This window comes from Hyla sarda, chromosome 1 (genome assembly GCF_029499605.1).
Source record: "Hyla sarda isolate aHylSar1 chromosome 1, aHylSar1.hap1, whole genome shotgun sequence".
NCBI lineage: Eukaryota > Metazoa > Chordata > Amphibia > Anura > Hylidae > Hyla > Hyla sarda.
The window spans coordinates 145,515,984-145,804,341 of record NC_079189.1 but is presented as its reverse complement, the minus strand read 5'-3'; the positions used below and the strand labels follow the sequence as shown (position 1 = coordinate 145,804,341).

The window sequence follows — 288,358 nt, the reverse complement described above, 5'->3', positions numbered from 1 at the left end:
ACGTGACATAATCATTGAGCAGTTAGACAGAAAACGTCAAAAGCTAATAACTATTGGAAGGATTAAGATTTTTTAATAGAAGTAATTTACAAATCTGTTTAACTTTCCGGAGCCAGTTGAGATATATATATATATATATATATATATATATATATAAAGGTTTTGCCTGGAATACCCCTTTAAACAAAAACCCTGACCCTGGCAAACGGTGGTGAGTAAGGGTTAAATTACCTATCATATGTTTGTTGCTGACATATAAGTAACATGTGTGCCAAGTTTCATGTTAATATCTTTAGCCGTTTGGACGTGATGCTGGAATATACACACACACACATACATACACACACACATTGGCCCTCATTTACTAAGAGTGTTGTGTAGGTTTCTTTGTGGGTTTTAATCCTCTACAATTTATTTTCCACGGTATTTACTAAGGTTTCCCTACATTTTCCACTTTCCCTTTACTTTGCTTTTTTTTACACATGCTCTGATCTGCAGGGTTTTCCTCAGCTCAAATCCACCACATTTTATGTAGAAACCTTAGTAAATATGTTGCTTTTTTGTGAAAATGCTACACATCTGATTTTACCAACTTTGCATTGTGGGAAAACCCCTTTAAAGAGTTGCTGTAAATATGATCAGTTGTTATTTTTGCAGGAAAACAAGTGAAAATAAAACAGAGAACACATACATACGTGCACACCCTGTCGGGAAATTCAGTAGGAAGTCCATGTGTGACAACTACATAGATTACAGTAGTTTTCTTTAGCTTAATCTCAGCTAACATAAGCAATCTTTAAATAAAGAGAGTTAAACCTACATGCTGCTGTTTGACCTTTTTGTTTTTATAAAACTGTCCTATTTTAATAGCAAGACCCTTATTGATTTATAACAGCAGATGGCACAAGCGAGCTCTAATATATTCTGCAGTAAAACACTTGCATAACACTTACATAACATATTCATACTTAGACAAAGCAGTGCCATCATCAGCTTTCATATTGTTCCCATATATATATATATATATATATATATATATATATACACACAGTGGTCCCTCATCTTACAATGGCCGCAAGTTACAATATTTTCAACATGGTCTTTTCTATTCCACTCTAACATGCAGTGGTGTACCAAGGGGGGGGGTTTACTGTCTATACCTACAGGGAAGAGAGGGGTAACTCTGCTGCCTATACCTACAGGGAAGGGCGGACAACCTAACTTTATACCTGGATGCCTAACTACTTACCTACATACCAGGCCTTCATACATGGTTGCCTAACTACCTAGCTAGCCCCCTACCTACCTGACTTGTCACCTACCTACATATCTGGCTTCCTGATCTGCCTACCTAGTTACCTATATACCTGGCTGCCTACCTACCTGCCCTTTTACAGTGCAGGACACCAAGGAGGGCATTATTACAGTTTGTGGGCCTATAGATGGAAAGATTGTGTAGAAGAGGGGAGGGCACTGGAAAAATGTCAAGTCTGACATGTTTGTCCAGCAGATGTTCAGAGATCCATATGGTGGTCTTATCCGGACGGAGAAGAAAAGGAAAGAGGATGCCGCTGATCAGAAAAGATGTAATTGTGAGTCCCAAAATGTAACTGTAATCACTTATATGGTGTACAGATCCTGTGTACAGCTGTTACCTACCACCATATGGTCCTGTATATAATCACTTATATTGTATACAGATCCTTTATAGTATACTGGTCTGTGTATAGTGGTTTTATTCAGTACAATATGGTGGCATTATCCAGTTATTGTGTGGTGGTATATATTTACTCCTTGTATACCAGTATTATTGGTCATGGAAATTTACCTATGTTAAAATCCTTCTTACATACATAAATTTTAGTTTATTGTGTCTGGGATTTGGGTGGAATAAGGGCGTGGCAGAAGACTGACGAGCTCCAGAGACTAGCAGGGGCCCTTGCCTTTTTTCGGTCCAGTGGCCCCGAGAGTTTTCAGTCCGCCCCTGGGGGGAAGGGAGGGAGGGGATGTAATTAAGGGGGGGGTGTAATTAAGGGGGGAGGGGTGTAATTAAGGGGGGGGAGGGGGTGTAATTAGAGGGGGTGGGGTGTAATTAAGGGGGGGGTGCCAAACAAAGGGTCCGCCTCGGGTGCCAAATGTTCTAGGTATGCCTTTGGGTTAGCTGATCCTTTGGACACCAGGCGACGGTATTTTTTAGGTAATTCTGTTTACTGTATAAGACTGTAAAGAAGCTCCTGTCCTCTACATAGACAATGACCTGCAGCTTACATCAGCACTTTCTTAGTTTTATATGTATGTGTCGCTTTATCTGTATTAGTTATCTGTTAAATCTTTTCTCTAATCCTCATTTTTTTCTATTTATGGATGACATTTTGGGAACTTAGAATAAATTGCTAGTTTTCATAGAGTTCTAGTCTCTAGATACAATGGTCATCACAGAACCATTAATATTGTAACTTATATAAATCAAGTGGGATCAAAATTTTTAACAACATGTTTCTTCTTTGGTGTGACGTATACCCATAGTGTAACGCACCATGGAAAATTACTTCTACTCTAATAATCAAATATAACTTTTGGCAAAAAAGGAGAAATGCTAGAGAAGTTTTTGCAATGTAAAACTAGACATCCTAGTATGATCTAAGCCAGGGGTCTCAAACTCAAATTATCTAGTGCCACTGGAGGAGGTCACATATAATGCCCCCATCATGTGCCCCTCACATATAATGCCCCCATCATACGCCACTCACATATAATGCCCCCATCATGTCCCCAGAAAAGCCCCCAGATGGATATGACCCCCATCAGGTAGGGCTCCCAAGTAGGTATAGAGTCCCCAGGTAGATATGATCCCCTACACTGATGGGGGTAATATCTATCTGGGGCCTGTCTACCTACTGGGGAGCCCTACCTGATAATCAGGTAGGGGTTCCCAATAGGTGTACAGGCCCTGAGATAGATATTACCCCTGGCAGGTAGGGCTCCTGTTAAATAATTATGCCCCCTAAGAAGATAGGTTAGCCCCTGGTCCTGGTGATAAGCAGGTCCTCCCTTATTAGGCAAGTAATTAGGCAAGTTAAGTTTCACAGCTGCAGTACTTACATCTCCCTGCTGCAGCCTTAAACGAGTCTTCTTTGTGGGGACGTTAGGTGATGTCATCACATGCACCGTGCAGGACATAAGTGTTCCGAAGTCCTGCGATGCGGATGCGATGACGTCATCAATTGTGGGTATCCTTCCAGGAAGGCTCGTTTTAGGATGCTGCAGGGAGATATAAGTACAGTAGCTGTGTGTGCCGACGTGTGTGAAATCTTCCGGCAATAAGCGCGGCTTGCCCAAAGCAGGGCTAAATGCCTGAAGCAGTCCCCTACCCAGCACCCGGGCCGCAAAATTTCATCCCGTGGGCCAGCTACATCTTCCCTCTGCAGAGTCAGACGCCTGGGCATCTTGGGCTTCTCACTTTGTCAGCATATGCTCATTCTCTATATGAAGACAATAATTAACCCCTTAAGGCAGTGTTTCCCAACCTTTTTCGGGTCGTGGCACACCCCGGAAATGTTTTTTTCACACCAAATGAAAAAATCACGAAAAACGCCTCTAAAAAAGCAGGGGCGTTGCTAGGGGGGGGGGGGGGCTAAAGGGACTGTAGCCCCAGGTCTCAGGTCCATAGCCCTGGATCTCTGGCAACCACTGTTTTTTTTTTTTATTGCTACTGATTATTTAAATAGCAGTGGCTTCTGGGAAGTGACATGATACTCCTGGCACCTGTCACCGCTGTTCTCCCACCCTCTGCGCATAGCTACGGTCTCAGAGAATGGGAGAACAGCATCTCCTAGTGGCAGACAGACCCGAGTATAAGCCGACCCGAATATAAGCCGAGGCCCCTAATTTTACCCCAAAAACCCAGGAAAAGTTATTTACTCGACTATAAGCCAAGGGTGGGAAATACATCATCCCCCCCTGTCATCACCCCCCCCTGTCATCATCCAGAACCCCGTCATCATCTCCCCCCTCCCACCGCCTGTCAATCCCTTCATCAATGGTCTTCAACCTGCGGACCTCCAGCTGTTGCAAAACTACAGTCATCGGCTGTCCAGGCATGCTGGGAGTTGTAGTTTTGAAACCTCTGGAGGTCCGCAGGTTGAAGACCACTGCGGCCTTCGTCATCATCCCTCCCCCCCCCCCTTCATCATCACCGCCTGTCAATCCCTACATCAGTGGTCTTCAACCTGCGGACCTCCAGATGTCGCAAAACTACAACTCCCAGCATGCCCGGGCAGCCATAGGCTATCCTGGCATGCTGGGTGTTGTAGTTTTGAAACCTCTGGAGGTCCGCAGGTTGAAGACCACTGCGGCCGTTTAGTTTTGTACTCACCTCCCCTCGGCGGGAAGTTAGGGTGAGCTGGTCCAGGCCATCTATGCTGCAGGGACCATCCGGTGGGGATGGTTAGCCGTTACGGGCTGTCAATTTTTACCGGGGGGCCTCTTCTCCGCGCTTCGGGCCCGGACTAGTGACGTTGTCTTGACGACGACGCACAGGGACGTTGGCATGAATGTCCCTGTGCGTCGTCCTCAAGGCAACGTCACTACTTCGGGGCCGGGCCCGAAGCACGGACAAGAGGCCCCCCCCCCCCGGTGAAAATGGACAGCCCGCAACAACTAACCATCCCCACCGGACAGTCCCTGCAGCATAGATGGCCCGGACCAGCTCACCCTAACTTCCCGTCGAGGGGAGGTGAGAACAAAACAAAAGGGCGGGGGGGCTTGATGATGACGAAGGCAGCAGTGGTCCTCAACCTGCTGACCTCCAGAGGTTTCAAAACTACAAAACCCAGCATGCTGGGAGTTGTAGTTTTGCAACATCTGGAGCTCCGCAGGTTGAAGACCACTGATGAAGGGATTGACAGGCGGAGAGGTCACTCGAGTATCAGCCAAGGGGGGGCATTTTCAGCACGAAAAAAGCTCGGCTTATACTCAAGTATATACGGTAATACTGTTCAGTGCTATGCATAGGGCATAGCACTGATCAGAATTATCGGTGATCTTCTGCTCTGGTCTGCTGATAGGCAGATCAGTGCAGAAGACCCTGGGAGATGGACAGAGGCAGGTGAGGGAACCTTCGTCCTCCATCTCGGCTGATCTGATCCCCACGGCAGTGCCGCGTGCGAGCAGATCAGCCATTATAAGTGCCGCACTGCCGCAGATGCCGTGATCTGTATTGATCATGGCACTTGAGGGGTTAATGGTAGACATCAGCGCGATCGCTGATGTCTGCCATTACCAGCGGTTCCGGGGCTGCTGTTAGCCACCGGGACCCGCCTGGAAGGAAGCGAGCGCATCTCCTGAGCTCGCATCACAGCCGCACCGGAAATGTATGGCGCTGTGCGCTAAGAGGTGCTATGCAGCGCCATAGATTTACGGCGCATGTCCTTAAGGGGTTAAAGATTCACAGCCGAAGCCAGGCATATGCTTACTAATATGGTTGCAGTTAGAGTTCTTGGCATGGTTTCCAGGCACATTTTCTTAAACAGTTGCAAAAACTAGGAAAACCAAAAACACAACAACACTCTACTTTTTACTGGACTGTCCATTAGACACAATTTAGAATAAGTAGGCGCTTTTTGCCATAAGGATACTCAGATGGGATATTTTACATCCCAGCCTTGCCGATCTCCGGTCTTCTTGAGCTGGGACATGAAGCGGGGTCCTCTGGACAGAGTGGTGTTCTATGACACTTGAGACAAATTGGAATGAGTGATGGTGGGGCTCACTGTGACCACCATCTGGACAGCAGCATCTTGCGCCACTGGAGGACAAACTATAAATGCCTGATGGGCTGGCCAAACCTCTGCAACAGCTGGAGTAATACAATACAGGAATTTAGGTGCACTACTGTGGTAGATGTATACAGTGACATTGGCTATCCCTCAACACGGATGTTAAAATTGAAACATTCGCCAGTACAGTGACCCCTCGACCTACGATGGCCCCGACATACGATAATTTCAACATGCGATGGCTTCTCAGAGGCCATCGCATGTTGAATGCAGCATCAACATACAATGCTTTTTATCACATAAACGGCTATCCGGCAGCGCTGAGTGCTTCAGCTGCCGCCGAATAGCCATTTACGGTGCCCCGTGAGCTCCGATGATGTCTCTTACCTGTCCTTGGGGCTCCGACGCGTCCTCTTCGGGATCCTCTGCATCGTCGGCGCTCTCCATCGACGTCATCACGTCGCTGCGCACGCCGTCCTGTCATCCAATCGGAGCGGCGTGTGTAGAGACGTGATGAGAGCGCGGTTGCCGGGGAAACAGAGCGCCGGGGACACCTCGGGGACGCGGCGACAGCGAAGGATGGCGACATCCCGGGCAGCGGTGACGAGCGGTGACAGTCCGGAGCGGCGGGGACAGGTGAGTACAACTTTCTCTAACAGTGGTCAACAACCTACGGACCTCCAGCTGTTGCAAAACTACAACACCCAGCATGCCCGGACAGCAAATGGCTGTCCGGGTATGCTGGGTGTTGTAGTTTTGCAACATCCGGAGGTCCGCAGATTGTAGACCACTGTCCTGTACTTTACATTGCACGGATCCCTCAACATACGATGGTTTCAACAAACGATGGTCCTTTTGGAACGGATTACCATCGTATGTTGAGGGACCACTGTATATCCTTATATGAAGGACATACCAGAGCCCACACACCAACGCCAAGGTTTCTCAAATGGCACGGGAACTAGCGCTAAACCTACCTGTGCGTGATAAGCAAAACAGGGGCCAGTGGGCAATTACGGCAGCATTAGGTCAACACCCGTGCCATTTGAGAAACCTTGGCGTTGGTGTGCGGGCTCTGGTATGTCCTTCATATAAGGATATACTGGCGAATGTCTCAGTTTTAACATCAGTGTTGAGGGATAGCCAATGTCACTGTATACATCTACCACAGTAGTGTACCTAAATTCCTGTATTGTATTGTTCTAATTGTTACACATCAACACCATCTATCTGGTGTAGGATTCTATTGTGGCACTTGTAGTCCGCTGCAGGCATCCTTCATTGTATGCATTTTTATGCTGGGGATTGCCCCTAGTAACGGACTACAAGGGCAGGATCTGATCCCCCAGTATAAATGCACAACCGCATTTGGGGTTGAGCACCTCCAGCCATTTGAGACCACGTTTTTTGTTGTTGTTTAAACAGCTGGAGTAGGCCGAGGCATTTTTTGGTGCCTGTTGGGTTGGCCAAACCTCCTCAACAGCAGGAGTGGGTCGGGGCACATCTGTACTGGATACTGCTGCTCCTCGACTCTGGGTGTATTTTGGAGCGGTGACAGCCATCTTAGGTAGCTTTGACATAAACTCAGGCATATCACGTACAACTTGGGGGTCATCGCCAAATACCCACCGGGGTAGTGGGGATGACTTAGGCCGTGGCATGGGCTGTGGGACCTGGGGTGCCGACTGTGGAGCCTGGGGTGCGGTCTCTGGGCTTGACAAAGTAGAGGGAGTAGAAATACCGGCTTCCGCCGAGGTACTCACATCAGACTCCTCTGTGTGGATCTCCGCCCAGGATCCCCAGGTCCGGTGATACGGTTAAGGCCTCACAGGTGACGATCCCTTTGATGAGACCGGTGTTCCGCCATCCGGTGTAGCTGGCCACTGGTCAGCGTTCTCCAACAGGGGAACTTGCAGGCATCAGTCCTGTAGCTGATCCACCAATTCTTGAAACACACGGGCAGCTGGAGCTGCAACTTCATAGGCGTTGGGCACCATCTTCGGACTCACGGGACTCGTGGCTTCTCGTGCCTCCGCCATCTTACTGCTCCATCTTCTCGTGCCTCCCCCCCTTTAAAGCATTGCCATTGAGGCCAAGCTATGTTTATGTTTTCCTCAGAATACAGTTAACCTCTTCTGTGTTCTTGACATCAGATAAGTTTGGTATCATGTGTAAGTTCAAATCACTGCATCTAAGGTTTGTAGAGAAAAGGGAATGTAAGGTAAAATCCTGTGTTCAGGGTATTGTGTGGTACCTGAGGCAGACTATACAAGGTCATCTCTCTATGTCAGGCACAAAAGCCTTCAGAAGGCACGTGTCAGTTTACCCTCTTCATGCCACTATCACTGTTGATCTTGGCATGCAGGGGGTTAAATTCCCCCCAATGTGTTTAAAATCTGATGCAGAAAGTTGCAGGCAGGTGTCTGCTGTAAGATACAGATGACAGTGTATAAATGGCAACTAAGAGCAAATGTTACCACATACAATTTTTTACTGTATTTTCAAATGACACTGAGCACACCATGGCTGTTACCCAACCTTTAGTGTACCTGTAATTTGGAAGAAATCATACTGGATTACCACTTGTCCAAATAACCAGCTGTTGAAATATAATGGAACTATATTGTATCTCCATACAGCTACAGTTTAATTTTCTGGAGAAGACATCTGAAGGAATTGTTAGCTACTGTTACGCCTAGCGCTCCGGGTCCCCGCTCCTCCCCGGAGCGCTCACGGCGTCTTTCTCCCTGCAGCGCCCCGGTCAGTCCCGCTGACCGGGAGCGCTGCACTGTCTTGGCCGTTGGGGATGCGATTCGCACAGTGGGACGCGCCCGCTCGCGAATCGCATCCCAGGTCACTTACCCGTCCCGGTCCCCTGCTGTCATGTGCTGGCGCGCGCGGCTCCGCTCTCTAGGGCGCGCGCGCGCCAGCTCTCTGAGACTTAAAGGGCCAGTGCACCAATGATTGGTGCCTGGCCCAATTAGCTTAATTGGCTTCCACCTGCTCCCTGCCTTTATCTGACCTCCTCCCATGCACTCCCTTGCCGGATCTTGTTGCCTTGTGCCAGTGAAAGCGTTTAGTGTGTCCAAAGCCTGTGTACCTGAACTTCTGCTACCCATCCTGACTACGAACCTTGCCGCCTGCCCCCGACCTTCTGCTACGTCTGACCTTGCCTCTGCCTAGTCCTTCTGTCCCACGCCTTCTCAGCAGTCAGCGAGGTAGAGCCGTTGCTAGTGGATACGACCTGGTTGCTACTGCCGCAGCAAGACCATCCCGCTTTGCGGCGGGCTCTGGTGAATACCAGTAGCCTCTTAGAACCGGTCCACTAGCACGGTCCACGCCAATCCCTCGCTGACACAGAGGATCCACTACCTGGAAGCCGAATCGTGACAGTAGATCCGGCCATGGATCCCGCTGAGGTGCCGCTGCCAAGTCTCGCTGATCTTCCCACGGTGGTCGCTCAGCAATCGCAGCAGATTGCCCAACAAGGACAGCAGCTGTCGCAGTTGACCGCCATGTTACAGCAACTTCTGCCTCTGCTACAGCAGCAACCATCTCCACCGCCAGCTCCTGCACCTCCTCCGCAGCGAGTGGCCGCTCCTAACCTCCGCTTGTCCCTGCCGGACAAATTTGATGGGGACTCTAAACTCTGCCGTGGATTTTTGTCTCAGTGTTCCCTGCATATGGAGATGTTGTCGGACTTGTTTCCTTCAGAACGGTCTAAGGTGGCGTTCGTAGTAAGCCTTCTTTCAGGAAAGGCCTTGTCTTGGGCCACACCGCTCTGGGACCGCAATGATCCTGCCACAGCCACAGTCCAGGCCTTCTTCGCTGAACTCCGGAGTGTCTTCGAGGAGCCAGCCCGAGCTTCTTCTGCCGAGACTGCCCTGTTGAACCTGGTCCAGGGTAATTCTTCAGTGGGCGAGTACGCCATCCAATTTCGTACTCTTGCCTCCGAGTTATCATGGAATAACGAGGCTCTCTGCGCGACCTTTAAAAAAGGCCTATCCAGTCGCATCAAGGATGTGCTGGCCGCACGAGAGATTCCTGCCAATCTGCAAGAACTCATCCATCTAGCTACCCGCATTGACATGCGTTTTTCTGAGCGACACCAAGAGCTCCGCCAGGAAAAAGACTTAGATCTCTGGGCACCTCTCCCACAGTATCCGTTGCAATCTACGCCTGGGCCTCCCGCCGAGGAGGCCATGCAAGTGGATAAGTCTCGCCTGACCCAGGAAGAGAGGAATCGCCGTAGGGAAGAAAATCTCTGTCTTTACTGTGCCAGTACCGAGCATTTCTTGGTGGATTGCCCTATCCGTCCTCCACGCCTGGGAAACGCACGCACGCACCCAGCTCACGTGGGTGTGGCGTCTCTTGGTTCCAAGTCTGCTCCTCCACGTCTCACGGTACCCGTGCGGTTTTCTTCTTCAGCCAACTCCTCCCTCTCAGCCGTGGCCTGCTTGGACTCCGGTGCCTCTGGAAATTTTATTTTGGAGTCCTTTGTTAATAAATTCAGCATCCCGGTGACCCGTCTCGTCAAACCGCTCTACATTTCCGCGGTCAACGGAGCCAGATTGGACTGCACCGTGCGTTACCGCACAGAACCCCTCCTGATGTCTATCGGACCCCACCACGAAAGGATTGAGTTCTTCATTCTCCCCAACTGTACCTCTGAGGTCCTCCTCGGTCTGCCTTGGCTCCGGCTTCATTCCCCCACCATTGATTGGACCACCGGGGAGATCAGGAACTGGGACTCTGCCTGCCACAGGAAGTGCCTCTCCCCCCCTCCCAGTCCCGTCAGGCAAGCCTCTGTGCCTCCCCATGGCCCCCGTCCTGGTGTCACACTGCCCCGTGCCAGGCCTCGCCCTCTGCCCTCCCTCCCCATTCCCACTCCTGCTGTACTGCCTGCCGTTGAGGAAACCCTCCATTCTTTCCCGGTGTCCTCATTCCAGGGGAGGCAGTTACCGGACAAAGAGAAGGGGAGACCTAAGGGGGGGGGTACTGTTACGCCTAGCGCTCCGGGTCCCCGCTCCTCCCCGGAGCGCTCACGGCGTCTTTCTCCCTGCAGCGCCCCGGTCAGTCCCGCTGACCGGGAGCGCTGCACTGTCTTGGCCGTTGGGGATGCGATTCGCACAGTGGGACGCGCCCGCTCGCGAATCGCATCCCAGGTCACTTACCCGTCCCGGTCCCCTGCTGTCATGTGCTGGCGCGCGCGGCTCCGCTCTCTAGGGCGCGCGCGCGCCAGCTCTCTGAGACTTAAAGGGCCAGTGCACCAATGATTGGTGCCTGGCCCAATTAGCTTAATTGGCTTCCACCTGCTCCCTGCCTTTATCTGACCTCCTCCCATGCACTCCCTTGCCGGATCTTGTTGCCTTGTGCCAGTGAAAGCGTTTAGTGTGTCCAAAGCCTGTGTACCTGAACTTCTGCTACCCATCCTGACTACGAACCTTGCCGCCTGCCCCCGACCTTCTGCTACGTCTGACCTTGCCTCTGCCTAGTCCTTCTGTCCCACGCCTTCTCAGCAGTCAGCGAGGTAGAGCCGTTGCTAGTGGATACGACCTGGTTGCTACTGCCGCAGCAAGACCATCCCGCTTTGCGGCGGGCTCTGGTGAATACCAGTAGCCTCTTAGAACCGGTCCACTAGCACGGTCCACGCCAATCCCTCGCTGACACAGAGGATCCACTACCTGGAAGCCGAATCGTGACAGCTACCTTGTTGAAACCTCCATTTGTTTCCATAGGAATTCAGTTTTTTTAAACAGTACACACAAAAAAGAGACTTTAAATTTTTTTTTTGCCCCATTCAACTAAGTCCCAACTGATCCACGAGTCTATGGCAACAGGATGCTTTAGGATAGGCATGCTATTGCATCGTAAATTTTTGACATGAATTTTCTTTTTTACGATAAAAAAAAACATTTAAAATGGTTGTGTGGTGGAGGAGTGTGTGGTGCAGAGTAGATGTTACCCTAGGGACAGATGGAATTAACCCCTTGTATTCGTGACGCCAGAGCGTGGTTTAGCCTATAACCAGCGGCGACAGGTGAGTTGATCTTCAGCCGCGGTCGGGCCCTTTACAGCAATGCACGTCGCCGTAAAGCGACATGCATTGCTGTAATGGGACCCTGTATACTACAACTCCCAGCATGCCCAGACAGCCCATGCCAAGTCTGGGCATGCTGGGAGTTGTAGTTTTGCAACATCTGGAGGTCCACAGTTTGGAGACCACTGTGCCCTTCCAGATGTTGCAAAACTACACATCCTCAGCATGCCCTTACTGTCCAGGCATGCTGGGAGTTGTAGTTCTGTCACATCTGGCCCTTCAGATGTTGCAGAACTACAACTCCCAGCATGCCTGGACAGTTTTGGCATACTGGGAGTTGTAGTTTTGCAGCATCTGGAAGGGCACAGATTGGGAACCACTGTATTAGTGGTCTGCAAACTGTAGTCCTCCAGATGTTGCAAAACTACAACTCCAAGCATGCTGGGAGTTGTAGTTCAGCAACATCTGGCTCTAAGGATGTTGCCGAACTACTACTCCCAGCATGCCTGAGAATGTTTGGGAGTTGTGGTTTTGCAACATCTGGAGGCACACTGGTTGGGAAACATTGTCTGTTTCCTAACTCAGTGTTTCCCAACCCGTGTGCCTCCAGCTGTTGCAAAACTAGAACTAACAGCATGCACTGATGGACTGTGCATGCTGGGAGTTGTGGTTTTGCAACAGCTGGAGGTCCCACCCCCTGTGAATGTACATTCACATGGGCAGGAGGCTTACAGTGAGTATCAGGCTGCAAGTTTGCGATGCAGCAAATTTTGCGCGGCAGCTAAAACTCGCTGTAACCCCCCGCCCGTGTGACTGTACCCTAAAAACACTACACTACCACAAAATAAAATAAAAAGTAAAAAAACACTACATATACACATACCCCTACACAGCCCCCCTCCCCTCCCCAATAAAAAGGAAAGCGTCTGATGCGCCACTGTTTCCAAAATGGAGCCTCCAGCTGTTGCAAAACAACAACTCCCAGTATTGCCGGACAGCCGTTGACTGTCCAGGCATGCTGGGAGTTTTGCAACAGCTGGAGGCACCCTGTTTGGGAATCACTGGCGTAGAATACCCCTATGTCCACCCCTATGCAAATCCCTAATTCAGGCTTGAAATGCGCATGGCGCTCTCACTTTGGAGCCCTGTCGTATTTCAAGGCAACAGTTTAGGGTCACATATGGGGTATTGCCGTACTCGGGAGAAATTGCCTAACAAATTTTGGGGGGCTTTTTCTCCTTTCACCCCTTATGAAAAGGTGAAGTTGGGGTCTACACCAGCATGTTAGTGTAAAAGAATTTTTTTTTTACACTAACATGCTGGTGTTGCCCCATACTTTTAATTTTGACAAGAGGTAAAAGGGAAAAACGCCCCCAGAAGGGAGAGTGCGCCATGTACATTTGAGGTGATTTGCACAGGGCTGGCTGATTGTTACAGCGGTTTTGACAAACACAAAAAAAAAAAAAAAAACACATGTGACCCCATTTCGGAAACTACACCCCTCACGGAATGTAATGAGGGGTGCAGTGAGAATTTACACCCCACTCGTGTCTGACAGATCTTTGGAACAGTGGGCTGTGCAAATTAAAAATTTTGTACAGCCCACTGTTCAAAAGATCTGACAGACACCAGTGGGGGGGGTAAATGCTCACTGTACCCCTTGTTACGTTCTTCAAGGGGTCTAGTTTCCAAAATGTTATGCCATATGGGGGTTATTTTGCTGTCCTGGCACCATAGGGGCTTCCTAAATGCGACATGCCCCCCGAGCAAAATTTGCTCTCAAAAAGCCAAATATGACTCCTTCTCTTCTGAGCATTGCAGTTCGCCCGTAGTGCACTTCAGGTCAACTTATGGGGTACCTCCATACTCAGAAGAGATGGGGTTACAAATTTTGGGGGGTATTTTCTGCTATTAATCCTTGCAAAAATGTGAAATTTGGGGGGGAAACACACATTTTAGTGAAAAAATGTTTTTTCTTTTTTACGTATGCAAAAGTCGTGAAACCCCTGTGGGGTATTAAGGCTCACTTTATTCCTTGTTACGTTCCTCAAGGGGTCTAGTTTCCAAAATGGTATGCAATGTGGGTATTTTTTGCTGTCCTGGCACCATAGGGGCTTCCTAAATGCGACATGCCCCCGAGCAAAATTTGCTCTCAAAAAGCCAAATATGACTCCTTCTCTTCTGAGCATTGTAGTTCGCCCGTAGTGCACTTCAGGTCAACTTATGGGGTACCTCCATACTCAGAAGAGATGGGGTTACAAATTTTGGGGGGTATTTTCTGCTATTAACCCTTGAATAAATGTGAAATTTGGGGGGAAACACACATTTTAGTGACATTTTTTAAACATTTTTTTACATATGCAAAAGTCGTAAAACACCTGTGGGGTATTAAGGCTCACTTTATTCCTTGTTACGTTCCTCAAGGGGTCTAGTTTCCAAAATGGTATGCCATGTGGGTATTTTTTCCTGATCTGGCACCATAGGGGCTTCCTAAATGCAACATGCCCCCCAAAAACCATTTCAGAAAAACGTACTCTCCAAAATCCCCTCGTCGCTCCTTCGCTTCTGAGCCCTCTACTGCGCCCGCCGAACAATTTACCTAGACATATGAGGTATGTGCTTACTCGAGAGAAATTGGGCTACAAATATAAGTATACATTTTCTCCTTTTACCCCTTGTAAAAATTCAAAAATTGGGTCTACAAGAACATGCAAGTGTAAAAAATGAAGATTGTGAATTTTCTCCTTCACTTTGCTGCTATTCCTGTGAAACACCTAAAGGGTTAAAACGCTGACTGTATGTCATTTTGAATACTTTGGGGGGGTGCAGTTTTTATAATGGGGTCATTTATGGGGTATTTCTAAGATGAAGACCCTTCAAATCCACTTCAAACCTGAACTGGTCCCTGAAAAATTGTGATTTCGGAAATTTTGTGAAGCCCTCTGGTGTCTTCCAAAAGTAAAAACTCGAAAATTTTATGATGCAAACATAAAGTGGACATATTGTATATGTGATAAAAAAAATTTTTTTTGGGGAATATCCATTTTCCTTACAAGCAGAGAGCTTCAAAGTTCGAAAAATGCAAAATTTTCAATTTTTTTTTTTGGAATTTTTCGCCAAGAAATGATGCAAGTATCGACAAAATTTTTACCAATAACATAAAGTAGAATATGTCACGAAAAAACAGTCTCGGAATCAGAATGATAGGTAAAAGCGTCTTAGAGTTATTAATGCTTAAAGTGACAGTGGTCAGATGTTCAAAAAATGCTCTGGTCCTAAGGTGTAAAATGGCCTGGTCCTTAAGGGGTTAAGGACTCAGGGTTTTTCCATTTTTGCACTTTCGTTTTTTCCTCCTTACCTTTTAAAAATCATAACCCTTTCAATTTTCATATTATGGCTTATTTTTTGCGTCGCCAATTCTACTTTGCAGTGACATTAGTCATTTTACCCAAAAATGCACGGCGAAACGGAAAAAAAATCATTGTGCGACAAAATTGAAAAAAAAACGCCATTTTGTAACTTTCGGGGGCTTCCGTTTCTACGCAGTGCATATTTCTGTAAATATTACACCTTATCATTATACTGTAGGTCCATACGGTTAAAATAACACCCTACTTATATAGGTTTGATTTTGTCGCACTTCTGGAAAAAATCATAACTACATGCAGGAAAATGTATATGTTTAAAAATTTCATCTTCTGACCCCTATAACTTTTTTATTTTTACACATACAGGGCGGTATGAGGGCTCATTTTTCATTCATTCATTTTTTAATGGTATAAAAAGTGACCAAAATACGCTTTTTTGGACTTTGGAATTTTTTTGCGCGTACGCCATTGACCGTGCGGTTTAATTAATGATATATTTTTATAGTTTGGACATTTACGCATGCGGCGATACCACATATGTTTATTTATTTATTTTTTTTACACTGTTTTATTTTTTTTTTATGGGAAAAGGGGGGTGATTTAAACTTTTATTAGGGAAGGGGTTAAATGACCTTTATTAACACTTTTTTTTACATTTTTTTTGCAGTGTTATTGGTCCCATAGGGACCTATAACACTGCATACACTGATCTTTTACACAGATCACAGGCGTGTATTAACACGCCTGTGATCAGTGTTATCGGCGCTTGACTGCTCCTGCCTGGATCTCAGGCACGGAGCAGTCATTCGCCGATCGGAAACCGAGGAGACAGGTAAGGGCCCTCCCGGTGTCCTGTAAGCTGTTCGGGACGCCGCGATTTCACCGCGGCGGTCCCGAACAGCCCGACTGAGCAGCCGGGTCACTTTCACTTTAGAAGCGGCGGTCAGCTTTGACCGCCGCTTCTAAAGGGTTAATACCGCACATCGCCGCGATCGGCGATGTGTGGTATTAGCCGCGGGTCCCGGACGTTGATGAGCGCCGGGACCGACACGATATGATGCGGGATCGCGGCGCGATCCCGCTTCATATCGCGGGAGCCGGCACAGGACGTAAATATACGTCCTGCATCGTTAAGGGGTTAAAGAATTTATTAGCAAATTATGGTGGAAAATAAGTATTTGGTCACCTACAAACAAGCAAGATTTCTGGCTCTCACAGATCTGTAACTTCTTCTTTAAGAGTCTCCTCTGTCCTCCACTCGTTACCTGTATTATTGGCACCTGTTTGAACTTGTTATCAGTATAAAAGACACCTGTCCAAAATCTCAAACAGTCACACTCCAAACTTCACTATGGCTAAAACCAAAGAGCTGTCAAAGGACACCAAAAACAAAATTGCAGTCCTGTACCAGGCTGGGAAACCTAAATCTGCAATAGGCAAGTAGCTTGGTGTGAAGAAATCGACTGTGGGAGCAATTATTAGAAAATGGAAGACATACAAGACCACTGATAATCTCCCTAGATCTGGGACTCCACCCAAGATCTTACCCCGTGGTATCAAAATGATCACAAGAACATGAGCAAAAATCCCAGAACCACACAGGGGGACCTTGTGAATGACCTGCAGAGAGCTGGGACCAAAGTAACAAAGGCTACCATCAGTAATACACTACGCCGCCAGGGACTCAAATCATGCAGTGCCAGACGTGTCCCCCTGCTTAAGCCAGTACATGTACAGGCCTGTCTGAAGTTTGCTAGAGAGCATTTGGATGATCCAGAAGAGTGATGGGAGATCATATGGTCAGATGAAAGCAAAGTAGAACTTTTTGCTAAAAACTCAATTTGTCGTGTTTGGAGGAGAAAGAATGCTGAGTTGCAGCCAAAGAACACCACACCTACTGTGAAGCATGGGGTGGAAACATCATGCGTTGGGGCTGTTTTTATTAAAAGGGACCAGGACGACTGATCCATGTTAAGGAAAGAATGAATGGGGCCATATATTATGAGATTTTGTGTGAAAACCCTCCTCCCATCAGCAAGAGCATTGAAGATGAAACGTGGCTGGGTCTTTCAGCTTGACAATGATCCCAAACACATCGCACTGGCAACGAAGGAGAGCTTCCTAAGAAGCATTTCAAGGTCCTGGAGTGGCCTAGCCAGCCTCCAGATCTCAACCCCATAGAAAACCTTTGAAGAGAGTTGAAAGTCCATGTTGCCCAGTGACAGCCAGAAAGCATCACTGCTCTAGAGGAGATCTGCATGGAAGAATGGGCCAAAATACCAGCAAGAGTGTGTGAAAAGTTTAAGACTTACAGAAAATGTTTGACCTCTGTCATTGCCAACAAAGGGTATATAACAAAGCACTGAGATGAACTTTTGTTATTGATCAAATACTTATTTTTCACCATAAATTGCAAATAAATTATAAAAAAAAAAATCAGACATGATTTTATGGATTATTTTTCTCATTATGTCTCTCATACTTAAGGTATACCTATGATGAAAATTAAAGGCCTCTCTCATTTTTTTAAGTGGGAGAACTTGCACAATTGATGGCTGACTAAATACTATTTTGCCCCATTGTTCAGGCTCCAAGCACACATTCCTGCCATAATATTAAATATAATTTAATATTTTACATTTCAGTGACAGGTTATCCAATAACAAGTTGTGAGTATTGTGTGGTCAGTATACAAACAGTATACACGGTACAGAGATTTGTCCAATAATGCTTAGTTTCATACCTCCCAACCTTTGAATCCCCATTTGTGGTGCATTTTTGAGGTCTACTCCAATTTGCCCAGAAGCACCCACAAACATTTTCAGAAACACCTTTTTTGGGTTATATTTGTAGAAGTCTTTTTCACTTTGATCAACAATCTTGCAATTAAGGGGTGGTCTCTAGGTATGTAGTTGCTGTATCATTTCAATAGTTACAAAAGGTTTGCTAAATTTGTATATACATTTTTTTATATAAAAGTATTGGTCATTGTAGTCTATTAGGATAAAAAAAATAAAGCAGCATAGATCTATACAAAGATTAGTCTTTCTGTTGAACATTTTAGAAAGAAAAATAAAGCAAAGAATGACTCATCGCATGTGACATTTTAAAGGTCTGCGAAGAATAAACTCAGTGGGTGGAATATACAGCTTAAATCAAATGAGCTGGAAATGTAAGTTATGGCATTTAAATACAATGTATTGAAAAAAAAAATAATAACAGAGGAAACACAACACAGTAAGGAATCAGTAGACGCTGCTGGGAAAGGAATTGCTAACACAAGACTGGTCTATAAAACTTTTCTTTAGTTTCTGACACACCAAATGGTCCATACTATAAATGGAAATATAATAAAATAATTATTCTAAGGAATATGGATCAAATGGAGTGAAATCTACCAAGACATAACACATTATTAATAAAGATCTGAACTATATGGGATTATTCTTTAAGATTTAAATTTAGTGGAGTAGCCATGGCTTCATCTATAGCCATAGCAGGAATATTGGCTGATACATGCCTCTGCTAAACACCTCCAATGTTATGCCACTGTATAGCCATACATTAGCATAAATTGGCCATTAAACCCCTTAAGGACTCAGCCCATTTGGGCCTTAAGGACTCTTAAGGATTTTTACATTTTTGTTTTTTCCTCCTCGCCTTCAAAAAATCATAAATCTTTTGTATTTTCATCCACAGACTAGTATAAGGGCTTGTTTTTTGCGCAACCAGTTGTCCGTTGTAATGCCTTCACTCACTTTACCATAAAATGTATGGCGCAACCAAACAAATACTATTTGTGTGGGAAAATTAAAAAGAAAACCGCAATTTTGCGTGCCGTACAATTTACGGTTAAAATGACATGTGTCCTTTATTATTTGGGTCAATATGATTAAAATGATACCCATGATAGCATACTTTTCTATTACTGTTGCCCTTAAAAAAAATCGCTAACTTTTTAACCAAATCAGTAAAAACCCATTTTGAAGACCTATAACTGGTTGGGAATCAATGCCTCAGTGTAATGTGTGCTGGACCCCCCTTGCTCCCCCTTGCAACAGCGCACCTGAGGCGATTGACTCGCCTCATCGGAGCTGCAAGTGCAAAAAACAGAAACTTTCAAAAAACACTAAAATCTGTGATAAAAGTGCTATCAAAAAAGAGGTAGTATTATATGTGACAAGGTCATCAAGGGTGGATTTAAAAGTTATAAGTTTAAGTTGTAGAAATTTCTGCAACAGTCCATTCCATAAACCTGGGGGAGGGGAACTCTGAGATTAATGTTTTGCCACCAGTTGGTTTCAATTTTTTTTTTCCAGATTTGTAATTTTCTTCTACTTAAAAATCTTAACACTTCCACTACTTGGAGCTGGAATAACCGCGGCTGCTGGCACCAGACTTGCCCTTCAATGGGTCCTCAAAAAAGGATTAAAATTTTTTTTAATAAATTAAAATTAAATGTAATAAAAATGTAATTAAAAAATCTCTTTAATCTCTTCAATTCTGATGCCATATGGTCTCCCAACCCTGCTGCCACATCCAGACGCTCTGCGGCAGTGAATAGTGACTCCTATAATCTTGCTTTTCTGTGCAACACACTCTGCTGTCTGTCCCTCTCTCTCTCTGCAATAAAAGGCTTAAATGACTGGCCGCAGGATGGCTGCTGATTATATAGGGCAGTGATATCACAGGGGCGGCTGCCTGCTGACAGGCTGCTTGCTGCATGTGATTAAGGATCATCCCGCCTTCCCACCCTCACATGTGGATCCACCATTTTAGATGCCCTGGAGCCTGGACCACACTAAATGGATTTTAATGAAGTGATGCGCGCGATCGAATCACGGCGATATTCACATTTGTTGCAAATCAAATTTTTACTAAAATTCGTAACGAATTTGGATTCGTCAGATTCGATTCACTCATCCCTAATAGTGATGTAAAGTCATAAACTTTACCTCTGACATATTACACATCGTAATTCCCGACAGTTTGAAATGATTTTCTGTCCTATGGGCATGGAATATTAGGAGAAATAAAAAAATAAACAATCATATCACCTTTAGCTCACACCACCTATCCAGCACCACTTCCAAAGTATTTTGACATTTTGGTGGCTTCAGAACCAATTACCAGGTTTCCATAGAGTTATGGTCTTAACATACATTGGTTTCAACATACAATGGTCATCCTGGAACCAATTAATATTGTAACTTGAGGGACCACTGTACTCAATACCTAGTGTCCCATGTCTTATTGAACCATTCTTCACTTTCCAGCAAGTTGGTTTCCAGTCACCGGTGTTTACTGGTTTGGTGCCCAATGTATAGTGTACAGTGTCAGCATAATCTATCTGCTCATTCATAAGTTGGCAGCTTCATGTAATGTGTAAATGTTATTTGTTTTTGTAATATTATACGTTTTTACATATTTATTCACAGCAATTATATCAACCAAATAATATTCGCACTAATAGCATAGAACGCAATAGATAAGTATTCAGCTATATTGTAGATGAGTGATATCTGGGAACTGCCTCATTAGAAATACAAGTGTAAACTTCCACAGCCTAGACCAAGGTTAAAAATACACATTATGATTGCTGGTGCTCCATGTAAAAAAAGAAATAGTCTTTGTTTCTTTTTTTCATGCTTCCTATGCATTTGGTGTCTACCTAGCATGTGAAAGTGGAGGCAGGAGTGTAGTACTGAGATTCAGCTATTATGAGCCAAGTGCTCATTTATCTCCACGTTCAGTAACCATGGTGATGAATGAAGCAGCCATGGGGAGATGAAATACGAAATGAAAAGGGCAGGCTTTGTTCAATGCAACAGCGAGGAACCAACAAAAATAGGAAAAGTACAAAATCAAGTTGGTGAAAGTTAAGGAAAAATAGCGATTAGACGATATTATACGTCAGTTTAAGATACTGAGCTTGTTATTTCACTTGATAATTAGCTACAAACATAAAAGAGACCGAGCAGTTAGTGATGTGTAGAATTAACAAAATGCGCTTTTCTATACTAAACTTGTATGTAGTACATTACATTGTGGACAAAATACACGTGTTCCCCTCACACTTCACAAGCCTAGAGAACATAGCACTGTATTGTGCTTTTATGAAGGCAGAATATGCTTAACCCCTTAAGGACTCAGCCCATTTTGGCCTTAAGGACTCAGACAATTACATTTTTACGTTTTCATTTTTTCCTCCTCGCCTTCTAAAAATCATAACTCTTTTATATTTTCATCCACAGACTAGTATGAGGGCTTGTTTTTTTGCGCGACCAGTTGTCCTTTGTAATGACATCACTCATTATATCATAAAATGTATGGCGCAACCAAAAAACACTATTTTTGTGGGGAATTTAAAACGAAAAACGCAATTTTGCTAATTTTGGAAGGTTTTGTTTTCACGCTGTACAATTTATGGTAAAAATGACATGTGTTCTTTATTCTGAGGGTCAATACGATTAAAATGATACCCATTATTATATACTTTTATATTATTGTTGCGCTTAAAAAAAATCACAAACTTTTTAACCAAATTAGTACGTGTCACGATGCCGGCTGGCAGGAGGTGGATCCTCTGTGCCAGAGAGGGATTGGCGAGGACCGCGCTAGTGGACCGGTTCTAAGCCACTACAGGTTTTCACCAGAGCCCGCCGCAAAGCGGGATGGTCTTGCTGCGGCGGTAGTGACCAGGTCGTATCCACTAGCAACGGCTCACCTCTCTGACTGCTGAAGATACTGAAGATAGGCGAGGTACAAGGGAGTAGGCAGAAGCAAGGTCGGACGTAGCAGAAGGTCGAGGCAGGCAGCAAGGATCGTAGTCAGGGGCAACGGCAGGAGGTCAGGAACACGGGCTAGGAACAGACAAGGGAACGCTTTCACTAGGCACTAAGGCAACAAGATCCGGCCAGGGAGTGCAGGGGAAGTGAGGTAATATAGGGAAGTGCACAGGTGATCACACTAATTGGTAATTGGGAAGATTGGGCCAGGCACCAACATTGGTGCACTGGCCCTTTAAATCGCAGAGACCCGGCGCGCGCGCGCCCTAGGGAGCGGAGCCGCGCGCGCCGGGACAGGACCGACGGAGAGCGAGTCAGGTACGGGGACCGGGGTGCGCATCGCGAGCGGGCGCCACCCGCATCGCGAATCGCATCCCGGCTGGAGGCGGTACCGCAGCGCACCCGGTCAGTGGATCTGACCGGGGCGCTGCAGCAACGAGAATGAGGCGAGCGCTCTGGGGAAGAACGGGGACCCGGAGCGCTCGGCGTAACAGTACCCCCCCCCTTGGGTCTCCCCCTCTTCTTGGGGCCAAAGAACCTGAGGAAAAAAAACTTAATTTTTCCGAGATGAGGTCCGATGCACATTAGGAGGGGTTCTGTGCGGAAACGCACGAGACAGTCCAATCTTTTATTGTTAAAACAATAGATGTAGAGGGGTCTGGCGAGACTGGTCACAGGGACGTAGAACCTGTTGATAAGAGAGGCCAAAAAAAATTTTCCTGCAGATCCGGAATCCAAGAAGACCATGGTAGAGAAGGAGAAGGTAGAGGCAGATATCCGCACAGGGACAGTAAGGCGTGGAGAAGCAGAGTTGACATCAAGAACTGTGTCACCTTTGTGCGGAGTCAGCGTACGTCTTTCCAGGCGGGGAGGACGGGTAGGACAATCCTTCAGGAAGTGTTCGGTACCGGCATAGTACAGGCAAAGATTCTCCATGCGGCGTCGTGTCCTCTCTTGAGGTGTCAAGCGAGACCGGTCAACTTGCATAGCCTCCGCGGCGGGAAGCACAGGAACGGATTGCAGAGGACCAGAGGAGAGAGGAGCCGGGAAGAAAAAACGCTTCGTGCGAACAAAGTCCATATCCAGGCGGAGCTCCAGACGCCATCCGGAAGAACGCATGTCAATGCGAGTGGCAAGATGAATGAGTTCATGTAGGTCAGCAGGAGTCTCTCGTGCGGCCAGAACATCTTTAATGTTGCTGGATAGGCCTTTTTTAAAGGTCGCGCAGAGAACCTCACTATTCCAGGACAACTCGTAAGCAAGAGCACGGAACTGAATGGCGTACTCGCCAACGGAAGAAACACCCTGGGCCAGGTTCAGCAGGGCAATCTCGGCAGAAGAAGCTCGGGCAGGCTCCTCGAAGACACCACGGACCTCAGCGAAGAAGGACTGGACTGTGGCTGTGGCAGAATCATTGCGGTCCCCATCAAATTTGTCCGGCAGGGACAAGCAGGGGTTAAGAACGGCCGGTTGCTGCGGAGGAGTTGCAGGAGCCGGCGGAGGAGATAGTTGTTGCAGCTGTAGCTGTGACTGAAGTTGCTGTATCTGCGGCAGCAGCTGCTGTATCTGTGACTGATGACGCTGTGTCTCGGAGATCAAGTATGCCAGCTGTTGATCTCGTTGGGCGATCTTTACGCCAAATTTGTCCGGCAGGGACAAGCAGGGGTTAGGAACGGCCGGTTGCTGCGGAGGAGTTGCAGGAGCCGGCGGAGGAGATGGTAGTTGCAGCTGTAGCTGTGATTGAAGTTGCTGTATCTGCGGCTGCAGCTGCTGTATCTGTGACTGAAGACGCAGTGCCTCGGAGGTCAAGTATGCCAGCTGTTGATCTCGTTGGGCGATCTTTAGGGCTAGCTGGGCGACCAGTGTAGGATCTTCAGCGGGATCCATGGCCGGATCTACTGTCACGATGCCGGCTGGCAGGAGGTGGATCCTCTGTGCCAGAGAGGGATTGGCGAGGACCGCGCTAGTGGACCGGTTCTAAGCCACTACAGGTTTTCACCAGAGCCCGCCGCAAAGCGGGATGGTCTTGCTGCGGCGGTAGTGACCAGGTCGTATCCACTAGCAACGGCTCACCTCTCTGACTGCTGAAGATACTGAAGATAGGCGAGGTACAAGGGAGTAGGCAGAAGCAAGGTCGGACGTAGCAGAAGGTCGAGGCAGGCAGCAAGGATCGTAGTCAGGGGCAACGGCAGGAGGTCAGGAACACGGGCTAGGAACAGACAAGGGAACGCTTTCACTAGGCACTAAGGCAACAAGATCCGGCCAGGGAGTGCAGGGGAAGTGAGGTAATATAGGGAAGTGCACAGGTGATCACACTAATTGGTAATTGGGAAGATTGGGCCAGGCACCAACATTGGTGCACTGGCCCTTTAAATCGCAGAGACCCGGCGCGCGCGCGCCCTAGGGAGCGGAGCCGCGCGCGCCGGGACAGGACCGACGGAGAGCGAGTCAGGTACGGGGACCGGGGTGCGCATCGCGAGCGGGCGCCACCCGCATCGCGAATCGCATCCCGGCTGGAGGCGGTACCGCAGCGCACCCGGTCAGTGGATCTGACCGGGGCGCTGCAGCAACGAGAATGAGGCGAGCGCTCCGGGGAAGAACGGGGACCCGGAGCGCTCGGCGTAACAGTACGTTTATAATCCCTTTATTTTGATGACCTCTAACTTTTTTATTTTTCCGTATAAGTGGCGGTATGGGGGCTCATTTTTTGCGCCATGATCTGTACTTTTTTTTGATACCACATTTGCATATAAAAAACTTTTAATACATTTTTTATAATTTTTTTTTAATAAAATGTATTAAAAAAGTAGGAATTTTGGACTTTTTTTATTTTTTTTCGTTCACGCCGTTCACCGTATGGGATCATTAACATTTTATTTTAATATTTCGGACATTTACGCACGCGGCGATACCAAATATGTCTATAAAAAATGTTTTTTACGCTTTTTGGGGGTAAAATAGGAAAAAACGGACGTTTTACTTTTTTATTGGGGGAGGGGATTTTTCACTTTTTTTTTACTTTTACTTTTACATTTTTTTACATTTTTTTTTACACTTGAATAGTCCCCATAGGGGACTATTCATAGCAATACCATGATTGCTAATACTGATCTGTTCTATGTATAGGACATAGAACAGATCAGTATTATCGGTCATCTCCTGCTCTGGTCTGCTCGATCACAGACCAGAGCAGGAGACGCCGGGAGCCGCACGGAGGAAGGAGAGGGGACCTCTGTGCGGCGTTATGAATGATCGGATCCCCGCAGCAGCGCTGCGGGCGATCCGATCGTTCATTTAAATCGCGAACTGCCGCAGATGCCGGGATCTGTATTGATCCCGGCACCTGAGGGGTTAATGGCGGACGCCCGCAAGATCGCGGGCGTCTGTCATTGCCGGCGGGTCCCTGGCTGCGATCAGCAGCCGGGATCAGCCACGCATGACACGGGCATCGCTCCGATGCCCGCGGTTATGCTTAGGACGTAAATGTACGTCCTGGTGCATTAAGTACCACCTCACCAGGACGTACATTTACGTCCTGCGTCCTTAAGGGGTTAAAGAAACTAAGGGGGCTTTCACACCCACGTCTGCGTGTCCGGCGCTGTGGTATTTTACAATTTAAGATTTTGCAGTAAACAGATGTTACACTGTAAAAAACACACCATATTTTAGGACAGACACCATTTTCCTAAAACTGCAGCATGCCCTATTAAACAGTGATGCAAAGCTAAAAATGATAACGCCACACATTGGGGGAGATTGATCAAAACCCGTGCAGAGGAAAAGTGGTGCGGTTGACCATAGCAACCAATCAGGTTGCTTCTTTCATTTTTCAGAGGCCTTGTTAAAAATGAAAGAAGCAATCTGATTGGTTGCTATGGGCAACTATTCAGCTTTTCCTCTGCACAAGTTTTAACAAATCTCCCTCTTTGCCTCCTTAATGGTCTATTCACACGTACAGTATTCTGTGCAGATTTGACGCCCAGGTTTGATGCGCAGGATTTTCAGCTGCAGATTTCAATGTAAACAGAACACAGCTTGAAATCCTGCGCATCAAATCTGTGCAGAATACTGTACGTGTGAATAGACATTAAAATTATGTTACTCTCTATGACCCCTAAAAAATGTTTCCACACACTGGCCCCCTGAACTAAGTTATAATGTACACTGGCAGGGCAATGAATGAACAATAACAGCTACTGTGCCAGCAATTGCCATGGTCACAGGCACATTGGACTGGAGGGGACCCTATTTCTTCTATTGGGGATTTTTTTGTGATGCTTTGTGATCGTAAAGAGGTAATTGGGCAGGAAGGGGGGAATGAGTTCTGAGCATCCCCTTTTCTGAATCAGTCATGTGTTATCTATAAAAATTCCCGACTTCTTTTTTCAAATGCTTTATTGTGCATATAACTCATAAACGCAAGACGCGTTTCGGCTGCTTAGCCTTTTTCAATTGCATAAACCATACTGAGCAAATACAATCTTATATAGTGTCACTTCCTGTCTTACAGACATCAGCTGAGCTTAATTGTGATTGACAGGTGTACAAACCCATAGATACAAATGTAAACAAAAACAAAAGACTGAAGTACACGTGGATGACCTGTTTGAAATTGGAAGAGTTGGGACTTAGAAACTAAAGTTCCTTCATGCCACCTTAATCACAGCATGCAGTGGAAACTTTTGTTAACCTTGTGAAAAATGATGTGGCAACAGTGTCCAAACAAATATTACATGCTGAAATGCAAATTTATAATAATTTATCTGTAGGTGAGAGGACGGCTCTTATGAATCTGATGTCAGACAAAATGATTACTATAAAGCCCGCAGACAAGGGCAGCTCAATTGTTGTAATGAATACTGAGCAATACAAAAATGAAATTTTACGCCAGTTGTCTGATAGAGATACATATGAGCCGCTACCTCCTGATCCTCTGAATGCTATACAGAAATGTATTTTTGACATTGTTGATAATGCTTTACGGAATCATATGATTGATTAAAAAAATGGGGGAATTTTTGATTAACACCTCACCTATTACACCTGTTTTTTATACTCTTCCGAAAGTACATAAAGATTTACACAATCCCCCGGGTCGGCCGATAGTGGCGTCTGTCGACTCTGTCCTATCTCCTCTTTCAATAGTACTTGAAAAGGCATTAAAACCTCTAACCAAAAAAACGAAGGCATTCCTCCTAGACACTACAGATTTTTTGCAGGTTTTGTCAGAGATACACGAGGTCACACCGCAGACATGGTTAGTCACAATCGATGTGACTAGTTTATATACTTCCATTGAACATACTAAAGGTATAGAAGCAGTACAGTGGTTACTCGATACAAGTACATATTCAGATACTCAGAAAATCTTGCTCTCTCAGCTATTACAGATTGTATTATTGACAAATATTTTCTTTATGAGGACCAATTTGTTCTACAGAAACGGGGATTGGCGATGGGGGCGAATGTGGCCCCTCCATACGCAAATGCCTATATGGCTTATTTTGAAGAGCAACACGTTTTTTCTAATAGTCTTTTTCAGATGCATGCGAGAGTATGGAGACGCTTCATAGACGATATTTTTTGCGTATGGGTGGGGTCACATTCGTCACTCATCGAATTCTTTCAAGTCATAAATGATGTAAGACCCAAATTGAAATTTACATTGTCAGAAAGTCAGGAAAAGGTAAATTTCCTAGACACGGTGGTCCTTAAAGACGCACAGAGGGGACTTCATACTGACCTTTATCGAAAGGAGACGGATAGGAATAACCGATTATTTTACACCAGCGCCCATCCACCGGCTGCAAAAAAATCCATCCCCCGGTCACAAAATAAGAGGATTGAACGAATTTTCAGTGATACCAACACACGGCAGACATGATTACAGGAGTTGCATGATGAATTTAGAGAGAGGGGATACCCCGAGAGGATATTACAAGAGGCCACTAATCCTAACAGAACTATTAAAGAAACTCAGAATGACAAGAGAATCCCTTTTGTTAGGATTTTTCATCCCCAACAACATAGGATTGATAAAATCATAAGAGAATATTGGCCGATCTTACAAAAATCTTACCCTAACATAGAGGAATTTAAAACACCCCCTTATATGCAATAAAAGACCACCTAATTTAAGAGATCATCTTGTAAGAGCTGACGTGGGCAGTAATAAAAAGATACAGAAACAACATTTTCTAAAATCTCAAAAACATGGGACATTCCCATGTTTACAGTGTGGTCAATGTAGCAATGTTGCTAGGGGAGATTACATCTCCCATCCACATACAGGTAAGAAGATAGCAATCAAGGGTTTTTTCACCTGTAAAAGCCGGAATGTCATTTATGTCATAAAATGTCCATGCGGTCTCCTGTACGTTGGAGAATCGGTACAACATATAGGAGACCGCATCAACCGTCACAAGTCCACGATCCGCTGCGAAAATCTTCTTTTTCCTATACCAGCACATTTTAAAAATAGGGGTCATAATATATCGCAATTGAAATTCTAGGTGGTAGAGGAAGTCCATCTACCCAGAAGAGAAGGTAACATAAAAAGATTATTACGTAAAAGAGAGGCCGCATGGATCCACAAATTGAACACACTGGAACCGAATGGTTTAAACAGGGATTATGAGTTGACAAGTTTTCTGACATAATTCATAATATAATATTTTACTGCTTCACTTTCTGTTCCACATACCGCCGTATAGTATCTGCTTACATATTGTCATATTATGCTCTCATATTTACTTACATATAGCTGCATTGAAATATTCACATATATATATCGTCACATTGTAATAACACTATATATTTTTTTTACATTTCAGATACATAGTACAATGACATAGTTGCGGAAGTCAAACAGGTCATCCACGTGTACTTCAGTCTTTTGTTTTTGTTTACATTTGTATCTATTGGTTTGTACACCTGTCAATCACAATTAAGCTCAGCTGATGTCCGTGAGACAGGAAGTGACACTATATAAGATTGTATTTGCTCAGTATGGTTTATGCAATTGAAAAAGGCTAAGCAGCCGAAACGCGCCTTGCGTTTATGAGTTATATGCACACTAAAGCATTTGAAAAAAGAAGCCGGTGCCGGGAGTTTTTTCTATGATTGAATTTGCTATTATCCACGTGCACAGCGAATATCCAGTGCCGCCCTCCTACCTTTGTTTACTTATGTGTTATCTATATTCTGGTGTCACCTTTGACTGTATCCCGCCTGTAAGAATATGAAGGAGACTTCTGAAAAGTGATCTTTAGAGAACATCAAGTGTTAGCTTATTAATAAACTAGAGGCTCCTTTTATGCAGGCCAATTGTGGATGAGCATTTATAGGAAAGCTTATTTTCAAAATTGTAAGCGTTAGGGTTTTTAGAAGGGGAGAAGGTGAAAAAAGAAAGTGCAAAAACAAAAATTGGCCTGGTCCTTAAAGAGGCACTGTCATTGTTAAAAACTTTTCTTATATTGCAAGACTCATTATGACATGACATTTCACAATAATACACCTGTTAAAAAAAATTAAAATTTTCACCTGAAATTCAAGCTCAAAATAGCCACCACTAGGGGTTGCCTGTCTTTTAGCCAGACAGACTAGTCTAGATTTTACAGCATACTGGATACCGGCCGTAAAGCATACCGGTATCCAGTATAGGAGATTTTTATTGTGTATGCAAAACTACAGATAAAGGATGTGTGGACATGCTGGGAGCTGTAGTTTTAAAACAGCTGGAGGCAACACTGCTCTAATACAGTTATTTACAAACATTGCAGCTTCAGTTGTTACTAAACTACAAATCCCAGCATGCTGAAATAGTCAAAGCTTTCTCGGACTCCTGATTGACAAAGAAGTTGATCAGACATTCAGGATTCTGTGAAAGATGAATGACAGACATAGTGACAGCTATGCTGATGAGCATCCAGCTTTACTAGGAGAAGATAAAACAGATAGAACATGTATTCATAAAAATGCTATACTTTTATCTAAAAAAATCCTTGCATCCTTTATACATTTTATCCTGTTATGAATTCACCATAATGTCTTCTGATTACTGCAGGCAAGCTCCAAGCATCTTCCTTTGTGTAACATGTACAGCATGAAACCAGAGAGGAAAGGGTTACAGAGTAGATAGTACTGATTGGCTAACTGCACAGGCTTGCTCCTGTGAGGGAGACACCCCCTCCAGACGCCCCCTCCAGCCTGCACAATGAAAAAGTAACTCACCAGCAGATAAATGCTTATATCTCTGGATATATAGGTCCAAGACACATAAAAATTATATGCGCATGATCAGGATTGGGTCCTGAGTAACATATCACTTTTTTTCTTTTTTTTGCACTATGACAGGTACGCCTCAAGGCCAAATTAAGCTAAGATTGACTTAAGAAATCAAACAAACCCAACCTAAACTGAGAATTCAGGACCAGGACATCATTCCATCTGGAGGCCAAACACATCTACGAAATTCAGTGCAAAATTTCTCTATGGGCCTAATACTATGTTTAAGGGCCTTTATCTATGACCCAGCAAGTGCTGCCTTGTCAGGTATGGTATGCAACAGAGCCAAGGCCGTAAACCGATGAACTAAGGACATATAGTAAAGCAGAGCCAGGGGACAAATTCTTTTTCTCAGGTGATCACTGAAATCAGACTACAGCTTAATAAAGACCAACTATGGGGGGCGTGGTCACAAAGGCAGAAGTTCATTGGCTCTGTGTCTGCAGCTCCTGAGTGACCAGAGCTCAGCGCAGGGGCATAGCTAAAAACCACAGGGCCCCGATGCAAAAAATTGTACTGGGCCCCCTACCCCCTGACGACCAGCTTCCCCAATCCCTGATGACCACCTTACTCGGCCTCGGTCGTACAAAGATATCAATGACTACAGCACTGATGGGGCACAGTCAGGAGAATACACAGCAGTATAAGTCACTTACAGACAGGGCAGGAACAAAAATAGGCCCAGGCATTTTAGGATAAGCAGCTCATTTTTATGGTGGGGGTCTGACTGATGGCACACCCACCAATCACCTTGGTTTAAATGGCTCTACAGCTGTTGTAAAGCTACAACTACCATCATGTCTGGAGAGTTTCAGGCATTATTAATTTGTCAGCAGATCTTCCTCCTCTGTATAATGACAATAATCATTATAATTCATTATATTTCTACCAAATACTGTACCCCTTGATTATAATATTGCCACCACTGTACCCTCTGAATATAATACTGCCAACCACTGTACCTCCTGAATATAATACTGCCACACACTGTACCCTTTGACTATAATAATACTACCAACCCTTGTACCCCCTGAATATGCCAACCACTGTACCCTCTAAATATATTATTGCCACACACCGTACCCCCTGAATATAATACTGCCACACACTGTACCGCTTGAATATAATACTGTCGCACACTGTACCCTCTAAGTATATTGCCACACACCATACCCCCTGAATATTATACTGCCACACACTGTACCCCCTGAATATAATACTGCCAACCACTGTACCCCCTGAATATAATACTGCCACATATTGTACCCTATGAATATAATACTGCCAACCCTTGTACCCCCTGAATATAATGCTGCCAACCACTGTACCCTCTTAATATAATTTTGCCACACACCGTACCCCCTGAATGTAATACTGCCACCACTTTACCCCTTTAATATAATACTGCCACCCACTCTACCCCCTGAATATAATACTGCCAACCACTGTACACTCTAAATATATTATTGCCACCCACTGTACCTACTGAATATAATATATGTAATATAATATAACATAACATTTTTTACATTTTTACACATATTGCTTTTTACCATTCCCTTTGTACATTGTCATATATTTCATGCTTTTATTCTTATTCTTATTAGTTTGTGTTTTAGAGAACAAATAATAAAGGAATAATATACAAGTTAGGGTCAATACACTGTTTGGAACCAGATAGATAACTTCTGGGGCATTATAGTGAGTGTATTAATGCACATCTATTTCTTAGCTTGAAAAGAGGAACAATGGATTATAGAGGGACAAAGGGATGTGGGTCATAAGTAGGGACAGCCTCTCCACAAGAGGGACACTGGTGAAGTATGCAAAGACATTGGTCAAAGAAGAAGAAAGACACAAACTCATCGATCAACCCATTATTGCTAGTGTTGAGCGGCATAGGCCATATTCGAATTCGCGAATATTCGCGAATATATGGACGAATATTCGTCATATATTCGCGAATATTCGCATGTTCGTAATATTCTCCTTCTATTTTCGCATATACGAATATTCACGCATACGAAAATTAGCACAAGAGAACATTCGCATATGTGAAAATTAGCATATGCAAATTTTCGTATATGCGAAAATTCGCGCCCCCGTCTCACACAGTAGTATTAGAGCCTTCTTTACACCACATAAGCTGGAAGCAGAGAGGGATGATCACTGTGATGTGTACTGTGAAAAAAAAACAAAAAAAAAAAAAACGAATATTTGTAATTATGAATATATAGTGCTGTATTCGCAAATATTCGCGAATTCGCGAATGTGCGATATTCGCGAATAAAATTCGCATTGCGAATATTCGCGAGCAACACTAATTATTGCACAAAATATTCTTGTTAAATGTAATGTTGTGTGTCAACAAAAAGTCAGTGCCAACCATAACAAATTCTTTCAACTCTCGATATTGGTCCATAATGAAACCATGCCCTTCTGCACTATGCCATGACAGCGTCATGGGCCTGAAGCTTTCGTTGTGACAGCAGGTTCAAGCCAGTATTGATTATATTTTATATTGGGGCAATTTAACTATATAAGAGCACTGGGGAGCACTTCTACTGTATGAAGGCATTAGAGGGTGACTTTACTTCTGTATGAGGCAAGAAGGCAGTACTTTACCAGGTGCAGTTAATTATACTTTATCAGAGCTGTAAGGGATAACCTTAATTGTATTGTGGTGGCACAGTAGAGGAGTTGCACCCCTGTACCCTTGCTGCCCTGTCAGGCAGCCTCCATACATTGTCCCCTGGGCCCCCGTGCACCTGTTCCCATTGTACAGTTATCTTTATGCTGTGTATTGTATATAAAAGTGTTATGCCTTTAAGAATAGTTGACATGTGATTAACCTGTTGTCATGTGATTGTAACCCAGTGAGGTATCAGTGACCTATCAGTGACCTATGGAATTCTCAGAGTCTCCGCCATATAAGCCCTAGGTGGAGCCTCTGCTCTATTTTAGTCTTTTCTGAACCACAGTGAGGTCAAGCCTGCTAGAGTGTGTCTGGAGTTCAGAGGAGACCTAAAGTCAGTCAAACAGCCACAGATTCCCAAGTCCATTGCCCCACAGGTCAAGTCAAAGCCTGGTAAGCTACAGAAGGGGTGAAGTCAGTCATAGTCTGTCATAAACTATAAATAGAATACACATTACGGTGAGCAGCCACAGCAAGTTTCATCACTGCTGGCTGGAGCACCAGAGTAAGGACAGAAGCCCTGACGTGGAGCGGTGAGTGGCACTTGGTGTCAAACAATCTTTCTCCTGCAGGCAGCCCATGACATACTGGTTATTTACCGACCTGTCCATAAGGTGGAACTGCATATTCTTTCCTACAGGGGAATATCAACCTGTATTATAAGGTGGAACTGTACATGCTTTCTTACAGGTGGATATTTATTGTCACTATCAGGTGGAATCATATATATTTTTTCCCTACAGGTGGAAATTAACCATTGCAGGCATAGAGATACATATTGGAACAATCTTATCCACAGCTTGTATGAACATTTTCTTAACCCTTTAAGGACCCAGCCAATTTTCACTGTAGGACCCGGCCATTTTTTGCACATCTGACCACTGTCACTTTAAGCATTAATAACTCTGGAATGCTTTTACCTTTCATTCTGATTCTGAGAATGTTTTTTTGTGACATATTCTACTTTACGTTAGAGGTAAAATTTTGTCGATACTTGCATTGTTTCTTGGTGATAAAATCCAAAATTTTATGAAAAAATTGAAAATTTTGCTTTTTTTTTTTACTTTGAAGCTCTCTGCTTATAAGGAAAATTAATATTCCAAATAAATTATATATTGATTCACATATACAACATGTCTACTTTATGATTGCATCATAATGTTGACATGTTTTTACTTTTGGAAGACACCAGAGGGCTTCAAAGTTCAGCAGCAATTTTCAAATTTTTCACAAAATTTTCAAAATCAAAATTTTTCAGGGACCAGTTCCATTTTGAAGTGGATTTGAAGGGCCTTCTTATTAGAAATAACCCAAAAATGACCCCATTATAAAAACTGTATTCAAAATGACATTCAAAAGGTTTGTTAACCCTTTAGGTGTTTCACAGGAATAGCAGCAAATTGAAGGAGAAAATTCAAAATCTTCATTTTTTTACACTGGCATGTTCTTGTAGACCCAGTTTTTGAATTTTTACAAGGGGTAAAAGGAGAGAAATCTTCCTAAAATGTGTAGCCCAATTTCTCTTGATTAAGGAAATACCTCATATGTGTATGTCAAGTGTACGGCGGGCGCAGTAGAGGGCTCAGAAGGGAAGGAGCGACAATGGGATTTTGGAGAGTGAGTTTTTCTGAAATGGTTTTTGTGGGGCATGTCGCATTTAGGAAGCCCCTATGGTGCCAGAACAGCAAAAAAAAAAAAAACACATGGCATACTATTTTAGAAACTGCACCCCTCAAGGAACACATCAAGGGGTACAGCGAGCCTTAAAACCTCACAGGTGTTTGACGACTTTTTGCTAAAGTCGGATGTGTAAATGAAAAAAAAAATTTTCACTAAATTGCTGGTTTTCCCCCACATTTAATATTTTTACAAGGGGTAATAGGAGAAAATGACCCCCAAAATTTGTAACCCCATTTCTTCTGAGTATGGAAATACCCAATGTGTGGACATCAAGTGATCTGCTGGCACACTACAATGCTCAGTAGAGAAGGAGCGCCATTGAGCTTTTGAAGACAGAATTTGGTTGGAATAGAAGTCGGGGGCCAGGTGCGTTTACAAAGCCCCCCCCCCCCCCCCCCGTGGTGCCAGAACAGTGGACCCCCCCACATGACCCCATTTTGGAAACTACACCATCCACAGAATTTAATAAGGGGTGCAGTGAGTATTTACACCCCACTGGCGTTTGACAGATCTTTGGAACAGTGGGCTGTGCAAATGAAAAATTAAATTTTTCATTTTCACGGACCACTGTTCCAAAAATCTGTCAGACACCTGTGGGGCGTAAATGCTCACTGTACCCCTTATTACATTACGTGAGGGGTGTAGTTTCCAAAATTGGGTCATATGTGGGGGGTTCCATTGTTCTGGCTCTATGGGGGCTTTGTAAACACACGTAGCCTTCAATTCCGGACAAATTTTATCTTGAAAATCCCAATGGTGCTCCTCTTCTGAGCATTGTAGTTCGCCCGCCGAGCACTTTACATCCACATATGGGGTATGCTCTTACTCAGAAAAAATGGGGTTACAAATTTTGAGGGGCTTTTTTCCTATGTTTCCTTGTGAAAATGAAAAATTTTGGGTAACACCAGCATTTTTGTGAAATTTTTTTTTTTTCATTTTTCCATCCAAATTCGTCAAACACCTGTGGGGTGTAAAGGCTCACTATACCCCTTGTTACTTTCCGTGAGGGGTGTAGTTTCCAAAATGGGATCACATGTGGGTATTTATTTTTTTGCGTTTATGTCAGAACTGCTGTAAAATCAGCCACCCCTGTGCAAATCACCAATGTAGGCCTCAAATGTACATAGTGCGCTCTCACTCTTGAGCCTTGTTATGTGCCCGCAGAGCATTTTACGCCCACATATGGGGTATTTCTGTACTCAGGAGAAATTGCGTTACAAATTTTGGGGGGCTTTTTTTCCTTTTAACACTTGTGAAAATAAAAAGTAAAGGACAACACCAGCATGTTAGTGTAAAATTTTAGTTTTTTTTACACTGACAGGCTGGTGTAGCCCCCAAATTTTCCTTTTCATAAGGGGTAAAAGGAGAAAAAGCCCCCCAAAATTTGTAACTCAATTTCTCCCGATTACGGAGATACCCCATATGTGGCCCTAAACTGTTTCCTTGAAATACGACAGGGCTCTGAAGTGAGAGCGCCATGCGCATTTGAGGACTAAATTAGGGATTGCATGTGGGTGGACATAGGGGTATTCTACGCCAGTGATTCCCAAACAGGGTGTCTCCAGCTGTTGCTAAACTCCCAGCATGCCTGGACAGTCAGTGGCTGTCCGGAAATGCTGGGAGTTGTTGTTTTGCAACAGCTGGAGGCTCCGTTTTGGAAACACTGCCGTACAATACATTTTTCATTTTTATTGGGGGGGACAGTGTAAGGGGGTGTATGTGTAGTGTTTTACCCTTTATTATGTGTTAGTGTAGTGTAGTGTTTTTAGGGTACAGTCACACTGGCGGGTTACAGTGAGCTTCCCGCTAGAAATTTGCGCTGCGGCGAAAAGTTTGCCGCAGCTCATACTTGAAGCAGGAAACTTACTGTAAACCCGCCCGTGTGAATGTACCCTGTACGTTCACATGGGGGGGCAAACCTAAAGCTGTTTTAAAACTACAACTCCCAGCATGTACTGACAGACCGTGCATGCTGGGAGTTGTAGTTTTGCAACAGCTGGAGGCACACTGGTTGGAAAACCTTCAGTTAAGTTCTGTTACCTAACTCAGTATTTTCCAACCAGTGTGCCTATAGCTGTTGCAAAACTACAACTCCCAGCATGTACTGATCGCCGAAGGGCATGCTGGGAGATCTAGTTATGCAACAGCTGGAGGGATCGCAACTACAACTCCCAGCATGCAGAGACAGCTGTTTCGGCATGCTGGGATTTGCAGTTTTGCAACATCTGGAGGGCTACAGATAGAGACCACTGCACTGTGATCTCCAAACTGTGGACCTCCAGATGTTGCAAAACTACAAATTCCAGCATGCACAGACAGCAAACAGCTATGTGGGCATGCTGGGAGTTGTAGTTTTGCAAGATCTAGAGTGCTACAGTATAGAGATCACTGTGCAGTGGTCTCTAAACTGTAGACCTCCAGCTGTTGCAAAACTGCATCTCCCACCATGCCCAGCAGCTGTCTGGGCATGCTGGGAGTTGTAGTTTTGCAACATCTGGAGGGCTACAGTCTCAGACTGTAGCCCTCTAGATGTTGCTAGGCAACTTACCGGTTTCCGTCGGATACAGGGAGCTGTCCTCTTTTGCTGCACGACATCGCCGCCCGCGCCGATCACCGCTGCCGATCCGGTCCCGCAGCTTCCACCGACGGGTAAGTGGATCTTCGGCGTTCAGTCCCCGTCATTTCCCCGTCCTGCCCCGCCTATTGTGGGTGGGCAGAACGGGGAAAACGAAAGTAAACCCCCCGCCCCTGATCTGCTATTGGTGGTCGCATCTAGACCACCAATAGCAGAGATAGGAGGGGTGGCACCTCTGCCACCTCACTCCTATCGCTACAGGGGGATCGTGGGTGTCTTAGACAACCCCGATCCCCCTTCTATTCCGGGTCACCGGGTCACCATAGACCCGAAATTGGCGCAAATCGCAAGTGTGAATTCACTTGCGATTTGCGCCGATCGCCGACATGGGGGGGTCTGTTGACCCCCCTGGGCATTTGCACGGGGTGCCTGCTGATCGATATCAGCAGTCACCCCAGCCCAGTCCCCGCCCGACGCGTGGCGGGGACCGAAATTCCCACAGGCGTACAGGTACGCCCTGGGTCCTTAAGACCCAGGTACAGAAGGCGTATCCATACGCCCTAGGTCCTGTACGAATTAATATAGGTGTACTCTACGACTATCTAAGAGACACTAGTGGGATAGCCAACTCAGGCTAATTATTATATGATATTTAGTCCGGATATCACACAAACCGCAAGGGCCCTGCGGAGCATTTTATCATATTTTTATTGTTCTTTTATTTAATTTGTGGAATTTGATGTTATTGTATCGATATTTGATGGTATTACATTTTAGATCTATTGAATATGATGTCCATCACACACTCATTTTTTGGCCAGGACACTGAGGACTGTGGGCTGTGTTTTTTCTTTGTTTGTTTTTCCATAGTCTGTCATAGTCAAATCAGTCCAAGTCATCATTTCTCAAGTCAGCGTAGTCTGCATGCAAATTGTGCAATTCCACTATAGGTCCCAACAAGCCCTAAGGTCTCTGAAGTCACTGGTCACCTCCGTAAAGCTGCCATTGTTCCGGAACTTGGCGTCAAAGTCATTATTTGCCCCCATGCCTAGCCCAAGATCCAGCGGTATTCCTTTGGGTGGTATAAAGGATGAACTACGCCCTGGCATCACGAACACAAGGGGTTAATGCCATCTGCCCCTAGGGTAATTCCATCTGCCCTGCATCGCACCCTCTACCACATGATTGTATTAAACTGGCCCTTTTACTGTATGATGGTACTAAGGGGGGTATTTTACTGTAGGAGGTCACAGAGGGAGAACTTTTATTGTATGAGGAAACTGAAAGGGCACTTTTATTGCATGATGGTACTTAAGGGTGGTGTAATGACTCAACCCCGTTTTTTTCGAAGGGTTAAACTTTTCTAGTTTCAGATAGAGCTTGTGGTTGCTGTGGCGATGCCCTGGTCTATCGTGCCTGGTTTTCTTTTGGCCAATGCTGTGTCCTCTTTGAGTCCACATCCTGCAGCTTGGCTGTTTAAGAGCTCAGTTGTCTCTTAGTCTTTGCCTGTGAAAGAGTTTGTCACTGGACCTAGCATATGCCTGCATCTGCTTCTGTTTCCCTGTTGTGACTTTAGCTCTGTATTTAATTAAAGGAAAACTGTCAGCTTGCTCCCCCTGCACTAACCAGCAGTAATGGCTGGAAGTGCGGGGGGTGCTGATCAGTTTGATGCCTACCATGCCCAGATCCGTCCCGCCGTTCAGTCTGAAATCTTCGATTCTCTGTATATGCTAATTAGGTGCTAACTGGCATAAGCAGGGTTACTGGCACTCTGACATCAGCGCCGCCCAGCTCATCAATATTCCTCCCTCTGCCTCTCCCTCTTCTCCCCGCTCTGTAAAAATCACAAAAAAATGAAGATTTTGGTCGAACGGTTAGACGGATCTGGGCAGTGTAGGCATCACACTGATCAGCGTCCCCCGCACTACCAGCCAGTACTGCTGGCTAGTGGGGGGGGGGAGGGGGGGAGCAAGCTGGAAGGGAGCAAGTTGAAGCTTTTCCTTTACTCTTTGATATATTGTTTTCTGTACTTTTGCTGTTCTCTTGGCTTACTGATCCAACTATCCTTTCTGTTTGTTTGTCTCCCTGTAGAATTATATATTTTGCATGTTTAACTATTTTGTTCTACTGTTTTTTCTGACCTGACTGTGTTGCTGTAGTTTGTTATTTTGACCTGTGATGGCCCAGCACTTATTCAGAGTAGGGTTTGTCTTCAAGTTGTGGAGTTGACTATTTAGGGTGACTACGCAAAAGGCAGGGACAGGGGCTATGGGTAGAACTGGAGAGCATTGAATCCCTGCCCATACATGACAGGAGGATTTTACTCTATGAGGGGGAACTTTTCTTCTGTAAAATGCAGAGTTTTTAATGGCAGTCTGTTCTGGAAGGAGGTAACTGTATTTTAATCATGTATATGTTAGACAGAAGACTTGTAACTGCTTACTGTTTATTAAAAAAAACTAGCTGAGTACCCGGCGTTGCCCAGATTTTCCTTCCTAATCCTTGTTGGGGAGGAAAATCAACAAAGAAGGAAGCTTTTGACTTCATATCCCATCCCCATATAATGTTGTCATATCCCAACCCCATATCCTGTCCTCATATCATGACCTCCTATCCCGACCTCCTATCCCGTCCTCCTATCCAGTCCTCCTATCCCGTCCTCCTATCCCGTCCTCCTATCCCGTCCTCCTATTCCGTTCTCATATCCCATCCTCCTATCTAAACCTCCTTTCTCGACCTCCTATCCCGACCTCCTATCCCGAACTCCTATCCTGACCTCCTGTCTCATTCTCCTATCTCGACCTCCTATCCTGACCTAGCCCGACCTCCTATCCCGTCCTCCTATCACGACCTCCTATCTCGACCTCCTATCCCATCCTCCTATCTCAACCTCCTATCCCGACCTCCTATCCCATCCTCCTATCCTGTCCTCCTATTCCGTCCTCCTATCCCGTCCTCCTATCATGTCCTCCTATCCCGATCTCCTATCCCGACCTCCTATCCCATCCTCCTATCTCGACCTACTATCTCTACCTCCTATCCCGTCCTCCTATCACGACCTCCTATCTTGACCTCCTATCTCGTCCTTCTATCCCGACCTCCTATCCTGTCCTCCTATCCCGTCCTCCTATCATGACCTCCTATCCCGACCTCCTATCCCGTACTCCTATCCCGTCCTTCTATCCCGTCCTCCAATCTCGTCCTCCTATCTCGATCTCCTATCCCGACCTCCTATCCCATCCTCCTATCTCGAACTACTATCTCGACCTCCTATCCCGTCCTCCTATCATGACCTCCTATCTTGACCTCCTATCCCGTCCTCCTATCTCAACCTCCTATCTCGTCCTCCTATCCCAACCTCCTATCCCGTCCTCCTATCCCGTCCTCCTATTTCCACCTCATACCCCGTCCTCCCATCCCAACCTCCTAACTCGACCTCCTATTTCGACCTCCTATCCCGACCATCCCATCCTCCTATCTTGACCTCCTCTCTTGACCTCCTATCTCGACCTCCTATCTCAACCTCCTATCCCAACCTCCTATCCCATCCTCATATCCCAAACTGTAAGATGTGTACCAGGTATTGAAATATCTCCAGCCATACAGAAGTTATGTGAGAACATACATTTCCCATTGATCTGCATCGGACTTTAATCAAAAACCCCAACCCTCACAAATGGGGGTAGTTAAGGGTTAAATTAACTATCCTATATTTTAAGTTGACATATAAGTAACATGTGACCAAGTATTATCAAAATATCTCTAGCCGTTTGGAAGTTATGCAGTAACATATATTTCCCATAGACTTGTATGGGACTTCAAACAAAAACCCCGCCCCTGGCAAATGGGGGTGAGTAAGGGTTAAATTACCTATCCTATGTTTGTTGTTGACATATAAGTAACATGTGTGCCAAGTTTCATGTCAATATCTTTAGCCGTTTGGACGAGATGCTGGAACATACACACACACACACACACACATACATATACACACACACATACATACACACGTACACACATTGAGTTTTATATAGATACGTTTTATATAGAGTTTTATATAGATAAGTCTTTGTACTTTGGTTTTCATTTAGTATTAGTATGTTATATCTAGTCACTGTGTGGTAGTAATATATAGTTCTGGTGAGAAGGTATTATTTTTTTAAACTCTCCTCCCTCGTTTGAGAAAATCCTGCATATCTCTCTGCATCAGGCCTTTCCTTAGACAACTTGAAGAGCTCTCAAGAGGTACACCAGCCTTAGGCATTGTTTTTTAATTCATGCCATGGCTGTCTGCATTATAGCACAAAACCTTTACCTACCTCCTGACACTCTCCCGGTTTCTACAGTATAGCTGCCCCATGGGGGTTTGTTTTTGCACAACCAATTTTGCTTTGTAATAACACTTTTAATTTGACCAAATATATATATTATTTATGGTGGGAAATTGGAAAAAAAAAAAAGCAGGACCCGTGGTCTATGAAGCGAATGCAGCTCCTGCGCTCACTTCATGGTTCAGACGAGACTCTGGACACACATGTACATCTTGGTGCACCAAGTGCCAGGCAGCCAGGGCGTACAGGTACATCCTGCATTCTATAGTGATTAAAGTGTACCTGTGTACCTGATCACATACCTGTATTATAAACATGTCGATCACCTCTGTTCTCGGGTGTAGCTCTAATCTCTGAGAACATCAATATGCAATCAAGGTCCAAAACACGGACGGTTCTCATGAGGGGTCCTAAAGATCACAGTCTTTCACTGTTGAACTCTTTTCAAAATGCTCTTTGGACTTGTTCAATCTGATTTACTTATTTTGAACTTTATAGGAAACTCATTGGAAGGTATCGCTAGTTGAGATGGACCTTTTTTATATTATTCAGGTTGAACTTACATACTAGACTGTGCCTTAAACTGTTCTTGATGTGGACACTAACATTCATTGTTGATACTATATACACATATACTGTACATGCACCACTTTGTATTCTTGACCAATATCAAATTTGTGCTGGGTTCCATCGTCTTTTACTTCCTGTGTCATTTCACACAATGTTGCTTGTCTTAGTTATGTTTAATAGAAAGTGTAAGATTGTGTAAAAAAAAAAATATATATATATATATAAAACATTGCACTCAAAAATGACACAAGTGGTGACAAATAATTCCAATCAACCTAGTTCATGACATACATATATATGAAGAAAGGCATGATGTTGACTTTATAAATATGTTTTCACTACTGTTATGCCACACCCTCATGAATTTTCATAAGCAGATTTTGTATCACACCTTTACAGATTATGACTCCTTCACATAGATACAAATGAGAGGGCACAGGACTGTTTTGTTGAAACTTGAAATGTAGCAATACTTTTGTAAACATTATCATTATTTTAATACTAAATAGGCTTTGTCAGTAGCTGTTATATGCTGTCCTCTTTTATTGTGTTTGAAAATAAATGTAACTACCACCTACACTATTATTAGATCCCAAGCATGAGGCAGACCCACATGCTCTGAGCGTGAATGGCAGTGAACAAAAGCTGTACTGTGCCTTATTACGGAGCCATACAGCCTCCATGTGCTGCTATAGAGGTTCCAGCAGGTGCTGTATGCAAGTGCTTTTAGTGGACAGTTCTCTGTACATATCTGTAGACACATGATTTTGTACAATTTGTCCTATTTTGGGTCATAAAACATAAATATTTACAGTGATCCCCCGACCTACAATGGCCCCGACATATGATCATTTCAACATACGATGGCCTCTCAGAGGCCATCGCATGTTGAAGGCAACATCAACATACGATGTTTTTGTATGTTGGGGCCATCGCATAAACGGCTATCCGGCAGCGCTGACTGCTTCAGCTGCCACCGGATAGCCGTTTACAGTGCCCCGTGTCGTCCGCTGACGATCATTTACCTGTCCTCGGGGCTCCGGCGCGTCCTCTTCGGATCCTCTGCATGGTCGGCACTCTCCATCGTCGTCATCACATCGCTGCGCTCGCTGTCCCGTCATCCAATAGGAGTGGCATGCGTAGTGACATGATGACGGCGACAGAGAGCGGTGACGGAGAGCGAGGATGCCGGGGAAGCAGAGGCCTTGCCGGAGCGTCGGGGACACCCGGGGACGCGGTGACAGCAATGGAAGGTGACATCCAGGGCAGCAGTGACGAGCGGTGACGGTCCGGAGCGGCGGGGACAGGTGAGTACAACTTCCTATTCCAGTGGTCTTCTACCTGTGGACCTCCAGATGTTGCAAAACTACAACTCCCAGCATGCCCGGACAGCCGTTGGCTGTCCGGGCATGCTGGGCGTTGTAGTATTGCAACATCTGGAGGTCCGCAGGTTGAAGACCACTGTCCTATACTTTACATTGCACGGATCCCTCAACATACGATGGTTTCAACAAACGATGCTATACATTTACAATTATGCAAAATGATGGGCACTATATTGGGAACCAGGTTTGCACAGGCAAAACATTGTAGCTCCCATGCAGCAGCTAGCAGGAAGATATCAGCCCACAGGTGAGATGGGCCTCTGCATTTGTACCACCTGTACTATGTTGATAATAGCCAGACATATTTCTTTACACTTCAAAGGTGTGAAAATCTACAAGAAGTCTACAACATAATAGACCTGCTGTGAAGGGCTGCAGCATACCTCACAAATAGCAAAATGTACTCCACAAATCATAAAAGCATTGATGGGTTAAAAATGCTTTTAAAGATTAAAACAAGTAATTTAATCATGAACCACAATGGTCAGCTGTCCCTTCCTCAGAAACACTCAATTTTTCCATTTTTACTCGACCCCTGGGCTGTAGTTTTTCAGAGTTGAGAAATCACACTTTTTTAGAGTGATTTCACAATTACTCCGAGTGATTTTTCCATTTTGTCAGGTTAACGCCCATTTTTGAGTAAACCACGCCCATTTTGTAGGTTAAATTAAACTCTCTGAGTGTTTTTGAAAATGTAGGTTGTGCGCCTAAATTTTGGGCGCAGATTTGGTCGCACACGGGATGTGACCAAATTTTGGGCGCAATTACCGAGAAAAACCGTCGGTTCTCCTTTAGTAAATGAGGGCCAATGAGCGTAGAGCTTCTCCATGCACTCAGGTTATCATTTACTGTAAGTCAGACTAGTATTACAGCTTATTGCTGATATTACAGGCCACTAGTCCTAGATTGCTTTTGATGCTTTATTGGCATAATTCATTCTGACAGCATTTACAACATTGGGATTTATGAGCATTCCATGCTAAGGCCTTGTTCAGATTTGCCTGATTTGTTACAGATGAAATGATGTAATAGATTTTTTTAATTTATACATATGTATATTTTTTAATATATATTTTTTAAAAACTTTTAGGTTGTTAACCCATTAACAATCATGAATGTAAAGTTACATCCTTGTGCAGAGTAACTTTACTTTATTTATTTGGCTTAATTTTTCTTTTTCCAGTGCAACACTTTTTATTCCCGTGAGACAGAATTTAATATCGTGTGACACAAAAGAACCCGACACATGCGACAGATTAGTAAATCACAAGGAAAAAAAAGACGAGTACACTGAAATAAAAAACCTAACCGACACTCCAGTCTTTGTAAATGAGGGCCATTGTGTCAATCAGTGCATTCTGGGAATGAGGAGGCACACCGAGTGTGACTAGGAGCCACCACGATTTCTCCCTAGTGACTGAAAGCCACTGCATTTACTCCCACTTAACTGGAAGTTACTGTATCTATGTCCTCTAACTGGAAGGCACACCACGTATACGTGGATACCATCATGTCTACTCCCCCTTGACTGGATACTAGCAAGATGTTGTTAAAATTTAAAATATTTATTTTTTGCTGTTTGCAGGATCACATAAAAGATAGGAGAACAGAGTCAAGATACTGTTCTCCTCATTAGTCAAGTTCTGGGGGTGATGTGTGAGGCACCAGGGTACTCACAGGTTCCCCTTAAAGGGGTACTCTGCTGCCCTGCTTCCGGAGCTCCGCTCCCCAGCGTCCGGAAGTTTAGTGTTCCGAACGCTGTGTGCGGGCTTCCGTGTTCAAGGCCGCCCCTCGTGTCACGCCCGCCCCCTTGTGACGTCATGCCCGCCCCCTCAATGAAAGTCTATGGGAAGGGGGCGTGACGGGCATCGCGCCCCCTTCCCATAGACTTTTGTTGAGGGGGCGGGTGTTACGTCACTAGGGGGTGGGCGTGACATCATGAGGGGCGGCCCTGAACACGGAAGCCTGCACACAGCGTTCGGAACAATAAACTTCCAGATGCTGGGGAGCGGAGCTCCGTAAGCAGGGCAGAGGAGTACCCCTTTAAGAATTTAATCTCAACTAAGGTAGTTTTTTGGCATATCTACAGAGAATGGCCCTCATTTACTAAGAGTAGAGCATTGGTTTGTGTTTCTTTTTTGTGTTTTTAATATTTTTTCACTTGATATTTACTAATCGCAGGGAAAAATTCAGTCGCATGGTAATTTCTGTCGCATTGTTCTGTTGCACGGTAATTTCTGTTGCAGGGTTTTCTGTCACACTGTAAATTCTGTCGCAGGCAGGTTTATTTCTGTTGCAGGGTTTCTTCTACAGAAGTACACATGTGGGAGTTGGGAATCCCAGCAGGGGTTTCCTTGACCTTCCAGTGAATATCCGACTTCGGCACTGGAGCGCTACACCGGCGTGGTGACACAGTAGTCGGGTATAGATTCGTAATTGCTTTTTATTGAAAATCATAAAAAGTGGCAATGGTAGGACTACACGTTTCTGAGGGGATCTCTCCTTCCTCAGGTCCGAGTAACTGTGTGGATACAGTATTTTATATATACATATTTCCATGAATACATTAACCCATTAAACATTTGAAGTTTGCCGGGTCTGAATGCCATTGGAGGTTGAGTATGACGTCAGCCTCCAGGGTCTATTGGTGGTGTATAGGAATGAATGGGCTAGATCTATAACATTGTGATTTTTTTGCCCATTGAAATCAATGGGCCCATTGTGGTCTAAGGCGGGTTGATATACAGTGTTGGGATTATACTTTAATTAGGATAGACATGATTTTTTGAGCTGTGGGAACTAAGTCAATTGGATACCACACATTACCTCCTGTTTCAATTAACCTAGGTGCACATTTATGGTATCCAATTGACCTAGTTCCCACGGTTCAAACACTTTCTTAAAGGACAACTGTAGTGCAAGACTTTTATATATTCCTGTGCTCGGGCCTCAAAAATAAACAAAATAAACTTTAACATACCTTCCAACGTGCCCCAGTTGGTCCGGCACAGGCCTCACGGTCCAGCGGTGCTAACCTCATTCAACTTCCTGGGGACGGGGACACCGCAGAGCCATCGGCGTATCACCGTCCGCAACGTTGTCCTGGCCCAGCCGGTGATAGGCTGAGCCCACCGTCATGTAAGGAACTCTGGCCGGCTTCTTACATGACAGTGGGCTCAGCCTATCACCGGTCTAGGCGCGGAATACCCCTTTAAATGAATGAAGGACCACAATAGGGATGAACTTGAACTTGTGAAAACTTTACTGAGGTACTTGTGGTACATCCAATTAACAGCAACAGTCTTAGCTATACAGTCTCTATACAGCACGGCAGTGATTGACAGATGCTGCGGACCATTGGCTTATTCAAAGGACTAGTAGAATTAGGATTGATGCAGAGATCCGTCCGGATTTACGGGTCTGTTTAGGTCTGGTGATCTTGCAGACTTAACAGGGATTGAGATAACTCACTGTTTTGTAATATGGCCGTTGCCGCAAGGTTTGGGCCTAGTCACTGCTGATGACAGCTGCGCAGATCCTCCTCCATCAGCAACCTATGAGGAAAGATAGATTAATGGCTGATGCTCCCTTATAATGCATGGGCAGGGCCGTTTTGGATTTGTCTGTGTCAGCTGTCACTCACCGTTACAATGCATGGTGAGTGATCACCTGACTTCCTCCAAAGGTCCTTGAACCATAAAACCATAGAGTTTTGGGACGCATCACGTGACCCGCAGGTCTTGCGACAGCATAACAAGGCAAGTACAATTTATTTACATATTTACACATTGAATTTGAATAATTTTAACTATTAAAGGGGTGACAAGGGGCTAACTATTGAGGAGGACACCACCGGTAGCTAGGGACTCTTACTCTGGGGACCTCACCACAAGGTAACGGATGCAATGCGGTACCGGGACACCACAAACCCCCTTGCTTAAAACAAGTCGATCCCGACGCCTGTCCCCTAAGGCAGATGAACTAGGGCAGGTAGAACAGGATTGCTAACTAGACAGAATCTATATCCTGACAAAACTTCTATACACATTAGGTACTTTTAAACCTACTAAATATTTTTCTAGGCATTTTAAACATTTTTAGACTAGTAATCCTACTAGACAATTATAAAGGCTTCCTGGAAAATTATGAAACTATCTAGACCTTCAGTTTCTAGCTTCTTAGGCATTTTAATTAAGCTTTGTTAGGATTCGGCAGGCTGGATGTGGATCCTCTATGTCAGCGAGGGATTGGCGTGGACCGTACCGGTGGACCGGTTCTAGGTTGCTACTGGTATTCACCAGAGCCCGCCGCAAAGCGGGATGGTCTTGCTGTGGCGGTAGCAACTAGGTCGTATCCACCGGCAATGGCTCAACCTCGCTGACTGCTGAGAAGGCGTGGGACAGAAGGACTAGACAGAGGCGAGGTCAGACCTGGCAGAAGTTCAGGGCAGGCGGCAAGGTTCGTAGTCAATGGTGATAGCAGAAGGTCGGGAACACTGGTATGGCAAACACAGGAAACGCTTTCTCTAGGCACAAGGGCAACAAGATCTGGCAAAGCAGGGAAGGGGAAGTGAGGTTATAAGGACGTGGAGCAGGTGGAAGCTAATTAGACTGATTGGGCCAGGCACCAATCATTAGTGCACTGGCCCTTTAAATCTTATAGAGCTGGTGCGCGCGCCCTAAGGAGCAGAGCCGCGCGCGCCAGGATGTGACAGCCGGGGACCGGGACAAGTAAGTGGATTGGGATGTGATCCGCGAGTGGGCGCGTCCCGCTATGCGAATCGCATCCCCGTCGGCAGTGTCAGTGCAGCGCTCCCGGTCAGCGGGTCTCACCGGGGCGCTGCAGAGAGGGGAATGCCACGAGCGCTCCGGGGAGTAGCAGGGACCCGGAGCGCTCGGCGTAACAGTACCCCCCCCCCCCCTTAGGTCTCCCCCTCTTTTTGTCTGCTTGTCGCTTCACATGAGACGAGGCCATTGGGAGCGATTCTTGAGTTTCTTTCTGGAAGACAGAGAAGTCCTGGGTAAATTCATCAATGGCAGACAGTCCAGAAGAAGTGGGAATGGGGAGGGGGGGCAGAGGGTGAAGCTTGCCACGGGGAAGAGTGTTACCAGGAAGGGGGCAATGAGGAGGCAAAATCTCTGCTTGTTTTTTGCAAAAAACATCGGCATAGTCCTGATAGGCCTTGGGGAGACCTGGTATAGGAGGAGTCACTGAGGTTTGACTGACGGGACTGGGAGCAGACGTGAGGCATTTTTTGTGGCAAGAAGCACCCCAGCTCTTGATCTCCCCGGTGGTCCAGTCAAGGGTAGGAGAATGGCGTTGGAGCCATGGCAGACCGAGGAGGACTTCAGGGGTGCAGTTGGGCAGAACAAAAAATTCAATTTTTTCGTGATGCAGACCAATGCTCATAAGCAGGGGTTCTGTGCGGTAACGCACAGTGCAGTCCAATTTTACTACGTTGACCAAGGAAATGTAGAGCGGCTTGACGAGACGGATCACAGGGATGTTGAACCTATTAACAAAAGAGGCCAAAATAAAATTTCCCGCAGAACCAGAGTCCAAGAAGGCCACAGCTGAGGAGGAGTTGGCAGAAGGAGAAATCCGCACGGGCACAGTGAGACGTGGAGAAGCAGACTTCATACCAAGAGACGCCACTCCCACGTGAGCTGGGTGCGTGCGTTTCCCAGACATGGAGGACGAATAGGGCAATCCACTATCAAATGTTCGGTACTAGCGCAGTACAGACATAAATTTTTATCTCTGCAGCGAGTCCTCTCTTCATGGGTCAGGCGAGACCGATCCACTTGCATAGCCTCCTCGGCGGGAGGCACAGGGGTAGATTGCAAAGGATACTGGGAGAGAGGTGCCCAGAGATCAAGGTCCTTTTCCTGGAGGAGCTCCTGGAAAAACGCATGGCCAAATGGATAAGTTCATGCAGGTTGGCTGGAATTTCTCGTGTGGCCAGCACATCCTTGATGTTACTGGATAGGCCTTTTTTAAAGGTCGTGCAGAGGGCCTCGTTGTTCCAAGATAATTCAGAGGCGAGGGTACGAAATTGGATGGCGTATTCGCATACAGAAGAATTTTATTTGGACCAGGTTCAGCAAGGCTGTTTCGGCAGAAGAGGCTCGGGCTGGTTCCTCTAAGACACTACGAACCTCAGCGAAGAAGGACTGAACAGTGGCAGTGACAGGATCGTTGCGGTCCCAGAGCGGTGTGGCCCATGACAAGGCCTTCCCAGACAGGAGACTAACCACGAAAGTCACCTTTGACCGTTCTGTGGGAAATTGGTCCGACAACATCTCCAAATGTAGGGAACATTGAGACAGGAAACCACGGCAGAGTTTAGAGTCCCTATCATATTTGTCCGGCAGGGTCAAGCGGAGGTTAGGAGCGGCCACTCGCTGCGGAGGAGGTGCAGGAGCTGGCGGAGGAGATGATTGCTGCTGTAGCTGTGGCAGAAGTTGCTGTAGCATGGCGGTCAACTGCGACAGCTGCTGTCCTTGTTGGGCGAACTGTTGTCCTAGTTGCGCTATCTGTTGAGACTGCTGGACGACCACCGTGGTAAGGTCAGCGACAACTGGCAGCGGGACCTCAGTGGGATCCATGGCCGGATCTACTGTTAGGATTCGGCAGGCTGGATGTGAATCCTCTATGTCAGAGGATTGGCGTGGACCGTACCGGTGGTCCGGTTCTAGGTTGCTACTGGTATTCACCAGAGCCCGCCGCAAAGCGGGATGGTCTTGTTGCGGCGGTAGCAACCAGGTCGTATCCACCGGCAACGGCTCAACCTCGCTGACTGCTGAGAAGGCGTGGGACAGAAGGACTAGACATAGGCGAGATCAGACGTAGCAGAAGGTTAGGGCAGGCGGCAAGGTTCGTAGTCAATGGTGATAGCAGAAGGTCGGGAACACTGGTATGGCAAACACAGGAAACGCTTTCTCTAGGCACAAGGGCCACAAGATCCGGCAAAGCAGGGAAGGGGAAGCTAATTAGACTGATTGGGCCAGGCACCAATCATTGGTGCACTGGCCCTTTAAATCTTAGATAGCTGGCGCGCGCGTGCCCTAAGGAGTGGAGCCGCGCGTGCCAGGACAAGACAGCCGGGGACCGGGACAAGTAAGTGGATTAGAATGCGATCCGCGAGCGGGCGCGTCCCGCTTTGCGAATCGCATCCTCCTTGGGCAGTGTCAGTGCAACGCTCCCGGTCAGCGGGTCTGACCGGGGCGCTGCAGAGAGGGGAACACCGCGAGCGCTCCGGGGAGGAGCAGGGACCCGGAGCGCTTGGCGTAACAAGCTTACTATACATTCTAAGCTTACTAAACAATTAGGCAGCTGTCTGACATTTAGTTGCTAGCTCCTAAAACATTTTGTTTTAGCTCTCTACACATTTTACGAGGCTAACTAGACATTAGTACAACTCTCTATACATTTAGCTTCAAGCTGACTAAACATTTTGGAAACTCACACATTCTTTTTTCTTTTTGCCAACAATGAGTTACCTGTTAGTACACGAAAGGCATACTGGCTAGACGGAAGCTAGGTCACAGTAAGATTGGCTGCTAGGGTCTATCGGCTACACGCTACTTACCCCTAGAGCACTTCAAAATAACTGACCTAGGTTACCTTTAGAACTATGTGTTTAATTCTATACACGCAAGAGCACCTACTGGCCAGGCAGAGCATCTCACACACGCAATACAGAGAAGAGAAACATGAGTGTACCTAACAGTGGCAGGAATTGGGTATCAATAGGCTACAATTCCTAAGTGTTTTTTGGATGTAAGATATATTTAGTTTTTGTGTATGTACTGAAGTAGATTGAAGTAGTACATTTAAGTGAGTAGTCTAGAGTACTATGTGTGCAAGTACTATCTTAAGGGTAAGTTAACCTATTATTTTTGTTGAGACAGGTGCTAGCGATTGGCGACTAGAAACAATGTCACCCTCGGAGGAGCCAAGAGAGTCACCCATTGAGCAACTACTAAAACACCTTTTTGGCATGTTTATACCTTTGTATGTACATGTGTACAAGTATTACTTACATTTTTGTTTTTTGGTGTACACGTGCATATAGCGGACAATTCTCTGTGTACAACCTTTACTTACTTTTTATGTACACAGACACAAAGCAATTTTTCTTGTGTACAAGAACCATATATATCTTTATGATACATTTATTAACACTCCAACAAGGTTCAGGTGCATACACCTGATAAGTGCAACATTTAGCAGAGTCCTATAAATATAAGGTTATGTAACCTTATATTATAACGGACGTGTAAGGATCTGCAGTCCACCTACACTAGGAGTCTATGGGAAACACGGCTTTACCACAATTAGCCGGGCACAAAACTTACAAATCTCCTACTGGCTAGTCTGTTGACCTGATGGTCAGGCACAAAGCTTAATGGTTACGTTGCTGAACTGGAACAATCTTAGCACAGTCCTGCTAGGCACATGTCTTGAACTTTGTTACTGTAAGACAAAAGTGATTAGCACAGACAAGCAATAAACATTACTTTACAGTCCTTCAAAAGACATTTCTTCTGAATCTTCTTGTGCCTCTAATAGTTCCTCTATCTGCCAACATCTGGAGCAGGCGAGGAGTTAAGGTAACTCTCCCAGACCACATTGGTGAGAGCAGAATGGTTAACAACAGGATTTAGAGTGGCCAAAGGCTTACTGGCCGGAATCACAGTTGGGGCATAGGGTTTAAGCACCATCGCCATATCGGGAGTGGGGCAAAACACTTTTGTCGGTACCCTGGAAGCAGGCAAACTCTCCATGTCAGAAGAGTGCCTTGGTACATACGTTGGTACCTGTGCAGGAGGCAAACTCTCATTGCTCCGAGAGGGCCTAGGTACTCCACAATTTCACCCACCTCCAAGGAGTAGAACTTCTTATGAAGACATGGCCTCTGCACTGCTCACCGGTTTACGAGGATGGTTTGCCCTGTGTGGTAATCTAGGAGTGTCCCATAACCTCTGACCTTGTCGAACTTGGCCACAGTTGCTCTTCGTCATTCTAGAGGCTCCTCCCCTTCTCGGGGATAGTCCCATTTGCGGATGAATAAAGCTTCCATTCCTTTAGTATTCTCCTGGTAGCGAATTCTTTCCTCAGGAGGCAAATGCACATGCTTAGGGGCATACAGTTCTCTGTGTCAGGCCTTTAATCTGTCCATCAGTTCAGCCAGCTCGGCTTCTTGACGGGCCCTTTCCCTTTGTGCAGCTGGAATTGGTGGGAGTGGCTTCCCAGGTATAGGCTGTAGAACCACGTGCATATACTCGATGAGTCCCGGCTCGTCCCCAAAGATCCACTGGGGCAAATCTGGTGAGCACGGTCGTGCACTTGGCAAAGCAGACAGGGGAATTTTAGCTTCAGGGCTGGAGGAGTAAGAATAGGCTGCCTCCGGCGGGGTACTCACTGCAGACTCCTCCGATGGGATCTCGGCCCACGAGCCCCAAGTTCTGTGGTGAGGGGACAGTCTCACCGGCGATGCACCTCCAGGCTCTCCGCTGGAGGTGTCTCTGGCCAATCGTCGTCATTATCAGGCAGTGGGGGAAGATTGCAGGCCCCCTCTTCGTCTAATGACAACCGCTGCAGACGGTCAGCAAGTTCTTGGAAAAGTCGGGCTGCGACTGCCACAACTTTCCGCTGTTCCGGCGCCATTTTGCCATCTTCACCACCTGGAATGCTGCTCTCCGCCATGTCTGTACTCTCCGGCTCCCTGTGCAGACTGAAGAGGTCGCTGTGCGTGGCGTCTGTAATAGTGGGCTTCCCCAAAATGGCGGCCGGCAGAAAGGGCGTCAACGGTGCAGCCCCGACTTTCAGACCCTCCAGAGATGACTCCTGTATCTCCAAGTTCTCTTTCGGCTGTGATACATCAACTTGGCAGCCACGCCCAGGGGCAGGGCGTGGCGCAGCGTGGGCCTTCTTCTCGCGCTTTTTTCTGGCAGCAGTTTAGCTCCGCCTGTGCTGACCGGACCAGAGGATCGCAGCATGAACTCATTGTGCAGTTTACACATTTTAGTTGCAGATAACTTTTCAACCCCCTTACTTTTCTCGTGGTCCCCTTGTATGGCGCACCACGGACACCACGGACACCGCTCCCGTACACAACAACACGGTTCACAGCACATGAATAAAGTTTGTTACTTTCTGGGGGGAAGTACACTTTCACCAGTGGCAACAGCAGCAGGCACACACCCGAATCCTGTTCGTGCAACTCCAAAAAGGCTTTGTGGTAACTGCCTTGGGGTGTAGTGTAGTTGGGGTGTTGCTTCAGTATATGAGGGGTTAACTTAACCCCTGTCACTTGTGACGCCAGGGTCAGGGTTAATACGCTAAGGTAAATCTTCGGCCTATCGCCACCCTTCCCAGAAACGATAGGCGCGTGCTTAAATGAATGAAGGTCCACAATAGGGATGAACTTGAACTTGTATAAACTTTACTGAGGTACTTGCGGTACATCCAATTAACAGCAACAGTCTTAGCTATACAGTCTCTATACAGCACGACAGTGATTGACAGATGCTGCGGCTAATCCAAAGGACTAGTAGAATTAGGGTTGATACAGAGATCCGTCCGGATTTAGGGGTCTGTTTAGGTCTGGTGATCTTGCAGACTTAACAGGGATTGAGGTAACTCAGTTTTGTAAGATGGCCATTGCCGCAAGGCTTGGGCCTAGTCACTGCTGATGGTAGCTGCGCAGATCCTCCTCCATCAGCAACCCACGAGGAAAGAGAGATTAATGGCCGCCGCTCCCTTACATGGGCAGGGCCGTTTTGGATTTGTCCGTGTCAGCTGTCACTCACCGTTACAATGCATGGTGGGCGATCACCTGACTTCCTCCAAAGGTCCTTGAACCATAAAACCATAGAGTTTTGGAACGCATCACGTGACCTGCAGGTCCTGCGACACCATAGCAAGGTAAGTAGACTTTATTTACATATTTACACATTGAATTTGAATAATTTTAACTATTAAAGGGGTGACAAGGGGCTAACTATTGAGGAGGACCCGACCAGTAGCTAGGGACTCTGACATTGGGGACCTCACCACAAGGTAACGGATGCAATCCAGTACCGGGACACCACACTTGTAAAAGGGGAATCTGGAGGCTAATGCTGGTAAAGTACGGAGTCTAATAGATTTGTTTTGCAGGTTTAACGGTGAAGAGTTGTGGCTGGAAGAAATGGTCAGGACGGTCCGGACCAGACGGAGAAGAACAGGAAACAACGCTTATCAGAGAAGACGTCACTTGTGAGTTGCTGTATAAAGCAGCACTTTAAACTACATACCCACTAAATACATATTGAATATTGTGCAATGCAGCCTTTTTTTTTGCTTGTCAACTTCTGTAGGGGTGCCCCGCGATACTTATTTTTTTTTTTTCTGCGGTATGCCCCGAGATGAAAAAGGTTGCGAAACGCTGCCTTAAGGTTTCTGCGTGGGCCCTGGCTGAACTGTATAGACTTTACCATCTGTCTACCCTCAGTAAAGCTACCGTTATCCGTAACATGGCGTCGGAGTCATTATTGCCCCCGAGCCTAGCCCAGGATCTAGTGGTATTCCTTTGTGTGGTATCGAGGATAAACCACGCCCTGGCATCAAGAATACATCCTCTGCACATACTGGGGAAGTAATGCTCCTTCCAAGGGAGGGGGAGGCTCATCATCCTCTGTACATACTAGGAAAATAGTTCTCATACCGGGATGGCTCATCATCCTCTACACATACTGGTAAATTGTTCTCATACTGGGGAGGGTCATCATCCTCTGCACATACTGGGGAAGTAGTGCTCATATCGGGGGAGGCTCATCATCCTCTGCACATGCTGGGGAAGTAGTGCTCATATCGGGTGAGGCTCATTATCCTCTGCACATACTGGGGAGGTAATGCTCAAATTGGGGAAGGGGGAGGCCCATCATCCTCTGCACATACTGGGGAGTAGAGATGTCGCGAATTGTTCACCGGCGAACAGTTCCCGGCGAACATAGCATGTTCGCGTTCGCATCGCCGGGCGAACATATGTGAAGTTCGATTAGCCCCCTATACTTTAACTTTGACCCTGTGAGTCAGAGTCAGCAGACACATTACAGCCAATCAGCAGCAGTCCCTCCCTTCCAGACCCTCCTACCTCCTGCACGGATGCCATTTTACCTTCATTCGGCATGCTGCAGGCTTAGAAAGTGGAGGGACAGAGAAGCTGCTCCTGCTGTAATAGGCAAAGCGATAGCTAGGTTGCTGCTAGGTGGTGTATTCAGGGTCCACTTTACTCTTAAAGCACTAGTCTAACATCTGTTTTAAGGACAGCACCCAAAAAAGCCCTTTTTAGGGCTCAAATATCAGTCCGTGTGTCTTGCAACAGCTGGAGGTACCCTGGTTGGGAGGGAACCGATGGTTAAAAGGGGTACTCCAGTATAAAACTTAAGTTCCTTCAAGCAACTAACTACAGTATTAAAAGGGCTATAAGTTCAGTCCGTGTGTCTTGCAACTGCTGGAGGCACCCTGGTTGGGGACCACTGCTTAAAAGGAGAACTCCGCTGGCAACCTTTTTTGCTCATTGTCACACTAGTGCAAATCACATTTGGTGTGACAGTTGTTCAAATAAAAATAAAAAATAAATACCTTTTTTGGCTGTGAAATAAAACCATTGCTGCCTAAAGGGGGTCTCTAACTATGTGCTGCCTAGTATGGGGGAATCTATGTGCTGCCTAAAGGATGATCTAACTATGTGCTGCCTAACATAGGGGAATCTATGTGCTGCCTAAAGGGGATCTAACTATGTGATGCCTAAAGGGGGGGGGGGGGATCTAACTATGTGCTGCCTAAAGGGGGCTCTATGTGCTGCCTAAAGGGGTGCTCTATGTGCTGCCTAATATGGGGGAATCTATGTGCTGCCTAAAGGGGGGATCTAACTAGGTGATGCCTAAAGGGGGGCTCTATGTGCTGCATAAAGGGGGCTAAAGCATGTTATTCCAAAGAATTTAGGAATAATAGGTGATTTATGCCCTTTATGGATTAAAACCAGACTCTGCATCAACCATGGGAGTTTTGCCATGGATCCCACTCCGGCACGCCACAGTCCAGGTATTAGTCCCCTTGAAACAACTTTTAAATCACTATTGTGGCCAGAAAGAGTCCCTGTGGGTTTTAAAATTCGCCTGCCCATTGAAGTCAATGGCGGTTCACCCGGTTCGCCGGTTCGGGAACATTTGCGGAAGTTCGCGTTCGCCGTTCGCAAACCGAAAATTTTATGTTTGTGACATCACTACTGGGGAGGTAGTGTTCATATTGATGGAGGCTCCTCATCCTCTGCACATACTGGGGAAGTAGTGCTCATATCGGGGGAGGGGGAGGCTCATCATACTCTGCACATGCTGGGAAAGTAGTGCTCATATTGGGGATGGCTCATCGTCCTTTGCACATACTGGGGAAGTAGTGCTCATATCGGAGGAGTCTCATCATCCTCCGCACATGCTGGGGAAGTTGTGCTCATATCGGGGGAGGCTCATCATCCTCTGCACATTCTGGGGAAGTTGTACTCATATCAGGTTAGGCTCATCATCCCATGCACATACTGGGGAAGTAGTGATGATATCGGGAGGCTCACTATCCTCTGCACATGCAGGGGAAGTAGTGATGATATCGGGGAGGCTCATCATCCTCTGCCCATGCTGGGGAAGTTGCGCTCACATCGGGGGAGGGGGAAGCCCATCATCCTCTGCACATACTGGGGAAGTAGTGTTCATATTGGGGGAGGCTAAACATCCTCTGCACATGCTGGGAAAGTAGTGCTCATATCGATGGAGGCTCATCATCCTCTGCCCATACTGGGGAAGTAGTGCTCATATCAGGGGATGGGGAGGCTTATCATTCTCTGCACATTCTGGGGAAGTAGTGCTCATATCGGGGGAGGGGGAGGCTCATCATCCTCTGCACATACTGGGGAAGTAGTGCTCATATTGGGGGAGGCTAAACATCCTCTGCACATACTGGGGAAGTAGTGCTCATATCGGGGGAGGGGGAGGCTCATCATCCTCTGCACATACTGGGGAAGTAGTGCTCATATCGGGGGAGGGGAGGCTCATCCTCATTTGCACATACTGGGGAAGTAGTGCTCATTTGGGGAGGCTCATCATCCTCTGCACATACTGGGAAAGTGGTGCTCATATGAGGGGAAGGGGAGGCTTATCATCCTCTGCACATTCTGGGGAAGTAGTGCTTATATAAGGGGAGGCTCATCATCCTCTGCATGTATTGGGGAAGTAGTTCTACTGGGGTCGGAGGAGGCTCATAATCCTCTGCACATACTGGGGAAGAAGTGTTCATATTTTGGGAGGCTCATCATCCTCTGCACATACTGGGAAGTAGTGCTCATATCGGGGGAGGCTCATCATCCTCTGCACATACTGGGGAGGTAGTGCTCATATTGGGTGAGGCTAATCATCCTCTGCACATACTGGGGAAGTAGTGCTCATATCTGAGGAGGTGGATCATCATCCTCTGCACATACTGGGGAAGTAGTGCTCATATCGGGGGAGGCTCATCATCCTCTGTACATACAGGGGAAGTAGTGTGTGATAGCCCTGGGGGGTGTAGGGTATGGGGAGTGTAGCTGTGCAGCAACTAAAGGGTGCTTGTTAACCCTTGCTAGTCTTGACGCCAGGGTGAGGGTTCCTCAATAACGCTTTTCCTACCGCCACCCTTCCCAAGAGCGATAGGGAGGTACATAAGAAGAATAGATTGTCCACAACCAGAGAGTTTCTGAAACAGCATTAACTTTTACTGAAGGTTTTCTGCAAGCTTCAATAATACAAGAGTCTCTGAGCAATAACCACAGCTTTCCTTGGAGATTGACAAAGATTGGGACTTTAGCATTAAGAGTCTTTTAGTACTATGCGTTGCTCCACTGGATTTAGGGTTTAGTTCCAGTCCAGTAGTGACGCTATCATAGGCAGGGATTTAGAATTTGAACTCACGGTTTAGTTCCGCTGAGGCCGGCAGTTTTGAGGCCTAGCGTGTCTTTGAAAGTTGCGTAGCACCATCCTGTTAGTCCGGCATCCACGAGAGCAGCAACCCAAGAGAGCGATAATTGGACGCAGCTCCCTTATATGGGCAGGGGCTGGACTAACGCTAATTGGTCCATACTGATATCAATCACCATTACAGAGATTTGTGGATAACACGTGACCAAAGGACCTCCTAAGGTCCTACAACATACCATAGAGGTTACTAGCATGGTCACATGACCGAAGGTCATGCGACACTGAACAAGGTAAGTACTATACATTACTATAGAATATATATAATTATTAAATATATACATATATATCAACATTAAAGAGAGACTCTAGGAGAGGCGACTAGGGGCTGTCCCATCTGAGGAACCCTATCTGAACGTAGTTACTCTGACTTTGGGGACCTCTACACTAGGTACTGTATGCAATACTATACCGGGACACCTCAAATGCTCATATTGGGGAGACTAACCATCCTCTGCACATGCTGGGGAAGTAGTGCTCATATCGGGGGAGGCTCATCATCCTCTGCACATACTGGGGAAGTAGTGATCATATCGGGGATGCTAACCATCCTCTGCATATGCTGGAAAAGTATTGCTCATATTGGGGAAGGATCATCATCCTCTGCACATGCTGGGCAAGTAGTGCTCATATTGGGGGAGGGGAGGCTCATCATCCTCTGCACATACTGGGGAAGTAGTGATCATATCGGGGGATGGGGAGGCTCATCATCCTGTGCACATACTGGGGAAGTAGTGATCATATCGGGGATGCTAACCATCCTCTGCATATGCTGGAAAAGTATTGCTCATATCGGGGAAGGATCATCATCCTCTGCACATGCTGGGCAAGTAGTGTTCATATTTGGGGAGGGGAGGCTCATCATCCTCTGCACATACTGGGGAAGTAATGCTCATATTGGGGGAGGTTTAACATCCTCTGTACATGCTGGGGAAGTAGTGCTCATATCGGGGATGGGGAGGCTCATCATCCTGTGCACATACTGGGGAAGTAGTGCTCATTTGGAGGAGGCTCATCATCCTCTGAATTTACAGTGAAGTTGTTCTTCTACTGGCATAGGGGAAGACTCATCATCCTCTGTACTTGCTGGGGAAGTAGTGATCATATCAGGGGAGGCTCACCATGGTGGTGGCCCAGTACGGGAGTAGTTACCCTGTACCCTTGCTGCCCTGTCTAGCAGCCTCCCTTCAGTGTCCCCTGGGCCCCATGTACTTGTGCCCCCCTGTATATATGTTTCGCTATATATTATAATATATAATTTGTTGTTGCTTTAACCCCTTAAGGACTCAGCATTTTTCCTTTTTGCATTTTCATTTTTTCCTCATCACCTTTCAAAAATCATAACGCTTTCAATTTTGCACCTAAAAATCCATATTATGGCTTCCTTTTTGCGCTACCAATTCTACTTTGCAGTGACATTAGTCATTTTACCCAAAAATCCACGGCGAAATGGAAAAAAAAAAATTGTGCGACACAATTGAAGAAAAAATTTCATTTTGTAACTTTTGGGGGCTTCCGTTTCTACGCAGTGCATTTTTCGGTAAAAATAACACCTTATCTTTATTCTGTAGGTCCATACAGTTAAAATGATACCCTACTTATTTAGGTTGGATATTGTCGTACTTCGGTCAAAAATCATAACCACATGCAGGAAAATGTATATGTTAAAAATTTTCATCTTCTAACCCCTATAACTTTTTTTTTTTCCGCGTACGGGCCGGTATGAGGACTCATTTTTTGCGCCGTGTTCTGAAGTTTTTATCGGTACCATTTTTGTATTGATCGGACTTTTTGATCGCTTTTTATTCATTTTTTCATTATATAAAAAGTGACCAAAAATACACTATTTGGGACTTTGGAATTTTTTTGCGCACACGCCAATGACCGTGCAATTTAGTTAACGATATATTTTTATTTTTATTTTTATTTACACAGGTTTTTTTTATGGGAAAAGGGGGGTGATTCAAACTTTTAATAGGGAAGGGGTTAAATGACCTTTAACTTTTTTTTTTTCACAGTTTTTTTGCAGTGTTATAGCTCCCATAGGGACCTATAGCACTGCACACACTGATCTCCTATGCTGATCCCTGCAAAGCCATAGCAGGGATCAGTGAGATAGGCGGTCGATTGCTCAAGCCTGTAGCTCAGGCTTGGAGCAATCAATCGACGATCAGACGCCACGGAGAGAGGTAAGGAGACCTCCGCCTGCGTCCCAGCTGATCAGAACATCGCGATTTTAACGCAATATCCCGATCAGCCCGACTGAGCTGCCGGGAACAGTTTACTTTCGTTTTCAGACGCGGCGTTCAACTTTGATCGCCGCTTTGAAGGGTTAATAGCGTGCCGCACTGCGATCAGTGCCGCGCGCTATTAGCCACGGGTGCCGGCTGTTGTCAGAGGCCGGGCCCGACCCGCTATGACACGGGGCCACGCGTTATAGATCGGGAGCGGACTCATGACGTAGCAGTATGTCATGAGTCCTTAAGGGGTTAAGAAATGTACCATGTGATTGTGTGGTAATGGCGGGGTGTGTGGTGCAGGGCAAATGTTAGGACCCTAGGAGCAGATGGTATTAACCCCTTGTGTTCATGACGCCAGGGCGTGGTTTAGCCTTAACCTCTTCAGGACACAGGGCATATGGATACGCCCTGCATTCCAAGTCCAGAAGGACGCAGGGTGTATCCATACGCCCGTGGGAATTCCGGTTCCCACCGCTAGCCGGTTGGGGACCGGAGCCAGATGCCTGCTGAAATCGTTCAGCAGGCATCCCGGCATATCGCCCAGGGGGGTCATTATGCCCCCCCATGTCGGCGATGGCCGCAGATCGCTGGACAATTCAGTCCAGCGATCTGCGGCGATTCCGGGTCAATCGGGTCTCCAGAGCCTGCAGGGGTGAGGTGGCACTGGTGCCACCTCACGATCGCCCTGATTCGTCGGCCGACCAATCAGGGCGCCTGCTGCGGGTGTCATTCCCGCAACCCGCTCTGCCCCTCTTCCGGAGGACGTGAGCGGGTGCGGGAAGAAGACCCCGGGTGCTGGGGACCCCGATTCCTGGCGTCCCTGCTGGGATCGGGGCCCCAGGAGCGACGGCCGCGGCAAGGGACTGACCTGCAGCGGAGCAGCAGCAGTAGGAGGTGAGTGACAGCTTCCAGCATGCAAAAAGGGCATGCTGGGAGCTGTAGTTATGCAACAGCAGGAGGCAGACCACCACAACTCCCAGCATTCCCTTATGGGCATGCTGGGACTTATAGTTTTGCAACAGCTGGAGGCACATTTTTTCTATGGAAAAGTGTACCTTCAGCTGTTGTATAACTACAACTCCCAGCTTGCACAAACAGCTAAAATGCATGCTGGGAGTTGTAGTGGTGCATCTGCTGGTTGCATAACTACATCTCCCAGCATGCCCATTGGCTGTCGGTCACTGCTGAGAGATGTAGTTTTGCAACAGCTGAAGGCACACTGGTTGTGAAACTCAGAGTTTTCTTTACCTAACTCAGTGTTTCACGACCGGTGTGCCTCCAGCTGTTGCAAACTACAACTCCCAGCATGCACCGTATATGCTGGGAGTTGTAGTTTTGCAACAGCTGGAGGCACACTGGTTGTGAAACACTGAGTAAGGTCACAAACTCATGATACATAACCAGTGTGCCTACAGCTGTTGCAAAACTAAAACTCTCAGCATGTACAGTCTGTCAGCGCATGCTGGGAGTTGTAGTTTTGCAACAGCTGGATGTCCCCCTCCCCCCCTCCCCAATGTGAATGTACATTGTACACTCACATGGGCGGAGGTTTACAGTAAGTATCCGGCTGCAAGTTTAAGCAAATTTTCTGCCGCAGCTCAAACTGCCAGCGAGAAACTACTGTGAACCCCCGTCCGTGTGACTGTACCCTAAAAACACTACACTACACTAACACAAAATGAAATAAAAAGTAAAAAACACTACATAAACACATACCCCTACACAGCCCCCCTCCCCAATAAAAATGACAAACGTCTGGTATGCCACTGTTTCCAAAATGGAGCCTCCAGCTGTTGCAAAACAACTACTCCCAGTATTGCCAGACAGCCACTGACTGTCCAAGCATGCTGGAAGTTTTACAACAGCTGGAGGCACCCTGTTTGGGAATCACTGGCGTAGAATACCCCTATGTCCACCCCTATGCAATCCCTAATTTAGGCCTCAAATGCGCATGGCGCTCTCACTTTGAAGCCCTGTCGTATTTCAGGGCAACAGTTTAGGGTCACATATGGGGTATCGCCGTACTCGGGAGAAATTGTGTTACAAATTTTGGGGTGTATTTTCTGCTTTTACCCTTTTTAAAAATGTAAAATTTTTGGAAAAACACAAATTTTAGGCAAAAAATAATTTTTTTTTTACATATGCAAAAGTCGTGAAACACCTGTGGGGTATAAAGGTTCACTTAACCCCTTGTTACGTTCACCGAGGGGTCTAGTTTCCAAAATGGTATGCCATGTGTTTTTTTTTGCTGTCATGGCACCATAGGGGCTTCCTAAATGCGACATGCCCCCCCCCGAGCAAAATTTGGTCTCAAAAAGCCAAATATGACTCCTTCTCTTCTGAGCATTGTAGTTCGCCCGTAGTGCACTTCAGGCCAACTTATGGGGTACCTCCATACTCAGAAAAGATGGGGTTACACATTTTGGGGGTATTTTCCGCTATTATCCCTTGCAAAAATGTGAAATTTGGGGGAAAACACATTTTTGTGAATTTTTTTTATTTATTTTTTTACGTATGCAAAAGTCGTGAAACACCTGTGGGGTATTAAGGCTCACTTTATTCCTTGTTACATTCCTCAAGGGGTATAGTTTCCAAAATGGTATGCCAGGTGTTTTTTTTTTTTTTGCTGTTCTGGCACCATAGGGGCTTCCTAAATGCAACATGCCCCCCAAAAACAATTTTAGAAAAACGTGCTCTACAAAATCCCCTTGTCGCTCCTTCGCTTCTGAGCCCTCTATTGCGTCCGCCGAACACTTTACATAGACATATGAGGTATGTCCCTACTCGAGATAACTTGGGCTACAAATATAAGTATAAATTTTCTCCTTTTTACCCCTTGTAAAAATTCAAAAATTGGGTCTACAAGAACATGCAAGTGTAAAAAATGAAGATTGTGAATTTTCTCCTTCACTTTGCTGCTATTCCTGTGAAACACCTAAAGGGTTAAAACACTGAATGAATGTCATTTTGAATACTTTGGGGGCTGTAGTTTTTATAATGGGGTTATTTGTGGGGTATTTCTAATATGAAGACCCTTCAAATCCACTTCAAACCTGAACTGGTCCCTGAAAAAAAGCGAGTTTCAAAATTTTGTGAAAAATTGGAAAATTGCTGCTGAACTTTGAAGCCCTCTGGTGTCTTCGAAAAGTAAAAATTTTATGATGCAAACATAAAGTAGACATATTGGAAATGTGAATAAAAAAATATATATATTTGAAATATCCATTTTCCTTACAAGCAGAGAGCTTCAAAGTTACAAAAATGCAACATTTTCAAATTTTTCATCAAATTTTTAGGATTTTTCACCAAGAAAGGATGCAAGTTACCACAAAATTTTGCCACTAAGTTAAAGTAGAATATGTCACGAAAAAATAATCTCGGAATCAGAATGATAACTAAAAGCATTCCAGAGTTATTAATGTTTAAAATTACAGTGGTCAGAATTGCAAAAAACGTCCGAGTCCTTAAGGTGAAAAAGGGCTAAGTCCTTAAGGGGTTAACCACCCGAAGGTTTACCCCTGGATCCTGGGCTAGACACAGGGGCAATGAAGACACGGATGCCAAGTTACGGAACAACGGTAGCTTTACTGAGGGTAGACAGCTGTCACTCACCGTTACAATGCATGGTGGGCGATCACCTGACTTCCTCCAAAGGTCCTTGAACCATAAAACCATAGAGTTTTGGAACGCATCACGTGACCTGCAGGTCCTGCGACACCATAGCAAGGTAAGTAGACTTTATTTACATATTTACACATTGAATTTGAATAATTTTAACTATTAAAGGGGTGACAAGGGGCTAACTATTGAGGAGGACCCCACCAGTAGCTAGGGACTCTGACATTGGGGACCTCACCACAAGGTAACGGATGCAATCCAGTACCGGGACACCACACTTGTAAAAGGGGAATCTGGAGGCTAATGCTGGTAAAGTACGGAGTCTAATAGATTTGTTTTGCAGGTTTAACGGTGAAGAGTTGTGGCTGTAAGAAATGGTCAGGACGGTCCGGACCAGACGGAGAAGAACAGGAAACAACGCTGATCAGAGAAGACGTCACTTGTGAGTTGCTGTATAAAGCAGCACTTTAAACTACATACCCACTAAATACATATTGAATATTGTGCAATGCAGCCTTTTTTTTTGCTTGTCAACTTCTGTAGGGGTGCCCCGCGATACTTATTTTTTTTTTTCTGCGGTATGCCCCGAGATGAAAAAGGTTGCGAAACGCTGCCTTAAGGTTTCTGCGTGGGCCCTGGCTGAACTGTATAGACTTTACCATCTGTCTACCCTCAGTAAAGCTACCGTTATCCGTAACATGGCGTCGGAGTCATTATTGCCCCCGAGCCTAGCCCAGGATCTAGTGGTATTCCTTTGTGTGGTATCGAGGATAAACCACGCCCTGGCATCAAGAATACATCCTCTGCCCTTACTGGGGAAGTAATGCTCCTTCCAAGGGAGGGGGAGGCTCATCATCCTCTGTACATACTAGGAAAATAGTTCTCATACCGGGATGGCTCATCATCCTCTACACATACTGGTAAATTGTTCTCATACTGGGGAGGGTCATCATCCTCTGCACATACTGGGGAAGTAGTGCTCATATCGGGGGAGGCTCATCATCCTCTGCACATGCTGGGGAAGTAGTGCTCATATCGGGTGAGGCTCATTATCCTCTGCACATACTGGGGAGGTAATGCTCAAATTGGGGAAGGGGGAGGCCCATCATCCTCTGCACATACTGGGGAGTAGAGATGTCGCGAATTGTTCACCGGCGAACAGTTCCCGGCGAACATAGCATGTTCGCGTTCGCATCGCCAGGCGAACATATGTGAAGTTCGATTAGCCCCCTATACTTTAACTTTGACCCTGTGAGTCAGAGTCAGCAGACACATTACATCCAATCAGCAGCAGTCCCTCCCTTCCAGACCCTCCTACCTCCTGCACGGACGCCATTTTACCTTCATTCGGCATGCTGCAGGCTTAGAAAGTGGAGGGACAGAGAAGCTGCTCCTGCTGTAATAGGCAAAGCGATAGCTAGGTTGCTGCTAGGTGGTGTATTCAGGGTCCACTTTACTCTTAAAGCACTAGTCTAACATCTGTTTTAAGGACAGCACCCAAAAAAGCCCTTTTTAGGGCTCAAATATCAGTCCGTGTGTCTTGCAACAGCTGGAGGTACCCCGGTTGGGAGGGAACCGATGGTTAAAAGGGGTACTCCAGTATAAAACTTAAGTTCCTTCAAGCAACTAACTACAGTATTAAAAGGGCTATAAGTTCAGTCCGTGTGTCTTGCAACTGCTGGAGGCACCCTGGTTGGGGACCACTGCTTAAAAGGAGAACTCCGCTGGCAACCTTTTTTGCTCATTGTCACACTAGTGCAAATCACATTTGGTGTGACAGTTGTTCAAATAAAAATAAAAAATAAATACCTTTTTTGGCTGTGAAATAAAACCATTGCTGCCTAAAGGGGGTCTCTAACTATGTGCTGCCTAGTATGGGGGAATCTATGTGCTGCCTAAAGGATGATCTAACTATGTGCTGCCTAACATAGGGGAATCTATGTGCTGCCTAAAGGGGATCTAACTATGTGATGCCTAAAGGGGGGGGGGGGGGATCTAACTATGTGCTGCCTAAAGGGGGCTCTATGTGCTGCCTAAAGGGGTGCTCTAACTATGTGCTGCCTAATATGGGGGAATCTATGTGCTGCCTAAAGGGGGGATCTAACTAGGTGATGCCTAAAGGGGGGCTCTATGTGCTGCATAAAGGGGGCTAAAGCATGTTATTCCAAAGAATTTAGGAATAATAGGTGATTTATGCCCTTTATGGATTAAAACCAGACTCTGCATCAACTATGTAATTTTCCATGGGAGTTTTGCCATGGATCCCACTCCGGCACGCCACAGTCCAGGTATTAGTCCCCTTGAAACAACTTTTAAATCACTATTGTGGCCAGAAAGAGTCCCTGTGGGTTTTAAAATTCGCCTGCCCATTGAAGTCAATGGCGGTTCACCCGGTTCGCCGGTTCGGGAACATTTGCGGAAGTTCGCGTTCGCCGTTCGCAAACCGAAAATTTTATGTTTGTGACATCACTACTGGGGAGGTAGTGTTCATATTGATGGAGGCTCCTCATCCTCTGCACATACTGGGGAAGTAGTGCTCATATCGGGGGAGGGGGAGGCTCATCATACTCTGCACATGCTGGGAAAGTAGTGCTCATATTGGGGATGGCTCATCGTCCTTTGCACATACTGGGGAAGTTGTGCTCATATCGGGGGAGGCTCATCATCCTCTGCACATTCTGGGGAAGTTGTACTCATATCAGGTTAGGCTCATCATCCCATGCACATACTGGGGAAGTAGTGATGATATCGGGAGGCTCACTATCCTCTGCACATGCAGGGGAAGTAGTGATGATATCGGGGAGGCTCATCATCCTCTGCACATGCTGGGGAAGTTGCGCTCACATCGGGGGAGGGGGAAGCCCATCATCCTCTGCACATACTGGGGAAGTAGTGTTCATATTGGGGGAGGCTAAACATCCTCTGCACATGCTGGGAAAGTAGTGCTCATATCGATGGAGGCTCATCATCCTCTGCCCATACTGGGGAAGTAGTGCTCATATCAGGGGATGGGGAGGCTTATCATTCTCTGCACATTCTGGGGAAGTAGTGCTCATATCGGGGGAGGGGGAGGCTCATCATCCTCTGCACATACTGGGGAAGTAGTGCTCATATTGGGGGAGGCTAAACATCCTCTGCACATACTGGGGAAGTAGTGCTCATATCGGGGGAGGGGGAGGCTCATCATCCTCTGCACATACTGGGGAAGTAGTGCTCATATCGGGGGAGGGGAGGCTCATCCTCATTTGCACATACTGGGGAAGTAGTGCTCATCGGGGGAAGGCTCATCATCCTCTGCATTTACTGGGGAAGTAGTTCTTCTACTGGGGGAGGGGAAGGCTCATCATCGTCTGCACATGCTGGGGAAGTAGTGCTCATATCAAGGGAGGCTCACCATTGTGGTGGCCGAGTACGGGAGGTGTTACCCTGTACCCTGCACATACTGGGGAAGTAGTGCTCATATCGGGGGAGGGGAGGCTCATCCTCATTTGTGCATACTGGGGAAGTAGTGCTCATATCTGGGGAAGGCTCATCATCCTCTGCATTTACTGGGGAAGTAGTTCTTCTACGGGGAAGGAGGAGGCCCATCATCCTCTGCACATACTGAGGAAGTAGTGCTCATTTGGGGAGGCTCATCATTATCTGCACATACTGGGAAAGTGGTGCTCATATGAGGGGAAGGGGAGGCTTATCATCCTCTGCACATTCTGGGGAAGTAGTGCTTATATAAGGGGAGGCTCATCATCCTCTGCATGTATTGGGGAAGTAGTTCTACTGGGGTCGGAGGAGGCTCATAAACCTCTGCACATACTGGGGAAGAAGTGTTCATATTTTGGGAGGCTCATCATCCTCTGCACATACTGGGAAGTAGTGCTCATATGGAGGGAGGCTCATCATCCTCTGCACATACTGGGGAGGTAGTGCTCATATTGGGTGAGGCTAATCATCCTCTGCACATACTGGGGAAGTAGTGCTCATATCTGAGGAGGTGGATCATCATCCTCTGCACATACTGGGGAAGTAGTGCTCATATCGGGGGAGGCTCATCATCCTCTGTACATACAGGGGAAGTAGTGTGTGATAGCCCTGGGGGGTGTAGGGTATGGGGAGTGTAGCTGTGCAGCAACTAAAGGGTGCTTGTTAACCCTTGCTAGTCTTGACGCCAGGGTGAGGGTTCCTCAATAACGCTTTTCCTACCGCCACCCTTCCCAAGAGCGATAGGGAGGTACATAAGAAGAATAGATTGTCCACAACCAGAGAGTTTCTGAAACAGCATTAACTTTTACTGAAGGTTTTCTGCAAGCTTCAATAATACAAGAGTCTCTGAGCAATAACCACAGCTTTCCTTGGAGATTGACAAAGGTTGGGACTTTAGCATTAAGAGTCTTTTAGTACTATGCGTTGCTCCACTGGATTTAGGGGTTAGTTCCAGTCCAGTAGTGACGCTATCATAGGCAGGGATTTAGAATTTGAACTCACGGTTTAGTTCCGCTGAGGCCGGCAGTTTTGAGGCCTAGCGTGTCTTTGAAAGTTGCGTAGCACCATCCTGTTAGTCCGGCATCCACGAGAGCAGCAACCAAAGAGAGCGATAATTGGACGCAGCTCCCTTATATGGGCAGGGGCTGGACTAACGCTAATTGGTCCATACTGATATCAATCACCATTACAGAGATTTGTGGATAACATGTGACCAAAGGACCTCCTAAGGTCCTACAACATACCATAGAGGTTACTAGCATGGTCACATGACCGAAGGTCATGCGACACTGAACAAGGTAAGTACTATACATTACTATAGAATATATATAATTATTAAATATATACATATATATCAACATTAAAGAGAGACTCTAGGAGAGGCGACTAGGGGCTGTCCCATCTGAGGAACCCTATCTGAACGTAGTTACTCTGACTTTGGGGACCTCTACACTAGGTACTGTATGCAATACTATACCGGGACACCTCAAATGCTCATATTGGGGAGACTAACCATCCTCTGCACATGCTGGGGAAGTAGTGCTCATATCGGGGGAGGCTCATCATCCTCTGCACATACTGGGGAAGTAGTGATCATATCGGGGATGCTAACCATCCTCTGCATATACTGGAAAAGTATTGCTCATATTGGGGAAGGATCATCATCCTCTGCACATGCTGGGCAAGTAGTGCTCATATTGGGGGAGGGGAGGCTCATCATCCTCTGCACATACTGGGGAAGTAGTGATCATATCGGGGGATGGGGAGGCTCATCATCCTGTGCACATACTGGGGAAGTAGTGATCATATCGGGGATGCTAACCATCCTCTGCATATGCTGGAAAAGTATTGCTCATATCGGGGAAGGATCATCATCCTCTGCACATGCTGGGCAAGTAGTGCTCATATTGGGGGAGGGGAGGCTCATCATCCTCTGCACATACTGGGGAAGTAATGCTCATATTGGGGGAGGTTTAACATCCTCTGTACATGCTGGGGAAGTAGTGCTCATATCGGGGGATGGGGAGGCTCATCATCCTGTGCACATACTGGGGAAGTAGTGCTCATTTGGAGGAGGCTCATCATCCTCTGAATTTACAGGGAAGTTGTTCTTCTACTGGCATAGGGGAAGACTCATCATCCTCTGTACTTGCTGGGGAAGTAGTTGTCACGATGCCGGCTGGCAGGAGGTGGATCCTCTGTGCCAGAGAGGGATGGCGAGGACCGTGCTAGTGGACCGGTTCTAAGTCACTACTGGTTTTCACCAGAGCCCGCCGCAAAGCGGGATGGTCTTGCTGCGGCGGTAGTGACCAGGTCGTATCCACTAGCAACGGCTCACCTCTCTGGCTGCTGAAGATAGGCGCGGTACAAGGGAGTAGACAGAAGCAAGGTCGGACGTAGCAGAAGGTCGGGGCAGGCAGCAAGGATCGTAGTCAGGGGCAACGGCAGGAGGTCTGGAACACAGGCTAGGAACACACAAGGAAACGCTTTCACTGGCACGATGGCAACAAGATCCGGCAAGGAAGTGCAGGGGAAGTGAGGTGATATAGGGAAGTGCACAGGTGATCAGACTAATTGGAACCACTGCGCCAATCAGCGGCGCAGTGGCCCTTTAAATCGCAAAGACCCGGCGCGCGCGCGCCCTAAGGAGCGGGGCCGCGCGCGCCGGGACAGGACCGACGGGGAGCGAGTCAGGTACGGGAGCCGGGGTGCGCATCGCGAGCGGGCGCTACCCGCATCGCGAATCGCATCCCGGCTGGAGGCGGTATCGCAGCGCCCCGGGTCAGTGGATCTGACCGGAGCGCTGCAGTGAGGAGAGTGTAGCGAGCGCTCCGGGGAGGAGCGGGGACCCGGAGCGCTCGGCGTAACAGTAGTGATCATATCAGGGGAGGCTCACCATGGTGGTGGCCCAGTACGGGAGTAGTTACCCTGTACCCTTGCTGCCCTGTCTAGCAGCCTCCCTTCAGTGTCCCCTGGGCCCCATGTACTTGTGCCCCCCTGTATATATGTTTCGCTATATATTATAATATATAATTTGTTGTTGCTTTAACCCCTTAAGGACTCAGCATTTTTCCTTTTTGCATTTTCATTTTTTCCTCATCACCTTCCAAAAATCATAACGCTTTCAATTTTGCACCTAAAAATCCATATTATGGCTTCCTTTTTGCACTACCAATTCTACTTTGCAGTGACATTAGTCATTTTACCCAAAAATCCACGGCGAAATGGAAAAAAAAATAATTGTGCGACACAATTGAAGAAAAAATTTCATTTTGTAACTTTTGGGGGCTTCCGTTTCTACGCAGTGCATTTTTCGGTAAAAATAACACCTTATCTTTATTCTGTAGGTCCATACAGTTAAAATGATACCCTACTTATTTAGGTTGGATATTGTCGTACTTCGGTCAAAAATCATAACTACATGCAGGAAAATGTATATGTTAAAAATTTTCATCTTCTAACCCCTATAACTTTTTTTTTTCCGCGTACGGGCCGGTATGAGGACTCATTTTTTGCGCCGTGTTCTGAAGTTTTTATCGGTACCATTTTTGTATTGATCGGACTTTTTGATCGCTTTTTATTCATTTTTTCATTATATAAAAAGTGACCAAAAATACACTATTTGGGACTTTGGAATTTTTTTGCGCACACGCCAATGACCGTGCAATTTAGTTAACGATATATTTTTATTTTTATTTTTATTTACACAGGTTTTTTTTATGGGAAAAGGGGGGTGATTCAAACTTTTAATAGGGAAGGGGTTAAATGACCTTTAACTTTTTTTTTTCACAGTGTTTTTGCAGTGTTATAGCTCCCATAGGGACCTATAGCACTGCACACACTGATCTCCTATGCTGATCCCTGCAAAGCCATAGCAGGGATCAGTGAGATAGGCGGTCGATTGCTCAAGCCTGTAGCTCAGGCTTGGAACAATCAATCGACGATCAGACGCCACGGAGAGAGGTAAGGAGACCTCCGCCTGCGTCCCAGCTGATCGGAACATCGCGATTTTAACGCAATATCCCGATCAGCCCGACTGAGCTGCCGGGAACAGTTTACTTTCGTTTTCAGACGCGGCGTTCAACTTTGATCGCCGCTTTGAAGGGTTAATAGCGCACCGCACTGCGATCAGTGCCGCGCGCTATTAGCCACGGGTGCCGGCTGTTGTCAGAGGCCGGGCCCGACCCGCTATGACACGGGGCCACGCGTTATAGATCGGGAGCGGACTCATGACGTAGCAGTATGTCATGAGTCCTTAAGGGGTTAAGAAATGTACCATGTGATTGTGTGGTAATGGCGGGGTGTGTGGTGCAGGGCAAATGTTAGGACCCTAGGAGCAGATGGTATTAACCCCTTGTGTTCATGACGCCAGGGCGTGGTTTAGCCTTAACCTCTTCAGGACACAGGGCATATGGATACGCCCTGCATTCCAAGTCCAGAAGGACGCAGGGTGTATCCATACGCCCGTGGGAATTCCGGTCCCCACCGCTAGCCGGTTGGGGACCGGAGCCGGATGCCTGCTGAAATCGTTCAGCAGGCATCCCGGCATATCGCCCAGGGGGGTCATTATGCCCCCCCATGTCGGCGATGGCCGCAGATCGCTGGACAATTCAGTCCAGCGATCTGCGGCGATTCCGGGTCAATCGGGTCTCCAGAGCCTGCAGGGGTGAGGTGGCACTGGTGCCACCTCACGATCGCCCTGATTCGTCGGCCGACCAATCAGGGCGCCTGCTGCGGGTGTCACTCCCGCAACCCTCTCTGCCCCTCTTCCGGAGGACGTGAGCGGGTGCGGGAAGAAGACCCCGGGTGCTGGGGACCCCGATTCCTGGCGTCCCTGCTGGGATCGGGGCCCCAGGAGCGACGGCCGCGGCGAGGGACTGACCTGCAGCGGAGCAGCAGCAGTAGGAGGTGAGTGACAGCTTCCAGCATGCAAAAAGGGCATGCTGGGAGCTGTAGTTATGCAACAGCAGGAGGCAGACCACCACAACTCCCAGCATTCCCTTATGGGCATGCTGGGACTTATAGTTTTGCAACAGCTGGAGGCACATTTTTTCTATGGATAAGTGTACCTTCAGCTGTTGTATAACTACAACTCCCAGCTTGCACAAACAGCTAAAATGCATGCTGGGAGTTGTAGTGGTGCATCTGCTGGTTGCATAACTACAACTCCCAGCATGCCCATTGGCTGTCGGTCACTGCTGAGAGTTGTAGTTTTGCAACAGCTGAAGGCACACTGGTTGTGAAACTCAGAGTTTTCTTTACCTAACTCAGTGTTTCACGACCGGTGTGCCTCCAGCTGTTGCAAACTACAACTCCCAGCATGCACCGTATATGCTGGGAGTTGTAGTTTTGCAACAGCTGGAGGCACACTGGTTGTGAAACACTGAGTAAGGTCACAAACTCATGATACATAACCAGTGTGCCTACAGCTGTTGCAAAACTAAAACTCTCAGCATGTACAGTCTGTCAGCGCATGCTGGGAGTTGTAGTTTTGCAACAGCTGGATGCCCCCCCCCCCCCCTCCCCAATGTGAATGTACATTGTACACTCACATGGGCGGAGGTTTACAGTAAGTATCCGGCTGCAAGTTTAAGCAAATTTTCTGCCGCAGCTCAAACTGCCAGCGAGAAACTACTGTGAACCCCCGTCCGTGTGACTGTACCCTAAAAACACTACACTACACTAACACAAAATGAAATAAAAAGTAAAAAACACTACATAAACACATACCCCTACACAGCCCCCCTCCCCAATAAAAATGACAAACGTCTGGTATGCCACTGTTTCCAAAATGGAGCCTCCAGCTGTTGCAAAACAACTACTCCCAGTATTGCCAGACAGCCACTGACTGTCCAAGCATGCTGGAAGTTTTACAACAGCTGGAGGCACCCTGTTTGGGAATCACTGGCGTAGAATACCCCTATGTCCACCCCTATGCAATCCCTAATTTAGGCCTCAAATGCGCATGGCGCTCTCACTTTGAAGCCCTGTCGTATTTCAGGGCAACAGTTTAGGGTCACATATGGGGTATCGCCGTACTCGGGAGAAATTGTGTTACAAATTTTGGGGTGTATTTTCTGCTTTTACCCTTTTTAAAAATGTAAAATTTTTGGAAAAACACAAATTTTAGGCAAAAAATAATTTTTTTTTTACATATGCAAAAGTCGTGAAACACCTGTGGGGTATAAAGGTTCACTTAACCCCTTGTTACGTTCACCGAGGGGTCTAGTTTCCAAAATGGTATGCCATGTGTTTTTTTTTGCTGTCATGGCACCATAGGGGCTTCCTAAATGCGACATGCCCCCCCGAGCAAAATTTGGTCTCAAAAAGCCAAATATGACTCCTTCTCTTCTGAGCATTGTAGTTCGCCCGTAGTGCACTGCAGGCCAATTTATGGGGTACCTCCATACTCAGAAAAGATGGGGTTACACATTTTGGGGGTATTTTCCGCTATTATCCGTTGCAAAAATGTGAAATTTGGGGGAAAACACATTTTTGTGAAATTTTTTTATTTATTTTTTTACGTATGCAAAAGTCGTGAAACACCTGTGGGGTATTAAGGCTCACTTTATTCCTTGTTACGTTCCTCAAGGGGTATAGTTTCCAAAATGGTATGCCAGGTGTTTTTTTTTTTTTTGCTGTTCTGGCACCATAGGGGCTTCCTAAATGCAACATGCCCCCCAAAAACCATTTTAGAAAAACGTACTCTACAAAATCCCCTTGTCGCTCCTTCGCTTCTGAGCCCTCTATTGCGTCCGCCGAACACTTTACATAGACATATGAGGTATGTCCCTACTCGAGATAACTTGGGCTACAAATATAAGTATAAATTTTCTCCTTTTTACCCCTTGTAAAAATTCAAAAATTGGGTCTACAAGAACATGCAAGTGTAAAAAATGAAGATTGTGAATTTTCTCCTTCACTTTGCTGCTATTCCTGTGAAACACCTAAAGGGTTAAAACGCTGACTGAATGTCATTTCGAATACTTTGGGGGGTGTAGTTTTTATAATGGGGTTATTTGTGGGGTATTTCTAATATGAAGACCCTTCAAATCCACTTCAAACCTGAACTGGTCCCTGAAAAAAAGCGAGTTTCAAAATTTTGTGAAAAATTGGAAAATTGCTGCTGAACTTTGAAGCCCTCTGGTGTCTTCCAAAAGTAAAAGCGCATCAATTTTATGATGCAAACATAAAGTAGACATATTGGAAATGTGAATAAAAAAAATATATATTTGAAATATCCATTTTCCTTACAAGCAGAGAGCTTCAAAGTTACAAAAATGCAACATTTTCAAATTTTTCATCAAATTTTTAGGATTTTTCACCAAGAAAGGATGCAAGTTACCACAAAATTTTGCCACTAAGTTAAACTAGAATATGTCACGAAAAAATAATCTCGGAATCAGAATGATAACTAAAGGCATTCCAGAGTTATTAATGTTTAAAATGACAGTGGTCAGAATTGCAAAAAACGTCCGAGTCCTTAAGGTGAAAAAGGGCTAAGTCCTTAAGGGGTTAACCACCCGAAGGTTTACCCCTGGATCCTGGGCTAGACACAGGGGCAATGAAGACACGGATGCCAAGTTACGGAACAACGGTAGCTTTACTGAGGGTAGACAGTTGCTACAGTCTATGCAGTACAGCCAGGGCCCAAGGAGGTGACGAGTGACACAGAGACCTTGCAGGATTGCTGGGACTTGTAGTGGACTGGAGAATGGAGTGCAGGCCATGCTGGATAGACAACAGACTTGACTTGACTGAGAGGGCTAGGACTTTAGCTTACTGTGCACTTGGCTTGTGGCTGCAGGACTTGATTTGTGGCTGCAGGACTTGACTTGAGGCCTACAATGATCTGGACACATTCTCTGAGATGCCTTGACTGCACTGGACCTCAGGAACAAAAGAGAGCAGCTAGCTCCACCCAGGGTTTATATGGGGGAGACTAGAAGGGAGACCATAGGTCACCTTTGGGGCCAGCTGGTCACTAGTACCTCTTGGGTAACAATCACAAGGTAAATGTATTAAAGGTACAATACACAATAAAATAAACAACTTATATACATGGGGGATACAACTTCAGGGGGCCCTGGGGACATGGAGGGACACTGCCTGACAGGGCAGGAAGGTGCGGGGAAACACCATCCCGTACTGGGCCACCACAATTGTTACCCAGGAGATACCAGTGACCAGGTGATCCCAGGGGTCACCTATGGGCTCCCTGCTAGTCTCCCCTATATAAGCCCTGGGAGGAGCTAGCTCTCTCTCTCTTTCTGGTAAGTTGAGGTCCAGTCAAGTCGAGTCCTAGTGTGTGTGTGTCCAGAGTCATTGAAGGCCTCAATCAAGTCTGCAGCCACAGTCAATTGCAAGTAAGCTACAGTCATAGTTTTGACTCAGTCAAGTCAAGTCAGTCCCTGTCAGCAACTGTCAAGTCAGAATGGCCTGCATTAAATTGTCCAGTCCTACTACAAGTCCCAGCAAACCCTTAAGGTCTCTGAGTCACAGGTCACCTCCGTGGGCCCTGGCTGAACTGTATAGACTTTACAATCTGTCTGCCCTCAGTAAAGCTACCGTTATCCGTAACTTTGCATTGGAGTAATTATTGCCCCCGAGCCAACCCAGGATGGAGTGGTATTCATTCGGGTGGTGTCGAGGATAAACCACGCCCTGGCATTACGAATACAAGGGGTTAATGCCATCTGCCCCTAGGGTAACAACATCTGCCCTTATCACGCCCCATTACCACACCATCCTTTCCACATACTGGGGAAGTAATGCTCCTACCATGGGAGGTGGAGGCTCATCATCCTCTGTACATACTGGGAAAATTGTTCTCATACCGGGGAGGCTCATCATCCTCTACACCAGTGGTTCTTAACCTTGTTGGAGGTACTGAACCCCACCAGTTTCATATGCACATTCACCGAACCCCTCTTAATTGGAAAACTAAAATGTGTTTTTTTTTTTTAAATTCAAAACATAGGAGGTATATATAGAGTACTGTATATATTTACACATAGGTGCACAAAATGAACAAAACCATTAAGAACAAAACCATGAAAACATGATTTTCACACAAAAACAATGAATATTTACTGCAAATCAGTGTGACTTCTGCTGTTGTCTTTCAGAGACCAGTTCAAAAATGTGTGGCTTTACCTTGGCAAGTGCCACTCTCATGTCATTTTCGCAACAATGGCAGTGTTTCCTCACATTAGGCAGGCAGTGTTCCCCCACATTAGGCAGGCAGTGTTCCCCCACATTAGACAGGCAGTGTTCCCCCACATTAGGCAGGCAATGTTCCCCCACATTAGGCAGGCAGTGTTCCCCCCACATTGGGCAGGCAGTGTTCCCCCCACATTAGGCAGGCAGTGTTCCCCCCACATTAGGCAGGCAGTGTTCCCCCCACATTAGGCAGGCAGTGTTCCCCCCACATTAGGCAGGCAGTGTTCCCCCACATTAGGCAGGCAGTGTTCCCCCACATTAGGCAGGCAGTGTTCCCCCCACATTAGTCAGGCAGTGTTCCCCCACATTAGGCAGGTAGTGTTCCCCCACATTAGGCAGACAGTGTTCCCCCACATTAGGCAGGCAGAGTTCCCCCACATTAGGCAGGCAGAGTTCCCCCACATTAGGCTGGCAGTATGTTCCCCCACAATAGGTGCAATATAGTCCCCCACATTAAACTGGCAGTATGTTCCCCCACATTAGGCTGGCAGTATGTTCCCCCACATTAGGTGCAATATAGTCCCCCACATTAAGCTGGCAGTATGTTCCCCCACATTAGGTGCAATATAGTCCCCCACATTAAGCTGGCAGTATGTTCCCCCACATTAGGCTGGCAGTATGTTCCCCCACATTAGATGCAATATGGTCCCCCACATTAAGCTGGCAGTATGTTCCCCCACATTATTTGCAATATAGTCTGCCACATTAGGCTGGTAGTATGTTCCCCCACATTAGGTGCAATATAGTCCCCCACGTTAGGCTGGCAGTATATTCCCCCACATTAGGTGCAATATAGTCTGCCACATTAGGCTGGTAGTATGTTCCCCCACATTAGGTGCAATATAGTCCCCCACGTTAAGCTGGCAGTATGTTCCCCCACATTAGGTGCAATATAGTCTGCACCATTAGGCTGGCAGTATGTTCCCCCACATTAGGTGCAATATAGTCCCCCACACTAAGCTGGCAGTATGTTCCCCCACATTAGGTGCAATATAGTCCCCCATATTAGGTTGGCAGTATGTTCCCTCACATTAGGCTGGCAGTATAGTCCCCCACATTACGTTGGCAGTATAGTTCCCCCCACATTAGGTGCAGTATGTTCCCCCACAGACATACAGCCTCCAGCTATACAGTATTCCGACCACCGCTCCCTGCCCCACTTCAGTGTTCCGACCACCGCTCCTCAGGTCCAGCCATAGCAGGACTGGAGGATCACTGGCCGGAACACCTAAGCGCGCGTCCTTCTTGCTTCTTCTCCACTCCTCCGCGCTCAGTTGCCATGGGCACACACATGTGACGTGAGTGACGTCCCTGCGTCTGCTAGTTCCCGGCGGTCCCCGCATTTTTAAAGTAAACGCGGGGCCGTAGGGACTTAACAGAGGCGTCCCTGTGTTCCGAAAGCATCTTTCGGAACACAGGGATGTGCCGAGCAGGGACGTGCACACATAGGGGTAAAAGGGGGCTGGAGCCCCTGCCCTTTTCCTCACCTGCCCTTATAGTGCCCTCACAAAAGGATGTGCAGACTCAGGGTGATAGGTGCAGTAAAAAGGATCCGTTGCTGGGGAGATTTGTATGTGGTTTAATGGAGGGTGCTGTGCCCTCAGCCTGTCATTATCAGCTATTTCTCTGCTCCTCTCCACACGGAGGAGACAGAAGCAGAGGAGGCAGAGAGAAGCCGTGCCCACAGTCTGCCCGGCCAGAAACTCCAGCCTGTGCAGAGGGGGATGGTGCCCTTACTTACTGTAAGTAACTGAAAATATGAGTGAGTGATATTGTGTGTATGTGTGTGTGCGTGTGTGTCTTTATGTATGTGCCTGTGCAGAAGAGGGATGGCTAGGGCCTTACTGTAAGTGACTGTGAGTGTGTATATATGAGTGATTATATGTCAGTGTGTCTTTATGATATATATATATATATATATATATATGTGTGTGTGTGTCTGTGTGTATCTCTATGTATGTGCATATATATAGATATGTGAGCAAGTGAATCTATGTATATCTGTGTGTGTATATATGTGAGCAAGTGAATCTATGTATATGTGTGTGTGTATATACCGTATTTTTCGCCGTACAAGACGCACTTTTTCTTCCCCAAAACTGGGGGGAAAAAGTCGGTGCGTCTTATACGACGAATACACCCCTATCGCGGCGGTCCCTGCGGCCAGCAACGGCTGGGACCCGCGGCTAATACAGGACATCACCGATCGCGGTGATGCCCTGTATTAACCCTTCAGACGCGGCGATCAAAGCTGACCGCCGCGTCTGAAGCGAAAGTGACACTAACCCGGCTGTTCAGTCAGGCTGTTCCGGACCGCCGCGATTTCACAGCGGCGGTCCCGAACAGCCCGACTGAATAGTCGGGTTAGTGCTTACAGGACCTTACCTGCCTCCTCGGTGTCTTCTCCATTCAGGGATCCCCTGTATGCCGGCGCTCTCCTTCCCCGTCATCACGTCGTCGCGTACGTGCATCGGCATGCGTAACGACGTGATGGCGGCGACGGAGAGCGAGGATACCCGGCCGGCAGCAGAGACGTTACGGAGCGACGGGGACACGGCGACAGCGATGGAGCGACATCCAGGGCAGCGGTGACAGGTCCGGAGCGGCGGGGACACGTGTGTATTACCTCCTATGCAGTCGTCTTCAATCTGCGGACCTCCAGATGTTTCAAAACTACAACTCCCAGCATGCCCGGAAGTTGTAGTTTTGCAACATCTGGAGGTCCGCAGGTTGAAGACCACTATTGGGTTCAAAAATAGGGTGCGTCTTATACGCCGGTGCGTCCTATAGGGCGAAAAATACGGTATGTGAGTGATTGTATGTCAGTGTGTCTGTATGATGTGTATATGCGTGTGTATCTCTATGTGCCTATATATGTGAGCAAGTGAATCTATGTATATGTGTGTGTATATATGTGAGTGATTGTATGTCAGTGTGTCTGAATGATGTGTATATGTGTGTGTATCTCTATGTATGTGCCTATATATGTGAGCAAGTGAATCTATGTATATTACATATGTACTGTATGGGGGACATGTATCAAAGATTTTACCCCTGTTTTGTCTGTATTTTTTTGCGCAAAATTTTGCGCAAGCCCTTTTTTTGCGCAATTTTTTTGCGCACGTTTTGGTAGAGCATGTCCTCCAGATGTGGCTGAATCAGGGTACCTTGGAGTGACATCTATAGTACACATGGATTTATTAACTGCATACTTTTTTTTTACACCAAAAATTTTGCCGCAAGAGCTGTATTTTTTGCGCAAATATAAGCCATCTTGGACTTAACGTAGCAAGATGCTCTAAATCATTGATTCTATTTTCCAAAGAGTGGATTTAGGAGATTACTATATTTACCCGCAATTTATGAAGCTCATTGCACTTGATTGATAAATTTAGCACTTCTGCACATAATTTAGAATTCGGGAAAAGGGGTAAAATGCTTCTACCATACACAAATAATGATACATGTCCCCCTATGTGTCTTTATGTTATGTGCTTATATGTATTGTATGAAGCACATTATTAGGGAATTAATAGAGGAAGATAAGCACAGTATATAGGGAATTTATGGAAGCACAGTATATATTTTATTTATATTGGAGCATTATATTTTTATGTATTCTGGCACGGTGTATGGATCCTTAATGGTAGCACAGTAAAGTTAAATAATAGTGGCACAGTATATAGTTAAAGAGGTTCTCCCTTGTTTATACTGTTTTTTGTTATTATGTTTGTGTGTTATGTGTCGATAAGTATGTGTTTTTTTTATGTGTGTTGTGATTATGTATATATGTATTTCCTTACCTTTTGTGAAGATCCGGAAGCTGGCCCCTTTTTTCTTCCAGCGGCTTGCTGTGTAACCTCGGCCTCCGCCATGTTGTGTTCGGTAAGTGGGATGTCGGGGGGTACGTTCTTGCTTCTGTCCTTCCTATCTTCTGACGTGCAAGGCCAATCTTTTCTTCCTGTTTCTTCCGTGGCTCAGTGACGAAACTGCGGCCTCTTTCGGCGCATGCGCAGGTAGTTTTTTTGTTTTTTTTAACCAATAAAGTTTTTTTTGTCTAATTGACAAACTGTCTGCACATGCGCGAGTACGCAAGTGCTAAGCTAACAGCGTAGCATACGTTAGGTCTACGCTAATAACGCAGCTTCGCGCAAGCGCAGACAGTTTGTCAATTAGACAAAAAAAACTTTATTGGTAAAAAAAAAATAACTACCTGCGCATGCGCCAGAAGAGGCTGCAGATTCGACGCTGAGCCACAGAAGAAACAGGAAGATAAGATTTGCCTCGGACGTCAGAAGATAGGAAGGACAGAAGCAAGAACACACCCCCCGACATCCCACTTACCGAACACAACATGGCGGAGGCCGAGGTTACACAGCAAGCCGCTGGAAGAAAAAGGGGCCAGCTTCCGGATCTTATCAAAAGATATATACATATACATATGTATACATATATACATAATCACAACATACATAAAAAAAAAAACACATACTTATACACATATAACACAAACATAACAAAAAACTGTATAAACAAGGGAGAACTCCTTTAATGGTGGCACAGTATATAGGGAAATAATAGATGAATGGTGGCACAGTATATAGTTAAATAATAGTGGCACAGTATATAGGGAATTAATAGATGAATGGTGGCACAGTATATAGTTAAATAATGGTGGCACAGTATATAGGTAATTAATGGTGGCACAGTATATAGGTAATTAATGGTGGCACAGTATATAGGTAATTAATAGATGAATGGTGGCACAGTATATAGTTAAATAATAGTGGCACAGTATATAGGGAATTAATAGATGAATGCTGGCACAGTATATAGTTAAATAATGGTGGCACAGTATATAGGGAATTAATAGATGAATGGTGGCACAGTATATAGTTAAATAATGGTGGCACAGTATATAGGGAATTAATAGATGAATGGTGGCATGGTATAGTTAAAAAATAGTGGCACAGTATATAGGGAATTAATAGATGAATGGTGGCACAGTATATAGGGAATTAATAGATGAATGGTGGTACAGTATATAGTTCATTAAGGGGGGGTACGGTATGTAATTAAAGAGAAACTGACAGGCTGTTTACTCGCACTAAACCCAATACACTAGGTTACAGTGCAGGTGAACAGGAGAAAGATAATGTTATACTTACTAAATGTGGACCAGCCGTTTTCTAGGTATTGCCCCACATTTCTAGTATGCAAGGTCAGTCTTGTGCGCAAGGGAGGCGGAGCTTCCCTGCCTCCATCCTGTATGCTGTGGTATGCCTGGCCGTCTTTGTATATTTATAATTCTTTTTTTGCCAACTTGTATATTGTAGCATGTAAGCATATATTAGTGTGGTGTCCATCTCTTCAGTGTAAGAACCAGAGCTGTGTGGAGATTCCTGCATAAGGTGAGTGCTGGGTGATTGGTGCTGGGTTCTGTAATATAGAGCTTTATTTTACAAAAACACCAACTTTTATGGAGGATAGCAATGTCGAGGAGGCCTGGCAGGAGGTCCACTGTGTCCCTGGGCCCCAGCACATTAAGTCTGGCAGACGTTTTTTAAATGATAAGTGCCCTCTTTTTTTACTTGAGCCCCTGCCCTCCAAAATGTCTCATCGATCTCTGCACATGCTGGGGAAGTAGTGCTCATATTGGGGGAGGCTCACCATCCTCTGCACATACTGGGGAAGTAGTGCTCATATCGGGGGAGGCTCATCATCCTCTGCACATACTGGGGAAGTAGTGATCATATCGGGGAGGCTCACCATCCTCTGCACATGCTGGGGAAGTAGTGCTCATATTGGGGGAGGCTCATCATCCTCTGCACATACTGGGGAAATAGTGCTCACATTGGGGGAGGCTCATCAACCTCTGCATATACTGGGGAAGTAGTGCTCATATCGGGTGAGGCTCATTATCATCTGCACATACTGGGGAGGTAGTGCTCATATTGGGGGAGGGGGACACTAATCATCCTCTGCACATACTGGGGAAGTAGAGCTCATATTGGGGAGGCTAATCATCCTCTGCACATGCTGGGGAAGTAGTACTTCTACTGGGGAAGGGGAAGGTTCATTATCCTCTGCACATGCTGGGGAAGTAGTGCTCATATCGGGGAGTCTTATCATCCTCTGCACATACTGGGGAAGTAGTGCTCATATCGGGGGAGGTGGAGGCTCATCATCCTCTGCACATACTGGGGAAGTAGTGCTCATATCGGGGGAGGCTCATCATCCTCTGCGCATTCTGGTGAAGTAGTGCTCATATATGAGGAGGATTATCATCATCCTCTGCTCATACTGGGGAAGTAGTGATCATATCGGGGGAGGCTCATCATCCTTTGCACATGCTGGGGAAGTAGTGCTCATATCGGGGGAGGCTCATCATCCTCTGCACACACTGGGGAAGTAGTGATCATATCGGGGATGCTCATCATCCTCTGTACATGCTGGGGAAGTAGTGCTCATATCAGGGGAGGCTCACCATCCTCTGCACATGCTGGAGAAGTAGTGCTTATATCGGGAGAGGTTCATATCCTCTGCACATACTGGGAAGTAGTGCTCATATTGGGGGAGGCGCAACATCCTCTGCACATACTGGGGAAGTAGTGCTCATATCAGGGGAGGCTCATCATTCTCTGCACATACTGGGGAAGTAGTGCTCATATTGTAGGAGGCTCATCATCTTCTGCACATACTGGGTATGTAGTGCTCTTATTGGGGAAGGCTCATCATCCTCTGCACATAATGAGGAAGTAGTGTTCATATTGGGGGAGGCTCATCATCCTCTGCACATGCTGGGGAACTAGTTATCATAATGGGGGAGGCTCATCCTCCTCTGCACATGCTGGGGAAGTAGTTATCATATTGGGGGAGGCTCATCATCCTCTGCACATGCTGGGGAAGTAGTGCTCATATCGGGGGCATCTTATCATCCTCTGCACATACTGGGGAAGTAGTGTTCATATCGGAGGAGGTGGAGGCTCATCATCCTCGGCATATACTGGAGAAGTAGTTCTCATATTGGGGGAGGCTCATCATCCTCTGCACATGCTGGGGAAGTAGTGCTCCTATTAGGGGAGGCTCATCAGCCTCTCCACATACAGGGGAAGTAGTGCTCATATCGGGGGAGGCTCATCATCCTCTGCACATACTGGGGAAGTAGTGCTCATATTAGGGGAGGCTCATCAGCCTCTGCACATACAGGGGAAGTAGTGCTGCTACTGAGGATTCTCATTATCCTTTGCACATACTGGGGAAGTAGTGATCATATTGGGGGAGGCTCATCATCCTCTACACATACTGGGGAAGTAGTGTTCATACCAGGGGAGGGGGAGGCTCATCATCCTCTGCACATACTGGAGAAGTGGTGCCAGGGGAGGGAGGGGGATGCACACACCTCCCTCAGTGAAGGGAGGAGGGAGCAGCTCCCAGAGTGAGAATCATTCAGTGCTTAGCTCCGCCCCCAGCAGCAGAAACATACAGTAAAGTAGCAGATAAATACAGGGAAGGGATTGATCTTTATACAAGAGAAGTATTCACTTTTTGGGTATTTAGGGCATATTTTATGCACAGGTTTTTAGGATTTTAAGCTGTGTTCAGTCATTTAGTTTACATTGAAATCTGCAACATAAAATCTGCAGCTTAAAAACCTGCACATCAAATATGTGCAGGATACTGTACGTGAATTCACCCTTATGCAGCAGGATATATGAATCCATTCTCATGTATAAGGATCAATCCCGTCTCCTGTATAAGGATCAATCCATTCTTCTGTATAAGGATCAGTCCCTTCTGTATGTTTCTGCTGCTGGGGGCGGAGCTAAGCACTGAATGATTCTCACCCTCAGAGATGCTGGCTGCTCCCTCCTCCCTTCACTAGGGAGGTGTGTGTCCTCAGCCCAGCTGTGTGTTCGGCAATGTCCAGAGAGCTGAGGAGAGGAGCCTGCACACAGACATCCAGGGTGCAGGAAAATCCATTACACCGGGTTCTCCTCCACAGCTGAAAAGCGACCAATTGCCGTGCGGGGGTGTGGATGCTGCCATCGTGAGTGCCATCTGCATACGAGGAGGGTACACGCTGACAAGCCACTGAGGCCCCCGGGCTCCCCACTACTAGGGCTCAGGCAGCTTGCTGGGTGTGTGTGAGACAATGGGGGCCGGTCGGTGTGAGGCAGGATCCGGGGACTGATGGGGCAGTGACAGTCACTCCAGGATGCCGCACTGCTCCGGCCGCTGACATCACATTGCAGTGTGCAGCATCCAGCTCTGCTATAGGGGACGACCGCACCACTAATCGCCATGGCCAGTGCCAGGAGCATCGAGCTGGAACACTTCGAGGAAAGGAAGAAGCAGCAGAGGCAACCCCGAAAAGGTGGGGGGGCTCCGGGCAATGGCTCAGGACCCCGGGGCAATGGACTGATCCCCAGCCCGGCACATAGCGCCCACTGCAGCTTCTACCGCACCCGTACCCTGCAGGCACTCAGCTCTGAGAGGAAGGCCAAGAAGGTGCGATTCTACCGCAATGGGGACCGCTACTTCAAGGGGCTGCCCTATGCCGTGTCCGCCGAGCGCTTCAGGTCCTTGGATGCCCTGCTGATAGAGCTCACCCGCTCCTTGAGCGACAATGTTAGCCTCCCGCAGGGGGTGCGCTGCATCTACACGCTGGATGGAACCAAGAAGATCACCAGCCTGGAAGAGCTGCAGGAAGGTATGTGCCCAAGGGTTGCAGGACTTCATCAAGATGGCATCCAGTGCATTAATATGCTGGGGCATGCTCCTGACAGCAGAGTGACAGGCTGGGAAGTAGTGCTCATACCGGGGGAGGGGGAGGCTCATCATTCTCTGCACATGCTGGGGAAGTAATGCTCATACAGGGAGAAGCTCATCATCATCTGCACATACTGGGGAAGTAGTGCTCATACAGGGGGAGGGGGAGGCTCATCATCATCTGCACATACTGGGGAAGTAGTGCTCATACAGGGGGAGGGGGAGGCTCATCATCATCTGCACATACTGGGGAAGTAGTGCTCATACAGGGGGAGGGGGAGGCTCATCATCATCTGCACATACTGGGGAAGTAGTGCTCATGGAGGGAGGGGGAGGCTCATCATCATCTGCATATTCTGGAGAAGTAGTGCTCATGGAGGCTCATCCTCTGCACAGGTTGAAGAAGTATTCATATTGCAGAGGGAGGCTCATCATCATCTGCACATACTGGGGAAGTAATGCTGATACCGGGGGAGGGAAGGCTCATTATCCTTCACACAGGATGGTCATATCGAGGGGGTTATACTTCGTATGTGCCATCATTGCAGGACCTGCATGTATGAGCTTTGCAAATGAGCATGTTCTATGCGATATATTGTGCCCACAGCTCCAAAATGTCAACACTGTAATGTGGCATCCTCCTGCTGGACATAACCTTATCACCTGCAAGGCATGTCAATGGAATAATAAGTCAATCATTGGGGGAGATTTATTAAAGCTGTCTATGTCCCGCATCAATATTGACCAAACTACACAGGGATACACTGGTCTTTTGTGCTCCTTGATAAATTCTGCGCACAGACTTTGGGATCTATGCTTTAGACTGTATTTAAACCTGCTCCAGCATGGTCTGGCATTTCGGCTCACTTTCAGCCGATGCGAATTGTCGCTGAAAAGTCGCTTTTGATAAATTCACCGCCAATGCATTTTTCAGTCTAAAATAGACTAGAATGCATCATGAAAAGTCGCACATATTTAGACTTTCTGTGTGACAAATTTAGAGAGGAAAAACCAGTCTAAATCCTTTGGTAAAAATCCCCCATTGTCTTTTCTGTGGGGCTAGATTTTGGAAGCACACTAGCATTAGTTTTATAAACAAAAGGGCTTACACTTTCAGACATAAGTCACAAGGAATGCAGCTTAGTCAAGGGACCCAAAGTGCTGGATAAAGTGGGGGAGGCCTGACAGATGTGGTGTTTATTGGGAATCCCATTCATTTCAATGCAGACACGTGACACAATGACTTTGATAGATATACCCATAGCGTCAAGTGAGAAAGGTCAAAAGAAAGTCACAATATTTCCCTATATTCCATGTGGATGACTGTTGATCTGGTGGAAAATATCTATTTATGTATGCCATTTTTACCAAATTTACATCCCCGGTCATATACCAGTAAGGGCCTATGTACGTCATAGAGGGGGTTCCCCCATTTTGACACTCAGTTTAATAGAGAACCTAGAGCATTATCTAGATGGACATTCCATTGAATGTCGGGCTGCTCTCAATGATAGGCAGGTGATCCTGTGAGACTGCCCCTTATCGGCCAGTTTAACCTCACAATTTATTAAAGATGAAATACCACATTCCTGATACATATAAGCACAACGCGACCATATGAGTGTCATGGCATTCCTGAAATATTGTAGCATGATGGCCGGCTTCAACATAGCAGCTGTATGAGTTAAAGGGAGACCTTCTGCTTGTCCTGAGATATGTCATTCAGCTGCTGTATGACTGTAGGCTTTCCCACACCATGTGATAGCTATATAGTGTGCTTGTTTATGCACCGAGAGGGATATGCAGACCTCACAGGCAATTAGAGAAGTCTCCATGGATGGTGCAGATTAAACAAATCCATTTAGGAGTCTTACGCTCTAATCGGATCCGGTACATTTACTGGGTTCTGTCCCTTTCTGTGGCATTTGTGATTTTGGCAGAAAAGAACCAGAAATCTGGAGTGTGTGTGCCTGGTCTTGTCAGGCTTTCCAGCTTCACAGGCGATGTAGCCAGACGGTTTCTGTAATCCTGCTGTCAGCAGGTGGTCCTTGATTCATCTGTCACCATTGCCTGCAGTTTGTAGTGTAGTATGGAGTGTTTTATCTCTGCGGTATTCCAAATTTATTATTTCCACTTAATCCTTATTCATATATGTAAGAATAACTTTTGTGTTATTCCAAGGGGTTAACACTATTATTGTATGGCCATCTCATCTCTGTTCTGTCGTCAACAAAAATTTTTTATATAATGTAGATAATAACATATGTATATTTGTAATATATACCGTATATACTCGAGTATAAGCAGAGTTTTTCAGCACGATTTTTTTGTGCTGAAAATGCCCCCCTCGGCTTATACTCGAGTGAACAAAACAAAAAACAAAAAAGTGCTTCCGGCATACCGGTGTGGGAGTGGTTAGGGGATGGGCCAGGCCGTCCATCATCACCTATCTACTCTGCAGGGACGGTCTGAATTCCAGTGGGGAGGGTAAGCCGTCTGGGCCGTCCATCTTGACCAGGAGGGCTTTCTTCTCTGCTCCTGGCCGCCCCGGCCTAGTGACGCTGCATTGACACCGCAGCGCAGGGACGTCTGTGCGCATCAGACTCGCCACTGGAATTCGGATGGTCCCTACAGCGTAGATAGGCGACGATGGACGGCTGCTAGGCAACAGAGAAGGATCGACAGAGCTACAACTGAGGAGGTGAGTAGACAACAAGAGGGGGTCTGTATGATGATGGAGGGGGTCTTGATGATGACTGGGGTGAGTTTGGGGGGATGAGGGGGTCTGGATTATGACGGGGGGGGATGAGGGGGGTCTGGATGATGAAGGGGGGTTGATGACGGGGGGGTCTGGATGATGACAGCGGGGGGATTTCCAACCCTAGGCTTATACTCGAGTCAATAAGTTTTCCCAGGTTTTTGGGGTGAAATTCAGGGCCTCGGCTTATATTCGGGTCGGCTTATACTCAAGTATATACAGTACAGTGGTCCCTCAACATACGATGGTAATTCGCTCCAAATGAACCAATCGTTTGTTGAAACCATCGTGTGTTGAGGGATCCGTGCAATGTTAAATATAGGAAGGTATACTCACCTGTCCCCGCCGCTCCGGACCGTCACCGCTGCCCTGGTTGTCCCCGCCGCTCCAGAGCATCTCCACTGCCTGGGATCATCGTTCCTTATCACCGTCATCACGTCGCTACGCACGCCACTACTATTGGAGGACGGGACGGTGTGCATGGCGACGACGATGGAGAGCAACGGCGATGCAGGGGATCCTAAAGAGGAAGGTCCGGAGCGCTGGGGACAGGTAAGAGACCATCACAGGAGCACAGGGGGCACCGTAAACTGCTATCCGGCGGCAGATGAAGCAGTCTGTGCTGCCGGATAGCCATTTATGCGATGGCCCTGACATACAAAAGCATGGCGGCCGACATTTATCATTGTATTTAGACAGGTTTTTTTTGTCTACAAAAGGCACAAAAAGGCGCAAGCAGGGTTTATTTGCACCATTTTTGCGCCTTTTTGTTTACACATTTCTGCTGATTTTGAGTTGCAATCCACTGATTTTGGCAATACACATGATATGGATTGGTTTTATCAACTGCGCCTTTTTGTGAAAAGGCGCAAAAAAGGCGCAAAGCCACTGAAAAGTCTCTAAAACTACACCAGCCCAGACTTGGTTAAGCTTTTTGGTGAATGTGAAGAGAGAAATTTCAGAAAATGTGGACCTGCACAAAATGTATCAAATGCTCTTTGATCATTTAATAAGTTTGGTGTTCCCACACATTACCAGCACACACAAAAAATGTGTAAAAAAAACTTACACTACAATGATAAATGTTGTCCGGTATGTTGATGCTGCCATCCTATGTTGAAATTATCGTATGTCGGGGCAATCGTAGGTCGTGGGGTCACTGTACATTGGTTAAAAAATGTGTATAACTTTTGGGTGAAAAAATGCTGTCTCTGCAGCTATTGCCTGTGTGTCTGTGAGGAGTCCAAATACAGAAGTGAGGAAAGGATAAGCAGGGTTCCGCGCAGGCTCCTGGCTTGTCAATCATCCTCTTGTGTGAGCCTATAGCATGTCACAGAGCCTCAGTGCACAGAGCCCCGCTTTTCCTCAGTGCACAGAGCCCCGCTTGTCCTCAGTGCACAGAGCCCCGCTTGTCCTCAGTGCACAGAGCCCCGCTTGTCCTCAGTGCACAGAGCCCCGCTTGTCCTCAGTACACAGAGCCCTGCTTGTCCACCCTCACTTCCTGTATTTGGACTCCACATAAAGACACACAGGCAATAGCTACAGGGACAAAAATATACATATTATATAACTAATATATATTACAAATATACATATAGTGGTATTATCTACATTATATTAAAAAATGTATTGATGACAGGTACACTTTAACCTCTTAAGGACTAAGGACGTACCGGTACGTCCTTGGTCCTGCTCTCCTGATATAACGCGGGGTTACACAGTAACCCCGCGTCATATCACGGCGGGCCCGGCGTCATAGTGAAGCCGGGACCCGCCTCTAATAGCGCGCAGCGCTGATCGCGGCTAAAAGTGAAAGTTGCCGGCTAGCTCAGTCGGGCTGTTCGGGATAGCCGCGGCTAATCGCGGCATCCCGAACAGCTTACAGGACAGCGGGAGGGCTCCTACCTGCCTCCTCGCTGTCCGATCGCCGAATGACTACTCAGTGCCTGAGATCCAGGCATGAGCAGTCATGCGGCAATATCGTTGATCACTGGTTTCTTATGAGAAACCAGTGATCAATGATGAAGATCAGTGTGTGCAGTGTTATAGGTCCCTATGGGAGCTATAACACTTCAAAAAAAAAGTGAAAAAAAAAAGTGAATAAAGATCATTTAACTCCTCCCCTATTAAAAGTTTTAATCACCCCCCTTTTCCAATAAAAAAAAAAAACACAGTGTAAATAAAAATAAACATATATGGTATCACCGAATGCAGAAATGTCCGAATTATAAAAATATTTCATTAATTAAACCGCTCGGTCAATGGCGTGCGCGCAAAAAAATTCCAAAGTCCATAATAGTGCATTTTTGGTCACTTTTTATATCATTTAAAAATGAATAAAAGTGATCAATAAGTCCTATCAATGCAAAAATGGTACCGTTAAAAACTTCAGATCACGGAGCAAAAAATGAGCCCTCATACCGCCCCATACACGGAAAAATAAAAAAGTTATAGGGGTCAGAAGATGACAATTTTAAATGTATTAATTTTCCTGCATGTAGTTATGATTTTTTCCAGAAGTCCGACAAAATCAAACCTATATAAGTAGGGTATCATTTTAATTGTATGGACCTACAGAATAAAGATAAGGTGTCATTTTTACCGAAAAAATTACTACGTAGAAACGGAAGCCCCCAAAGGTTACAAAACTGCGGGGGTTTTTTTTCAATTTTGTCGCACAATGATTTTTTTTTCCGTTTCACCGTAGATTTTTGGGCAAAATGACTGACGTCATTACAAAGTAGAATTGGTGGCGCAAAAAAAATAAGCCATCATATGGATTTTTAGGTGCAAAATTGAAAGAGTTATGATTTTTTAAAGGCAAGTAGCAAAAAACGAAAATGCAAAAACGGAAAAACCCCCGGTCCTTAAGGGGTTAATGTCTTTTTAAGGGTAGGGTCACACACAGCGGATTTTCTGCTGCTGAAATTCCACTTGCAGGTTTTCCACTGTGGAAAATTTGCAAGCGGATTATGGCGCTACCCATTGACTTTAATTGTGTTGCATAATAATCCGCTTCAGATTTTCTGCTGTGGAAAACCCCACCCGCCCAGAGTGTTACTCTACCCTAATTATACCCATATTATATCTAATTTCAATGGACTGAAAGTTAAAGGGGTTGCCCTCTTTGATAATCCCAATTCCAATTATAAATTGATCATAGGCTGTTCTGCTGCTGGGATCCATGGAATCACTTGTAATGTGTGGTGCAACCCATCAGTAATTGTTCGGTGTCCCTCTGCAGCCATCATAAGAGAAGTGAAACATTACATGGAAACAGACCTTATTAATTGGGATCTATTGGGTATCCATCATGGTGTCTGGCATTTTACCAGGCCAAATAGTGAACCTTTTTTTTTTTTTTTTTTTTTTAAACAATACGTGACAAAGGCCGCTAATGGAACCTCCAATTCCCCTATCATGTGGGGATAATATTCGGTTGCCATGACAACCTGGCACTTGGGATTTGTTGAGCCCTGTAGTACTCTAATGCAGGTCATCAGCATCATGTTGCTTGCAGTTAATGTACCAGTGGTCACGGGCATGGCGATACACCAGTAAGAATGGGCAATGGTTGATGTAAGCCAAAAGTACTAACATTATGCTGTCTTTGTATGGGAATTATAAGTACGACCATATGGTGACAGATGTTCTGAGGCATTTCTTTAGATAAATCTGTAATGGCAGATCTGCTGTTGTACAGGTTTTGGTGGGAATTTTTGCAGAATTGCTGCTGAGAACTTTAGCGTGGAATGTGCAATAACAAAAAAAGTCAATCGGGCAGATCTAGAAATTCTTTGTTGCCCATAGCAACCAATCACAGCACAGCTTAATGCTTTTCAGAGAAGAATACAGAATAAAAACTGCTGTGATTGGTTGCTATGGGCAACAAATTGGGCTCAAAAGCCCAGGAGGTGTTGCCCATAATGGCAAGAGCCCTGGTAGGTCTAGCCCATATCCTCCTTTTTATTTAATTTTTTTTGCCGCCTCTGTGTCTGTTTGCTTTGACCTACCACATTTGACTGACAGACACTATGTAAAGAGGACATGGGCAGGACTTTGTGCATCCAGCAGCCAGATCTGACAGGAACATTTCTGTGCCATACCCCATTGATTTCAATGTGCCGGCTGGAGTCACTGGCTTTGTGAACCGGATTGAAAACCACAGCAGACCACCTTTTTCTGTCCAGCTAAAAGAAAAATATTCGGTTGTAAAATGAGCCAACTGGAATCACTAACTGAATTGAAATGAATGTGGTACGGCACAGGTCTGGCACGGATACTCCCGGAAACTATTCTGAATTTCTCCCCCCAAGATCCGGATGCACAAAACAAGATGTGAGTGCAGGAGCCACTGTTCTCTCCCTGCACATGCGATCTGTGCAGTCCAGTAGAAAAAAGTTATGTATTATTAATTCACTGGCTACTGACATGTAAACATGGGAAGGGAGCCGTGAAAATGCAATATATAACACTGTAGTTGGATGTGATTGTGATTGGTATGGTTTGGGGGGGGGGGGGGGTAGCATTACTAATATGCATTAATATAGTACGAACCTTAATATAAGAATATTAGACGTCACTACAGTGTGATCATATGCTCTTATATGGTCCTAGACCTCGTGTTGACTTCTATAGTGCAGGGAATACATGAAGTCTGTTATATTACACAGAGAAGTGATGACAGGAGACGGCAATCTGTTTCTGCATGAAGTGACAGTAGTTTTTACAAGAGTCTGCTGCTGTTTTCTCATTGCATGCCTGAAATGTTACTTTCATTTCATTAGATCTGTTTAGAGAGGAAAGTCTCATTTAATTTTCATGCCTTCTACTTGAAAACATTTGTTCTAATTTGTAAGATAGGCAGATGAAAGACTTCTACTTGATGAATGTTCTTATCTCCTAGACATCACTACAACAGACTACAAAATGAATTTTCCTACAGAAAGAAAAAGAAAAAGGTTGTAGCTGTCCTCTTGACTGCAATGTCAAATAAGCCAGAAAGCTTGTTCTTTATTGGATGGGATGTTTATTCCCAGCTCCTACTCACACTGACTACTATGAGACCATGTTCACACATGTGAATTTCTGTGCGGAATTCTGCACAGAGATTCCACAGCACAAGAGTCCCATTGATTTCAATGGGATTCTCCTGTGCTGTTCACTGGAAACATCTGGTGCGAAAATTCTAATTCCAGTGTCCAGTATAGAAATGTCTATTCTTTCTGCAAACTCTGCACGGAAATGCATTGCCGTCTATTAGACGGCGCATTTCTGAGCAGTCCTAGTGGCGGCATGTTATGCTGGTTCTGCACTGTCAGGGGAATGTCTGCATGGGGATTTTCCATGTGGACATTCCCCTGTATAATCATAGTCTTAGGATTGCGGTTATTTTCCTGTGAACTCTTGTGGACTTTTGCTCTCATACTTGCTGCTGTTTATAGATATATCTACTCCTCTAGCACTGCTCTTAAAATACTGCCACACCATCTACATCAGTATAGTACTGCTATAAAATGTAATTCTATAGTAGGATTGTGCCGCTACAATACACTCATGTCAGCAGTTCTGAGACTGACACAAATTTAGTTTTTTGTTTTTTGTTTTTTTACAAAGTTTGCTGCTTCGGTATTTTTAGATCTTTTTTGTCAGAGGTTTCTATGGTTACCTAAGTACAATTATAGCATTTATATACATTTTTAATTCTTTTGTACAAATATTGTGTATCAAGTTTATACAAAGACTCAAGATTTACAGTGTTGACCCTTCTTTTGCAAGTCTTCAGCAAGTTGCCCTGGCATGCTGGGTATCAACTTCTAGGCCAAATCCTGATGGATGACAACCCATCCCTGCCGGATCAGTGGAGATTATCACAATTTCTGTGTTTTGTATGTCCATCCACTTAACCACTATAAACACCAATGATTTCTCGCTTAAATGGGCACTGTCAGATCCAAAACCTTTTTATATGTGGTTACTGATGAAAATTAAAGACCTTTTGTAATATGACTGTATACATTATTTTTTTATATATATATATATAAAATAAAGAAAACAGCTCTTGAAAATCCCATATCTAGGGGTCCCCATACCTACTGTGACATTAACCAGTCCAGCAGCAGCATCAGTCTTGTCCATGAGTCAAGGGCATGAGCAGACACACCAATCACCTTCCACCACCACAGGAAGGGACACACCCCTTCCCCTAAGAGGATTTTTAACACTGTGAGCTAATGAAAAGAGATATTTTTATGATAAATATAGGTATTAGAGGCATAAAAATTAGATGTGCATGGTCAGGATTAGGTACTGAGTAACATAATTATATAATTTTTTTTTGTGGGATCTGACAGGTACGCTTTAAGTATAGTACATTGTGGTGTCCCGTTACCGTATCCTATCCGGTACCTTTTTATTGTGGGACCCCATAGCCAGAGTCCCTAGGATGTCGGGGTCCCAATTGTCTAGTTCACCCCTAGTCACCTCTCATCCAGTTGGTAAGTGTCCAGTAACCACTTAGGATTTGGATGTATAAGATTGTATAAATGTAAATAAATAGTTAATTACCTGGCCATAGCGTAGCAGGACCTGCGGGTCACGTGGTCAGGTGAACTCTATGGTATTTCTGCTTGAGGACCTTTGGAGGTCCCTGTGACGTAGTCAATCCCATCACACTGTGTAACTGTGAATGACAGATGTTCGGACCAATCAGATTAGCCCCGCCCCCTGCCCATATAAGGGAGTGGCGGCCATGTTCTCTCTCTCTTGTTCCTGTGCAAGCAAGCAAGAAGCATCTGCGCTGCTGAGATCAGTGAGTCTAGGCCTGAACCTAGCGATGACGGCTGATAACTTCTAATTTCTGAGTGTATCAACCCCTACGCACTCTGCAGAATCACCGGACCTTATCTATCCCCTAAATCCGGACGGATCTGCAGTAACTACCCTAAATTCAGAGATTTTTAATATCATTCAAGGTCCGCAACAATTGTCAGTCATTGAGATATATAGAGACTGTTTGCCTGAGACTGTCATTGTTCATTGGATGTGCTGAAAGCACTTAAGTAAAGTTTGTTCAAGTACCTTGTGGACCTTCAGTCATTTTATGACATGCACCTATCGTTTCTGGGAAGGGCGGCGATAGGCAGGAGAATTACCTCAGCATACTAGCCCTCAGCCTGGCGTCACGAACTATAGGGTTAACATTAACCCCTTATCTACTACAACATCCCAACTACCCTACACCCCCCAAGGCATACCACAACATCAAGCATAAATACCATTGATTTCCATATACTTTGATGCCAGTGCATCAACGTATACTATGTCTAGTTCCTTGTTCAATAAAAGAAGTGGAAAAAATGGTTATGAAGAAGTACATAGATTTTATGGCAAAGCAGGTCTTGGTGACAGTAATGCCGTTGGTCTGTTTGGTTTAATTTCAGACCACCTCCAACTAGCTTGTTATCTCAAAATAGAGGATAACTTGTGGAGATGGGAATACCCTTTCAAGCAGGAGACTAGAGATGAGCAAAGTTACAGTGATTCAATTCGTCACAAACTTCTCAGCTCTACAGTTGCTGACTTTAGCCTGCATAAATTAGCTCAGCTTTCAGGTGCTCCGGTTCCCTGGAAAAGGTGGATACAGTCCTAGGAGAGAGTCTCTTAGGACTGTATCCACCTTTTCCAGCCCATTGGAGCACCTGAAAGCTGAACTAATTTATGCAGGAAAAGTCAGCAACTGCCGAGCCGCGAGGTTCGTGACAAATCAAATTACTGTAAATTCGCTCATCTCCACAGAAGACCTCAAACCATTTCCCCAACATTTGGCATCTTTTATGCACAGAAGAGCAGTTATGTAGTGGAGATCGTATTCCCATTATCGCTTTTTGACTAGTTTCATTTACATGTCACCTTTTCTTGTCATTGGAGGAAGCTGATCTAGCAGAGCACAGTGACAGCAGATTTTCTGCCGTGTTCAGACAGTCAATCTATGCATGTATATGCAGCAATCCATCCACGAAGTATAAGCATAAGTTTATTCAGTGTATCATAAGTAGGTATATTTAGAAAAAAAAGTGATTTCTGTAAATATTGACAGCTTGTGTCAGTTATAACAGGTGAATAAAGCTATATATATATATATATATATATATATATATATATATATATATATATATATATATATATCCAGTATTGCCCATTTAATTGTTCACTATAATGGAACACAGAATGCACAGTCATGTCAGTACAGTAAAGTGATGCTGTTGTCAATGGGTGACTCTTAGCTTTAGTTTCCTATGCAACTCTTCCCTTTTCAATTTGGAGAAATCAGAAGGAAATTTGAGCAGTGAGTTGTAGCATGAGAACATGGGAGCTTAAATTATTTGTTTGAAACTTGACCTCAATGTTTCGAGGCACTTACAGAATGGCTAGACACAACTATTAGAATTGGCTTGTGCTTATTTGACTTCTGTGATATATCAGTCATTTGTGACCATTCATATTTACATGTACTTTATGTGTATAGCTTCTTGGGGAGCTTGGTTTTTATTATAGGATTCTTTTGTGTAGGTGGTATGTTGGTGTAGGTTTTAAGGCATATCCATGGTGAAAATATATACCTGTAGGTTAGTCAACCTCTCATGCCTGTAATAACGTGTAGTAAAGATATTTATGGATATTTATCAATGGGTTTAGTCATGTTTTCTGTACTATAATTGTCGCAAAATTGTCGCAACTGCGACATTTTGACTGAAAAGCGAGAAAAGCAAGTTTTCCAAAAATTAACTACGTAGTAATGATTTTAAAATGGACTACGGGTAGTTAGGTATTTATTAACTGCGACAGTCCCAACTGCGCAAAAAAAAGTCGCAACAGGGTTAAAAATTGACTAAATTTACTCCAGCTCAAACATGGAGCAGAAAAAGCTACTACCAAAGTAAAAAAGGAAAAATTGCTTACGTGAAAGAAAATTATCAAAAGGCTGAAACCAGTTGATAAATAAGTCACACATAAGCAAAAAAAAAGTAAGGAAAAAATTACTAAAAAAAAGAATACATAAGCAAACATTGATAAATGTCCCTCATTGGGATTACATTTGCACTACGCTATTCATTCTTGTAGAATAATGCTGGGCAGAGTCCTTAGTGTTCTGTGTTACTTTTAGGAATCGTGTCACCATGTGATACCTCCATATGACTGCTTCTAGGAAAGAATATCCATTTTTTCATCCATCTTTTTCTTTTTCCCTCCCTGCTTCCAGCTTGTGGTCCAAAGGAAGCTCCAATATTATTTACTAACTTGGTGTGGAGCGTGAACATTTTTTATATGCGAACATGCAAATATTTGCGAACATCGGCATTTCCAGAGGAAATTATATTGCAAATTCAAATATGGCCCCTGCCGCTCATCACTAATAAATAATTTTTAAAAAGTCACCTGTACTTGATTTTATGGCTGTAACATTAACCCCTTCCTTCTTTGGCGATTTTTCATTTTTGTACTTTTGTTTTTTCCTACTCATCTTCTAAAAATCATAACACTTTCAATTTTCCACCTAAATATCCATATGAGGGCTTGTTCTTTGCGCCAACAATTTTACTTTATAATACTATTAATAATTTCACAAAAAATCTATGGCAAAACCAGAAAAAAAATTGTGAGGAATTTTTTTTTTTTTTTTTTTTTTAAAGCCATTTTTTTTTTTTTTTTTTGCAGCTTCCGTTTCTATGCAGTTGAGTTTTCGGTAAAGATTGCACCTTATATCTATTCTGTAGGTCCATACGGTCACAAGGATACCCAATTTATATAGGTTTGATTTTATTTTGCTACTAAAAAAAAAAAATCATAACAACATGCACCAAAATGTATACGTTGAAAATGTCCTCTTCTGGTCCCTGTAACTTTTTTTTATTTTTTCGTATAAGGGGCGGTATGATGGCTCAATTTTTGCACCATGATATGAAGTTTTTATTGGTACCATTTGATCAGACTTTTTGATCACTCTTTATTCATTTTTTTATGGTATAAAAAGTGACCAAAAATATGCAATTTTTGACTTTGGAATATTTTTATGTGCACGCCATTGACCGTGCTGTTTAATTGACAATATATTTTTAAAGTTTGGACATTTACACACACGGTGATATTACATATGTTGTTTTTTTTTTTCAAAATAATTTTTTTTATTGTTTTTCATGAAAGCAACAACAATCAGAAGTTCAAAACGTGTACATATGGTAGCAAATAGCAAACATCAGAGAACCAAGGGATAATAATCTCTCCACATCTGACGGCGCGGTCTCACCAGAGAAGAAATAAGTAGATACACCATCATCATACAAGCATCATATGCAAAGGTTATGAGGAAAGAACCACATCGCAAGTTTGAATCTAGTGTCACATTGTACTTGGCAAGTATGGTCAATGGGTTATGTGGGCAGTGGCTCATATAGGCAAGGTGACAGGGTGGTGTACCCCATGCCGTGGTATCAAGAGGGAGAGAGGCATGTGAATCAGAATAAAAGGGGAAAGAAAGAAAGGTGAAAAAGCAATAGGAAAGAAGGTAGGGAGAGGGAAGAGAAAGAGAGCAATAAGAAGCAGGTTACTCCTGTAGTCACATACCTCATGGGCTGGATTAGCGTGGTCTACCTACAGATCGGCAACAGCGTCAGTAGCGAGGGGGGCGTTCTATAGTGTCGCCACAATGGCCTTGTTAGTCACTCAAGTACAGGGTGCCAAACTCCGGTGATGATAGGAAGGAGAGCCAGGGGCCCCAAATGGAATTAAATTTGTTGTGTTGATGTTTGGAGTCATTGAGTAGCTCTTCCATCCTACATATTCGGGAAATTTCCTGAAGCAAGGACGAAAAGGTGGGTGGTTGGGGTGAGCGCCAGAGTCTAGGGATCACGGTGCGTGCCGCTATCAGCATATGGTGTAACAGACTCGCGGAGGGCACTGGGGAGTATGGACAGGAGTGTGAGCTCAGGAGTCTTCGGTAGTGTATAGCCCCCATACACTGTTCACTATCATGCAATAGCATGGCATTGATCAGTGTTATAGCCGCTCGACTGCTCCTCCCTGGATCTCAGGCATGGAGCAGTTATTCTGCGATCGGACAGCGAAGAGGCAGTTAGGGATCCTCCTTGCGTCCTGCAAGCACCACTGAGCTAACTGGCAATTTTTTACTTTAGTTTTAGACGCAGTTATCAAGTTTGATCACCGCATCTAAAGGGTTAATGCTGGACATCAGCCTGATCAGCGATGTCCGGCATCAGCCGTGGCTCCTGGTTGCTTATAGCAACCGGGACCCACCGGGTATGATGCACGCTCACCTGCTGAGCGTGCTTCATAGCTCGGGAGCCGCAAATGTACGTGAATGTACGTCTATTTGCAGCAAGGGGTTAAACTATATGTGGCCTGACAGATTTTTACCCATTGAATTCAATGCAGTTCAGATTTTAAAAAAATGCCCTTTTTGCATATTGTATAACGTCAACCTCGACAATAATCGATAAAATAGCATACAAGAATAAGTCTTCCTAGTGATTATATTACATGTCTCTTTGCCTCTTTTTCTTCATTGGTTCTATGACCTCTCTGATTAACGGTTATGAAGACATACGTACTACAAGTGTTACAAATGAACCTTTGCTCTCTTACAATATATGTCTCGGGAGTCTCCAGCTAGAAAAGATGTGTTGACTGTCATGACTGTGGTTTAGATTCTGTAGTGGAGCAATTATCTGTATCATTAACTAAGGATAATCCACAGTGAGACATCATGTTGAGTGATAGAACGTACAAGACCTTGAAATTTCCTAAAGTCCTTTTAGAACATTATTGTTCAACACAACACAGGAAGTGCAATATATAAAGGCCTCTTTTTGTTTGAAGCTATCCACATAGATTACATTGCATGCAGAATAATAATAACACCATAAAAACCATAGTCATCAACCAAACACTTAAACATCACAAGGGTTTAAAGGGAATCTGTCACCTCTACAGTATGAAATAAGCTGCGGACAGTCTAGTATAGCTGATATAAAGTCAGCGATAACTTTCCTGTAGCTTTCTTAGCTTGTTTGACATGTAGAAATACCGATTTTTTTTTTTATCCAGCTTAGAGATGAGCGAATCGAAGCTGACAAACCCAAATTTGTTACGAATTTCAGGAAATATTCGATATGAATATCGCCGCAATTCTATTGCACGGATCGCTTCATTAAACTCCATTTTACAGCATTCCAGGGCATCTAAAATGTCGGATCCACATGTCCGTACATGGAGCAAGGGACGCTGGGAAGGTGGGAAGGAAAAGCTAGAAGGGAAGTAGGTGGGATGACCCTGAATCACATGCAGGATGCAGCCTATCAGAAGTCAGTCACTCTTGTAATGTCACAGCCCTATATAATCGTCAGCCATATTGCGGCCAGCCACTTCATTCATTACACTGCAGAGAGATAGGAAAGACAGCCTGTGTTTGTGTGTGTGTTACAGCAAAGAAAAGCGCATTACAGCAGCGTTTAACATCCTCCTAGTCACATCAATGTTCTCGTGGATGGAGAGCATTGTTCTTTTCACTGAAAAGGATTTTTATTGCGGCTGCAGGCATTAACCTCCCAGCCACTTTCTTCAGCATAGTATTACAGAGAGGGTCACATAGCTGTGTGTTGCCTCATACATTTCAACAAGCTGCATCTGCTTCATAAACCTTACCAGAGGAAGCAGGAATAGTTTTTCAGCGCAATTCAGTGTCTTTGTTCCACAAAAAATCATCTACTGGTACATCTGTAGATGGTATAATACCCAGCAGTCCATTACTAATAGTCTGTGACAGAGTGCAATTTTTTGTTTAGTACACAGCTTTTTTTTTGGCTGCAGCACTGTTGTGTACTGGTGGTGTTTTACAAAAATATATTTTTTTTTAAGTGTACTGTAGAGCATTTTTCTGCCCTCATCAGTGCATACCACATACCTACATCTAAGTAGTGTACTATTTTGTTCCTGTTAATCTGTCAAGAGCCTACATAATGTGAAAGGACAGACAAAAGTAATCACCGGCTGGTGTTTTACAAAAATACAGAGTTTTTAGGCACATTGTAGGGCATTTTTCTGCCCTCATAAGTGCATACCGCATACATACATCTCAGTAGTGTGCTATTTTGTAATCTGTCAAGGGCCTACATACTGTGAAAGTCCAGGCAAAAGTACTCATCGGCTGGTGTTGTACTCAAATACTTTTTTTAAGTGCACTGTAGAGCATTCTTCTGCCCTCATCAGTGCATACCACATACTTACATCTAAGTAGTGTACTATTTTGTTCCTGTTAATCTGTCAAGGGCCTAGATACTGTGAAAGCACAGCCAAAAGTGCACACCTGCTGCTGTTTTAAGTGTAGCGTATTGTATTCCTCTCATATACGCACTAAGTATGTCAGGCAGAGAAGTGCCAGGATGTGCACAGAGGAGTGGCAGAGGCCTAAATCCTTCAGGCAGAGGTCGTAGCAGACTAGGGGCGAGTGGCAGCAGGAGTCGCAGTGAGAGGCCTGAGCTCCCGGTATCAGCTAGCAGTCGTGTCTCGACCAGCAACCCATCTGCAGTTGTCGATTGGTTAACACGGTCATCCACTTCATCACAAGTGACATCTGACACCCCCCGTCAACAGTCGGTGGGTTCCTCAGACACAACCCTCAGTTGGCATGGCCCAGGAGCAGTTCCTATCCTCCCATTTCCTCTGTCCTATGCTGTTCCCTCTTATCTTATGCTGTAGGTTCAGCTCCACTATTCACTGAGGATGATCTAATAGAGGACAGTCAGCAGCTACTGCCCAGCCAATAAGTGGAGGATACAGCCGCCGCTTCATCCATTAGTCGGGCAAGTAGGGATGAGGAGAGTGACGTGGAAGGTGGTGTTGCCAGGGTTCAGGGTCCTGAAGCAGACACTGTTGAGGAACCTGAGGAGGACATCAGTGACGTGCAGACACTTTTTAATGATGATGAAGCCGATCGCAATTGGGAGCCAGGTGCAGAAGAGGCTTCATCATCAACAGGAGAAAAGAGTTGCAGGTTGCTCGTGAGGCAGCAGCTGAGCCAGCAAGGCGGTAGCATGGTTGGCAGTCAGCGTGGTGGCAGAAGGGGAAATTCTGGAGTCAAACATGCCCGGGGGAGACCACCTGCTTCGCGGCAACCTACCTTCCTGGGAGGTAGTGGAACAGGGGTTCCTGGAGACGGCGACTGTAGCAGTCAATTAGTGTGGACTGTTGGTGGGAAAATCAGCTACTCGGCGGTGTGGCAGTTTTTCATCAAGCATCCGGAGGAGGTTCACATAGCCACATGCAAGATATGTCGGCAGAAGGTGAAGCGTTGCCAGGGTCCCAATGTTGGCACCAAGGCCCTGCGTCAACATATGCTTTGCCATCATAAAGCGGCCTGGGAGAACCGTGGCTCCGATGTAGTGGTCCAGCCTGCTGCATCACCCAGTGGCATGCCGCTCCCTCTTTCAGCCAGCCAAGGCTCCACCACCTCAGCTGAAGGGAGCTGTGTGTCATACCCTCCTTCTGTTGCTCCAGATGCTCCTGCTCCTCCTACTTTTAGTCAACCATTCCGCCAACAATCCATCCACGAAGCCATGTCCAAGAGACAAGAGTATGCGTCCACTCATCCAACGGCACAGAAGCTGAATGTGCTCCTGTCTAAGTTACTGGTGCTGCAGTCCCTCCCTCTTCAAGTGGTGGACTCTGCACCTTTCAGAGAACTGATGGCTTGTGCTGAGCCGAGGTGGAGAGTGCCAAGACATAATTTCTTTGCGAAGAAGGCAGTACCAGCCCTGCAAAATTTTGTGGAAGAGAAGGTAGTCCAGTCCTTGAGCCTGTCGGTGTGTACCAAAGTGCAAGGCAGTGCCGATGTCTGGAGCTGTAACTATGGTCAGGGGCAATACATGTCCTTTACGGCTCACTGGGTGAATGTGGTTCCTGCACAGCTACAACCCCAACTTGGACAGGTCACGCCGCTTCCTCCTCCACGCTGTCAGACTGTTGGTCCTGTGGCAGTGTGCGACTCCGCCTCCTCATTCTCCACCGTGTTCTCAGCCTCCACTGCCAAGACAAGTCTCAGTGGCCCTTCAACGTACCATGTGTGCAGGGCACGCCGGAGTCACGCTGTTCTTCACATGGTTTGCCTTGGTGAAAAGAGTCACACAGGGGAGGAATTGCTAAAAGTCATTCATAAAAAAAATTGGCTTACATCACAAAAACTGGAAATGGGAACCATGGTGACAGACAAGCTGGAAGAACATCTTGGCCGTGCTGCGACAAGGAAGGGTGAGCCATGCGCCCTGCATGGCACACATGTTAAATCTGGTTGTCAAGCAGTTCCTGAAGTGTTCCCCCCATTTGCAAGACATCCTAACAATAAGAAGGAAATTTTGCATGCACTTCAGCCACTCGTACACTGCAAAGCACACTCTCCCTGAGCTGCAGCGTCAGAATGGTATCCCCCAACATAGTCTGATTTGTGACGTTGCCACACATTGAAATTCCACCCTCCATATGTTGGACCGACTGTCCGAACAGATAAAAGCCATCACCGATTTCTTGATGATCCAACCGGATAAGGGCACTGCCCTGTGTAACTTCAATGTGAACCAGTGGCAGCTCATATGTGACACCTGCCATTTGCTGAGGCCCTTTGAGGAAGCCGCATTATTAGTAAGTTGCCAGGATTACGGGATGAACGACGTCATTCTACTGTGTACTATTTTGTACCTGTTAATCTGTCAAGGGTCTATATACTGTGAAAGGACAGCCAATAGTACACAAATACTGTTTTAAGCAAAGTGAAGCATATTGTACTCCCCTCATATACGCCATAAGTATGTCAGGCAGAGTAGTGAAATTTCAATTACAAAATCCATAATATCAATTTCAAAATTTTAAATTTAAAACATCATAAATTTCAATGGTCTCGTCATACTGCTGCCAACTCCAGGCTGTGCCATTCAGACACTATATGGTCTCCTCATGCTTCAGCCAATTCCAGGCTGTGTCATTCAGCCAATATATGGTTTACTGATGCTGCTGGACCTGGGCCTGGGCATAAAAACTTTTGTTATGGTGGCACTAGCTACCAAAAATCTTCAGTTTAAATTTCAAACTTCGTCTTTTTTTTCTTAGGGAATGTGAAGCCCTGGGGTCTCCTCATGCTTCAGCCAACTCCAGGCAATATATGGTTTAATGATGCTGCTGGGTCTGGGAATAAAAATGTTGTTATGGTAGCACTAGCTACCCAAAATCTTCGGTTTAAATTTCAGAATTCATTTTATAATCTTAAGGATTGTGGAGACCTAGCAGCTACTCATGCTGCTGCCAACTCCTGGCTGTGCCATTCAACCATTATATGGTCTCCTCATGCTGCCAACACCTCCACGCTGTGTCATTCAGCCACTATATGGTCTCCTCATACTGATGCCACCTCTAGGCTCTGTCATTGTGCCACTCTGCGGCAGTAATTCTAAAAGCGATGCCGGTAATCTGCATGTTATTCTGAATAATAACTGCCCCAGCACACTCCATATGCGTGTTAGAACACAGCAAAGTGTTCTACACCCTTATGTATGCTCTCTGTAGGCGAGAAATAGCTGTTTTCAATATAGATTCACCACAAATAAATTTGGATCGAAAAATGTTTTCGAAAAAATCGGCCAAATCGAATTTTTCAAAAGTTTGCTCGTCTCTAATCCAGCTGAAGTGTCAAAGTGTCAGGTGCCGCAGACTGCCTCCTCACTTATTCCCCTCTTCATCTTTCTCCTTGACTGATGTGCAGGGTTGGGTTTCAGCTCTGAGCCCGGTGCCCAGACTGCCAGCACCGAGGATACAAACTGGGGTGCATGCACAAAGGTTTGCTTTGCTCTGGCCATTATAGGGGTACTCCACCCCTAGACATCTTATCTCCTTTACAAAGGATAAGATGTCTGATCGCGGGGGCCATCACCAGTAATCCAGCACGGAGCGAAGTTTGCTCCGTGCACCGAATGTCTGGGGTGCCGCAGCCGAGATTGTGGGGGCCCCAGCGGTGGGACCCCGGCGTTAAGATCTCTAGGGGCGGAGTACCCATTTAAGATCTTTAATCTGTTCTACCAGAACAGTGCAGTCAGTACTGTCTTCTGCCACAATCTGTGTCAGAACACACTGCCTCCATCATAACACTGCCTGCCTGCACCTGGCAGTGGAGATTTATAAAGATGCTCTGAGCTAGATGGAAAAGACTAGAAGAGTGAACAATGTCCTCCTGTGTGTCACTGGATGTACCTGTTCTGTAATCACCTATGGTCTACACAGCGCCTGTTTAGAGCTCGTGTCTATCAAATGTGAAATAGTGGCAGAAATGCTTATCAGGGATCGCTATATTTCCCCAAGATACCTATCATATGGACACCAGGTTTCAACAAGCACATATCCCATCCAGGAAAAGCTGGGTAAGCTATAAGAAATACAGAATAGTTAAAATCCCTGATGAGACTTAGCTTGCTAGGGAATTTGGTAAGCTCTGTTAGCAGTTCTGGATTCAAATGGGATAAAAGTAAGGTTTAGTGGTGGGACCTTTCATTCCCTTCCTGGGCCAGTCTAGATTTTCATGTTGGCCTTCAGTCAGCACAGATGCTGAGGCTGATTGATACTGAGCCTACAAAAGGTAAATCTGCACTGAGAGGCTGTGGGGGACCTCTCGTGAGAGTTGGAGTCCTGAGGTGGGCAGCCTCAAAAAAGGGACAGTAAGCCACCTGTACAGAGAGGGAAGCTTTTGTGTAGTTAGCACTGGACTAGTAGGATTGTTTTTTACTTTTGTGTGTGTCTTTAATAAAAAGCTGTTTTTGTTTTCATAACTGAAAAATAAAGACAGAAGTCTAGTTTAAAGTGCAACTGTCATGAAGTTTGGGGCATACAGTCTGTGTATTGTGTGTAGACTACTAATCCAGCATTACTTTTACCTTCTTTATTCCAGTTGTATTTACCACAAAAAAAAATTTTCTTTGCAGTCACTGACAGTCGGATAGGCGTGGGAAGGGGTACGCTAGGCCCTCCTGATGCCACGCCTATCCCCTATACCTCAGCGCTGAGACTGCTGTGTGATTGACACAGGTCCCAGCACATGCGCCCCCTTTGATTTTTATGTGTGCGCTGACCGACCGGAATTTACACAGCAAGTGCTGGCTCCCCCGGCCAGCGCTCGCTCCTGCTGTCTGACATCGCCGCCGGTACAATGCTAGAGGCAGGGAGCGAGTGAGTACTCTAGCATTGAACAGGTGCACAGAGATGGGAAACAGCGGGAGCTTGGTGGGAAAGCAATAACAGTGCCCGTTCTCCTTCTTTGTGTGTGCCTGCTCACTCGCTCCCTGCCTCTAGCATTGTACCTGCGGCCAGCGCTTGCTGTGTAAATTCCTGTCGGTCAACGCACACATAAAAATCAAAGGAGGCGCATGCGCTGGGACCTGTGTCAATCACACAGCAGTCTCAGCACTGAGGTATCCCTGTTTCCCCGAAAATAAACCCTACCCCGAAAGTAAGCCCTAGCAGGATTATCAGGGTGGGCTGCAATATAAACCCTACCCTGAAAATAAGACCTAGGCCAGGGGTAATCAACTGGCGGACCGTGGTCCAGATCCAGACCGTGGCCGCCAGTAATGCCCGCAGACCAGTGTGGAGGATGGGAGGCTGTAGCAGTGTGGAGGATGGGGGGCTGTAGCAGTGTGGAAGATGGGGGGGGGGGGTTGCGGCATCTTCCACACTGCTACAGCCCCCCATCCTCCACACTCCTACAGCCCCCCCTCCCCCATAAATAAATAAGCCCTACCCTGAAAATAAGCCCTAGTATGTTTTTTGGGACTAAAATTAATGTAAGACCCGGTCTTATTTTTGGAGGAACACGGTAGGGGATAGGTGTGGCAGAAGGAGGGCATAGCGAACCCCTGGCCACGCCTATCCGACTGTCAGTGACTGCAAAGAAAAATTATTTTGTGGTAATTACACCTGGAATAAAGGTAAAAGCAATGCTGGATTAATAGTCTACACACAATACACAGACTATGGTTCGTTTATATGCCCCAAACTTCATGACAGTTGCACTTTAAATGTTACTTTTGTGCCCCTGTCTTTGACTGTTATTTTGCTATTATTTGACTGGTTCTACTGAACTAATCTTCCAGACACTGTATGGTCACTATCACTGTGGGTAATAATCGTCTGTGTATAGTTTATTTTATTCAGTAATATTATGGTGGTATTCAGTCACTACATTGTGGTAATATGTGGTCATGATGTGGCAGTATTATATGGCTCTTGTAAGATGATAGTATTGGTAATATTGGTCTCGGGATACTAAATTTGGTCAGTAACTGTGTGGTGGTAATATGTATAATAATATGTGCTTCTTGTAAACTGTTATTTTGCAGGACTCCAAAGCGCAGGCAGCCACACTTTTTTGATTTCCCGAACTGACAGCATACACTATAAAAATGGACCATATGTAGTTGTTTGTAGACTATGGGGGGTATTTATCAATTTTGCCTGTTGACAGTTTCTTTTTACCCTTTTTTTTTCACTTTGGTTTTCGTGGACATGCACCAAATTTATAATTTGGTGCAAGTTGTTAGTAATTTTGTCTCAAATGTTGAAATCAGCTGTTCCCAGCGCCTTTTCCACAGAACTTACCACCACAGAGGACGCGTATTTTACCCTGTAGAGCAGCCATTTCGGAGTCCCTCCTGCAGTATATCAGCAAGCGACGGGAGTTATTTTCTTTTGTGGGGTTTATAGCCACCATGTGAAATGGATTTTATTTTCAACTTGGGTATTTTTATTTTTTTGTTTTGTTACTTTAGTGCAGTGGTCTTCAACCTGCGGACCTCCAGATGTTGCAAAACTACAATTCCCAGCATGCCCGGACAGCCGTTGGCTGTCCGGGCATGCTGGGAGTTGTAGTTTTGCAACATCTGGAGGTTCGCAGGTTGGAGACCACTGCTTTAGTGCTTACCTTTCCTGAACCTGTGTGGCCATGTCCAATTCTGGCTCAATGGAGGGTGAAGGTTCCGCAGAGACAACTATGTCACAGGATAGTATTGAGCAGCCCTGGAGGCGTCGCTGCTTTCACAAAAAAAAAAAATTAATGTATTTTGATGCCTTTACATTTTCTGACATTGCTAAGTGTGTTTTCCATGTGCAAAACTTCTTGGTGGGGATTTGCACCCAAAAAAACGGGATTTGCGCCAAAATTGTGCCAAAGATCGATTGGCGCAAATGATGAATTACTGACTAAAGTTAAAATCACACACAGGACCGTGTGATTTTGAGAATGTTGTAAAAATGACAGTGAAGAAGATGCGTCAAACTTTGGCGCAAGAAGACACTGCGCCAAAGTATTGCACTAAAGTTAGGTAAAAAAACACATAAATCCTTTGATAAATGCCCCTGTGTTCCCTGTATTAAAATGAATGGGTGCAGCTCAAGAATGCAGCAGTATACATAACAAATGTGAGCATAGCCTTGTCACTGGACCTCTCCATGACTCTGAGACAAGCTACAACACTACAATGCCTATAGCCACGGTTACTGGTTTAGTGCATACTCCTGTTGCTCCTGCAGTCATCCCAACAACGTGCAGTATGTTTCCTGTCTATCAAGAATTCATGTATCCTGACTTGACTTTGAAAGTATGGTTGAAAATCTCTATTAAACTTTTGTTTTACACATGTAGGAGTGTATTCCACACTTAAAGACTATGCATAGTATTCAGTTAATACCAGTGCTTTCATTTTGTGACCGCACAGAATTCATGGTTACAAATTAGATTTCATAAGTCATAGCTGACAACTTAAAGGGGTACTCTGCCCCTAGACATCTTATCCCCTATCCAAAGGATAGGGGATAAGATGTCAGATCGCTGGGGTCCCGCTGCTGGGGACCCCGGGGATCGCCGCTGCAGCACCCCGCTATCATTACTGCGCAGAGCGAGATCGCTCTGCACGTAATGACGGGCAATACAGGGGCCGGAGCATCGTTACGTCACGGCTCTGCCCCTCGTGACGTCACGGCACGCCCCCGTCAATACGGCGGTCGTCACGCCCCCTGCCATAGACTTGCATTAAGGGATGGGCCGTGATGTCATGAGGGGCGGAGCCATGACGTCACGCTGCTCCGGCCCCTGTATCGCCCGTCATTACACACAGAGTGAACTCGCTCTGCGCAGTAATGATGGCAGGGTGCCGCAGCGGCGATCCCCGGGGTCCCCAGCAGCGGGACCGCGGCGATCTAACATCTTATCCCCTATCCTTTAGATAGGGGATAAGATGCCAGGGGCGCAGTACCCCTTTAATGTGGCAGAAGCTTTGAATGCATTTATAACAGGTTTACAAGAGGAGTCAGCGACACCTGGAGGATACGGATCGGCATGGCTCTGTGCTGCCAACTAATAGAATTCATTATTAGGACTGTCATTAACACATTAGTAGGGGCCATTGAAATAGACAGCCTAGTTACATGTTGTGAGCTCCTCGGGAAACATTTGCCTCTGATATGTGAGATCCTTGAAATCGCTTATTTCAGATAACAAAGTGTTTATTAGCTTTTAATAAGAAATAGCATATGGTAGAACAAGTGGCTGTATTAGAGGCATCTTGGGACCCCATAAAAGTGTGCTGCAAGGACCCGCCAGGTGTTCCGTAGCACTCTGGTACAACTAGATGCACTAGGACCCCTCAAAGCCACAGGGGACCTACCACTTCCAAGCTGTAAGGTCTCAAGAGGTTTCCGGGCTTTAGTGTTGCTGCATGGAACACCAATTCTTCTGAGATGTCCTGTAGGCTGAGAAGCACCCTTCTGGCCCCTAGTAGCCACAGAAAGAAGCAGGGAACTAACATGAGTATGTGGTTTTATTTTGTTTTTCTCCTTAAAGGGGTACTCCACTGGAAAACATTTTCTTTAAATCAACTGGTGCCAGAAAGGTAAACAGATTTGTAAATTACTTCTATTAAAAAATTGTAATCCTTCCAGTACTTATCAGCTGCTGTATACTACAGTGGTACAGAGGAAGTTCTTTTCTTTTTGAATTTCCTTTCTGTCTGACCACAGTGCTATCTGCTAACACCTCTGTCCATGTCAGGAACTGTCCAGAGCAGGATAAGTTTGCTATGGGGATTTGCTCCTACTCTGGACAGTTCCTAAAATGGACAGAGGTGTCAGCAGGAAATTCAAAAAGAAAATAACTTCCTGTGAAGCATACAGCAGCTGATAAGTACTGGAAGGATTATGATTTTTAAACAGAAGTAATTTACAAACCTGTTCAACTTTCTGGCACCAGTTGATAAAAAAAAAAAAAAAAAAAAAAAGTTTTCCAGTGGTGTACCCTTTTAAGGGGAAGTCCTACCTACTGGTGGCTAGCTAACTTCAGGGGGGAAGGCTACCTACAAGGGGGGCACTTAATACAGGGGCAAGCTAACTACAGGGAGGCCTATATACAGGGGGCAAATTACCTACCTTTGGGTCCTCCATACAGGGGACAAGCTACCTACTGGGGGTCCTCCATACAGGGGGCAAGCTACACACAGGAAGGGTCCTACATACAAGGAACAAAACAAACTACCTACTAGGAACCTCAGCATGCTCACGCGGTAAATACATTTTTTCTGAGGTATGCCCCAAACTGAAATGGGTTGGGAAACACTTCTATAGAGCAACAGAAACTCTGTATACTGTACTGCTGTATGCAGTTTTGTATGGCAAATTATTAAAGGCCCATTCTTCCGCACAAGCAGAAGTCATAGGCATATGGAGTTACAGTAGGGCCCCACAAAAGTCCCCAGGTAGCATATTATTTCCCTGTACTACTGTACAAACAAGATTTGTCAGAGACATAATATGACCATATATTATTAAAGGCTATGGACACCAGTTTGCAATATTTTATGTTTAATTCTTTCCTAAATGCAAAATCAAGCAATTTTCTTATTAGCTTTCATTGAAGGGAATCTATCAACTCCATACCAGGTGTAGAGCTGCAGGTCCTGGCAAATAAGAGCTGGGTAATTTAATTAACCATTGGCTATGTCCACACAGCAGAATTTCTGCACAGAATTGTGCATGAAAATGCTGCAGTAAATTCAGCAGAAATGAATTGCCCATTCACTTTAATGGAATTCTTGCAGCGGAAATTCTGCAGCAGAAATTCCTCTGTGGGAATCCCATTGAAGTGTGTTGACTATAAATGTATGCAGAATTTTCATGTGGAATTCCATGCAGAAATTTTGGTGTGTGAACATAGCCTTAAGGGTTGTTTCTGTTAAGTTATAAAAGTGTCTTGTTTGTCAGCAATTTAAAGGAGTACTCTGCTGAATGACATCTCATCCCCTATCCTTTGGATATTTTTGGATGCAAATAACTTATAGATTAACATTTATTAACTCTTTCTAGGGAGAAGGGAAAATATACTGCCATTCTGCTATTGATTTTTGTCAATAGGGAAATATGCTCATAGCGGCTAAAACATGCAATCTTCTGATTGCATACACTGATCAGTGCTCTGCCATTGCAAAGCCTTGATCGGTGTTACCGGTGCTCTGCTGCTCCTGTCTGCTGCGCAGGCATGGAGCAGTAGATTGCCGATCAGACAACGGAAAGGCATCTGAGGACCCTCCCGTCGTCCGGTAAGCTGATCAGGACATCGCGATTTTGTCGCAACAGGGACCCACCAGGTTTAACCCGTTCTCTGCTGGTGAGAACGGTTTAAACCCGGTAAACGGTACCAGGGCATACAGGTACGCCCTGAGTACTTAACCCCTTAAGGACCCAGCCATTTTACACCTTAGCACCAGAGCGTTTTTTGAACATCTGACCACTGTCACTTTAAACATTAATAACTCTGGGATGCTTTTACATATCATTCTGATTCCGAGAATGTTTTTTCGTGACATATTCTACTTTAACATAGTGGTAATTTTTTTGTGGTAAATTGCATCCTTTCTTTGTGAAAAATTCCAAGATGTTATGAAAAAATTGAAAATGTTGCACTTTTCTAACTTTGAAGTTCTCTGCTTGTAAGAAAAATGGATATTCCAAATAAATTGTATTTTTATTCACAAATACAATATGTCTACTTTATGTTTGCATCATAAAATGTATGAGTTTTTACTTTTGGAAGACATCAGAGGGCTTCAAAGTTCAGCAGCAATTTTCAAATTTTTCACAAAATTTTCAAACTCACTATTTTTCAGTGACCAGTTCAGTTTGAAGTGGATTTGAAGGGTCTTCATATTAGAAATACCCCACAAATGACCCCATTTTAAAAACTGCACCCTCCAAAGTATTCAAAATGACAGTAAGTGTTTTAACCCTTTAGGTGTTTCACAGGAATAGCAGCAAAGTGAAGGAGAAAATTCTAAATCTTCATTTTTTACACTCGCATGTTCTTGTAGACCCAATTTTAGAATTTTTACAAGGGGTAAAATGGAGAAAATTTTTACTGGTATTTGAAACCCAATTTCTCTCGAGTAAGCACATACCTCATATGTCTATGTAAAGTGTTCGGCAGGCGCAGTAGAGGGCTCAGAAGGGAAGGAGCGACAAATGGTTTTTGGGGGGCATGTCACCTTTAGGAAGCCCCTAGGGTGCCAGAACAGCAAAAAAAAAAAAAAAAAAAAAAACACATGGTATACCATTTTGGAAACTAGACCCCTCGGGGAACATATGGGGTAAAGTGAACCTTAATACCCCACAGGTGATTCACGACTTTTGCATATGTAAAAAAAAAAAAAAAAAACATTTTTACCTAAAATGCTTGGTTTCTCAAAAATGTTACATTTTTAAAAAGGGTAATAGCAGAAAATACCCCACAAAATTTGAAGCCCAATTTCTCCCGATTCAGAGAACACGCCATATGAGGGAGAAAAGTGCTCTGCTGGCGCACTACATGTCTCAGAAGAGAAGGAGTCACATTTGGCTTTTTGAATGCAAATTTTGCTCTGGGGGCATGCCGTATTTAGGAAGCCCCTATGGTGCCAGAACAGCAAAAAAAAAAAACACATGGCATACCATTTTGGAAACTAGAACCCTCGGGGAATGTAACAAGGGGTAAAGTGAACCTTAATACCCCACAGGTGTTTCACAACTTTTGCATATGTAAAAAAAAAAAAATTGTACCTAAAATGCTTGGTTTCCCAAAAATTTTACATTTTTAAAAAGGGTAATAGCAGAAAATACCCCCCAAAATTTGTAACACAATTTCTCCCATATGTGACCCTAAACTGTTGCCTTGAAATACGTCAGGGCTCCAATGTGAGAGCGCCATGCGCATTTGAGGCCTAAATTAGGGACTTGCATAGGGGTGGACATAGGGGTATTCTACGCCAGTGATTCCAAAACAGGGTGCCTCCAGCTGTTGTAAAACTCCAAGCATGCCTGGACAGTCAGTGGCTGTCTGGCAATACTGGGAGTAGTTGTTTTGCAACAGCTGGAGGCTCTGTTTTGTAAACAGAGGTGTACCAGACATTTTTCATTTTTATTGGGGAGGGGGCTGTGTAGGGGTATGTGTATATGTAGTGTTTTTTACTTTTTATTTTGTGTTAGTGTAGTGTAGTGTTTTTAGGGTACAGTCGCACGGGCGGGGGTTCACAGTAGTTTCTCGCTGGCAGTTTGAGCTGCGGCAGAAAATTTGCAGCCGGATACATACTGTAAACCTCCGCCCATGTGAGTGTACCCTGTACATTCACATTGGGGAGGGGGGGGGGGGACATCCAGCTGTTGCAAAACTACAACTCCCAGCATGTACGGTCTATCAGTGCATGCTGGGAGTTGTAGTTTTGCAACAGCTGGAGGCATACTACTTTGGCTGGGAATGCTGGGGATTGTAGTTATGCAACAGCTGGAGACACACTGGTTTGATAACTCAGTGTTTCACAACCAGTGTGCCTCCAGCTGTTGCAAAACTACAACTCCCAGCATGTCCGGTGCATGCTGGGAGTTGTAGTTTGCAACAGCTGGAGGCACACTGTGTTTCACAACCAGTATGCCTTCTGCTGTTGCAAAACTACAACTCTTAGCAGTCACCAACAGCCAACGGGCATGCTGGGAGTTGTAGTTATGCAACCAGCAGATGCACCACTACAACTCCCAGCATGCACTTTAGCTGATTATGCAAGCTGGGAGTTATAGTTATACAACAGCTGAAGGTACACTTTTCCATAGAAAAAATGTGCCTCCAGCTGTTGGAAAACTATAAGTCCCAGCATGCCCATAAGGAAATGCTGGAAGTTGTGGTGGTCTGCCTCCTGCTGTTGCATAACTACAGCTCCCAGCATGCCCTTTTTGCATGCTGGGAGCTGTTGCTAAGCAACAGTAGGAGGTTGTCACTCATCTCCAACTGCTGCTCCACGCTGCAGGTCAGTCCCTCGCCGCCGCCGCCCTGGGGCCCCGATCCCAACAGCTGCCGGGGTCCACGTCCCGCACCCGCTCACGTCCTCCGGAAGAGGGGCGGAGCGGGTTGCGGGAGTGACACCCGCAGCAGGAGCCCTGATTGGTCGGCCGGTAAACCGGCCGATGCATCAGGGCGATCGTGAGGTGGCACCAGTGCCACCTCTCCCCTGCTGGCTATGGCTGTTCGAGGCCGTCAGAGACTGGAGATCCGATTGACCCGGAATTGAATTGTCCAGCGATCTGTGGCCATCGCCGACATGGGGGGTCATCATGACCCCCCTGGGCGATATGCCGCAATGCCTGCTGATCGATTTCAGCAGGCATCGGGCACCGGCTCCGCTCCAGATGGCTGCGGGGGGCCGGGAAAGCACATGACGTTCTCATACGTTGTGTGTCCTTAAGGACTCGGAAATGGAGACGTATGAGAACGTCATGCGTCCTTAAGGGGTTAAGGATCGGGGATACAGGGCGAATGGATACGCCCTGCGCCCCCAAGAGGTTAAAGCAACATTACATTTTATAACACTTTACATGGTAAAACATATTTATAGTGGGGAAACAAGTGCAGGGGGCCTTGGGGACGCTGGAGGAGGCTGCCTAACAAGACAGCAGGAGCACGGGGTAACACCTCCCATACTGGGCCACCACAGATCCGTGCCCTGGAAATAAAACATGGTGTGAATGCACTCTTAAATACCGTTTTTATCGGCGTATAGCACGCACTTTTTAGGCTAAAATTTTTAGCCTAAAGTCTATGTGCGTGTTATACGCCGATACCGCCCCAGGAAAGGCAGGGGGAGAGAGGCCGTCACTGCCCGCTTCTCTCCCCCTGCCTTCCCTGGGGTCTAGAGCCCTGCTGCCGGCCCTTCTCACCCCCTGGCTATCGGTGCCGCTGCCCGTTCTGTCCCCCTGACTATCGGTACCGGCGCCGATAGCCAGGGGGAGAGAAGGGGCAGCGGCACCCATTGCCGGCGCCGCTGCCCCATTGCCTCCCCCCATCCCCGGTGGCATAATTACCTGGGTCGGGTCCGCGCTGCTGTAGGCCTCCAGCATGCGTCCCCTTCGTCGTTGCTATGCGCTGCACGGCGCGGCGCATGACATCAGTGCGCCGCGCCGTGCATAGCAATGACGCAGAGGACGCACGCCGGAGGCCTGGAGCAGCGCGGACCCGACCCAGGTAATTATGCCACCGGGGATGGGGGGAGGCAACGGGGCAGCAGCGCCGGCAATGGGTGCCGCTGCCCCTTCTCTCCCCCTGGCTGTCGGCGCTGCTTCTCTCCCCCTGGCTATCGGCGCCGGCAATGGGGCGCCGGCACCGATTGTCAGGGGGACAGAACGGGCAGCGGCGCTGATAACCAGGGGAAGAGAAGGGCCGGCAGCAGGGCTCTAGACCCCAGGAAGGGCAGGGGGAGAGAAGCGGGCAGGGACGGCCTCTCTCCCCCTGCCTTTCCTGGGGTATATCGGGGTATACACGCGCACACACGCACCCTCATTTTACCATGGATATTTGGGTAAAAAACTTTTTTTACCCAAATATCCTTGGTAAAATGAGGGTGCGTGTTATAGGCCGGTGCGTGGTATACCCCGATAAATACGGTAACTACCAGACATGGTCCATGGTAAAGAGCTGCTGCCTTCAGTCACATCTATGAATGTAATGTATGGGGAGCTTCTCAGGACTGGAGATGAGGGAGATAAAGTCTTGGGGGAAGACATTTTTCTAGGCTTCTTTTAGTAGCCACTTACATAAATACCACCTCTGCCTTTACATAGCCTGTGATGGCTGATCACGGAGAATAGCATTCATCTTATTTATCAAGAAGGTACAGCAGGATGATGAATTTTGCGCAGCTCTGCTGTGGTGGGAAAAGCTCTACCACATACACTTTTTCTAGACGCTTGTGAGGGAGAGAAGTAGACACTTTCCCGGGTCCTGAATTTGGAAGATTTTTTTAATGTAAAAAAAGAAAATGGCAGCAGCAAACTTGGTCAGCAAAATGGAGGCTCTTAGCACACTTTTTGATCAAAACGTGTCCTCCCATCCACCACGCGGAGGTGGCCTCATATCGGATGGGACCCTAACACTCACTCATCTCTGCTGGGCATGCAGCCTCTGACTGGGTGACATGTTGGATCCACTATCAATCCAAACCACCTCCTGTGAAATAGGGGAGGGGATGCACGGCTACAGAGGGAGCCACTCCCCCCAAATTGCACAAAAAAAAACAAAAAACTAAAATGTAGCCAGCACCTCTACCCAATACACAGGTACACGTTGCTGTGGAAAGTACAAAACATGTAAAAAAAGAAAGGTGTTTTTACTTACTTTCACAGAGCTGCCGGGACATTTTTAATTGCATTTTAGATGCTACAATCAAATTTGATTGCGGTGTCTAAGGGGATAACGCCGGGCATCACTGTGATCGGTGATGTCTGGCATTAGAGATTGGTCCTGGTGGCAGATAGCTACTAGGACCACCAAGCTATGACCCACACTCAGCTCCTGAGCAAGTGTCATAGAAGGGGAGTGGGACGCTGTCGTCCACAAGAGGTTAAAGGTTGAATTGTGGAAGATAGTAGTGATTCTCACGCGTGCTGGTAGGTGGTGTAGCTTTGCGCCTAAAAAAGTACTTTTGCGCACAAAATAGCGACTTTTGACAAAAGCCTATATCAAAAGACGCATAAAAGTCGCTAAATATGCTGCTTGCGTCTGAACTGCGCCAAAACATAGACAAAAAAATGCTCTAAAAGCAATGATAAATCTTCCCCTATACGTCGATCAATCATACAGGGCTAGGTGGGGGAGGGAGGAGGTGTGCTGCTGTAGCTCAACACAGCCAGATTGACTCTTCAGCTGCTAACAAAAAAGGCATTTTTATAACAACTAGCTGAGTACCCAGCGTTGCCCAGTTTTTCAACAAAGAAGGAGGCTTTTGACTTCATATCCCATCTTCATATATTGTTGTCATATCCCAACCCCATATCCTGACCTCCTATCTCAACCTCCTATCCCGTCCCCGTGCCCCATCCCCCTGCCCCGTCCTCCTTTCCCGTCCTCCTATCCTGTCCTCAGGTGGGACTGATTTGTGATGAAGATATTGTAAGCTGAAAATAGAAGGGGGCGTGGCTTTGTGGGACTGGGCGTGATTTGCAAGCCAGACCGATGCACAAAAAATGTAGAGAATAAAATGGGTGGGGCTTAAACAGTGGGCGTGTCTTTGTAAGATGGGGTGTGGCTTCCAAGCAGGACTGACACATTCACCAGGAGATGCAGATCGGAGCATGTGGAGTAAGGTACTGGAAGTCCCATATACTTGCATGGGACTTGAAACAAAAACCCATCTTTTATATAAGGGTGTAGGTAAGGGTTAATTTAACTATCATATCTTTTTATTTGACACATGAATAATGTGTACCAGGTATTACTGAAGTATCTCCAGCCGTACGGAAGTTGTGTGGGAACATACATTTCCCATAGATTTGCATGGGACTTTAAACAAAAAAAAAACAACCCTCACAAATGGGGGTAGTTAAGAGTTAAATTAACTATCTTATATTTTAAGTGGGCATATAAGTAACATGTGACCAAGTATTATCGAAATATCTCCAACCGTTTAGAAGTTATGCAGTAACATATATCTCCCATAGACTTGTATGGGATCTTAAACAAAAACCCAGACCCTGGCAAATGGGGGTGAGTAAGGGTTAAATTAACTATCCTATGTTTGTTGTTGACATATAAGTAACATGTGTTCCAAGTTTCATGTTAATATCTTTAGCCATTTGGACATGATGATGGAACACACACATTGAGTTTTATATATATAAACAATGATCAGCAAAACAATAGTTACCATTAATTTTATCCCCCAAGCAAGTGTGTCTCTATGAGGAGTCCAAATACAGAAAGTGTGGGTGGACAAGCAGGGCTCTGTGCAGTGAGGACAAGCAGGGCTCTGTGCAGTGAGGACAAGCTGGGCTCTGTGCAGTGAGGACAAGCTGGGCTCTGTGCAGTGAGGACAAGCTGGGCTCTGTGCAGTGAGGACAAGCTGGGCTCTGTGCAGTGAGGACAAGCAGGGCTCTGTGCAGTGAGGACAAGCAGGGCTCTGTGCAGTGAGGACAAGCAGGGCTCTGTGCAGTGAGGACAAGCAGGGCTCTGTGCAGTGAGGACAAGCAGGGCTCTGTGCAGTGAGGACAAGCAGGGCTCTGTGCAGTGAGGACAAGCAGGGCTCTGTGCAGTGAGGACAAGCAGGGCTCTGTGCAGTCAGGACAAGCAGGGCTCTGTGCAGTCAGGACAAGCAGGGCTCTGTGCAGTCAGGACAAGCAGGGCTCTGTGCAGTCAGGACAAGCTGGGCTCTGTGCAGTCAGGACAAGCTGGGCTCTGTGCAGTCAGGACAAGCTGGGCTCTGTGCAGTCAGGACAAGCTGGGCTCTGTGCAGTGAGGAAAAGCTGGGCTCTGTGCAGTGAGGACAAGCAGGGCTCTGTGCAGTGAGGACAAGCAGGGCTCTGTGCAGTGAGGACAAGCAGGGCTCTGTGCAGTGAGGACAAGCAGGGCTCTGTGCAGTGAGGAAAAGCTGGGCTCTGTGCAGTGAGGACAAGCAGGGCTCTGTGCAGTGAGGACAAGCAGGGCTTTGTGCAGTTAGGACAAGCTGGGCTCTGTGCAGTGAGAACAAGCAGGGCTCTGTGCAGTGAGGACAAGCAGGGCTCTGTGCAGTGAGGACAAGCAGGGCTCTGTGCAGTGAGGACAAGCAGGGCTCTGTGCAGTGAGGACAAGCAGGGCTCTGTGCAGTGAGGACAAGCAGGGCTCTGTGCAGTGAGGACAAGCAGGGCTCTGTGCAGCGAGGACAAGCAGGGCTCTGTGCAGCGATGACAAGCTGGGCTCTGTGCAGCGTTAACCCTGCTGCAAGTGGGGTCTGTGCACTGAGGCTCTGTGGCATGCCATAGGCTCACACATGAGGATGATTTACAAGCCAGGAGTCTGCGCAGAACCCTGCTTGTCCTCTCCTCACTTTGGACTCCTCAGAGAGACACACATGCAATAGCTGCAGGCACAGCATTTTTTCACCCAAAAATATACACATTTTTTTAACCAATGTATATTACAAATATACTTATGTTATTATCTACATTATATACAAAGTTTTTGTTGACAGGTACACTTTAAGGCCTTCTTTCAGGGCTCTGTTGACGGTATACTTGGCAAAATGTATGCCGATGTATATCCGGTGTATTCATGGCGGGCCCATTGACCTTAGTGCACTGAACAAAATCTACTAGTGACTACATTCAGTCCATTTCCGAAAATGTGCTTCGATTTAGCAGAACTCAAAAGCATAGTCTACAGAAAATGTAAAATAGGTGGTTTTATCATGATCCTTTAATTTCAATACATTTGCCGGGCTTGTTCCTTGTGGTCATATGCTCCAGTTTTACTTGATATTGTTTTGTAAATTTGGGGTATCTAACATCATTTCTATGAACCACTGCAATAGAAAATGAATTTCCTTACCACTAATAATAGGTCTTTTTCCCATTGCTGTTTTTTGATTATAGGAGAAAGCTACGTTTGTGCTTCAAATGAATCATATCGAAAGGTAGACTACAACCGAAACATCAGTCCCAACTGGTCTGTTAATGTAAGGACTGGCTCTGGCCGATCGTTATCCTCCTTAATTTCACTTAAGAATGAAATGAAAGAAAGCAAGGACTTCATTAAACCCAAGCTTGTGACCGTCATCCGGAGTGGAGTAAAGCCGCGCAAGGCTGTGCGCATCCTTCTAAATAAAAAAACTGCACACTCCTTTGAGCAAGTCTTAGCAGACATTACGGATGCTATAAAGTTGGATTCGGGTGTTGTCAAGAGGCTATGTACTCTAGATGGAAAGCAGGTGAGTAAATATGTATAAGAAAGTATTGTGGAAAGAGGTAAACCAATCTCTGATCTTCATCAAAATCCATAACCGTCCATAGTAGATTTGCAGTATGGTACAATACTCATGTAGTTAAGGCTGCATTCACACTGCGGTTGGAGCGTACGGCGGCCAGACCCGGCTGGGGGAGAGGAAAGCCGTGCGCTCCCATACCCCAGCCGGACCGGCGCCAAACTCTATTGAATCAAATGAGCCTACCGAAGTCAAACAGTGACTCCGGTCAGCTCCTTTTTGCCCCGTATCCGGTTTTGAGACCGGACCTAAAACCGTAGTTTACTGCAGTTTTCGGTTCGGTCACAAAACCGGATACGGGCCAGAAATGAGCTGACCGGAGTCACTGTTTGACTCTGATCGGCTCATTAAAGTCAATGGAGTTCGACGCCAGTCCGGTTGGGGTACAGGAGCGCACGGTTGTTCCCTCCCCCAGCCTGATTTGGCAGCCGTACGCTCCAAACGCAGTGTGAATGCAGCCTAAGAGAGATGAAACAACTAACATGTTTCAGCTTGCTATAGGCCTTACTCTGGCCAATGGTAAAGCCTACTGCAGGCTGAAACACCTGGTTTTTTTGTCTCTCCATCCTAACTACATGGACTAACTACTATGGACTCCTGCTATGGATATTAAGGATGCTAATGGGGGATTACTACTTATTTTATCAAGATCAGAGTGCTGGCTATATTCTATTCACTGGTTTGCAATAGGCTTTTGTGGCTGGCTGTACACACACTCCGGGTGAGCTGTTTTTGTGTTGGGATGAGTAGCTTATATGGCATTGAAGTTATTAGGTCAATATTCAAAATAGTCTTTGTATCAATTTGGTTTCCACTAAAGCTTTAGGGGTACACACAGTAAAACATGCAGCAAAATATGGCACGTGTGACCCTGCCTAAGACAAGCTGTACACAATAAGGGTGTATTCACACGTACAGTATCCTGCGCATATTTGCTGCCCAGGATTTGAAGCTGCGTACAGTCATTTAGTTTACATTGAAATCTTTACATTAAACCTGCAACTTCAAATTCTGTGCATGTGAATAGACCCTAAGGGTAGGGTCACACATAGCATATACTCAGCATATTTCACACTGGGCAGTGGAAATACACTGCATATTCTCCTATTAGCAAACCTCCAAACCTCACCGCATGAACAGAGCTGATGCTGGGTAGCCCATTGTGTCTGATCATAGGAGAATATGCAGTGTATTTTTCGATGTGCAGCTGATTTTACGCAGGGTGCTATATGTGGCATATATGCTACGTGTGACCCTACCCTAAAGAAGTGTTTGCTTAACAAAAGAACACAATTATAGAAGAATTCCCTCTTAAAATATCAGGCCTCTAATTTTTCATATAATGCCACCTCTGTTAAGTCTTGTTTATTTCAGAGAATTATGGTTATTAACGGAAACAGACAAACCTAATCCTATTTTGTGTTAGCAGATTGAGTTATCTCTGCACTGTCTGGGTCCTTATAACAATGGATATTTAGAGGGGGTTCGTGTTCCTGTAAAACACTACCAACATCATTACAATATAATACAATGTGGAACAACAAGTGGTAGTTGAGCCCAGCTGTTGTTAAAAAAAAAAAAGCTACAAAATATTTTTTGCTGTACTTTCTACTTAACTTCAGTTGCGTGGGTGAAATGTCATTGTGTAGCTCATGTGGCAAGGCGTATAATAGTAACAGCAGGCATGGAAATCATTGTTCTTTAGGAGCCAATTCTACATTAGTTAGTATGAAGCCTCACAGGATTATAGTATAATAAGAGACATTCATGGGCACAATGTTGTTCAGTTTTTGAGTGACGTTGCGAAAGGACAGGACATTGATAAGGGGGCTCCTGTATACTTGGATGTGGCGCTTGCTGCTGATTGTATAGCTAAGTGACTAAAGGTCAGTACTGTACTGTTATTCTATTCTTCTGAATACTAAGTTGAATGAATGAACTTTTGTAATGGGGCAGATACCCATATGTCTATTGCAGTGGCCTCAGATTAGTGGCGGAAAAATGATACTGCTTTTCCTGTCTGTTATATCACACAGGCTTGTGAGCAAAGTGAAAAATGAATCAATGTTATTAATTGTTTGAAAACACCATGAAAACAGGTTATATGTGAAAGTACCCTTAAATGGGCACAGTCATATATAAAAACTTTTTATGTGTTGTACATCTTGGCAGAATTAATATTTTTTTTAATATACTTCTTTTAAAAAAAAATCACATTTTATTAAAGAAAACTGCCTTTGAAAATCCTATCACTTGGGGTCCCCATACCTCCTGGGACACCTATGAGTCCCACAATAGCATGAGCGTGTCCAGGGGTAATGGACAGGAGATGGCTGATTGACAAGGCTGCAGGAGGAACACAGCTGCAGCAACAATACTGTAACCGAGTTTTACCAAACATGTGCCTCCGGCTGTTGCAAATCTACAATTTCAAGCATGCCTGGACAGTCAGTAGATGTCTGGACATGCTGGGAGTTGTAGTTTTGCAAAAGCTGTAGGCACACAGCTGAAGGCAACACTTCTGCAAAAGAAAGTTATCCAAACACTGTACCTCCAACTGTTCCAAAAGTCCCAGCATTACAGGACTGGCAAAGGATGACACACATGAATGATATAGGAACAGAAAATGTATGCATAAAAAAACACTGTACTTTTAGCACTAAACCTTTGCACTAATTTAGGAAGATGTAAGTTATACACTCACCATACTGTATTGTCTTTGGTGGTGAAGTTCATGCAATCCCCAATAATCAGAGTGTGTGTGTGTGTGTGTGTGTACAGCATAACACCAGAGAGGAAAGGGTTACAGAGCAGGGCTGCCAGGCTTGCTCCCCAGAGCAGTGAGTCAGCAGAGTGAGGGAGGGGGAGGAGTCATCACAGTGCAGGCAAGAGAGGGACACGCCTCCTCCCTTTGGGAAGATTAAAAAAAAACAGTGGGCAGCTGTAATATGCTATTTTTTTGTGAAATATCTGTGATAGATACATAAATTAAATAATTACATGTACATTATCAGGATTAGGTACTGAGTAACGTAACAATTTTTTGTGAGTTTTTTGGTGGAATCTGACAAGTACGCTTTAAAGGTGTCATCCCCTGATTGTGGGGGGGGGGGGGGGTCTGACCGCTGAGACCCAAGCAATCTAAAAAAGAGACCTGAGTCTACCATCGGAATGGCACAGCAGAGCCCACATGCTCGTTGTGGAGCCATACATTCTCTATGACAGCTGTTTAGCTATCTATGGCGACTCCCTTAGAGAATGAATGAATCAGTGGTGCATGTGTGCATGCAACTGCTCCATTCTAATAGAAATACAGAGGAAATGGAATAAATGCCAGACCTATACCTGTGTTTTGACTGTTTATTGTCATTTTCCAACATGGATATTTATGGATGTGAATTGGAGATATGGAAACAGCTATGCCAACTCCTATATACTTCTTTGGAAGTTATAGAAACCACGAAGAGTAGCCCATTTAGGTGTTTTCGTGATCATGGCCACATCTGGCCTTCACAATCAGGCTGTCAGGGGTGGGGGGTGGCCTATTCTACAGCTAGATGGGACCTGCATCTATCAGACATATGTATATAAAGAAAACAAAATGTTGTTGGAAGTAGGCAGTGAGAAAAAAAAAATCCAATCCTGGCGCGTTTCCCAGAAGTAGAATTTGTTGATATATGACATAATACAAACAGTAAGCAGAAAAAAAAGCACTTAATAATGCATTTCTGGTTCGGAAAGAACCCTTTCTCAAATATGTCCAGGAACCCTTTCTTAGTATGCACACACTTTAAAAAGGGTTCTGTCTGAACCAGACAAGGGGGAATTTTTTTTTGTTTGTTTTTTGTCTCCAGGTCACAGCTACATCAAAAGTATTTATAATTTTCTGTACCCACTGAAGAGCTGCCTCCCTCAACACTGCTGCCCTAGGCACAGCTATATAGGTTCCTATTGGCAATATAGCCCTGCTGGTCTGTAATTGTGATATAATTAACAATCAGACAGCATCTTTTAGAAATCAATGCAGAAATCTTGGTCATCCCAAAGTGTTCGCATTTTTTTTTTTTTGCATTTGTAGAAAAGTCTCAGGTGTGCAAGGATTTAGCCCTTGCTTAGTTCCTTTTTACTTTTGTTAAATATACAGGGTGTGCCATTTATATGTATACACCTTAATAAAATGGGAATGGTTGGTGATATTTACTTCCTGTTTGTGGCACATTAGTATATGTGAGGGGGAAACTTTTCAAGATGGGTGGTGACCATGGCGGCCATTTTGAAGTCTGGCATTTTGAATCCAACTTTTGTTTTTTCAATAGGAAGAGGGTCAAGTGACACATCAAACTTATTGGGAATTTCACAAGAAAAACAATGATGTGCTTGGTTTTAACGTAACTTTATTCTTTCCTGAGTTATTAACAAGTTTCTGACCACTTATAAAATGTGTTCAATGTGCTGCCCATTGTGTTGGATTGTCAATGCAACCCTCTTCTCCCACTCTTCACACACTGATAGCAACACCGCAGGAGAAATGCTAGCACAGGCTTCCAGTATCCGTAGTTTCAGGTGCTGCAGAATGGGCAAAACAAAAATTGGAACAGGACCCTCAGTTTACGCAAAAGATTTTGTTCAGTGATGAGGCAAACTTTTATGTGAATGGTGAAGTTAACAAACAAAAGCACCGCTATTGGTCTGACACTAACCCACATTGGATAGATCCCTCCAAGACTGTTGGAACACAAAAATTGATGGTATGGTATATGGGGTACAAAGATAGTGGGGCCATTCTTCATCAATGGAAACCCCAAGAACACTGGATATGCGAAATTGCTACATGATGATGTGTTTCCCTCTCTATGCACTGAAGCTGGCATGTTCCCTGAGTTTTTCCAGCAAGATGGTGCACCCCTACATAATGGGTGTCAGGTCCGAGCATTCCTAGATGAACAGTTTCCTGGAAAGTGGATTGGTCGTAGTGGGCCAGATGAATGGCCCCCAAGGTCTCCCGATCTGACCCCCTTTTATCTTTGGAGTCATCTGAAGGCAATTGTCTATGCTGTGAAGATACGAGATGTGCAGCACCTGAAACTAAGGATTCTGGAAGCCTGTGCTAGCATTTCTCCTGCGGTGTTGCTATCAGTGGGTGAAGAGTGGGAGAAGAGGGTTGCATTGACAATCCAACATGATGGGCAGCACATTGAACACATTTTATAAGTGGTCAGAAACTTGTAAATAACTCATGAAAGAATAAAGTTACGTTAAAACCAAGCCCATCATTGTTTTTCTTGTGAAATTCCCAATAAGTTTAATGTGTCACATGACCCTCTTCCTATTGAAAAAACAAAAGTTGGATTCAAAATGGCAGACTTCAAAATGGCCGCCATGGTCACCACCCATCTTGAAACGTTTCCCCACCTCACATATACTAATGTGCCACAAACAGGAAGTTAATATCACCAACCATTCCCATTTTATTAAGGTGTATCCATATAAATGGCCCGCCCTGTAGTTATGTGCAGCAGGACTGTAGATTGTTAGTTAGAATTAACATTGAGAACATATTACAAATACTTAAATTTTAAGGTTAGGTTCAGACTACGGAATCTCCGGGAAGAAAATTTCCACCCAGAGATTCCGAGTGGGGCCAGGACCGCGCGGACACTGCAGTCTCCAATAGACTGCAATGTGTTCCGCGAGTATTTCCACCTGAAGAAAGAGCAACACAAATTCCGTTTCAAAAATTCTGAAGTGTGACTTTGTGAACGGAATCCCATTCACTACACTATACATTTTAGCAAGCAAAGTGGAATTGCAGGCGGAAATTCCATAGTCTGAACCTAGCCTAACACTCTTTCCTGCACTGGTTCCATGGTGTATAGTTTTTCCCTACATAGTTTACATAGAAACATAGAATGTGTCGGCAGATTAGAACCATTTGGCCCATCTAGTCTGCCCAATAATCTGAATCCTATAAATAGTCCCTGACCCTATCTTATATGAAGGATAGCCTTAGGCTGGGTTCACACTGCAGAATTTCTGGGCAGAATTTCTGCCAGAGATAGAGCCGGCGGCTCTAGGACCGAGCAGACTGCATTGCCGTCCCCATAGACTGCAATGCATTTCTGGGTGGATCTTTTGGGAGATCTGCTCAGAAATGCATTGACATCTGTGGGGATGGCAATGCAGTCCGTGCGGTCCTAGTGCCACCGGCTTAATCTCCGGCAGAAATTCTGCCCAGAAATTCCACAGTGTGAACCTAGCCATATGCTTATCCCATGCATGTTTAAACTCCTTCATTGTAGTTACAGCTAACACTTCTGCAGGAAGGCTTTTCCGTGCATCCACTACTCTCTCAGTAAAGTAATACTTCCTGATATTACTTTTAAACCTTTGCCTCTCTAATTTAAAATGATGTTCTCTTGTGGTAGTTTTTCTTCTTTTAAATATGCTCTCTTCCTTTTATTGTGTTGATTCTCTTTATGTATTTAAAAGTCTCTATCATATCACCTCTGTCTCTTCTTTCTTCCAAGCTATACATGTTAAAGGGGTACTCGTTGCCCTGCTTCCGGAGCTCCGCTCCCCAGCGTCCGGAAGTTTATTGTACCGAACGCTGTGTGCGGGCTTCCGTGTTCAGGGCCACCCCTCGTAAAGTCACGCTCGCCCCCTCGTGACGTCACGCCCGCCCCTCAACAAAAGTCTATGTGAAGGGGGCACGACGGCCGTCATGCCCCCTTCCCATAGACTTTCGTTGAGGGGGCGGGCGTGACGTCACGAGGGGCGGCCCTGAACACGGAAGCCCACACACAGGGTTCGGAACAATAAACTTACGGACGCTGGGGGGCGGAGCTCCGGAAGCAGGGCAGCGGAGTACCCCTTTAAGGTCCTTTTAACCTTTCCTGGTAAGTTTTATCCTGCAATCCATGTACTAGTTTAGTAGCTCTTCTCTGAACTCTCTAGAGTATCTATATCCTTCTGGAGATATGGCCTCCAGTACTGCACACAATACTCCAAGTGAGGTCTCACCAGTGTTCTGTACAGCGGCATGAGCACTTCCCTCTTTCTACTGCTTATACCTCTCCCTATACATCCAAGCATTCTGCTAGCGTTTCCTGCTGCTCTATTACATTGTTTTCCTACCTTTAAGTCTTCTTAAATAATTACTCCTAAATCCCTTTCCTCAGATACTGAGGTCAGGACTGTGTCAAATATTCTATATTCTGCCCAAGGGTTTTTACGTGCCAGGTGCATTATCTTGCACTTATCCACATTAAATTTCAGTTGCCAGAGTTCTGACCAGTCTTCTAGTTTTCCTAAATCCTTTTCCATTTGACATATCCCTCCAGGAACATCAACCCTGTTACATATCTGTGTCATCAGCAAAAAGATACACCTTCACATCGAGACATTTTGTAATATCAATAATGAAGATATTAAACAAAATTGGTCCCAGTACAGATCCCTGAGGTACCCCACTGGTGACAAGACCTTGCTCTGAATATTGTCCATTGACTACAACCCTCTGTTGTCTGTCACTCAGCCACTGCCTAATCCATTCAACAATTTGGTAGTCCAAGCTCAATGACTGCAGTTTATTGATAAGTCTTCTATGTGGGATTTTAGATGTTCTACAATCCTATCCTTTAGTAGGGTTTCCATTAATTTCCCCACTATTGATGTCAGACTTACTGGCCTATAGTTTCTTGATTCCTCCTCATTTCCAATCTTCCGGGACGACTCCTGTTACCAGTGATTGGTTAAATAAATCTGTTAAAGGTTTTGCTAACTCACCACTAAGCTCTCTTAATAATTTTGGGTCTATCCCATCAGGCCCCTGTGACTTATTTGTCTTCACTTTAGACAGCAAACATAGAACCTCTTCCTCTGTAAATACACATGCATCAAACGACTCATTAGTCTTCCTCCCTAATTAAGGTTCTTTTTTTTCCTTCTTTTTCATCTGTGAAAACTGAACAGAACCATTCGTTAAGGCTAAAACTTTATTCTTTTCTACATACTTCTTTTTGTTTCTAATTTGGTCCTTGTTTTAATTTCCTTTTTTCATTTATATATCTGAACAATGTCTTATCCCCTTTTTTCACAGACTGAGCTAGTTTCTCTTCTGCCTGCACTTTAGAAGTTCTTATAACTTGCTTGGCTTCTTTCTGCCTAATCTTGTAGATTTCCCTATCTTCATTGTTTTTTTGTTTTTTTTTTTATAATGATATATTAGATTTCTAATTATTAAAGGGGTACTCCGCCCCTGGCATCTTATCCCCTATCCAAAGGATAGGGGATAAGATGTTAGATCGCCGCGGTCCCGCTGCTGGGGACCCCGGGGATCGCCGCTGCGGCACCCCGCCATTATTACTGCACAGAGCGAGTTCGCTCTGTGCGTAATGACGGGCGATACAGGGGCCGGAGCAGCGTGACGTCATGGCTCCGCCCCTCATGACATCACGGCCCATCCCCTTAATGCAAGTCTACAGCAGGGGGCGTGACAACCGTCACGCCCCCTTCCCATAGACTTGTATTGACGGGGCCGGCCGTGATGTCACGAGGGGCGGAGCCGTGACGTAACGATGCTCCGGCCCCTGTATTGCCCGTCATTACGTGCAGAGCGATCTCGCTCTGCGCAGTAATGATAGCGGGGTGCTGCTGATAACTTCTCCTTTCATTTTCATTTTAGCTATTTCTTCAGCTAGTAGATCATCTAATTCTTTAACTTGGCCAGGGGGTCTATATATAACACCTACATGAGTTACTGCATGATTACCAAACTGCAACGTAACCCAAACTGACTCTATGTTGGCTTTGTATTAGGTTAGATTTTATGCTACCTTTCACATATTGGGCCACTCCTCCTCCTTTCTTGCCTTCTCTGTCTCTTCTGTATGAAGAATACCCTGGAATGGTTATGTCCCAGTCATTACAGTATAATATATATATATATATATATATATATATATATATAATTATTAAATGTATATAGGCAATAGGCAGGCTGAACCCTACTGGCACATTATAGCGCTGACATCATACTGCACCACCACAAAAGTACTATAAAGAGGTGAACTGCCTAAGAGTTTCTGCCTTGTTCAATACCATTAAACAATACTTGGCAACTTTCCATATCAGAAGTTACTGCAGAGTCTCCATCTGCCGTGCTTAAATCCCTTACCTTTTGGACATGCTTGTTCCTTCTCTCCTGCAGTTAACCTTGTTTCATGGATTAGATTTCACAATCTGTTAACAAACTGTGGTATGCTTTACACTTGTTTATATATACTCACACACACACACTTCCCCGCTGCCACCATCCCAATGGTGCCAGAAAGTTAAACGGATCTGTAAATGACTTACTATATAAAAATCTTAATCCTTCCAGTACTTTTTACTGCTGTATAATACAGAGGTAGTTTTTTTCTTTTTGAATTTCCTTTCTGTCTGACCACAGTGCTCTCTGCTGACACCTCTGTCCATGTCAGGAACTGTCCAGAGAAGGATAGGTTTGCTATGGGGATTTTCTCCTGCTCAGAACAGTTCCTGACATGGACAGAGGTGTCAGCAGAGAGCACTGTGGTCAGGCAGAAAATAAATTAAAAAAGAAAAGAACTTCCTCTGTAGTATACAGAAGCTGATAAGTACTGGAGGGATTAATAGCTTTAAATATAATGTACAAATCTGCTTAAAGGGGTATTCCAGGCCAAAACTTTTTTTTCTATATCAACTGGCTCCGGAAAGTTAAACAGATTTGTAAATTACTTCTATTAAAAAATCTTTATCCTTCCAATAGTTATTAGCTTCTGAAGTTGAGTTGTTGTTTTCTGTCTAACTGCTCTCTGATGACTCACGTTCCTATGGGGATATTCTCCCATCATGCACAGCTCCCAGGATGTGACATCATCATTGAGCAGTTAGACAGAAAACTTCAGAAGTTAATAACTATTGGAAGGATTAAGATTTTTTAATAGAAGTAATTTACAAATCTGTTTAACTTTCCGGAGCCAGTTGATATATATATATATATATATATATATATATATATATATATATATATATATAAAAAGGTTTTGCCTGGAATACCCCTTTAACTTTCTGGCACCAGTTGTTTTTAAAAAAAAATTGTCTTCTACCGGAGTACCCCTTTAATCATCCTTCAGGGCATTATAATGTCCTATTGACTTCTATATGACTACGATACAGAAAAGGCAAAGGGGAATGGTGCACAATAAAATGCTGAAATCGGTACTCACATCTCATAACTTGAAGACATAGTGTTAGAATGTGCCATCACCATTTGATTTTAAGGGGAGTTTTACCTCGTGGTCCTTCATTGATCATAAGGACAAGACTAGGGAGTCTTTTCTCACTGATTTTGCACTTAAAGGGGAAAACTTTTTTTTTTTTTTTAAATCAACTAGTGCCAGAAAGTTAAACAGATTTGTAAATTACTTCTATTAAAAATCTCTATCCTTCCAGTAGTTTTTAACAGCTTTATGCTACAGAGGAAATTATTTTCTTTTTGAATTTCTTTTTTGCTGACACCTGATGCCCGTATCAGGCACTGTCCAGAGCAGGAGAAAATCCTCATATCAAACCTATGCTACTCTGGACAGTTCCTGACACAGACAAAGATTTCAGCAGAGGGCATTGTGGACAAGACAAAAAAGAAATTCAAAAATCAAAAAATTTCCTCTGTAGCATACAGCTGCCAATAAGTACTGGAGGGATAAAGATTTTTTTTAATAGAAGTAATTTACAAATCTGTTTAACTTTCTGGCCCCAGTTCAATAAAAAAAAAAAAAAAAAGTTTTCCTCCGGAGTACCCCTTTAAACTAGATCTGACCCAGGAGGCCAATGTATCCAGTTGGCCATTGTTACAGATCCAGTTTAGTAAAAGAGAAAAAAAACTTCTATTACAGTGGAAGATTAATATTTTTCTTGCTGAAATATGACACTGTGAGGATTGTAATGGTAAATAACACTGGAGGCCGGGGAAGCATTGAGCTGCGTTCCCCGGCTGCCCTGACGCTGCGGGACCATATGTATAGAAGTGCTGCAAGGGGGCAATATACATACAGTCATGGCCAGAAATATTGGCACCCCTGAAATTTTTCTAGAAAATGAAGTATTTCTCACAGAAAAGGATTGCAGTAACACCTGTTTGCTATACACATGTTTAATCCTTTTGTGTGTAGAAAAAAAAAAGATATGTGTTACTGCAATCCTTTTCTGTGAGAAAAACGTAATTTTCTAGAAAAATGTCAGGGGTGCCAACATTTACGGCCATGACTAACTAATAAACGTTTGTTCACAGTTGAATTCTGTGGATATCTGTAGTCATCTACTAGTTATATTGGCTTACTAAACAACCTATCAATCCCTCACAAGTAGTGAGTAAGTGGTAAGTGTGCTCTCTGTATAGTACAGTATTAGGAAGATGCATAAGCGATATGCTGTTATTTTTAAATAAGATCATCAATAGAACAATAAGATAACAATAGAAGTATCTCTTTGCTTGTGTTGTGAGAACGCTGACTTCTATTTGCTATTTATTTCATCTGGGTAGCGGCAGACACAGATTATCATAAAGCTGCCTGTGTCAGATGACAGCAAATGACTAATTCCCCGCTGCTTCCACACTCTGTTATCCAGGCACTTCTGCTTGTTAAGTGATTTCGGGCATTGGTGTATAGTTGTTTGGATGAATGTGAAGCTAGCCAATAATATCTCATGATGATGATACATAATTTATGTCCTTCCACCTGTAACTGATTTGAATTTAATGCCATTCCCTTCTATATTTTAGTCTTTTCTTTGCAGTAGATTGTTTATGCAGCATATTTAATGCCCATTGATTATTAGCCTAACATGCCATCTGTCATCTTAAAGGCAAATCACAGACGTGCTTGTAAATTGTGGTCAATATACATTGTGTCCCACTGAGCTTCCTGTTATTAGCAGTTCATCAGTCTGTGAGACCTTCCCCCCGCAGATGTCATGTGTCACATCAGGTTTTGCTGGAGGCTACTGTGTGATTCTCAGTTTACCATGCCCATCAATGACTCTGTTCTTCTAGGCCATCAGTGACTTTATTATCTGTCACCAAACTAAACTTTTAATATACTGTTCCTTGTGTAATTTTAAGAAACTTTGCTATTTACTTGCTGTTAAAATTCTCAACCTTTTAAATGTTTTTAATATGATTGAAAAAACAGCCACTAGGTGGCTCTGTTCTGTTCCGAATCTGCGCAAATCAAACAGCCAGTTTAGTCTCCTCCCAGTCTGGCAGGAGACCAAACTCAGAAAGTGCATGCGGGGCATGATGAGGCACAGCTCTCGCAGGCCTCAGTGACGTCCCACCTGCTGGGGAACACCCACTTTCTCCTGCCAGGAGCCCACACAATGTGAGCAAGGGGAAAGGTATGATACACAGCTTTTTAAAGCTCGGAATATAATTTTTAAGGGCAGAAGGGGTGTTAGGAGTAGTTAGGGAATATAATCTTAGTTAGTTTAGAAAATATGGTTTGATGACAGGTACTCTTTAACACAATTTTTTTTTTTACATCCTACTGAAGCACAAATACGCTTATAGACGGCCTCTTGTCAATTTCCCATGTTACTCTAAGTACTGTGTTTGAGTTAAAGATGTCATTTGGATGCCCTAAAATAGTGTGCAATATTTTACTGCAAGTGTTCATAAGCTTTACAGAAACACGGAAATACACTTCAATATATGGCGGCATAAAGAGCTAATAGTAAAGGTCCTTCTTTTCAGGACAAATTCCATACATGTAAGAGGTGTCTGCAGGCTGTTGGTATAGTAGATGCCACAGCAATAATTTGACAAGCACAGTCCTTAAATAACTACAGCAGGCATTAGTTAGTAGAGGAACTTCGGGCTTGGCAGTTACGTCAACATATACCTAGGTGCAGAATTACAATCTGACAGTACTCTTGAGGTACTGATTTATTAATTCAGTCTCTTGCAGCAAGGGTGTACTGTACGCAGTCTTAGTCCCTTGCAATCAGAGATACTTTACTGACCCTTCCAACTACATCTGGAGGCCCTGCATCAGGATGCAACACTTTAAAGTTAAGCAAAGTATCAGAGCTATGCACATGGTTGTCTACTAGCTATCACTAATTCACATGGTTTAATCACTCCACAAGTTAAAGGGGTATTCCAGGCAAAAGCTTTTTTTATATATATCAACTGGCTCCGGAAAGTTAAACAGATTTGTAAATTACTTCTATTAAAAAATCTTAATCCTTCCAATAGTTATTAGCTTCTGAAGTTTTCTGTCTAACTGCTCAATGATGATGTCACGTCCCGGGAGCTGTGCATGATTGGAGAATATCCCCATAGGAACTGCACAGCTCCCGGGACGTGAATCATCAGAAAGCAGTTAGACAGAAAACAACAACTCAACTTCAGAAGCTAATAACTATTGGAAGGATTAAGATTTTTTAATAGAAGTAATTTACAAATCTGTTTAACTTTCCGGAGCCAGTTGATATATAAAAAAAAGTTTTGGCCTGGAATACCCCTTTAACCACCAGATGCACTCTACAGCATTTCTAAGCCACAGCTTCAGTTTATAGCTCTACTACACCTAGAATGTAGCAGTCACCACTGGGGCAATGTCAGTACTTCAGTAGGCCCGGAAACACTTGCTGTCGCACATCTAAATTTTTACTGCACCCTTTTTCACAGTGCTACACAACCACAGTCTTGCCCAAAAAAACATGGGAATAGAAGGATGACCTGCAAAGTTAAAGGGGTACTCCGGTGGAAAACTTTTTTTAAATTTTTTTTTAAATCAACTGGTGCCAGAAAGTTAAACAGATTTGTAAATTACTTCTATTAAAAAATCATAATCCTTCCAGTACGTATTAGCTGGTGAATACTACAGAGGAAATTATTTTCTTTTTGGAACACAGAGCTCTCTGCTGAATTATGAGCACAGTGCTCTCTGCTGACATCTCTGTCCATTTCAAGAACTGACCAGAGTAGGAGAAAAATCCCCATAGCAAACATATGCTGCTCTGGACAGTTCCTAAAATAGACAGAGATGTCAGCAGAGAGCACTGTGGTCGTGATGTCAGCAGAGAGCACTGTGTTCCAAAAAGAAAATAATTTCCTCTGTAGTATTCAGCAGCTAATAAGTTCTGGAAGAATTAAGATTTTTTTTAATTTACAAATCTGTTTAACTTTCTGGCACCAGTTGATTAAAAAAAAAAAAAAAAAAAAGTTTTCCAGTGGAGTACCCCTTTAAGGCTTTGCATGCTAGCCATAGATCTCTTTCCGCAAAGCCCCATGATGGCATTATAATGGTTTTCTGGGACTTTATGATTGATGGCCTGTACCACAGGATAAGCCACTAATAGCTGATCAGAGGGATTCCAACAGCTGGCACCCCCCCGACAATCAGCTATATGACATCCTGCACTATACGGTGAACTACGTTCATTGTACAGTTGTGGTCCCATTGACTTCAATGGGAGCTGAGCTGCAGATACTCAGTGCTACCACTATACAATAAACTTCCCAGAGCTTGAGGCCTGTCTACTGTATAGTATACGGAGATAAACAGCTGATCCTCTGGAAAGACCATCAGTTATAAAGTCCCACAAAACCCCTTTAAAAGGAGACTGCAAGCAAATCTGCATATTAACTGCAACAAGCACGACAATACTTGAATATCCTCTGCACAGAAACTTGTTATAAACTTGACAGCCTTTTAAGAAGGGTGACGGAAGGTACCTTACATACAGACCAGGTTTAGTGCAGGGCATCAAATTGGACTACTTAATATTACTATACTTTACTTTTTCTGTATTGTATGTTTGAATGTAAATGGTGAGATCCTCCAGTTTTACTTTTTGGTTTCTTTAGTTTCTATGTAAGCTATAGCTCTAAAGACTGGTCTGACATATCGTTGATTTAATTCATTATAATGCATATTTGCTAAGGGGGGGTTCATATTAGTTTTTTCCATTTCCGTTACTTAATTCCATTAGAGAAATTGAGAAACGTAAATAAAAATGAAAGTTACGGATCCTGTTCATTCCTATGGGCTTTTTAAAATCTCAGTTATGAAGTTATTTAAAACGGAGGAAAATGGCAGGCATTCAGTATATATTTTTTTGGGTTAGTAATTTAACACTGAAGTCTATGGTGATGCTAAGTAAAACAAAACTGGTTAAAAAATAAGACATTAGCTGAGATAAAAGGATGTTTTAATGGCTAATAACGGATCTTAACAGTCCGTTACTTTACAGTGATCCCCCGACCTACAATGGCCCCGACATACGATCATTTCAACATACGATGGCCTCTTTATGCGATGGCCATACGATGCTTTTATATGTCAGGGCCATTGCATAAACAGCTATCCGACAGAGCAGACTGATTCAGCTACTGGCGGATAGCCGTTTGATGTGCCCCGTGTACTCACCTGTTCCCGACAATCCGGACCGCCCTTTTTGGGCTCCGCTGCATGGCAGTCGCTCCCCTTTGCCGTGCACGCCATCCCGTCATCCAATAGGAGCGGCGTGCGCAGTGACGTGATGACGGCGATGGAAAGCGACGATCTAGGGCAGCGCTGACGGTCTGGAGCGGCCCGGACACGTGAGTAGAACTTTCTATATTATTGCACGGATCCCTCAACATATGATGGATTCAAGTAACGGTGGTTAATTTGGAACAAATTACCATCATATGTTGAGGGATGACCTCCTGTAATGTGTCAATAATGAATATTTCATAAAGGATTTGAACAACGCTAATGTGAACATAGCCAAAAAGTTATATATTGATGTATGGGTTTCCCTTTTAGTGAGTTGTTTATAAAGTAAACGCTGTAATATTTTGCATAGTTTATTGTGCATATATCATGCCTTGGAAAATAGTCACCGTTTAGCAGTTCTTCAGCTACTGTATACACATTAAGAACAAATATTCCCAGCTGTAACACATTTATCTCTTATCCTGTGGATAGGAGAGAAAAATGTTTTTGTGGGTTAACCCCATTAACATTGTCAAGATTTCTCGATGCTCTTTAACAGCAGCTAGATAGCATAAGATAGACTGTCTAAGGATATGGCAGATTTATCACAGTGGATCATAATGATTGATAAATTTGGCGCAGCCTTAGACACTCTCTAGTTTCAGTTTTAGACTTTTATCTCTAACTTTTATGTCAACTTGAAGGTGGCCCTTAAAAATCTAAGACAAAAATTTTGGAACATCTTGGCGCAGCACACATTTTAAAGGGGTAGTCCCGCCCAAGAAAGAAAAAATGTATCTCCTATCCACAGGATTGGGGATAAGTGTCTGATCGCGAGGGGGCCGTCCACTGGGACCCCCACAATCTCCTGCCCGGAGCCCCAGACTACCCCTTTAAGCCATACCTTTAGATGACAAAGCGCCAACATGCACCAAATATTGTTTATGCAATAGATTTATCTACCAATTTTGTCTAGTTATTTTAAATTTTTTATGCTATGATGGTGATATTTGTTGTCACTCTTTCCTAGAAACAATGTTAAAGGTGTATTCCGGAGCCAAGTTTTTCTTTTAGATGTTGCTTGGCTGCGATGACAAAAGAAGAACATAAAAAAAAGCACATACCTTCATACCTCTCTCGGGAATCCCCCTGTGAAGTCTTCTGATCCCCTCCTGATTGCTCCTGCTGCTACTTTTGAGACTGACTCATCTGTCATGACTGCCCACTCAGCCAATCACTGAGGAGGTGCACGCTGCAGTTGGTGATTGGCCAAATGTGCTTTACGTCACTGCCTAGATGAGACCTTCAGCCAAAGTGTTCTGTCAGGTTCCGAAAGACTTGAAGGGGAAATCCCAGAGGGTGTTTAATTTTTATTGTTAGTGTTTAATTTTTATTATGTTTGTTTATTGAAACATCCTTGTGCAAGTGAATGCCTTTTTTGTATAAACTTGCTTGTAAACATACACACAGAATGTGAAATGTTATATTATGCTCAAAAAAATTAAGGGAACACTTAACACAATGTAACTCCAAGTTAATGACAATTCTGTGAAATCACACTGTCCACTCAAATGGAACAGACAACAGGTGGAAATGATGGGCAATTAGCAAGACGCCCCCAAAAAAAGAGTGGTTCTGCAGGTGGTGACCACAGACCACTTCTCAGTTCCTATGCTTCCTGGCTGATGTTTTGGTCACTTTTGAATGCTAGTGGTGCTTTCACTCTAGTGGTAGCATGAGACAGAGTCTACAACCCACACAAGTGGCTCAGGTAGTGCAGCTCATCCAGGATGGCACATCAATGCAAGCTGTGGCAAGATGGTTTGCTGTGTCTGTCAGCGTAGTGTCCAGAGCATTGAGGCGCTACCAGGAGACAGGCCAGTACCTCAGGAGATGTGGAGGAGGCCATAAAAGAGCAACAACACAGCAGCAGGACCGCTGCCTCCACCTTTGTACAAGGAAGACTAGGAGGAGCACTGCCAGAGTTCTGCAAAATGACCTCCAGCAGGCCAGAAATGTGCATGTGTCCACTCAAATGGTCAGAAAAAGATTCCATGAGGGTGTATGAGGGCCCGACATCCACAGGTGGGGGGTTGTGCTTACAGCCCAACACCATGCAGGACAGTTGGCATTTGCCAGAGAAGATTGGCAAATTTGCCACTGGCGCCCAGTGCTCTTCACATATGAAAGCAGGTTCACACTGAGCACATGTGACAGACGTGTCAGAGTCTGGAGATGCCGTGGAGGACGTTCTGCTGCCTGCAACATCCTCCAGCATGACCGGTTTGGCAGTGGGCCAGTAATGGTGTGGGGTGGCATTTATATGGGGGGCCACACAACCCTCCATGTGTTTGCCAGAAGTAGCCTGACTGTCATTAGGTACCGAGATGAAATCCTCAGAACCCTTGTGAGACCATATGCTGGTGCAGTTGGCCCGGGGCTCCTCCTAATGCAAGACAATGCTAGACCTCATGTGGCTGGAGTGTGTCAACAGTTCCTGCAAGAGAAAGGCATTGATGCTATGGACTGGCCTGCCCGTTCCCCAGACCTGAATCCGATTGAGCACATCTGGGACATCATGTCTCACTCCATCCACTAACGCCACGTTGCACCACAGACTTTCCAGGAGTTGGCGAATGCTTTAGTCCAGGTCTGGAAGGACATCCCTCAGGAGACCAGCTGCCACCTCATCAGGAGCATGCCCAGGCATTGTAGGGAGGTCATACGGGCACGTGGAGGCCACACACTACGGAGCCTCGTTTTGACTTGTTTTAAGGACATTACATTAAAGTTGGATCAGCCTGTAGTTTGGTTTTCCACTTTGATTTTGAGTGTGACTCCATATCCAGACCTCCATGGGTTGATATTAGTTAATTCATTCAGATCTAGGATGTGTTATTTTAGTGTTCCCTTTATTTTTTTGAGCAGTATATTATAAATCCCAATGACAAAAAGTATTTTGAAAAGAATTGCTTTACTGTTCAATTTAGAAATTGGCATTGTAACCACAGCATTCATTAATTGTGGCGGATCATGTTCTGTCGCAACTATGGAATACCCTTGGAAAAAATCCTATGGGAAATCTTCAGAATAGAACCTGGCTTTGTGCTTATTCTGTATTCACAGATATTCAGACAATTAATAGCTATTTACAGATTATAAGACTAGTTGGCACTAATGGTACTGCAGGCAAAAGACAGAATGGAAGATACATTCATATAATCGGTCTGACATCTTTCACTTTCCACAGTGTATATATGGTGTATATGCTTAGGTTTTCTTCTTATGTTTTTATATGGTTGGCCTTTAACTGCTTTTGTTCATATTAATAATTTTTTTTAGGGGGATGTGCCTGCTGCAGCCATTTTATTGAGACTAGTTGCTGCAACTATTTGGGTGGAGTAGGGCTTTTGCGTGTTTTGTTGGTACCGTTACCCACATTTTTGTAGGGATATTATAGAGACTCATGGACATCTTAATGGTACTAAGGTAGAATATGTGGTACTAAGGTAGAATATGTATTATGGCAACAAACCACCTTTTATAATAAACCCCAATGGCACCCCATTTTGAAGAGAGAGGAGGAACATAAGATAGTGTTTTTTGAAAACAATAGAAAACCATTTGTACCCATTGTTCTTCCATTATAAGAAACAATTCACCGTTACATAAGGCTATAGACCAATGGTCTGAAGTCATTACCTGTTTGGAAATACTCCAGATTTTCCATGGAATATCTGCAACAAACGTATCCTGTGTGAAAGCACCCTAAACATGCATTTCAGATGTAATCCAACTGTGGACTGTTGTTTCCCCATACACATGCACACTCTAAGAGTGGAGTAATCTCTCGTGGCAGCTTATGTTCCCTGGGAATAAAAGGTTTGGATATGTTAAAATCCAACATGCCCAACCATTCTGTTCCCTGGCATTGGTGGAGAGTCAGTATGCCCCCATACAAATTTAGATGGTTAGCTGATCCTATGTTCTACAAATATTAATCTTATGTGTATGTTGTGTATAGAAGGATCTTATGTATTCGATTTTCCCCTATTTTTATTTGCTTTTTATTTAACTTGAGGTTTCTGTACAGTAAGGGTTATTTATGGGATTGGAAAGGCAGGTGGCAGAGAGGAAGCTTCATTTAGGAGCCATACAATGTGAAGAATGATGTATAGTGCTCTTGAGACCGTTCCATTGATTAGTAATTGGACTTATGACCAAAACCATTTCTTACATTACGTGACATCCTTCCATAAATGTGTCACATCTTCCTATGATCAGATTTAATATATTCCATCATGACTTGTGTACAATAAATGGTGGTTGTAAGCCGCCTTTCTTTAACATGCTAATTGACTTGTGGTTGTTGATAACAGCGTCTCATGTGGTCTTTCCTTCTGACTCAGCATGGATTTCTAGGCTTTCAGCTGCTTCAGACCATAGCTGGTTTAGCAGGTGCATTGTGCTCTGTGATATTGGTGAAGGGCTTTGTAACCTATTTAATATGGAAAACAAGTGGGACGACTCAAGCGCCTGTGAATTTGCCTTAATTACGTGCCAATAGGAGCAACTTAGCACACATTACAGGGCTTCGTCTACAAGGCACAGTCAGGCATGCTTTCAGCTTTCTTTGTTACAAGCAGCCTTGATTTTTGTCTAGCAGTCGCTATGGTGGTAATGTAACACATCAATAGCTTTAAATGAATTATATTCACCCTGATGCATCCCTTTTTAACACTCAATATTTTGCAGATTAGGCTTTGGATCAATAATGAAAAGACATAGCATGCTGAGAGTAAATGACCCACTCCATGAGTCGGACAATTAATTTAAGGCTAGAAAATCTGCGATGTCGGCGTGCATTTTACATTTTTTTTTTTCATTTAAGGATTTAAATCATGTCATAAATGTGAAATATAGGCATTGTGCATTGTTTACATTTTATGAAGCACAATTAATTTGATTGTAATGTTAACACTATGCTGAGTTTAGTTGATTTTTCATTTATTAATATGTTCTAGTTATTACTGTTACATATGTGGACAATATGACTTGGATGCAGACATTATGTTAACATACAATGGTAAACAAAAGGCTAAAGACTTGTATTTTCTGTAATGTTTTCCTCTGTTAGGCCCCATGCCAATGTTATATATATCATAGAGGACCTGGGGCAATTGTAGAGAAAGGAACTTGGTCAAATGAGTGTGAACAAGTTAAAAGAATACTCTACAGCCTGATGCCATATTTACACCAGCAATGTTTTCTATGTGGTTTTGCTCTATTATAAGATCAGAGCCATGAAAATAACACCAGTGCCCAATCCTTTTCACACCAGTGGTTGGAAAGGTTTCTCTCTTGGTGTCCGGCACTCTGCAGACAAAATAAAGCTGCATGCTGTAGGTGTAGAAAATCAGCCAAAATCATGGAAATTAGATTTTGGTCAATAGCCCTTCTGGGCTAGATATGCAGAACTCTGTACAGGCTACTGGCTTGTCAGTTCGGCTGCATTCACACCACGTTTTTGCAGTACGGTTTCCGTACCAGGTTTTTGATGAAAAACGGATTCCTCAAAACCTGACTAAACTGTATCAAAATGTATGTACAAATATTAACCTGTATACGGTTAAAAACCGTATACTGTTTAAAAAATGATGTCCAGTTGCATCCATTTTTTAAGACAAAATGTATACGTTTTAACTTTTCACTCCATTATGAATAAAGTTTCACTTGTTTGATTGAAATTCCAAGAAAAAAAACTGTGCAAAGTCAAAAACCGTATGGTGGAACCTGGATGGAACCGTACGCACATACAGTTCTGTACGGTTCCCATTGACTCCCATGTTAAAAAACGTAAACAGTTTAATACAATTTTTCACTCGGACCAAAAACCCTGGTAGGCTACGGTTTTGGGTACGGGAAAAAAAACGGACTAAACCGTACAAGACACAAAACGGATGCAACCAGATGCATCATTTGGCATACAGTTTTCAATGGAGAGTCAATGCATACAGTTTTCAATACGGTTCCGTACAGTTTTCACATTGAAAACATATACGGAACTGTATTGCAAAAACGTGGTGTGAATGCACCCTAAGCCTGCTGTGTGACCTGGGGGCATGTTACAGAGCCTCAGTGCACAGAGCCCTGCTTGTCTCGCTCAAACACACAGACAATAACTGAAGGGACAAGACAGTGTTTTTCTGGACAGTGGAGGGACCCCTAGTGGTAAGAAACATAGAGCATTTTGTCACCTAAAAATTATACACTTTTTCTTTAACAATGTATATTAAAAATATGCATGTGTTATTATCTACAATGTATAAAGCATTTTGCAGATAACCATGTCCATTAAAGTGGCTGTCAAGGAAAATGGGTTTTATTTTTATCTGGAAACAGTACTATACTTGTCCATTGGTTATGTGTGCCTATAGAAGTCTATAGGAAGAGGGGGGGGGAGTAATGGTCATGAATGGAGAGAGCAAAAGGCAAAGACACCTAGAGAAGCTTCTGAAAGCATCTAGCACGTGTTATTTTAAAGTGTTAAAATCATAGCTTACATTGATGAGTGCTGCTATATAATGTCCACCATGCTGCTACATACTATAGTGTTATAAGCCAATAGGAGCCCCTCCCTCTTCTGGTAGACCTCAAAGCACCTTGTTTAAACACACTAGCTCAGGAACAACAGAAAATGCCTGCAGAAGAGAAATCTGGTGAAATTGGTGTGTATACAAGTTATACCGTAACCCAAAATAGTATTACTTCTCATGTACACAAGATGGATCTAAAAAAAAGTTTGGTGAAAAGGTACTGACCATTTACTAATCCATTATCATTAGTCAAATTAGCCATACTTTTATTGTATGTTAATGACAGACAAATATGAGGACCTTATAATGTGAAAGCTAATAATTATTCTATATTCTTATAAAAGCTGTATCTGTCTGCTCTTCAACAGTATAAGCTTAATGGTAGTCCATTGTGCCTATGAAGATATCTGCCTCAGAATAACATGATGCATTATATTTTGTGTAATTTATTGAACCTAAAATCTCTTAAACTGTTTAGACTTCGACCAATAACCTATTTAGAATCCACCATGTGAAAGAAAGAGCACGCTACTTAACTAATTCACAGCCCGAATCTGTCTTTCAGCTATTCTTCCATGCTCCCCTGAGGACTGTAGCATGGGTAGCTTCTTGCTATGTATTTATGAAAAAATATTTTTAAACAGACAAAATGACATGTTCAGCATATACAGCCCATTCTTCATGTCACCATATGTCTGTATCACAATATCTCTGCTGAGCAGCCAAATCTGTATAATGAAATAGAACCCCTACCCCCCCCCCCCCCCCCCTCTCCTCACTTTATCATGAGGAAGGATGGGAGAAACCCAGCGATTTTGTTTTTCTGTTTGGTTGCACATTCCCATTGGAGATAACAGTTGGAAAACAAAAAATGTAAGAGAGTATCAATAATGCTAAAAATCAGCAACGAGACGTATAAAAGAGTAAATATGAGAGATTTGACTACTGTAACATTTAAAAGTAAAGTCTCTATTGTCCATGTTCTCCTTGTGTTTGCCTGGGTGACCAGTGAAATCCCTGCTTCATCAGCTCACACATCTCTAGTTCTGAAAAAGCTGCAGGCTGTAGGCTTAATGGTCCATTATACTAGTGAATTTTAATATTTAAAGAGGGTCACTGAATAATGCAAGGAACGGTTTTATAAGGCATAGGACATTTAGATGTTATCTATATTAAAGATACATTTTCATTATTTCATTTATCTTGCACTTATCCCTAGTTTACAGCCTGTTATACGCCAGATTTTATTCAGAGCTGCATATTTTTCTTCATTTTTATCAAACCTCCATATTCCATAGAGCTATACAGAGTCTAGCAACACATTTGTTGGGAACGACATATATATATAAATTCATGTTTAAGCAAAACTTTGAAATGGCTATTGGAGAGGGAGACATTTTGATAAATCTTGGTACACATGTTACTGATATTCAATCTATTCCACCCCCATTTGAGAGGGGGGGGGGGTCTGAAATCCATCCCGTGTATGTTAAAATAATTTCGGTACCCCTCCTGATCATGTTACTTTTGGACTGCAGAGATTGCCTGGGACTTTTAAGCATCCTGCTGCCGTACCACCATCATGGTAAAGTATGTTTTAACCCCTTCCCAACCTATGACGTACCAGTACCTCATGGGTCGGGTGAGGGTAACATGATGCGGGTCTGCGTAATAACCGGCAGATCACCGCTGCTATCGGCAGCTGACATCTGCCGGTAATGACTGACATCAGAGCTGGCTCTGATGTTTGCCATTGAAATGGTTAAATGCTGTGATCAATAGCGATCACAGCATTTAAACATTAAATGCTGGTAAGCCCTGGGGTCCAGGGGACCCATCTGCAGCTCCGCGATGTAATCGTGGGCTGCAGATGGGTTGTCAGGGTAGAACAGGGAAATACCAGTCCTTCCTGGTCCACGGTGGATGGACAATTGCTTAAGGCTGCCTTTGGCAATCGAGCACCGAAAACATAGATCAATGTAATGCAATAGCAAAATGCATAAAAAAAAAAAAAAAAAAAAGTTGTAAACATTTTCTTAAATCCTCCCCTAATAAAAATGCAAATCTCCCCCCTTTTCCCATTGTTCAAATAAAACATTGTAAAAAAAATAATAATAAACATATTTGGTATCGCCGCGTGCACAATTGTCCGAACTATTAAATTATGATGTTCCTGATGCTACACGGTAAAAGGTGTAAATGCCCCAAAAATTTTAACTCCAAAATTGCAGATTTTTGGTCACATCACGTCCTAGAAAAAACTTAAAAAGTGATCAAAAAGTCCTATACACGAAAAAGTGGTAGTGTTAAAAACTAAAGCTCATAGTGCAAAAAATAAACCCTAGCATTGCTCCGTAGGTGGGGGGGAAAAGTTATAGGGGTCAGAACATGGCATTAGGGTGCATTGACACACTAGTAACTAGCAGCAAGTTTCCCGCTCCGAGTTACGCTACCATTGATTTAAATGGGTTCGCGGACAGTCTGCAAATCTGCCACTTTTGCGGACTGTCTGTGGACCCATTCAATTCATTGGTAGCGTACCTCACAGCAGGTTTCCCGCAGCGTGAAACCCACTGCTAATAATAGCGTGTGAATGCACCCTTAAACAAACTTTTTTTTTTTTTTTTTTTACCTTTAGAGCAAACAAAAATTATCCAAGTTTGATATCATTGAAATCGTACTCACCAATAGAATAAAGATAGCATGTCAGACTTACCATATTGTGAACACTGAAAAAATGATTGCCCCACAAATTTGCGCAATTCTATATCTTTTTCAGCTATGCCTTTACATATATTTTTTAGGGCTCTGTAATACATTATATGTATATATACAAAATAAAGTATACCAATGGAATGTACAACTTGTCCCACAAATAAGAATCCTTAATACAACTTTAAAAAAAAAAAAGTTATGGGTCTTAAAATGTAAGAAGGAAAAAAAGTGAGCCAAAAAAAAAAAATCTCTGGGTTATGAAGAGCCTGGATCCAGGGGACTGCATATAAGGACCAGAGTTTCAGGGCCCATTCACCCTCTGAATTTCGCTTGTAAATTCCGTGGAAAAATGAATCTTGGAATTCTATTGCAGCAGTCTCCCATTGTTTGCAATAGGATTTTGGTGCAGCATGCACATGGCAAAGTTTCTGCAATGGAAACATCTGCTGTGGAAATTCCAATTCCAGATTCTGCCGAAACAGCACATTTCTGGGCAGTCCTAAACCCAGCTTGTTCTGCCAGCACCTTGGCATGCACGGGATGTCCTCCCAGAATTTTTCTGGGTGGATATTCTGCCATGTGAAAGGGCTTGCATGGAACTGAGCTGAAAAATCACACATAACCTGCAGACAAATGTGGTAGAGTTTTTTGAAGAAATCAGCTCTGTTTTAATGCTGAATAATCCTTTTAATCCTGGATAACCCCTTTTTAAAAAGGTACTGTATAAGCCAACCCGAATATAAGCCTAGGCCCCTAATTTTACCCAAAAAATCCAGGAAAAGTTATTGACTCGACTATAAGCCTAGGGTGGGAAATACATCATCCCCCCCATGTAATCATCGAGATCCCCGTCATCAACCCCCCCCCCATCATCATCACTGCCTGTCAATCCCTTCATCAGTGGTCTTCAACCTGCGGACCTCCAGATGTTGCAAAACTACAACTCCCAGCATGCCCGGACAGCCATCGACTGTCCAGGCATGCTGGGAGTTGTAGTTTTGAAACCTCTGGAGGTCTGCAGGTTGAAGACCACTGCGGCCTTTGTCATCATCCAACCCCCCCCCCCCCCCCCCATCATCATCACCGCCTGTCAATCCCTTCATTAGTGGTCTTCAACCTGCGGACCTCCAGATGTTGCATAACAACAACTCCCAGCATGCCCGGACAGCCATCGGCTGTCCGGGCATGCTGGGTGTTGTAGTTTTGAAACCTCTGGAGGTTCGCAGGTTGAAGACCACTACGGCCCTCGTCATCATCCAGCCCCCCCTTTTGTTTTGTACTCACCTCCCCTCGGCGGGAAGTTAGGGTGAGCTGGTCCAGGCCATCTATGCTGCAGGGACCATCCGGTGGGGAGGGTTAGTCGTTGCAGGCTGTCCATTTTCACTGGGGGGCCCTCTTCTCCGCGCTTCGGGCCCGGACTAGTGACGTTGCCTTGACGACAACGCACAGGGACGTTGCGCATGAACGTCCCTGTGCGTTGTCGTCAAGGCAACGTCACTACTCCGGGGCCGGGCCCGAAGCTGTCTGGGCTTGCTGGGAGTTGTAGTTTTGCAACATCTGGAGGTTCGCAGGTTGAAGACCACTGATGAAGGGATTGACAGGCGGAGAGTTCACTCGGGTATAAGCCGAGGGGGGCGTTTTCAGCACGAAAAAATTGTGCTGAAAAACTCTGCTTATACTCGAGTATATACAGTATTCTCATTTCAGAAAGGTATTCCCTATTCACAGGATAGGGGGATGACTAGCAGATTTGTGGGGGGTCCAACTGTTGAGACCCACAACAAGCCACAGAATGCAGGGAAATTGTGGCCCGGAATGAACAGAGCACACCACACATACATGGCCAACACTCCATAGATTTTCTATGGGGCTTCCAAACAATGGAAAGTGCTGAGCTGAGAATGAATGGAGTGCTGGCAGCACATATCTGCTGCTGATTTATTCCTTTGGGGAACATTTGTCCTTTGACTGTATTGGTGAGATCCCAGCAGCTGGATAGGAGATAACTTTCTGAAATAAGAGTACCCCATTCAGGGTGTATTCACACGTACACTATCCTGTGCATAGTTGATGCACAGGATTTAAAGCTGCAGATTATATGCTGCATAGTTCAATGTAAACTAACTGAGTAAACCCAGCTTCAAATCCTTCACATCAATATGCACAGTATACTGTATGTGAATACAACCTTTAAGAGGTTTTAAATCATTAAGGCAGTAGTGATTAGTGATGCTGCAGTGATTATTTGACACTTTCCTAGCAGCTGCATAGCTTGGTGGTCATAGTGGAGGATGGAACTTTAGGAAATTTCAGCCTGCTTTACACCATTAAAGGGGTATTCCAGGCAAAAACTTTTTTTTATATATCAACTGGCTCCGGAAAGTTAAACAGATTTGTAAATTACTTCTATTAAAAAATCTTAATCCTTCCAATAGTTATTAGCTTCTGAAGTTTTCTGCCTAACTGCTCAATGATGATGTTACGTCACGGGAGCTGTGCATGATGGGAGAATATCCCCATAGGAGCTGGACAGCTCCCGAGACGTGAGTCATCAGAAAGCAGTTAGACAGAAAACAGCAACTCAACTTCAGAAGCTAATAACTATTGGAAGGATTAAGATTTTTTAATAGAAGTAATTTACAAATCCGTTTAACTTTCCGGAGCCAGTTGATATATAAAAAAAAGTTTTTGCCTGGGATACACCTTTAAGGAACTGTTAGGGTCCTTTCACATGGCGGAATATCCGCCAGGGAAAAACCTGGAAAAATTCTGTGTGGATATTTGGTGCTTTACAGGTGTTGACTCTAGTTGGAGCTAGAACTACTCGGAAATGAACCCTCTTCATTGAAGGCAGTTGATTTCCATGCGGATTCCACTAAAAGAATGAACATGTTAATGCTGTCTGTGGAGTCTAGAGTTTGAATTTCTGTGGCAGATGCAAATAACGAGAGGCTGCTAGTCCGGAATATTCAAGTGGAATTTATCTGCCAGATTCTACTCAGAAATTCTGCCAAGAATGGGCCCTTAGGATCTAACTCTATGCAAACAATGTTGAGAACTTTTCCATTTTTTGTTTTACCAGCATATACAGGAGAATATACAAAAACATTTTTGTGTAAAATAGGAAGACATAGCATGTGCCTTTTATGTGCATTCTGTTTTTTGTTATTATAGGTGTGTGTATTAATGCATTCTTTAATCTCCATTTCTACACTATACATCTCATTTGTGTAACTCCATTGCAGTTGACAGAAATTGCCTGCATGAATATTCCATTTGTCCAAGACATATTTTCAGCCTCTATGCACGTTAATTGAATGCATTTCTACAATTCCAATTATTTAACATGCAGAATATGGCTTGATTAGTGTAATCAGCAACTCCTTAAAGATTCATCACCCACATCTGGGCACTTAATGTAAGGGTGTGTGTTTCCATGTTTAGGTTTTTGGGATGTAGTTTTTGAAGTCAAAGCCAGGAATAGATTTACAATGTGGAGAAGTCTTGTCCTTTCCTTTATGCATGTCCCATGATCTGTTCCTGGCATCAAAAACCTGAACGTGGGGAACACACCCTGCTATACAAAATAAAGAAGGTTGCAGCTGCACTCTTGGTCAAAAAATGGAGGCTCTAACAGCACTTTATAATCAAAATGTGTTCCCCATCCACTACGCGGAGGTGGCCTCATTTCGGATGGGACCCGAACACTCATTTCACTCACCTCTGCTGGGCATATGGCTCTGACTGGGTGACATGCTGGATCCCCTATCAATAAAAAAAAAAAAAAAAAAAAACTCCTGTGAAACAGGGAGGGGTGCACGGCTACAGTGGGTGCCACTCCCCCTAAATTGCACAGCAAAAACTACAAGAAAAATAGCCAGCACAGCTACCTAATACACAGGTGCACGCTGCTGTGGCAAATATAGAGTATGCAAAAAAAGAAGGTTGCAGCAGCACTCTTTGTCAAAAAATGGAGGCTCTTAGCACGGTGGATGGGGGACATGTTTTGATAAAAAAGTGGGCTAAGAGGCTCCATTTTTTGACTAGAGTGCTGCTGCAACCTTCTTTAACCCCTTAACGACCACGAATGTAAATGTACGTTCTGGTTTGGTGGGACTTCCCGCAACAGGACGTACATTTACATCCTTTGTATGACCGCAAGCATCGGAACGGTGCTCACGTCATACACGGCAGGTTCCGGGGACCCGCCGGTAATGGGCGACATCTGCAATCACGCGGATGTCCGCCATTAACCCCTCAGATGCTGTGATCAATACAGATCACGGCATCTGCGGCAGTGCGGTACTTTGAATGGGTGATCGGATCGCCGCAGCGCTGCCACGGCTATCCGATCATCCAGCATGGCGGCCGGAGGTGCTCTCACCTGGCTTCGGCCGTCTCCCGGGGTCTTCTGCTCTGGTCTGAGATCGAGCAGACCAGAGCAGAAGATCACTGATAATACTGATCAGTGCTATGTCCTATAGATAGCACTGAACAGTATTAGCAATCAAAAGATTACTATAGATAGTCCCCTATGGGGACATAAAAAGTGTAAAAAAAAAATCCCCTCCCCCAATAAAAATAAAAAATTGTCAGTTTTTCCCATTTTACCCCCAAAAAGCGTATAAACATACAGTGGTCCCTCAACATACGATGGTAATCAGTTCCAAACGGACCATCGTTTGTTGAAACCATCGGATGTTGAGGGATCCGTGCAATGTAAAGTATAGGACAGTGGTCTACAACCTGCGGACCTCCAGATGTTGCAAAACTACAACACCCAGCATGCCCGGACAGCCGTTGGCTGTCCGGGCATGCTGGGTGTTGTAGTTTTGCAACATCTGGAGGTCCGCAGGTTGAAGACCACTGTTAGAGGAAGTTGTACTCACCTGTCCCCGCCGTTCCGGACCGTCACCGCTCTTCACCCCTGCACGGAATGTAGCCGTCCATCGCTGTCGCCGCGTCCCCGAGGTGTCCCCAATGCTCCGGTAAGGCCTCTGCTTCCCTGGCATCCACGCGCTCCGTCGCCGCCATCACGTCGCTACGCGCGCCGCTCCTATTGGATGACGGGACGGCGTGCGCAGCGACGTGATGACGTCGATGGAGAGCGCCGATGATGCAGGGGATCCCGAAGAGGACGCGCCGGAGCCCCGAGGACAGGTAAGAGACATCACCGGAGCTCACGGAGCACCGTAAACGGCTATCCGGCGGCAGCTGAAGCAGTCAGCGCTGCTGGATAACCTTTTATGTGATGGCCCCAACATAAAAAAAACATTGTATGTTGATGCTGCCTTCAACATACGATGGCCTCTGAGAGGCCATCGCATGTTGAAATTATCGTATGTCGGGGCCATCGTAGGTCGAGGGGGTCACTGTATTTGGTATTGCCGCGTGTGTAAATGTCCATACTATCAAAATATAATGTTAATTATCCCATACGGTGAATGGCGTAAATGTAAAAAATAAAAAAAAGTCCAAAAATGCTGCTTTTTTGTCACATTTTATTTTTAAAAAAAATTAATAAAAAATGATCTGAGGCTAAGTTTCCACTTGGTTTTATTCTGGCAGTTTTTAAACCAAAGTCAGAAGTGGATCCATAAGGGAGGAGAAGTGTAAGTCCTTCCTTTATATTTCCCATTTTGAATGCACTTCTGGCTTTAGCTCAAAAACGGCAGTGGCAGTTTTCCAAAAACTGCCAGAATAAAAACCAAGTGGAAACTTAGCCTTAAAGTTTTATATATGCAAATGTTGTATAGATAAAAAGTACAGATGACGGTGCAAAAAATGAGCCCTCATACCGCCCTATATATGGAAAAATGAAAAAGTTATAGGTGGTCAAAATAGGGCGATTTTAGATTACTGATTTTGTACAAAAAGTTTTAGAATTTTTTTAAGCGGTACAAAAATATAAAAGTATCTAGCCATGGGTATCATTTTAATCGTATTGACCCACAGAATAAAGAACACATGCCATTTTTACCGTAAAGTGTATAGTGTGAAAACAAAACCCTCCAAAATGTGCAAAATTGTGGTTTTCATTTCTCCCCCCAAAAAAAATAATTTTTTGGTTTCGCTGCAAAGTACAATTGGTCACGCAAAAAAAAAACCTTATATGGATCTGTAGATGGAAATATAAAGGAGTTTAGAAGGTGAGGAGGAAAAAACCGAAAACGCAAAAAAAAAATTGGCCTGGTCCTTAACGCCTTCAGGACCAAGCCAATTTTGGCCTTAAGGACCAGAGCGTTTTTTGCACATCTGACCACTGTCACTTTAAACATTAATAACTCTGGAATGCTTTTAGTTATCATTCTGATTCCGAGATTGTTTTTTCGTGACATATTCTACTTTAACATGGTGGTAAATTTTTGTGGTAACTTGCATCCTTTCCTTGTGAAAAATCCTAAAATTTGATGAAAAATTTGAAAATTTTGCATTTTTCGAACTTTGAAGCTCTCTGCTCGTAAGGAAAATGTATATTACAAATAAAAAAAAAATTTATTCACATATACAATATGTCTACTTTATGTTTGCATCATAAAAGTGACGAGTTTTTACTTTTGGAAGACACCAGAGGGCTTCAAAGTTCAGCAGCAATTTTCCAATTTTTCACAAAATTTTCAAACTCACTATTTTTCAGGGACCAGTTCAGGTTTGAAGTGGATTTGAAGGGTCTTCTTATTAGAAATACCCCACAAAAGACCCCATTATAAAAACTGCACCCCCCAAAGTATTCAAAATGACATTCAGTCATCATTTTAACCCTTTAGGTGTTTCACAGGAATAGAAGCAAAGTGAAGGAGAAAATTCACAATCTTCATTTTTTACACTCGCATGTTCTTGTAGACCCAATTTTTTAATTTTTACAAGGGGTAAAAGGAGAAAATGTATACTTATATTTGTAGCCCAATTTCTCTCGAGTAAGCACATACCTCATATGTCTATGTAAAGTGTTCGGTGGGCGCAGTAGAGGGCTCAGAAGGGAAAGAGCGATAAGGGGATTTTGGAGAGTACGTTTTTCTGAAATGGTTTTTGGGGGCATGTTGCATTTAGGAAGCCCTTATGGTGCCAGAACAGCAAAAAACCCTCACATGGCATACCATTTTGGAAACTAGACCCCTTGAGGTACGTAACAAGGAATAAAGTGAGCCTTAATACCCCACATGTGTTTCACGACTTTTGCATATGTAAAAAAAAATTTTTTTTTTTCACTAAAATGTGTGTTTCCCCCCAAATTTCACATTTTCCAAGGGTTAATAGCAGGAAATACCCCACAATATTTGTAACCCCTTCTCTTCTGAGTATGGAGGTACCCCATAAGTTGACCTGAAGTGCACTATGGGGGAACTACAATGCTCAGAAGAGAAGGAGTCATATTTGGCTTTTTGAGAGCAAATTTTGCTCGGGGGGCATGTCGCATTTAGGAAGCCCCTATGGTGCCAGAACAGCAAAAAATACCCACATGGCATACCATTTTGGAAACTAGACCCCTTGAGGAATGTAATAAGGAATAAAGTGAGCCTTATTACCCCACAGGTGTTTCATGACTTTTGCATATGTAAAAAAAATAATAATAATTTCCACTAAAATGTGTGTTTCCCCCCTAATTTCACCTTTTTGCAAGGGTTAATAGCAGAAAATACCCCCCAAAATTTGTAACCCCATCTCTTCTGAGTATGGAGGTACCCCATAAGTTGACCTGAAGTGCACTATGGGCGAACTACAATGCTCAGAAGAGAAGGAGTCATATTTGGCTTTTTGAGAGCAAATTTTGCTCGGGGAGCATGTCGCATTTAGGAAGCCCCTAAGGTGCCAGAACAGCAAAAAAAAACACACATGGCATACCATTTTGGAAACTAGACCCCTTGAGGAACGTAACAAGGGGTACAGTGAGCATTTGCCCCCCACTGGTGTCTGACAGATCTTTGGAACAGTGGGCTGTACAAGTTTTCATTTTCATGGACCACTGTTCCAAAGATCCGTCAGACACCTGTGGGGGGTAAATTCTCACTGCACCCCTTATTACATTCCGTGAGGGGTGTCGTTTCCGAAATGGGGTCACATGTGTTTTTTTGTTTTTTTTTTTTGCGTTTGTCAAAACCGCTGTAACAATCAGCCACCCCTGTGCAAATCACCTCAAATGTACATGGTGCGCTCTCCCTTCTGGGCCTTGTTGTGCGCCCCCAGAGCCCTTTGCGCTCACATATGGGGTATCTCTGTAGTCGGGAGAAATTGCGTTCCAAATTTTGGGGGGCTTTTTTCCCTTTTACCTCTTGTGAAAATGTAAAGTATAGGGCAACATCAGCATGTTAGTGTAAAAAATAAAAAAATTTTACACTAACATTCTGGTGTAGACCCCAACATTTCCTTTTCATGAAGGGTTAAAGAAGAAAAAGCCCCCCAAACCTTGTAACGCAATTTCTCCCGAGTACAGCGATACCCCATATATCGCCCTAAACTGCATCAGCTGTTGCAAAACCACAACTCCCAGCATGCATGGTCTGTTAGTGCATGCTGGGAGTCATAGTTTTGCAACAGCTGGAGGCACACAGGTTAGGAAACACTGAGTTAGAAACAGACATTGTTTCCCAACCAGTGTGTCTCCAGTTGTTGCAAAACTACAACTCCCAGCATGCCCAGACAGCTGAAGGGCATGCTGGGAGTTGTAGTTCGGCAACATCTGAAGGGCCAGATGTTGCTGAACTAAAACTCCCAGCATGCCTGGACAGTCAGTGCATACTGGGAGTTGTAGTTTTGCAACAGCTGGAAGAGCACAGATTGGAGACCATTATACAATGGTCTCCAAACTGGGGCCCTCCAGATGTTGCAAAACTACAACTCCCAGCATGCATGGTCTTTTAGTGCATGCTGGGAGTTATAGTTTTGCAACAGCTGGAGGCACACAGGTTAGGAAACACTGAGTTAGAAACAATGTTTCCCAACCAGTGTGTCTCCAGCTGTTGCAAAACTACAACTCCCAGCATGCCCAGACAGCTGAAGGGCATGCTGGGAGTTGTAGTTCGGCAACATCTGAAGGGCCAGATGTTGCTTAACTAAAACTCCCAGCATGCCTGGACAGTCAGTGCATGCTGGGAGTTGTAGTTTTGCAACAGCTGGAAGAGCACAGATTGGAGACCATTATACAATGGTCTCCAAACTGGGGCCCTCCAGATGTTGCAAAACTACAACTCCCAGCATGCCCAGACAGCCAAAGGCTGTCTAGGCATGCTGGGAGTTGTAGTTTTCAGACTCCTAGAAGCAGCAGTGAAGATCTTCACTGCTGCCTCTGAGGACTACATACTTACCTGCTGGTCCCGTCGCTGCTCGTCCACGTGGCCGGTCCTGCCGCTGCTCCTCGGTCCTGCCGCTGCTCCAGGTAAGTCCGCCGGTCCCCTCGTGTTCCCCCCGTGTGCCGCAGGTCCCCGCGAGCCCCTGCAGCCTTCGTCCCCCGTTCTGCCCGACTTCCAGGGGCGGGCAGTGCGGGGGATCTGAACTTTCACCCCCGATCACTGTGATTGGTCCACAGGGACCAATCACAGTGATCGCTGACCAGGACCATCAATTGATGGTCCTGGGGGTGAAGCAGAAGTTGTCCCCTGCTGGAAACAGCGGGACTTCTGCCAGTTAACCCGTGCGATGCTGCGCATCGCCGGGTTAACTGAATGTCATTTATAAACGCCGGGATGCGTGAACGCACTGCACAACCCGGCGTTTATATATGACATTCTGCGGGAAGGGGTTAAGGTTAAAATGGGCTTGGTCCTTAATTGTGGATCCAGCATGTCACCCAGTCAGAGGCCATATGCCCAGCAGAGGTGAGTGAAATGAGTGTTAGGGGCCCATCCGAAATGAGGCCACCTGTGTATTAGGTAGTTGTGCTGGCTAATATTCTTCTTTTAGTTTTTGCTGAACACACCCTGCTAGGGACTTTGAAAGTTACCCCTGAGATTTAACTTCAAGAGATGAAAAATCAATATACTGTGGACTGCTGAAGTATAAAACACACAATATAGGATGCACTGACTTTAGAAGGACAATACTACAAAATTCATGGACATGGCCTTTTCATATCTCAATTTTGTACAGAGCTGTAATAGAGATGCACAAGGTCTCTACTTCCTTTGTAAGCCTCCAAATTCAAATTAGGGTGTACTGATTTTTTTTTTTTTTTTTTTTTTATATCTGTAAGATTAAAAAAATATACTCCTTTGGACTCTATGTACAGAGGTGTTCTCCATTAGTATTGTGGACTTGAACAACCACAGGTGTGGGGGAGTTGTAGTGCCAGCAGGCACTGTTGGGGGGCGCGGTTGCTCTTAACCTGTGGTTACTGCTATACAGATGGGCACATATCTGTATTTGCCTTGGGTAGAAAAAGCGCTACTGATGCAAGAATGCAGGAAAGTATTATCAGTACCAAACTGCAAGAGGTTGCTACAAAGTCTCCCTAGATTTCTGGAGCATGGGAAGGATGGAGGTAACCTCCACAGTGCTGAATGTCTTCAAGCACTGTGAACTGTGACAACTGTGGCGTTCCAGCAGAACAGAACATTGAACTGTGGAAGGCCAGCAAATCCTTCACTCATGGATGCACACACACAAAAGATGACCTGCTTTTCCCGCATCAATTTTCTTAGCCATTATAAAGCCCACATGTTATTAGTTTTCAATATTTCATCTTTCTAATATATGTTTTAAAGGCTGACATGTCATTGGAGAACTGTGGGGGATCCATTTACAGTGCTGTCATTTTTGGGTATTCTTCTATATCCTGTTGTATAATACCACAGCTGTATTACTCTAGTTATTTAAAGAGAATCTGCCAGCTAGTATACTGAGTTATAGTGCTGTTGAAGAGCTGCAAAATGAGGGGTTACTCAATTACATTTGTTGTTAGGTGCTACGTTATGCTTGTAAACTGTTTTATTTCTAATGCGCCCTAGCACGCGTTGGAGGCGGGAAGCCTGCTGGCCAAGCTCCCCTGTCTTTCATATTCCCCTGTCAGTCCTGCCCCTTCATTAATATTCTAATGAAGGCTGCGAGTAAATGCTCTTCTCTCTGTGCACTCGCCTGTGGCTTTCATTAGCATGGAATATGGAGGAGACAGAAGAATGGGACAGCAGAATCCCATTAAACATAAGGGGCTTTACATTTTAGAGGAATTTACGGCAGAATTCTGTGGAATTCTGCATGGAAATGTTTCTGTGTGAACATAGCCTTAGGGTACGTTCACACGCGAAGATTTTTTAGCGGGTTTTCCGCTGCGTATTTGAAAGTGGGCGGGCTCTTCTCGGATGTCCGCAACAGATTTTCCGCAGCGGAATGTACACTGCGGAAAATCCGCTGCAAGCCCTATTGAAGTCAGTAGGGACTGTGGCGGATTTTCCGCAGCGTAAATTCCACCACTGAAAATCTGCTGCGGACAGCCAAGAGGAGCCCGCCCACTTTCAAATACGCAGCGGAAAACCCGCTAAAAAATCAGCGCGTGTGAATGTACCCTTAGGGTGTATTCCACAATTGTAGATTTTACAATTGTGGATCTGCAGATTACAATAAAACAGACTACAAACAAACCTGAGTCTGGAGTTATGTGCACTTTTGTCTGGCCCTAATGTTTTCAGGTTCCAGTTTACATTAAACCTAAAAAAATATAAAGATTTTCATAAAAAAAAAATAATACACATAATCTAGTTATAAAATGTTGGGTGTGTAAAGTCCAATCACCATAGAATAGAACATTACAAGCTGCTGCTATACACAGACCACAGGACGCAGGGACTGTAGCTGCTTCATGTCTGTTTTTTTTACTTGCTGTCCAGAGTAGGAGCAAACCTCTCCTGCACTGGACAGTTCCTGACATGGACAGAGGTGTCAGCAGAGATCACTGTGGTCAGACAAAAAAGAAATTCCAAAAGAAATGCACTTCCTCTGTATTATACAGTAGTACTGGAAGGATTAAGATTTTTTTTAGTAGAAGTAATTTACAAATCTGTTTAACTTTCTGGCACCAGTTGATTTAAAAAAAAAAATGTTTTCCACCAAAGTACCCCTTTAAATACAATGGTAGTCCACCAGGCTTTTGTTCTCTTTTCGGATCAGTTCCACAGGGAGCATCTTAGTCACTAAAACAGATACAGGAATATTGTGTGAACAGTGACACCTTTCTATTGTGTTGGGAGGAAATGCTTAGGTCTAGAGCGATAAAACACTGGAAATGATCAAATATAAATAGTCAGGTGATATGAGTGTATATTATTTTTAAATAATTTCCCATTTTAGAATGTCCTTTCCTTCTAGTCTTAAAATTGATGGGCCTTTTCCTTGAATTTTCTGCTACATCCTGTTACGGTTATAAGGGAAAAGCTAGGTTTACAGCAAACATTTTTGTTCAAGCTGAAAAACAGCGTATCCTGTTGAGCTTTTGTGCAGTTTCTCTCACATATTCAGGGTGTGTCAAACTTTAGTCCTTCGAACATTTGTTAGCATTTTAAGCCATGCCAGGATCACATGAGGCTGCAGTCATATTGTTCTGATTTGCTGAAATGTCATCAATGTCTTCGCTATCTGGAGAGGGAGGAAGAATATGTGTAGATCGAATATGCTCCCAGGGGTAGGACACTTACACAGTCCTCCACTCTGCCGGTTAATGTATTCACGGAGATTGTGCAGCTGCATTGAGTCAGCTGTTTTCAGAATGTCTTGGCAATCTGCCTCTCTTTTTATTTTCTTTGTTTTCCAACTTTTGTCCATGCAGAGTGCTGGGCAATATTATTAGAACAGTATGTCTGGTGTATCAACCGCTATCCCTTCTACGGCTGCCTTGGAAATAATTGTGTGCTTCTTGGTGTATTATTCATTTACTGCATCACGGTTTGTCAGCTTGACACTTTTTTTTTTTTGTGCTCAAATGTCAGTAATGTAATCTTATTATACTCCTGAAACATACTAGCAGCAGTCACTCAATGTCTGAATATGTCTCAAGCTGTCATTGACATTGCATCCGTACAATTTATCATTATTTTCCAAAACTGGAGCTCTGTGTATGTGCATTATTTAGGGCACAATATTGCATACACAATTTATTTGATACATATAACATATATATACATCCACCAAGGAAACAGCTCACCCCTTCCTGCTGTCGCACGCCAGTGCACGGAAGCTGCCGGTATCGTTGCCGGCCAAACTCAGGATGCAACAAGGAAAAAATCCAGCACTGCTTGCATGCGATCCAAAAAGACTTGTCTTTATTGAACGTGCAGTAGAAAGAAAAGAGAAGGCGGCACTCACCATCCAGGAACTTCTTTATTCAAACAGGTATAGGATCTCGTACACAGGCGGGGGAGGGGGGAGAGACGCCGGGACAATTGTTTTGTGCGCAGCGCGCACTTTCTCAAACCGGATAAGCACGAAACAATTGTCCCGGCGGCTCTCCCTCCTCCCGCCTCCCCCGTCTGTGTACAAGATCCGATGCCTGTTTGAATAAAGAAGTTCCTGGATGGTGAGTGTCGCCTTCTGTTTTCTTTCTACTGCACTTCATTCTTGTTACTCGGCTGAGCACCACCGCTTCAGGCACACATCAGGATACTGTTCAGTTGCTTATACGTCCACACAGACACTCACAGCTTAGTCCCGCAGTGCCGGAGGTCTTATTCTTTTCGCCTTACCTTATCATCTCTTTATTGAACGTGTTCACACAGGATACAAACAGGAGATAAAACTCTGCTGAGGCGTTTTGCGCTATCAGCGCTTAGTCATAAATAGTAATACAGATACAAAGTTGCTTTAAAATACTTCAGAAGCCACATCCTACTTCCTGTGGTGTGGATTCTCTCACAATGAAGTTATCTCCTTCCGGACAGGTGAGTATTCCAACTGTTAACCCCTGCACCTCCAGGCAGGCTGCCATACACCAGTGACATTTTCTTTGACCAAAATAGTTGTTAATTAATTATATTTCACTGGCAGCCCGTATTGATTTACAGGGTAATAGTGGGTTGAGCGAGACTTGGTAGAACTGCAAAAATGGTTACCTGTTAACATGAAGTGTGATAATCTTAACGAAGCAGAGAAAAAAGCATTGCATGTATTAAAGTCCAATTGTCATATCGTAGTCCTCAAGGCGGACAAGGGGGGAACATAGTAGTTTTAGATGTGGGCTTGTATGGCAAACTAAATAAAGAAATGTTACAGGAAAGTGACACATATCGGAAGCCAAGTGAAATTGAAAAGAGTGCTCAGTGAAGGTGTACATTGGGTGTTCTTTGAAAAAAAAAATGGAGGAATATTTGTATGTATAGAACTCCATAATGCCGATCTTCCACTCTCTCCCGAAAATCCACCACCTTTAAGATCTATAGTGGCAGGGAAAGGCTCCCTTGTGGAAAAATTGGGGGAGTGCGTAGATAATTTTTTGCAACCACTTACTCGGGTTACCCCCACATATACTGAGATACAAAACATATTATTGGCACATTGGAAAACATGAAGTGGCATAAGGATTTCCTGTGGGCAACATGTGATGTAATAGCTATGTACCCCTCCATTCCATGGGAGCAAGAATTGCATGCTGTCTCCCAAATGCTTGATCAATATAGTAATTACTCCCCTGGTCTGAAGGAATTCCTCATCTTGTCCATTGATTTTTTTTTGTTACATCCCAATTTTTTTGTTTGATGGGAAATATTTCCTTCAGACCAGGTGAGCCCCTATGGGCGCTAAATATTCGCCCTCTTTAGCATTTTTATGACCATCTGGAAGATTCAGTATATTTTTTCGTTATCCAACCCTTTTCACAAACATATACAATGGGTGGGATGTTTCATAGACTATCTCTTAATTATGTGGAGGGGTACAGAGCAGGAGTTTGAGGCATTCACTAAGCACATTGAGTTGAATTACCTCAACCTCAGATTTACATCACATCGCCACAGAGACACCATAACATTTCTGGATATTAATATTTCTATAGTCAATGATGAAGTGATCATTTCCTCCATACAGAAAATAAATGGCTACTAACTCCATTCTAAAAGCATCTTTGTGCCACCCCAGACACGTTGTTATTAATATCCCATATGGGGAGATGTGTCGACTAAAAAGACATTGCTCTAGAGTTAGCATCTTTGAGACAGAAGCAAATAAGTAAAAAAATCGATTAAAGGAAAGTGGGTACGAAGAAGAGATTATCGATAAGGCCAAATCCCAAATAGATAGTGTGAACTGGGAGGAACTAACAAAACCCATGAGTAATAAATATAAAAAGAAAAATAAGAACAAATGCCACAAACCCACCTTTCACTGCATACAGTACCCAGTTCAATGCGATCAAGAAAATCATAGAGAAGTATATTGCAGTGCTGGAGGTGGATCCCGTGTTGAGGAAAATAGTAGGAGAAAGTATAAATCTGGTGTCAAGGAAAGGACCGTCGCTGGGCTCAGCAATATCCCCAAGCCTGTTTGCTAGTAGCAGCGTGGGAAAGCCCTTCCCAACGTGGCTAGCACATAAGGGTAACTGGAAGTGTGGACATGCACTATGCCTGACATGCGATTATATTGCAGTGGGCGATTCTTTCAAATCGTTCGCTACAAGTAAAATGTATAATTTTAAGAGCTACTCCAACTGTAATACGTCTTCTGTAGTGTATCTGGCATCATGCATGTCATGTCGTGTACAATATGTGGGGTCCACAAGTAATGCCCTAAAAGTAAGAACTAGAAAACATGTATCTGATGCGAGAAATGACAATGTCAATATATCTGCACTGTCCCACCACTTTAGGGAAGTACACCAAGGTGACACTAGATATTTAAGGATTTGTGGCATTGAGAAAGTTAGTATTAATGTAAGAGGAGGAGATTTCAGAAAACGGCTATATAATTGGGAAATGTACTGGATGTTCATTTTAGGAACCAGACAACTGTTGGGTTTGAATCATCAATTAGATCTCATTACTATATGCTAACAGTAATTGGACTTTATTCAGACAATGCATTTTGTGGGGGGTTTTTTTGGTACGAATTATGCTTGATTTTTGGGCTTTTTACGTGTAAAATGAATTATGTAAACATAATTTTATGAATGAATCCACGGTAGATATGTCAATGCACTGTTACTCTGTAAATCAATACGGGCTGCCAGTGAAATATAATTAACAACTATTTTGGTCATAAAGAAAACATCACTGGTGTATGGCAGCCTGTCTGGAGGTGCAGGGGTTAACAGTTGGAATACTCACCTGTCCGGAGGGAGATAACTTAATTGTGAGAGAATCCACACCACAGGAAGTAGGATGTGGCTTCTGAAGTATTTTAAAGCAACTTTGTATGTGTATTACTATTTATGACTAAGCGCTGATAGTGCAAAACACGTAAGCAGAGTTTTATTTACTGTTTGTATCCTGTGTTCAATAAAGACAAGGCTTTTTGGATCGCATGCAAGCAGTGCTGGATTTTTTCCTTGAGATATATATGAGTTTATACATGTATATACATGTGTGTGCATATATAGATAATATATATATATCTCAGGGTTGTGGAATTCCTATCACCCGACGGCTGGGGCATGCAGTGTCGGGCACCGGGCAGGTTCATTTTGCCAACATTTAGCCCTGCTTTGGGCTAGTAGAGCTGGCCACACAACCCAGCGGCACATAGGTTGTATGGAGCGGGCTCCTGACTCGAGCCTGCTCCATAACCGGTTCCCCCCAGTTGATTTCAGTAGGGATCACCACGCCCGGCTATTAACCATTTAGATTGCCGCTGTCAAACTTGACAGCGGCGTATAAAAGGGACCTTTCACCAGTCCCTGGTGGTCTAGTGGGGTGGATTGTCCTCCTGTAACACGCTCGTGGGGGTTGCCTAGAACAGGCTCGATCAAATGAGCACAGATCAATTGAGTTCAATAGAACAGCATTGATCTGTATGAGGAATCTAACGATTTCTCCTGAAAGTCCCCTAAGGGACTAATAGTGTTAAAAAAAAAAGTTTAATAAAAGTTCAAAAAACACTCATTAACCCCTTATATATTAAAAATTCACATCACCCCCCCCCTCCCCTTTACCATACAAAAAACATGTAAACATAATAAAAATAAGCGTATTTGGTATTGGCACGTGCGTGATTGTTCCAACTATTAAAATATAACATTATGTATCCCGTACGGTCAATGGCATTAACATATAAAAGACACAATTCTATGGTGTGGTATTTTTTTTTACATCATATCAAGAAAAAGTAAAGTAAAAAGCTATAAAAATTGCATCGATAAAAACTGCAGATTATGGCGCAAAAAAATACAGCCCAGTATGCGGAAAAATTAAAATGTTATAGGGGTCAGAAAATGGTAATTTAAGTAAAAAAAAAAGAATTTTAAAAAGTTTTGAATTTAGAATTAGTAAATCGTGACAGAAACTAAACAAAATCTGTATTGCTGTAACCAGGGTGACCTAAAGTATGAAAATACCATATATCAGACCACTGCTTGTGTGAAAATTAAGAAAAAAACTACTTCTCCAAGGGACTAAAACGGGAGCACAATCTACTTGACCCTCATGACAATCCACTTTTGGTACACAAAATAATTTCAACCAAAATAGTATGTAAATAAGGTCTTTATTAATAGAAACTAAGTAGACACATCTAAAAATCTATTGCCCCATGCCATGTCCCCTCACATATTGCCCCCATACTGCATGCCCTATTTAAAAAAAAAAATGCCTTTCTCCCGTAGCTTCATGCACTTCTCTCCCCACGGCTTCTATTACTTCTGTGTACGCAGCATTATGCAGGCGCTGCATGCATAGATAGCCCAGTCTGCAGTGACAGGAGCGTGCCTTGAACTCTCAGTGCGTCTTAAAGGCGCAGACAAAGTTTAAAGCTGCTCAGGGCATCCAGGATGGGAATAGAGAGGTGTGGAAAACAACCAGATTATGGAGTTATAGGATTCCCCCTCACCAGGCTAGGGTCTCCAATGCACACACAGGAAACCGTCAGCAGGCAGATAGTTTAATGGAGAACTCCAGACAAAATGAAGTTATCCACAATCCACAGGATAAGTAGTAGCTGATTGCTGGGGGGGGGGGGGGTTGGGGTCTTACTGCTGGGACCCCCGCAATCTCTGGAATGTGACCAAGGCTATCTCATTGAGGAGTGTGTGTCGTCTTCCGATAGACGGCACGCGCTCCATTATTTTCTATGGGAGCACTGAAGATGCCCGAGTGCTGTACTTGGGTCTTTCTGGCGCTTCCATAGAAATGTATGGAGCATGTGCTGTCTGTCAGCATGTGGGTGAAGATTATGGTGGAGATTGGGGTGCAGCTGCAGCCCACACTCCAAAAGTCTGCTCCTGAGGATGTAAGAAAGTCCAGGGAACAGCAGGGCATAAGGAGCTACAGAAGACCTGCCACAGTAGGGGAAGCAGGGTGAGCATCACAGTCTGAGCTATCCGGGCACCGACTGACAAGAGTAAGATGACAAGGATAAGCTGAGCTACAGCCCCAGCATCCAACTAGGCAGCAATCTTACTCCGTGCCCTGGCTCTGCTTGCTCAAAGCAGGGCTAAATGCCTAAAGAACTCACCTGCCCGGCGCCTGGAACTGGCAATAGGATTTCCACACCCTTGATATATATAGTTCTGTATAAAAGTTTTAGGCAAGTGTGGCAAAAATACTGCCAAGTAATAATGCTATGAAAAGTAGATGTTATTGGTTTATTTCTATTAATTAACAAAATGCAAAGTTCTTGATCAGAAGAAATAGGATCATCCTTTGCCTTCAAAACAACTTTAGTTCTTTTAGGAACTCTGCAGGGAAGTTATCTTGGTGGTTGTGTAACTTAAAGCGTACCAGTCAGATCCAACAAAAAAACTTTTTTTATTTTTATATATCACTCAGTACCTAATCCTGACCATTTACATCTAATTTTTATGTGTTTATTTTTTATTATACTTTTTATTTAGCTCACTAGTCTGAATTCCTCTCAAAGGGAGGGGGTGTGGCCTCACTGTGCAGGTCTCCACCCCCTCCCTCAGTATGCTGTATGCTCACATCTCCCCTAGCATTAGCAAAACTACAGCTCCCAGCTTGTCCTCACTGACAGTAGGGGGACACAAACTGACAGTAGGGGGACACAAGCTGACAGTGAGAGTATTTTCCCTTCAGCTGTGAGCCCTGCGCTCACAGCTGTCAATCAAGGAAGTGTGTCCATGACATAGGTGATGACGCATGGACACAACAGGACTTGTATGTGTCCAAGCAGGCAGGGGGGGCAGTTGTTTGACTGGCTTTTTCTGTATGAAATACTGAAAATTTTCTAATGAAAGCAATTGCAAAACCTATTGGTTTTTCATGCTTCACAACATATCAAAAGTTTTTGCCTCTGACAGTGCCCATTTAAAAATCCCCTTTTTATTTTTCAGCCAAGTTTCAAGAAAGTGGGGCTTAGCTGCTCAAGTTACACAGCTTGGCATGTCTCCTTTCTTGCCCTTACCCCCTAGCACCACCTAACAGTCAAGAAGAGAAAAGGGGAGAAGGCGCTCTAATGTGCAGGACTCCAGATCAACCAACGGAGGGGAAAGGAAGATAGCCGCTTACCAAAGTTGGTTGTGTAACATACACAACAATGTGAAGCGTTTTTTCATTTGAGTCCCATACGCAGCCTTCCCATGAATAGATATAGAGATCAGAAAGGATTTCGGAGGTACACTGGATTCAACCAGTGTGTTGCATGCTGTTCGAATGAAACTACTCACCTGAAGGTTCCGTTGTCCTGACTCCTCTGTCCCACTCAGCGCCAGGTGATCCTGTGTACCTCCGAAGTCCTTTCTGATCAGTCAAGGAGAGGCTGGGAGGGGAGGGCGAATGAGGAGGTGTGTCAGACTGAGGCACTTGGGCAGATCGGCCCTGCCTTCTCGACACTTGACAGAAAAATAGCCCTGACAGATTCTCTTTAAATAACAATCCATAATTTACCAACCACAAAAATCCATGCAGAGATGCCGCCAAAAAGGGGGAGAGTGTTTTTAAACCTATGCAGCATTTTGAGGGACCTAACCCTTTCTCAGGGGCTGTATTCATGCTTGTGTGATGAGATTGATGCAAATGATATAAAGATAAGAATTTATTACACTGGCTTGCCATGCATTATTTACAAAGTATCTGGTCTGAAGGGAAAGGAGAGACCTTAGGTTATGCATGTACATTTAAAGTGTTTGCGCTTTGTTGCCAAATGTGCCTGAATGTGATGCAGAACTTTTTTGTTTTGACATTCTTTTAGATTACATGTCTTCAAGACTTCTTTGGTGATGATGATGTCTTTATAGCCTGTGGACCAGAAAAATACCGCTATGCCCAGGACGACTTTGTTCTGGACCACGGTGGTGAGTATTATAGCTGATACATCATTTAGTTGCTAATTTTTTTTTTTTTAAAGGAGTACTGCAGTGTTAGACACTTATTCCCTATGTGCAGGATAGGGGCTAAGTGGCTGATCGCGTAGGGTCCGACCGCTGGGACCCCCGCAATGTCCCGTATGGGGAACCGGCATTGCCGTGACTCTCTGCCTCTCCCATAGAGATACATGGAGCGGGGGTGTCGGCCGCGGCATCATGCTGCAGGGTGGGTGTCGGCCGCGGCATCATGCGGCAGTTACGGGTCCCCATACAGAAGATCCTGTGGATAGGGGATAAGAGTCCAATACTGCAGATCTCCTTTAACACCACAATATTCTTCCTGGACATAAGTATTATAAAGAATTATCCATAAAATCTGCCTGGCTGATAAACCTTTTCACCGCCTTTTAAAATATCCTTGGTGGATAATTTTGTGCATTACCCTGAAAGGCAGATGATAGTTAATAGGGATGATAGTTAATTAAAAAAAAGGAAAATTTAATAACAACTTGGAGACAAATTGTATAAATACATATTTAAAGCACATTTGTCACCTTAATTGACCTCTGTTAAGTAGGCCCATAAGTACATTCTCCTCACTGTGTTATGTACTCATGTACCTTTATTTTCTATTGTGGTGACAGAAAACAAGCAAAAAAAATAGCTTTCTTAGTCTGTTACCAGTATCCTGGAGGTGGGGACAGCTGGACGAGAGCTGCTCCAATCCAACAAGCCTCTCTCCCTGACAGCACTGGCTTTTGATTGGCACACAGGGCTAACTGGCAAGCAGCCCTGTCTGCGCGTGTGCCGGAAACAACAGCACAGGCCCGTGCACAGACTGCACACACAGGGCTCCTGCCAGTCAAGTAGCTCTGTGTGTCAATCAAAGGTCGGTGACATCTGGAAGAGAGATGCATCGGAATGCCACAATTCGAGAGCCGCGTGCCCGTCTCCAGGACAGGGAGTACATAACATACATTTATGTGCTTATTTGCCTACATTACATGGGTTAGTTTAGGCGACAGATTATATTTCAAATGTGATTATTATTACTAAAAACTACATTAAAAAAAATTGCCTATTATGTAATTGGAAGAAACAGTCCCCTGTTACTGCAGATGTGTGTCTCCTGATAGACCTGAAGGGAACATTTACCAGAATAATCCCAGGCAGCTTCTCCTCGCCCTACCAGCCTTTATTGATAGATCTCCTACTATACTCAAAGAGGGAGAGATGTTAACTAAGGCTAGGTTCAGACTACGGAATCTCCGGGCAGAAAATTTCCGGCCGGAGATTCCGAGTTCCGCCTGCGCCGACTGAATTAGTCGGCACTAGGACCGTGTGGACACTGCAGTCTCCTATAGACTGCTATGTGTTCCGCTAGGATTTACGCCTGAAGAAAGAGCAACCCCTTTCTTCAGGCGGAAATTTTCTAGCGGATTTTTCATCCGGATTTTCCGCTTCACAAATTCCGAAGTGTGAATTTGTGAACGGAAAACCATTCACTACACTATGCATTATAGTAAGCAGAATTTCTGCCGGAAATTTCAAAGCAAAAATTCCGGCGGAAATTCCGTAGTCTGAACCTAGCCTAAGGGGTACACTTTTGGGCAAATTGTCCAAAGCAATATTTCCTTGATGAACCAATTTAAGCTTTAGCTGTAGTACCAGCTTATCCCACCTCCTCCTTTCCCCAGGAGCAGTCTTCTGTTACTTTGCAATTTATTTGGACATTGCTTTTGCTTTTCACCAGAGGAATTTATTGTCTCTTCTTCCAGAATGTCGTGTTATGAAAACTTCATATTCCCGCTCCCAGAGACATATAGGTTCTAGGAGTCCAGGGAGTTCGCGTCGCAGCAAATCTCCAGGAGCAGGTAATGAACTTTGTAGATGCTTTCACATGAAAACCATTAAATGCTCCTGTTTTCAAAAAGTTATATATTCTTAGTTATCTTTTGTTATTCCAATGTATCATACTGTTACATTATGTTACTAATTCAAAATAATTGCCTTCTAATATTTTATTTATTTATTTATCTACTTTAAGCAGATTAGCATAGTTGCATCCTATTTACTTTATATGACTGTAGGAAGCCATCTGTCCTGAACTGTACGAAAGTGAAAAAATAAAAAATTCATGTCGTTTATTGACTTTTTTGTGAAAGCATTATGAACATGTTGTTTGACATATGCAGAGGTCAGTGTGCAGGAAGGGGTGAGCTGTCCCCATTTCTTATTGAGAAAGGTGAGATTCCATGTTAGTTGCCTCTAAGTATTTGGCTTCCCTTTTATAAATTCAGTTTTCCTCACTGATCCTGACAAAAGACCTTGATCTCATGTGTGTAGCCAGTTATACTTTTCACTCTTATTCTATCCTCTGCTAATAATAAGAGTATTACTGATGCTACCCCATTGAATTGTGGGTACATTTTGTTAAAGTTTTCTCCTACAGTATACTGTTAATTCCCAGATTATATTAAAACTGTCAATCAAGTGAGAATGTAAAAAAAAAAAAAAAAAAACGGATCAGTTCACATGTACTATATTCTGTTGTGTCTGGACAGTTTTTTATTCCTATGCCAGATACAATTAATCCCATTTTGTGTGCAGTTTTTGGGCACTGGTCCAGTGTCTATAGCTGGAGAAAAAACTCTGCACACAGAATGTTTCTGTCTGGCACTGGGAGATGTTCACTGTCGCAGCTGATGCCAGTGAACACATACATAATCCCAAAGTAAACTATTGATCAGTGTTGTTGTCCTCAAGTCAAAGGGCTTGCTATATGTCATTTGGGCCAAGTACAAATGATGGTTTGCTGTGTTTTAGTGTTTACATATAATAGACAGAAACTGTTCATTAATGTGTTTTTTTGATGTCTTTACCCTTATTGTAAAATGAATGCAGTAAGGAGGACTGGCTACTACTCCAGTGCCTATTCCACAGCAAGGTCCCCAGGTGAGCCATTCCGATTGTGGCTTTCTTTCTTGGCTTTATTAGCTCACCAGCCGGTTCGCCCTTTTTCAAGCTCCATAAAGCTGTTCTGTTCAATATCTGAGCTTAACCATTGCAACACCTACATTTTCCTTGCTGTTTTATTGTGGCATTTATACCGCTGCTTCTTATCATGTTTATTTGACAGTTTTTTTATTTTGCACATTGTTTGTATTTAACAGGTTTAGTGTATGAGACTGTGTAAAGTGCCCAGTATATTGGGTTTGGTGCAGGTGAACAGTCTGTCAGTTTCCCTTTAACTTAAAGGGAGTCTATCATTACTTTCATGCTGGCCGGCATTGTAGGGCAAAACACTGACAGGCTTCCTTATTGCAATGATATCTGATGCACGCTGGAATGCTGCAGCATTTCAAAGGAATTAAAGTTATAACACCGGGACCCCCCCCCCCCCCCCAGCTTTCCCTGAAAATGGGGCGTGTCAACCCCCCACACAAAGCAATGGCTGACACGCCCCCTCCATGTATCTCTATGGGAGAGCCATTCAGTTATCTCCAAGTCTCCCATAGAGATACGTGGAGGCGGCATCCATGCAAAGCCGGGATCCCAGCGGACGGACATACCCCCCGCAATCTAAAACTTATCCCTTATCCTTTGGACAGGGGACAGTTTTTCTGCACAACACTTCTGCTTTAAAAGTACTTATTTTGGTGTTAAAATTGTTACATATCTATACAGTACTGTACAAACCTCTAAAGCCGAGTTAATAGTTTATTTTTATTAATGCAAAGTGAATGAACAGAAGAGAAATCTGGAAATTTTTTAGGTACTTGCACACAGGTTTTTTAAGGAACTCAGTAGGAAGGTTGTTCCAAATATCTTGGATACACCTTAATAAAATGGGAATGGTTGGTCATATTAACTTCCTGTTTGTGGCATATTAGTATATGTGAGGAGGGAAACTTTTCAAGATGGTGGTGACCATGGCGGCCATTTTGAAGTCGGGCATTTTGAATCGAACTTTAGTTTTTTCAATAGGAAGAGGTGGCATGTGACACATCAAACTTATTGGGAATAAATAAAAAAAAACAATGATGTGCTTGGTTTTAACGTAACTTTATTCTTTCATGAGTTATTTACAAGTTTCTGACTACTTATAAAATGTGTTCAATGTGCTGCCCATTTTGTTGGATTGTCAATGCAACCCTCTTCTCCCACTCTTCACACACCGATAGCAACACCACAGGAGAAATGCTAGCACAGGCTTCCAGTATCCGTAGTTTCAGGTGCTGCACATCTTGTATCTTCACAGCATAATCAATTGCCTTCAGATGACCCCAAAGATAAAAGTCTAAGGGGGTCAGATCGGGAGACCTTGGGGGGCCATTCAACTGGCCCACGACGTCCAATCCACTTTACAGGAAACTGTTCATCTAGGAATACTCGGACCTGGCATGTTCCCTGAGTTTTTCCAGCAAGATGGTGCACCCCCACATTATGGGTTTCAGGTCCGAGCATTCCTAGATGAACAGTTTCCTGGAAAGTCGATTGGTCGTCGTGGGCCAGTTGAATAGCCCCCAAGGTCTCCCGATCTGACCCCCTTAAACTTTTATCTTTGGGGTCATCTGAAGGCAATTGTCAATGCTGTGAAGATACGAGATGTACAGCACCTGAAACTACGGATACTGTAAGCCTGTGCTAGCATTTCTCCTGCGGTGTTGCTATCAGTGTGTGAAGAGTGGGAGAAGAGGGTTGCATTGACAATCCAACACAATGGGCAGCACATTGAACACATTTTATAAGTGGTCAGAAACTTGTAAATAACTCATGAAAGAATAAAGTTATGTTAAAACCAAGCACATCATTGTTTTTTTTTTTTGTGAAACTTCCAATAAGTTTGATGTGTCACATGACCCTCTTCCTATTGAAAAAACAAAAGTTTGATTCAAAATGGCATACTTCAAAATGGCCGCCATGGTCACCACCCATCTTGAAAAGTTTCCCCCCTCACATATACTAATGTGCCACAAACAGGAAGTTAATATCACCAACCATTCCCATTTTATTAAGGTGTATCCGTATAAATGGCCCACCCTGTACATTTCCATTATTTGCCCTCTACTAACATAAAGGCATTTTCCAAATACGATAACAAACATATACTATGGCAAAGGTATAAACAGAACTGTAGGTGCAGGACTTTTATGTAGAAAATGATTTCGAATTTAGTAGATATCATCCAGTGCCCATCTGTTTCATAGATAATGAATGATAATGGGAATAAATTTCCATTTACTTTAAAGGAGGTATCCAGTCTAAAAAAAAACATGTATCTCCTTTCCACAAGATAAGTGTTGTGTCCTATCTGCATGGTCCCCTATCCTGCCCAGCACCCTGGCTCTCCGCATGGCTGAAGTGTGTCGACCATGGCCAAAAAACGGTGGCTGGCACATTCCTCCATGCATCTCTATGAAAAAAACGGAGATACACAAATGTCTGTATCTCCAGCTCTTCCACAGAGATGCATGAAGGAGGCATGTCAGCCACTGCTTCGTGCCGTGGTCGACACACTTCAGTCATGCAGAGAGACAGGCACCGGGCAGGAGATTGTAGGGGGTTCTGTTGGTCAGACCCACTGCAATCTTACACTTATTCCCTATCCTACTTACAGGAGAAGTTGTTTGTGTTTTTAACTGGACTACTCTTTTATAAAGAGGATCTGTGGTCAATCCCAATAAAATGTGATTTTATAGATGCCTGTCACACATTTTTTTTTATACATTTTCTTGATACACCCTCCCCTTCAGAAATAATTGGGTTTATAGTTTGTCTCTTAATTCAGGGAATAGTCAGATGGTTGTGAACTAATTTCAATAACAGGATTTAATGTCAAGTGGTGGCCAGGATTATATAGTCAGGGAGTGTGTAATCCATAAACGCCCCTTGATGTAAAACATACACACCTACTACCTGTTTTCACCCCAATATTTATTGTTACCAGCATGCAAAATTACTGTTCTCTCAGATTTTTCCCAGGTTGCTATGCGGCCTAGACCTGCCTCACTAGTCAGCTGATGACAGGGAGCCTGTGTGCTTCAATGGGTGGAGCAATCTCTTGGTGGGAGAGAGATCCATCTGCAACTAATGCAACAGCTGTAGGCACCCTGAGTGAAAACCACAGGTCTTTTGAATGGATGCAGCTCATTTATGTTTGAATGGGTGGGCTGGCTGATGTGTGGGAGAGAGGAAAAGGGAATTACTGGCTAATGTCTCAATTTTAACATCAGTTTTGAGGGTTAGCCAATGTCATTGTTACATCTACCACAGTAGTGCACCTATATTCCACTTAGATTATTTGGACTCCCAACATAGTCATTTAGCCCCAAGACAAGCACAGATCCTTCCTAAGCATGTCCATTACTGTCTGCCAGGTACGTACTAAAATCACCTTATGGTGGATAACCCCTTTAATTTCATGCCCATCTGACTTATTTCCTGAATTTTAAGACAAACTATAAACCCACATATCTCAGGAACAGAAAGGTATATCATAAACAGTATAAAAAAATAAATAAATAAAAAGTGTGTCATCAGGTGTGTAAGGTTGGCCACGGGTCCTCTTCAAATATTAAATGAACATTTCATTAATCTACTTTGTACATATAGGAGGATTTGGGGTTATTAAGCATGAGAAATAGCAACAATAAAGAGGGATACTTTTACAATTGCATATTTTATTTATTTGGCTATGTTCACATCAGCATTAGAAGCTCCATTCGCTAATTCCGCTAAATGGACAGGACTTTGTCAGTTTTTTTTTTTCTCTGCTTAAATCATGCAAAATAACAGTAATCTAGCTGAACCCCAATGGACCCCCTTCAAAGTGAATGTGACCTGTTGGGATCTGTTGGTGTCACAACCTCCATCCCAGCCCCATTATCAGCCCTTGTAATGGCGCTCCATAGTGCTGATGTGAATATAGCCTCACTTGTACCAGTTTTAGGCTAGGTTCACACTACGTTTTGTACTTACGGTTCCCGTATACGGCTGGCAGGAGGGGGGCGTGGCTTAATTGCGGCGCCCGCACTCAGCCGTATACGGGAACTGTATTAAATGCATGTCTATGAGCCGATCGGAGTGAACCGCAGCCTCCGGTTGGCTGCGTTTTCGGACGTATGCGGTTTCCCGACCACAGGCAAAAACGTGGTCGGACGCGTTTTTGCCTACGGTAGGGAAACCGCATACGGCTGAAAACGCAGCTGACTAGAGAATGCGGTTCACTCCGGTCGGCTCATAGACATCCATTAAATACGGTTCCCGTATACGGCTGAGTGCGGGCGCCGCGATTAAGCCCCCCCCTCCTCCCAGCCGTATATGAGAACCGTAAGTACAAAACGTAGTGTGAACCCAGCCTTAGTAAGCTAAAACCAGAAGTATTTTCACTCCTTATCTTTGACTTCCAAGTATGGATGTAACATACTTCCATGTAAAAGTGTCTCTTATGCTATTTGTTATAAAGATATGGCCAAATATCCATCGCACTAGGTACATGATACATATAATGGTTAAAAAAAAAACATTCACCTATATTTTGTTTTAGAATCACTGTCAAGTTTGCATGTAATTTTTCTCCACCTGCAGAACTGACACAGTAGTACTGGACATTAATTCCTGGCAGTATGTCAGAAGAACCACAGTGTCTGCCAGCTATGTTCATTCCCATATGTTCTCGGATGTGTCACAGGCAGGTGGTCTGCATTAGGCAGTGACAGATTGCATACACTAGTTAAGCTTATCTACAGCATTGGAATGATCTCATAGTCTACAGGGGTCTATCCTGGTGACAGGTTCCTTTAAGTGTTTACACTAGAATTACTGATTTGAGGTATCAAAAACTGTGGTTTTCCATCTGTTTTTTTAATTTCCATTAATATTAAATAACTCTTTGGAAGCTGCTAATGTGCCACACTTATTTGACCACAACTATGTGGTAGCTCAACAGATGCAAGGTTTGTACCTACTAATATCATTGTCATTTTATACCATAGTGAATGGAACTCCAAGTAGCCAGCTGTCCACACCAAAATCTACAAAATCATCATGCTCATCGCCAACAAGTCCAGGAAGTTACCGAGGTCTAAAGGTATGATAGAAAGCTATTAAGGCATGACCACTATAACCTCACTAGAGTACTGACTTCCTTGGAAATATATGCAGGCAACTGTCAATATAAACACCCATCTGTAAATTGATTTAAATGGGCACTGTAACTTTAAAAAAAAACTTTTGACATGTAGAGACAGAAAAATTGTCTTGGTCAGCTGCATTTTCTGCCCACTCATTCTAACAATTGGTCGGGGTCTAAACACTCAGACCTCAACCGATTAAAACTTTTGATGTGCCCCTTGAAAAAAGTTTTTCAAAGCGACAGGTACACTTTAAAGGTATTTTCATAAAATGTTTCCTATCTGAAAATGTGCTCAGTGCTAAAGAAAAAAAAATTTACTCACAACCCTTGATCCCGCAGTGGTATTCCAACAGTTTCCAGTCCCTTCCTGAGACCAAGTGTATATATGTTAATACATTTTGGTAATGCATCCACACCAGGACCCCCCTTTACTACTTTAACCTCTTCAGGACCCATGACGTATGCATACGTCATCACACCCTGGGTCTTAAGGACCCATGACGTATGCATACGTCATGTCTTTTCCTGGTCTCCGCCGCTCACCCGGCGGAGATCGGAAGCGGATCCCTGCTGAAATCCTTCAGCAACAGCAACCTCCAAATACTCCCAAGGGACTTCAATAGGCGCAGAAAGGATGAGGAGTTATAGATGTATAAGCACAACGCGTTTCGACGCCAGGACGGGCGTCTTTCTGAACTTGAGAAAGACGCCCGTCCTGGCGTCGAAACGCGTTGTTCTGCAAATAAATGATATCGCTTATACATCTATAACTCCTCATCCTTTCTGCGCCTATTGAAGTCCCTTGGGAGTATTTGGAGGTTGCTGTTACCATTACACCTTTGTGGTGGCGGGACTGGCTGCATTTTGGAAACTCTCAACAGTGTTGTGCCTGGTACACTAGCACAACTTACCGGGTAAGTGCTTCCAGTAAACTACTGTGAAATTCCACTTGCCCGGTTAATGCACTATGGAGCGCTTCTCTTTCTTTTGAAATCCTTCAGCAGGGATCCAGGGCAAACGCCGAGGGGGGCCATGTAGGCCCCCCATGTTGGCGATCGCCGCAAATCGCAAGGGAAATCGCCCTTGCGATCTGCGGCGATACCGGGCTGATCGGGTCCCTGGGACCCGATTGCCCGGTAATTTCGCATGATCCCGGCTGTCACAGACAGCCAGGACCATGCTGAAGACTAGGAGTGAGGTGGCAAGCCTGCCACCTCCTCCTATTCCCTGCGATCTGTCGGTTAACTAACCGACCAATCGCAAGGGGGGGGGGGGTGGTTACTTCCTCCCGTCCTGTCCGGCCTCTTGAAGTCCGGAGAGGACGGGAGGAAAACCGGAGGACGCGGCGGGGGACGGGGGAGTGCTGGGGACCGGCCCCGGTACTTACCTCGTCCCTGAAGACCCGGATTCCGGCGAGGAAGATGGCGGCGGCGACAGGTGAGTAGATCTTCAGCCGCGGTCGGGCCCTTTACAGCCGTAAAGCGACATGCATTGCTGTATTGGGACCCTATATACTACAACTCCAGGATGCCCAGACAGCCCTTGGCATCTGGGCATGCTGGGAGTTGCAGTTTTGCAACATCTGGAGGTCCACAGTTTGGAGACCACTGTGCCCTTCCAGATGTTGCAAAACTACACATTCTCAGCATGCCCTTACTGTCCAGGCATGCTGGGAGTTGTAGTTCTGTAACATCTGGCCCTTCAGATGTTGCAGAACTACAACTCCCAGCATGCCTGGACAGTTTTGGCATAATGTGAGTTGTAGTTTTGCAACATCTGGAAGGGCACAGATTGGTAACCACTGTATTAGTGGTCTGCAAACTGTAGTCCTCCAGATGTTGCAAACTACAACTCCAAGCATGCTGGGAGTTGTAGTTCGGCAACATCTGGCTCTAAAGATGTTGCCGAACTACTACTCCCAGCATGCCTGAGAATGCTGGGAGTTGTGGTTTTGCAACAACAGGAGGCACACTGGTTGGGAAACATTGTCTGTTTCCTAACTCAGTGTTTCCCAACCCGTGTGCCTCCAGCTGTTGCAAAACTATAACTACCAGCATGCACTGATAGACTGTGCATGCTGGGAGTTGTAGTTTTGCAACAGCTGGAGGTCCCCCCCTTGTAAATGTACAGGGTACATTCACATGGGCAGGGGGCTTACAGTGAGTATCAGGCTGCAAGTTTGCGATGCAGCAAATTTTGCGCGGCAGCTCAAACTCGCAGCGGGAAAATCGCTGTAACCCCCCGTGACTGTACCCTAAAAACACTACACTACACTAACACAAAATAAAATAAAAAGTAAAAAACACTACATATACACATACCCCTACACAGCCCCCCTCCCCTTCCCAATAAAAATGAAAAATGTCTGGTACGCCACTGTTTCCAAAATGGAGCCTCCAGCTGTTGCAAAACAACAACTCCCAGCCGTTGACTGTCCAAGCATGCTGGGAGTTTTGCAACAGCTGGAGGCACCCTGTTTGGGAATCACTGGCATAGAATACCCCTATGTCCACGCCAATGCAAATCCCTAATTCAGGACTCAAATGCGCATGGCACTCTCACTTCGGAGCCCTGTCGGATTTCAAGGCAACAGTTTGGGGACACATATGGGGTATCGCCGTAATCGGGAGAAATTGCCTTACAAATTTTGGGGGGCTTTTTCTCCTTTCACCCCTTATGAAAAGGTGAAATTGGGGTCTACACCAGCATGTTAGTGTAAAAAAATAAATTTTTTACACTAACATGCTGGTGTTGCCCTATACTTTTCATTTTGACAAGAGGTAAAAGGGAAAAAAGCCCCCCAAAATTTGTAATGCAATTTCTCCCGACTACGGAGATACCCCATATGTGGGCGCAAAGTGCTCTGGGGGCGCACAACAAGGCTCAGAAGGGAGAGTGCACATGTACATTTGAGGTGATTTGCACAGGGGTGGCTGATTGTTACAGCGGTTTTGACAAACGCAAAAAAAACAAAACCCCACATGTGACCCCATTTCGGAAACTACACCCCTCACGGAATGTAATGAGGGGTGCAGTGAGAATTTACACCCCACTGGTGTCTGACAGAACTTTGGAACAGTGGGCTGCGCAAATAAAAATTTTTGTACAGCCCACTGTTACAAAGATCTGACAGACACCAGTGGGGGGTAAATGCTCACTGTACCCCTTGTTACGTTCCTCAAGGGGTCTAGTTTCCAAAATGGTTTGCCATGTGGGGGTTATTTTGCTGTTCTGGCACCATTGGGGCTTCCTAAATGCGACAAGCCCCCCGAGCAAAATTTGCTCTCAAAAAGCCAAATATGACTCCTTCTCTTCTGAGCATTGTAGTTCGCCCGTAGTGCGCTTCAGGTCAACTTATGGGGTACCTCCATACTCGGAAGAGATGGGGTTACAAATTTTGGGGGGTATTTTCTGCTATTAACCCTTGCAAAAATGTGAAATTTGGGGGGGAAACACACATTTTAGTGATTTTTTTATTTTTTTACGTATGCAAAAGTCGTGAAACCCCTGTGGGGTATTAAGGCTCATTTTATTCCTTGTTACATTCCTCAAGGGGTCTAGTTTCCAAAATGGTATGGCATGTGGGTATTTTTTGCTGTCCTGGCACCATAGGGGCTTCCTAAATGCGACATGCCCCCGAGCAAAATTTGCTCTCAAAAAGCCAAAAATGACTCCTTCTCTTCTGAGCATTGTAGTTCGCCCATAGTGCACTTCATGTCAACTTATGGGGTACCTCCATACTCAGAAGAGATGGGGTTACAAATTTTGGTGGCTATTTTCTGCTATTAACCCTTGCAAAAATGTGAAATTTGGGGGGAAACACACATTTTATTGAAATTTTTTATTTATTTTTTTACATATGCAAAAGTCGTGAAACACCTGTGGGGTATTAAGGCTCACTTTATTCCTTGTTACGTTCCTCAAGGGGTATAGTTTCCAAAATGGTATGCCATGTGGTTTTTTTTTCCTGTTCTGGCACCATAGGGGCTTCCTAAATGCAACATGCCCCCCAAAAACCATTTCAGAAAAACGTACGCTCCAAAATCCCCTTGTCGCTCCTTCCCTTCTGAGCCCTCTACTGCGCCCGCCGAACACTTTACATAGACATATGAGGTATGTGCTTAGTCGAGAGAAATTGGGCTACAAATAGAAGTATACATTTTCTCCTTTTACCCCTTGTAAAAATTCAAAAATTGGGTCTACAAGAACATGCAAGTGTAAAAAATGGAAATTGTGAATTTTCTCCTTCACTTTGCTGCTATTCCTGTGAAACACCTAAAGGGTTAAAATGCTGACTGAATGTCATTTTGAATATTTTGGGGGGTGCATTTTTTATAATGGGGTCATTTGTGGGGTATTTCTAAGATGAAGACCCTTCAAATCCACTTCAAACCTGAACTGGTCCCTGAAAAATTGTGATTTTGGAAATTTTGTGAAAAATTGGAAAATTGCTGCTGAACTTTGAAGCCCTCTGGTGTCTTCCAAAAGTAAAAACACGTCAATTTTATGATGCAAATATAAAGTAGACATATTGTATATGTGAATAAAATAAAATAATATTTGGAATATCCATTTTCATTACAAGCAGAGAGCTTCAAAGTTAGAAAAAAGCAAAATTTTCAAATTTTTCATCAAATTTGGGGATTTTTCACCAAGAAAGGATGCAAGTTACCAAACATTTTTACCACTAAGTTAAAGTAGAATATGTCACGAAAAAAACAATCTCGAAATCAGAATGATAACTAAAAGCATTCCAGAGTTATTAATGTTTAAAGTGACAGTGGTCAGATGTGCAAAAAATGGCCGGGTCCTAAGGTGTAAAATGGCTGGGTCCTTAAGGGGTTAAAGTGGCCACACATTACCACCATAATGTTACTAAACAAAAACACACTATACACACTTAATAGTAATACTGTGGCACAGAATATTGGTGTCTCATTTTGTACCTCATGCAGTAACTGAGCTGCGTGGCACAGTAAAAATGTCCGCTTTTGTGTTTTTCCATAACAATACTGCTCCCAACACAATTAAAGTACCCCCAAACACAGTACGTGCCCCTTAGTGCCCCCACACATAGTATACTAACCTAAACCCGTTCCCATTCTAAGTAGTGCATCTTCTGGCTTTGGGTGGCAGTGTTAGTGTCACTGGCCCAGATTCATCAATCTGCCTGAAACCAAAAATGTCTGGTTTTGATCATAACAACCAATCACAGCTCAGCTTTCATTTTACCAGAGCTCATTAACATATGAATGCTGAGCAGTGATTGGTTACTATGGACGACACTAGGCAGTTTTGGATCAGGCAGATTGATAAATCTGGGTCACTGTGCCGGTGTGTATATTTACATCACAACATTGCACCTGCCTTGTAGGCTGCAGATGCCTATACTGTTGAAAGGGTCTCAAAGGGCAGATAAAACTGTGAAACTACAGCCATCCTCCTTGTATATGAGCATATGTATGATTCTGATGCATAATGGTAATGCCTATTTTTCTTAGAGTTCCTAGTATATCCTATGTGTACAGTATTGTTTTTCACTACATTTGCTACTGTTCCTACTGTGTATATTTTTGCTAAAGCGTACCTTTCAGATCCCACAAAAAATGTTAAACCGTACCGAATACTGACTATGTACATAATATTTCTGTCTCTATCACCTATATTTATTATAAAAATTCCTCTTTTCATTAGCTCAGTGTTAGAAATCATCTCAGTGGAAGGGGTTGTGTCCCTCTCTTGTGGTGGTGGGAGATGATTGGTGTGTCTGCTCATGCAGCCTTATCCATGAGTCATCTCTTGTCCATGACTTATGGACAAGCTCATGCTTCTGCAGGACTGGTTAGTGTCCCAGTAGGTATGGCGACCCCTAGTGGTGGGATTTGCAGTAGCTGTTTTCTTTATTAAATATTCAAAATTGTTTAAATAACCATATTACAAAAAGTCTTTAAGGTTCATCAGTAACAACAACAAAAAAAGTTTTGGGATCAGACCGTGCTCATTAATGTTTCAATAAAATTTTTTTTATTAAAATCTATTGGATACAAAAACTCTGTGTGCACAGCAACCAATCACAACTCTTCATTTTACCAGCGCTCGTCAAGATATGAAAGCTGAACTGGGATTGGTTGTTTTGGGCAAAACCTGACCGTTTTTGTCTCCAACAGCTTGATGGATCATGGCCATCGTGTCCATATTTTTGTAACATCGAGGGGATCTACATTAATGTGATTGTCTGAAAAATATGTCTGCTACTCTAACATTATGGAATACTCAATTGTCTTGTCCTAAAAACGACCTTTTTAAAAATAAAATGTAACCGTATTATAGGCAGGCAGACAATGTTCTCATGCCGCTGTACAGAGTGTTGGTTAGACATCACGTGGAGGCCATATCTCTAAAAGGATATATATATATAGGAGCAAGCTCAGAGCGGAGCCACTAAACTAGTGCATGGATTGAAGGATATTCCACCCTCCATCTGTTAAGTGGAATTAGTTTACCAGATACTAGATTGGTCTTGGTATACATGAAGGGACATTTAAATGTGAACCTCAAGTCTGGCAAGGAAGGAGTCAACTAGATAGATAAACTTCTTTAGTTATTTAGCTAGTATTGAATAATGGACATACTTACCGCTCTCCTCTCTTAGCAAGTTCATTTGTTTTTCTATTTGTGAAGTGAAGGGAGCCAAAAAAACTATTGGATGGATACACTGTTGCTGTTTGCCAGCATATTTGCAGTGTCAGCATTACTATAAATCATATGTTTTGTTTGTCGAACACTGTTGCTGGCTGTATAAAGCTTACCAGACCAGCGTATGCAACCTAGGCATCATCATAAGGATAGGCCACATGTGTTATGTATCCTACAATATGACCATTATTTGAGGTGTCATTGAGGATTTCTCTTAATTTTAATCTAAGGCAGTGTTTCCCAACCAGGGTGCCTCCTGCTGTTGCAAAACTATAACTCCCAGCATGCCCCGACAGCCTTTGGCTGTCCGGACATGCTGGGAGTTGTAGTTTTGCAACAGATGGAGGCACCCTGGTTGGGAAACACTGATCTAGTGCAAGAGTTTTATCCTGCCTTCCGATCGTGATTTACGCGTAAAGAGTATCTCTAATTGAACAATGGGAGGTTTTCCAAAATGTGCATTTGTATTAATAAATTGTGTATTGCTAGCAAGTAAATACTTTCAAATAAAAAAAAAAAAAAATTAAAATAAAAGAATTGTAAAGAATTATTTTTAGTGTCAGTATTCCCTAAATGCCTTCACATATGGCTTACACCAGTAAAGCTAATAAAGGGAATTAAGCTTCTGTTACTGATTCAACTTGTATCCATAACTCACTAGTAAATATTCATCTAGCAGCTGAAATGAACGCCTTGAAAGCCATATACATTAAACGCATTAAGACATCATTTCAATGTCTTTCAGGCGTTCCTAACACTTTTCAAGTCATAACAAATTTTATTACCAGTTATCTAATATGTATTTGTGTCAATAGTTTGGCACACAAAGATAATAAGAATAAGTAAATTAAAGTGTCACTAAAGGAAATGTTTTTTGCTTCCCCAATGGTGTTATAGTGTGGGTAAACTGGATTACAATGAGGTATGGCTTACCCGGATCTGCTGTCCGGTTCCAAAGATACCCCTTGTATTAGCCTCTATTGCTTATAACCTGCTTTGTGCAACGGAGGTGGGACCCAACATGTTGAGCCGGCTATTAGCAACAGAGATTGATACAACAGATATCTCCGAAACTGGACAGTGGATCTGGGTAGGTAATACATCATTGTAATCCAGTTCACTCCTACTATTGGGTTTAGTGCACTATTGGGTTGGTGCACTCACTGTCTGTTCCCTTTAAAGACACCTTTGCACAGTTTTGTTTTTTTTCCCCCTTGCTTGTTTGTTTAGTTTTTATTTTCCTAAATGCAGAATGAAGCAACTTTCTAAATCATCTAAATTACTGCCAGGGCCAGACTAGAATTAAAAAGCAACCCTGCCACTCAAACCCCAAAGTGCCCCCACCACCACCCCATATCCCACAGTAATAGTGAAAACTGTAATAGTGCCCCTTTGGTGCCTCCATACAGTAATTTTCTCCCTTTGTGCTCTCATATAGTTACAGTCCTCTTTTGTGCCCCCAAACAATAGTAAGGTAGACACCCCTGCCCTAATTTGATAAATAGGTAGATCCCCTACTTAAACTCCCATTTAATAGCTAGATGTCACGCCATTCATGTCTATGGAAGGGGACATGATGGCTAGTACATAGCCATCACGCCTCCTCCCAAGGATGTGAATGGAGGGGGAGTGACAGCTGTGGTCCCCCATCATCTGCCACAGATGCTGTGCCAGAGATCCCCTTTGGATAGAGGATAAAATGTCTACCGTAGGAGTGGAGTACACCTTTAAATGTATTAAAACAACTTATGTTACATGCAGAGGCGTGGCTTGTAGCTTCTGGGCCCCGATACAAAATCTGCAATAGGGCCCCATATTCCAATTATAATACTGGTCTCTTATGGGACAGATGTGCTTTTGGGCCACCTTATGCACCAGGGCCCTGGTGTGACTGCTACCTCTGCTACCTCTATAACTACGCCCCTGGTTACATGGAAAATGAGATTATCTGCTCAAATAGTTTTATTTTCACCAATGGTTTTTGAAACATATTTCTGATGCATTGGGTGGTTGCCATTCTCACAGTAACAGCTGCTCATGCAGTTATATCAGGGTTTTCCCATCCAGTAGCCAAACCAGTAAAAGCAAAAATGTTCAAAAGAGACAACTCTCTAGAGTATAGAGTGGAAAATTGAATGTGGTTTACGGAAAACAAAGAAAAGGTTGCAGAGTATACTGTAGAAAAAGGTATGTGAACTCACAGATGGAAAGAGTAGTGCAACATTAGATTTGAAAACGTGGAACTAAAATCTCTCTGTAGCATGTGAAAATGTATTTCTTATTTCTATACGTAAATCCTCAAGTTTTCATTTCCATTATAAAGATATTTCTGACGAATAGTCTAGATATGCCTCACTTTATACCAGTGGTCAGACAGGTCCAGTTAGTCACTCAGTAGAACCTTATATGTGTGATGACTAAGGACATTTATTATGCAGAAGTTATGTTTCCTTGTGCATAGTATTTTATTTTTGTGGGCATAATTATACATATTTGTTATTCTACTCACCAATGAAGCTGTACTCTCTTGTGAGCCAGTGTTTTCTAGTTCTTGTTCTAGTCCAGGAAATGTATGAATAAATTGACTTGGGACCCATTCATAGTACAGAATTTCCGAATTGAGAGAAATTTTGGTGCAGCAGCCTCCTGTTGTTTTCAGTGGGATTCTGCTGTACTGCACACACTACAGAATTTCCGCAGTAGAAAATTTAGCCGTAAAAAGCAAAATTTCAGGCTCCGCCGAAAGAATAAACAGGCCTTGCCATTAATTTCGCCTAGAATTTCTCCAGGTGGATTTTCCATAGTGAAAATGGGCCTTTAGTGTTACCATCCTTCTTGTCCCTAAACACTGCTGACACTGTAAGGGTATGTAGGGACACATCCTGTTGACAAGGGGTATGATAACACCCTGTTGTCAATTTATTTATACTTTTCTGTAAGGCTTCTTTCACACTGCCGTTAGGACATGGCAGTGTGATGGCTGTTAGGACATGGCAGTGTGACAGCCATCGGAGGAGCCTGGGGGAATAGTGCTTGCTGCGTCTTTTTCTCCTGCTACAAAATAACAATGCCCGAAGGACCCCATTATAGTAAATGGGATCCATCAGGCCCCGTTATTGCCTGTTGTGCCCCGTACCAATAACGTCCGTTTAAAGGCTGATAAAAAAAAGCCTAAAGGCCGTTTTAAGGATGGGGTGCAATGGCAGTGTGCCTAGAGAAGTCTAAAGAATGTCACATTGTTCTTAGAAAAGATGCACCAGAGGTGACAACACGTATTTAAGTGGGGGCCTCTGACAGATGATATAATTACAGATACATGATCTGAAATGCATTTGTTGGTCATCAACACCGTATAGTAATAAATAATATTTACTTTTCTAGATTTCGCCGCATTCAGGATCAACTTCTAATGTGAATGGTCTTCCTGATGCTCCTAATAGTCCTGAAGGTAAGTTTATCAAAGGGGTTATCCAGAATAAGAAGAAAAGAGTTGATTTAAAAAAAAAAAACAGCACTATACCTGTCCTCGGGTTGTTTGTGGTATTGCAGATAATTTTCTTTGAAGTTAATGGAGCAAAACTGTAATACCTTACACAACCTGCTGACAGATGTGGTGCTGTTTTGTAAGGAAAATACAGTAGTTCTGTTTTTCTATTGTTGGATAATCTTTTTAGGATATTAATCTATGACCTTGCCATGGCTAGACGAATAAACCTGTGATACCATGAGTAGGCCATAAATAAAATTATTAGACATCAATCCTAGGGGCAGACCCAGAAATTTGGGTCTGAGGATCACAAAGACTTATACGTTATGCATCTTATGAAATGTATTAGGCTGGTTTCAGGTGCAAATAAAAGCAATACCAGCAATTTAATTCTCACATTGCTAGGATAGCTTTTATTTTTTTTTTATTTTTTTTTTTTTGTTACACTATACCAATAATGCCCTGTAGACAGGACCCCTATATTTAGTTTGCCCTTTTTAGATATGACCTCTTATAGGTAGTTTGCCCCCTTTAGACAGGATCCCCTATAGGGTGGTTGCCCCTGTAGGTAGTTTGACACTCTTTAGGTATTTTGCCTCCTATAGATCGGACATGCTGTAGATAGTTTGCCCCTTGTAGATAGGACATGTTGTAAGTCCCTTTGTCCCTTATAAACAGGACCACCTATAGGTAATTTGGCTCTATAGATTGGAACCCCAATAGGTAGTTTGCCCCCTTTTAAATAAGACCCCTCCACACTCAGGACCCACTATAGGTAGTGTTCACCTGTAGATTAGGACACTAGAAGTGTCTGTGTTTACATCCCTGTCCAGTTACAGGCAACCTTGTTACTATTTTCTGGTGGTCTGCATAGGGCATGAACGCCAGCCTGTTTTGTTCATTGTTTGTTCTCATAGTACTAAACCTACCTACAGCAGTGAAGCCACATTGAAGGAGCTCAATAAGTACTTGTTGCTCACAACCCACTGTTGTGGGTTGAATACCTGTGTATAATTTATTAGGTTGATTTTGACAATTCAGACCACAAAAGTAACTGTACATGTGTATCACAAACGTGAAACGTGTCAGACGAGTCTTTATTATTGGTTTAGTATCCAAATACTTGATGTATTATTTGATCCATTGTAATAAACTAATGAGTTATTTGGTATGCTTTGTTTTCCTATTAATTGTTTTTTCTCAAGGACTTAACGGAAATAGGTATCTTGATGCTTCCATAATCCTGGAGAAATATAAAATAGGGAAAGTGATTGGAGATGGCAACTTTGCTGTTGTGAAAGAATGTGTTGAAAGGTGTGTATATTCATTTGTATTTGAACACAACTAGAGTTTTTGTCAACTTGCTTTTTAAACATTTTCAAAGACAAATCGGTTTGGTCAAGCTGAACACTAAACTTCTGTAAAAAGGGCTAGAGCGCGTTGACAAAAAACATTGGCACAGCTATCTTTCTGAATCCTTAGTGCTTTGAAGGTCAAGTACTCCTCAGTAACCTGAGGGCACCTCACCACTGACACCCTCCTGCTAGTTTGAGAAACACTGCTCATAACAAAGTCCTACCCTCTCCACACAACACGGGATCATTCTCCATATCTCCGTAGAACATTTAGGGAAATTCTTAGACAGTGCAAGTGTGGTGACACAGTATGGGAGGTATTACCCCATACCCTTGCTGCCCTGTCAGGCAGCCTCCCTTCAGTGTCTCCTGGGCTCCCCTTGCATCTGTCCCCCATGTAAATATGTTTATTATACTGTGTAATGTGTGGAGAAAGCGTGGTCACTTTAAGACTGTTTACCATGTGAGTTGTCATGGGATTGTTATCCAGGAGGTATCAGTGACCAGGTGACCAGTGGGGGAGGCTTAGGGGGAATGTTGAGGTCAAGTCGAGCCTAAGAGTGTGTCTGGAGTCATGGGAGGCCTCAAGTCAAGTCTGCAGCCAGAAGCTACAGACCTGCAAGTAAGCCACAGTCACAGTGTTGTCAGTCACCAGTCAAGTCAAGTCAGTCAGTCATCATTTGTCAAGTAAACATGGCCTGCATTAAATTGACACCATCTACTACAAGTCCCAGCAAACCCTTATGGTCTCTGAGTCACTGGTAACCTCCGTGGGCCCTGGCTGAACTGTATAGACTTTTCCACCTGTCTAACCTCAGTAAAGCTACCGTTGTCCGTAACTTGGCATCGGAGTCATTATTGCCCCAGTGCCTAGCCCAGGATCCAGCGGTATACCTTTGGGTGGTATTGAGGATAAACCACGCCCTGGCGTCACGAATACAACGGGTTAATGCCATCTGCCCCTAGGGTAATTACATCTGCCCTTTTCATCACACCCTCTACCACACAAGATTAAATTAACCAAATATATCACAGTGGTTCAGGCCATTTCCTAAACATCTGTGGTCTGTCTAGTTTACAGTTTAGACCAACTATTTATTGGCTTATTTTTAAGTCCTGTGCCTTTCAGTGAAGCTGCAACCCTTCCTTTATTGGGTGAGGCTAAATAGTATCTAAAATCTTTAATAAATGAGCAAAAACGATGTAAGCCAGTTTTGGGTGGAAATGTACCATCAGGGTACCTCAGGGTGAAACCATTGCAGTGTGTATTATGTGCTTGGGTTCTTATCCTGAGATTCTGAATAGTTCCTCTTTGTTAAAAACCAGTTGATATAACAAACTAGCTTTATATTTGTCTTTGTGAATATGTTTAAATAGCGCAAGTTTACTGTGAAGTGTCAAAGCTCTAAACCAATGGAAATCGTTCTGCGTCTTATATAAAACAGGCAATATGAGTCACACAGACTCTGCTTCTGACGCAGAATAATTTAGAAGTGATAATTAGTGGGAGCTGTAACCAAAAATACTTATGTAAAACAGAATTAGCTGCTTCCTTTTTGTTGTTACTTTCCTGTTGGATGGGATTTTCACTTCCTTTAACCTCTTAATGACCACCTATACGTCTTTTTATGGTGGTCATTACTTGTTTCAACCCGCCATGTAGCTTAGCAGTCAGCATGATTGCCGGGCTCCCACTGTAACTACCAGGAGAGGAGCAACCAATCAAAAACTTATATGTATTCCAAAATGGTACCAGTTTTCCCTAAAACATAAACATTTTTACTATAATGTTATTTTTACCATAGGGTGAATGGTGTAACCAGAAAATGGTGGCATTAGAAATGATAGCTTGTCCTGCAAAAAACAAGGCCTGATATGGCTTTGTCAACAGAAAAATAAAAAACGTAAGGCACTTGGAAAGCCCCAATGGAAAAACGACAATAATTCCTTGGGCATTCATTCTAAAAGGCATGCCAGGGGAAGGGGCTAGAAATCCATTAAAATCACTTTACTTGGACAGTAGCTGAAAAATTACTCATACTTAGATACACTATATCCATTTTCTAATTTGATATGTATTTTCTAATGACAGATCTACAGGAAAAGAATATGCATTGAAAATCATAGACAAGGCAAAGTGCTGTGGAAAGGTAACCCAATGATTGTAAATATTTGTTTTAATAACTTTATTAATATATGGACCCTTAGAGTAATGTTCTAATGGCTTGGTGAAGGACAGCCTGTGTTCTATAGAGCACTCTACAGTTCATTTGAATGAAATAACAGGTCCTGAATTTACATGTAGCAGATTTATTGCAGAGATTTTTGCAACTGCCCTATTCATCGTAAATATTTGAATTTACCCTATAGTGAAATTCTAGGCAAAAAAATACTCTTAGGGTAGGGTCACACATAGCTTATATGCAGCGTATTTGACACTGAGGTAAATCCACTGCACATCGGGAAATATGCTGCATATTCTCCTATAAGCAGACAAATGGGGCATATTGTGCAACGGCAAATATGCTGCATATACGCTGTTTGTGACCCTACCCTACGCAACAATTGTGAAGATCCCTTGTCATCATCTTCTAGGCCTCTGGGTGGCCTATGAAACCACTGCTCTGGAGTTTATAGCCATTGCAGGGTAGAACAAGAAGATGGCAAGTGGATCTTGTAACAAGTAGGTAAGACTTTGTAAATGGGTGCTGTAGAGGAGGTAAACAAATATCCAATGAGCACAAATAGTGCAACTCCTCATGTACACAGACATAACATCTTATCTTAAAAAGTTACCAGGGCAGGTATGCTTTCACTTAGATAGTCGTACTGTACAGTTATTCTAATGCTGTAACATTCGATAGTTTGAAAAAGTGAAACACCTTGAGGACACTTGAGAAGTTCCTGTGACCTTTCCCTTGCTGCTTTCCTTTAATTATTGATCACGTAACAATGTGTCATCAGATGAAACATTTCTGGAAACCTCTTATAGTTTGGAAATTTATTACAGTATCTTTTGTTGTTCTTGTAAACTTAATTATTGCATTTTGTTTATTGGACATATCTGATAAGAGGCTTTAGAGTTTCCCACACTTTAATTACTCTTTTGTTCGCTACAACAACCAATGCAAGAGTTTTACATTGTTACATAGTTTTCCTTGTTTTAAACTACAAAGAAAAGAACGAAAAGGCAAGTGTACAGTACCCTCAGGAGTCTTCCTGAATATATACGTCCCAATAGAAAGCCAAAACGTGCTATGAATAGGGCCTAAACGGTGCAACCTGAAGAGTAACTGTTTTCATATGGAATCAATTAACTTAAATTATATAACCAGAATATTTAGTCCTCAATGATGTAATATAAGTTAAGTGTGGTGTATATAAAATAAATGTAGTATAAAAATATATAGAATGTGTTAATTCATTTTATTTTATATTTTTATAGTACATTTATTTTATATACACCATACTCAACTAATATTATTACATCCTCGAGGACTGACTATTCTGGTTATTTTCTTTTTGCTAATTTAAGACCTTTGTGGTTATTGGCAACACAAGTAACCTCGGATGTAATTTTCTTCGCTATGAGAGCTACTCCTATTTTATTGTTGTTATCTTACATTATATAACTTCTTATTCAAGACGTCTTACCACTTTACAGGAGCATTTGATTGAGAATGAGGTGTCAATACTGCGCCAAGTTAAACATCCCAATATTATTATGCTCATAGAGGAGATGGACACTACGACAGAACTGTATCTGGTGATGGAATTAGTTAAGGTAAGAGGATTATTGCAATTTCATTAATCATAAGTGGGCATTCTACCAAGGCTTAAAGAAGATTACATGATTGTAAATGGGATGATATCGTAGATCCAGTAATTGTTTAAGAAAAACCTTTACCTATATTGTTTAAAGTGTCTCTGTTGTTAGAAATAGCTTTTTACCATTTAATACTTCCTTAGAAACTAAGCACTTTCCTAATATACTTTATTAAAAAATGTGATTGCTAAAGATGTGAAGCAGTGATTTAAAAAAAAATGGCCACTAGTGGTCTCCATCTCTTTAATTTTGCAAACGAACCGTGAACATCCAGTCTTTTTGGTCCATAAAAAAAAAAAAAAAAAATCTAATGGGGGGGGGGGGGGATCACCATTCTGTGCCTCAGAGCACAGACAAAATGCAGACAACTTGCAGTTTTTAAGAGAAGCATTTACATGATGCACAGTGACAAGCAATACAAGGTGCTAAAGTACTACTTATATGCAAAAGTTTGGTCATTTTATGAACTTATTTCTTGTGTTTTTGCACCATATAGGTTCCACATGGCTGCTTTAGGGTTATAAAAAGCATGCAATTTGGTCACGAAGTTGCGAAAACTATTTTTTGGCACAAAATGCAGGATTTTCTTCTCCTTATACCATATAGCTGCATTAGAATTATAGAGCATGACAGGGAAGAGGGAGATGAGGAGAGGAGCTCATCATACTCCAGGGGAAACACCCCCAGCCTCTCAGAGAAATTCAGATAGACTCATTACAGTAAAACATAGATCAACAGGTATTTTACATATTAACACGTGCATATTATTATGCATACAGGTCTTAGGGCACATTACTACACTGATTTAAGCATTTTTTTTTTTAAGCCAGACAGATTCTTGCCTTTTATGGACCATTTAATTTCAGTTAACAATTTAGTGTGGGGTATTTATCTAACTTTCTGTAACAGCTGAGATATGTTTCTGGGAAAAACTGCTCCCAAGGAAAGTTTTTAGGAGTTAAAGTGGTACATCACTTAGCTAAGTGATCGCATTCCTATTTTCTAGTGTGGTGGGCGGGTTCTTAGCAACTAGACACCCCAAATGTCTGACATGGCTCTACATCTAACATCATGTATTCTAAATTAGTATGCTTGACAATCCTATTTTCCGTACGATTAGGGTGGAGACTTGTTTGACGCAATCACGTCCTCGACAAAGTATACAGAACGAGACGCCAGTGCAATGATATATAATCTTGCTAGCGCAATGAAGTATCTTCACAGCCTTCACATAGTTCATCGGGATATTAAACCTGAAAACCTTCTGGTAAGTTGGGAACAGTACATTTTGTGCTGTACTCCTTATTTCTTATGTTTCTCTTATTAATTTCTAGTCCAATTTTCTAATGCTATTGTGATATACTTGTGACACCACTCATCTTCCTATCTTTTTGAGTAGTGTTTGTGTTGCATCATATTTTGTGCTATATTCCTTGGATTCCATGTATTTGCGCCTCCCATACCTCCTCCACTCTTCTGTATTTGTCATTTCAGTGCCTGTATTTTACTCCTCCTACTATATTTTAAATGTATGTCTATTTTGAACATATGTTTAATAAAGTTGTTATTTTTACATAACTGGTTCTTTACTCCTTAAAGGGGTATTCCGGCCCTAAACATCTTATCTCCTATACAAGGGATAGGGGATAAGATGTCTGATCGCGGGAGTCCCGCCGCTGGGGACCCCAGCAATCTCTCATGCAGCACCCACTTGTCATCAGCCTCACGGAGATCGCTCCGTGTCTGATGACTCACGATACAGGGGCTGGAGTATCGTGACGTTACGGCTCCGCCCTCTCGTGACATCAAGCCTTGCCCCCTCCATGCAAGTTCATGGGGGGGGCATGGCGTGAGGCTGATGACAAGTGGGTGCTGCAGGAGAAATTGCATGGATCCGGAGCGGAGTACCCCTTTTAATATTGAAACACACTGGCAAACAAATTTCTTTTAGGACTCTTATTTGGGGAGGAATAATTAATTGAAAACTGAAACTTGAAGCTAGTAGGAAAAATCATTGAGACCTACTGCTACAAAAAAAATGCTACCTTTCCAGATACTTTTTGGAAATGCAAAAAAAAAAAAAAAAGACAGTGCCATACTTCCACTAATGGAAGAACACTGATTCTGGTAAGAGATCTTATTCATTGCTAACAAAGAATCTAATACTTTCATCTTTTATAAGCCAAAAATTAGCATTAGGCTGGAATTCCACTGAGGATTTTCACACAAAAATGCCATAAAAACACCCATTTTGCCGCGCGTCCAGATGTTAGCTGCAAGTCGTGGTAAACTGCAAAATGCCAGATCCACTTGGTGTTTTTCAGTTTGGTGTTTTTTTTTTTTGTTTTTTTTTACCCTTTTGCCGTTTTTCAGCTATTTTGGGCTCAGAGGCTGGTTTTCCAAAACGCCCGACAAAACCTAGTTTGGCGTTTTTTGCTCAGAAATCATGGCATTTTCTTCCCATAGAAATCTATGGGAGAGCAAAAACGCCAAGAAAAACACCATGTTGGTTTTAACTTTGGCGTTTTTGCTGGTGGTTTTTATTCTTTTTTGGACTTTAGCGATCCCAAAAAGTGATGGAGATACATTTTTTATTAAAATTTCGTAGGGTACCATTAAAAAAAAATTATAAAAAAGATACAGTAGTGATGGAAAAATTGTATTTAATGAAATGTATCTTTTTCATAACAACATTTTTATAAATTTTTAAACGGGGATCAATTTGTGTGCGGGCAGGGCAATAAAAATGTAGCCGACAATAGTAACAATGTAGTGTGTGTGCGTTTTTTATTTATTTTTTTACATTTTTAAGGTAGTATTACTGTTCCATGATGGGAGTAGTAGTACCTGTACTAATTGACAGATCGCCCCGGGTCCCTTGTGATCCTTCTGTATAATTTATAGATGCGGCCGTCCACTCTTCTATGGTCCCCTGCACTGCTGTATATATACACATATTCATATTTCCCGCAGAGAGCTGTGATTGGCCAGATAGTTCTAGCCAATCACAACTCTCTGTGGGAAATATGAGTAGGTGTATATATACGTCAGTGCAGGGGACCATAGAAGAGCGGCCGGCCGCATCTATACATTATACAGGAGTATCGGAGCGGGTGTCAGGAGTGACACTCGATGCGATCTATTAATGCAGGTACGACAACTCCCAGCATGGAGCAGAGTGTGCTCCATGTTGGGAGTAGTAGTACCTGCAGTTAAAGACCGATCACAGTGGGTATCACTCCTGACATCCGCTGTGATCGTCCTTTCTATTGCAGAGATGTGGAGCAGCTTTCTCCTGCGCTCCGCATCTCTGCACTATACTCCGGCCAGTGTGATAGGGAAATGTGCGCCCGGTGCAGACTTGCCTCCGCTTCTCCCCTCAGTTCTCCGAAGATTTCTGAAGCTAGAGCTGGGTGGGAGGGCAGAGCAGGGGGAGAGAGGAGGTACATGCCCCCTTCATCTCCCCTCTCCCTGCTCTGCCTTCGGAGGATGCAGGTCTGCATGTGAGAAAGAACACAGAGCAGGGAAGAGAGGATGGGAGAAAGAACACAGAGCAGGGGAGAGAGGATGTACATGTCTCACTCATCTCCCCTCCCCCTGCTCTGCCTGTGTTCACTGAATGGAAGGATGACAAAGTTCAGGGGCTGGGGATTTATAGACTGCAGGGGCTGAGGAATAAATCTCGGACTGGGGATGATTTCTATGTGTGAAGGGGGGGGGGGGGACTCCTGAATGACACATGCTGTGAGTTGTAGTCCCTGTTATGTGTGTGTATGCTAGTGTTTCCCAATCAGGACAGCGTTATATTAGTGTGTATAATGCAGGTTTCCACCTCACACCAGCCAGTGATATGAATAGAGCATCAATCATTCATATTTCCCTCTGAGAGCTGTGATTGGCTACAACCATCCGGCCAATCACCACTCTGGGCAGAAAACATGAATGAGTGATGTTCTATTCACATCACTGGCCGGAGTACAGAGCAGAGTTGCGAGCGCTGAATAGAGCCGCTCTGCATCTCTGCTATATTATGGACAATCGCATTGAGTGTCAGGACTGATACCCAGGGCGATATGTCTATTAGTACAGGTACTACTACTGCAATCATGGAAAAGTCTGTTCCATGCTGGAAGTAGTAGTACTACCTCAAAAATGTAAAAAAAAATTGAGAGAAAAAAAAGTGAAACCCAAACACTATTTAAAAAAAAAATGTCCATCCCTACTGCATCCTTTTTTTTTTTTTTTTTTTTTTTTTGGGGGGTACCCAACATATTTGGAAAAAAAAACACCAAATTGGCCAAAAAAGGCAAATACCACACAAAGGTAAAAACGGCAGAAAAAACGCCAAAATGTTTTCTGACTTTTTTAAGCCTATAAAAATGCAATGCAAAAACCTCAGTGGAATTCTAGCCTTATGCTACTTTTATCTATACCTCTCTCTCCATTAAAGAAATCTTTGATGAGGCCATTATTGTCAGGTGCCAGATTAAAACTAGATGTGCCCTGGGAATCAAATTCTACCCCTTTGTTCTATCAGAAGATTGCCAAAACTGACCAAATGTATTTAGTTGGAGGAAATAGCTTGAGGGTACATTCACACATACAGGATCCTATGCAGATTTGATGCGCAGGATTTGTAACTGCCTATTAGAAGCTGTGCTCAGTCATTTAGTTTGCATTGAAATCTGCAGCAGAAAATCCTGTGCATCAAATCCTGCGCATCAAATTTTTGGACGTGTGAGCGTACTCTAAAGGGGTATTCCAGGAATTTTTTTTAATTATTATTCTACAGTGGCTGTAAAGTTAGTGTACCTGTGTGCGACGGTGGTCTCACAATTCTTCTGTGATTATCGCCCCAATATTTGTTTTTAACAGCATACAAAATTACTCATGTCTCAGGATTTCCCAAGTTGCAGTGCGTCGAGACCTGACATCACTAGTGAGGTGATCAGAGGGAGCCTGTCCTGCTTCAATTTTGCAACAGCTGTAGGCTCTCTGATTAGAAAACACTGTGTTTCAATGGGTGTGGTGGCTGATGTGTGGGAGGAAGGAAAGTGACCTCAAACTTTCAAGCATGGAACTGTGGGATGTGTAGTTTAGAGAACAAAATTCAACAGGAAATACCCAGTTCTGGCAGGTAAGTACTAAAATCACCTTATGGTGGATAACCCCTTTAAATGGAACACACAAATCATTAAAGGGGTACTCCGGTAAAAACCTTTGTTCTTTTAAATCAACTGGCTCCGGAAAGTTAAACAGATTTGTAAATTACTTCTATTAAAAAATCTTAATCTTTCCTGTACTTATTAGCTGCTGAATACTACAGAGGAAATTATTTTCTTTCTGGAATGCTCTCTGATGGCATCACGAGCACAGTGCTCTCTGCTGACGTTATTATAATAATAATAATAAGTCTTTATTTATTTATTGTTGTCCTTAGTGGGATTTGAACCCAAGGCCCCAGCACTGCAAGGCAGCAGTGCTAACCACTAAGCCACCATGCTGCCCTTAGCATACATCTACTATGCACGGTTGCTAAAATGGACAGAGATGTCAGCAGAGAGCACTGTGCTCGAAATGTCATCAGTGTTCCAAAAATAAAGGAATTTCCTCTGTAGCATTGAGCAGCTAATAAGTACTGGAAGGATTAAGATTTTTTAATAGAAGTAATTTACAAATATGTTTAACTTTCTGGCTCCAGTTGATTTAACCCCTTAAGGATGCAGGACGTAAATGTACGTCCTGGTGCGGTGGTACTTAACGCACCAGGACGTACATTTACGTCCTGTGCATAACCGCGGGCATCGGAGCGATGCCCGTGTCATGCGTGGCTGATCTCGGCTGCTGATCGCAGCCAGGGACCCGCCGGCAATGGCCGACGCCCGCGATCTCTCGGGCGTCCGCCATTAATCCCTCAGGTGCCGGGATCAATACAGATCCCGGCATCTGCGGCAGTGCGCGATTTGAATGAATGATCGGATCGCCCGCAGCGCTGCTGCGGGGATCTGATCATTCAGAACGCCGCACAGAGGTCCCCTCTCCTTCCTCCGTCCGGCTCCCGGCGTCTCCTGCTCTGGTCTGAAATCGAGCAGACTAGAGCAGGAGATCGCCGATAACACTGATCTGTTCTATGTCCTATACATATAACAGATCAGTATTAGCAATCATGGTATTGCTATGAATAGTCCCCTATGGGGACTATTCAAGTGTAAAAAAAATGTAAAAAAATGTAAAAGTAAAAATCCCCTCCCCCAATAAAAAAGTAAAACGTCCGTTTTTTCCTATTTTACCCCCAAAAAGCGTAAAAAATAAATTTTATAGGCATATTTGGTATCGCCGCGTGCGTAAATGTCCGAACTATTAAAATAAAATGTTAATGATCCCGTACGGTGAACGACGTGAACGGAAAAAAAAAGTCCAAAATTTCTACTTTTTTAATACATTTTATTAAAAAAAATTATAAAAAATGTATTCAAAGTTTTTTATATGCAAATGTGGTATCAAAAAAAAGTACAGATCATGGCGCAAAAAATGAGCCACCATACCGCTGCTTGTATGGAAAAATAAAAAAGTTAGAGGTCATCAAAATAAAGGGATTATAAACGTACTAATTTGGTTAAAAAGTTTGTGATTTTTTTTAAGCACAACAATAATATAAAAGTATGTAATAATGGGTATCATTTTAATCGTATTGACCCTCAGAATAAAGAACACATGTCATTTTTACCATAAATTGTACGGCGTGAAAACGAAACCTTCCAAAATTAGCAAAATTGCGTTTTTCTTTTTAATTTCCCCACAAAAATAGTGTTTTTTTGTTGCGCCATACTAGTTTTTTGGTTGCTCTCATACTAGTCTGTGGATGAAAATATAAAAGAGTTATGATTTTTAGAAGGCGAGGAGGAAAAAATGAAAACGTAAAAATTAAATTGTCTGAGTCCTAAAGGCCAAAATGGGCTGAGTCCTTAAGGGGTTAAAAGAGAAAAAAAATTCACCGGAGTACCCCTTTAAAGTATCCTTTAAACCTGGACTTCTCCGGTCACCAAATCACCTACATTCCATAAGCCAAGTCTTGCAAACAACTCCCTTTCACTTACCACCCATTTCATTAGACTTATGTTTCCACAGCCCTCCACCTTTCTCCTGTTCTTTATGATAGTTTGATGTATTGTGCTATGTGTACAGCCAGTTTGAAAAGAGATACATTAAAGGGGTACTCCGGTTCTTAAACATCTTATCCCCTATCCAAAGGGGCCTTTCGGCTGTCCGCACGTGCTGGGAGTTGTAGTTATGCAGCAGCTGGAGGCACACTTTTTGCTTGAAAAAAAAGGGCCTCCAACTGTTGCATAACTACAACTCCCAGCATGCCTGGAAAGTCAAAAGGCATGCTGGGAGTTGTAGTTATGCAACAGCTGGAGACCCACAACTACAACTCCCAGCATGGCCTTTGGCTGTCCGTGCATGCTGGAAGTTGTAGTTATGCAACAGTTGAGGCCGCCCTTTTTTTTTTTTTAAAGCAAAAAGTGCGCCTCCAGCTGTAGCAGAACTACAACTCCCAGCAGGCACGGACAGTCGAAGGGCATGCAGGGAGTTGTGGTTATGCAACAGCTGGAGGCACACAACTATAACTCCCATCATGCCCTTTGGCTGTCTGCACATGCTGGGTGTTGTAGTTTTGCAACTGCTAGAAGCACTTCTTTTCTATCAAAAAGTTTGCCTCCAGCAGTTGCATAACTATAACACCCAGCAAGCGGAGACAGCCAAGGGCATGATGGGAGTTATAGTTGTGTGCCTCCAGCTGTTGCATAATTACAACTCCTTGCATGCCTTTCGACTGTCCGTGCATGCTGGGAGTTGTAGTTTTGCAACTGCTAGAAGCACCTCTTTTCTATCAAAAAGTGTGCCTCCAGCAGTTGCATAACTATAACTCCCAGCATGCACAGACAGGCAAAAGGCATGCTGGGTGTTGTAGCTATGCAACAGCTGGAGGCACATAACTACAACTTTAAGCATGCCCTTTGGCTGTCCGCGCATGTTGGGAGTTATAGTTATGCAACCACTAGAGGCACTTCTATCACAAAGTGTGCTTCCAGCTGTTGCATAACTACAACTCCCAGCATACTCTACGGCTGTCAGGGCATGCTGGAAGTTGTAGTTATACAACAGCTAGAGCACATGTAGGGTTTACAGCCAGTTTCTCGCTTTTACTTTGAGTTGCAGAAAATCTGCCGTGGCTCAAACTTGTAGCAGAAAACTCATTGTAAACCCTGGCCCCATAAAAACGCTTTGTACTGCACTAAACAGAGGCTCTGGTTGTTACAAAACTTCAACTGCCAGCATGCACGGACAGCCATTGACAATCCAGGCATGCTAGGAGTTGTAGTTTTGTAACAATTGCAGGCACCCTGTTTGGGAAACACTGTCGTAGGGTATGCAAATCCCTAATTTACGTCTCAAATGCGCATGGAGCTCTCTCCGGAGCCCTGTGGTATTTCAAGGAAACAGGTTAGGGCCACATATGGCGTATTTCCGTACTTGGGAGAAATTGTGTTCCAAATTTTGGGAGGCTTTTTCTCCTTTTACCCCTTATGAAAAAGAAAAGTTGGGAGCTACACCAGCATGTTAGTGTAAAAAAATGTAATTTTCTACACTAACATGCTGATGCAGCCCCATACTTTTAATTTTCACAAGAGGTAAATGGAGAAGAAGACCCCCAAAATACAGAAATACCCCATATGTGGATAAAAAAAAGTCCTCTCTTTAGGACTCAAGAGGGAGAGAGTACCTGTGGTTGATAGTTGCAGCGTTTATGAGATAAACGCAATAAAAAATAAACACGTGACCCCATTTTGGAAACTACACCTCTCAAGGAATGTAACAAGGGGTGTAGTGAGCATTAACACCCATAGGTGTCTGAATTTTTTTTTAGAACAGTGGTCCGTGTAAATGAAAAGCCCACTGTTCCAAAAATATGTCAAACGCCAGTGTGGTTTCAATGCTCACTGCACCCCTTATTACATTCCGTGAGGGGTGTAGTTTACAAAATGGGGTCACATGTGGGGTTGTCCACTGTTCTGGCACAATGGGAGCTTTGTAAATGCACTTCCCCAGACTTCAATTCCAGCCAAATTCTCTCTCCAAAAGCCCAATGGCGCTCCTTCTCTTATTATCCCTGTTGTGCGCCCGCAGAGCACTTTATATCCACATAGGGGCTATTTCAATACTCAGAAAAAATAGTTACAAATTTTGGGGGCTTTTTCTCATATTACCCCTTATGAATTTTTTTTTTCATTTTCACGTCCAATTTAAAGGGGTACTCCCGTTGGAAACTTTTATTTTTATTTTTAGATCAACTGGTGCCAGAAAGTTAAACAGATTTGTAAATTACTTCTATTAAAAAATCTTAATCCTTCCAGTACTTTTTAGGGGCTGTATACTGCAGAGGAAAAGTTTTTATTTTTGGATTTCTCTTATGTCAAAACCACAGTGCTCTCTACTGATCTCTGCTGTCCATTTTAGGAACTGTCCAGAGCAGGAGAAAATCCCCTTAGCAAACGTATGCTGCTCTGGACAGTTCCTAAAATGGACAGCAGAGGTCAGCAGAGAGCACTGTGGTCATGATAAGAGAAATCTAATAAGAAAAACATTTCCTCAGTAGTATACAGCCCCTAAAATGTACTGGAAGGATTAAGATTTTTTTAATAGAAGTAATTTACAAATCTGTTTAACTTTCTGGCACCAGTTGATTAAAAAATAAGTTTTCCACAGGAGTACCCCTTTAAAGTAGATTCGTCAAACACCTGTGGATTGTTAAGGCTCACTGTACCCTTTGTTACATTTCTTGAGGGGAGTAGTTTCCCAAATAGTATGCCATGTGGTGTTGTGTTTTTTTTTTTTTTTTTTGTTTGCTGCTCTGGCACCATGGGGGCTTCCTAAATGTGGCACAAAAAGCTTTTTAGCTTAATTATCTCTCCAGAAGCCCAATGTCACTCCTTCCCTTCTGAGCTCTGTAGTGCAGAGCACTGTACATCCACATATGAGGTATTTCCTTACTCAAGAGATACAGTATTAGGTTACAAACTTTGGAAGGCTTTTTCTCCTTTTACCCCTTGTAAAAATATATATTTTTTAAAATAGGGCTACAAGAACACGTTAGTGTAAAAAATTTAGATTTTGAGTTTTCTCCTTAACAAACTTAACAAACTTTCTGAATGTTATTTTGAATACTTTGAGGGGTGCAGTTTCTAAAATGGGGTCTTTATTATGGGGGATTTCATATAGAAAGGCCCCTCAAATCCACTTCAAACTGAACTGGTCCATGAAAAATTCAGATTTAGATTTTTTTGTGAATATTTTGAAAATTTCTGCTATATACTTTGAAGCCCTCGTATGTCTTCAAAAAGTAAAAACATGGCATGTCCAGTTTCCTTACAAGCAGAGAGCTTCAAAGTTAGAAAAATTATACATTTTTCACAAAGAAATTATGCAAGTATCAACAAATATTTACCACTATCTTAAAGTAGAATATGTCAAGAAAAAACATTCTCGGAATCAGAATAAGTAAAAGCATCCCAGAGTTATTAATGCTTAAAGTGCAGACAGGTCAGATTTGCAAAAAAATGGTCTTAAAGTAAAAAATGGGCTGCATCCTTAAAGGGGTACTCCGGCGCTAAGACATCTTATCCCCTATCCAAAGGATAGGGGATAAGATGCCTGACCGTGGGGGTCCCGCCGCTGGGAACCCCCGTGATCTTCCACGCTGCACCCCGTTAGCATCAGCCCCCGGAGCGTGCTCGCTCCGGGTCCGATTACTAGCGATCACAGGGACGGAGCATAGTGACGTCACGGCTCCGCCCCGTGTGATGTCATGGCTACGCCCCCTCAATGCAAGCCTACGGAGGGGGCGTCATGGTAACATCACGGCTCCGTCCCTGTGATCGCTAGTAATCAGCGTGCTCGCTCCGGGGGCTGATGCTAATGGGGTGCGGCGTGGAAGATCACAGGGGTCCCCAGCGGCAGGACCCCCGCGGTCAGGCATCTTATTCCCTATCCTTTGGATAGGGGATAAGATGTCTTAGCACCGGAGTACCCCTTTAAGGGGTTAAAGGAAAGCACAAAATTAATTTCATGTGCAATGGTCCTGTGGTTCATGAGCCTAGCTGGCGATCTGTGCCCCACTGGTTCGAGACTGTGTGGACAGATTGTCTTTTAAGCAAATAATGAATGACCTGCACAGTCCTGGTATTTCTACAGTTTCATCAAGTATTGGGGGTTTCCATTTGTTTCCATTTTTTCTATGCCCTCTCCTTGATGTTTTTCCTGACCTTTCGTGACTTAAGAGACGGGTTTCTTTGATAAGCGTTCGCTATATTAAGTACTAAACTAAAGTGACCGTATATAAGAAGATAACTGGTGTTAGTTTTAAATAGTAGCTAATAGCATTTTATGAAATAATCCTAAATGGATTATTTAGAGACCAAGTCTGGATTTAAACCTTAAGCAAATTAAACTGTTATGTTGTGTAAGTTAATCTCCTTGTGTGTTATCTCTGCTGAATGGTCCCATGTTCAATCACCTTTTCTTTGCAATGTAAATGTAAAGAATTATTGACATGAAGGTAGTTCATACCCACCTTTTAATCATTGGATTCAGGTGTTTCATTCAGTCCCATTGCTACAGGTGTATAAAAAAGCATTAAAAAGTCACATTCTAGCTTGCCTACTGTATGTTCCGTATGGCACACAGACTGCTTGTCACAGTGTACATCAGTGAAGTATCCAAAAGAATGGGGGGGGGGGGGTCTACACTTACCAATGCAGTCTGCCCTTAACAACATTTGTGAGGGAATGGGTCCTATACATCTCACTGTATTCCAGTGTGGTACTATGATAGAAGCAATGGCTTAAACAAGTTAGTTCTTTAAAGTTCTTTCCTCCCAGTTTTTCATCATGAAATGTGAGTTTTTATTGAATGTGGAAGTGTATAGGAACCATAGAAGCATGGCCATGAAGTAGCAGACCATATAAAGCTATACAGTGGAGACACAAAGTGATGAGGCTTATAGTGCATAAAAGTCACCTCTGATGTGCTGACTTAATAACTGCAGAGTTCCAAACATCAATTGGCATTAAAATAGCACAAAAACTGTGCCTCACTTGGAGCCTCATGGCATAAGATTTCATGGCCGATTAGCTACATGTAAGTCTTACATCACTACAATGCCAAGCGTCAGATGAAGTGGTATAAAACTCATCATCACCACAGGACTCTGGAGCAATGAATATGTTTTGTGGAGTGATGAATCATGCTTCTGTATAAGTTCTATATATCAGTGTATGCAGACAGGTAAAGACTGGTAGAGGTGGGATAATCTTAAAGTGTCCCTATTCTAACAGCCTTTGGATAATTGTATGCTTCCAACTTTGTGGGTCTTTTTCTGTTTCAGCACTTTTCTGGTCCATAAAGACGTGGTTGAAAAAGATTTGTTCTGGAGACCTTGACTGGCTTTTACAGATCCCTGACCTCAACCCCATTAAACATCTTAAAAGCCATCTGTGGCTGAAAACAACTTATGAAGGAGGGGTGTCGGCCACGACGTCCTGTGGATAGGGGATAAGGGTTTGATCGGGGGGGGGGGTGGTCCAACTGCTGGGACCCTCCGCGATCTCCTGCACGGGGCCACGGCTCTGCCGCGGCTCTCCCATGCAGGAGGAATGCCGGCCGCAGCATGACATCGTGGCCGACACCCCTCCTTCATGTAGTTCTATGGGAGAGGCGGGGAGGCAGCGTTCATGCCTCCTAGCCTCCCCCATAGAGCTGTATAGGGAGGGGGCATGGAGGGGGTGTACCATCGACCTCTCTAGGTCAACGCTACGCGCATTAGCGTTCTCACTGAGGAGAGATCGCGCTGGTCCCAGCAGCCGGACCCCCCGCGATCAAACACTTATCCCCTATCCTGTGGATAGGGTATAAGTGTTAAAACGCTGCAGATGTCCTTTACGCATGAACTAGAATGGAGATTGTGAATGAATGGATAAAAATTCCCACAGACTCACTCCAAAATCTTGTAGAAAGTCTTCCCAGAAGAGTGGAAGCTGATCTAACTTTAAAGTGATTAATGATTTAGTGATTTAGTGAAAAGAGGCACACTGAAAGAGTGGAGAACACTTAATAGGGAATTTAACATAGGACAGAACAAATATTTTTTATATGTACAAATCAAAAGTGCATTTGAGAAGGAGAAGAATAACGTCAGATGGACAATAAATAGACACGAACTAATGGACTACATATTTGGGTCGCGATCTGTTTCTACAAAAGTACTGGGTACAGTATATAAGGGCCTGGTTAGATCTTCTATGGAAAGGAATCCTTTAAAAAGTAGGGCCAAATGGATGCAAGATGTAGGTCAGATAGAGGGAGGAGAATGGGGGGAGGTGTTCCCTAATATTGTACATTCATCCCTAAATATGAATCATAAAATCTCAATGATAAAACTGATACATAGGATACCTTATACACCTGGGTTCTACACAGAATAGGGAAAAGAACTGATTCAAAATGCCCAAAATGCGATATGGAAGAAGCAGATTTGGTACACATGGTGTGGGCATGCACAAAATTACATTTTTTTTTGGAGAGAAGTCTATAAAACAGTGGAGAAGAAATTGAGAGTAAAAATAACATTTGATATTAAAACTGCGGTTTTAGGGATAGGATTAAGTAGAACAAATGAGAAGATTTGAGAATATCTACTACAGAGGGAGAAAACTGTGCCCGAAAATAGAAAAGGAATGGGAGAAATGGGAGGAGGTAGCTTAGCTGGTAGTGGGGTGGGCTGGGGAAGGGAGGGGTCGGAGGGTAAGAGGAGGGGGGTTTTTAGAACCATTTGTATATTTGTGTTATGTAATAATGTATGTATTCTTTTTCATAAAATTAAAAGTTTGAAATAAAAAAAATAAAAATAAAGTGGGGGGGGGGGGACAGACTTCATAATAAAGTTTATTGAATTAGAATGGAATGTCTTAAAAGCTTCTGCATATAGGTGCCCCACGACTAGTCCATATAGTGTATATTAACATGGTAAAGGATTATTAGTTTTAATGTAAAATAATACAGGCATAAAGCACTAGGAATTAACAAGAAATAGGTAAATGACTATTTGCTTTACACTGAAATAGGAAATGTATTTGTCATTTTCGATCCTTGGATGCTATTGCTCAAAGTTTCAGGCCCAAGCCCTGAGGGTGCAGGACACTGATGACAACACTTTCTGTTCATGTCAAATGTAACATTGCGTTCTAAGGGTACGTTCACACGCGCGGATTTTACTAAATACGCTGCGAAAATCCGCGCGTGTGAGTGAAGGTACCCTAAATGCAGCACTATGTGCAGTGCTCCTCCAGGCTTCTCTTGCCCCCACTTTTGTCAGATCTGTGATAATTAGTATAATCAACAAAGATAGGTTTGTTTTTTGACAGTTTTTATAAACGAATGTGTTTTATCATTAAGGTTTGTGAATATCCTGATAAAACTAAATCATTGAAGCTTGGAGACTTTGGATTGGCCACAATAGTGGATGGGCCGCTGTACACTGTCTGCGGTACACCAACTTATGTTGCTCCAGAAATAATTGCAGAGACTGGGTAAGTTACGTTTTGTCAATACATGGTTCAAGAATTATTCTACTGGGATGACTGCATGTTCTTTGGAAGAAAAAACTGTGATATATTCAGATGATGCCATTAGTGTAACTACCTTTCCTTGGGGACCTGTTAAAGGTGAAGTGCAGTTAAGGCTCCTGTACACATTAGAGAAAAGTTGTCTGACCCTGCCAATTTTGTCAGGACCTTCCAACTGTCCAATCTGTGTGGCAGCCTCCTTTCTTTTGTTTTCAGAGAATTAAGCCACCACTAGTGGAGTCACGCAGTGGTTTAGCCCACTGCTGTCTAGTTTGATTATTGCGCAATATAGAGAGGGGATATTGAAAGAAGATCACTGGGGAAAAGAAACATGAGGCTGGGAGGAAAAACTAAAGTATAGACTGCAGATTCATGACATGGCTGTGGTCGCTCCTCAAGCCCCCTCCTATAGACATGTATGAAGGGGGAGGGGCGTGACATCACGACCGCCCGAACCCAGCGTTCTGAACAAGAATGTGTAGAACTCTGGGGGGGCCACCCGGAGATGACAGGGGGCTGGGGGGGGGGGGGGGAATTGTGCACCTGCGGGCGGACCTCCCTAATAAGATAGCCAGGGGTGGAATACCCCTTTGAGGTGGTTATGGAGGAGTTCAGTCCAATTGCAAATTTTGCTGTGGGGCATATGCTTGCTTGTTACACCCCCTGGCCCAGCAGAAATATATTTTAAAGGAGATATCTGGCAAAAATTTACTTATCCCCTATCCACATAATAGAGGATAAGCAGCTGATCGCTGGGACCCCCCACAATCTCCGGGACAGGACCCATCACTCAATGCGGAGCTCATACTGCTTTTAAAGGTGCCTTAAAGTGTACCCTTCAGATCCAAAAAATATATTTTTTTAAATATATCACTCAGTACCTATCCTGACCATGTACATCTAAATTTTTATGTCTAGCACCTTTATTTATTTTTTTAATAAACTTTTAATTTAGCTCACTAGTTTGAATTCCTCTCAAAGGGAGGGGGTGTGGCCTCACTGTGCAGGTCTCTGCCCCTCCCTCAGTATGCTGTCTGCTCACATCTCCCCTAGCATTAGCAAAACTACAACTCCCAGCTTGTCTTCACTGACAGTAGTGGGACACAAGCTGACAGTGGTAGGATTTTTCCACCAGCTGTGAGCCCTGCGCTCACAGCTGTCAATCAAGGAAGTGTGTCCATGACATAGGTGATGATGCATGGATACAGCAGGACTAGTATGTGTCCAAGCAGGCAGGGGGGGAAAGTTGTTTGACTGGCTTTTTCAGTATGAAATACTGAAAATTTTCTAATGAAAGCAATTGCAAAACCTATTGGTTGCATGCTTTACAACATATCAAAACTTTTTGTATCTGACAGTGCCCATTTAACACCTTGGGACCAAGGGTGTACCTGTAAACCCTGGTCTCGCTCCCCTGCTATGACGTGGGGTCACGGGCTGACCCCGCGTTATAGCCAGGTCGTTCCAGTGGCTATCAGCTGCCAGGACCCGTGTCTAATTCCGGACATCACCGAATGCAGTAATGCCCGGCATTTACCCCTTAGACATAGCGATCAAAGTTGATCGCCGTGTCTAAAGTGAAAGTAAATGGTTACCGTCAGCTCAATCGGGCTGTTTGGGACCGCGGCAGTGAAATCATGGCGTCCCGAACAGCTGAGAGGACGGGGGGAGGTCCTCCCCAATCAGTGATCTGCTGCTCCATGCCTGCTCAGCAGGCTGGAGCAGCAAATCGTCGATAACACTGATCAATGCTATGCTATGTCATAGCAATGAACAGTGCATGCAATCAGAAGATTACATGTAATAGTTCCCTATGGGGACAAAAAAATGGTGTGAAAATAAAATAAAAAAAAAAAAGTTAAGAGATGTGAATTAACCTCTTCCATATTAAAAGTTCAAATCACCCCCTTTTCCTAAATTCCATGCAAAAAATATGTAAACATAATGAAAACATATGTGGTATCGCCGCATGCGTAAATGTCTGAACTATAAAAATATAACCTTAATTAAACCGCACGGTCAATGTCGTATACGTAAATAAAAAATGAAAGTCCAAAATTGCGTAGTACCGGGGTACCGATGAAAACTTCATATCACCGCGCAAAAAATTAGCCCTCATACATCCCAGTATGCGAAAAAAAAAAAAAAAGTTATAGGGGTCAGAAGATGACAATTTTAAACATACTAGTTTTGGTGCATGTAGTTATCATTTTTTTAAGTAGTAAAATAAAATAAAACCTATATAAATTAGGTATCCTTGTGACCTTATGGACCTGCAGAATAAAGATAAGGTGTCATTTTTACCGAAAAGTGCACTCCGTAGAATCAGACGCCCTCAAAAGTTACAAAATGGCTCATGTTTTTTAAAATCTTGCTCCACAAATATTTTTTTTCTGGTTTTGTCATAGATTTTATGACATGGAAAATTAAAAGCGTTATGATATTTAGAAGGTGAGAAGAAGGAAAAATGCAAAAATGAAAAATGGCCCGTTAACCCTATTAGGGGTTAATAGAGCCACAATTTATGGAAGTTTCCAGACTGCATCTGTGGTATATAGCAGCTGACCTTTTACTGCCAGCTGTAGCAGACAGGATCACATGGCATACATGTATCCATGTGCCCCTGCTTATTGCAATCAATGCACATTGCATATGTTACATATTATACTGATAGTGACTGCAGGTTAATTGTTTATGTGAATAACTTTCTTTAATCATTCTTATTATTCTTAGATATGGTTTAAAAGTTGATATATGGGCTGCTGGTGTGATCACATACATCTTACTCTGTGGATTCCCACCTTTCAGAAGGTAACATTATTTTTTTTTCTTCTCTGTGAAAATATAGTGTTGTTAAAGGGTAAACTTTTGATATATTATAGATTGGTGTATGCAGAATAACTTTACAATTGCATGTTATTAAAAAATATGCTTCTTTCTATTTAATTTTCCCCTTTGAAGAAATGACCACTAGTCCTGGCAGCAAGCAGTCCTGGCAGCAAGCATTTCAGACTCATGCCGAAGTCCTAAACACTACAAGTTGCCAGTCTGCTTTGTTCACAAAGGAGAACACTCAGAGCTGCCAGCCTGCTTTGTTCACAGCCTGTTTGGCTGTGAACAAAGCAGGCTGGCAGCTCTGAGTGTTTAGGACTCCAGCATGAGTCAGAAATGCTTGCTGACAGGACAGATCAGGAAAAATACAATAGAAAGAAGCATATTTTTCATTAACATGCTATTGGAAAGTTATTCAATATTCATTAATCTAAAATATATCAAAAGTTTATTTGATGAGAGGTACCCTTTAAGATTGGATTACTGATACTGATATTGTATGCAGGGATTTTTTCAGACATATCTGTAAAATGTGTACATTGTGCTTTCTTAGGCAGACATTCCACACATTGCTGTCTCATAGACAGCAATGCATTTCCTTGCGGACTCAGATTTCCACAGCAGAAACATCTAGCATGGAAATTCTGCCATAAGAATCCCTTGAAATCAATGGCACTCTGCTGCAGCAGAATGTCCATGGACATTCCGCACAAGTTCCGCCTGTGTGAACATACCCTTATAGTCAAATGATTTTTTTTTTTAGCAATAATAATGGCCATGTCTAAGCATTAGACAAGTAACTTGGCAGTTGAAAAAGTCATCCATCAAACAATTACACCATTTATATAGCCTCTAGTGGTAGTTTACTGGGGAATCCTGCTAGAATTTTTGTATCAGAACCTGGGTTTATTGTGGGCACCGCAGGTACTGGAGATTCAGCTGTTGGCATAAGACTAGTTTATTATAGGCTGTAGACACATTTGGCAAATAAGCCTGAAATATTCCCTGGTGTATATTCTGAATTTACACATTGAACATGGTGTGAACATAACCTTAAATATGGAGTTGTACATGTTAATTGCCACCGCTGCTCTCCAATTTACTTTTTTTTTTTTGCTAGAAAGTATATAATGAATACAATTTAGGAAAGTTAGCAATGTTAAAGATTAAAGAGAGGTAACAATATTTGCAATAGTTAAGACTCTTGATTTTTTTTCTTTTAAAAGTTTTTTTTTTCTTTGTTGTTGTAAAAAAAAATGGTATGTACCATATGAACAGCTAAATCTAATAGTAATCACCAGTTAACACCAGGCAGAGCTTCGCAAAGCCATACAAATGGTAATACATGATGGCCGGCATTTAGCATTGTAGGTGTAAGTGAAGCATTTTTCTACACCTTTTTTGTGTGTGCTGGTAATGTGCAGGAGCACCAAATTTATTAAATGGTCACAGAGCATTTGATAAATTTTGTGCAGGTCACATTTTCTGAAATTTCTCTCTTCACATACACTACAAAGTCTGGGCTAGTGTAGATTTAGAGATTTTCAGTGGCTTTGCACCTTTTTTGCATCTTTTCACAAAGGTGCAGTTCATAAAACTCTTCCATATCATGTGTATTGCCAAAATCAATGGATTGCAACTCAGAATCATCAGAAATGTGTAAACCAAAAGGCGCAAAAAAATTTCTAAAGACAATGATAAATGTCGGCCGAAATCTCCACTGTAGGGGCCATAAATTGCAGCTGCTCTCCAATAGAGGGATTACCAAGACAGAATTTCCTCTATGACTTCTACTATGCCTAATGCTATTACATTTGGAAAATTCATGGAATATGGAAACAAAAATTGCCTATTTGACCTAGCGAAACTTTTTATTAGCCAGAGAAAGAAATCCACTGCAATCCACAATGTTACTTTCCTGGTACAGGACGGCACAGGAACCGTTTAATAAGATTTCATTGGTGCACAAACAACCGGGCTTATCATTGCCTCAGCCATATCCTTAATTGTTAGCTTTGTATATATCACCTTTTTAATCTCTAATATAAATGTATCTAAATTGGTATAACTGAAACTAAACCATCTTGGTGTAGAAATATGTTATTCCAGATATGAAATACGGTACATTACACAGCTTCATACAATATATAGTAATTTATAAGTGTCATACTTGATCAGAACTGTCCGGCTATACGAGCCTAGAAGCATTTCAGGGCGGATTAGTCAGATGCATCACTTGGAATCAATGAACTGTCCTGTGTATAGACAGAACTAATAGCCTCCATCTCTCAGAGATCTCAGTGACATCAAAGGACAACCTAGTACAAGCAGGCCTGTGTGTAGAGATGGCGATTGCACAGCCTTTCCCCATAATTCTGGATTATTTCTTTTCTTTACAGTGATAATAATCTACAGGAGGATCTTTTTGATCAGATTCTGATTGGGAAGCTGGAATTCCCCTCTCCGTACTGGGATAACATTACAGACTCTGCGAAGGTTTGGGTTTCAAAAATTGTCAAATGCCAAATCCAGAGGGTGCAGTAATACTATAGCAACACCCAATGACTTTACTACTGCATTTAGGCAGAGAATAATAACTGCTTTTGTTATGCATACACAGTCTTATTGGTCACTATTAAGTGTATGCAAAGACCCAGTCTACAGCCTTTGTCACTTATACGATGGATGTCTGGTGATGTGATGTGACATCTATGACCTCCAGCAGTTGGATGCCTAATGTTTATGTGGGGCTTAAGGAGACGGGACTGGAAAAAGACCACTGGTTTGTCATCTGTAATTTCATAATGAGCATGTTACAATATACCACCATGTGATTCCACTGTGGGCAGAATCTGGACTAAGTAATTAGTATTCAGTATTATTTAACATCAAGGGATGCAAGGAAATGTTAATTCAAATAGCTATATCTTTATTTTTATAATTATAGTGTATACCAGAAAAATCAAGTTTATTCCTGTGTCAGAAATCTTTATACCAATTGTTGTAATTTTTTAAAAGTTTTTATAGGAAACAAAATGGGTACCAATACATTCAGTTTTTATATACATTATATTTCAGTAACACAAGAATAATATACCGTAGATTTCAAATAAATATTTCAAATGACAGACAGATAAATGTGGGTGGTCTTCTTAAAGACTGAGGGGGAGATCATACTATCAAGAGAATTTGATCAATTTGGTGCATATAAGCAAAAAACTATAACTCACTTCAGAACACCATTTTGTATGTTTCCTCCCCTCCTCTGTGACTTTTCTGCACAAAAAGTTCTGACTTTTAAAAGTGCTCTCCAAAGGCATTTTGTAAGCAAAGTATGACCTGGCTTAGGTTTGCGACTTTTTTCTACCCACACACACAGTGAGACCTCCAAAAGATCAACTATTTAAGGAGATCACCCCCCCCCTATCCAGAACAGATTCAGATTCCGTATGACAGATATTCAGTCCATAATACATTGTGACCCCCCCCCCCCTTATAGCAGACCACTTTTCACTTTTCACCATAACTTTGTGTTCTTCTCAAAGATGTTTCAATACATATATAAGATAGAAGCAACACTGCTATTGAAAAAAAGTCATGTGCACGGAAGGTTTTGATCATGGGCAAACGCATATAATCATTCCAATCTATGCCGAAACATGAAGACGTGTTTTATTCCATCATACAGAAGATACATAGTTTTAACCCCATCATCATGCTTGAGAAAGACTGCATGATGCAGTTAACATGTTGAATTTGTATATGCAGTATGATGTAATAAAACACATTTATGTATTTACCTCTGGTTGGAGTCCTGCAGGTCTTCTTTGTTTAAATATATATATATATATATATATATATATATATATATATATATATATATTAAATATAATTTTTTATGTTTATATATGTTATATATTTATGTTTATATATGTTTATATTTATGTGTAGATTCCTCATGCAGGGATCATATCACTATGTCAACCTTATGGTTTTCAGATATTAAAGTAGGGAACTGAAATCAGTATTGTTAAAGCTAATGGTGACATTTTCCTTTCAGGAGCTGATCAGTTGTATGTTGCAAGTAAATGTAGAAGACAGGTTCACAGCAGATCAGATCTTGTCTCACCCCTGGGTGTCTGTAAGTACAATCCCTGTATTAATTTCCATATTTTCCCCTCTTGCATTATGGAATATAGTGTAAATGAGTTACATAAAATAGCTCCGCTGCTTGTGTCTCTTGCCCATCTTTTCCTTACTCATTTTAAAGAACATTTTATTAAAGGAATGTTCTTACAGGTGTATAGATTGAAACATTGCGTCCATCAGATAAAGAAACAGAGAAGAAAAGATTGCAGAGTTACGTTCAACAAAATGGTCCTCATCAGCAGTTTAGACATTTGACAACGTATGTTTGATAGAAAAAAAAAAGTGACCTACAGAAACAGAAAGAAGAGGAGTTTAGTAATATAATGATCACCAGCTTACTCTTAATATGTTTCATAAAAATAAAGAGAATGAGAAACACATACCATAATGTGTGTATTCATTTTAACAATACATGGTTCTTTAAAATGTGGAAGAGACATAACTGTTAGCATTGGGGCTGAAGGAATGGCTAAACTAGAAGTGAATGATACAAGTCATCCTCTGATACATTCGCCCACATTGCTGATCTGTAGGATTGTCTGAAGCAAACAGTCTTATAGATAATTTTGCAAAAAACATATGTTAATTTCCTGATGAAATTATGATTTTCCTCTGGTAAATGAATGAAGGGCAGGGCTTAGTTAACAAGGTGGAGCTTATGATCTTTTTGTGGTACTGCAGACAGTACAGAGGGAGAGGCTCCTGCTGCAGCTAATTATCTCAGTCTTACAATGGATGCTAATTTGCGTAGTGTACCTTCTATGTTTACTTTGTATGTGAATTGGTAACTAACATTCCCATTCATAAAGCATTTCATTTCTAGGGACAAAGCTCCCCAAGGGGAAAATAGTTTCAGGCTTTCTCAGAAAGCCACAAAGTAGACATACCATTTTATAGTCAAGGTTATCTTCTTTACTTTGCCATTTAATGATGGTAGATGTAAGGGCATTGAGTGATTCCAAGTGTGGACCTTTATACACAAGATGGGTATTTCTCTGATGCTACCATAAACCATTTTTATTTAGGGAGAGGGGCTAAGCAGCTGCGGGACCCTTCTGATAGTGGCTGTCTCTCATGGTAACAGCAGTCATGCATATATAAATCCAGCATGCCTAGTCCTACTTCTTTTTGACATCTGCTCTGGAGACACTGCAGCTACCTAAGCAAGAGACACTTTTCTCTTTATCTGTAAACGTTTTGATTAAAAGAATTTTCCCGTAATGAACATTTATAAAATTTGTGTTTTTATAATATGTACAGTTATAGGAAAAATTTCAAATGGTGTTTTCATAGTAAGAAAGAGTAAACCATAATAATATGAAATATTAATTGACCTTGATATGTATGAGAAAGAAAGAGAGCTCCCAATTACTTAGCTAAATGTAAAAACCATTAAGGATTCCAACATTGTAAGAATCTCCCAGTGGCTTTGTACTTTGAAACCAAAATTTTTGACAGGTAAAGCAGGAATTCACCTTTTTACTGAAGGAAATGTATAGACTTATTTGGTCTTTGGAGAATACAGGGATATTTTTGTTTTCTAAATATTAAAGAGTACCTTTCATCAAAAAAATGTTTTGATATGTTAGAGCTGATTGTATATAGAACAACTTTGTAATTGGATTTCATTTTAAAAATGCTTTCTTTTATGTGTATTTTCATTTTGAAAATATGGCCACTAGGGGTCTCCCTAGAGTCTCTGGCCACAAGCTTTTCATTGATTTCAGACTCACAGCAGCCTGGCAGTGAGTCCAAAATCGAAGTGCTGGCTGAGCATGTGACGAGCTCAGCACAGCTCCCCGCCTGTCAATTAGACAGGCGGGAGTGCTGTGCTCACTCGCATACCCCGCAGGGCTCTGTACACTGAGGACAAGCAGCGCTCCGTACACGGAGGACAAGCGGCGCTCTGTACACTGAGGACAAGCTGCACTCTGTACACTGAGGACAAGCTGCACTCTGTACACTGAGGAGAATCGGCGCCCTGTACACTGAGGAGAATCGGCGCCCTGTACACTGAGGACAAGCGGCGCTCTGTACACTGAGGACAAGCGGGGCTCTGCACACAGAGGACAAGCGGCGCTCTGTACACTGAGGACAAGTGGCGCTCTGTACACTGAGGACAAGCAGGGCTCTGTACACTGAGGACAAGCGGTGCTCTGTACACCGAGGACAAGCGGGGCTCTGAACACTGAGGACAAGCGGGGCTCTGAACACTGAGGACAAGCGGGACTCTGTACACTGAGGACAAGCGGGACTTTGTACAGTGAAGACAGGCTGGGCTCTGTATACTGAGGACAAGCGGGGCTCTATACTGAGGACAAGCGGGGCTCTGTGCAGTGAGGACAAGCGGGGCTCTGTGCAGTGATGACAAGCAGGGCTCTGTACACTGAGGACAAGCGGGACTCTTAACACTGAGAAAAAGCAGGGATCTGTGCACTGAGGACAAGCAGGGCACTGTAAATTAATGGAGGAGATATGTCATCAGTGTCACCTGCACTATGTGTCAGTATAGGCAGGTTAGTGCAGGTGACATTGGTGACATATTTCCTTAAATGTGCAATATTGGTTTAGTGCAGCTCACACTGCGGTTGACAAAAATATGATGGATTGAGATGCTAGATGTGTACCGAGGTTACTGTGTCACTCAGTATCCTATCTGTAGAAACAACAAAATATAGAGAAAACAGTCCTTCTAGGTATGCTCTAAAATATATTTGACCCAGGCCAATAGATGTACAACATAAAAAAGGGAAAACGTTCTACTATGTGGTATATAGTAAACTGGAAGAGTTATGTAGTGTTCATAAATATATATAGGGATTATTACTCCTTAGGGTATGTTCACACTGCGGAATTCCCACGGAATTCCGTGAGTGGAATTCCGCGAGTGAAATTCCGCAAAGTGAACTTAACATCTGTGTGAATGGGTCTTCCGCGAGACCCGTTCACACTGAGGAATTTCAGTGGCGGACAATTCCGCCGCTGAAATTGTACCGCACAAAGAAAGAACATGTTCATTCTTTGCGCGGAAGTCCGTGAGCACTGCATATCCGTCAATGGTGACGGCGCTGGCTGCCAGACTGAATCTCCGCTCGCTGAATTCTGCGAGCGGAGATTCAGCTACAAATCCGTAGTCTGAACATACCTTTAAAGGGGTACTCCAAGGGATGGGGCTAAGATGTCTGATCACAGGGGGTCTGACTGCTGGGACCCCCGCGATCTCCGGCCCGGCATCCCTGCGTTCTGAACATTTATGTTCAGAATGCTAGCTGTGCTAGGCTTTGGGCAGCTGTGGTCGTCACGTTCCCTCCATTCAGCTCTATGGTAGAGACGGAGATACAGGGGATAAGATGCCCAGGAGCAGAGTACCCAGTACTTTAAATGTGTAGTTGAGAGGAATTGGTATAAAAAAATATATATAAAAGTAAATAAAGAGAGAAATTCATACAGTTGTAATGTGTAATAAATGAAAAAAAATACCTAATGTATAAAATATAGTAATAGTAATTTATTATTAATATACATAAATAATTAGACTGACCACAGGGCCCTAGTAGGTGTCGAGTCTGATAATTTGTTTAAGGGTAGGTTCACACATAGCGTATAGACTATAGTATAAAAATGAATCAACTAGTATTCCACTATTATAGATTATAGAGCATATGCTGTAGTCTCTGTGAATGATGCGCTGGAGAGAAAAGCACAAGAGTGCACAGTATAACTTCTATAACTCTATACAATCTCCATGGATTACAGTGCAAAATAAGAGATGTATAGTATTACTCCTAGATCCGAGAAGGAAGAAACAGTCTGGGTGCTGTGCACCTAAACCATAGGAAGAATAGATATCTACTCCTGCATATTCACAAAACTCAAGCAAGAGAAAGAAATCTAATGCCCCCTACAAATAGTATTTACTGACAGATTCCTTAATGAAAATCTTTCAGCTGTATTTGCTGTTAAGAGCTACAGACACTGTTGGATAGTTGTTAAGGTATTAAAGTAAACTGTACCTTTCCTGGAGCTGATGGTGGTTGCCAAAGTTATGAAATCTTTTTATTTCTCAACCTAGTGTGGTGGAGCCAATCTCCTGGACTACCAAAGCCTAGCACACCTCCTCGTTCATACTTGCATCCCAGCTCCATCTTCACTGATGTACAGCATGCTTTACTCTTCAGCTGGCTGCTTGATTTGACTGATGGGCTTCATAGACTATAATGGAGCGCCTCAGCCATACCAAGTAGCCAGCCAGGGAGTGTACTTCACCCAGTTATAGCTAATGATCGTAAGGGGTCTCATCACGGAAACCTGACCACTCTTAACTCTTGACATGTCTGTGTGACAGTTTAAAAAATAATTAATAAGGACAGTGACACTTTGAAACCAGTCATCAGATGTCCTGCTAAATCCTGGGTGTGCCAATACTTAGATACTGTAGATTTACAAAAAGTAGGCTGTGCCCTCAAAATCCTTCCTCTCATGAGACCATGGACCTTCTGTCTGATGCTGTTTGTGAGTAATGTAGGATCTGCTATAGGCTTTGTGGGAAGTGTACGTGCCTGGTAAATCTGTCTCCATCCCTGGGGATTTTGCTGTTATCTCTTATGCTGTACATAATACTTTGCTGAGATCATTTTTGGTGGTTGATGGCAGCAGAATGTGGTCAAATTCTGTGGTAGTACCTGTTCGTATCATGTACTGAGCGTCCTCCTGTTTTTAAGAGAAGAAAACCAGAAAGTAAGGCTGGTTCAAGCATAGTATTACGGTCAGTATTTTATGCAATAATAATAATTTCTTTATATAGCGCCAACAAACATAAAAATTTTAGGGCCATCAATAGAGACAAGTATTAGACATTACAATATTACACACTAAATATTCAAACAAGAGAAGTGAGGGCCCTGCTCTTGAGAGCTTACAGACTACGAGGAATGGAGCTGAGACAAAAGGCAGAAAGTGCTTTATTAATGGTCCAACCCGGTTTTATAAATAGGGAGATTTATTAAAAGTGGGAGAACCAGTTAACAAAAACATTTTGAATGTCTAAATTGTGGGAGACTGCCGAATATGGCACTTTTCATGTCTCCAGGACCCAGAGGTCTCACAAGGGGGCAAAGTGATAGTAAAGGAGACCACAAAAAAGTTCAAATCTATCTGTTCTAGTTTTTCAATTTATCTGTTCCGCCCCTGGTTTGTGCTAAAAATTGCAACTGAAATGAGGTTCAAAATAAAAAACAAATACTGATCAAAGTACTATGTGTGATCCCAGCCTACACAAAAACAGTATCTAAATTGGACAGTTTATTGACCAATAACCGTAACATACAGTACCAAAAGCATAAACTATCACAAAAGAGCATGATATCATTTCAGTATAACATGGCAGCAATGGAAGAAGCATGGTGGGGCCCCTCAAAGTAATAACAGGAAAAACATTTGTGTAATGCAGACATCGATGTGACAGAATGTGTACAGTATGTCAAGCCACTAGGTTTATGCTTTATCTTGGTTCCCTGCTTGGCTTTAAAGAAGACTTCTGATGAAAATATGCCACTCTATGTGGGCATGACAGGGTCGACTAGCTATTATACAGAAAAAATATAGTGTCAAATGCATAATATCTAGTAAAACTAAATACACCGGACTCGGTTAGACTTCCAAATATTTTTGAGCCTGGAGCCTTCCCACTTACACACACTTTCTGACCATTGATGTGTACAAGTAGATACACAGTAAACATCACTCAATAATAGTGGAGCGAGGAATACAACAGGTTCAGAAATACAATGTACTCCTATCTAACCTGGTATACTGTTTTTCTTAGATAAAATGCAAAAGGCACAGATTTTTGGGCTGTTTAGTATAATAGTCTGGCCTGTGATGATATGTGTCCCTTAGATAGAACTTCATATGTTTAGGATAGAGCTGCTATAATATACATTACAGACCAAATGTTTGGACATACCTTCTCATTCAGAGTTTTCTTTATTTTCATGACTATGAAAATTGTAAATTCACACAGAAGGCATCAAAACTATGAATTAACACATGTGGAATTATATACATAACAACTGAAGTGTGAAATAACTGAAAATATGTCATATTCTAGGTTCTAGCCACCTTTTTGCTTTGATTACTGCTTTGCACACTCTTGGCATTCTTTTGTTGAGCTTCAAGAGGTAGTCACCTGAAATGGTTTTCACTTCACAGGTGTGCTGGTGGGGAGAAGGAGGAGGTGTGATGGTGTGAAGGTGCTTTGCTGGTGACACTGTTAGGGATTTATTCAAAATTGAAGGCATACTGAACCAGCATGGCTACTACAGCATCTTGCAGTGGCATGCTATTCCATCCGGTTTGCGTTTAGTTGGACCATCATTTATTTTTCAACAGGACAATGACCCCAAACACACCTCCAGGCTGTGTAAGGGCTATTTGACCAAGAAGGAGAGTGATGGGGTGCTGCGCCAGATGACCTGGCCTCCACAGTCACTGGACCTGAACCCAATCGAGATGGTTTGGGGTGAGCTGGACCGCAGAGTGAAGGCAAAAGGGCCAACAAAGTGCTAAGCATCTCTGAGAACTCCTTCAAGACTGTTGGAAGACCATTTCAGGTGACTACCTCTTGAAGCTCATCAAGAGAATGAGTGTGCAAAGCAGTAATCAAAGCAAAAGGTGGCTAGAACCTAGAATATGACATGTTTCACACTTTTTTGTTATGTATATAATTCCACATGTGTTAATTCATAGTTTTGATGCCTTCAGTGTGAATCTACAATTTTCATAGTCATGAAAATAAAGAAAACTCTGAATGAGAAGGTGCGTCCAAACTTTTGGTCTGTACTGTATGTTATGTCTAACGTTTAACCTGTGTTCTATATGACAATGTGGCCATCAGCAGTATATTTGACCACAATGTCGATTAATGAGTCCTATTCTCTTTTTATACAGGATGATGCCTCTCTGGGGAATAATATGCAGGTTGAGGTTACAGGTAAATTAAAACAGCATTTTAACTCCTTACCCAAGGGTAATAACACTACAGCGGCCGTGTCTGTGATCATGGTGAGTGTTTTATTCTCTGCAGTCTTGAAGGCCTGCTCAATGATGCATGTACCTGTTAGTTTTAGATATAAAGAACAATGCATTTATCCCACAAATGAGATAGGATTTACCCTTCAGCATTTTGAAGCTAAACAAATTTGTTTACTGGAATTGCCAAAATTCTGTGATGTATATATTTTCCAAGAAAATATTTTTTTTATATACCGAAGGTACAAGTGATAATTTTAGTATCAATGAGAGCCCTGCAAATCACCTATTCCGTGAGCAGGTAATCAATGTTTTTCTGGTTAATCCCCTGTAAGTGGGTGTCAGGCTAGATAGGCCTCCATTCCCTTGAGACTCCTTGCAAAATGCACCATTGCAGCAGGCTGTCACCCGGCTCTGCACTCACATAAACACATACAAGATCTTACCTCCTCATGTGGCCTCCACAACTGTCAAACAATGTTGAGAATTTGGAATTCAGAATTCAATCCCATTTTTGTCAAATATAGGCAGGAATACATGAACTAGCCTAGAAATTATTTCATGTATAATGGAAAGAGCCAGTATATCAGCATACACACAATAGAGCTGCTAGAGAGAACCTAAGTCAGTGCAGACCTAACCACCTTGTGTGAACCTAAACCGAGCTCTCTAACCAAAATGACAGCAAAGTTAACAGTCAAAGGGGGACATTTACTAATCTAGTCTATTCTGGGTATGCTTATAGACCAGCGTATGTGGTAGTCTCCTGTCTATTGTGCTCCTAATTTATCAAAGGTCTCACAGCCCTTGATAAATTCTGTGCTCAGACTTCAGGGTCTACAGCTTAAACTGCATTTAGACCTGCTCCAACATGGTCTGACATTTCAGCGTATTTTGGGCAGATGCGACTTGTCGCTGAAAAGTCGCACTTGATAAATTCAGCACCAATGCATTTTCCAATGCATTTCCGTCTAAAATAGACTTGCATGCATCATGTTCTAAAAATCCTCTACAGCAAAAGTCGCAGAAAAGTCGCACATATTTAGACTGCGACTTTCTGTGCGACAAATTTAGACAGGAAAAACCAGTCTAAAGCCTTTGATAAATCTCCCCCAAAGTCATCTATTCTATTCTTAACCCCTTCACACAGAACATCGCCTTTATACGGCAGATGACGTGATACCTTTGCGTATTCTGCCGTATATAGGCAGCGTTCATTAAATGCACGCTCCTGCGGCGCGGAACGGGTTAATTAGCTAAAGTCCCGGGGTGTCCGGCGGGAGACCACTCAGCGATCGGTTGTGTAGGGGCGGGTGCACGGCAGGCGGGCGGAGATCCGGCGGTCTGACGGCGGCCACAATGACGGGGGGTAAGTGCCCTCCCCCTTACAGGTTCAAAAACTGCAACTATCAGCATGCCCAGACAGCCAATGCCTGTCTGGGCATGCTGGGAGTTGTAGTTTTGCAACATCTGGAGGACCACAGTTTAAAAACCACTACATAATGGTCTCCAAACTGTAATCCTCCAGATGTTGCAAAACTACAACTCCCAGCATGCCCTGCTGCAAACGGCTGTCTGGGCATGCTGGGAGTTGTAGTTGTGTGCCTCCAGCTTTTGCAAAACTACAACTCCCAGCATGCCCAGACAGCCATTTGCTGTCTGGGCATGCTGGGATTTGTAGTTTTGCAAGATCTGGAGGACCTCCGTTTAGAAATCACTGTGCAGTCTCTAAACTGTGGCCCTCCAGATCTGGCAAAACTACCAGCATGCCCGGCAACAAGCGGCTGTTAGTACTGTACATGCTGGGAGTTGGAGTTTTGCTACAGCTGGAGGCACACTGGTGGGTAAACACTGAGTAAGGCTGGGTTCACACTACGTTTTTGCCATACTGTTTTCAATCCGTTTTTCTAAAGAAAACCGTATGGCAAAAAAACGGATGGAACAGTATGGAAAAAAGTAAACCGTATGCGTTTTTAACCCCTTAAGGACCGAGCCCTTTTTCACCTTAAGGACCAGAGCATTTTTTGCAATTCTGACCACTGTCACTTTAAACATTAATAACTCTGGGATGCTTTTAGTTATCAATCTGATTCCGAGATTGTTTTTTCGTGACATATTCTACTTTAACTTAGTGGTAAAATTTTATGGTAACTTGCATCCTTTCTTGGTGAAAAATCCCCAAATTTGATGAAACAAATGAAAATTTAGCATTTTTCTAACTTTGAAGCTCTCTGCTTGTAAGGAAAATGGATATTCAAAATAATTTTTTTTTTGGGTTCACATATACAATATGTCTACTTTATGTTTGCATCATAAAATTTATGAGTTTTTACTTTTGGAAGACACCAGAGGGCTTCAAAGTTCAGCAGCAATTTTTTTTCACAAAATTTTCAAACTCGCTATTTTTCATGGACCAGTTCAGGTTTGAAGTGGATTTGAAGGGTCTTCATATTAGAAATACCCCATAAAAGACCCCATTATAAAAACTAAACCCCCCAAAGTATTCAAAATGACATTCAGTAAGTGTATTAACCCTTTAGGTGTTTCACAGGAATAGCAGCAAAGTGAAGGAGAAAATTCAAAATCTTCATTTTTTACATTCGCATGTTCTTGTAGACCCAATTTTTGAATTTTTGCAAGGGGTAAAAAGGAGAAAATTTTTACTTGAATTTGAAACCCAATTTCTCTCGAGTAAGCACATAGCTCATATGTCTATGTTAATTGTTCAGCGGGCGCAGTAGAGGGCTCAGAAGGGAAGGAGCGACAAATGGTTTTTGGGGGGCATGTCACCTTTAGGAAGCCCCTATGGTGCCAGGACAGCAAAAAAAAAAAACATGGCATACCATTTTGGAAACTAGACCCCTCAGGGAACGTAACAAGGGGTAAAGTGAACCTTAATACCCTACAGGTGTTTCACGACTTTTGCATATGTAAAAAAAAAAATTTTTTTTTTACCTAAAATGCTTGGTTTCCCAAAAATTTAACATTTTTAAAAAGGGTAATAGCAGAAAATACCCCCCAAAATTTGAAACCCAATTTCTCCTGATTCAGAAAACACCCAATATGGGGGTGAAAAGTGCTCTGCTGGCGCACTACAGGTCTCAGAAGAGAAGGAGTCACATTTGGCTTTTTGAAAGCAAATTTTGCTCTGGGGGCATGCCGCATTTAGGAAGCCCCTATGGTGCCAGGACAGCAAAAAAAAAAAACATGGCATACCATTTTGGAAACTAAACCCCTCGGGGAACGTAACAAGGGGTTAAGTGAACCTTTATACCCCACAGGTGTTTCATGACTTTTGTATATGTAAAAAAAAAATTATTTTTTGTTTTCCCAAAAATTTTACATTTTTAAAAAGGGTAATAGCAGAAAATACCCCCCAAAATTTGAAGCCCAATTTCTCCCGAGTACGGCGATACCCCATATGTGGCCCTAAACTGTTGCCTTGAAATACGACAGGGCTCCAAAGTGAGAGCGCCATGCGCATTTGAGGCCTAAATTAGGGACTTGCATAGGGGTGGACATAGGGGTATTCTACGCCAGTGATTCCCAAACAGGGGGCCTCCAGCTGTTGTAAAACTCCCAGCATGCCTAGACAGTCAGTGGCAATCTGGCAATACTGGGAGTAGTTGTTTTGCAACAGCTGGAGGCTCCGTTTTGGAAACAGTGACGTACCAGATGTTTTTCATTTTTATTGGGGAGGGGAGGGGGGCTGTGTAGGGGTATGTGTATATGTAGTGTTTTTTTACTTTTTATTTTATTTTGTGTTAGTGTAGTGTAGTGTTTTTAGGGTACAGTCACACGGGCGGGGGTTCACAGTAGTTTCTCGCTGGTAGTTTGAGCAGCGGCAGAAAATTTGCCGCAGCTCAAACTTGCAGCCGGATACTTACTGTAATCCTCCGCCCATGTGAGTGTACCCTGTACGTTCACATTGGGGGGGGGGGGGGGAGAAACATCCAGCTGTTGTAAAACTACAACTCCCAGCATGTACGGTCTATCAGTGCATGCTGGGAGTTGTAGTTTTGCAACAGCTGAAGACACACTGGTTGTGAAACACCGAGTTTGGTAACAAACTCAGTGTTTTGCAACCAGTGTACCTTGAGCTGTTGCAAAAGCTACAACCCCCAGCATGTACGGACAGCAGAAGGGCATGCTGGGTCTTGTAGTTATGCAACAGCCGGAGGCATACTACATTGGCTGGGGATTCTGGGGATTGTAGTTATGCAACAGCTGGAGGCACACTGGTTTGCTACTTAACTCAGTGTGCCTTCAGCTGTTGCAAAACTACAACTCTCAGCAGTCACCGACAGCCAACTGGCATGCTGGGAGTTGTAATTATGCAACCGCCAGATGCACCACTACAACTCCCAGCATGCACTTTAGCTGATTGTGCAAGCTGGGAGTTGTAGTTATACAACAGCTGAAGGTACACTTTTCTATAGAAAGAATGTGCCTCCAGCTGTTGCAAAACTACAAGTCCCAGCATGCCCATAAGGGCATGCTGGGAGTTGTGGTGGTCTGCCTCCTGCTGTTGCATAACTACAGCTCCCAGCATGCCCTTTTTGCATGCTGGGAGCTGTTGCTAAGCAACAGCAGGAGGCTGTCACTCACCTCCTGCTGCTGCTCAGGGAACATGTCAGTCCCGCCGCCGCCGTCGCTCCTGGGGCACATGGAGTAAACGCACATGGCCCCGACTTCTATTCCAACCAAATTCTCTCTCCATGGCGCTCCTTCTCTTCTAAGCATTTTAGTTCACCCATAGAGCAGTTTACATCCAGATATGGGGTATTTCCATATTCAGAAGAAATAGTGTTACACATTTGGGGGGCTTTTTTTCCTATTACCCCTTATAAAAATGAAAACTTTGGGGCAACGCCAGCATTTTAGTGAAAAAAAAATCAAATTTTTCATTTTCACGTCCAAATTTAGTGAAAATTCGTCAAACATCTGTGCAGTATTAAGGCTCACTGTACCCCTTGTTACGTTCCTTGAGGGGTGTAGTTTCCAAAATAGTATGCCATATAGGTTTTTTTTTTTTTGCTGTTCTGGCACCATGGGGCTTCCTAAATGCAACATACCCCCAAAGACCATTTCAGCAAAATTTGCTCTCCACAATCCCATTGTCGCTCCTTCCTGTCTGAGCCCTCTAGTGCACCCACAAAGCACTTTACATCCACATATGGGGTAGTTCCTTACTCGAGAGAAATTAGGTTACAAATTTAGCAGGGATTTTTCTCCTTTTACCCCTTGTAAAAATTCAAAAAATGGGTCTACAAGAACATGTTAGTGTAAAATTTGAAGATTTAGAATTTCTCCTTAACTTTGCTGCTATTCCTGTGAAACACCTAAACGGTTAACAAAAATTCAGAATATTATTTTGAATTCTTTTAGGGGTGTAGTTTATATAATTTAAACTGAACTGGTCGCTGGAAAATTCAGATTTAGAAATTTTCATGAAAAACTGGAAAATTGCTGCTAAACTTTGAAGCCCTTTAATGTCTTCAAAAAGCAAAAAAAAATTCAACTTTATGATGCCAACATAAAGTAGACATATTGGGGGATATTTATCAAAGTTGTCTATGTCCCGCATCAATATAGACCAAACTACAGAGGGTTAGTCTGGTCTATTGTGCACCTAATTTATCAAATGGCGCACGGCTCTTGATAAATTCTGTGCACAGACTTCGTGATCTATGCTTTAGTCTATATTTAAACCTGCTCCAACATGGTTTGACATTTCGGCGTACTTTCAGCCTATGCGTCTTGTCGCTGAAAAGTCGCTTTTGATAAATTCAGCACCAATGCATTTTTCAATGCATTTCAGTCTAAAATAGACTAACATGCATCATGTTCTAAAAATCCTCTAGAGCAAAAGTCGCAGAAAAGTCGCACATATTCAGACTGCGACTTTCTGTGCGACAAATTTAGACAAGAAAAACCAGTCTAAATCCTTTGATAAATCTCCCCCATTGTGTATGTGAATCAATATATAATTGATTTGGTATGTCCATTTTCCTTACATGCAGAAAGTTTCAAAGTTAAAAAAATTCAAAATTTTCAAATTTTTCATGAAATTTTCAAATTTTTCACCAAGAAATTATGCAAGTATCGTCGAAAATTTTCCACTAACATAACGTAGAATATGTAAAAAAAAAAAAAAACAGTCTTGGAATCAAATTCGTAAGTTTAAGCGTCCAAGAGTTATTAATGCTTAAAGGGGTTCTCCTATGGAAAACTTTTTTTTTTTAAATCAACTGGTGCCAGAAAGATAAACAGATTTGTAAATTACTTAATCTTAATCCTTCCAGTACTTTTTAGGGGCTGTATACCACAGAAGAAATGCTTTTCTGACCTCTGCTGTCCATTTTTCGAACTGTTCAGAGCAGGAGAAAATCCCCATAGCAAACATATGCTGCTCTGGACAGTTCCTAAAATGGACAGCAGAGATCAGCAGAGAGCACTGTGGTCGTGACATCAGAGAAATCCAAAAAGAAAAGCATTTTTTATAGTATATAGCCCCTAAAAAGTACTGGAAGGATTAAGATTTTTTTTATAGAAGTAATTTACAAATCTGTTTAACTTTCTGGCACCAGTTGATTTAAAAAAAAAAAAGTTTTCTATGGGAGTACCCCTTTAAATATATGGATTTGGGGCTCAAGATCATGGGTATTATATATATTTAATTCAAATAATATTGGTATGTACCATACAAGTAAATAAGGAGAGGGATAAAGTATAAAATACAATAGATTTGCTTCTCGAATTAAAGACAGATATTTATTATAGTAAAAATATATACGGTAGTAAAATTCCCTTGGGTATGTCACAGGGCCCTTGTGACCACCCTCTGGCTACTTACAGTAAAATATTTAAAATAATAAAATAAAAAAAAAAGATTATAACAATACTGCTGCTAGTGATCAAAAGTGCATAGTGATATTCACAGATGATTAGAAAGGTATTATGCGCCTTGTAGTCATTTGAAAGTAAATGTATGGGACTTGTCGCCGTGGTAGTTAATCACTCATATGCATATTGTAATCCTATGGTAGTGCTGATTCCGTTTAGATACTAAAGTATTGCACGTAGATCCTTAATAGTATGAATTAGCTACTCACCCCTCCGCGTTTACAGCAAGATAATGAAAGTCAAATGGTGGGCTGCACCCCTTACCTATCCCAGTAGTGTTCGTAGCCCGGGAGATAGCAGATTAGTGAGACTGGTCCTAGAGTTGTCTACGCAACTCACATTGGATTGTACTGTGATAAACCGACAGCCCGCCGCTCCGGCTAGATACACGTGCAGAAATCGTTCTGCTGGCGGCTGTCCTGATGGAAACTTCTTGTGAAGAGGGCACAGGTGATGTAGCGGGGATGAGTAGTTGTGGTGTCCTCGTGTATCCACGTAGAAAGTTGTTTGATTGACAGGGCACTGACAATCAACATAGCCAATATCAAAGCAGCAGTATATGGTCATACATATATTCAGGTATTGGCTGGATGCCTTTTTTAGACCTCCGTAGGTCTTTTCTTCAGCAGTTCATTCAGTACCTCATTCAGTAATGGTTTTAGGAGTCATTCTGAAAAGTATATATATAGGCTTAACCCCTCCCCTAAATAGTGACATCACATCCATTGTTAATTAGTGCAAATCTGCATCAATCTACTGGTTTTCTGTCTCTAGTAGATTAGGCTTTATACCACTGGACAGGCATGCTGGGAGTTGAAGTTGAGAAACACTGGTATAAAGCTTAATCTACTAGAGACAGAAAACCAGTAGATTAATGCAAATTTGCACTAATTAACAATGGATGTGATGTCACTATTTAGGGGAGGGGTTAAGCCTATATATATACTTTTCAGAATGACTCCTAAAACCATTACTGAATGAGGTACTGAATGAGCTGCTGAAGAAAAGACCTACGGAGGTCTAAAAAAGGCATCCAGCCAATACCTGAATATATGTATGACCATATACTGCTGCTTTGATATTGGCTATGTTGATTGTCAGTGCCCTGTCAATCAAACAACTTTCTACGTGGATGCACGAGGACACCGCAACTACTCATCCCCGCTACATCACCTGAGTCCACTTCACAAGAAGTTTCCATCAGGACAGCCGCCAGCAGAACGATTACTGCACGTGTATCTAGCCGGAGCGGCGGGCTGTCGGTTTATCACAGTACAATCCAATGTGAGTTGCGCAGACAACTCTAGGACCAGCACCAAGCGAAGCCTCACTAACCTGCTATCTCCCGGGCTGCAAACACTACTGGGATAAGTGAGGGGTGCAGCGCACCATTTGACTTTCATTATCTTGCTGTATATGCGGAGGGATGAGTAGCTAATTCATTCTATTAAGGATCTACGTGCAATACTTTAGTATCTACAACAGCATCTGCTCTACCATAAGATTACAATATGCATATAGTGATTAGAACGGCAACTACAAGTCCCATACTGCCTCATAAAGACATTTGCTTTCAACTGACTACAAGGCGCATAATGCCTTTCTAATCATCTGTGAATATCACTATGCACTTTTTGATCACTAGCAGCAGTATTGTTATAATCTTTTTTTATTATTTTAATTATTTTACTGTAAGTAGCCGGAGGGTGGTCACAAGGGCCCTGTGACATACCCAAGGGAATGTTACTATATATTTTTACTATAATAAATATCTGTCTTTAATTCAAGAAGCAAATGTATTGTATTTTATACTGTATCCCTCTCCTTATTTACTTGTATGGTACATACCAATATTATTTTATTGAAATATATATAATATCCATGACCTGGAGCCCCAAATCCATATATTTATATCTATATTTTCTGGACACCATGGGTATATGTGTCAGTTGGGCATCTCAGGTCTTTGTGGTGACTAGTCTGACAAGAGCCTCTCCAATTTTATCTACCGTATATACTCGAGTATAAGCCGACCCGAGTATAAGCCGAGGCCCCTAATTTCAACCCAAAATCCCAGGAAAAGTTATTGACTCGAGTATAAGCCTAGGGTGGGAAATACATCATCCCCCCCCCGTCATCATCCAGACCCCCGTCATTAACATCCTCATCATCATCACCGCCTGTCATCATCCAGACCCTCATCATCATCACCTGTCATCATCCCCTTGTCATCATCCCACACCACCCCCCCTTCATCATCCCCTTGTCATCATCCCACACCCCCCCCTTCATCATCCCCTTGTCATCATCCCACACACCCCCCTTCATCATCCCCTTGTCATCATCCCCCCCCTTCATCATCCCACACCCCCCCTTCATCATCCTCTTGTCATCATCCGCCCTCAGTGGTTTTCAACCTGCGGACCTCCAGAGGTTTCAAAACTACAACTCCCAGCAAGCCCGGGCAGCCATCGGCTGTCCGGGCTTGCTGGGAGTTGTAGTTTTGAAACCTCCGGAGGTCCGCAGGTTGAAGACCACTGCGGCCTTCGACACCATCCAGCCCCCTCTCACCCCCTTTAGTTCTGTACAGTACTCGCCTCCGCTCGGCGCTGGTCCGGTGCTGCAGGGCTGTCCGGAGAGGAGGTCGTCCGGTGGGATAGTGGTTCCGGGCAGCTATCTTCACTGGGGGCGCCTCTTCTCCGCGCTGCGGGCCCGGAATAGAGGCGTTGCCTGGACGATGACGCAGAAGTACGTTGGTAATGAACGTACCTCTGTGTCATCGTCAAGGCAACGTGACTATTCTGGGGCCGGGCCCAAAGCGCTTAGAAGAGGCCTCCCCGGTGAAGATAGCCGCCCGGAACCACTATCCCACCGGACGACCTCCTCTCCGGACAGTCCTGCAGCACCGGACCAGCGCCGAGCGGAGGCAAGTACTGTACAGAACTAAAGGGGGTGAGAGGGGGCTGGATGATGTCGAAGGCCGCAGTGGTCTTCAACCTGCGGACCTCCGGAGGTTTCAAAACTACAACTCCCAGCAAGCCTGGACAGCCGATGGCTGCCCGGGCTTGCTGGGAGTTGTAGTTTTAAAACCTCTGGAGGTCCGCAGGTTGAAGACCACTGCGGGTGGAGAGTTCACTCGAGTATAAGCCGAGGGGGGTGTTTTCAGCACGAAAAATCGTGCTGAAAAACTCGGCTTATACTCGAGTATATACGGTATATTAGCCTTATAGACTTACCCAGAATATGCAAACCCCGAATGATTAAAACCTTTGCTCTCTCTACCACATATCAGAAGTTTTTTTTTTCATAGTGCCCATTTGCTGTTCGTAACTGTGTAGTGTCAGACCGTGGTTCTTGGCATCTCCATCGTAGCTACCAGCTCCATAAGATCTCATCACACTGGGGTGCATGCTAGGTGTGGCTGCTATCGATACTGCACTGTTACGAGTGGCGGGGTTGCTGCAAAAACTGCACTATATTGAGGTATTTATGCACCAATTTGGCTATGGGTGTAATTTTATAAAATTGCTATAGTACACAGGGCTGTACTTGTTCATAAAACCTGGCAGTCATATAGTGTGATAAAAACCTTCCCAACCATGGTAAATGGCTCTCTATTGTTCCAAAACGTAAGAACAAGTTTAGCGGAAAACAATGTCACAAACCATACAAAAAGAACATTTATTCCACACTCCTACTGTGTGCTCAATAATTAAAGTGCTGCAAAGTCCATTGTGGCCTTTTATCTTGTAAGTGTTGGTTTACAGTTTTTTTTTTCCTGTTTTATGTGAAAAAGTAACCTCCCTCCAATATATTTAGTGTTTCCATGTTGCATGCTTTCAACATTTCTGTTTGCTGTCAGTAAATAAAAACATTGGGTTGGATTTATTAATACTATGTTAACTTTACAGCATAGAATAGAACTATTTTAGAGCTTACTTAGACCACTTTTTGCACCAAAATTTTGTTACAATGGTCCACATTTACTATTTCCATTCAAACAGTTTCAGGTTTTAGCCAACCACAACTCTTTTGCAAAAAGAAACCTGAACTACCCTACTCCTTGCATTTTTAACATGATCAAGTGGATGTGTTGGGTTTCTCAAAACCCACCAAATTTAAAGGAAAACTGTCAACCAGTTCACCCACACTAAACCCGATATCCTGGCTGATAGTGTGGGTGAACAGGAGTTCATACCGTTTTCACTTACTTTAGTGTGTGCCCTGGCCGCTGAGTTCTTCCCCGCTAAAGTTCAGTTTGTCCTTTGTCCTTTTTCCTTTTACAGCACTTGCGCCACGAAAGAATGATCTAGGTCATTAATTTAGTGGGATCCACACGGAATACATTGTCATCTATGGGGACAGAAATTGGCGCCCTCACATTCTCCAGGTGGATTATTTCTGCCCTGAGAATCCTCAATATTATTAATTAAATTATTATTATTAAAATTTATACTCATTTTGTATTAATTTTTTACAAACTTTAAAGTGGTAAGAAAAATTCCACAGAATTGTGTAGGTAGAAAAAAAAGAACATATTAATAGTTTGTTTAAATTGAATTAGAGTGCAATGCACCACTTTTAATTGGTGCACTACAATTTTTCCGAGATTAGTACCTTTGGTGAAAAAATCCAGATCATAGGGAAAAGAGACTTACAACAATGGGCCACAAATATGGGCCACAATTTAGCATTTTAATCCATGCCCTTTTACATTAAATCACATCCTTCTCTCTCAAACCCCACTTACCTTGTGAGGCTCAAATACACAAGCTCCTAATACACTTCATTCTAGCACATTTTGGGTAGCAAATCAGTGATGGTTCATTGGTGTATTTTTCACCAATTAAATTGTAAAGAAATTTGAGAGCATTGTATTAACATATACGGTAAGTGTCCCGTATCTTTTAGGCTGTGTTCATATGTTCAGGTTATTAATTGCAATTATTGAATTCAAAGCCAGGAACAGACCATGTATGGAAAATACATATGAAGGGAACACTGAGGCTTCTTCTTGTTTCATATTCATTCTTGGCTTTGTAATCGATAATTGCAATACAAAAACCTGAATGAGAGCCCCTTTAGGTATACAAATTTTGTGAGCTAAAAAACTTAAGAATTTAGTTTTGAGAAGCTTTTTGATGATGCTTTATACATTTCATTTCACAGTTTGAGTTTGACTTGTAGCCAAGAACTTCTGACCTCCATATCTTGCATAAATATTGGGCCAGTGATCATGAGAAGGAAGGACAGGCTTGGTATATTGTACTACACTGTAATAAGAAATGTTCTGCATGACCCTGACTTTAGCCTATTTCTTTCACACTGCTCTTCGATCCTTGCTGGGGAAGGTTCAGATTGGCTTACAGCACTTGCTTTCTTCACAAATGTCTCTGTTAATGTAGCAGAAATCCTTTTCAGACTTCTTGACTTCCGCAGATGCAGTATCCAGAAATGTTCTCTTGTATCTTCTCTCTTATTATTTAGTCTGCAGCGTCAATTGTCTAGTTAGTTTGGGATAACTCGGCTGTGATGGAAACCTATTCCTCTCATTTCAGATCACTCTCTTGTTTATATACTAGCCTAGGACTGAAGAGACCTGATAAAAAGAGTATAAAAGTGTGATCATGGCTTAAGAAAAATAAATTGGAATAACCACGCATTGCCTTAACACAGTTTAAAGGATAGGGGATAAGATATCTGCCCCTAGACATCCGATCCCCTATCCAAAGGAAAGGGGCAGAGTTCCCCTTTAAGCATACAACATCTGAGGGAAAGTGTCCCTCCACGTTCAATGATCATATTAAGTTACTAAAGCAAAAATAAGTAATTCAGACCTGGGGTTCACATTTTTTATTTTAACTGCAACTTGTTGAAGTTATTGTTTCCTACATTGCGAGGAATCTGGAGTCAACAGAGGGTTGCCATACACTTCAGACTCCATATATAGTACATGCACACTCAGTTCAGCCAAACATGCCTTAGTTTCCTTATAGGAAGAGGCACCTATGAAGGCAGCTTGCCTGCAGTGAGAACAAAGGATTGGACATTTTGAAATACAACAACATGTTTTTAGGGAGAGCCAAGGCACCCCTATACATAGTAGATCAAACAATGCCGGCGTTCAACTCAGTCCTGTCGGCATTTAACTAATGTGTGTGGGTACCTTAACAGTGTTGCACTGGTAGTGCCGTATATGCAGTACATGTGAATACATTGTTGTTTCTATTGTATTCAGTGTTGTTGACTTTGCTTTTAGTAAGTCTAGTTTCTATCCCTTGCTTTTTTCCGCCATCCCTCCTGTTTCCAAATGCCTGCCTTGCTTCCCCTCTGCATAGGTCCAGGACAATGGTATGTACTAACTGCATCTGCAATGCTTTATCTGCTTCATAAATGCATAACATAATACCCTGTTCCATTAGAGAGGAGAAATAATAATGGCTGTATAGATAAAACTGTGAGATCGCATTACTGAGGAAAGTCTGAAGATCCATGTATGTTGTTTAAAGGAAATCTGTCATCAGAATCACCCGCACAAAACCTGTTGCACAGGCTTGTAGTGCGGGTGATCCTGATTAAAACGCTTCTTACCTGGTTAAAAATGGTTCAGCTGTTCTTCAGATATCTATATCTTTAGTTTTCTGTTATTGTCTGGATTGGGACTCAGTGGGAGGTCTTATCATCTCGGACTCGGCTATACGTCATTCTAGCTGGGCGGAGCGGCCGCCCGGCTCATGAATATTCATGAACTTATCCTCGTAGTCTAACTCCTTTTTCTAGGTCTGGTGGGGAGGGCCGCGCATGCGCCACGTTCCGTACACCCGGAAGTGGCGTTCTCCCCGCGGCTTTTCACTCATGCAGCCCGTCTTCTTACTTGTATTGGGCCGCAGCTCGATTGAAGCCGGGGGGAGAACGCTGCTTCCGGGTGTACGGAACGCGGCGCATGCGCGGCCCTCCCCACCAGACCTAGAAAAAGGAGTTATTAGACTACGAGGAGAAGTTCATGAATATTCATGAGCCGGGCGGCCGCTCTGCCCAGCTAGAATGACGTATAGCCGAGTCCGAGATGATAAGACCTCCCACTGAGTCCCAAGCCAGGGAATAACAGAAAACTAAAAATATAGATATCTGAAGAACAGCTGAACCATTTTTAACCAGGTAAGAAGCGTTTTAATCAGGATCACCGCACTACAAGCCTGTGTAACAGGTTTAGTGCGGGTGATTCTGATGACAGATTTCCTTTAATCAGAGATTTACTATAAAGCCATTAACACTGAAAACTTTAGTAGCCAATGATAAAATGGCTCTAAGCCCTGTGTGCAGACCCTATGCATTGCAGTGGGCAAGTAGATACAATAGTAATTTCAGACCACATACCATATATGTACGATTTTACTTGGGGAACTATGTACGATTTTACTTGAAGAGTAGCTTGTTGGCACCCCTGCTAATATTACCCACTGCACGGAACTTATATACGTCGCCATTATCTATTGTTGGTTAGCTGTGTTTGTATTGAAAGGGGTCTTTTGGATTCAGCAAATAAAGCTCATGCACTGTATAATGAAATGTTATATTAATTCTAATACAACATGTGTATCAATTTATTGTGGATCTCTGCTTACAGTCTTTGGCTGCCTTTATTGTTTCCTTATCTATTCTGGTTATGTAATCATGCATGTATACAGCTTATTACAAGAGATGCCTCTGATAACATGCCACTGTACCTGTATCTCGCCTTGTATATATGTGTATCACATTACCAGGACCTATATTTAGCTGAAATATCACATTTACTTATTGAAGGCAGATCTTAAAAACTGTAAGAAGTGAATACACAAATGATACACAACATTTGGATATTTTTCCATTATACAATGACTAAGCCTTACTCGCTATACCTGAAACCTCTTTAAAAACTGTGTTGCATGGAAATGTGCAGCAGCTTTTTTAGTCAGTACAACCTGTTCTGTGTGTTCCATTAAAACAGTTCTGTGTCACTCGGTTTCCCATGAACAGTGTTTGGCATGTTCTTCGTTTTCGTGTTAGTGTTATTTTCCAAAGGAATCTAATAATAAAAATACTAACATAAATGTATAGAATCGAACAAATCAAAGTGTCCTAAAAAAAGACTCACAGTTTGACATGTCAACATACATCTAATTCTCAGGATGCGTAAAGCAAAATAGAACAATTTAGGAATTGCTCTAATAGTAAGATTGGATAGAAGCTTAGGCTATATTCACATTTTTAAAGTACTTTACACATATGCCAGCATACTGGTAGAATGGTATACTGTAACTATGTTTTCTATTTTTTATTGTATACTGTTTTTTGTTTTTGCTTGATTCTAAATATTGCTTTCATTTGAGTCCTGCAAAAATAAATAAATAAATGAAGAAGAAGAAGAAGAAGAATAGTATAGGCTGCGAAAATGACCAAACATAGTCACTAGTGGACTACATTTGGTGCTTTGATCTCAGTGTACCAAGCACTGGTATGCCGCAGTGTATGTGTGTGTGTATATACATACAATCAGCATACCGTTTAGCTTCTGTCTTGGTGTATTACCCCAAACATAGCCTGCTTTTCAGATGTGAATGTAACCTAATATTGTCCAAGCAGTATTGCTACACAAGGTGATCAGACCTCAACCACGGTCATGTAAAGCGGTTACCAACCACAGCGATGATCATGGTGGAAGATTACTTAATAGTAACCATTATTATTTCTCCTTTTTCTTGCATGCTTTTAATCATTATCATTAGATGAAATGTTTTCTGTTTTCTAATCCATTCATCCTTTTCTTCTACAGAACACAGCTCTTGATAAACAAGGGCAGATTGTTTGCAGTAAACGCTGTAATGACAATGGTACCACTGACCAGGAGAAAACCAGCATGGTGACAGCATTGGGTGATGACCTTCACCTGGATTTGGAGTCTACCAAATTGATGTGATGGATTAAAGCCTGGAGCAGATTACTGTCTGCTGGGCAGTGGGATTACTAACCATAAGGATCATTGATGACCAAACCCAGTGGGCGATAGCTCTTCTTATCACAACATGTTTGTTTTATTTTTGGGGGGAAACACTTCATTACAATCAATAAAGGACCTCACTAGAGTGTTAGGGTTGGACTGGGGAAATCCCTACTTTAAAGAACGCATTAGTTGGGCAGTTTCTAAAAGGAATAGCTTTGAGTATTGGTTAGTTACATATGTGGAAGTGCTGGTCAAAAGGCTACTGCCTTCTTTACACTATTGAGATTTTCCAGAAGAAGATCTCTACAGCACATCCTAATTTTAGCATTGACGATAGTAGTTCCTTTTTTGGAGGGGGGAGCTCAGGGGGATTCTTTTCTCTATAGTTTTAGTATTTTTAAGAACTCATAAAATCAGAGTTTGTATTCTAAAAGTACAGTACTACAATGTAATGGGCTAAGGTTTACCATCCTGTAGTATTCAAGAATGTTGGTGAAAAGTGTACATGCTTTTAACAAGGGGGTATTTATTTGAAGACCTGTTCTTCCATTGACTGCTGTGTGACTACTTTGTTTGGATCTTACAACTATTTATGTAAAATAACTTGCTAATAATTCTGATACACGATGGAATGTAGAAATTGCTGCATGTCACAACAACCAGGAACAAAACCTGATCTCAGCAAAAAGAAGCGCAACTAAATAACATTTTCTCTAATACTGTTTAATATCCAGATAAAAAGCCGGAATGTGCAGTTAGGGTTTGATCTGATACCATTCATAGTCATACAGGATAGAACATTCTTGCATTAAGCATACATAAGCATAGAGTTATGCTTTTTAGCAAGACTTTCATATTGTGCACTCACTGCTTAACAATACATCAACACAATACCAATATGTACTGCAAATAGAGTCCGTACCTGGGGCAATGCATGGTTTGTTCTTGTTATGCCACTATTTACATGGGGCCTTCTGTTATTTTAAATTATCATAGGAATCTGACAATCTCTACAAATTAAATAAAAAAAGACAATCATGGTTAATGTGCCCACTCATGTTACGATGACCTAGAAAGGATGCAAAATATGTTTAAATATGTAGAGTGTGCTGGAAACCACAATGACTTTCAGTAAAAAAAATGGAGATGGATATTATCTGTTTTCTTGGTAAATGCAATGGGATCATCAAAGACATAACTGTCAAAGGAGTACATGCCATAAATTTAGGCAACGCAACTACTACAGGGCCCCTGGAGAGAGTGGACTTAGGTTTGGTTGATCCGACAAGAGCAGATTAGGATTAAACAGAAAGGCCAGGAAACTGGAGCGAAACAAACACAATAGTGTGGATACTATACAAAAATTGTCTCTGAAGCTGTCCATACAAGATATTGTCACAGGTGTGTTCACGGTTTTATTATGGCAGTACTCTCCCTTTAATTGGAGGCCATTGTTTGATTCTTACTGTATTTGAAATATACAACCAAGAACTGTGGTGTAAACTGTGATTTATAATCATGTTACATCCAAAAAAGGACATTAAACTTTCTATACAACCTGTGTGTATTTCTGTAGCAACACCGCTCCTTTCTCCATGGTTTAATAAGAAAATGGCTGAGGAAAAAATAAATGGTCATTGTGTGACAATTAAACATATGGCCCTGTTTTCTACAGCAGGGAACATGCAGTTCTATAGATGACGCATTTGGGCTCATCACCTGTTTTTAATAGGTAGGTGTTGTTGAGGTCCATGTATGTACCTTAAATTATTCTACAAAAGATATATTGTCTTAAAATGTCTCCACTATAAAAGATTATGTAAATTGCATTTTACAAGACACATCCTGCTGCCTAACAGTAAAACAAAAAAAATGTATTTAGTTGGTTAAAAGACATACCAGAAACATTAGCCCCATAAGATAAGCCAAGCCTTTTAAGTACAGCCACTGTCTGTAATAATTTCTAATAGGAGCGCCGGGAGCAGTAATATCACCTGAAGATTCTCCATATGAATGTTCTAGTTTAGTCTTTGGTTATTTTAGGCAGCATTTTTCAGGTGCACAGGTACATTTTCACAAGGTCCTATGTGTTCATGTATTTGCTGCTCATTTTTCCAGAAATCATGTTTTAGAACCTCTCAGTATATGGCTTTCATTTTGTACTAGAGATGTAAAATATTTCCAATAAACATCCTCTTCATGGAAGGCTGCTTGTGTTTTTTTTTGTTTTGCAAACATTATACGATTAGTAGGTCTTTATCATAAATACAGTAGATCTCCACTTTCTAACTAAAATCATGCAATAGGCTGATAAGTTCATTGTATAATTAATTCTTATATACGTGGCACTTCTTCTCCACTATTTACGGTTGTACACCTCTCTGCCGCTTTCAAGCCTGGATTTACATTCCTAAAACCAGCAAGCTACAGCTAGGCCCACCTAACAGGGGTTGTAATGTATGACCCTTCAAAGGGCATATTCACACATATAACCAAACACAACTCAGCTGCCTTGTAAATGTTTTTGCTATACAGTTCCGTTTTTAAAAGATTCGATTTCAAATGGAGATAATGCTTGATTCACAGTATAATCTCACTGGAGGAGTTGTATACCTGGGTGTTATCAATGTAGAAATGGTACAGAAAACCAAAACTGCTGGTGCTAAAACCGGAAAGTTGTCAGGAACAAAGAAACCCAACAGAAAGCTGTCTCCTTTAGGCTAAGTTTCCACTTGTTTTTATTTCTGGCAGTTTTTGGAAAACTACTACTGCTGTTTACGAGCCAAAGCCAGAAGTGGATCCATAAGGGAGGAGAAGTATAAATCCTTACTTTATATGTCCTATTCCATTTGAATACACTTCTGGTTTGGCACAAAAACTGCAGTGGCAGTTTTCCAAAAACTGCCAGAAAAAAAACAAGTGGAAACTTAGCCTAAATGGGTACTCGGGTGGAAAACATTATTATTATTATTATTATTATTTAAATCAACTGGTGCCAGAAAGTTAAACAGATTTGTAAATTACTTCTATTTAAAAATCTTTACCCTTCCAGTACCTTTTAACAGCTGTATGCTGCAGAGGAAATTCTTTTCTTTTTGAATTTCTTTTTTGTCTTGTCCACAGTGCTCTCTGCTGACACCTGATGCCCGTATCAGGAACTGTCCAGAGCAGGAGAAAATCCCCATTTCAAACCTATGCTACTCTGGACAGTTCCTGACACAGACAGAGGTGTCTGCAGAGAGCAGTGTGGACAAGACAAAAAAGAAATTCAAAAAGAAAAGAATTTTCTTCTGTAGCATAAAGCTGCTAAATAGTACTGGAAGGGTAAAGATTTTTTAATTAAGTCATTTACAGATCTGTTTACCTTTCTGGCACCAGTTGATTTAAAAAAAAAAATGTTTTCCACTGGACTATCCCTTTAAAGAGGTACTCCGCCACAAGACATCTTATCCCCTATCTAAAGGATAGGGGATAAGATGTCTGATCACAGGGGTCCCGCCATTGGGACCCCTGCGATCTCTGTGCAGTACCCAGCGTTGCTCGGGTTGTGATGTCATGGTCACACCCCTTGTGACGTCACACCACACCCCCTCAATGCAAATCTACGGGAAGGGGCATGGTGGCCGCCACTCCCCCTCCCATAGACTTGCATTAAGGCAGTGTGGAGTGACATCACAAGGGGCATGACATCACGAAACCCCCCCCCCCCATACCCCTTTAAAGGTAACCTGTCACATTGATAATTCAGTCCGCAGCTATCCAGTTATAGAGAAGGAGGAGCCGAGGAGATTGTTGCATAGTTTTGTGGGAAAAGTATGATAACTATTAGTGTTGCTCACGAATATTCGCATTTCATATATTCGCAGCGAATATCGTATATTCGCGAATTCGCAAATATTATGAATTTCGCGCTAAAAATTCTCTATTATGAATATTCGTCTTTTTTTCAAACTGTTTTAAAAACTGAGCACATTGTAGGGATCTCCTTCGACTCATAAATGCAATGCTTGTATCATTAAAGGCCCAGGGATGAGATTGTGAGGCGAAAGGTTTATGTATGCGAATATTCTTTGAAATTCCGCCCTACTTATGTCTGTGAGCCAATGAGAATTCTGCAAGCACAGTTGTCAGAGCTTAGCAACGTCCCTAGCAACCAATAGAAACTTGCTGGCACGACCAGTATATAACATCACTCCCCACCAGTATTCCTTTGCAGATTCACATGGTGGTTTAGAGAGGAGAGTGTTTCTGTGCCTTTGCTTGCGTCCTTTGTGCCTTGTATCCTGTGACAACCAATTGCTTTTTTAAAAGCAGAAGAGAACCCAATTGTTTTTTTTTAAACAGAAGAAGCACAACTGATAACACAGTGATAACTCTCTGAGTACAGATAATGTATAGATGTGACCTGCAGTCCTATGTAACACCACAGATAACAGTGATAACTCTCTGAATACAGATAATGTATAGATGTGACCTGCAATCCTATGTAACACCTTATATAACACAGTAATAACTCTCTGAGTACAGATAATGTAGTAGATGTGACCTGCAGTCCTATGTAACACCTTATATAACACAGTGATAACTCTCTGAGTACAGATAATGTAGTAGATGTGACCTGCAGTTCTATGTAACACCACAGATAACAGTGATAACTCTCTGAGTGCAGATAATGTATAGATGTGACCTGCAGTCCTATGTAAAACCACATATAACACAGTGATATCTCTCTGAGTACAGATAATGTAGTAGATGTGATCTGCAGTCCTATGTAATACCACAGATAACACAGTGATAACTCTCTGAATACAGATAATGTAGTATATATAACCTGCAGTCCTATGTAACACCACAGATAACAGTGATAACTCTCTGAGTACAGATAATGTAGTAGATGTGACCTGCAGTCCTATGTAAAACCACATATAACACAGTGATAACTCTATGAGTACAGATAATGTAGTAGATGTGACCTGCAGTCCTATGTAATACCACAGATAACACAGTGCTCCAAAGTGAATGCGCCATGCGCATTTGAGGAATGAATTAGGGAATTGCAAAGAAGTGGACATAGGGGTATTGTACGCTAGTGATTCCCAAACAGGGTGCCTCCAGCTGTTGCTAAACTCCCAGCATGCCTGGACAGTCAGTGGCTGTCTGGCAATACTGGGGAGTTGTTTTGCAACAGCTGGAGGCTCCGTTTAGGAAACAGTGCCGTACCAGACGTTTTTCATTTTTATTGGGGATGGAGGGGGGCTGTGTAGGGGTATGTGTATATGTAGTGTTTTTTACTTTTTATTTTGTGTTAGTGTAGTGTAATGTAGTGTTTTTAGGGTACACTCACACGGGCGGGGGTTCACAGTAGTTTCCCGCTGAGAGTTTGAGCTGCAGCACAAATTTTGCTTCAGCTACCAACACACTGTAAGCCCCTGCCCATGTGAATGTACCCTGTACATTCACATTGAGGGAGAGGGGGGGGGGGGTGAAGCAGCGAGTTGCATGCAGGGAGTGGTAGTTTTGCAACAGCTGGAGGCACAATGGTTGCGAAACACAGAGTTTGTTACCTAACTCAGTGTTTCACAACCAGTGTGCCTCCAGCTGTTGCAAAACTACAACTCCCAGCAGGCATGGTCTGTCAGTGCATGCTGGGAGTTGTAGTTTTGCAACAGCTGGAGACACACTGTTTGGGAAACACTGCTATCTGATCTTATATCATAACTTTTAAACTAGTCTAAAATGCAGTTAAATATAATGAAATAACAGTGGTGACATTACTTACACAAATCAGCTGTTTTTCCCTCACTTGGTGAAAAGTTACTCCCCACCATCATCGCTTCGCAGGGCAGCAGAAAATCGTGATGCGAAAAGCAACTGGCAAAGATCCAGGAAATTATCTCCGTTCTCGCATGATGTCATAGCGCGCATGCGCAGACTAGCAAAATTTTGCAATGGAAAAAAAACCTCACGAATATTCGAATTTCACGAATATGGGACGAATAATCATCCTCATATTCGCGAAATATCGCGAATTCGAATATGGCATATGCTGCTCATCACTAATAACTTTCATTAGCGGCAGGCATTAGCTTCAGATAGCATTCAGCACCTATTGGATATCATCTTCTGAGCCCATTCCATACTACGCCACCCAACCACCAACGTAGGGCAGTTATAAGTAAGGCTGGGTTCACACTACGTTTTTGCCATACTGTTTTCAATCTGTTTTTCTAAAGAAAACCGTATGGCAAAAAACGGATGGAACAGTATGGAAAAAAGTAAACCGTATGCGTTTTTAAACAGTATACTGTTTTTAAAAGTGCATACAGTTCCGTCAGTTTTTATAGAAAAAAAACCCATACGTTTTTGAAAATTTTGTCCATTTTTAATGGGAGGGGTCTTGGGTGGGGACTTTAGGATTCAAATGCGCATGTGCAAAGTAAAAACGTATACGTTTTTCCTGTATGGAACCGCATACATGTGAGTTTCCCATTGACGTCCATGTTAAAAAATATGTATGTGGTTGCAGTACGGTTTTTAAACCGGAGTCAAAACTGTGGTTGACCATGATTTTGTCTCCGGTTTAAAAACTGTACTGCAACCGCATACGTTTTTTTTTAACATGGACGTCAATGGGAAATGCACATGTATACAGTTCCATACGGGAAAAACTTATACGTTTTTACTTTGCACATGCGCATTTGAATCCTAAAGTCCCCACCCAAGATCCCTCCCATTAAAAATGGACATTTTCAAAAATGCATGGTTTTTTTTTCTATAAAAACTGACGGAACTGTATGCACTTTTAAAAACAGTATACTGTTTAAAAACGCATACGGTTTACTTTTTTCCATACTGTTCCATCCGTTTTTTTGCCATACGGTTTTCTTTAGAAAAACGGATTGAAAACAGTATGGCAAAAACGTGATGTGAACCCGGCCTAAGCTAGTTTTTTATAACCTATGCTAGGCTAAGTAGTAATGTAGATAGACAGCCCTCCCTGTATGCTCCCTTATACAGAGTTAGCTGTCATTCATTGGTAGGACCACCCACATGACTACTTGAATGAACAGTGATTTACATAGATAAATGAAAGGTTGTCTTGAAACTTCTCCCGCAAAACTATATATCAATCTGCTCAGCTCCTCTTGCTCTATAATATGCTGCCTGCAGATTGGACTGAATTTTCAATGTGACAGGTTCCTTTTAAAGGCAAATAAAGTGAAAAATTTTGAGTAGGAGTTCGCAGAATACAAATGCTACTGCACAATCATTACAGATTAGTTACTGCTGCATAAGGGAAAAGAAAATACAAAAAAATACAGTGGCACCACTTGTGCTTAAGAAAACAGAAGAAACTGAGAACACGGCTCAAAATAATGAGTGATAAGGATTTGGGGCTGTCCTGACTGTTCCGTTTAAAAAATAAAAAAATAAAAAAAAGGAAAGATTGCATTAGGATACATAAACTGGGACATGATCTGATGTTTCACAGACTGATAAGTCTACTAGTGGCCATGCGCTGTTGGACGAAGTCTCATGTGTCTCATGGTCCTTTTGGGTCCTTATTAATGCATGCATGTGTTTTCAATATGGAGAGGGAAATGAGCCGCTTCCAGATTCCTCTAATCCCTAACAATTTATTTCCTGTGGTTAAAAAGGATCAGACAAATTACTATCCAACATGCCCGATTCTTCTTTGCCATTTGCTATGGGGACAATTTGGGCAACCTGTCCACCTGTTGGTAGTTTTTCACCCTACGCGTAAGATCCCCTGTAGGTAGCTTTTCCCCTGTATATTGTGCCCCTCTAGTTGGCAGTCCCCCTGTAGTTAGCTTTCCCCATGTAGAAAGGACTCTCCTCGAAAAAAGACATACGTCCATCAAGTTCAACCAAGGAATTGAAGGGAAGGGGTATGGTGGGATGAAGAGGAGGGGATGCGATCATATTTCTGCATTAGTGTTGTTTTGTTCTAGGAATGTATCTGGCCCTGTTTTGAAGCCCACTGTGACCAGTTTCTGAGGTAGACTCTTCCATAAATTCACAGTTCTTATGGTAAAGAAGGGGTGGCACACATTCGCCTTGTGCCAGTCCCTCAGCACAATACCAGACACCAGAGAATCTTTAAATTTCATGAACAAAGGTACAGATATTACTGAACTTAGTTCTCTAAGAACTCTTGTGTGTAATCCATCCGATCCTGGAGATTTGCTTACATTTACTTTACTTAATTTACCTTGGACCATATCTACATTAAGCCAGTTCAGTACATTACATGATGTGTTACCAGAACTGGCTGGGCCTGCGTCAGCTGCTCCCTCTTCCTTCATACATACAGAACTAAAGAACCTATTCAGTAGCTCCGCCTTCTCTTGATCACCAGTGACCACCTCCCCATTATCATTATTAAGGGTCCTACATGCTCGGTTATATATAAAAAAAAATTCTAGGATTTGTTTTGATTTCTTTGGCCACCTGTCTCTCTTTTTGAATCTTTGCTGTTTTTATTGAATTTTCACAGATTTTATTGAACTCTTTGTAATGTTTTAATGCTATAGCTGAGCCCTCAGATTTTTTTGTCGTTTATTGCTCTTTTAATATCAGTTGTCAGCCATGCAGGATTTAGTTTTAATACTTGTCCCCCTTAGAGATCTACACTGCTCAAAAATAAATAAATAAGGGAAACACTAAGATAACACATCCTAGATCTGAATGAATGAACTAATCGTATGAAATACTTTCGTCTTTACATAGTTGAATGTGCTGACAACTAAATCACACAAAAATTATCAATGGAAATAAAATGTATCAACCCATGGAGGTCTGGATATGGAGTCACACTCAAAATCAACATTGAAAACCACACTACAGGCTGATTTAACTTTAACAAGTCAAAATGAGGCTCAGTAGTGTGTGTGGCCTCCACGTGACCTATCTACAATGCCTGGGCATGCTCCTGAGGGATGACCTCCCAGACCTGGACTAAAGCACCGGCCAACTCCTGGAAAGTCTGTGGTGCAACATGGCATTAGTGGATGGAGCGAGACATGATGTCACAGATGTGCTCAATTGGATTCAGGTCTGGGGAACGGGCGGGCCAGTCCATAGCATCAATTCCTTTCTCTTGCAGGAACTGCTGACACACTCAAGCCACATGAGGTCTAGCATTGTCTTGCATTAGGAGGAATCCATGGCCAACCGCACCAGCATATGGTCTCACAAGGGGTCTGAGGATCTCATCTCGGTACCTAACGGCACTCAGGCTACCTCTGGCAAGCACATGGAGGGCTGTGCGGCCTCCCCAAATAAATGCCACACCATTACTGACCCACCGCCAAACCGGTCATGCTGGAGGATGTTGCCAGGCAGCAGAACGTTCTCCACGGCGTCTCCAGACTCTGTCACATTTGTCACATGTGCTCAGTGTGAACCTGCTTTCATCTGTAAAGAGCACAGGGCGCCAGTGGCGAATTTGCCAATCTTGATGTTCTCTGGCAAATGACAAACATCCTGCATGGTGTTGGGCTGTAACCCCCACCTGTGGACGTCGGGCCCTCATACCACCTTTATGGAGTCTGTTTCTGACTGTTTGAGTGGACACATGAACATTTGTGGCCTGCTGGAAGTGCTCTTCCTGCTCGTCCTTGCACAAAGGCAGAGGTAGCAGTCCTGCTGCTGGGTTGTTGCCATCCTACAGCCCCCTCCACGTCTCCTGATGTACTGGCCTGTCTGCCGGTAGTGCCTCCATGCTCTGAACACTACACTGATAGACACAGCAAACCACCTTGCCACAGCTCGTATTGATGTGCCATCCTGGATGAGCTGCACTAACTGAGCCACTTGTGTGGGTTGCAGACTCTGTCTCATGCTACCACTAGAGTGAAAGCCCCGCCAGCATTCAAAAGTGACCAAAACATCAGCCAAAAAGCATAGGAACTGAGAATTGGTCTGTGGTCACCACCTGCAGAACCACTCCATTATTGAGGTGTCTTCCTAATTGCCTATAATTTCCACCTGTTGTCTGTTCCATTTGCACAACAGCATGTGAAATTGACTGTCAATCAGTGTTGCTTCCTGAGTGGACAGTGTGATTTCACAGAAGTGTGATTGACTTGGAGTTACATTGTGTTGTTTAAGTGTTCCCTTTATTTTTGAGCATTGTATTTAGCTGTATATTTATTCAGTGTTGATTTGAATATTTCCCATTTACTGTCTGTATCAGTATTTGAGAACAGTCTATGTCCTGAAGTGCATTTCATAGCCCAGAGAAATTTGCCTTTTAAAAATTATATATTTTTGCCCTCCCAACCTTTCTGTTTTCTACACTTTAAGTCAAAAGTAACTATATTGAGGTCGCTATTACCAAGGTTTTCATGCACAGTTACATTCCCAACCAACTCTGCATTGTTGGAAATGACCAGATGCAAAAGAGCATCACTTCTTGTTGTGTCCTCCACAAACTGGGCCATAAAATTATCCTGCAATACATTTAGGAATTGTCTACCCTTTGTAGTTTTAACCAAACCCCAACCCCAATCTATATCTGGAGAGTTAAAATCTCTAATTATTACTACTGTACCGTCTGGACGGCCCCCTCTATTTGTGTATGCAGCCGACCTTCTATCTCCTCTGTGGTGTTGGGTGGTCTATAGCTAATTTTTTCAGTGTTTTCCTCCTTTTGTAATTCTACCCACAGGGATTCCCCATCCACAGAATCATCACACACTATGGCATCGTTCACATTGATTTTCATACTGCTTCTAACATACAGACATACTAACCTCCTTTCCTGTTTACCCTATCCTTTCATAACAGTGTAAACCCCTGCAGATTGACAGCCCAGTCATGTGAGGAGTCCAGCCATGTCTCAGTGACCCCAACTACATCAATGTGTTCCTCCAGTATCAAGGTCTCAAGCTCCCCCATTTTACTTGCTAGACTTCTGGCATTTGTGAACATACACTCAGCTGGATGACTCAAGGTTTAGTGGCTGCAGAAGATAAGGCTTCAGGCCTAGCTTGAATTGATGATGAAATATGAGTTGTGCTTTCTCTGATAGTCCAGCAGGAAGAGAGAGAATTTAGTGGCAGCAGCCCCTTATATACTAAGGGAGAGGGACAAAGCTCATTGGATAGCCAAACCTGTCAGTCCTGACCTCTGGAACTCTGGGTATATCACATGACCCAAAGTTCCTTAAACCATAGCATAACATGAATTAAAGGCACGTGACCTCTAAGGTCCTATACAGAGGTATTCTAGATCAATTAAATATATAAATATATACATCAAATATTAACATATTAAGATGCGAGGAGAGCCCATTAGCATAGAGGGACTCTGGCTGAGGGGACTCCAGACAAAGGGACAGGATGAGGTCCTGTACCAGGACACCAGAAACCCCCTTACTTAAAATAAGTCGTCCTCGATGAAGGTCCCTAAAGACAGAGGGACGGAATGATAAAGTCCAAGACAGTCCTGGGTATAATTAAGAATGTCCTTAATCAGGCTGTAGATGAATAACAACAAAGAGTCCTTGTGCATTGTAGAATGTCCATACAAGCTCTAAAACTGATATACAACAGAAGTGTTGGAGAGTAGATCACGAACAGGATGGTATGGATTTAGCTATATCCCTTTAGTATCTCCATTTGCTTTACTGTATTATAAACCTATTGACTATGCATGAAATTTGATACCGAATAACATTTGACTGCTATTTTATTAGTTACCTTTTTTCTTGACTGACCAATAGACTAATATAGGACTAGAAGTATGTATAATGACTTTGATGTTTCTACATACCAGAATAATAATCTCACTTACTATTTTATTCTATACCGCATTTTCATTATACTACATATTTATTACCTAAGTTATACACTTGTTTTGGATTGGTTTGCCTGAGGCTCTCTGACCAATGCCTTAGCTACTAGGGTCTATAGGTATTACACTCATACCCCTAGAACTCTGTCTAGATAATACTCACATACTGTTACCTTTCTGGTTACATGCATTTTAGTGAGCTACAGGAGCATCTTCTGGCCAGGAAGAGCATCCTGAACACGTAAAGGACAAAAGAAAACACATCTCAGAGCATAAACAGTGGTATGGAACTGAATTATAGCATGTTACAGTCCCCAAGGAAATATTTTTGTTGTTTTTGTGAGAAATGTTTTGGAATTATGTGTACTGAACTTTATTGGAAGGTGAACTAATGAGAGTTATGAGATGTACTATGTGTACAATATATTGGATTAAGTCAGTCTTGGTATCTGAGAGGAATGTTTCAGCAGGTGCTAGTGAGAGGTAGTAGTAATGTTACTCCCAGAGGAGTTGGGAGGGTACCTTAAAGTAACCACTATAACACCTGAAGAAAATATGCATTTGGTATACAGGAGTTGATACTTTTGTACAACAACACTGTACACAGTGTTTACTTTTGATGTCAGTAGACATTTTATTTATACATCATAACAGCACAACATTAAGACGTTTCAGGTACTTTTCACCTGATAATAAGGTGTACACTTTTGTACACAAAATATATTACGATATGAATATTTACATTAAACAGGCACACAAGGATCAACAGTCCACCTGTGTTATGAGTCCATATTTTATCATGGCTGCTACCAAGGCCGGGCACACACTTACGAATCTCCCTGAATCAGGAGTCTTTCGGCCAAGGGCCGGGCAAAAGCTTAAGCGGTTGCGTTGTTGAACCCGAAACTTTCATGGCACAGTCCTGCCAGGCACTTTTTTTTTAACAGGTTACAAACAGCATAGTCTGTTGGAAAAACAAAGGTACTGGGCACCAGAGAGTTAATTACATTATAAAGGATTTCTTCTGTATGGAATGGAGTAGGCCTAGGCACTGCTGAGGTTGGTCCCCGCTGGTTAGGCCAAACCTCCTTAGGGGGAGTAGGCCTGGACACATCTTCAGACGCTGAGACATCGGAGTAGGATCTCGGCAGATACTTGGGGTGCATGATGGGGGTTTTAAATCCCTCTTCTTCCTCGGTATTGCCAGGCAGCCTCATCGGCCGGATACCATGTGGGTCTGCCTCCCAGTCGTCCGACGGGAAATAGGTGAAAGGAAGTTGGGTAGGGTTCTTGGGCCTCGTGACTGCTGCAGCCCATTCACCCCACAGACTCTGGACAGGGGTATATTTGACAATCTCCCCTCGATCCAGGGAGTGATATCTCTTAGGCAGATAGTCTCTTTGCACAGCCCTCCTGTTCACTAGGATGGTTCCTCCATGCCTGCAATCCTAGAGGGTACCAAAACCCTTGGTCTTATCAAACTTAATCACAGTGGCGCGTTGACACTCTAGAGGTGCTTCACCCTCTCGGGGGTAGTCCAACTTCATTATGTATAGGGCCTTCAACTTTTTAGTTTTGTGTTGCTGCTCTTCCCTCACTTCATAGGGGAGATACTTTGGCCCATAACGCTCCCTGTGCTCAGCTCTCAATTTTTCAAGGATGTCGTTAATTTCAGCCTACCTGTGGGCCCTTTCCCTTGGAGCTTTGGGGACCGGTGTATGTGACTTCCCTGGCGGGGGAAGAACATGGTCCCACATATACTCAATTAGCTCAGGCTCATCACCGAACACCCATTTCGGGAGAGGGGTCGTGCACGTGGCAGGGTGACTTGGGACAAGGGGATCTCTGGCTCTGGGCTGGATGAAGAGGAAAACGTGGCTTCCGCCATCGTACTCACGTCTGATTCCTCTGTTGGAATCCTGGTACAGGACCCCCATGTCCGATGGTGAGGGGACAGTCTCACCAGTGATGCTGCTGGCGATGTCCCAGGTGATCCCCCTTTCGGGGTAGCAGGGCCACTCGTCGACCTCAGACAGCGGTGGTAGGTCGCAGGTCCCTTCGGTGCTGATGGACAACTGCTGCAAGCGATCGTCTAAGTCTTGAAAAAGTTGCGCCGTGGCAACTTTTTGCTGTTCAGGCGCCATCTTGCTATTCTCCTCACGTGTAGCACTGTGCTCCGCCATGTCTGCACTCCTTGCTTCCATCTCCAGACTGAAGAGGTCACGCTGCGGGGCTTCTTTTATGTGAGGCTTCCACAAAATGGCTGCCGGACGGAAGGACGTCATCAGTGCAGCTCTGACTTCCGGTCCCCCAGCGAACATCATCAGAAGATTAAAGTTCAAACTCGGCATCGTCACGTGTACTTGATGTCCACGCCCAGGGGCGGGTCACGGAGCAGCGCGGGACATTTTCGCGTGCTTTTCGGGTAAATACGTAACCCCTTCTAGTACACACGGCCGTGAGGAGTGCAGCATGGCTTCACTGCGGATTTTGCACATTTTCGCAGCTAAACAATCTTCGCCTCCCCCTTACTTTTTCCTGGGCACCAGTCAAGCACAATCTCAATAGCTAAGTCCCGTACACTTTTGTGCGCAATTATGATCGCAACATGCGAAACTTTCGGACAGTCCATATAACACATTTCTTGATATGGGAGTACTATTGCTTTAGTCAGGGTAGCAAAGTTCTTTAAGGAACACACCCAAATCCTGTTCGTGATGCCAAAAGAGTTGTGGTGACTGGGTGGTGCAGGTAATAGTGTGGGGTATATTGGTGTTAACCCTCAACTGTCGTGACTTCAGGGTGCGGTTTCCTCAATGTAGTAACCCTACCGTCAACCGTCCCACAAGCGGCAGGGAGAAATAACGGAATGTCCATAGCAGATTTTATTAAGTAAACTTGAAGTAACTTTACTGTATATTTTATGAAACTGCAGGTAACAAAACAGTCTTTGTATAGAAGACTGTAGTTCAGGTTCCTCACAGGTTTGCTGGGACTTCTGAATACAATGAGCTTGGTTTGCTAGCCACTGTGTTACTGATTTGAAGATAATTGAGTTGCAGTAGTCACACAGGATTTTAGTAGTTTTGAGCTGGATGACTCACAGTTTAGTGGCTGCGGAAGATAAGGCTTGTGGCCTAGCTTGAATTGATGACGAGATATGAGTTGTGCTTTCTCTGATAGTCCGGCAGGAAGAGAGAGAATCTAGTGTCAGCAGCCCCTTATATACTAAGGGGGAGGGACAAAGCTCATTGGATAGCCAAACCTGTCAGTCCTGACCTCTGTAACTCTGGGTATATCACATGACCAAAAAGGTCCTTAAACCATAGCATAACATAAATTAAAGGCATGTGACCTCTAAGGTCCTATACAGAGGTATACTAGATCAATTAAATATATAAATAGATACATCAAATATTAACATATTAAGAGGCGACCAGGGGTTAGCCCTTCAGGAGAGCCCATTAGCATGGAGGGACTTTGGCTGAGGGGACTTTAGACAAAGGGACAGGACCAGGTCCTGTACCGGGACACCACAGAACACTTAAACAACACAATGTAACTCCAAGTCAATCACACTTGTGAAATCACACTGTCCACTCAGGAAGCAACACTGATTGACAATAAATTTCACATGCTGTTGTGCAAATGGAATCGACAACAGGTGGAAATAATAGGCAATTAGCAAGACACCCCCAATAAAGGAGTGGTTCTGCAGGTGGTGACAACAGACCACTTCTCAGTTCCTATGCTTTTTGGCTGATGTTTTGGTCACTTTTGAATGCTGGCGGTGCTTTCACTCTAGTGATAGCATGAGTCTACAACCCACACAAGTGGCTCAGTTAGTGCAGCTCATCCAGCTGGCCGGAAGAAGCGTCGGCTGACGCGAAACTAGTTGCCACCTGTGGTGTGCCCCTGCGTCTGAGAGCAGCTGCTCTCACTCCCTGCTATATGGATTAACATCATCCTGCAATGTCTGCACCAGCATTAATGGAATAAAATTTCCTATTTTTGATCGGGACTTCAAACGTGGTGAGTGCGATTAATTTCTTGATCTTATGAGTTTTTATACTAATCAAAATGATACTTACTGCATTTTGACCTGTCGTTTGTTCCACCATAATTCTTCTTTTTCTGTATATGCAAATTAGTTGCTTGGAGCATGGGCGGAGCTACGAACCCCACTCCAGGCACTGTGATGTCATCTTCGCTGGGTGGGCGATCTGCCCGGCTCCTCCATCTTCATAATCCCCCTCCCTTCTTGCTCGGTGTACGTTACTGTTCGGCGCATTCGCCGCTCCCTGGGTACATCCAAAAGCGGCATACAGCTGAGCTTCATTCCAGTGTCCTTGCGTGCCTGAATGATGCTTCCGTGTGTACGCAGGGAGCGGCGCATGTGCCGAACAGTAATGTACACCAAGTGAGCAGGGAGGAGGATTATAAAGATGGAGGAGCCGGGCGGGGCACTCACCCAGCAAAGATGACATCACAGTGCCCGAAGCAGGGTTCGTAGCTCCACCTGTGCCCCAAACAACTAATTTGCATGTACAGAAAAAGAAGAATTATGGCGGAGCGACGGATCAAGATGCGGTAAGTATCATTTTGATCAGTATCACCCGCACTACAAGCCTGTATGACAGGTGAGTGCAGGTGATACTGATGACAGATTTTCTTTAAGAACTTTCAGTTCAGCAGAATTTTTCTGTATCCTTCTGTTCCTCCAAACAATCCTGTCTCTGAGTTCTACAGGCAGTTTTTTCTCCTCATGGCTTGGTTTTTGCTCTGATATGCATTGTTGGCTGTGAGACCTTATATAGACAGGGTTGTGTCTTTCCAAATCTTGCCCAATCATCTGAATGCCAATCAAGGTGTAGAAACATTTCAAAGATGACCAAGAGAAATTGGAAATCTCCAGAGCTAAATTTCAAGTGTAATAGCAAAGGGTCTGAATACTTATGTCCATGTGAAACTTTAGTTTTTCCTTTTTAATGCATTTCCAAAATTTAATAATGACGGGTGGGGGCTGACTTGTTTTTTGCACAAAGCCACAACATAATAAAGTAGAAAAAAAAGGGTGAAAGGGTCTAAGAACTGTGCATTGTATGTTGAATGCCTTTATAATCTAAATGCCTTTATAATCTAAACATCAAAAATGTGTCCAAGATTCCCCTCAAGACCATTTTTAGGGGTGGCGGGTGCTCTGATCTGTGTAATCACAAACTACAGAGCTATAGGCATGTACATATTTCCTTTTTGACAACTATAGTTCTGGTTGCAGCCATTGTGCTTGTCTCACAGCTTTAGGTACCTGTACCTGATTTACAGATCCAGGACCCCCTATATAAGCATCTAATGGGACCCCCATCTATGACATCATCAATTGTTCTCAACCGTTTCAGGACCTAGCCCATTTTGGCCTTTTGGACCACAAGGCTTTTTATTTGTTTTTTGTGTTGCTACATTCTGAGATCAATAAGTTTGCTTGCCTTTGGGGGAAATGGACTTTCAGGTACATCGAAATGCAGGTAAGGATTTTAGCACATTCATCACGTCTGACAGTTGTAGGCATATTGGGCATATTGCTTTAGCTTGGGAGCTAAAGCAATATGATAGGGGATAGGGGATAAGATGTCTAGGAGCGGAGTACCCGCTTTAAGGGGACATATCAAACAATGTCACTAGTAGTGCTCATTATGATGTCACCACTCACAATTTACCACTACAAAAGACCCACCAGCCAATGTCTCTGATAACAACCTCCCAATGATGTCATCATTTGTGACATTCAAAGAAAGTGATGTCAACCCCCTTGAGAGCCTGCCACAGCAACATTCATAAAGTGAAAAATTATTGCCTGAAATCTATGATTTTTATTAATTGACACATAAGCAAACTTTTTGGGAAATTACACTAAAAACCTGCAACTCTACTACAACATGTGAATAAGTCTTATTTGCCTGTGTATATTAAAGTACAAGAGAAGTATTACAGTTAAGCACTTGTGACCCATAGGCAGCAGTTCACTTTGCCACTTGGGAATAGCAATCTCTTCTCCGCCTGCCTTTATAACATTATCCACTAGATGGCAACAGCGCACACTCTATTTATTCAATATTGCTCTATAATAAACATATTTACCATACTAGTAGCCATGAAATGGATGGTATATATGATAATTAATTAATGAATAATAGCGATTATTCATCTAGCAAAGGAGACAAACACTCCAAATAAATCCAGTTCAGTACATGAGTGTATGAAGAACAATTATATAACACAAAATAAGGGTAAAAATTTTAAAGAAAAATAAAAAAAGGTACAAGGCCCTGACAGAGAGACCACTATGGCATCCTATTGTAACATCCTTGTTCTGTGTAACCGCATGATTCAGCAAATGACCAACGTCTAGGAGAAGGCAAAAATCTATCATATATCATTTTCAGTGGAGTCATGACTAATAGCACCTAGACCTGGACATCATGGCTTGTCTAGTAATTTAGTCATGTGATGCATACAAAATTATCATTTACACAACAGTTGTCAGAAGCAAAATTCTAAATCGCACCTACGTCCATACATGCAATCGTATGACATTATTTTTGCTTTTTCATTGTCATTGGTGTTGAGATGACTTTACTGTTAGCAAGTATTCTATTGACCACTAGATGTCAGTATTTTCTTACAAATCCTGTGTGTGGCGAGCAGCTAGTTTATTCCTGCAGGAGTAGTAGCTACCATGTTCCATATGTTTATTTGTATAAGGAAAGATTATAGTGCAGTGTTTTTAAAAAGTGTGTCTCCAGCTGTGGCAAAACTACAACTCCCAGCATGCTGGGACAGCTTTCGGCTGTCAGGGCATGCTGGGAGTTGTAGCTTTGTAACAGCTGGAGGCACATTGTTTGGAAAACACTAGTTTTAGTTCTGTATATACTAGAATGGGATAGATCTTCACCTGACATTTCAATGTAGTTTGGCGAGCTACTAACGGAATACTTAAAGTGTACCCATCAGATCCAACAAAAAGCATTTTTTATATATCACTCAGTACCTAATCCTGACCATGTACATCACATTTTTATGTGTCTAGCACCTTTATTTATTTTTATTACACTTTTAGTTTAGCTCACTAGTCTGAATTCCTCTCAAAGGGAGGGGGTGTGGCCTCACTGTGCAGGTCTCCGCCCCCTCCCTCAGTATGCTGTCTGCTCACATCTCCCCTAGCATTAGCAAAACTACAACTCCCAGCTTGTCCTCACTGACAGTAGCGGGACACAAGCTGACAGTGGGAGGATTTTTCCTAGAGCTGTGAGCCCTGCACTCACAGCTGTCAATCAAGGAAGTGTGTCCACTGGCTTTTTCACTATGAAATACTGAAAATGTTCTAATGAAAGCAATTGTAAAGCATGGAATACCAATAGGTTTTGCAACATATCAAAAGTTTTTGTATCTGACAGTGCCCATGTAAAGTGTACCTCTCATGATTTTGTTACATTTTATACTCCTCCCAGTTCACTGCCCCCATCATGAAAAACCACCCCCTGCCTTTATTTGTATATTTTTTTAGTTTTCTACCTTGATATTGCTCTGTATTTTCTGCTCAGTCAGATTCACAGACTGGGAAGGGGCATTACCCAGCAGGCGTGACATCATCTGAAGCCATACAGGGGAGAACTTCCTCCCTCACTCAGCTACACACAGCCCAGAGCAGTTCAGTGTGTGAGATGAGCTATGATTGGCTAAGGCCGCACACCGCCCCTTCCACTCCAGAAGATTTTCTATTGATCGGGAACTGGATTCTCTTTCCCCATAGATCTGTTGTATTGTTTCATTGATCTGGAGGCCTCCATGCTTTCTTATATACAGGACACTGGAACTAAGTCAGCAGTGCTAGGTTGCTTCTTCTGCAATTATGCACCATGTATATAGAAAGGGTTACCTTCATGAAAGGATACTATATCTGAGGTATATTAGCTGTAATATCACTAAATAGCTCATGTTCCTTTATAGGGCCAAATAATATGTAAACTAATCTGGGCAGCTAGATTTGGTGTCATCAATAGATTATTGGCCTGTTTCATTAATTTCTATTACTCCTCCTTGACCATTTATAGGCAATAATGTCATAAGACATAATCACATTGGATGGAAATGTTAGGGAAGGCAATACAATACCTGCAGCATCCTAAACTGGTATTGGTGATGTGGTCTTGTATTGCTGTGTTACAGGGGTGGATCCAGAGTCTAGTCTCAGGAGGGGCACTATTAGAGTATCGTGCAGTGATTGACACACCCCCTCCCATAGACTTGCATTGAGGGTGTGTGGTGTGACATCACAGGGGCATAATCCTGACATCACGAACCCCACAGCCCGCACCCAGCGTTCGGAACAAAATGTTCCGAACGCTGGGGCAGTGGAGTACTCCTTTAAGTATGCAGCTTAAGTCCCCCACATTTAGTACTCAGCATAGTTCTACCACATTAGGTAGGCAGCATAGTATCCCCACATTAGGTAGGCAGCATAGTTCCCCCACATTAGGCAGGCAGCATAGTTCCCCCACATTAGGTAGGCAGCATAGTTCCCTCACATTAGGTAGGCAGCATAGTTCCCTCACATTAGGTAGCCAGCATAGTTCCCTCACATTAGGTAGGCAGCATAGTTCCCCCACATTAGGTTGGCAATATAGTTCCCCCCACATTAGGTAGGCAGTATAGTTCCCCCCACATTAGGTAGACAGTATAGTTCCCCCACATTAGGTTGGCAGCACAGTTCCCCCACAATAGGTTGGCTGCACAGTTCCCCCACATTAGGTTGGCAGCACAGTTCCCCCACGTTACATTGGCAGCATAGTTTCCCCACATTAGGTAGGCAGTGGCCCCCACAGACATACGGCCTCCAGCCATACACAGTGTATGGCTGGAGGCTGTATGTCTGTGCTCCAACCACCGCTCCTGCGGTCTGGGGTCATGATTTACTGCTATGGCCTATAGGCCATAGCAGTAGGTCCCGGGACTGGAGAAGCGGTGGTCAGAGCACCGAAGCTGACGTGCCACTGGTAACTTACCATGCACGTCACCACACTTTCCTGCATAAAACCCAGAAGCCACTGAAGGTTTATTTGAGCCGGAAGAAGCACAAGTTAGTGTGAAACGGACGTCGCTCTGTAAGTGCACCTGTTTGTATACCCGCATTAATAAAGCCTGAAGAAGTTTGGTGAACTGCTGCATCCTTTCTCTCTCTTGTGTGGATTGTAACTTACCATGCATGCATCCTCCTCCTCACTGCTCCACTCCCCTACTCCGCTCCTATGGGCGCAGGCATGAAGGTTAGTAACGTCCTTGCGTGCACTACCTCCAGACAGCACCTGCTTTTTTAAAGTTAATGCAGGGCCACAGAGAGGTAAATAGGTCATCCTTGTGTCCTAAAAAGATCTTTCAGGACACAGATGCCCTAAATCCTGATAGGGGAAATTAATCCTGGGGGGGGGGGATTTCCCCATTTGCCCCCCTCGATCCAGCCACTGCTGTGTTATTATTGTTTGTTGGCTGTACTGGTGAAAGCACTATTGCGATTATACATTGTGTATGTGGGTTTTACTATGGCTGTTTGAGCAATCTGATTTAGACTTCTTTATTTTCCACTAGAGGAGGCTGTAGGTCAATGGACCAGTTAGGGATGCCAAAAAGTCCAATGTTCTACTAAAGTAGATACTAACAACATGCAGGTTTAATTTTAATGTACTATATTTGTGTTTTATTTGTTTTACTGTTAACAGGGAATAATGCTCTGCATACAATACAATACAAGCAAAATTCCCTGATCTATAAATTGCTCTTTCCATACAGAGAAACTGTCTGAATTAACTGTAATATTAACAGGCCCAGGAAATAAACTTTTATGCATAGCAATTGGCCAACATGTTTGTGTGTCCTTACAGTGTAAATGGTCAGCTGCTCAAGAGAAAGCATTATAGTCTATGTCTACATCTAAAATTTGACAAATATGGATCAGACACCGACATCAGTTTTACCAGATTATTACTATTATTAGAAACTGATCTCATATAAAATAATTAGAATACAAGATTAAGATTTGCCTAACCTTTTGCTCTCCAGCTGTTCCAAAAGTAGAACTCCCATCGTGCAACAGTGGAATGTATCCAGTGCTGTAAAAAGAAGCAGCTTGTAGTGAACCAATGCTTCTTCGTTGACCTGCACAATAGTGGGAATCACTTTGCTCCCCATGTAGGACTGGGCTTCTAAGCATGTGAGACCATGGGCACTGGGAACTGAAAAATGGATGATTTTCTGTGTGTTTAGACAGATTTAGGGTCTATTCACACATACAGTATTCTGCACAGGATTTGATGCACAGGATTTTATGATACAGAATTCAGTGTAAACTAAATGACTGCATATCAAATATTCTGCATATCAAATCCTGTGTATTAACCCCTTAACGACGCAGGACGTATATTTACGTCCTGCGCCGGCTCCCGCGATTTGAAGCAGGATCGCGCCGCGATCCCGCATCATATCGCGTCGGTCCGAGCGCTCATCAACGGCCGGAACCCGCGGCTAATACCACACATCGCCGATCGCGGCGTCCCGAACAGCTGACAGGACACCAGGAGGGCCCCTACCTGCCTCCTTGGTGTCCGATCGGTGTTAATACACGCCTGTGATCTGTGTAAAAGATCAGTGTGTGCAGTGTTATAGGTCCCTATGGGAGCTATAACACTGCAAAAAAAATGTAAAAAAAAGTGTTAATAAAGGTCATAATAAAAGTTTGAATCACCCCCCTTTTCCCATAAAAAAAAATAAAACAGTGTAAAAAATAAATAAAAATAAACATATGTGGTATTGCCGCGTGCATAAATGTCCGAAATATAGAAATATATCATTAATTAAACCGCACGGTCAATGGCGTACACGTAAAAAAATTCCAAAGTCAAAAAAAGCGCATTTTTGGTCACTTTTTATACCATTAAAAAATGAATAAAAAGGGATCAAAAAGTCGGATCAAAACAAAAATCATACTGATAAAAACTTCAGATCACGGCGCAAAAAATGAGTCCTCATAACGCCCTGTACGTGGAAAAATAAAAAAGTTATAGGGGTCAGAAGATGACATTTTTAAACGTATAAATTTTCCTGCATGTAGTTATGATTTTTTCCAGAAGTGCGACAAAATCAAACCTATATAAGTATGGTATCATTTTAACCGTATGGACCTACAGAATAATGATAAGGTTTAATTTTTACCGAAATATGCACTGCATAGAAATGGAAGCCCCCAAAAGTTACAAAATGGCATTTTTTCTTCGATTTTATCGCACAATGATTTTTTTTTCCGTTTTGCTGTGCATTTTTGGGTAAAATGACTAATGTCACTGCAAAGTAGAATTGTCGACGCAAAAAATAAGCCATCATATGGATTTTTAGGTGAAAAATTGAAAGGGTTATGATTTTTTAAAGAAAAGGAGGAAAAAACGAAAGTGCAAAAACGGAAAAACCCTGAGTCCTTAAGGGGTTAAATATGCAAAGGATATTATACATGTGAATAGACCCTTAATATTTCGGTCTGAGAAAACTGTATTAAGAAGTGAATACAGTGAAGCCTACATGTGTGCCGCCCACTACTAATGGGTAAAAAGGCTAGTGAAGGTCCAAAAAAGTGTTAAAAAAGTCACAAAATAACTTTTTAAGTCAACATATAGTTCCATCCTATGTACAGCCCTTTTATTTAATTTTTCTTAAAGTGGTTAGGTTAAAGTAAAAATGGGGGAAAGACTGTGTGAAAAAATGAGTACTCGTCTTACCTCCCATCTTCTGACAGTGCCTGAGCCAATTCCTGGGCATTGTCTCAACACGCAGGATATGCCTGTTCCAGCCAATCACTAATCACAGTGGTGACCCGCCTCAGCCATCGATTGGCCGAGTGTGCATATCCTTGTGTGAAGATGGGGATCAGAAAGGGGTGATCAGCTGGGAGCAGAGCCTCTTTAGAACAGCAGCAGCAGGGGATCCTGTTGGACAACCCCTTCAACTAATTTTGATCTAGTTTTTGTTCATTTACAGCAACAGTTTACAACAATCCAGATATCGAGCCATAAGCTATAAAAGAAAATGTATAAAGGCAACAATATGAAGAAGACTGCATGTTACTTTTTTTATCATCAGAAATCACTGAAAACGTGTAAAGATATAAATGTGTATTGTCAGTGCATAAGCCTTACCCAAAGAAGATAACAAAAAAGGTTATAGATGAAAGATTCATGAGAAGCGATGATACTTCTGAGTCTAGCTTCAGAATTAACAGTCTTGGATCCCTTGTGTACTTGGGATAATGTTTTCATTTTTGGTATTCCTAGAATCTGAACAAAACACTTCTTGATAAATCTTCCCAAGAGGGTCGCACGGCACAGAGTGATATTGTACATGACGGTGCTGATAAATGCAGGCAATAGACCATTATAAATAATGCATGCAAAACCAAGGATGATAGTTAAAACATATTGAAATATTAATGATGCCACACATCTAATTACTGTACAATGGGAATTCATCTGATGTGTGTGTTTGCCTTCATGTTCAGCTTACCACGTTACATTACATAAACTATCTGCAAATATCATTTGTTTTCTCTGGTGAGGTTTCTATGTAACAACCATAGGGTCTCTCAATCTTGACTTCCTACTGTTTATTGGATTTCATCATATGGTGTATTGACATTCAGAAAGTCATCAGACCTTAACCCTTTTTCACATTTTGTTATGCTGCAGACTTGTAGTGAAATCTAAATCCAAAAAGGTATTAAAATTCAAGTTTTCACGATCTTCTGCACTCAATACCCCATGGCAAAGTGAAAACTAAATGTTGGAAATCTTTAGAAAATTTACTGAAAAGAAAAAACTAAAATATTGCATTTACATAAGTATTCAGACCCTTTACTCAGCACTTAGTTGCAGCACCTCTGAAAGCTATTACAGCCTTCAGTCTTCTTGGGTATGATGCCACAAGATTTCTGGACTTTTCTTGCCATTTTTAGATCTCTCCAGAGATGTTCCATTGGGTTAGAGTTAGGGCTTTAAATAGGCCACTTAAGGACATTTACAGAATTGTTTTGTTGGAAGATAAACATTTGGCCAAGTCTGAGGTCCGGAGCATTCTGGATCAGATTTTCATTAAATATATATCTCTACTTTTCTCCATTCAACTTTTCCTCAACCCAGACCTGTTCCAGCTGCTGAAAAACACCAAAACTAGCATGATGCTGCCACCACCATACTTCACGGTAGAGATGGTATTTGACAGGTGATGGGTAGTGTCTGTTTTCCCCCAGACATGATGCTAAGAATTTGAGGCCAAAAACTGAAATCTTGGTTTCATCAGGCCAAAGAATTATGTGTTGGTCCTTTTTTGCAAACGTCAGGTGGACTTTCATGTCTTTTACGGAAGAGAGGCTTCTTTCTGACCCCTCTGCCATAAAGCCATGTTTGGTGGAGTGCTCCAGTGATGGTTGACCTTCTGGAAGTTTCTCCTTACTGCACACAGGTTAAATGCCATGATCAATAGCGATCACGGCATTTAAAGAATAAATGACAGTAATCCCTGGTGTCTAGGGGATCCATCGCCTCCCATCTCCCCTTCAATGTAATCGCAGAGTGACGCGGATTTGCTGGAGAAGCCAGAGGTCTTACCTCTGCTCCTCAGGCTTCCCTGGCTCGGTGTTTGCTGAAGACAGTTCTTAGCAATCAAGTGCCAATTACATGGATCAATGTAATGCCATAGCATTATAGTGATCTATGTAAGCCATCTACTTCTGGCTTATGATATGTCCCTAGGGGGCCCAAAAATGTGCAAAAAGAAAAGTAAGAAAATGTTTTTAAGAATATATAAAAAAAAAAAGTGTCATCCCCTTTTCCCCTTTTTCAAATAAAACCCCAAAAATCCCCCCCCCAAAAAAACAAAAAGAAAAACATATTTGGTATCCCCACGTAGAAAAAAGTAAAAAGCATGTAAAAAAAAAAACATGGCAGATGAACAGGTTATTTGGTCAGAACATGGCAATGAACAGTTTTTCTTTTTTTTTTTCTTTCCCCCATAAAACTAAAAAAAAAAAATATCCATATTTGGTATCATTGAAATCATACTGACCCACAGAATAAAGTTGGCATGGCAGTTTTACCATATTTTCAACTCCAAAAAAAGAATTGCCCCACAAAATTGCAATAATTGTTTGCCTTGATATGCATTGTGAGCTGTGCGACCTGGTATAGGCAGGGCTGTGTCTTTCCAGATCATGTCCAGTCACTTGAATTTACCACAAGTGACTCCAATCAAGGTGTAGAAACATCTCAGAGATGATTGAGAGAAATGGGAGGCCCCAGAACTAAACTTTAAGTGTCATAGCAAAGGGGCTGAATATTTATGTCCACACAAAATTTTTGTTTTTCATTTAACCCCTTAAGGACCAAGGGTTTTTTCATTTTTACACTTTAGTTTTTTCCTCCTCCCCGTCTAAAAATCAGAACGCTTTCAATTTTGCACCTACAGACCCATATAAGGGATTGTTTTTTTTGTGTCACCAATTGTACTTTGTAATGACATTACTTATTTTATAATATAATCTGTGGCAAAACAACAAAAAAGGATTTGTGGGGTGAAAAAAAAACGCCCCATTTTGTAATTTTGGGGGCTTCTGTTTCTAGGCAGAGCAATTTTCAGTAAAAATGACACCATATATTTATTCTGTAGGTCCATACAGTTACAAGGATATACAATTTATGTAGGTTTTATTTTATTTTACTAAATTAAAAAAATGATAACTACATGCACCAAAATTAGTATGTTTAAAATTGTCATCTTCCGACCCCTATAACTTTTTTATATTTCCCGCATACAGTGCTATATGAGGGCTAATTTTTTGCGGCATGATCTTTAGTTTTAATTAGTAACCTTTTCGTTTTGATGGGACTATTTGATCAATTTTTTTAAGGTATACAAAGGGACCAAAAATACGCAATTTTGGACCTTGGTATTTATTTACGTAAACGCCATTGACTGTGTGGTTTAACTAACATCATATTTTTATAGTTCAGACATTTACACACGCGATACCACATATGTTTATGTTTATTTTTGTTGTTGATTCAAGGGGGGGGGGATTCAAACTTATTAGGGAAGGGGTAATCCACATTTATTAACTTTAAGAAAAAATGTTTACACTATTTTTTAGTCCCCATAGGAGACTATTACATGCAATCCTTGGATTGCATACACTGTTCAAGCCATGCCATAGCATAGCATTGATCAGTGTTATCGGTGCTCGATTGCCCCAGGCTGCTGAGGCATCCTGGAGCAACCTAGCAATGATCGGATGGCGAGGAGGCAGGTAATGGCCCTCCTGCCATCCTCTAAGCTGATCGGGACACTGCGGTTTTACCTTAGTGTTCCTGTTCAGCTCTGCTGAGTTGCCGTGACGTTTTTTTTATTTTACATGTTGTGATCAACTTTGATTGTGTCGTCTAAGTGGTTAATGCAGGAAATCACTGCGATCAGTGATGTCCGGTATTAGCTATGGGTCCCGCTCCACTTCTATGACCCTGTGTCATAGAAGGGGAGCGGGATGAGGGTGTACATGTACGCCCTTCGTCCTTAAGGTGTTATATTAGCAAAAATGTCATAAGACATAACAGTCCCTGCCAAGGTTTTGACTTTTCTGACCAGACCCCTCCACAAAGAAAGAGGTATTTCCTTTTACTATTTGTTCTTAAATGATAAAGACACGTTCTCTAGCTTGGTTCCGTATCATAAGTGGTCAGGGAAGTTATCCTCCGAAATAACTCCCCAGCAGTGGCTTCGGGCTTTCTCAAACATCTACAGGACATTTACAAGCGCACATGACCAAGAGGCGAGGACCAAAAATTCTCAGATGGTACTATACCCCCTCTAGATTCTCCAAAATATATCCTTCATAGTGTTGGAAGGGTTCTGGGCAGGAGGGCACCCTCTTACATATTCTATGGGATTGTCCCAAAGTGGGAGCACAGTGGTAAAATGTAGGTTACATAATTTCCTCCTTGTTTGGGTCTCAGGTGAAACTTCAACCTCATCTAGCACTTCTGCTTGTGAACCTTAAAGGTGTTATCCACCATACGGTGATTTAAGTATGTACCTACCAGACAGTAATGGACATTCTTAGGAAGGATCTGTGCTTGTCTTGAGGATAAATGGCTATGTCATGAGATTACCATAACACTAGCTTTTTGTGAACTGGTATTTCCTGTTTGAGTTTTCTTCTTTGCCTACAAATCCCAGAATTCCATTTTCCTTCCTCCCACACATCAGTCACCCCACCCACTGAAACATAAATGAGCTGCATCCATTCAAAAGACCTGTGGTTTTCAATCAGGGGGCCTAGAGCTGTTGCATTAGTTGCAGATTGATCTCTCTCCCACCAAACAATCCCTCCACCCATTGAAGCAGACAGGCTCCCTGTCATCAGCTGACTAGGGAGTCAGGTCTCGGCCGCATTGCAACCTGGGAAAAATCGGAGACAACAGTAAATAAATAAAATTGGAGTGAAAATCATAGAAGAATTGTGAGAAAACCGTCACACACAGGTACAGACACTATATTATGAACTACACTAACTTTACAGCCCCTGTAGCATAGTCAAATAAAAAAAAAAAAGTAGTGGCAGTTCATGGCAGAAAGATCCAACATTCTTTATTACCCCTTAATGACAATGGACGTAATTGTACGTCATGGTGAGGTGGTACTTAGCGCACCATGACGTACATTTACGCGCCGCCATGATCGCTATCAGCTATCAGCAGCCAGGGACCCGCCGGTAATGGTGGACATCCACGATCGCACGGATGTCCGGCATTAACCCCTCAGACGCCATGATCAATAAAGATCACGGCATCTGCAGCATTGCGATACTTTGAATGGATGATCGGATCGCCCGCAGCGCTGCCGCGGGGATTCGATCATCCAGTTTGGCGGCCAGAGGTCCCCTCACCTGGCTCCAGCCGTCTCCCAGGGTCTTCTGCTCTGGTCTGAGATCGAGCAGACCAGAGCAGAAGATCACCGATAATACTGAGCAGTGCTATGTCCTATACATAGCACTGAACAGTATTAGCAATCAACTGATTGCTATGAATAGTCCCCTGTTGGGACATAAAAAGTGTAAAAAAAATTTAAAAAGTTAAAAAAAAATGTTAGAATAAAAAAGTAAAAAAAATTAGAAAAATCCCCTCCCCCAATAAAAAAGTAAAACGTCCGATTTTTCCCATTTTCCCCCCAAAAAAGTGTAAAAAAATTATTAATACACATATTTGGTATCCCCATGTGCATAAAAGTCTGAAGTATTAAAATATATTGTTAATTATCCCGTACGGTGAACGGCGTAAATGTAAAAAAAAAAAAAGTGCAAAATTGCTTCTTTTTTGTCACATTTTATTCCCCAAAAAATTAATAAAAAATTAATAAAAAGTAAAACCTAAGCAAACGTGGTACAGATAAAGACTACAGATCATGGCACAAAAAATGAGCCCTCATATCGCCCCATATACGGAAAAATGAGAAAGTTATAAGTGGTCAAAATAGGGCAATTTCAAACATACTAATTTTGTTAAAATGGTTTGAGATTTTTTTTAAGCGGTACAATTATAGAAAGGCATATAACATGGGTATCATTTTAATCGTATTGACCCACAAAATAAAGAAAATATGTCATTTTTACTGTAAAGTGTACAGTGTGAAAACAAAACCTTTTGAAAATTTGCTAAATTGTGGTTTTCTTTTCAATTTTCCCACATAAATAATATTTGTTTGGTTGCGCCATACATTTTATGGTAAAATAAGTAACGTAATTACAATTGGTGACGCATAAAATAAGCCCTCATATGGGTCTGTGGATGGAAATATAAGAGAGTTATGATTTTTAGAAGGCGACGAGGAAAAAACGAAAATGCTACAATAAAATTGGTCTGGTCCTTAAGGCTAAAATGGGCCTGGTCCTTAAGGGGTTAAAGGAGTACTCCAGTGAAAAACAATTTTTCTTAAATCAACTGGTGCCAGAAAATTTTAACAGATTTTTTAATTACTTCTATTTAACTCCAGTACTTTTCAACTGCTGTATGCTCCACATGAAGTTGTATTTCTTTCTGGAAATCTTTTCAGCCTGACCACAGTGCTCTCTGCTGACACCTCAGTCCATTTTAGGAACTGTTCAGAGTAGGAGCAAATCCCAATAGCAAACCTCTTCTTTTGTGGACAGTTCCTGACATGGACAGAGGTGTCAGCAGAGAGCACTGTGGTAAGACAGAAAGAAATTAAAAAAGAAAGGAACTTCCTGTGGATCATACAGCAGCCGATAAGTACTGGAAGGATTAAGATTTTTAAATAGAAGTAATTTACAAATATTTTTTACTTTCTGCTACCAGTTGGTTTAAATGAAAATGTTTTCCAGGGGGGTACCCCTTTAATTAAGAATGTTGAACCTTTCTCCCATGCGCTTGCACAACTTTTCTTCTATTGTGTTATTTTGTGTGCCCAGACTGGATATGCTCCAGAGAAGGGAGTTATACTATATAAGTGTGGTGAGCTGAGAGCCTATAATTTCCCACAGCCAAGCAATGGATACTGTTGTATCAAGCCCTGCAAGTACTCTGTGAGCTAAACATATCAGAAACAGGTATCTTCCCAGTCCTGATAATACTACACTGTAACAACATAGTTAGGTTAAAGAGTTATTCCATGGAGTTTTTATAATAGTGCTCGGGCAGGTGAAAAAAAAAGCCAAAAAAAACCCATGTTATACTCACCATTCTCACTCTTCTTCTGCCATTTCCACAGAGTTCCAGCCGTGCTGTGCAGCACTTCCAGGGTCATATTTGTTACATCAGATTCAATGTATAGGTAACTAAAGGGTCATTCTACAGAGTATTTTATTTTTTATAGTAGTGCTCAAGAAGGAGCTAAAAAGGGAAAACAAATGCTATAGTCACTTTCTTCACTCCCCCACTATTGCTTTTATCTGGGTACTCCTGGGTTAGGGAAGTGAGAAAAATAATTGTATTTTTTTTCCCTTGTAGTGCCTTTTTAATGGGGTACTCCGCCCCTAGACATCTTATCTCCTATCCAAAGGATAGGGGATAAGATGTCAGATCACGGGGGTCCAGCTGCTGGGGACCCCCGGGATCTCGCCTGCAGCACCCACCTCAACGGCTTCCAGCAATGCTGGAGGCTTCAGATCACGACCACGCGAGCGGAAGAGCGTGACGTCACGACTCCGCCCCCGTTTGACATCCCTCCCTGCCCTTCAATGCAAGTCTATCCTTTGGATAGGGGATGAGATGTCTAGGGGTTGAGAACCCCTTTAAAAACTGCTATATAAAAATTATCTCTAGAATGTCCCTTTAATCACCTAGCCATTGAATCTGATGCAACATATATGTTGAAAATCCTTCCGGTGGGAATTTCACATAACATAATGTAGATAATGTTTGTATCTTTCCTTGTGTCTTTCAGCTTCCAGCCTAGAATTAGACTCAATTTAAATTCACATTTTTACATGTAAAATAACCAAAAACATTCCAATATAAGCATAATGGCAGCTACACAAATGTGTGAGTGACAGCAACGACAGACCTATCTGACAGATGTGAATCCCCTGATTTACAATGCATTTGATCAGGGGATAAACTAAGGGATTCCCAGGTATTCCCCCTTTAACCTCTATATGGGAATCTGGATTTCATTGCAGGGAATCTCCGGTCCTACCCCCAGTAGTCTTACCTGGCTCCCAGCGCCCTTGTCTCCAGAGGTTCTTTGTTTGTATGCTGCACAAGAGGCTTGGAGTGGCTGCAGGGTCCCGGCTACGGCTTACACGCCATTCCCAATGTTGTACTTGGTTGGTACAACCCACATCGGTAAGCAGTTACTGTATTGAATTTATTATCCTTGGTATTAAACTATATCACACCATGGAGCGCTGTATTTCTCTTTTATCGTAGTTCCAGTAGTCATTTGTCAATGACAGTTGACAATCCCAAAGCATAGTACTAAACCAGCAGACAAATAGGATAGTCAGACAGGCCAAGGTCAGCACAGGATAAGTGTACTCAGTCAGGGCTCAAGTCCTGCAGGAATGCATGGGAACAGAGTTCCTGCACTTTTTCCACAGCAGGAACACTGTTTCCTTTAGCAAGAGTCCTGCAGGACCAGCCCTTGAGTGGAAATCTTGGGTGAGTTCCTACACTTTTTTTTCCCAGGACTGTAGTCCTGCTCTCAGTACTGTCAATGGGCAGAGAGCAGGGCAGGCTGTCTCCTCTTGTGACAATAAATGCTAAGGAGATCAGGTCAGGCTGCATACAAAATGTTGTGGTCAATAAACAAGCCAGGTAAGAAATTCGGTAGTTAGAACAGTAGAAGACCTTCGTATTTTACAAGAACCTTGGAATCTTGTTGCTCAGACATGGAACATTGGGAGCTGGATTATTAAATAGACTGGAGCAACAGGACATTGGCTAATAAAGAACTTTAGCATGCACTAGTCCTTTAAGAGGCCAGGAGCCTGCACATGCAATGCAATACTAGAGGTCCTAGCAGGAGGGGAGCAGTGGGGATGGGGAGGTGTTAGGATACCACACAGGAAGACCAGAGGCAGCACATTCATGCAAAGGAGAACAGCAGTAACGGAAAGGAGCACAGCAGCAGCTGTGGTTGATCTGTAACCATGACAACAGCTAAACAGAGCTAAATACAAGCAGTTCCCTGCCCATGATTAGGCAGCTGAAAAGGGAACTGGGAGGGAGATTCATGGTCAGCACGAAATAAGCAGCATGAAATAACAACAGGCGCCTTCACTACAAATCGCTGTGATCTACTCTAACTCGTGATTTTCAAAGAAGACATAGGGGGAAATGTATAAAAACATGTACAGAGGGATACTGTACCTGACTTCTAAAATTTGTTTATCGCTGGGTGACAAATATGCCGCATTTATTTAGTCATTTAGATACACTGTAAACAATTGGTAAAATAACTTAAAAAATCAAACAGGATCAATAGTCAAATAAAACAGAAAGCATTACAAATATTATGGATCAAGGCTCTTGGTTTCCTTAGGGGCATTGTCAGATCCAAAAACTTTTTATATGTTATTACTGATTAAAATTAAAGGACATCTGCAGCATTACAAACACTTATCCCCTATCCTCAAGATAGGGGATAATTGTTTGATTGTGGGGGGTCCGAACGCTGGGGCCCCCGGCGATTTCCTGTACAGGGCCGCGGCTCTCCCGTGCAGGGGGCATGCCAGCCGCAGCATGACGTTGCGGCCAACACGCCTCCTCCATACATCTCTATGGGAGAGATGGGGAGGCAGCATTCGTGCCTCCCCGCATACCCCATAGAACTGTGTGGGGATGGGGAGGATACGGGGCATCACTGTCGACCTCTAGGTCGACGCTACGCGCCTTAGCGCTCACCATGAGCACTTATGGCGGCGCCCCGTTAGGGAGATCAGGGGGGGTCCCAGCGGTCGGACCCCCCGCGATCAAACACTTAAACCCCTATCCACAGATAAGTGTAATGCCGCTGCAGTTGTCCTTTAAAGACTTTTTGTAATAAGGTTGTTAAAAAAAATTTATTTTTATATTTAATAAAGAAAATTGCTAATGAAAATCAAATCACCTAGGGGTCCCCATACCTACTGGGACACTTACCAGTCCTGCAGCAGCATCAGTCTTGTCCATGAGTCGTGGACAAGAGATGAGTCATGGACAAGGCTGCATGAGCAGACCCATCAATCATCTCCCACCACCACAAGGAAGGAACATGCCCCCTTCCTCTCAGAGGTTTTCTAACACTGTGAGCTAATGAAAAGAGGTATTTTTATTAATAAATATAGGTAATCAAGGCCTAAAAATTTTATGTACATGGTCAGGATTAGGTACTAAGTAACATATTCATTTATTTATTTATTTTTTGTGGTATCTGACAGGTACGCTTTTAGGCAAATATTGCTTGATATAACGTACAGATATATACTTCTGTCCTCCTGTACTATTATTTACCCGGAATGCCACTAATTTTCGTTAACCACAAGTAGAGCAACCATATATATACATTTTATTGAAAAGTCATCATTTCATTGAAGATGGACCAGGTCTTTCTTTTCTCGTTGCAAGGTCTACTCTTAACCACATTTTCATTTCGAGGTTTACACTGTGTATAGCATTTAATGTAGTTCCTTAATACCTAATTCTCTGTGCATGCTGGAAGGTGTAGTTTTCCATCTGCTGGAGGTCCTCAGTTTGGAGACCAGTGCACTAATATATCAGCCTATGTAACTACTAGAGCTATACATGGGCAACTTGGTCTCATATCAGCTCCCAGCCTTTGCTGCAGATCATAACTAAGCCAGGCTACCTATATACCTAACAATATATGAATAACTTGCTATCCATGAATCTATACCTTTTACATATGTGGGATTCTAGTCAAATATAAATATATTTGTGTAAGAACGGATGTATGGAAATGTTTCTCTTCTTAGTTGTGCATGTCATTTTTATCTAAAGTTACATGATACTGGGTCAGCGCCTACAAATGGGATGTGTGTTGAGGAAGTAGAGTCAAGCATGAGGTCCAGATGAGTAATCTCTGTTCCTGATCAGCGTTCCTACATCATTAGAAACATTCCTTAATCTAACATCCATGAAGTCCCTATGATTACAGCAGTCATCTTGGAAATCAGCGTCTCTTCTCATTTGTACCCTTCCTAATCTTACTGGCCCTACTCGAGCAGCAGGGTAAGTTAAGGTCACAATAGAAACTACCAAAGTGCATTATGTTACAACTTGGGTAATGCTAAGGAGGAATCTGAGTAATGCTAAGGTTGACTGACCTATACAAGGCTTTTCATAAAATAGACTTATTTTTACCATGACATTACGATTAAAGGAGAACTGCGGCATACATTTTTTTTAAGCTCCCTGTGCCCGAGCCTCAAAAATATTTTTTTAAAAAACCTTTAACTCCCCTTCCTACGTTCCCCCATTGCAGAGATGTCAGTGTCCCGTTCCTCCGGTGCTGCTGGCTTCTGGCCTTCTTAGGCTCGAAATGTCACACAGTGCTGGCAGCGACATCTCTGCAACGGGGGAAAGTAAGAAGGTGAGTTAAAGTTTGTTTTTTAGATTATTGCAGCAAGGGCACAGGGGTACTTAAAAAATTCCCCCCTCAGTTCTCCTTTAACCCTATGTTGAATGTAACATTATCAAGGAAGAATTTGACTATGTATTTCATCGATATTATTCCATGTACATATTCTGTCCATTATATACAACTGTATTTGCATGTGTGCCCTTTTCCAGTCACCCTGACCCTAGTTTTTAAACAGCAGCATCAGGTTTGATTAAAGGGAGCCTGTCTCATTGAAAACTCCGGTGGTGCTGGGATAGATGGATGTATCAGATATATGGTAGCAAGAAACCAAAGATATCCTGACTCACTGCTGGGTTCACGACTCGACGCTCCTAAGTAGAGATGCCGGTGGATCTCGGTGGCAGATGATGCATGGCGCTCAGAGGCTATTACCGTCAATTTCGCGTGGTGTGGGGATGTTTTGTGGGGAATGTTCTTACTCAGTAATTGCCCATTTTCTATATGCAGACTTAGGACATTGGGTCCCTGCAGCAGGGGTCGTGACATCACGCCACGTCCCCTCCATTCATGTCTATGGGAGGGGGCATGACAGCCGCCATAGCAGATGAAAATCTTTGTGAGGGACACTAAGAAGAACAACACAGTTTGCCTTGAAAACAGCTCAGAAGTACATCTTCTTATACACTATGAAGATACACCTAGATATACCTAACAGTATTAAACAGGGCTTTCAGGGCACTAAGAGAGTGTTATACACATGTTCTTGTGGTATTGGTAAAGTACAGGTTCGGACAGAACCCGAACTTTTGAAAAGTTGACTTATCTCTACCCAGAATCAACATATATTTACATGAATAAATGACAAGTGATCTTTCAGATGAATCCATTTAACAATGTTCCCGACTTACATTACATTACATATATATTGCACAAAGCCCAGAGCTGCATTACAGTCCTGCCGGCTTCACAGCTGTAATGGTCCAGTATTCCTAGCTATCCAGAAAGTGCAAAAAACTTGTTCTAAAGTGATATCTGAGAAGTATTCTCTGTACAACATTATCAAAGAAATCTGAATTAAAATAGGAGACTGCTAGGAATGTATTTATCATTTCCAGTTGTAACCTGCAGAATTGGGAATACAGCTATGGAACAGGATGACATTTAGGATCAGCGCAAGAAAAGTTATATATTTATAAACTTGCTAACGTGTTTATGTAATGACCAAGTAAAGGCCTTTTGGCACCGCTTGTCTCAAGAAGTGGGATGAATTCCTAATTCCTGTGATCTCTTAGAAATGGTGCTCCAGTCTCAACCCACAACATCAAAATCCACAGGGATCAGGAATAGTTTCGAATGAGATTTGTTTTTTCCATCAGCAAAGCATAAAGCATCATGGCGATATTTGAATCACACAAACCTTGTACTTTTTAATAATCATATATCAGGACTGTATTGGCTTAAAATGTAGCTGCCGCCATTCCATCTTAAAGGTGTACTTGAAAAAAAGTAATGTGCAGTCATCAGGTTAAAGGAAGTTATATAAATCTGTCCTCTTTTTAAAAAAAAAAAAATCATAGCCGTCCAGCACAGTCAGCTCTTGCTTTCCTTGCAGGAAGTCTTGTTCTATACATGATCCAAAATGGTGCTCACTGCTGCCCCCACCGTCTGTGTCAGGATCTGTCAAGGAGCAGCAGAATAAAGGGATCCTTTGTCATATCTCCAAATGTTTCTTCTCACTTCCCCTCAAACAGCCGTGGTGGCATAGCTCACTACTCAGGCACATATGCCAGTTCGATCCCAGCATAAGAATGTATTCTATTTTGCCATTTAATACACAGACTGACAGGGCATTGGATGAGGTACATCATTGGTTTTTGACTCAGAGGCAAATGGTAGGAAACCTGTGCTTCACCCAAAATGGCCTGAGGGGCCTGTTCATTCTGTGTAATAAATGACACGTCTGGTAGCAGTCTACCTCCTACGGGTATAAAGGGTAAGACATATTGAAATCCAACATGCCTGATCCTTCTTTCACAAACGTTGGGACACCCTTATACCCATTCTATAGTCAGCCAATCCCAGTGAAATTGTTAGGTACAGGCATTCAGCTGTCTTTTGTACAATGTGTATGACCAGTTTAACTTACCTCTCTTTACAAAATCCCACATTACCATGACATTGATTTAGGCAGAAATCCCTCTTTACTCTTAATAACAGGTCCCATACCTGTAAATATATTAGAAAAAAAGTAAGAAAAACATTATAGATTAGCAATAATAATATAATATTATGCCCTCTTCAAATAATGTTTTTTTATTAAATTTCCTGTAAAAATAACTACATTCGTGTTTAAGACGTAATCCATTTTCATTAATTATTTGTATTCTAGATGTATTAACCTTTGTAACCTTTCATTTGTCCTACAACTGACTACATAGTGATACATGTGTGAACGGCATGTTTGTATGTAAGTGCGGATTCACATTGGCGTCATTGCTCTATCACACATCACAGTACTCCTTACATTGATGCCTTGAGAACATTTTAAGGAATATACCCTATATTCATTCTGTAGCACAGTTGCTTGGGATAGTTGAACCTTAGGTTGTAGATTCTAAATGAGAAAATATCCAGTCACATATAGAGGGGTTGGGTGATTACAGTGTAGACCCGGATTTCATTTCCAAACATAATTAGTGGAGTCTGCTTTCCATAGTAAGAGGAAATGGGTTAATTCCAGTAAGTGGAGCACTGATTGAGACTGTACATGCCCCAACCCCACATCTGCCTGCATCCAGAAAAGGTGCCTCCACTATGAGCACAGGTTGTACCACCAGTAACCTAACAAGACCTGATGTTCTGTTACAAGGCTATGTTACATATTCTACATTATGACTTTGTAATAAAACCTTTTTCTCACATACAAATATTGGTAGAAACCTCAATACATAATCATGATCTCATCACATAATTCAGAGTATAACCTGGTGGTGAAAGACGACAAGGAAACGCCACAAAGAAAGCAGCACAACTCTATGGGAGGGATTTATTAACTACGTACACCAGCGTCTTTGTGGAAAATGATGCCCATTGTTGCGCAAACCCAGTTTACGCATCAGGATTTTACTGAAAACTAGCCTAACTACAAAATAATGGGGATCTGGGTAGTAGTATGTTAGATAATTGCCAATTACATCGTTTCTCAAAGTAAATATCTGCATTGACTTGGACACGGAATGCACAGTGATTTCTGCTGCAGTGTTTTTGTCAAATATAAATCCAATTGCCATTGACTTCAAGGGGATGTCTGCACAAAGCTGAAAACCTGTGCAGTTTTTAAAAACCACATTGGATATTTAAGCACGGAAAAAAATATAACATCACATTTTTTGCGTGTGTCATTGCAGTTTTTTTTCCCCATTGTAAAACCCACATGGGAAATCAGAATCAAATTCTGCAACAAAAACTTTAAACGTAGAATTTAAAGGTGTACTCTAGTGGAATTTCTTATTATAATTTTTTTCAAATCAACTGGTGACAGAAAGTTAATCAGATTTGTAAATTTCTTCTTTTTAAAAATCTTAATCCTTTCAGTACTTAAAGGGGTACTCCGGTGCTAAGACATCTTATCCCCTATCCTAAGAATAGGGGATAAGATGCCTGATCGCGGGGGTCCCGCCGGTGGGTGACACGTCCCCTCCCATAGGCTTGCATTGAGGGGGCGGAGCGTGATGTCACAAGGGGGCAGGGCTGTGATGTCACAATGCTCCGGCCCCCGTGATCGCCAGTAATCAGACCCGGAGCGAACATGCTCCCAGGACTGATTATAATGGGGTGCTGCGTGCAAGATCACGGGGGTCCCCAGTGGCGGGACCCCCGCGATCAGGCATCTTATCCCCTATACTTTGGATAGGGGATAAGATGTCTTAGCACCGGAGTACCCCTTTAATCAGCTGCTGTATAGTACAGAGGAAGTGGTGTAGTTATTTTCAGTCTGACCACAGGGCTCTCTGCCATGCCAGGAACTGTCCGGAGCAGGATAGGTTTGCTATGGGGATTTGATTCTACTCTGGACAGTTCCTGACATAGACAGATGTGTCAGCAGAGAGCACTGTGGTCAGACTGAAAAGAACAACTCAACTTCCTCTGTAGTATACAGCAGCTGAAAAGTACTGTAAGGATTGAGATTTTTTTTAATAGAAGTAATTTAACTTTCTGGAGCCAGTTGATATGAAAAATTGTTTTCCACAGGAGTACCCCTTTAAACTATTTAATAAACAGGCCCTAAAGTGAATGTCACACACTGGAAATCCTGTTATAGAGCAGGAGGAGCTAAGCAGAGTAATATATAGCTTTGTTAGAGACTAAATTAATACATTACAATTAATATATAGAAATGTTTCTGTTCTTTTTATGTTTAGTAGTCAAGTGGGCGGTCCTACACAGTGATTGACAGCCATTCTCGTATGAATGGGCATACATAGATAGTTGTCAATTTACTGCAGATTGGACTGAATATTTTTCTTACCATTTCATAGCCTTTTTGTACTTAGGCTCCTTTTTTTTTTTGTTTTTTTGTTACCTGCAATGAATAAACAAAATGCTAATTAATTTAATGGCTGTTAAAAGAACTGTCAATATTTTACCCTCATGTTTGCACATTTTAACTCAATTTTAAACAGGAGTTTTACTGTGTGTGTGTGTGAACATTGCTTTAAGTTGCTTTCATAGTATATGTTCATGTCATTAGTACATAACGGAACAATTACTACAAATAGGGAAAAGGCTTGTGTGCTTTGTTTATCCCTGGTTATCTTTACGATAACCAATTTAATTAATTAAAATAATTAATGTTTTTTCCCTAAATATTGTATGCATGTCATTAACCTCTTCAGGACGCTGGGCGGGTAGGAAGGGGGCAGTAAGCGATATTTGCTGCTGCCCTTCCTAGTGGGTGCCAAACTGACACTGCCAGCATGCCCAGACAGCCTAACGCTGTCTGGGCATGCTGGGAGTTGTAGTTTTGCAGCATCTGGAGGGTCACAGTTTGGAGACCACTGTTACAGAGGTGCCCAAACGGTAGCCCTCCAGATGTTGCCAAACTACAACTCTCAGCATGCCTAGACTGCCCAGGCATGCTGGGAGTTGTAGTTCTGTAGCATCTGTCCCTTCAGATTTAGCAATTTTCATGAAATTTTTGAAAATTGCTGCTCTACTTTGAAGCCCTCTAATTTTTTCAAAAAGTTAAAATATGTCCATTTTATGATGCCAACAGAAAGTGGACATATTGTATTTGTGAATAAAAATAAAATGTATTTGGAATATCCATTTTCCTTTCAAGTAGAGAGCTTCAAAGTTAGAAAAATTCAAAATTTTCTACATTTTCATGACATTTTGGGATTTTTCACCAAAAAAGGATGCAAATAACGCCGAAAATTTACCACCAAAATAAAGTAGAATATGTCACAAAAAAAACTCTCTCAGAATCAGAATATTCTGTAAAAGCGCTTTCGAGTTATTAATGCGTAAAGTGACGGTGGTCAGAATTGCGAAAAAGGGCTCAGTCCTTAAGGGGAAAAAGGGCTCAGTCCTTAAGGGGAAAAAGGGCTGCATCCTTAAGGGGTTAAAGGGGTACTCTGGTGGAAAACTTTTTTTTTTTTTTTTTTTGATCAACTGGTGCCAGAAAGTTAAACAGATTTGTAAATTACTTCTATAAAAATTTTTTAATCCTTCCAGTACTTATTAGCTGCTGAATACTACAGAGGAAATTATTTTCGTTTTGGAACACAGAGCTCTCTGCTGAAATCATGACCACAGTGCTCTTTGCTGACATCTCTGTCCATTTTAAGAACTGTCCAGCGTAGGAGAAATTCCCCATAGAAAACATATGCTGCTCTGGACAGTTCCTAAAATGGACAGAGATGTCAGCAGAGAGCAATGTGTTCCAAAAAGAAAATAATTTCCTCTGTAGTATTCAGCAGCTAATAACTACTGAAAGAATTAATATTTTTTAATAGAAGTCATTTACAAATCTGTTTAACTTTCTGGCACCAGTTGATTAAAAAAAAAAAAAAGTTTTCCACCGGAGTACCCCTTTAAATCAGACTTACTAATTTATAAGTACTCTGCTTAAAACATCTTATCCCCTATCCAAAGAGTTGCTATATATTTCACACATGTTCCCTTTCCAGTAGTATAATGCCAAGGAAACAACAGCACAAACACACAATAATCACAAAACTCTCCAAACACTGTGCCCATTACAATTAATTATTCTAAGAATTTTGTAAGTCAGCACAGACCATAATAAAATCACAGTCTCTACCGTGTGCTTAAGGGGTTCTTCCATCTCATAAAGTGGTGGCACAAAACTAGGATATGCTATCACTGTATATGAAAAACAGTAAAGGGGAACCCAACCGATCATAAAGTGTATGCAAATCTTGTGCTAGTTTTAAAGGGGCTATCCAGTAACAGAAAAAGAGAGCTAATTTCTTTCAAAAACTGCTCCCTGTCTGTCTTCAGGTTGGGTGTGGTTCTGCAGCTCAGTTCCATTGAAGTGAATGTAGAGCGATGTTGTAATACCACACCCAACCTGGTGACAGACATAGAGCTGTTTTTGAAAGAAATAAGCTGTGTTTTTCTATTCTTGGATAACACCTTTAACAGTTAAACATAAGCATTAAAGAATGATATCTTTAGAAATTAGAATTTTAGAGAATCTACAGCTGTACCACTAAATGCTGGGATATCAGGAAATGATCCAAAGGATTCTCAGTACACAGAAAGAAATGTGTAATTAACTGGTTATCAGCCTTGCACCATTTATGATGATAGCTATGGCGACTCTATAGAGCAGCCACCATATTTTTTCACTCTAGCCATCTGCAAATAAAGTATTGCCAGTGAATTGTGTATTTGTGTCAGACACTTGCACATGTTTCCCCCCTGTTCTGTGTACTTTTCTCAAGGGAAATTTGACATTCTTAAATTGCATAGCTTCAGGTAATTTGTAGCAGCAATTCAATTAAGATAAACACTATCAGGAAGAATATCCTCAGTTTTTGGACGGAGGGCATTTTCTGCCCAACCTTTGATTGCGATGAAAAAACAAATAACCTTGGACCTTCAAGTATATCAAGTTTCAGATTATGTTATTCTACACGGCACAGGAAAGCCATTGCAAGAATCCTGATTGCTGACAGAAAAGTATATATTTAGTGTGGACAATAGAGATAAGCGAACTTTTGAAAAATTCTATTCGTCCGGCTCGCCGAATTTTTCAAAAATAATTTGGTTCAATACAAATTTATTTGCGGTGAATCTATGTTAAAAATGGCTATTTCTGGACTACAGAGAACCTCAATAGGGGTATAGAACACTTTGCTGTGTTCTAACACGCATATGGAGTGTGCTGGGGTAGTGAAATAATACAGTGACCCCCCCGACATACGATGGCCCAGACATATGATCAAATCGACATACGATGCTTTTTTATGTCGGGGACATCGCATTAAGTGCTATCCGGCAGCGCAAAATGCTTAACCCCTTAAGGACTCAGGGTTTTTCCGTTTTTGCACTTTCGTTTTTTCCTCCTTACCTTTTAAAAATCATAACCCTTTAAATTTTCCACCTAAAAATCCATATTATGGCTTATTTTTTGCGTCACCAATTCTACTTTGCAGTGACATCAGTCATTTTACCCAAAAATTCACGACGAAATGGAAAAAAAAATCATTGTGCGACAAAAATCAAAGAAAAAAACGCTTCCGTTTCTACGCAGTGCATATTTCGGTAAAAATGACACCTTATCATTATTCTGTAGGTCCATACGGTTAAAATGATACCCTACTTATATAGGTTTGATTTTGTCGTACTTCTGGAAAAAATCATAACTACATGCAGGAAAATGTATACGTTTAAAAATGTCCTCTTCTGACCCCTATAACTTTTTTATTTTTCCACGTACAGGGCGGTATGAGGACTCATTTTTTGCGCCGTGATCTGAAGTTTTTATCGGTATGATTTTTGTTTTGATCGGACTTTTTGATTACTTTTTATTCATTTTTTAATGGTATAAAAAGTGACCAAAATACGCCTTTTTGGACTTTGGTTTTTTATGCGTGTACGCCATTGACCGTGCGGTTTAATTAACAATATATTTTTATAGTTCGGACATTTACGCACGCGGTGATACCACATATGTTTATTTTTATTTACACTGTTTTATTTTTTTTTATGGGAAAAGGGGGGTGATTCATTATTAGGGAAGGGGTTAAATGACCTTTATTAACACTTTTTTTAAACTTTTTTTTGCAGTTTTATAGGTCCCATAGGGGCCTATAACACTGCACACACTGATATCCTATGCTGATCACTGGCGTGTATTAACACACCTGTGATCAGCGTTATCGGCGCTTGACTGCTCCTGCCTGGATCTCAGGCACAGAGCAGTCATTCGTCGATCGGACACCGAGGAGGCAGGTAAAGGCCCTCCCGGTGTCCTGCAAGCTGTTCGGGACGCCGCGATTTCACCATGGCGGTCCCGAACAGCCCGACTGACTAGCCGGGATACTTTCACTTTCGCTTTAGAAGCGGCGGTCAGCTTTGACCTCCACTTCTAAAGGGTTAATAACGCACATTGCGATCAGCGATGTGTGGTATTAGCCGCGGGTCCCGGCCGTTGATGAGCGCCGCGACTGACGCGATGTGATGCGGGGTCGCAGCGCGACCCCGCTTCATATCGGGGGAGCCGGCGCAGGACGTAAATATACGTCCTGCGTCGTTAAGGGGTTAAGCTGCTGCCGGATAGCAGCTTAATGTTCCCCGTGTGGTGCGGTGAGTATTACTTACCCCTCCACGATGCTCCGGGGTGCCCTTCGGGTCCAGCGCTGGTCCTCTGTTGTCTTCTCAGCCCTCTCCGATGACATCAATACGAAGCTGCGCACGCCGTCCCGTCATCCAATAGGAATGGCGTACGCAGCAACGTAATGACGTCGCTACGTAGGCCCAGTAAGGCCTTGCGGAAGACAGCTGAGAACCGGAGAAGACAGCGGAGGACCGGAACAGACCAGGAGAGCCCATCGGGAGCAGCAGGGACACCATCGAGAGTGGCGGGACGCGGTCCGGAGTGGCGGGGACAAGTGAGTACAGCTTCCTATACTTTACATTGCACGAATCCCTCAACATACAATGGATTCGACAAACGATGGCTCGTTTGGAATGAATTACAATCGTATGTTGAGGGACCACTGTACTGTTATTCAGAATGACATGCAGATTACAGGCATGGGTTTTAGAATCACTGCCGCAGAGTGGGACAATGACAGAGCCTGCTAGTGGCATCAGTATGAGGAGACCATATAGTGGCTGAATGACATAGCGTGGAGGTGTTGGCAGCATGAGGAGACCATATAGTGGCTGAATGACACAGTGTGGACATGTTGGCAGCATGAGGAGACCATATAGTGGCTGAATGACAAAGCGTGGAGGTGTTGGGAGCATGAGGAGACCATCTAGTGGCTGAATGACACATTTTTTCTTCAAGCTTGTCGCACAATTAATTTTTTTTCCGTTTCGCTGTGGATTTTTCGGTAAAATGACTGTCACTGTAATGTAGAATTGGTGGCACAAATAAGCCATAATACAGATTTTTAGGTGCAAAATTAAAAAGGGTTATGATTTTTTAAAGGCAAGGAGGAAAAAACGAAAATGCAAAAAACGTAAAATCGCTCAGTCCTTAACCCCTTAAATGGGCACTGTCATCAACTTTATTTTTTGATATGTTGTAGTACTTATGTACTACAACATATCTCTTATTTACTTCCATTATTTATTTTTTATTTTTCGTGGTGATATTTACGTTTAAAAAACGGCCACTAGGGGTCACCCTCCTAGTGGCCGGCTGCAGCCAGGCGTGACGTCACACCAGAAAAAGGACTGTTTTTGGCTGGGCAAAATCAGTCCTTTTTCTTTTCGGCTGCGCTCCCTCCCTGCCTGTCAATCATACAGGCGGGAGCGAGCACATTAAACGCTAGGGCTGCGTGCATTGGCTGGTTATAGTCGCGCGCAGCCCATTCATTCCCACCCCCGACATGTACACTGTAGTGGAGACGGCGCGCGCACACTAGTTATCAGTGCCGCGCTGATGCTCCACTACTGTCGCTATGCAGGCTACTCCTATACTCCTCCTCCCCCGGTAACACATGTACAGATAAACAGGGAGGAGGAGACCCCGGAGCAGCCTGCCATGCGATTGGCAGATCATCTATGCGAGCGCAGCATAGATGAAGTGAGGGCGGAAGTCTTTGCCTAGCAGGCGTCAGTGACGTGCGCCTGCTGGGAAAGCCGGCTTCCGGTAGAGGAACGAGCAGGGAGCAAGAAGACGTGCAGATGACCGCTATGTGAGTGCCCAAATTTTTTTTTAAAGGCAGGGAGGGGGTTAGGGATAGATTACCTATAGGTAGGGACAGAGTAAAATAAATGTGAGATGGTGGGAGCTACTCTTTAAGGACCTAGGGCATATGGATACGCCCTGGCTTTCCGGTACTTAAGGACCCAGGACGTATCCATACGCCCGTGGGAATTTCTGTCCCCGCTGCGCGCCAGGCGAGGACCGGACCAGGGTGCCTGTTGATATCGATCAGCAGGCACCCCGCGCAAATGCCCAGGGGGGCGATCGACACAAATCACAAGTGAATTCACACTTGCGATTTGCGCCGATTCGGGTCTATGGTGACCCGATGAACCGGAATAGAAGGGGGATCGCGGTTGTCCATGACACCCACGATCCCCCTGAAGCGATAGGAGTGAGGTGGCAGGGGTGCCACCCCTCCTATCCCTGCTATTGGTGGTCTGGACGCGACCACCAATAGCAGAACTGGGGCGGGGGGGCTTTACTTTTGGTTTCCCAGTCCTGCCCACCCACAATAGGTGGGGCAGAACGGGGAAACGACCCAGGACCGGCGCCGAAGTCCACTCACCCATCGACGGCGGCAGCGGGTGACAATCGACGGGAGAAGAGGACGGAGACGCAGCTCCGTGGATCCTACGGAAGCCGGCGAGTTGCTTAGCAACATCTGGAGGGCTACAGTCTGAGACCACTATAAAGTGGTCTCTAAACTGCAGTCCTCCAGATGTTGCAAAACTACAACTCCCAGCATGCCCAGAGAGCTGTTTAGGCATGCTGGAATTTGTAGTTTTGCAACAGCTGGAGAGCTACAGTTTGAGACCACTGCACAATGATCTCTATACTGTTGCTCTCCAGATCTTGCAAAACTACAACTCCTAACATGCCCACATAGCAGTTTGCTGTCTGGGCATGCTGGGATTTACAGTTTTGCAACATCTGGAGGTCCACAGTTTGGAGATCACTGTGCAGTGGTCTCTAAACCATAGCTCTCCAGATGTTGCAAAATTGCAAATCCCAGCATGCCCAAACAGCTGTCTCGGCATGCTGGGAGTTGTAGTTGTGTACCTCCAGCTGTTGCATAACTACATCTCCCAGCATGCCCTTCGGTGATCAGTACATGCTGGGAGTTGAAGTTATGCAACACCTGGAGGGACACTGGTTGGAAAATACTGAGTTAGATAACTGAAGGTTTTCCAACCAGTGTGCCTCCAGCTGTTGCAATAGTACAACTCCCATCATACACGGTCTGTCAGTACATGCTGGGAGTTGTAGTTTTGAAACAGCTGGAGATTTTCCCCCCCATGTGAACATACAGGGTAAATTCACACGGGCAGGTTTACAGTTAGTTTTCTGCTTCAAGTTTGGGCAGTGGCAAATTTTTCGACGCAGCACAAACTCCTAGCGGTAAACTCACTGTAAACGTCCGCCAGTGTGAACCTACTCTAAAAACACTACACTACATTAACACATAATAGAGAGTAAAACACTACGTATACACCCCATTACACTGCCCCCCCCCCCCCAATAAAAATGAAAAACGTATCGTACGGCAGTGTTTCCAAAACGGAGCCTCCAGCTGTTGCAAATCACCAACTCCCAGCATTTCCGGACAGCCACTGACTGTCCAGGCATGCTGGGAGTTTAGCAACAGCTGGAGGCACCCTGTTTGGGAATCACTGGCGTAGAATACCCCTATGTCCACCCCTATGCAATCCCTATGAAGTCCTTAAATGCTCATGGCGCTCTCTCACTTCAGAGCCCTGTCATATTTCAAGACTGTTGAGACCCAATTAGCTCCTAGCAGGCTATAACTACCCCTCCCCCTTATTACAATAATTAATTAAATAATAACTGACACAACAACAATTTAACTTTTCCGTGGGTGGGAATCGGCCACAGCTTTATTTATAAAATTACTTATATAAATAACAATTTAACTGTAACAAAGACACCGATTGGCTTCTTACCAACCCGAGAGGTGCTGCCACACCGTCCTGTGTGGAGGTCTACCCCGGGTTGACCCCGCTTTCACCGTCTTCTTACCGCCAAGCTGTGACTTACAATAAACAAAGATACAAAAAGGGAGGGAGGGCAAAACTCCGGGTCCTGGGCAGATTGAGGGGGGAAGGGAGGCACCACAGCTATAAATACCCAGGGGAGGGCCTCTGAAAGCCCGGGAAACTATTAAACCCCTGATTGGTGCACTCCTTCCCCCCTACCCATGGGACATACCACTGTAGCCACTGGCAAGTTTTACAGGCGGGGGAGGGGGCTAAAAAACCTTGCCTGTACATTTCTTAACCCCTTAACTGCTCACCAGTCAGGGGGCAAGCTAGTTATGCACAGCTTGCCCCTCCAGACTGTTGAGACCCAATTAGCTCCTAGCAGGCTATAACTACCCCTCCCCCTTATTACAATAATTAATTAAATAATAACTGACACAACAACAATTTAACTTTTCCGTGGGTGGGAATCGGCCACAGCTTTATTTATAAAATTACTTATATAAATAACAATTTAACTGTAACAAAGACACCGATTGGCTTCTTACCAACCCGAGAGGTGCTGCCACACTGTCCTGTGTGGAGGTCTACCCCGGGTTGACCCCGCTTTCACCGTCTTCTTACCGCCACGGAGGAGACCAGTTAGCCCTACACTGGGCTCCGACCCCCACCCAAGAGAAACTGGATAGCCAACACCTGGGGCCACCTCAGCCCCCCGGCACACCCAAAACATTTCCTCTCCAGGAAATCCGCCCAACACATTTCCTCTCCAGGAAATCCGCTCAACACATTTCCTCTCCAGGAAATCCGCTCAACACATTTCCTCTCCAGGAAATCCGCTCAACACATTTCCTCTCCAGGAAATCCGAGGTACCTGCCACCAGGACCATTTTTTTAATTTTTAATTTTTAATTTTATTTTTTTTTTATTTTTTTTATTTTTTTTATTTTTTTTTATTTTAAATAACCCGTGTGAACTTCTCTCTCAGACTCGCCCATACACCGAAGAGTGCTGCAGCACTCGCACCACCTTGCGGAAAGCCGCTCTTAAAACAAAAACACACATGGGAAAGATCAAACTGGGCGAAAATAGCAACATAACATGCAGAACGCCCGCGCCCCACGTGCAGCGCTAACCTCTCCGGAAACCCCATCCACCTCCGCCGGCCCCGATACAAAAAGAGAGCAAATCCCGAACTCACAAAACAGTCATGGAGCATGAGCTGCGTCTCCCGGATCGCCTAAACAGTCTCGGACCGACGGGCCTTTTATTTATTTATTTATTTTTTATTTTATTTTTTTTAATTTTCTTTATTAAACTTTTTCCATGAAACGCAAAAAATAGGCACCCAAAAACACGGACACCCAAGTCCCATGGAAGGAGACGAGGAGAAAGAAAAAGTGCCCCATCCACATAGCCCTGAAAAAAGCTAGCGCAAAATCTCGGATCAGAAAAATTACGCAAAACGAAAACCAAAAACCCGACCCGCAGCCGCCACCAAGCGACCCAAAAATGATAGGAAAAAAACGGTCGCCGACAGCAAGGCCACCCACTCGTGGGCCCAGCCCCTAGGTATACACCACCTGCAAAGCAGAAAGAAAATCACCCCCTGCCATGTGCCGTGCGCCAACCGCACCCCACTGGATCGCAGCACAGCGGGAAAGCCAACCAACTTTTTTTTTTTATTTTTTTTTTTTTTTTTATTTTTTTTTTTTTTTAATAGGTGATTCACATTAACAGGTGAAGATCCCATCATCACATACTCAGAATGTTATTTGGATACACTGAGAACACTGCCCAAATCTCGAAACTCCTAGGAGAGGTGACACAGCAGATAACTTCCGTTATCACATCCTATTAAAACGAAACAGTAAATCAAACATCAGAGCCTTATAAGGTTACATCAAGGGGCATTCCAGGCATGGAAACCAATATTTTTATTTTTTTATTTTTTTTTAAGTTTTTATCCGCCGTCCACAGACCCTCTGGAACCTCCGGGACCCTCCTCGACTGTAGACATCCCGGCCTCCACACCAACACTAACCACTCGCAAGCGCCGTACCGTGAGTGCGACCAAACCGCAGGAGCCACCAAAGCGGACCAAGAATTACACCACTCTCCCCAAGGACCCACGGGCCGGCCGCACAAGCAACCCTCCGGAACTACAGCCAGAGAAAATGGGACAAAACGTCAACACCCAATACCGACCCCAGGGAGCGTAGCCCTGAAAGAAATCGTAACTCCAAACAGCGAAGCACTAGATGCAACAGGCAGAGCACAGGAAGAAAACACGCCCCCTGATCACTCAAATCACACACCAGAAAAGAAGAAAAGCATCACAAAAGTAGCGCGCAACCAAGCACAGGGGCCATGCCAACCCACACAGTAACGTTACAAGTCTAAAACATGAGCTGCCGAAGCAAGCACCCAAAGTCCCACAACCAACATCAAGGGAAAAGGTCAAACAAAACCCCAAGCATGGCAGAAACCCACTGCAGCACCACTGGAAAACCAAACACCACACCAACAACCGACCCAACCAGCCACAACAGAGAACAGAGCGAGCTCCCCGTGCGCTGCAATGGGGAACTGAAAGCAGGCCAGTCCACTGCCCAACTCCTGAAAAAACCCCAACCAACCGAAATGTCAGCCCATAGCGTACCAGGGGCACATATGCGGGGGCACAAATACCAGACACCCTCGGTGGCCAGAGACAACCTGCAGTAAAAAACTCCGCCCAGAACCATAATCCATGCGGAACATACAGTAAACCAGCAAGGACCGGAACAGGGGCACCTAGCGAGCCCCGAGGAAACCAAAACAGAGAAAACGCAAACACTCCCCGTACACAGGAAAACTGCAGACCAACACCACACGGCATGCGGAAGACTACAACAAACCACACCCCAACAAGCGTAGAGCACAGGAGAATCCCCCTCTGGAAAAACCACCACAAACAGAAGAACCCACAAGGAAAGACAAACTGAAACCCAAGCAAAACCTACCCACCGCCACATCAGCTAAAGCACCCAGCACGACATACAGGAGTCCCATGCCTACCAGAGATCGGGAGCAAAACAGGAGAAAACATCAGACAATACACTAGGACAAACAGAGCAGCGGAGAGGGACTACAACTAGTGACGGAGAGAAACACCAAACCAAGGGGGGAGAAAACCAAAAGAAACAAAACCGTAACTAGGTGCCACCGATTCAGGATAAGGAACAAGCCTCAGGAGCTAAGTCCACAAAAACCCGGTCATCCTGAGCGTAAGGCCAAAAGACAACTCACCTAAGTGAGCATCGCAGAAAATGATACCACACCAAAGCACCCCGTCAAGAAGAGACGTACCCAACTCACAACCAGAGACCAACATAGACATACACCTATATCCGAGACCCAAACCCACCAAACACACAAGAACAAAAGGCGGATACTACCCTGAACAGCCATAAGCACACTAACCGGGGAAGGAGAGGGCACCAACCCAACCTAGCCAGCTGAAGACAACTGGCCTGCCAAAGCCCCAAGAGCAGGCATGAAAATAGAGCCACCACTGCCCCCCGCAACAGAATGCTCACTAAGTCCAGAAGATGGAGAAGGCACAAAAGATGGAGGAACCACTTCACCACCGCAGGCGTGGGACAAGGCACGATGGAGACCACCTGGTTGCGGGTACTCTGCCGCCGCCCGGAATGGCGCCGGGAAACCAGCAGCAGAGGAGAGGTGATGGAGGGTTTGGGGTGCAGTGGCTGCAAGAACCATGCGCCGTGATCTGAAGTTTACAGCGGTACCATTGTCGTGTCAATTAGAGTTGTGATTATTGATTCATTTATTTATTTTTTTTTTTTTTTAACGTATAAAAAGCAACCAAAATACGCTATATGGGACTGTAGAATATATATATGTAATTATTAATTTGCGCTTACACCGCAAACCATGCAATCAAATGAGGATGTATAACTTGATAGTTCGGACATTGACGCACGTGGCCTTTGATACCACATGCGTATGTGCATTGAAATCTACATAGTTTGTACTTTTTCATATCATTGTAATTTATTATTTATAATTTTTTATTTATGTATTTATATATTTATTTATTTATTCATTTTTTTTTTTTTTTGTTAATTCATTTATTTATTCATGAATTTTTATTTATTTTTTTTTTTTTTTTTTGGCGCGTACGCCATTGAAGGAGTACTGCAATCGAAGATATATTTAAATAGTACGGACATGTACGCAAGCAGCGATACCGTATAGGTGTATATGCTTGATGTAATACAGATATTTATATTTTATTTAATTATTTTATTTATTTATTCAGTTATTTAGTAATTTATTTATTTATTTATTTTTTATTATTATTATAATTATAATGGCAAGGGTTAAATTGATCTTCTTAATTTTTTTTTATTTTTTTATTTTTTTTTTTTTATTATTATTTTTTTTTTTATGTGTGTGTGTGTGCAATGCTATAGCTCCCATAGGGAGCCACAACACTGCACACACAGTACCTAACACAGATCACTTGCCATGTGTTAACATGGCAATGATCTGGGTCATCGGTGATTGATTGCTCAAGCCTGAATTTCAGGCTTGGAGCAATCAATCCACGAGCGGACGCGCAGGAGGCAGGTAAGTGACCCTCCTGCTGCGTTCCAGCTGATCGGGACATCGCGATTAATCGCGATGGTCCCGATCAGCCCGACTGAGCAGCCGGGACTCCCGTACATACATTCAGATGCGGCGATCAACTTTGATCGCCGCATCCAAAAAGGTAATGCCTGACATCTGCCCGATCGGCGATGTCCGGCATTAGCATGGGTCCTGGTTGCTAATAGCAACCGGGACCCCGCGGCTATGATGCGCGCTCAACTTGTGATCGCGCATAATAGCTAGGGACACGCAAATGGACGTTAATAAACGTCCATTTGCGCAAGCCCGCAAAAAACAGCAGCAGCCACCCAGGGGGCCGCCACCGCAGCGGAGGGGACAGTAACGGGGGAAAGAGGCAAAGCGCGCTCAAAAGGAGCACACATGAGAAGGGGGCTCGGGCCAGGTAAGAGGACTGAAGGAACGGGCAGAGAAAAGGATGAAAGGAAGGGGCAGGAGATTAAAGGAACGGGCAGGAGATTAACGGAACGGGCAGGAGATGAAAGGAACGGGCAGGAGATTAACGGAACGGGCAGGAGATGAAAGGAACGGGACAGGGAAGGGGATTAAAGGAACGGGCAGGACAGGGGGAAGGAGAGCGGGACTGTGAGAGGTCCGCCAGCCTCCCGAACCCAACGCCAGGGTGCAACAGCCAGGGTGCAACAGGAGGGGAGGCCAGCTCAGCCACAAACGAGCATGCCAACCCTCACCCTCCTGCTCCATCCGGGCCATAATATAAGGGGCAGATACATACCAACCGGCAGACAAAACTCCGGGTCCTGGGCAGATTGAGGAGGGAAGGGAGGCACCACAGCTATAAATACCCAGGGGAGGGCCTCTGAAAGCCCGGGAAACTATTAAACCCCTGATTGGTGCACTCCTTCCCCCCTACCCATGGGACATACCACTGTAGCCACTGGCAAGTTTTACAGGCGGGGGAGGGGGCTAAAAAACCTTGCCTGTACATTTCTTAACCCCTTAACTGCTCACCAGTCAGGGGGCAAGCTAGTTATGCACAGCTTGCCCCTCCAGGAAACAGTTTAGGGCCACATATGGGGTATTTCCGTACTCGGGAGAAATAGCACTACAAATTTGGTGGGCTTTTTTTCCTTTTACCCCTTATGAAAAGGAAGAGTTGGGGTCTGCACCAGCCTGTTAGTGTAAAAAAAAAATTTTTTTTAAACTAACACGCTAGTGTTGCCCCATTCTTTTTATTTTCACAAGCATTAAAAGCAAAAAAAGACCCCCAAAATTTGTAACGCAATTTTTCATGAGTACGGAAATACCCCATATGTGGGCGTAAAATGTTCTGCAGACGCACAACAAGGCTCAGGAGTGAGAACGCATGTATATTTGAGGCCTAAATTGGTGATTTGCACAGGGGTGGCTGATTTTACAGCGGTTCTGCCATGAACACAAAAAAATAAATACCCACATGTGACCCCATTTTGGAAACTGCACCCCTCACGGAATGTAACAAGGGGTATAGTGAGCCTTAACACCCCACAGGTGTTTGACAAAATAGTTGGATGGGAAAATGAGAAAAAAAAATTTTTTCGCTAAAATGCTGGTGTTACCCTATATTTTTCATTTTCACAAGGGAAAATAGGAAAAAAGCCCCCCAAAATTTGTAACCCCATTTCTTCTGAGTAAGAACATACCCTACATGTGGATGTAAAGTGCTCTCCGGGCGAACTACAATGCTCAGAAGAGAAGGAGCGCCATTGAGATTTTGAAGAGAAAATTTTTCCGGAATTGAAGGCCATGTGTGTTTACAAAGCCCCCATAGGGCCAGAACAATGGACCCCCAACATGTGACCCCATTTTGGAAACTACACCCCTCACGTAATGTAATAAGGGGTGCAGTAAGCATTTATGCCCCACAGGTGTCAGACAGATTTTTGGAACAGTGATCCGTGAAAATGAAAAATTTAATTTTTCATTTGCACAGCCCACTGTTCCAAAGATCTGT

At 43.3% G+C, this 288,358-nt stretch overlaps 1 protein-coding gene across 3 annotated transcripts; it reads left to right on the top strand.

The window, feature by feature from the left end:
* Positions 1-84,912: 84,912 nt before the first annotated feature.
* Positions 84,913-236,520, top strand: DCLK2 (doublecortin like kinase 2). 3 transcript variants are annotated; one of them, XM_056562823.1, is made up of 17 exons: positions 84,918-85,815; positions 120,640-120,974; positions 166,120-166,222; positions 168,013-168,108; positions 169,139-169,189; positions 174,232-174,326; positions 184,449-184,515; positions 185,760-185,868; positions 188,002-188,059; positions 189,574-189,693; positions 190,856-191,002; positions 204,247-204,380; positions 207,150-207,227; positions 209,648-209,744; positions 211,309-211,389; positions 218,346-218,459; positions 234,148-236,520. In XM_056562823.1, exons 1-17 carry the CDS (start codon positions 85,407-85,409, stop codon positions 234,289-234,291), a joined length of 2,238 nt encoding a protein of 745 aa, XP_056418798.1. In that variant the 5' UTR covers positions 84,918-85,406; the 3' UTR covers positions 234,292-236,520. The 3 variants fall into 3 exon arrangements, with proteins under 3 accessions (XP_056418800.1, XP_056418799.1, XP_056418798.1); XM_056562825.1 differs by lacking the exons at positions 218,346-218,459; positions 234,148-236,520 and adding an exon at positions 211,548-211,777 and having other exon boundaries at positions 84,913-85,815; XM_056562824.1 differs by lacking the exon at positions 169,139-169,189 and having other exon boundaries at positions 84,916-85,815.
* The last annotated feature ends 51,838 nt before the right edge of the window (positions 236,521-288,358 follow it).

What these genes read in the sequence shown, in the direction of transcription:
- DCLK2 (XM_056562823.1), top strand. Translation starts at nt 85,407, where the DNA reads ATGGCCAGTGCCAGGAGCATCGAGCTGGAACACTTCGAGGAAAGGAAG. An exon ending in CCTGGAAGAGCTGCAGGAAG is followed by an intron (nt 85,816 to 120,639) that starts GTATGTGCCCAA and finishes TTTTGATTATAG; the next exon opens with GAGAAAGCTACGTTTGTGCT. An exon ending in GAAATAATTGCAGAGACTGG is followed by an intron (nt 204,381 to 207,149) that starts GTAAGTTACGTT and finishes TATTATTCTTAG; the next exon opens with ATATGGTTTAAAAGTTGATA.